The following is a 288,358-nucleotide window of genomic DNA, read 5'->3' on the forward strand; positions in this document are numbered from 1 at the left end:
GGAAGTTACTTCTTTTGGTTGCTTTTGACAATTGTATTAACTGTCTCACTTCTTTTTAACTGCATGGTTAGACAGTATTGTGGTAACCTGCTTTTGGACTTCATGGTGAAGGTAATATAAGAAATCTTTTAGATCGATGGATCTTTTCCCTTTGCTTGCGAGGAATCCTATTTGGAATAAGGGAATTTCCCTTTAAAAAAGGGAAACGTTGACAGCTATGATAGATGTGCATGTGTACAACGGTGTCCCAAAGAGGAGGCAGATGTTCTAAGATGAACTGTATGTAAGTTTCAGAGGCCACACTCGTCTGACTGCAAAAAAAAAAAAAAAAAGTTGCTGCAGATTACATGATCCTGCCAGGGCATTTAACGGAAATGTTGCTAAGACACTGATAGCTTCACATCCCACACAAATGCAGGTTGAGGCATGCTGAACTATCGCCCAACTCAAAAAATGTTAGGAGAGAACAGGGGGCGGGGGGGGCTGCTTCTCTGGTCTGTTATTCTAAGCTTGGCTGAAAGCTCAGAATGTGCAATTTCTTCAAATGGCATTCTTTAATCTGGGGGTGGGAGGTCAAGAAACCCTGTGTGGTTGTTACTAAGACATTTTCAGAGACATTTTAACTGGGTGTTCATTGTCCACTCGCCATGAGGCCATTGCTCGGAGGTTACATTGCAGAAAGAAGATAGGAGGGGAAAGGATCCAGAGCCCTCCACTACCAAGAGCTGTTGAATACACCTACACAGGTCGCACCAGTCCCTCTTGCTAGGGGAAGAGGCAGAGAAGTCAAGCCGGAAGCATGAGAGGAGCATAGGGCAAAGTGAATGTGAGAAGCCCCACTCTAACTCTCGTGCTTGCTCCACCCTAAGAAGCAGCAGCAGCTTAGGTAGACAACCATGGAGGGGCAAGGAAGGACAGGTCCATGTGACAGGAGCTTCCAGTGCCTGTACTAGCTCAGTCCTTAAATCGAAACACCATGCTTGCTGTTCTGCCACCTAGGGGCACCTACCTGAATTAATTGAATCACTCTTGGAAGCAGAACCAGAGGGAGGAAGCCAAACTGCTAGTGGTAGCAGCCTCTTTAAGGAGTAGCAACACCCCATGCTTGGCAAATGGGATAAGCCTCTTCTGGTAGGCAGTTCCAACAGGCCGCAGTATGGGTTGGCACTACACATACACCCCACACCCCACCCCACCCACACACTACATAAGAAAATAAGAATCCGTTCCGGAAGTCCGTTTGACTTCCAAAATGTTCGGAAACCAAAGTGTGGCTTCTGATTGGCTGCGGGAAGTTCCTGCAGCCAATCGGAAGCTGCGGAAGCTGGACGTTCGGCTTCCAAAAGAACGTTCAAAAACCAGAAGACTCACTTCCGGGTTTCGATCATTCGGGAGCCGATTTGTTCGGGAGGCAAGATGTTCAAGACCCAAGGTACGAATGTGGTGTGTTATATCAGGCCAGTGGTCCATCTGCTCCAGCATCCTGTTCTGGCAGCGCCCAATGAGATGCCTGTGGGGAAATGGCAAGCAGGACCCAAGTACAAGAGCACTCTTGCTCCCTGTGGTTTCCATCAACTGCCGCTCGAAAGCATTGCTGCTCCCAATGTATGGAGGCAGAGGTTAGCCATCTTGACTAGTAGCCACTGATACCCTTCTCCTCCGTGAATTTGTCTAATCCTCTTTTAAAGCCATCCAAGCTGGTGGCCATCACTGCCTCCCGGGGGAGGGAATTCCATTGTTTGCCTGTGTACTGCATGAAGAAGCATTTTCTTTAATCTGTCCTAAATCTTCCAATATTCAGCTTCGTTAGATGGCCATGAGTACTAGTGTAATGAGAAAAAACTTTTCTCTATCCACTTTCTCCAGGCTGTGCATAATTTTATAGACTTCTATCATGCCCCCTCTTACTCACCTTTTCTCCAAACTAAAAACAAAAACAAAACCCAAACACTGCAACCTTCCTTCATCGGGGAGTCCCTGCCACTCCCTTGATCGTCTTGGCTGCCCTTTTCTGAATCTTTTGCCATTCAACAATATCCTTTTTGAAGTAAGGAGACCAGAACTGTACACAATATTCCAAATGCAGCCTCGCCATAGATTTGTTCAACGGCACTGTAATAATTAGCAGTTTCATTCTCAATTCTGTTCCAAAGGCTCCCTAGAATCTGCCTTTTTCATGGCTGCCACACATTGGGTCGACACCTTCACTTAATCTACTGAAGGCAGCCGTCGTTCCAGGATGAGCACAGCATTTCATCTGCTCCTTGAATCTCCAAGTATGTCCTGAACAAGAGAATGGAATGGACCATGGTAGAATTTCCGATTCAGGGAGATACAAGTACTGTATTCAAAGGAGGCTATCACTTAACTAATTAGAGAACACTTAACTTCCACCTAGTTGGGTATGGAGGGGAGCAATGAAAAATTAAAACTTGGCCTGTTCCCTGCTGTTTGTTTAAAAATCTTTGTGGACAGCAATCTTGTACCCTCTTAGCTAGGAGTAAGCCATATTGAATGCAGTGGAGCTTTCTGAGTAGAAATGCATTGGATCACATTGCTAATGCAATTTTTGTTGTGCATACAAACATAAGTTTAAACAAACCAAGCAGTTGCTGAGAGATATATGAGGAATATGTTTTAAACATATATTTAAAAACCAAACAACTGACAAGAGATCAACACAGGATGACCATGGACGGCCTTCACATTTCTATTGCATATTAAAAGGAGACAGAGCTGGTGGATATCATTTGCCTTATCTAATTATATTTACATAGCCTGTTAGCCTGTTGTGCTTTATGAGTGATAGATACTCTGGTATGTACCAAAGACAATTGCTGGGAAGCATTAATGAGCAAGTGGGTATTAGCTAGACAGGGCTGGTTTTGCCAGCCATCATCTAGGACTCATTCAGAGCTCTCTGCTAATTACTGAAGTAGCACACCTGTAAAGTCACCAGAGACCCAGATAGATAACCTGGAGGAAAATAACACAAAGGCCATTCTTTTTAAAGAAGCACAATGGAAAATGTTGTTTCAATAGCTCATGTTTAGCTGGAACTGTGAGTTCTCTTGTTAGTGAAAAACAATTTTTTAATGAGAGATTGAGGCAACAGGGGTAATCTTGCAGGCTGACTTTGAATTTCCATGTGTTGATTATTTAAATCATGTGTCTTTTAGTAAACATGAGTAAAAAATAACAGCCAGTTCCCTTGCAGTATTGCTCTGCCATTTCAGAAACTGCATCTTTTATAGTTATATTTACAGACCTTTTCCATAAAAACGTCCAAAGCATGCACACACACATGATCTAAATGTTTCTGCTTCCTCCTTTTTCTTGAGTTTGGTGTTGTTCCCTTGTGGTCCCACAAGTCTCACCCTCCAAATCTGGTGTGTGATATTGGAGGGAAGCTTTTCTTATTCCTGCCAATAGAAGCTTCTCTCCTGGGGCCAATGCCAGGTGTGGCAGGATGAAAGTGCACAGGACACGGTTAAACCAACCATTCTTGTGTGCTGCAGTCCAGATCTAACCCCCTCACTCCATACAGCTGTTGCTGTTAAAGAAAAAAACCAGACAGAGACCTGGTTGTGTGGCTGTAGCACAAAGGGGCAATCTGCTCCTACTACTTTTCTCTCTCTCAGCTATCTGTTCTGGCCTTTATAAATGTGCCGGAGTGAGTGGGACTCAAGCTAAGAGTCAGTACAGTGGTACCTCAGGTTACATACGCTTCAGGTTACATACTCCGCTAATCCAGAAATATTACCTCGGGTTAAGAACTTTGCTTCAGGATGAGAACAGACATCATGCAGCAGCGGCAGCAGGAGGCCCTGTTAGCTAAAGTGGTGCTTCAGGTTAAGAACAGTTCCAGGTTAAGAACGGACCTCCGGAACGAATTAAGTACGTAACCAGAGGTACCACTGTATCTCCTGTTTAGTTTAAAAAAAGGAGGAGTAACCAATACTATCTCCTTGTGCTCAAAAAACCCAGCCCCCTTCAAAAGCCACAGGAGTCTAATAATGAAGCAATTCTTTCCCATCTATTCCCTCATTTGCTTTCATGTGCCGACATCTAGTGGCTGATGGCCTATAAAGTGTCCGTTATCTGAAGCTCTTTCTTATGCTGCAGAACTGATGCCCACGGTGGCGGTGGTGTTGTTTTTACAGATCAATGTCTGTGTGTCCCCCCCCCCCCCCAGTGATTTTGGTATGTTCAGTTTATAGTTCTCTGTGTAGCAAAGTCTAGGAGGATAACCTGGTAAACTGCAAGCCTTCATTTGAACCAAGCTGGGTGTTCTGCAATGCAGAAGAGAAACATGTTCTTTGCCTACAGGGCTTAGAGTTTAAGACTGTGGCTATGTGCCTATCTAGGCTGTTTCAAGTTGCCTCCCTGGCTGTCGGCAGGTTTGTAGCCTGGTCCATACATTAGGGGGAGTTATTGGGTTGTTGCTTTTATTTTGATTATATATTTTGTCGTTTTATATATTGATTTTGTTCTGTGAACTGCCCTGAGACCTCTGGGTATTGGGTGCTATATAAATTCAATAAATAATAATAGTGCTTTTTTCTAGGGGTACGCAGGGGTATGCATACCCCTAAACATTTTGTGAATCTAAGTTTGGCCTCATTGAGGGATCGTATTTCAATATGAGTAGGAAAATGGGAGTACCCCCAAACATTTCTTTTTTAGAAAAAAAAGCACTGATAATAATAATAATCTGAATGCCCTGGGAGCCTGCTCTGTGTGACTGCTGCTCCTCTCACTCACTTTTGTCTAAAATCACACGTCTGGGCAACTGGTACAGATAGTGTTTAATGACTTGTCTGATTTGTAATCAATATTATTTAATGGCTTTGTGTTGCTGAATAACTTTGTCATTGTGGAATGAGTTGATTACATTCAGGTTTCATTCACTCCCCCCCCCTTCCTTTTATTGATTGACCCTCATAGGAACATAGGGAGCTGCTTGTCAGCCCAACAGTCCGTCTTGTGCAATATTGTCTGCACTGAGTAGCAGCGACTCTCCAGGACTGGATTTCAGACGAAGTCCTCACCCAGTACAACCTTGAGATGCCTGGAACTAAACCTGGAACTGTCAGCATGCAAAGCAGATGCTATCCCACTGAGACACTGCACATACTTTTGTAAACCAGTAAAATCTTTAATTAAAAAACAAACAAAAACAAAGGCCCCGCCCATAAATTTATAATCTAAAGGAACTATGGGCGGGGCCTTTGTTTTTGTTTGTTTTTTAATTAAAGATTTTACTGGTTTACAAAAGTATGTGCAGTGTCTCTTTTTTCAAGTAACATTTTTTACAGATCAGTTCCATTTGTTGAGACATTAGGAAGAAAAGGGGGAAAGAGGTGGACAGGGGAAAGGTGAGTGGGGGTGGGGTCGGGTGGCAATGTTTCTATTTTACTTAAAATATGTGGGGTTTTGTGTCAGCGTCACTTGTGCAGGTTCTCTGCTATTCACTTGTGTTTCTTTGGTGGTGAGAGAGGTTGGGGTTGGCCTAGGGTGTGGTTGTTTCTTTGTGATTGGCTGTGGTGAACTTTGTTTTCATGTGAGAGTGGGGTGGGTGGGTGTTTTAAATCAGGTTAGCCATATTTATTTGTATGTTGTTGGTGGATTTTTGTCATTGTCTTGTTGGGCTGTGTATGTGATAAAGGGGAGCCATACCGGGGTGAGGCGTCTTCTTCTATTTGCCCCTGTGTTAGTTTTAGTTTATTGGTTAATTTTTCTAGTAAGGCTGTTTCCCATACTATTTGGTACCATTGGCCCATGCTTACTCCTGACAGGTCTGGGCGGGGCCTTTGTTATGTTTAATTTTCATTCAGCACCTAGCAGTTACAGACACTATACAGTGGTACCTCAGGTTAAGTACTTAATTCGTTCTGGAGGTCTGTACTTAACCTGAAACTGTTCTTAACCTGAAGCACCACTTTAGCCAATGGGGCCTCCTGCTGCTGTCGTGCCGCCGGAGCACAATTTCTGTTCTCATCCTGAAGCAAAGTTCTTAACCTGAGGTAATATTTCTGGGTTAGCGGAGTCTGTAACCTGCAGCGTCTGTAACCTGAAGAGTATGTAACCCGAGGTACCACTGTATATGAATAAATATATTAATGTACATGCTATGGGCTGATTATCTGCTGGTGTATACAGTAGCTTTTCTAGCAGATGCCCAAGGCCTTTGGGGTAAGGCCTTTAATCTCACAGGTAAAAAAAACCCCTGTGGAAGGGTCCTCACAGGGTGCAAGACAGTGCTGCTTCTCCACCCCATTCTCTGTTCATGTACACAGGCAATGCAGTGGGCTATCTGAGGGCATGCCCTCTTCTTCCACTTGGTCAACAACAGCATCAGAGGGTGATTGCCCTCATATCCTGTTTCTGGGCTTCTCTTAGGCATCTGGCTGTTTTTGAAGCGGGACATCCAAAATAGAATAATATACCAGATATTTTATTTGATTCATTTATTTGCTTTGTGATTGTACCCAAAACTGGCTTAATAGTATGGCTGGTCTGTTTTCCTCCGTATCTGTGTGACGTATGTAGGAGCAGCAGTTTATAACAGGATATTCCCAATGTTTTGGATTGCGAAGACCATGGCAATGGCCAAGACAATGTATACTTGGCATACAGGCAATGGGAATGTACATGCTGTTACCTGTACCCCCCCAGATTGGGAGCTGTTGTGATGGTTATTTCAGCAATGCCCCATGCCAATTATATCATGTGCCAACCAGCCTCGGGTCTTAGCTTGGGCAACCTTCTTTAATGGGCTTAGTCCAGAGTCCTTTTGCATAACTAGATAGGACCCATCTCTTACTGTCAGATTACTTCTACTGTCAGCTTAAAAATGAATAATAAGAAGTTTTGACTTGTTGCCATCAGGTGCCTACTTGGCCCTTCAAAGGATCAGAGGCGGAACTCAAGGGACAAGCTTAGTACAGCAAAACAGCTTTATACTTTAAAAATGGGGTTTCTAGATTTCCCTAGCTCAGCAATTTTTGTGAAACAGTAGCGGTGAAGCTGTGGGTTTAATTTATGGAGCCAAGGTGGTCAGAAGGAATAAAGTTCGCTTATTGTTTGCCAATATGCCCTCCATGAAACACTCACAATTTGCGGTTACTGGAGGATACAATATGACAATAGGAAGAAAAGGCAGGATTTGTCCTCTTTGGCACTAATGTTTTATGTTAATGCGTCATTTGTTTCTGCTGTCAAAAACAGAAACTATTTTTCTTTCATAATGTTCCTACTGCCAGGAGGTAGGACAACAAAATACAGGAAATGCATTCTGCAAGAAACTTAACTTCTGAGTGTAGCTAGGAATTGCCTGCAAGGACGCGGGTGGCACTGTGGGTTAAACCACAGGGCTTAGGACTTGCCGATCAGAAGGTCAGCGGTTCGAATCGCCGCAACGGGATGAGCACCCGTTGTTCGGTCCCTGCTCCTGCCAACCTAGCAGTTCAAAAGCACATCAAAGGGCAAGTAGATAAATAGGTACCGCTCCGGCGGGAAGGTAAAGGTGTTTCCGTGCGCTGCTCTGGTTTGCCAGAAGTGGCTTAGTCATGCTGGCCACATAACCCGGAAGCTGTACGCCAGCTCCCTCGGCCAATAAAACAAGATGAGCGCTGCAACCCCAGAGTCGGTCACGACTGGACCTAATAGTCAGGGGTCCCTTTACCTTTACCTCAGCATTTGCTTCCATGTGTTGCTGATGCCTGCAAGTTGGGTGCACGGAGATGTTAGCTAGCAACGTATAGAATCAAAAGCACTTTCATAAGGCAGTCTATCTATGTCGGATGGATATAATGCTAATTAAATGCCAAGGATGGCATAACTGCAAAAGTGTGGCATAACTGAAGGTTATGGGCTTAAGCAAAATGAGGCCTAATGAGTCAGTTGGCTGTTACAAAAGGACAGCTATGATCATCTTTAGTAGATTAACCTTTTCAGCTAATGCTAAGTCACAGTTAATCATGAGCTTCATGTAGGTTTGTCTGAGAGAGGGCCATTTGTACGTGCGAACTCTTGAATGAACTATCGGTCTACTAGGGAGACAGCACATTTTATTTATGCCCCAGAGCCACATCTCTTTTCTGATGTGCCACACAGATGCATGTCACAACAGCTGGGTTTCTGCCAGGGTATAAATATGGACTGTGGGCAACTACATTCTACATTGCCCAGTTTTTCCTTTGGAGACTTCTTCTTGCTACTGGTCTAGAGACACTTTCTGCCTGCTGCTGTCTTTCTATGGTGTCTTCAAGTAGTGATTTCTACCCCTTTGAGAGCTTGTCCATATTCCTCTTAGCTGGGTTGGAGGACACCAGACTGGCAATTACGTTTGTCTTTAAGCAAAAGCCTAAGTAGCAGCGAAGCATCATCCCATGGGACCAATTGGAGCACTCTCCTGAGGGCAAGAGCTTTGCATATGTATGGGCTGAAGGCCAACTTGACACAAGACCAATTTGAGGTAAGAACTTTGATGAGGGAAGTAGATGGGTTAAAGAAGACAGATCTTCTGTTTTTATCATCACCAGAGGAGGTGTTCAAGGAAGATTTAACTAATGCCCTCTGAGACAGGGAGAAAGAAAGGCTTTATTTCCAGGTGCACTGCACAGTGCTTATGTGAGGCAACTGGAGTGCTGTGGAAGTGAGAAGGTAATATAGGTGAATCTCTTCCAGATCTAAGAGCATAGAGCTGCTATTGTACTGAATTAGATGATAACTCTGGAAGTAATGGATATTCCTCCCCCTGCCCAACTTTTGGATGAACACTGAAGAGGCAGAAAGTGGGTTAAGAGTCACAGTTTTATTAACTAGAACAAGTAGGACCTAAAATGAGCAGAAGCACAAGGTCAAAGTGTAGACCCCCTCTCACTTGAGGGAATGGGGAGGGGGCAGAGAGATCTGCTGGACAATACCTAGGCTGTGGATAAAATATCCACTGGCACGTATCTTTCAGCCCTCCCCTGCCATAAAGTGGAGCCAAAGGGTCCCTGTCTGTTCTACCCAACCCCTACTGACCAGCAATTGCTTGCCACCTTGGCCTCCTTTGGGAGGAAGGGTGAGCTGTGTATGAAAGTCATCATCAGTTGCACGGCCAATAGTCAGGGATGATGGGAGTTGTAGTCTACTGACTTCTTGGGGATGAGACATTTCTCACCCCATATATCACTGGACTCTTGTGCTTTCATGGGAGATGGTTGTATATTTTATTTTGTTAGAGGACAGGCAGGCTTTCAAGGTTTCGGAGCTTATTGTCAAGCTGAGTGTGGAAGTTGAAGCTGCTTTGAAGTGTTGTGCCACTAACACAGCATCCTTTCAAATAAACAGGGCCTCCACATATCTTATTGTTAAGCAATGCACACTGGGGTTTTTTTTAAGGTGTCAAGTCCTGCCCCAGATAATGTGCCAGTGATTTAAATGCTCTGCACTGCCTGTCCTATTCCTCCACCAGTTTTCCTGGTCACCCTCATACCTTCTTGCCACAGTGAAGTATCTGTCAGAGACTGGCTGAATGAAGCTGGGGAACCACCTAGAGAAGTCCCAGAGGAAGAAGTCTCAGAACCAGGAGACTGCATTGCAGGGGGTTGGACTAGATGACTCTTGGGTCCCTTACAATTCTAAGATTCTATGATTCTATGGTGGTGGGACGCTGAAGACATGTCAGAGAGGCTGCAGGGGGGATGAATGGAGGCTGAAGATACAACAGGCTTTAGTGTTGCGGTGTGAAAAAGGTTAAGCCCCCTGCCTATTGAATGGTACTAGGAGCACGGATTGAGTAATCAAAGCTAAAAAGTCAAACTCCTTTGCAAAAGAACCCAGACATCTGGACTTTAATAAATTATAAAATTAAAGGTTCTGATTTGTATATACATTTTAATATACAATTCATGGCTATTCATTGCAGCTGACGTTAAGGCATATGCATTGTATGTGAATGGCTGTGCCATACGAACATAGGTATTACTGTGCATTGTAGGTGAGTAAATATAGTAGTAGTAAATGCATTACATAGTAAAAGTAAATCACAAAAAGCCCTTTGAGTACTGGGTGAAGCACCATTCGGAGATATTTCAAGCAAGGCATTCTGAGGGTCTGTTCACATGACATAGGGCACTTATTGGAAAATGCTTGAAAATCTGGCATGTGCTGGCATTCCCTGCACCCGCCACCAGCAGGACCCAGCTTTTGTCTGGCAACAAGGAGCCTTTTCCTTGCATTTCCAAATGCATGTTGAATCTTGCACTTGGATGTGGGTGCATTTGTACAGCTGGTCTCAGATAATGAGCCAGTAGGCACAGGATTCTCAAGGGCCTAACACATGTCGGATGCTCATGTTTAAAGGCCCCAATTTGGTCTCCGTGGGTGCACAGCTTTTGAATGGCTGTGTTAACTGAGGAGAGAAAATTCTGCATTCAAATGAATAACTTAGTTCTGAAAACTCTTGTACATTAAAATGTAGGGCTTTGATATATGGGGATAGACAGAGTAAAATGATAACAGTGTGGTGCTATAGGCAATGCAGCCACAGCCAGATTTCAACGGGGTAAAAAAAATAACATAACAGGGGGCAGCAGTAATTTACATGAAACACACTTACTGAGGCAGTTGAACTTAATGAACTAGAAAAATATCCCTGCCTACTCCTTTGCTCCTTGAACTGCAGGATCCAGCCACTGAAGCCTTTCACAGCCTGAAGAGAAACATTATTACCTGCTCAGGTCTGCAGATCAAGCAGCTATTAAAGAAAAAAAAAACGGCGGGGGGGGGGGGAGAGAGGATTTGGCAATTCCAATTGAATGTTATATCCTTCCAAGTGTTTTCAGGACCAAAACTATCACATTTAAGAATAGGGTCTTTTACTATCTTTTGTTTGTGGATTGCGCAGGGCAGCAGTAGTTAGAAGAGCTGTGTCATTCTACTATGCTGCACCAGAGGCATAGCTATGCTTTAAAATGAACAAGTAGCATTAGGCTACTGTGTTGATGGCTAGGTATATAATGAAAAAGAAGACATTGCATGCTCCACAATAGAGTCAACAAATTATGAAAGGTTCGTCAAACACGAATTAACCCAGTTATTGCAGCACAAGAGAAATCAAGCACTGTGGTAGTCTAGGACTCAGCTAGGTTGGTAAAGAAAAAGTGATTTAGATGCGTTGCATGTGATATAACCCTGTGTCACCAGATGGCGCTGTGGAGTCCCATTTTTGCTAACCTGATTTCTCATACAAAGTTTCCAATGCGTTTAACTAAAACGCTTCTTTGATGTGTCTAGATCCAGCCTGGGTCAGGCATGAGACAGTTGGTTTTCACTTGTGGTTTCCCTTTTTGCATTCCACTTCCATATCTAGTATGTATGCTTAGACATATAGTAAGTAATTAGCCTATTCTGTCAACATGCTGGCAGCCACCTCTGTCTATAAAAAGCAACTAGGAAACAGCTACAAAGAAAGGGGATTTTGTTTGGCACTGCTTTTGTGGGTTTTGCTTTTTGTAGGGTGCCAATACAAAAAGAAATTAAAAGGTGACGGTATTCTGTAGCAGTAAATACTGTCACAAAGAGTGCCTTGGTCAGAGCACAGTTATCTTCTAATACAAAACAAGAGATGTAGGAGGAAGCAGCAAGGAAGGAAAAGATCTGTATATGTTTCATAGAAAATAATAATAAGCCCACATTTTAATTTTTGTAAATATAGAAATTCTTGTCCATTAAGAGTTAAACAATAAGTACTTTTCTCATTATTTAGCTGGCAATGTGCTCCAATGTTACTGGGCAGCACCACTGTAGGACTTGTACTGTATACAGTTACTTTCTTTTTCTTTCTTGTAGGTCTCATATGCCCTGAACAGCAAGACAATAGGCACGAATCTAACAGCCGAAGTTCTTCCCAGCACCGAGTTTCAGTTATAAGGTAAGCTGTGCCTCTTAGACTTCTACCCATAGGACTTTTAAAGACACAGAAGCCCCATCACTGTATCACAGACTCTTGTGGAAGAAATTGGATGGGAAAACTTGAGGTGATAAAATAAATATGGGACAGCAAGATGATTTGCAGTAATGCTCCTTCCCCCATTGTAGCAGGATTATGGGGAAACCATTTTTGAGGGGAGAAATACCAAGGATAGTGGAGCTACTTTAATACATACCTCCCACTGTTGCTTGACTTCCACATTAATAAAGGCTATAGGCACAGTGTTACCTTTTTCAGTCAAGTGTGCCTTGCTGGGCTTCCTCCCTCATTTCTTTGCCTCACCGAAGTCCCCAACATTTAAAAGCTGCTTACAATACATCAAAGGGGGGGGTTTAGTATGATACGAGGTGAAAGACCCACTGGGCATGTGAAGCCCTTATTCACACGTGCTTCTAGATAATGGCCTAAACAGACCAAAAGCCACTTTTCTCCATTTGTTTGGAACAAAATAAATGTATGAAATTGTCCTCATTTCCACGAAGTGATGGCATAATATTGTGCTCCAAAGCATTCTGCTGGGTGGCAGCCTTTCCAGAAAAACTGAGCAATTCTATGTCCCTAATTACTAACACATGCCCTTAATTGCTTCCAATATCATTAGCAAGTTCCAATAAAATTAATTAGCTGTCATGGGATTTATTTTTTCAGACACTTCTCATTATTATGCTACATATACAGTGAACAGAACAGAACATGCAATTGCCCCCTTTTTTTGAGGGGGTGGGGTGGAGAAACTAACTTCTGAATTAAGCAAGATTAAGATTATATCAGGCCTTACACTGGAAAGACCTCTCCCACTAAATAGGCTGTCATTTGGAAAATATTTTCCACCATAGGTGTTCATGAAAGTACACTAATACGAAGGGGGACAAAGAGAAAGTGGAATCAGACTGTTTAGCAAAAAAGCAAACCTATGTCTTTCAGATAAGTTCTACAATTTCAGAGGAAGACCAGCCAGAGCCAGCCCAGGACATTTTGACTCCAAAATGGTGCTAAGGAACACCAGGATCTGCTGCCCCAATGAATCCTGTCACCTGAGGCAAACACCTCACTTTGCCTTATGAATGGGCCGGCCCTGGTACTAGTCTTGAGATGTTTACTGTTTCCAGAATGTTCTGCTATGTCAATAGTAGTGTATGTTGGAACCCTCACTCATAGAACAACCAATAAAGATACCTGTATAGAAGCAGGCTAACATTGCTGTGCTTATGCCGGTAGCTGTTACATGTGGCTAGAATGAGGAGCAATACATTTTAAAAGGGGAACTCATACTGCTTGAATATAAAACCCATCCTATATTGTATGCCATGATTATAATAGCATGCCAAATTTTCTTCCCAGTGAATGTAAAAGAGTGATGAGGCTAATTATAAGATATCCAGATATTGGTCTCATGAGATCTGGTTGAAAATGAATCTACTCATTAATTAACATGGATGGTTTTGAACAACCACCATCTATTTGCCACCTACAAGGTATGCCAACGAAAACTTTGAATTGCTTAGTAAGTTGCCTCTGAAATCTGTGGTTTAACTTGTACTAATGAGCTGCTGTTCAGTTAGATTATGAAGGCAGCAACAGCATTCAGAATCTTGCATTAACTGGTAAGCATTAAGCAGCTCAGATAAACATGGTAGTCAGAGCAGGAAGATATATTTTTTAACACACACATACACACACCACATACAGGCTTTTTAGTCCATGCAGCCATTGAACTACAAGCAATAGCACCCAAAATATTTCCCTGTGCTCAGCTATTTCCCCCAGCAGCTACTAGATGTGTAAAAATAGCAGATATACCTGGGAGTGTGATCTATTCCACTATCAAGTTAAATTGATGGGGGAACTTCGTTTTCAGACCTGGCTCAAGCTTTAAAGACCATACCTAGTCAGGAATTAACATGGATGTTTTTGAATAACCAATCTAAAGTTGCTGTCCTGAGCACACCTACTGAGAAGTAAGTCCCAGTGCCTGGACTTACTGACGAATAAACACCTTTAGGATCTGACTGTACATTGATCATTGATCAAAATGAGCAGTAAACCGACTATGTTGCTGCATGCTTTCTGAAAGTGCTGTGTGGGATGAAACCAGTACTCAAAGGGCTGTCAAACTATACATTGCTAAGCGATTCAGTACTGTGTATACATATATATGCATAATGACATGCGTTTGCTTCTGCTACAGTACAGTTGTCCTAATGAATGGCTGAAAACCCAAGTTGTTCACCATCACAGTTACATAACATTGCACTGTAAAAAAAAAGCCGGAATAAGCAAAAGCTACATTTTCTTCACACACAAAAAGCACCAACTGAAATCAAAGGGCAATCCAGTCATTTAAATGAATCAGAGTATTGGTAAAAGTTGGGGGAAATGATCTACACACTGTTAAAACTCTGTAGTAATTGCATTGCTAGCATTTAAGATGATGAAATGCAGAACCAGAGGTGACTGGGGCAATGCAGCTCGATCTGGTGAGTGAATATATTAATAATTTAAAACATATTTTCCTGAATGCTATTATTTTAGAACATGGTGCTAAAGTTTAGTGTGCTACTCCTCTAGCTGAAGTTGACTGGGGCCAGTATATTGATTAATGTTAAGAATGCACTGGTCCCTAAGTGTGAGAAAAAGCAGATACAGTGATGATGCCTTTTACTGGAGCAACCCCCAACACTAGCATGTAAATTTTCCTTCTACAAGGACAACAGTGTTAAAAGCTACTTTGGTCCGACTTGTGCTGCATGTAGTAGTTATCATTCTCTTGTTGTTTTTGCTTTCTTACTTTGTACATTACGTGGCATCAATTCTGACCTACTTTTGTCTTTCAAGTGGTTAACAGAAAGCTTGATTTATGCTTGATTCCTGAAACAGGATCTGAATTAGGTCCTTTATATCATGGTAGCCCATTTTATGCTGCCGTCTGAGTATGGTAGCACCACCATTTAATTCAATGGAAAGACAGGTAAAAATGGCGCACCAGATTCCAGCACACTGACTTTGACATAGGTTCCACTGAAATAAATTGAACTTATTTCCAAATAAGTATAGGTAGGACTTGATTTTTTTTATATAAAAAAAACAGACATGTGCTTCCCTGAAGCTGAGGTTCTATCAAGAGGCCTCCAAGCACTGCGGAGGGATTTGGATCAAGCTATTAGAATCTCTTCTTAATTCTACAGAGTGCACCCAAGAAACATTCTGTTGGACTCAAGAACACACACTGAGGGCGCAAGAGAGCCCACAAAAGAACCCTGCTGACCTTAGCGAGGCACCACCGCTAAGTAGCAGTGAAACCTATGAGGATATTGCACTAGTATCGGTGGCACCTTGTAACCCTAGCCATTATAATATTTATATTAACTTAAATAATCCTAAATTTCCTTTTTATTGCAGGCTATAGCATTTGGCATTTCTGCCATAGCACCACTATTTGTATCTAAGTCTCTATGATGACATGGGCTTTGCTGCAGTGGTGGTAGCATCTCTCTATAAGAGAGGAAAACAACTTTGTGTTATCTTTCCATTTTAATGCAATTTCCTGAGCATTTCTTGTTTCCTTTTTTCATCCACCAGCTCTTGAATTCTTTGGTTCCTTGTCCGTTCGTAAGGTGGTCTCCTCCGCAAGATGATGTTGTGGTGTGGTACTTCATTTTCCAGTCCGTGAATTTTATACGGAACATCCACTGTGTTGCCTTCTGGCCGATTTTCAGTTGCATTGGAACCGGTGATGCTTATCTTGGGAACAATGGGTGGGCCTGAAGTGGTATGTGGGATGTGAACATCAACAGGTGTTGTAAGTGTTGGAGAGGTAGCCTCTTCGATATCGTTAACTTTGCTATGGTTGGATTCTGTTGAGTCTCCACTTCCTGTTTTGTTACTGTACATTTTACAAGACTTGCAACATAGTTTATTGTAACCAGGAATTGTACAGTACCGAGAGAGAACTTCCATGCGACAAAACATTGACTTGTCTCCTTGGCAACGTTCTTCTGGAAGAGAAAAACAGGAATTATGTGTATACTATAAAACCAGAGTCAGAATCAAGCAAACTTGGACTTAGAGGCTCTTGTATACAATATTACTAAGACCTGATACTGGGCCTTGACGGAAGCATTCTCACATTTCTTGCAGTGATCTAAAATTTCACATCAGAGTTTTACACACTGCGCCTCCAACCTTTATGATATGTGATGACAAATTAGAAGGGGACCCACTTACATTCCTGAATGTTGTGGTTTCAAGATGCTCTTGGCCTCAGACATATTATGGCTGCTTAATGGGATGTAATTGTGTAGCAATGGATCCATATGGTGTCTGGGAGGGACCACTCACCAGATGGATTACCTTAATCACAGGGAGAATTTCCTTACACTTGTATCAGCAGCTGGCATTGAGTGTGGAAATTCATGAGCATCTCTGACACACTGCAGGGGTTGCATGTCGCTGTCACCATGCTGAAGCATTTCCAATAGCTTCTCTCACATGGTATCCATAACATCAGACCCCTGGCCCTGAACAACCCGCTTTAGCTTGCGCCACTGAAAACGGACTCCTGGTTCATTAAGTTGAAGAACTCCAGGGGCAGTCAATCAATCTATATTGCTGGCCACTAGACTCTGATTTTCCTTAGCCAGGGGCTGCAGTGGAAACTTCAGGTAACTTCTTAGAACCTCAAATGGTTTTTTATTGCATCCCTGTTGTTGTTTTGATTACAGCAAGGATTTGTTTTACATTAGTATATTGACATCCAGCTAGCAGATTTGGTAAACTGCACAAAAAGAAGGATTTCTGCTTCATGGCCTCCTAGGATTAAAAGAATTTAACAGCATTGGGATATACAGAATAAGTGGCCAGAATGGGTGGTGAAAAATTGAAGGTCAATGCTAATACATTGTAGAAGTTCTGGAGAACTCCCAAAGCAGGAAAAAAAATACTATACTAAAAAAAAGAAAGAAAGCACTTTACCACGGCAGCAAATGTTCCAGTTGTAATGTACAATGCTCCCTATTCAACACACGCCATTCCATTCCCCTTCCCACCTGGGTTTCTGACCCCCATGCTCAGTTTTCCTGTTAGGAGCTCCCCCCTGAGTTTTTTCCAGTGCTTTTTCAAACCTTGAGGTTCTCCTGAACCTGCAGACACCTCTCTCACGGCTGTAGATGGTGCCATTTTGCTGCTATTCTATTGGTCTAACACCAGTGTTTCCTGCACCTATTATATACAGGAGGCAGGTTCTTCCAAACACCTTTGTACAGACAAGGAACTGACAGCGAGATCAAATCCAGGGTCCCTGGGGCATGCACAATACTGCTCAAGAATATGTTCCTGTCACTCATCCCTTTATGTGTTTACTTCTGGAGGACACCCATGCCGCCTTAACATAAGGTAAGCCTGAGTGAAGCAGATTTTGAACTGTTGGAAGTGACGTCATGATTTACAATCCAGTGAGAAACTTTCCAGTGCAAGCCTCACTGAAATGAACCTTGTTTTGCTCTTGTCCATTTCAATGAAGCCTCCATGGAGTTCACCAGGATGATAGTTCCATTTCTTAATTAGTGGGAGGAGTGCTTCAAGCACCAGAACGTATTTGGCCTGCCCTGGTAATACTAGGGCTCAAATGGTAAAAATCCATTTGTAAAGCTCAATGGCCCTTTTAGAGCAGGAGCAAGTTCTTCCAGTGAGGGCAACAAGGAGCAGAGAAGCAATGAGTGGTGTTTGTGGAGGAGGGCTTAACCCCACCTTCTATTTCCCTGCTTGAAATCCACCCTCCCAGCAGCATCGGTCCCCCATGAGGTTCCAAATGCACATTTTCAAGTGTTCTAAGGGGAAGGGTGCAAGTAACCATGATGTCATCGCAACATCACAAGGCTATTAGAACAGCACTGCAGGCAGGTATAGCAGCAGCATGTGTGTCAGGCTTTCAACCACATTGCAACATAAAGCATCACCTGATCAAATGCAGACGCATTCACTGATTTTAGAAAGGATACACGGTGTCTCTTCACGCATCCTCTACTTAAATAAATTAGGGTATGAGTGTGTTTAGTTGGCAAACATATCAGTCTAGGAAATTTAGAACTGATTAACAAAGAAGACAACCTTAAATTAGCCCCTTTCTACATGAACTACCAGTCCTTTTGTTTTGAGGGCGAGAGAACAATAAAAAGGTGATTATTGTGTTCTATAAAGATAAGGATAACATGTATTCTTTATATATAAACCCATTCTAAGAAATAGGATTAGAATATTACCAAAGTATTTCAAACTTAAATTAAGTTTGTTGGCTGTTCAATGTAAGAACCTCTTAAAGCATCTTTAGAAAAATGCCTTATTTCAACAACAGTGAAACATTCCCCAAAACATGCAGGTCAAATACAGAGCCACATGAAATAATTGACTCTTGTGATACAGTCAATATACTTCCCATTCATAATTACATTTTATATAAAGAAATCTCCAGAAGGATAGCCATGTTAGTCTGTTGCAGCAAAAACAACAGAATCAGAATCTTGAACATATTTTTTGGGGGGCATAAATGTCTGTCAGCTGTAACCCAGTTGCACACTCAAAAGTTTATGCCACAATAAACCTTAGTCTTTAAGGTGCACTCTTGGTTGTTTCTCTTGCATATATGTCAGAGTAAGTTTATTTTGTTTTCCTAAAGCAAAACTGCCAGACCTGCTGAACTTTCATCTTATTTTATTTTGCAGTATGCATGACAGACTGGAAGTATGTCTTCAACTGAGCAGTAAGAAAAAAATAGTCATTTGCACAGTCACTTTGGTACACATTTCAAATGGCCTCATAAAAAAATATTGAAAAGCAAACTGAATTGGCACATCTTTAATAATATGTTAAATACATACAAAACACTAATAAAATATCCCTGATAAACCAAAGTGCATATAGATCTAGTGCACAATGCCCAGATACCTTATTGCACCATTCTCTATAGCCATCCATAGCTTGAAACATCACTCAACAGTTGTCTATTTAAAGGTAACTAACAGTCATGAATAAGTTGATAACAGTTAAACACCAATTATTTTACATAACAGTATTTAGTGCCAGATAACGTGTCTTTGCCTTTTTCGTTGCCATGTAAAATTACGAACAGGTTGCAGGCAATCATCATAGTAACAGCAAAATTTAAATATGTGATCACATGATAATGACAATTTTGAAGTGCTACATTGTTAGAAGATCCACAGGACCACCTTCCTTAGGGATATGATTTGGTGGAGAAGGTAGCAAGCAATTTGCCATGATCCTCAGGTACTGGTATGCGCCTGTTATTTGATATTTATATAAGTGGTTTTATGAACAGTGAGTTATAGATCTTCAGCACAAACACATGCTGAAGCAAGTATCTACCAGTTAAAACAGGGTAAGTTGGGCAATGGCCCTTTCTTTTAGGTGGGTAGTGATCCTTTCCTTTCTCATACACCCGACTGTGCAAACGTCCATCCAGTGTTTTAGCATTCAAGTAAAAACACCGTACATGAATATCAATTCATGGTACCAGTGCACTGTTTGTATATTTAAAGCTGGAACTGGTGGTTAATGCCAATGCAATTAAAGTTTAAGGCATTTTTCTAAATGTAGTTTCTTTCTCCCTAAGCAAAATGAAACAAAGCAATAAAAATTGAGGTAATTCTGTCATTGTTCACACTGTTATGTTTGCCAGTTGACACATCTATAGATCACAAACATACACGCGCACACACACAACTGAACCAGTCAAGTCAAACATGCAAATGGTGAAAAAAGACTGATGGATGCAATGATGTATAAAGAGTTCACTGCTGAACAATTCTTGACATTGCACAGCACGACAATGTCATATTGTCTCAATGATATTGAAATACTACACACCACAACCTGTAGCATAGACCACATGTTTTGCCATACTGGTTTCCTATTTGCATTATATGTGTTAAAAAATAATAATAACACAAGGAACTTTCTGGCAAAATTGTGTGAAGATTCCCTTGCTGGTTTTGGAAAGAAAAAATATAGGTAGAAGAGCTTCAATAAAAGCATAGCACAGTAGCAGCATTTGACAGGAATATCAAGAGAGTTTCATCTACCTGTAGTAATAAACTTTTTTCATGGAAACAAATGAAAATGTTAAAGCCAGGAATTTAAAAAATTGTGACTCATGAGTTAATAAGCAATGAGACTGTAAAGAACCATGATGGAATGAACACTTTCATTTGACTACCCTGCAAAAACACTGAAGCTAACTTGTTGTAAGATAGAGGACCTTTAGACAAAAGGAGAACTTTTAGCACTACAAGGTGTCATTATTGTGATGTGATCACATTCACAATAAGTTCTCAGTTTCACCATCAAACTGAAATCATGAGCCAGTTAAGAGCCTTTTTTCACCATCACCAACCAACAAGCAAACTGATACCAGCTCACTTTTTAGAGGACTTCCAACACACCGAAGAGATCCAACTTCACACATCCAACACCTTCACGATCGCCACTGCAGCAAGTGCTACTCAATCTCCAGAGAAGAAAGACACTGTGCACCAAGGCCCAGCGCAGGGAAAAAAAGATTCAGCCCAAGGTAAGACTTGGCAGATTCAAGGAAATTTTCCATATAGGAAGAAGAATAGAGCAGAAGGCAAAGTCCACATTTGATGTGGCATGCATTTAAGGGCAAAGGCAGAGTTATAAATGGGTCTTTTACTTGAAGATATTTTCTGGATGGGATAATCTGGGTCTGGTCTTGACAGCCATTGTATCCTGTAAGTTTTCTTTGACGTATCAGATGAATTTCCTGAAAGAGAACATAGTAAGGGAAAAAAATATTAGCACATTTGTAAGCTTCTTAATGCACCATTTTGGTTGACTGAACAGAATTAGTAGCTACTATTCTAAGAAAGAAAATAGCTTTTGAAAAACTACAGCAGTACATTATTAGTTTTAAATAATGTCAGTTTGGGCACCTCTACTCAAAGTCATCACATTGGTGAAATGTCTGCAGAAAAGTCAAGACAAAACAGAACCAATTTGTGCATCACACACATGCTTTTTCATGCAGGCTTCCCACCATTTCAAGGATTTGTCACACATACAATTTTGGTTCTCTGATGACTCTACCTCTCTACTGGTGTGGTACACGTTTTCAAACAGGTCCAGGCTGCAACATGTATGCCTAAAAATGTTGCAGCCTGGACCTGTTTGAAAACATGTGTACCACACCAGTAGAAAGGTAGTGTCATCATAGAACCAAAATTGACACCTGACCCCTTTTTATGTCTTTTGCCAAGCTGAACACGCAGAAGTTAAATGTGTGTAAGTTGCGGGCTTACTGTATTCTAAAAATCACTACAAAATTTAATTGTATGACTGGCACAATTGTCACAAAGCACCCACCCCAAATAAATAGAAAAGAGGGATCAGCACTCACTGGGACACAAAGGTAGAATGCATAACCTCCTTGTCTCTGGCTTGTCTTCTTTACAGAAGCCAATAACGTTTTCTCTTGTCCTGCACAGAACTTGTCTGTCTTGTGTACCATTACCACAGGTTACAGAGCACTGGAGAGAAACCAGAAACCAGGAGTCAACTTCACTTTTGCTAATTTATCGGCAGTTGGCATTTGTTACAGGTAACATGATTTATATGAAAATGATTACCGTATTTTTCACTCCATAGGGCGCACCTGACCATAGGGCACACCTAGTTTTCAGAGGGGGAAATCAAGAAAAAAAATTTGATCCCCCCCCCCCCAGCTCTGGGAGCAGCGGACAGGCTGCAGGCAGCCTGTGCGCTTCTCCCAGACCTTCTCCCTGCTTTTGCGGGAGGTGGGGGAATTCCCCCATCTCCCGCAAAAGCCCACAGGAGCCATGCACCCTTTAAGGTGCCCCCAAGAGAAAAGCCCCCAAGAGGGGCATGCTCTTTAAAGGGTGCGCGGCTCCTGTGGGCTTTTCTACCAGGTGGGAGAAGGGACTGATGCGGCCAGTCAGTCCCTTCTCCCTCCTGTGGAAAAGCCCTCAAGAGCCGCACGGAGCTTGTGTGCGACTCTTGGGGGCTTTCCCCGCCTGCCTCCCCCCTGCATTCGCTCCATAGGACGTGCACATATTTTCCCTTGCTTTTTAGGAGGGAAAAAGTGTGTCCTATAGAGCGAAAAATATGGTATTTATTGTTACTTACCACTGTTCATCGTTGTCATCAGTACAACCAAGAACCCTTAACCAAAGTGGACTCTAACTGCTATATATGGTAGTGTTAGATTACAACAAGCCAGCCTTGTATTTCTTTGGGGCAAAGGAGCTCCAGTAACCACAGAGAGCTTCTTTTCTGCTGTGGACCTACTATGTCCATTGAAATAAAGAGGCAAGCTGTGTGCATATTTGTGTTCTATGTGCATAATGAAACCCACGAGGGGCTCTGACTTGGCGTGTTTGCCTGTCTGAAGTGTTTGTAACAATTATGGTAATAATAATAGCAACTGAGTACAGCAAATGCAGAACTCTGCAGTAAGTTAGCATCCTGAATGGCTGGTCCATTCATCCCCTGCTATGTGGGCTACTGCCCTCAGGGTGGCTCATTGTTCCAGGTTGCTTCCCTGACCCCATAACTTGATGTGATCCTCCTCACAGCTTAGCCTTCACATGCTCTCCTCTTCAGATTCTGCATTCATTGAACTGATGACAAACATTTGACTGTTTGTTCCAGCTCCTGGCGTGTGCTTCCACTCATAGAATGGTATTCAATTTTTTTACTCAGAGCAGATCCACTGAAATTGATGGACCCAACTTAATTTCAATGGGCCTACTCTAAGTAAAAATTGGTTGAATACCACCCCTACTCTCAGTGATGGGTTTGTAGTTTCTGCTCTCTTGCACTGACTTCTGGTCCTGGGATCAGTTTTGCATTCTTGTGATTTGATCATATCATGGGCTTTGATGGCAGGTTGCATGGTCCAGTTCTTGCCCACAAAGCCACTCCCAGGATTTTGGGACTATGAAGCCTCACTGCATCCTGACATGGTGCAAAGTAGTACTGGGAATATCCCCAAAGGTTTCTGCCCCTCACCTGTGACCCAGTTACCTAACATTCTGGGTGTCAGCCAAACACAATTTTTATAACTGCACTAGAGGCTGCTGCCTTTAAAACTGGCTAACCCCTCTCCCTCTCTTTACACCTCACCCCAAACCCCTCCCCATGATTTCACAGCTTGCCTGTCCTTCCTCCTCCATCTCACAGCTTGTTCTCAAACCCTTCTGCCATAGCTCACCCAACATCCCCATGCTCCCTGTTGCTGCCGCCACAGGTGGGTGGGTACCCTTCTACCCTGCCACTACCGCTGGTGGGAGGGCAACGAAGGAGAGAAAGTCTTTCCCACCTTGGTCCCCATCCTTACCCTGCCACCACAGCCAAGCCTTTGTGGGCTTCCTTTTGGTGTTGGTACGGCGGCCACTGATGGGGAAAGTCCCTCTTTCCCCCTTCCTCCACCAGTGGCAGAAGCTCTGACAACAACAAAGGAAGTGCAGCAAGGCTTTCTTGCTCCACCTGTCGGCTTACCTGCATTGCCTGCCTTCACCACCATCCTGCTTTCTTCTACCCACCTGGGTCAGCTGGCAGTGGCAAAAGGAAGAACATGGGAGGAGCTGCCTGGGGTGCCCACCTGCCTGCCTGCTTACTCCGCCACACCCACTCACACCCACCTGTTTGTCAGCTTTATGACAGATGAGTGCAAATATAGTACAGGGACAGGCAAACTAGATTCTTTGTTTTAACAGTATGGTTATATTGCTGCACAATTATGGAAGTTAACCAACAAACATGCATCTTGTGCAATCTTGACATTCGATGTCCCCCCCGCCCATGATGTGAAACACTAAGGCTCACAACCAATTCACTAATACGAATTTGACACCACCCTTATTAATATAGGCACTTCCAAATGTAATTTGAACAACAGAACAAAATCCTGCTTACCTGTGACCAGGGTCCTATCCGCCACTGCGCAGGGCAAAGCTCCCGGTTGCAAACTCTCCTGCCCTCTGGGCGATCGCTGTTGCAGTATTTGGCATGGACAGAGCGGTTTGTGTTATCGTGCAGCGGTTGGATGCAGCGGACAGAACGTACCTGATATCCTGTTTTCCCACAACTTTTGCTGCAAGGTTCCCAGTCTCCTGTAACCCATCTGGTTCAATGAAAAAGAAGACCAGGCTGGTGAGTTTATATTGCACATGTTTAAGTCACACAATAATAATTTGATGATTGCTAATTCTTAAAGTCATGGTTTCAGGGCAGCTTCTCCCATCACATCTTGTACATATATTCATGGTGTGCCAATCAGGTAGGATGCACATTGCATTACATCAGCTGCCTATAGGCCCTAATCCCCCACCTACATGTGAGAGTTTTTCACAACTGATGTAGGGCACATGGAGTTGGATTCAGACTTGGTCATGCTTAGAGTGGACCAGTTGAAATCAATGGGACAATTTAGTCATGACCAACATAAGCCACATTGATTTCAGTCAGTCTTCCTCTAAGCATGCCTAAGGAAGGAATTCAAACTCCTGGCAAGGAAACAGAAGGGTCAAATGAAGCTGCTTTCTTGTCTCCTAGAAGTGAACATCTGGGGCAGGATTCAACTAATGAGTTCTGTCAGTGGAAGCACAATACAGCTCCCTCTCTCCCCTAAATTGGCTTGGTTCCAGGGAGATGTGGGGGGTTGGATTGTTCTGTCTGGCAAGTTGAAGGCATGCTATGATGGAATGATTGAAACAGCATGGGCTGCTCAAGCTGAGGAGGAAGAAAAACCTAGTGGGACGTCTCTAAGAATGTTTAATCATGGCATTATAGCTGTGTAATGTTGTTGGTTTTCATTTGAATAATTACCGTATTTTTCGCTCTATAACACGCACCTGACCATAACACGCACGTAGTTTTTAGAGGAGGAAAATCCGTAGGCATGCCACCCGTAGGCATTTCCTCCATAACACGCACAGACATTTCCCCTTACTTTCTAGGAGGAAAAAAGTGAGTGTTATGGTGCAAAAAATACGGTAATTGTTTTCTGTCACTGCATGTATTCTTATCTACCCAAGTTATTAATTTTGTTCCATTCTTGAATTATGACAGTTGAAGGAAACAACAAAAACATTCTACGCTAGGAGTTTCGCTGATCCTCTTCAATACTTAGTAGTTTTTTAAAACTGTTGTTTAGAAACCATTTTGATGGCCCTCCCTCTTCCTAGTTTGACATCTTTAAACTTTAAACTTTAGCCAAAAATTAAAATTAAAATTAAATGTAAGGATAACGTATGGAAACTTCACATGGTCACAAAAATACTGAGCCATTAAACCGATAGATATTATTACATAAGCACAAAAGATACGAGATCTCATTATGCACCCTAACAGTGATCTGAATTATTGTGCTAGATCCCTCCCTATGAAACGTTTGTTTGTTTGTTTGTTTGTTTGTTTTTCCTGTGGCAGCTTCGCTGGATTTACAGGAAAAGAATTTCTTTCTAGGCTCTGTAACAACAGCTATTTGTAATGTTCTAAATAATTCATGTGGAAACCAGCAGGGGGATAAACCACTAAAACAAGTGTTGTTGGTAGATGCTGGCATAGGAGCAGCATAATTCTTAGAGATGAATTTGCTGCTTTGGATATGCTGGCAATTCAGCAATCAACCAAGGAACCGCAGGAAAAAGAACGAGGGCCACAGCAATGCAGTTTGTCCTGCCATTATAAAGCTTTCAGAGCAATCTTATGTGTTTCTCTCAGGAGCACTGCTAAAGTCCTTCTAAATCTTTACTGTACTATGCTAATGAATAGAATATTAACCTCTGTACTTTCTGGATTTTTCAAAATTCAGTAGACACCATGATGCAAAAGGGAGCTTGCAACTCCCAGTAGGGTTAAAAGGAGTTTCATTCATCACTCCTCTGCTGCTGAGAGCCAGCCTTGGTGACACAGAGGATGGCAATTACGTCCTAAAAATGCAAACATTAAAAACCCCAGCATTTCAAACCTCTGGCCCTGAAGCTTTGCCAAGGAAATAGTGGAAAATGTAACAAAGTGCATTAGAGAGTCAGGCTCAGGCTCCATCTAGCCCAGTTTCCTGTACCCGAAAACGTATAAGAGCACATACAGTTCAATAACAGACTGAGGTCTGGGTGAACAGGAGCACCCAATGTAAATGGGGCTCACACCCCTCCTGATCATTTAGGGCCAAACTAGCTAATGGCCACTTCTCTGTCTCCCTGGGAATGCCTAGAAGGTGCCCTCTCAGCCCTTAAATTCAGGCACAATGAACATGTTGTGAGGAGGGGCTGGGATCATGGTGGAGGTGCCACCCCCAACCTACACATGTTCCTTTAAAGACCTTCGAATGAATGTCCATGGTTTGGGACCTCTTTCCTACTAGCTTTTCACCTAGGGCCCTGCCTGCATAGCCCTGTCTAATTATGACTGCTTGTGAGCTCCCACTGGTGTGCAAAGTGACAGAGGGCATTGCACAGATTGTTCCAGAGCTTGCACTGGCTTCCTGCTGTCTTCTAGGCAAAACTGAAGGTCATCTTTTTGAAATGTAAAATGACTTTGATATTATTTACCTTGCGGGAACAGTATTAGGTATGTCGACTCAGAAGTAGGTCCCACCATGTTCCATGGGACTTACTCCCAGCAAGGGTGTGTGGAGCCTTAGAGCCTGGATACTCATGTTCTTTAAGTTCAGCCAGGAACATCTATACCGCCTGAACATTCTGGACCATACCACAAGGACCCACTGACCTTAGTTAGGTCGATTGAGTTCATTGTCCGGATTCAACTAACAAGTGCCGCCACTAGCAGAAGCCAACAAAAGGATCCTGCTAGTGCAAGGGAGCTTTCCCCCACACTCCTCCCCATGCACCCCCCCCCCCAAATTGGCTTGGGCAGGGGTTTGGAGAACCATACACAGAGCAGTGCACCGGCAGAGGAGAGGGGGGAATTGTTCCATCTGGCAAGCTAAAAGGCTTGGGCTGGCAGAATGACTGCTGTAACCAGTGCTTTTTCCCCCTTAAAAAATGTTTAGGAGTACTCTCATTTTCCTACTCATATTCTAATACTGCCCCTCAATGAGGCCAAACTTAGATTCACAAAATGTTTAGGGGTATGCGTCCCCCCAGAAAAAAGCACTGGCTATATCACTTTGTTGAATTCCTCACAATGGATCTACAATGAGTAAAAATTTAACTGAATACACCCATAGAAATATTTATCAATGCTTTTTATCACTACAGAGGAACTCCTGTCCTTTGCGTACTTACCAAAGTCAGAGTCATTTTTAGAAGCACTGTAAAGACTCCCTTGTCTGATTTGGCATTTGAGGGCCAGCCAAAGAGCATATGACAATTTTAATTAATTTTATTTACATTCTGTTGTTACTTGCTACAAGCTATGCATTATGGATGCATTAGAAACTTAAACAGAGAATTAAAGTAAGATTCCAACTCCTTGCAGCCTAGTGGTTTGGGACAGAATTGCCAGAATGCAGGCTGGAGCTATCTTTGCCCATCCATTCCCTTTTTCTGTTAATTTGACTACTCACTTTCAAAATCCAGCAACAATAACAAAAATAAAGCTCTTGATCAGTGTACTCCTTTGTTGTGATGCCCACAAAATAATTATACAGTTTTCTAACGGCTAAAGGATGAACAGGCTCCCTCTCTATTTGTGCGTAAACAGAATAATGGCATGATTAGTTGCGTGAGACATGAATGGGGATGCAAATGTGAAAGCACATTGGAATCTGCTCCCTATTTAAAGCAACAAAGTGCAGAATTACTGCATTCTCAGTTGGGTGTGCCCTTGGATGCGCATCTGAGAGTGTGATGGAATTATGTTCATTGTTCTCTATCCAACAAATGATAATGATCCATAATACTGTTTATACATTCTTAAATTGCATATGGGTATGCATTTCTTTAGGTGGATGGGGCCAAACAGTATCTCATCCATCCTAATCCAAGCCATTAAAAAATAATATCTTTCCCCCCCCAAAAAAAACCAAACCCTGTAATAAGAATAAAGCATGAAATTGGAAAATATCATAATTGCTTAAACAGTTATTTTTGCAAGCCAAGAATACCTACTTTCCACCCACTCCCCAACAAACCCACATCTTTAAAAGCTAGGCTGCGAGTTTTATTGGTCTTTCGATTAGGACTAGTCTTTGACATTTTCTGCAATAACAGCCCATAATGGGTATGCAATCCATAAAACAGAAATTACCCCCTGCTGCCGCTGCCGCCACCCCCCAAATCAAAATCTACTTTGGAATTGGGGAATCATTAATTTTTAGGGAATTTTCCCCCGCAACAAGCTAAATTCTGGGAATTACATTACATCATTGCATAACTCTGTTTGGGCAATATTCTACACACCATGGCTAGAAAGCAGTTCTAACCTAAAGCAGCCACAAAGGAAGGGAGTGGAGAGGTCATTTGAGGCTAGTTCCAGGCACTTCTTGATTATTATGCAACAGTGATGAGTTATTCCAGTAGAAAGAAATGCTTACATTGGCTGGGAACATTCCTGGAGATTACACACTCTGCGAATGGGCTTTGGTTTCTGGATGGACTCACAGTAACTGCGATGAACCATCTTGTGGTCAGTCTTCCTCCGACAACCATATTTTGTAAACTGATGACCTTAGGAAAGAGACTTTCTGTTATCTTCAGCATTCCACACAACTCAGAATGCCCTGAAACCTGCTATGAGACCTATTAAGCTAGGGGTAAAATGTGAGTTTCTCTGTTTTGCAGGGAGGCCTGATTCAGATGCCTATTTACCACCCTCAGAGATCATCCATGGGAATGTGGGGAGCTGCTCGTAGGCCTGCCTTGTGGCTGGAATCCTGTGGACAAACCAATGTTATGAACTCTACAGGCCTGTTTCACTTCCTGCATCAGTTCATACAACAAGAATTTCATGTAACCCCAAGCCTAATGGCAGCTTCTAGAGCTCCCACACACAATCCTGGGGGGAGTGGGGGGGACACACACAAAGTGTCTGAACTGTGCCAGAGATCCCACACTTACAAAGATGTGGGATCTTCCTTTTTTTTTATCTTTATTTATACAAGAAGAAAAAAAACACACAAAAAACCACAAATACCAAATTACATACAAATTACAAAAATAACCATAGACACAGTTTTCTTGGCAAACAATAAAACATCTATTGGTCTTAACACTAAAGACCCAACTTCACGTCTATTCCATATTTCAAATTCATATTACTTATTGCCAATACACATTTTTTCCATAATTAAACTTATTCTCAATAAATCTAATTTCTTCTATCTACCTAGCAACTATTACTGAAGTTCCTCGAATGCTGCAACAGAATTTAAACTACTATATTTATTTTTCAGATATTCTTTGAAAACCTCCCATTTAGAAACAAATTTCTGAGATGTGGGATCTTCCAGTGTACTTGCTACCTTCTACCTGGCATGTGGGGAAATGTTACGGTTGGGTAGAGTCAGGGCTGGCCCATTTTGGCACCTGAGGCGAATCACAAAATGCTGCCCCACCCCTGGCTCACAAGGGGAAAATAGGGGAGTGAAGAACTACATCAGGAACAAGGTAGGGAATAAAGATCAACATTGGGAACAATGAGGAGGAGACCAGCAGTGTCTCCTTTTCACTGAGAGGTCGCTATGTAGGGAGCAGGGGGACCACTGCTGAAGAGCTGGCAGATCCAGTCTCCAAGGAGCACATTACAGCTGCTGCTGGCACCTCAGAAAAAGGCAATGTATTCCTTGGAGGCCGGATCTGACCCCTGTGGATCCTGCTGCCTGAGGCAGCTGCTTCCCCTTACCTAATAGGTGGGGCAGCCCTGGTAAGAGTGGAATGAGAGAGCTTGAGGCAGGTCCTAAATTGCACAGCAGATAGAATTCTGGGAGCCAGGAAATGAATGAACAGGCCCTGATCTAGATGCATACATTTTCCAGAAGCAGGTAGCAGAACCCACTAGCAGTTATCCATGGCTCAGTCTTCTATGGGCTACAATGTACATTCTGTGCTGGAATGCTTATACATTAAAACATGTTGCCAGCACTCATTCATTTATATTCTCTCAGTTACTGAATGGAGCTGTCCTCATGCATTCAACCTGCTATCTGCTTTCTAAATGTGCAATACAGTACAGTGGTACCTCGCAAGACGAATGCCTCGCAAGACGAAAAACGCGCAAGACGAAAGGGTTTTTCGTTTTTTGAGTTGCTCCGCAAGACGATTTTCCCTATGGGCTTGCTTCGCAAGACGAAAACGTCTTGCGAGTTTGTTTCCTTTTTTCTTAAAACCGCTTGAAGAGGTGCAGTTGCGACTGCCCGTGCTTCGCAAGACGAAAAACCACGCAAGACGAAAAGACTCGTGGAACGAATTAATTTCGTCTTGCGAGGCACCACTGTATGAATAATGAGAAGCAATAAATAGCTTGTCTAGAGAGTGTTTCTAGAACTGCATTTTCATGCTATTCATTCATTTACCCACCCATAAATCACAACTGAGGTCGTTCAGGTACATTTACTCTTTGATTTAGTTTACATGTACAAATTTGTCATTAGTGAATTTGAAATCAAATGGGCTGCAATGGGTGGATAATTCATTACAGGTATCACCACAAACATGGGGATTTTCAGTGAAGGCCTTTCATATGTTCTGCTGTTGATAGACATCTGCATGTCTGAGCACATACACAATTACATAGTACAATCCTATGCATGTATACCTGGAAAACAGTCCTATTGAGTTCAGTGGGACTTTCTTCCAGGTAGTGTGCATAGGACGCCCCCCCCCCAAGTAACCCTCAGAAAGCTATGCATATTCATCAGTTAGACCCTTTCTTTACCTCCTCCACAGGGTTTTGAGCACTGTGACCACTTTTTCAAAGCCCACTCAAATGTTACTGAATCTTCCAGAACATTGTTGTTGTCAACATTCAAAGAGTCTTCATGGATCATGTACTTGTACGTCAGTGTAATCTTGACGTTACCATGAGGAATTGCCTGGTCAGACAAATAAGGCATATATTTTCACCAAGGTCATTTGGAATATCATAGAGGCACTTTGAAAACAGATTAAAAGCATGAAAAGTAGGATAGATCCCACCCCCCTTTTAAATTAAGCTTCAGAACACATTTTAGAGATAGAGGGCAACTTTTCTCCCAGTCCATGTGTGGGATTGACCTTCAAGGTCCTGTATTCTTATGATATATACAACTTTTAATGACAACCGGGGCATACACTCATGTGTCCCTTTCTCACAGAATTTGCAAGAAGGGCTTACTACAAGGATGGGCAGGATTAGGACCAAGAGACTGACCACTACTGTTTCCTTGTGGGGAGACACTCAAAACTGTAGAGCCAGGGTGGCCAATGTGTGGTGCCTTCCAGATGTTGGATCACAACTCCAAATACCTTTGGCCTTGCTGCTTTGGCCTGATGGAAGCTGTAGCCCAACAACAACATCCAAAGGGCACCACATTGGCTACCACAGCTGTAGAGAATTTGTTTATTTATTGCGGGTACAATCAAACAATTTAAAAGTAAATGCAATAACAACAACACACCCACCCACCCAAATTAAAGACAGCTTGGGAAAATAAAAGATTGTTTCCAGGCACTAAAAGGACAATGAGCTAGGTACAAGGCGAGCCTCTTGGAGTAGAGAAAGAAGAGGAGGTACTGTCCTTCCACGTCTTAGTATAGTTCCACTTCTCTTCCTCCAGAAAATGCTCAATAAATCCTCCCAGCCAGAGTAGTAGTTTAGCCTGGGCAACAGCCAGACTCTGGCCTCACTCTTATGGCTCTCCAGCCTTTCTTTAGGTATATTTGCCTGGGAAGCTGTGTTGTTCTTCCCCTGCTACCTGCTTTCTCCCTTGCAAGTAAGTCAGCTTGTCTGGTTTTTTTGGACATCTAAATCTGAAACCCCTACACACAGATGTAGCAATATATAAAGTTGTTACCATTAAATATGCCCTTGATTCTTAAAACAGATGTCCTAACAGATGCAATCCATAAAATACTGTACGTATGACTCAGTCTAATCTAGACACTCTCATCTTCAAGTTACTTACCAGAACGGTGATTCCATTACGTAAGGGGCCCATAGTTTGCACCATTTCCCTATCCTCATCGTTCCGATACTCCCATTCTATGCCCATGTTGACAAACACTTTGGAATCTGGCACGTAGTTCTCTTCGTTCAAAATAAATTTCCCTGTTTCTCGGTTCTTGATAGCTAGAAATAACAGGACAAATATAACATCTTCAAGAGACTTCAGTTCACTCTCTCTTTCTCTGTCCTCTGAGACTGGAAGGCTTCAGGAAGAGGTCTGTCTGCGTGCTTTATTTATTAGATGTATTTAGAGAACTTATATACAGTACTGCCTTTCACTTAAAAAAAAGAAGATCCTAATGTGGTTTATATAAAAAATTGAGTAAAAATGTAAAGGACAATTGTCATAAAAGAGAACAAAAACACCTAATAAGACAGCAGACTAGGATCTAAAAACTCCCTAAAAAGGGGGTGGGGTAGGGGGTAGGGGCGCTTTGCCAATAGGACAACAGAGCAGGTGCCAAGCAGGCCTCTTTAGGGAGAGGACTCTGCAACCAAAAATGCCCTCTTTCTGATGACCATCCACCTTATCTTGGATGATGGGTGGATCCAAGGAAGAACACTGTCAGGTGATCTCAGCATCTGTTGGTTGATATGGAGCTAACCTTCCTTTAGGTACCCAGGGACCCAAGTTGCCTGCAAGGCAAACCCTGTCCACCGTTCCATCTGTAGGTGGTGCTATCTTGCCTGACCAGAAGGAAAATGTAGAGATTGTACTCTTGCATGCCACCCCAAACTCCAAGCAGTGCAAGATTCTGGGGTTCTGGGCACTTACCCAGGATATGTGTTTCCTTTGGAAGGTGGTGTCTTTATGATATATGGCTTATTTACACATATATACAACCTGAGCCTACGATGGAGGGGTTCAGAGCATTATCACCCCAAGAGGGTCTTGCTTCTCCCATAGTCACAGCCTTGGATTGCAACAAAAAACAGGCATAGCTCTGTCTCCCAGCTGCCCAACCTAAGGTTACCAGATGTCCCCATTTCCCAGGGACAGTGCCCTGATTTACAACGCAGTCCCCATACAGAATCCATTGAAGTTGAAAAGTGTCCCTGGATTCATTAAAAATTTTTTGGTAACCTTAGCCCAACCTGCAACCTGCCAGCTTCTAACTCGCATAGACCTTCGGGTATAGGGTGGTATAGGCATTAATTAAATAAATAATAAAATCATAATAATCATAACTCTCAAATTTGGACTTTATCTTTCTAACTACAAGGAGTTGACGAGGTGCCCCAGAGCCAGAAATTCAATCCTTGCTGGATCCAGAAATTAGAAGGGTCTCAGGCATACAGCCTAGTTCGCCCTCTCCTCATAAGGATCTGAGTCTCAGCAAAGTTCACCACAAGGAGCTGCTGCTGCTGCTGTTCTGTACGGTGTGCAGAGATGGAGACGCCGCCTCCCCAACATTTGAAGGAAAATATGTTGGCATTGCAGACTCAACAGGGAGTGACTCTGTCATCAGGCAACAGACACTGCTGACTCTCGCACCCTGTCACAGCCCTCTCCCTTGGAAGGAACCCCTCAGTGCAGTCAGCTATTTTATCTAAGAGTTGATAAATCGCTTGGGGCTGAGCCTATGTTATGCCATTCATTTGATTTTGCATTGCAGACCAGGAACTGGAGAACCAGCTGGACCTATCTGATAACAGAGCTGTGAAGAAATACATTCGCAAGGAACAACTGGCGTCTATTGTGCATTATTTTACTTTGTGAATTCTGTTCTAACAGACAAAAACAAATACTTGTCCTGCCTCTTCATCCCCAGTATCTTTTCAGCTACCTGGTCTTTTTTATCTGCTTCAATGGTGTGTCTTACATCAGCTCTGAGACGAAAAACAGAGCAAATCATGCATTATGTTTCCAGATCAAGCAGCTGAATTTCTGTTAGCATTGCCCTGCCTGTTGCATTACAAGTCTCCTGCCCCTGTCCCTGTGGATCCCTGCCCTAGAATCTTGTTTTCTTCATGCCTGAAGTAACAAGATAAGAATGCCAGAGAGTATGTGCAGTGATTGATTTCTTTTCACTATATAATACACACACATGTTGGGGCTTTAGTGTGTTTGGAAACAAACCCACCTGTTCTTTGCTGGTGTGTGGGGGTCTCACTATAATTAGAAAGTGGTTTAGAAAATTCACTCTGCACCTGCTCAGGGGCACCATCTCTTTACTGAGAAATATACCATGTTAGTCATTCTCAAAGTAGATATTATTATTATTATTATTATTATTATTATTATTATTATTATTATTATTTCAGTGGGTCTACTCTGAGTTTGACTAGTAATTTATTACACTCAGAGCTTGTCTACACCAGAGTTCACTGTGTGTTTATGGCTATTGGCATTCCCATTTAATTTGTGTAGTGCACACAATGTTATCCTTGAATAACACCAATCTTGATGTTTCCCTTCTATAAATTCAGGTTTAACCAACACGGGGATAATCAAATGAGTTGAGAGAAACTGGGCTCCAAACCTCTCCACCTGGATGTTTCGCTGCCTTTTGGGGACTAGATCCATCATCCCTCTGCTACACCTCTTTCCACACCCACTGCTTCCTCAATGCTTCCATTTCTTTTCTGGTGGTGCTTGTAACTATTTCAGCTACACACCTGAATGGAGCTTAGTCCTATGTATAATTCATTTGATCCCTCATAAAAAAATTTTTTACAGTGAAATTCTACATGTATCTACTCAGAACTAAGTCCCATAGCGGTAAATCTATATAAGATTGCAACCTGAAAATTTCACGCATAGGAAACAAACAAACAAATGCACAAGTTCAAACTGAGGACTACCCAACACCATCACTGAGAAGGCCTTATACTGGATGAGAAACTGAAACTGAATCAGCAAGACACGCCAACACATGCTATTCTAGGTAAATGTTTCTGTTCCACAGCTCCATGTGCTTTCAGATGCTCAGTTTGTGCCTGGGTGGGCTTCCCTACTGACTTCAAAAGAGGGAGCAGTTTTCCATGTGCACACCATTTAAGGATATATCCCTGTGCTTGAATTTGGATCAATGGCTTAACGTTGCAAGAAGGTAACTTCTGGCCTGAGAGGTGTTTGACAGCTCCCTGTTTTAGCTTCCCCAGGTAGATGGCAAAAACAGGAGGTTAATGACTTCCTGGTTATAAGCTCTACATGGCTAGCAGACTGCAAATGGGTTACATGTGTGCAGGCTGACACTGCGTATGCTGCCTCTGAGTTTTATTAATCTTCAGAAAGAACTTAGCAAATGGAATCAATTACCTAAGGAAATCACTTCAGCTGAATCATCTGGCTGAGATGTTAAGTACAGCAAATCATTCCTCTGTGAAGGTGACTGGATTAGATGAGGCCCCTTTGAACTTGAGGGGTCTACCGTCTCACTCTATCTCTTTTCTGCACTTCAAATGTTGCTGCAGCCTTTGCTACTGAACCTTGCTACAGCCAAATTTCCTGGCCAATCTCTAAAAATAATTAAGTCCTCTTTCATCTTTCTTCCTACTTTGACTGTCAAAATAATAATTCCAAATGTGGCAGTTTCATACACTTGTTGCCTTGCCTTCTCTGTTGCTCTGGGGGGTGGGGGACCAGCCCTCGTGTCTCTTGCGATCCCTTCCTAAAGTGCTGTCAGGGTCGATACCAGGCTTTAAAAGCCGGAGGTTTATATATTGCCCGTGCTTCATCAGAAACAGTTTGCCGAGCATAAGGAATAAGTTTGTACAAGGATTGCTATGAGTCCCATGAGGCTCCCCGGAACATCAGTGCAGGGGAAGCATTTCCTAAAGTAAAACTGGGGGTGGGGTGGGGGAGTGATTCATGGCAGTTACGAAGCTATTGGTTGTGAATCCACTTCTAATTAATAACATTCTGCAAGACATTGTCTATTATTGATCCGCTGAATTGGAAGGAGAGGATTTCAATTACTGTTTAAGCTTCATGATTGATTGAGCATCCTTGCGATGGATGGCTCTGAATCTGAAACTGAATGCACCAGGATGCTATAAAGGCATATGCAAAAGCAGAACCAGTGAGCCCATTGACTAGGAAGCACATTCCCTGTAACAAATAAATATGGAAACTGCATGCAGTGGCGGAGGAAGGGGGTGTGGGGGTGTGGGTCACCCTGGGGGTCATCACTGAGGGGGGTGACAAAATGACTGTATATATGTGTAAATAAACCATATATCCTAAAGACACCACAGTCTCCACTGTCCCTCATTCCAAGGAAACCAAACCCTGGGTAACTGCCTGCAACCTCTGGGATCTCAAACCACTTGGAGATTGGGATGGTATGCAGCAATTTCATTGTCATAATATTAGTTTTCTCACAAGGAGAAATTCTTCTCTTGATTGATTTTATTTTTTAAACAGACAAAAGATATTTTCACATTGTCAGTAAAAGAAAATGTACAGAAAAAGATGGTGAGAGAACAATGCTGATACAGTGGTACCTCGGGTTAAGTACTTAATTTGTTCCAGAGGTCCGTACTTAACCTGAAACTGTTCTTAACCTGAAGTACCACTTTAGCTAATGGGGCCTCCCGCTGCTGCCACCCTGCCGGAGCACGAGTTCTTAACCTGAAGCACTATTTCTGGGTTAGCAGAGTCTGTAAGTAGTAGTAGTAGTAGTAGTAGTAATAGTAGTTGTTTGGATTTGATATCCTGAATTTGTAACCTTGTAATTTGTAATTTGTTTGGATTTGTAACCTGAAGCGTATGTAACCTGAAGCGTATGTAACCCAAGGTACCACTGTTATGTAATACTCACCAAGATTATGAATGGAGGCATCCGATTCTTGTATTAGCAAGTGCCGCGCACCTGCTGGGATTTCAAACATCTTGATGTAACCTGTAGGGACACATTAAACCAGTGCAGGTTGTTGTTATTACAGAGAAAGGAAAAGAGGACAAGATTGAGGAGCCATCCTTCGGGGGGCAAGGTCCCTTAGGCTCCACTCCAGCTGGTACCCCTGTTGTTGACTATGTGTTTTATGAGATTTTATGACATGGATTAGTATTCTAAAGTATCAAAAACCTCTTTGTAGATGATTTCCTCAAAAATGAAATCATATGTATATATATGAAGTAAAACAAATGCATTTAAATTCATTTAAACAAACAAACAATGTTTAAATTGCCCATTAGCTCACTTGAAAGCCAAGCAGGTCAAAGTCTAGAAAGGCTGTTCAAATAGTGAATACAGACATGCACAAATGTGGCCCCATAGAAGGTGTTTAGACCAAGAAGGAAGAACAACCCCACCTCTACTTACCTGGAAGTAAGGCCAACTGAGTAGACATATCTAGGATTTAACTATAAGCCCTCAATCCACTGAGCCTTTCTAAGTTCACAAATGGGTTCACACACACCCACCCACCATAGGCCCTATTGGTGTAGCCCATAGTACTTCCAGGAAAGTACTTCTGCTGTTCTGCACCAGAAGCTGTTCAAATACAAGACTTGATGCAGCACCAGAAAAGAGATGTTAAAAACAAAGTTACTATGTCCTTCTGAAATCTTCCTGCATGCTTCTCTGGGGCAGGAGCACTATACTGAAAATGGACTGACCTTGCTTCTTTGGTGCCCTGGAGAATGTGCCTTTCACCACTTTGCAATGGGTGTTGTCTCCACCACACACGCCACACTTGTCCTCTTGCTTTGACGAGCCAATTACCTTGTCACAGCCAACTTTCTGCAAAGAATGAAAAGCAATTACTCCTGCTTGTAAGAGCCTGCATTTTCCTCCGGGTTTTCTTTTCACCAGACAAAGATATAATAAACAGCACATTTGTCTCTTCCTAAAAGGGCATGTTGATATCCACATGAGTTTTTATAATGACATTTCACCCTGATAAATTGGTTTCTAACTGCTTGCTTAACTGAACTCTGATATTAATTCATTATCAAAGGATTTCAAGTACATGTTGCTATTCAGGATTTGAGCATATTGCAGGCATTTAATCCAATTCACATAAATATTTGGCAATTCATGCTCAGAAAATAACACTGAAGACAACAGTACACATTTCTCCACATGAAGAAATGGTACTCCAGAAATGAATGCGGCCTCTAGTCATACACTATGGCGAAGAGCCCCAGTGCAAAGACCTCCAGGCAACAGACAACAGAATGTTTTGGTGTTTCTTTTCCAATAGCTAAGAGGAGAGAAGAAGCCATTTGGAGGTCTAGTAGATGGACAGAGAAACTAATAAAATCTTGCATATGTGTGACATTCTCATGCACATGTGACTGTGGCTTGCAACCACTGTGTTTTCCTGAAAAGAAATCAAGTTAGTTGTATGCTCAAGAGCCTTCTCAAATTAGATACTGAATTCACTTTGCAAAGGTACTAGGCATGGCTGAACGGTTATCAGCCCAATTCCAAACCCAACTCCATCCCTCTTAGGCAGGTAACTTTTCAGAGACTCTAGTAAAACAATGAACCATGGCATGATTGATTTTTAGTAAACTTCAGTGATTACACTTAAAATGACTACTTATTTGTAGATGCGTCATGGAGAAAAGTGTCCCATTGAAATATTAATATTATACTCATTCTTGCAAATAAGAAACTGGAAAAAGGAATTAATGCCACAACTTACCAGGCACTCCCCTCGTACACAGATACTATGAGGATCCTTATATGAGCACCTTGTTCCATCATGCACCAGTCTTTTCATATACACAACATCATTAGTTTCCTTGGACTCACAGTAGAGATGACACCTTTCTTTGGCTACAAGGGAAAAGAGTCCTGTGATTTATCTCTTCAACTGATGGTTCTTATCTGATCAGACTGCAGAAGGCAATTCAGTTAAAATAATGATCTTTGAATAAAAATGTGCAGATTTCCAAAGATTCCAATCAACCCACTAGCAGTAGAATTTAGATCCATGTAGAAGGGTTCTAAGTTCAGCAGAAGTGGACCACACCAAGGTTACCAGACGTCCCTGTTTCCCGGGGACAGTCCCCGGATTTACAAATCAGTCCCCTGACAAAATCCATCTATTTAGTGGGAAGTTGAGATCCTTTAATGCAGGGATTTACTGACCGTTGGGACCTGGATTTGGGTCAGGAGGTGATTGGAGTTGTGGGGGCCTTTGGATTTGGAGGAATTTTGAAACATGTCCTGAAATATTATATGGACCTTAGTTTTAACTATGGAAAGTTGGCTGACCTGTCAAGAAGGAATAAAAGCATTGCTAGGTTGGAGTCTCCTCGAGATCTGCTTTTCAGCATCAAAGAATATGAAGAAGACCTGCAGAAGGGACTTGGAAAAGAGTTAAGAGCCTCGGACAGAAGATCTCCAGGTTGATGAACTATATGGAATTGACGGAAAGGACTGGGAGAAGAGATGGTGGAAGAAGATTGGAAAAGTTTAAAGTTTATATATATAAATACTGTAAAATTAATGAGTGTTAGAAAAATGTTGGAATGAAATTTTATGGCTTTAGTAGAAATGTTATAAGGAGTTAAGCATAAATAAGTACTTTAGCATTAATGGAAAATAAGGTTAAAAATATGTTAAGATATTTATATGACAAAAAATAGAGAAAGATGGAAAGGAATTGCTTAAACAATTAACAGAAGTGGAATACAAAAAGGGAGGTGGGGTGACTTCCGGGTTAGCGCCAACGGCTAATGGCGGATTCCCTCCGAGCTCCGGAGGGAATCGGCTCCACAGGATCAGGGTCGTACCGCTGCGGCGACGCGGAGACCCTTAAAAATCACAGGCGGAGAAGCCTGTGAACCTGGTGACTCGGCAGGCACCATTTGCGCCACCCCCGACCTGCGAAGGAGCCTTTTTAAAGGCTTCGGAACGGGGGACGGGGTGAGCGGCGCGGTGCTGTGAGTCATCTGCTTCTCCTGTGGAGTGAAGCCGCGCTGCCATGGCCGGAGAGCGCTGACTTCTTCTTGTGATTTGGACTTCAAAATAACAACCTGTGAGTAGTACGGAAATTGGATTTTTAAAGAAAATTTTGCGGTGAATTAGGTACGATCGGGGGAGGTGTAAACAGGAAGTCAGCCTCCTCCTCCTGTAAATAATCTAAAGCAAGGACCTGCTAACTAAGGTCGAGAGAATTTTTTCTTTTATCATTTGGCAAAAGACATTAATTTCACGATTTGGCACTAGAAGAAATCTTACTGGAGGATAAGAGCTAATTTTGGGAGCTGAAGTGCCACCCCCCCGGACCCGGGAGTGATCCGCGAGAGAGCCTGTTGAAGGTATTGGAAGAGTTTGACAGCTGTCAAATTAGCTGTCAGACGGAAAAATAGAACTTTGTTTCTGTTGCTTCTGCTGGCTATACTTGTTATAATTTGACTATATTTTGTTGAAAACAAGGAAGGACTGATACAAACTGTCAGCGCTGCCCAAGGTCCCAGCTCACACAAGACCAACGCTGCTTCTTGCTCAAGTTCAAAAGTCTTTATTGAAGTTCAGTCTCATTTCCAGACGTGCAGCGCGCAACGCTACATCTATCCGTCAGATCATAGAAGTCCCATCTGAATCTCCGCCCCCCTGACACCAGCTTAAGATTCTAGCTTTACTCCACCTCTTCCTCTGTTCCTTCTTTCTCTGGGTCCTTCTGCTAGTCGGAGTCTCTGCCCTCCGAGATTCTTCTGACGCTGATTCTCCCGACTCCTCCTCCCCCCTCTTTCGGGCTTTAGGACCTGGCTCCCAATCCGGGTTTTCTGCTGTCCCGCGCTCCTCCACATTTGAACTTGGCGCGCGCGCGCAGCCTCCCACTTTCCTTCTGACCGTTACACTTGTGTCACTGCTCCCCCTTTCGGGGAGGCTAGCTGGACCTGCCCTTCCCTCCGTCTCCCCACTCCCCGATGGAGGAGACGCTGGTCCTGACTCCCATGCCTCTTCTCCCCCACTGTGCTCTGGTGGGGGAACTGGCCCTACTTCTCCGCTACTCCTTTGGGACTCCCCTCTGGTTCCCTGTTTATGGATCGTCCCCTCTGGGATTCGCCTCGCCCTTACCATAGGCGCCCCCTCCTGGGAATCTTCTGATTCGCTGGAGAAGCTCATGGAATCTCTCGGTCCACTGTCATATTCCCCTACGCTCCCCTCTGATTCCTCTCCTCCGCTCTCTATTTGCTCTCTCCCCTGCTCTTCTGCTCCTGAGCCTCTGACATCCATCCCCCCTCGAAGCCCCCCCTTCCCCCCTCCCCCTCTTCGGGTGCGGGTTCCAGGTGCTCCAGCGCTGGGGGTGTGAGTGCTGGCTTCCGTTCTCTCTCCCTGGTGTGCAACCGTCCAGCGGGATCAGGCCCCCCCACGATGGGTTCGTCGACGTCGACTTCCTCTGCTTCCATTTCTCTGCTGTCGTGCTCAAAACCAAGATCCTCCCCCCACACGTCCATGTCCTCCTCTCCCCCCGGTCCCTCGGGTGAGGCTGTGTGCAAGGGCCCCCTCAGCAGTTCCCTGCTCCACCCCACTTCTGGTTGAGTGTCCCACCAATAGGAGCGGTCCGTGGCAAACCCCGAGAGCGACCCCTCCGGGGAGCTCATCCCCGGCGTCGGCTCCTCATCTGAGGAGAAACCTTGGAACGTGCTGGCTGACAGTGTGGGTGTGAAAAGCCAGTCGTCAAAATACTCCGCCGGCATGGGTCTGTGTGGGAAGATCGAATGGAACTCGTCTTTGAGATAGTGCTCCTCCACGGCGTAGCACGGCACCCACTCGTTGGCGCTGGCCGGAGTACCCTCCCTGGCGAGGAGATATTCAACTCCCTCTTCCCCCCATCTTGAGTCCAAAATCTCTGTGACCTCGTTGAGTGGCGTCGCCCTCTGTGGTCCCTCCCCTGCTGGCGATGGGCTACGTGGAGCTGGTGCGGTCCCTGGCGCCTGAAACCTGTGGGGCGCCTTGTAAGGCGTGAGCACTGACCTGTGAAAGACTGGGTGCATTCTGGAGCCCTCCGGGAGTGTCAACCGGTAGGCCACTGGATTGATTTGTGCCGCGACCTGGTAAGGTCCCAGCTGCTTGTGTCCTAGCTTCCTCTTAGCTAGCGTTCTGGCCGGCACTGCCTGAGCTGCTAACCAGACCCAGTCCCCTACCTGTATGTCTTCCCCAACCCTCCTGTGCCTGTCTGCCTGCATCTTGTAGGCGTGTTTCGCGAGTTCCAAGTGCCTTCGGAGTTGCTCATGGACCTCCTGTAACTCTGCGGCTAAGTGCTCTGCCCCCCGTGGCTCCCCCTCTGCCTCGGTCTCCAACCCCGGGAAGGTTCTGGGGTGGCGCCCATTGTTGGCGAAGAACGGTGTCACCCCTGTAGACCCGTGCTTCGTGTTGTTGTAGGCAAACTCGGCTAGCGGTAGGTAGTCCACCCAGGTCGAGGGCTGTTGATTGGCGTAGCAGCGCAGGTACTGCTGCATGATGGCGTTGACCCTCTCCGCTTGTCCGTTGGTCTGCGGGTGTCGTGCCGACGCTAAGTTGATCTTGACGTTCAGGATGCCCAGCAGCTTCTGCCAAAAGTTCGAGATGAATTGGCGGCCCCGGTCGGACAGGATGGACCGCGGCAGGCCGTGAGCTTTGAACACGTGGTCTATGAACAGCTTGGCGGTCTGTTCCGCTGTGGCCACCTTCGCGCACGGAATGAAATGCGCCATTTTGGTGAAGAGGTCTACGACCACGAGTACTGCTGTTTTGCCGCGCGAACTGGGCAGATCTGTAACAAAGTCCAGGGCCACTTTCTCCCATGGTTCGAGCGGCGTCTGCAGCGGTTCCAGCAGACCCGCCGGCTTCCTGTGTACTGGCTTGGCCCTTTGGCAGGTGTCACACCTGGAAACGTAATCCGCAACTTCTCCCCGCACCTTGGGCCACCAAAAGTCCCTGGTGACTAATTCCGCCGTCTTGTCCTTGCCGAAGTGCCCAGCGCTGGGCGCGTCGTGCAGCTGCTGCAAGACTCTCGCGCGAAGGTCTTCTCCCGGTACGTAGAGAGCCCCTTTGCGGAGGAGTAGTCCGTCGCGTATCTGGAACTCGTCGTCCCTCGCTGTGCCGTTTCGCACCTCCTCCATCTTGGTTTGCGCAAACGAATCCGCCTGTAGCGCACGACGGACTGCGTCCAGGTCCACTGCGGCTGAAGCGCACGCCCACACCTCTGGTGCGAAAATGTGTTTGGCCGCTGCCTGTGCCGCTTCCTCGAGATACTGCGGCTTCCTGGATAGCGCATCCGCCATGACGTTGTTGTCTCCCGGGATGTATTCTATCCGGAAATCGAAATCTGCAAAGAACTCCGCCCAGCGGATGTGTCTCTGGTTCAGGAATTTCGCCGTGCGCCAGTACTCCAGGTTCTTGTGGTCCGTGCGAACCTGCACCGTGTGTCTGGCTCCGACGAGGAAGTGCCGCCACGCCTTGAAAGCTGCATGAATGGCCAGCAACTCCCTGTCCCAGATGGTGTAGTTCTGCTCCGACGTGCTGAGCTTCCTGGAGTAGAATGCGCACGGTCTCCAGTCCCCTTGCGGATCTTGCTGCAACAGGACCGCCCCCACCGCTCTGTCCGAGGCGTCCGTTTCAACCCTCATCGGTTTGCTGGGGTTTACGTGTAGCAGCTGTTCTTCGGACGCGAAGAGACGCTTGAGCCTCCGAAAGGACTGCTCCGCCTGGTCCGTCCAGGTGAACTTCTTCTTCTTGGAGCTGAGGGTGTCCGTGATGGCCGCTGTCTCCTTCGCGAACCCCTTGATGAACTTGCGATAAAAGTTGGCGAAACCGACGAACTTCTGGACCTCCTTCCGGTTGCGCGGGCTCTTCCAGTCCAACACTGAGCGGACCTTGGCGCTGTCCATGGCAAGTCCCTTGTCGGACAGCTTGTAGCCCAGGAAATCCACCTCTGTCGTGTCGAACTGGCACTTCTCCAGTTTGGCGTAAAGTCTGTGCTCCCGTAGTCTCTGCAGGACCTCCTTGACGTCCTCCTCGTGCGCCTCCTGCGAGTCCGAAAAGATCAGGATATCATCTAAAAAGCAGACGCACTTCTTGTAGAGGAGTCCCGCTAGCACGTGGTGCATGAAAGCTTGGAAACAATGGGAGCCATTTTGGAGACCAAACGGCATGACTCTGTATTCATAGGTTCCTAAAGGCGTAAACATGGCTGTCTTCCACTCGTCGCCCTCCCGCATGCGTATAAGGTTGTAGGCCCCTCGTAAATCCAACTTGGTGAAGATCCGTCCCTTCCTCACCGTCGCGAGCAGGTCGTCAATTTTGGGCATGGGGAATGCTGTGGGCTTTGTCCTGGAATTGATGATTCTATAATCCACTATGAGCCTCCGTTCGGGCGTGTCTCTCTTCTTCACGAAAAACACGGGACTGCCCCCCACTGCTTTGGATTCCCGGATGAATCCCCGCTTCAAATTGCGATCTATGAACTCCCTGAGTTCTTGCATTTCGTCTTCAGACATGGAGTACAGTTTCCCAGTTGGCAGCGTCGCCCCTGGCAGGAGGTCAATCTTGCAGTCGTAGGGTCTGTGGGGAGGCAGCTTGTCTGCTTCCTTCTCGCAGAAGACTTCCAAAAAGTCCTTGTACTTGTTGGGCACCGCTTGCACCACGCCTAGGTGTAGCTGCGGTGCATCCTCTTGCCCCTCTCCTTCCTGGCAGGTCTGGATGCAGTGCGCTGCGCAGTAGGAAGAGCAGAAGGTCAATTGCCGCTGGTACCACGCTAATGCCGGGCTGTGCCTATCCAGCCAACTCATGCCCAACACTATGGGCGTGTCCGACAGGTGGGTGACGTTGAAACTGATGACTTCGCGGTGGTTTCCAATTTGCATCACCAGAGGCGGTGTTTGCTGTACCACCTCTCCTCCCAGTATCTTCCTGCCATCTACCGTGACAACATTTAGGGGCATCGTGGCTGGCAGGAGTGCTATGCGATGCTGCTTGACGAAGTCCAACCCTACAAAGTCTGCGTTGCTACCAGAGTCAATGGTAATAGGGACCTCCAGGGTGAGCCCATCGGGCAGCTGGAGCGATGCAGTGAGTTGCACCACTGGTTTGGGTGGGAGGGGGTCTGTGGGCTGCAAAATCTCTGGGGACTGTTTCACTGACTCGCCTGGTTGAGCCCCAGAGCCTCCATCTCCAACCAGGCGTCGCCTTTTCCCTGCTGCTCAATTCCCTGCTGAATTCCTCCTTTAACAGTTGCTGAGGCTGCAGTGTGCTTCTGGAGCCTCTGGGGACACTCTTTCGCCATGTGCTGTGCACTGTCGCAGATGTAACACTTCCTGCTCCCTCTAGGAGCCTTCGCCTTGACTGCTCCTGGTGTCTGGGCTCTGCTTGCTGTCTGAGCCCTTGCACCTCCGATTTCCATTGGCTCCTCTCCACTTATGAGAGGAGGCGTGGACTGAGCGCGCTCTGTCTCTCTGGGTAGGAAGGGAGTCGTTCTAACTGACGTGTTTGCTCTTCGCCCCTCCTCCCTGCTCCACGGGCGTTCTTCCAGGCGCACCCCAATTGCAAGCGCCCTTTGGACTACTTCTGTTGTATTTTGGGGTCTCTCCCCCCTCGCCAGTTCATCTTTAACGGCTCCATTCAGCCCCTCCCAGAACAGATCCCTGACGGCAGCTGAGTCCTTCTGCCAGCCCAGCACATTTACTAACCCAAAAAAGCGGGAATGATACTGGCGCACCGTCGCTCTCCCTTGTCGCAATCCATGCATTTCCCTTCTAGCGACATCCACATCCACCGTTGATTTAAAGCAAGCGTCCATGGCTCCAATAAAAGCGCTTGAATCTTTGAGGGCGGGGTCATTTTCGCGTAGCAAAGTTCGCAGCCACGACTTAGCTTCCCCATGCAGATGAGTGATTATGAAACCCACTTTCTCCTCCTCATCTCTAAAATCTTTCCGAAGCAAATTGAGCGCGAAGACTACTTCTGCTCTGAAGTTAGGGTACTGCTGCAGGTTCCCGTCAAAATGGGTCACAAGGCTTGCCCCCCTTTTCCCGAGGCTAACTCCCTCCGGCTTGGCTCCCAGCTGCCCCTCCTTTCCCCATTTGTCCCACCTGGCTTGCAGATCCTGGCAGAGCGCAGCTGTGTCTTCTTCTTTTTTCCTAGACGCAGCTAATTCTGCGTAGAGCGTTGACACCGCTTCCTGCAATTGCTTGACTTTTTCCTCAGTCGTCATCTTTGCCTATCTCCGTGAGCTCGCAGAGTTTATTTGAGATGGGACTTACTGTCAGCGCTGCCCAAGGTCCCAGCTCACACAAGACCAACGCTGCTTCTTGCTCAAGTTCAAAAGTCTTTATTGAAGTTCAGTCTCATTTCCAGACGTGCAGCGCGCAACGCTACATCTATCCGTCAGATCATAGAAGTCCCATCTGAATCTCCGCCCCCCTGACACCAGCTTAAGATTCTAGCTTTACTCCACCTCTTCCTCTGTTCCTTCTTTCTCTGGGTCCTTCTGCTAGTCGGAGTCTCTGCCCTCCGAGATTCTTCTGACGCTGATTCTCCCGACTCCTCCTCCCCCCTCTTTCGGGCTTTAGGACCTGGCTCCCAATCCGGGTTTTCTGCTGTCCCGCGCTCCTCCACATTTGAACTTGGCGCGCGCGCGCAGCCTCCCACTTTCCTTCTGACCGTTACACTTGTGTCACTGCTCCCCCTTTCGGGGAGGCTAGCTGGACCTGCCCTTCCCTCCGTCTCCCCACTCCCCGATGGAGGAGACGCTGGTCCTGACTCCCATGCCTCTTCTCCCCCACTGTGCTCTGGTGGGGGAACTGGCCCTACTTCTCCGCTACTCCTTTGGGACTCCCCTCTGGTTCCCTGTTTATGGATCGTCCCCTCTGGGATTCGCCTCGCCCTTACCATAGGCGCCCCCTCCTGGGAATCTTCTGATTCGCTGGAGAAGCTCATGGAATCTCTCGGTCCACTGTCATATTCCCCTACGCTCCCCTCTGATTCCTCTCCTCCGCTCTCTATTTGCTCTCTCCCCTGCTCTTCTGCTCCTGAGCCTCTGACACAAACTAATTTGATTTTTGGATTTGAACTGGAAAGAACACTAAGTGACCAAAATCCCTCTAGAGGGGGTTTTGGGACATTACAAGAATGGCTGAAGGAGGGGAAATTCAAGCTGAACTGGACAGAGTCTTTGTTCTCTTGGGAAAGTTACAAGGCCAAATTGATGTTTTGGCTACAAATGTTACAACTCTGGACTTAACAGTAAACAAATTCATTGAATCTGACAAGGAATTGACTCAGGAAGCTCATGCAGCTGAACAAGAAGAGAAACTTGAGAGCTTTGAGAGTGTGAAGAAAGAGATATATGTTGTTCTTGAGAAAAAGGAAGGAGGAGCTGTAATTTTACAGATGATAAAGGAGAGCCAGAGGCCTGGCATGATGGCTGCAAAGGAAAATAAGAACTCGATGGTGAAAATTTGGTTTGAATTGGAGACTGAAGAATGGAGAGATCTTCTTGTGTGGAGATCTGAAGACCTAAGGATTACAAATCTGATTAAGGTGGAAGTTGGAGCTTTCGGGACATTTGGACTTAAAAGGAGTAAGAAACAAGACTTAGGCTCCACTTTTAAGTATGGAGGTCTGGTTGGAAGAAATATGGACTTTATTGGACTAGAGCTTCTCCGAGATTTGGTGTTTAATACTAAGGACTATCCAAAAAGCCGGCAGAGAGGAATTGAGAGAGAATTAAGAGCCTCGGACGTGAGATCCCCAGGCTGAGAGTAGATTGACTGATGGACGATTATTGGGGATTGGAACCGGGAAAGGGGGGGTGGAGTTTGGGAATCCAAAGGGTGCATAATTGTAACTTGTTTTGCTTTTATTTTGTTTTGTTATTTGTATGAGAATTGACGAAATTGTGGAAGGGAATTTAGGTCAACTTTAGAAAAAGGCTTTAAGAATAAGCACAGATGTATAATTATTGATGTTTATAAGTTAAAATTGGTTTTTCTAAAATGAATGAAATATTAAAAGGTTAAAAATTGGGGACAAGAACTTGTTGAACCAACAATTGGAACTGGAATACAAGAGGGGGAGGTGTGGGGAAGTCAGGGAAATATGTCATTGAAAATAAGGCCTTTGAATTTTATGTGTTTTTAAATTTTTTTGTTTCATTTTTTTTGTTTGTTTGTTTTTATTTTTTGAGGTATTATAATGGAAAAATCTTAATAAATATCATTTTAAAAAAACAAAAACAAAAAGGGAGGTGAGAGGAGGTCGATGAAACAAGGGAATGAAAGATAGAGTATTGAAATGACATGATGTATGTTTTTCTAAATTGTTGTTTTGTTTTGTTTAGTTTAATGTGTTAAGGTTGCGTTTTGTATTGTTTATATATTGTATTGTATTGTTATTTTTTCTCTCTTTTGTTTTTTTTTTCTTGTCTTTTTTCTTCTCTTTTTTCTTGTAAGTTTTAAAAGTAATAAATATTATTTTTTAAAAAAAATTTAGTGGGAAGTTGAAAAGTGTCCCCGGATTCATTGAAAAAAATCTGGTAACCTTAGACCACACTCAAGATCATAAATATGTGTATGGCTGTTTATAGAGTACCTGATCAATTTGGCAACCCACTAAAGCAAATTTATATCCACTTTTTTGATGTGCCATTGCAGTAGTGTATGCTTATGCATACTTTATGCACAAAATTCAAAGTAGGTGCCAAGTAATGTATGAACACAGGAGCTGACAACGTACCCACCCTCTCCAAATGAAGCTGAGACTTTTGGCAGAATAACCAATGGGTGGTAATATTTTCTATACACTGGAAATTACAGTCTTCAAATATGGCAGACTGGAACCAAGGCCATTAACAAAGCAATAACACGAAGAAGGAGGAGGAGGAAGAGGAGGAGAAGGAGAAGAAGAAGAAGAAGTAGAAGTAGAAGTAGAAGAAGTGGTGTACTAACCATCACTATGCTCATATGCAAGCCAATGGTGCTTCTTGTTCTGATATTCAAAATAAGGATCCCACTGTTTGCACTGCTCCTCTCTGAAATCTTCATTATCTTTAGGACAATCATTTGTGCTGCAAAGCTGGAACTCATAGCTTGGTCCAAAACATGTACGACCTCCATTAGCTGGGCTAGGAATAAGAACAAAACCAGATTAATAAATAATATCACGTCAGTGACACTTATAAAATTATCTTATTACTAATGAATTCATATTTGGAGCCTGAGAGATCAACTGCAGGAGTAGATTGGCTCCTTCCACTGAAATTAACAGAGACAACTCTACAAAAGCAAGCTACATGTGGAGATCTTGAATCACACCAGTGTTGAAATCAATGGGACCTATATATATCTGGTCCCACAGATTTCAGTAGCAGTAAAAAAAAAATACTTAGGGTGGAATTCAGCATCACACTCTTCCAGGTGTTCCATCTGGACATGCATTGCAAGACTTCCATTTGCACAATGGGGCTCCTATTGTGTAAGCAGAAGTCCTTGCACAGTGCTTCTGCTGCTGGTGCTGGATAGTTAAATGCCACCCTTAATCTCTTCTCTTCTCTTCTCTTCTCTTCTCTTCTCTTCTCTCTCCTTGGTAGTATGACCAGGGAAAGCTTTCACTTAATGGCTTCAGTCCTGCAAGTACCTAATCCTGCATACGCATAACCAGAGTTTCTACTTTTCGTTTTACACCAGCAATGGCGACAAACTGCATTTGTGTCAGGCAGCAGAGGCACCAACTCCCACAGCAGGTTGCCAGGAAGGGACAAGACAAGGAACAGTCCTTACCATCTGCTTTTATTCAATATTCACATAGAGAGCCTTGGGAATGCAGCCTCTCAGAATAATGGTGTTGCCCTGAGTGAATCTCCATCCCCACCGCCTCTCCCACTTCCTCATGAGTCATCATTATGGGTGCTGAAAATTGCCCTCTGCCTTTGAGCTCTTTGGTCTCCCACTTTCAAGACCTACCATGTTCTGGGAGGGTGGGGTCTGGAATGCTTTCTAAAGACACCGAGTCCATCAGCTGTCGCTCCCCTGGTGTTTCTTCTTCTTTTTCTTCTTCTCCTCTCCCATTATTCCCCAGCTTTCCCCCTCATCTGCCTCTAAGCTGAGACCTCCCTCAAACCCGTTGTAATTCTGAACTGTCTTCTTCTTCTCTGGAAGGATCAGGCAGATCTCCAGTCCCAGGTCAGTCCCTGACAATTTGTAATCCTATTCCAGCTATTTTACATGTGGGTACAGACTGCCTCTTTGAGCAACAGCCCAAAAAAGGCAAGCAATGGCTGTGTGCATAGCAGGAGAACCCTGCATGAGGGCCAGGGTGAATTCCTAATCCAGTATACAGTCAATGGTCTGCATTATTTCACCCACCTAAGGATGAAACATAGTCTCAAGCAATTGTTTCTGTGCATTTCTGATAGTAATTTAACAGTGTCTCTCTCACAAATGTTTCCAGTAGCACCTTAGAGACCTACTAAGTTTGTTATTAGTATGAGCTTTTGTGTGCATGCACACTTCTTCCGATACACATACAATACGCGGTTGGAATCCCCGCGACGGGGTGAGCTCCCGTTGCTTGGTCCCTGCTCCTGCCAACCTAGCAGTTCGAAAGCACGTCAAAGTGCAAGTAGATAAATAGGTACCGCTCCAGCGGAAAGGTAAACAGCGTTTCCGTGTGCTGCTCTGGTTCGCCAGAAGCAGCTTAGTCATGCTGGCCACATGACCTGGAAGCTGTACGCCGGCTCCCTCGGCCAATAAAGCGAGATGAGCGCCGCAACCCCCGAGTCGGTCACGACTGGACCTAATGGTCAGGGGTCCCTTTACCTTTACCTTCGTGTGCATGCACACTTCTTCCGATACACATGTGCATGCATACGAAAGCTCATACCAATAACAAACTTAGTTGGTCTCTAAGGTGCTACTGGAAGGATTTTTTAAATTTTGTTTTGACTACGGTAGACCAACACGGCTACCTACCTGTAACTCACAAATGTTTATTAGTCATTGGCAGAGGTGGCAGGCATGGTAGGGCAGTTCTGCACTGCCGTGGTCCCAACAACAGAAATGCTGCCACTCACTGCGCTTGACTCCCCCGTGTAGCTGCACAGTCCACACCTCACCTCTGCCCATTCTGATCAGGGCCACAGGCGTTGTTGAGAGAGCAATGACATGGGAAGCCATCCCCACCCCATGCCACCCGCTCCTGGTCTTCAGCTTGCTTAGGTCCAACTTACTGTGGGTTGTCGCATTGCCGTGTTCTGAATTTCACTCCCGTTCCACAGGTTCGAGAACAGGAACCAAATTTACTCCATGCCCCCCAGTTTCCATCTTGCTTCAAGATATCTGGAGTTAACCAGATACAGTGACCTTTAAAACAATGCTAAAAAGAGAAAAGCATACGTGGATGCATATTTTCACAATGAGTCACATTGCACAGCAAAGTTGTCTTAGTTTTTGGACACAGACTGAAAGCTCCTCAGTCTACATACTATTGCGAACACTGGAATATGATGCAATATCCTCATTCACAGCTTTAGAATAGATGATTCTCTACCTGCCTAGAATAAATGATAGGTTTCTCACACATGCATGTAACTCACTGGGCAAAACAACCACTCAGCTATACATGTAAACAGTTTCAACTGAAATATTGGGACAGATTGGATGATTCTTCTTGCCCAAACTGGCCCGTGGAATGGAGAACACACCTGCTTTCCCCAAATACATGACCTATCTGTCCTTCCTTTGATGTCCTCTCATATCCACAGAGAGATTGCAAGTTTCAATACAGCCTAGGTGCAAGTTTGAGCATACATGCCTGGCCATGTTGCTTCCCCTGTGTGGGGACACAGCAGGAAGGGCAGATATGTCAGAAAGGGGGGCAGGTGAGTTCATCCTACAATCCACACAATGGGCTAGATTGGTGGGATAGTATCAATCTGCCCCATTATATTTGAGATGATGAAAAGCAATACCAGATACTAGATTTCTGATGAATCCCTTACACCAATGTTACGTCAGCTTCTTCTACCCCCACTATCAGGCACAGTACACCCCTGAATGTCAGTGGCACGGGAAACCACAAGTAGAGAAAGTGCTGTAGCCCTCAGGTCCCCCTCACTGAGTTCCAATAGGCACCTGACTGGCCACTGTGAGAACAAGATATTGGCTTCAATGGGCCATTGGCCTGACCAGCAGGGCTCTTGTTATGTTCCAGCTGAAGCAATAATATTACCAAAACTTATTTGGATTTTAATTTAATTCATGCCAATGTTTCAAGAAGTAAAACTTGGGGTTTTTCTTCCAAAGGTGCTTGGCTATGATTTCTTCTGAACAATATAACTGCAGTGGTGAGAAAAAGATTGTTCACAACAACAAGAGAGAAAAGTTTTTTTCAGTTTACAAGAACCTGCAGTGGAACCTTTAGCATTTCTTATTTCATAGCCCTTTGGGCATTCACATGACATTATAGGTAATAATTATTATGACACCTCTGAGCAGTATTTGTTTGATCTAAAGTTTGATCTAAAAATAGTCCTTCAAAATAAAAATGGAGCACAAAAAATCCTTCATTCTAATGTTATCTATAAACAATGTCTACTCCTTGTCTACTATTTCATCCTATGAAGAAGAATACACGGGGGGGGGGGCAGTGCTAACCCAAATCATTCTGATTTCAGCTACTGACAAATGGATCACTAAGGGAGACTTTTAAAAAGGCTCTTACTTTGCAACACCTGTTGGTCAGGACAGAAAGTGGTGGGCAAGCCTGATCATTCTCACATTCTTATACCTTGCCCTAGTTTGCTTCCTGGTCCCACAGACTGGCACCCACTGGATATCAATGTAAGTTATCATAAAAGTTATCCTAGAGTTGGAAGGAACCCTGGGAATCAACTGGACCAAACCCCTGCAATGCAGGAATATGCAGCTGTCCCTTCCGGAAGTTGAACCTGCAACCTTGGTGTTGTTAGCACCACACTCTAACCAACTGAGCTATGCAGCTACCAAGCCTTAAACTTTGCAAAAGCCTAGGAAATGTCTGCCCACTTAATTTGCATGCCGTACAACGCAAAACAAATGAAACAGGGACATTATTTTACGCAGTGTTTAATTTACTTCAAAGTTCTTACTTGAAAGAACTTATCAATAAATATTGCAAGTGGGAGTATGCAACGGCCCAGCAAAAGGCTAGAGAGGATCACAGTTTTAGATGGCTGTGTTTCCAATTACGGTAAGCTAGAAACTCTAAGCTAGAAACCCCACCCCAGAATGGGAAATATTTTCAATGCAATACTGTTGCCTTATGCTGATCTACAATTCCAATTCAAAACTGATAGAGGAGTGGACTTGCAAGAAGGAATACATAAAAAAACATTGTTCTGGTATAAATATATCAATATGCAATGCATGAAATTTATAGAGTAAAAGACTAAGAAGAAATGGATATAAGAGGAGACAGTTAAAAATAATATTGATAACACAGCGAAAAGAAGAAAAGAAATACTGTAAAGGAAGTCACACATAGGTGGAGGGAAGTCAAGATTTTTGTTTTTATGTTTAGTTTCTTTTGTAATTTTAGTTGATACTTCTTTTGGTTAATGTATGTTTAATTGTTTTCTTTTGTAGGAATTAAGGAGTTGTATTTATAATAAGTTCGTTTTGTGTTTTGTTTTGTGTTTGTGAGTATTGCATTTACTAATAATAATGATAATAAAATAATAATAATAATAATAAAGCAAACAAACAAACAATTCCAGTTCATGGGTCTTAATGGTTCCTGTCAGCATGGGGAGCTGGGCATGCGCACGACAGACAGATGGCCAGAGCAACAAGTGCAATCATTCACTTGCTCTTCCTAGTAATGAACTCCACAACAAATGTTATTCAGCTTAACCAGCCTTCAGATCTAGGCATTTGGCAGGCACTGTATGCAAAGCATATGGCTAAACACCCACTGCCAACGAAAACAAAGGAGAAGGGTTTATAAAGTAAAATCTCCCTTAAGCATAAAATGGTGACTAGTGTAACAGAGAAATAGTGGGAATGCTGCCAAATATTAACCCGTAAAGGGAGAGAAAGGCTACAGTTGGTAGAACAGTGACAATGAAAAAGCTGTCTGTGACATGGGGGATCAGTAATTGATAAAAAAAAAGTAAAGGAGGCACAGGGTGTTCAGAATGGCTCTTCAGTGTGCCAGTAAGATATTCCAGGTCAAAATATAATTAAGTGAAAGCTGTATCTCACGTTGGAATCGTTTTTTTAAATACTAATATTTGGTCTCCCAGGAGATGTTCACACAAGATCCATTGCCAATTCACACAACGTTATTTCCAGAAATGAGATAACTTCTTTTGGTCACCCCCACAACTTGAAAGATGAAGAAACATCTTGCGGGAATGTTTCATGCATACTGCTTACTCCCTCGATTTTCTTGTGAACCAGAATGGAGATTGCCAGTGGCAATGAGAGAAATTCCAACAATCAACCAGTTCCAGAAGTACCCAGTCATGGGAGTTGATGAAAGGAGTAACCCAGGATTTGAAATAAGAAGGAGGAGGGAACCATGGGGAGGGCATACGCTGATAGAAACAAATTTGGTTCTTAGTGACTGACCATTATAAGAGACACGGTAAGCAGACACAATGATTCCATTATTATTATTATTTAAACTACTAGTCTCATAGTTCATCCTTTCCTTTTGCAGATCTTTTGCAGTAAGGAACTATTTTAAAAAATGGGAAAATCTTGTGGCACCTTAAAGACTAGCACATTTTATTATGGCGTAAACTTTCATGGACTTGAGTCCAGTTCATCATATGTGTGAATTGTTTTATTGAGTTGCAGGCAGTGAAGAATGCCCTGCCCACTTCAGTCTGTCTTCTTACTTACAACCAATTAGGGGGCGGCTCTGCTTGTCACTGGTTCTGGCTCTACCCGCCATTGGCTTTGGTTCTGCCTACTGTTGGGTCTCTCTGTCTTCTGCTCCTCCAGTTTCATTGGGCACCAGGCACTGCTGGCTGCAGTATTATATGTTGTGACAGGGGCTGTGGCAGCAGGTGTGAGGGAAAGAGTTCTAAGCAGAGGGAAATGAAATGCAAGAAGTACCGGTAGTACAGGTAGAATTCTGGGAGTTGTAGTTTGTTAAGGGTGCTGAGAGTTGTCTATTCCCCTCCCAGAGCTTCAGTTTGTAGAGTGGTTTAACAACCAAGCCCTCTTCACAGGGAACTCTGCGAACTGTAGCTCTGTGAGAGGATTAAGGGTCTCCTAATAACTCTGTGTAGTTAAAGCTATGGTTTTCCCAGTAGGGATGTATGGATGTGAGAGCTGGACCATAAAGAAGGCTGATCGCCGAAGAATTGATGCTTTTGAATTATGGTGCTGGAGGAGACTCTTGAGAGTCCCATGGACTGCAAGAAGAACAAACCTATCCATTCTGAAGGAAATCAGCCCTGAGTGCTCACTGGAAGGACAGATCGTGAAGCTGAGGCTCCAATACTTTGGCCACCTCATGAGAAGAGAAGACTCCCTGGAAAAGACCCTGATGTTGGGAAGGATTGAGGGCACAAGGAGAAGGGAACGACAGAGGATGAGATGGTTGGATGGTGTTCACGAAGCTACCAGCATGAGTTTGACCAAACTGAGGGAGGCAGTGGAAGACAGGAGTGCCTGGTGTGCCCTGGTCCATGGGGTCACGAAGAGTCGGACACGACTAAACAATAACAACAATAACTCTTACTGCCCTTAACAAACTGCAGCTCCCATAATTCTTTTTTGGGGGGGCAGCCATTACTTCATAGTGTTTTAAATGTATGGTGTGAGTATGACCTCTGTACCTCCACAGCATACTTATGCACTGACAGGACTGGATAACCCCATTGCATCTGTTAATCTGCTAAAGAATGGTTGCCAGTGAAGGCTGTAGCAACAGAAAAGGCTGTGGCAGCCAGTGCAAATTAATTCTCTTGAAGAGTCCAAGATTCTCTGTCTCTGTGGTGACTAACACAGCACATATTTATCCATCTGACTCCTGTCTGGGAGAAGCTGAGGTCAGCTTTCTCAGTGGGAAATCATCTGGACTGGACTGATTGACTTTGGAGAACATTTTTTTTCTTGGTTAATTTCCTTTGCAGTATCTTTTTATTTAATTCCCCAGCTATTATGAAAAAAAAATCCCAAAAGGACTTGTGGGAACCCACAAAGAAATGCAATGGGATGGGGTGGGGAAGAATAATTTTATTACTTTGCCTCAGGGCCCTGGTCCTCTCTTCTGCAATGAATCAGTTGTTGGAGGGGAACCTGGATTTAGTTCAGGATACATTTTCTCTGAGCCTAATCCCTTCCCAAAATGGCTGCGTCAAAGGGAAAGAACAAAGGCCAAGTCCCCACTTTGCCTCAAAAACAGTCACCTGGAAGGAGGGAACTGGCTTCACAGATGATGCCCCCAAAGGGTGCTCTGTCCCTGAGATTAATTATTCTCAGAAACCCTGAGCTTATTTCAGAGCAGGAAGGAGGGCTCAGCCTTCTTCCATCTCCAAAGCGACTGGGTGCAGGGAGGAAATGGTAGGAAACTAATGGGCAGGAAGACTCTGGAAATGACCGCGCTATGTTTGAGAGCTCTTCGAAATGGAATCAGCTTCTCCAGAGTCCTCCTGCTCACTGGCTCCTTGAGTTAGATCCAGGGTTAATGTTAGTTGTATTTAGGTCCCATTGTACTACTATGTGGAATCCTAGGATCACAACCAGAACTAGTATGTGGAGGAGCTGCTTCCTATGTCCCTTCAGGCAGGCTATTTCTGGCAACTTTTTTCCTCCTCTTCATACATTCCACTTTATGAATGTGACAAATATGTGTTCGAAAACACACTTACCATACGCTCTGCTACAGCTCCCTATCGAGTACAGACATGGTGGTAAACCCAGGCCTAATGTGTGAAATGGTCCCAAGTCTGAGGCATGTGGCTGTCAATTCAGTGCATTTCTGTGGAGGCTGGTCCATTAAGGAGAAGTGGGCACTGCCACACCAACCACAGTCTACCCACTTGCTTGCCTTCTTACTTACAACCAGTCCAGAAGCTCGCAGTGGCTGTCACCTTCCTCCTCCTCAGTCTCAGTGCTGCCTTTGTAGAACCAAGCAAGAAAGAGGATAAGTACAAAACTAGAATTACTTGGCTCTGCCTGTCCTTGGCTCTGCTGGCCTACTCTTGGCCTCTCTGTCTTCCACCATACCAGTCCCAATGGACTTCAAGGGTGTTCATAAATACAATTCAAACCCCTCCCACACATGTGCTTTTGAGAGCAATCATGTCAGTGGATGTAAACGTTAAGATCTTTAACTGCTGTTAAAGTGGGGACAGTAGCTTGCTGTTTCCTTGCATGGTTGCTTTTATAAGCTTCCAGGGGCAAACTAAGTGACTTCAGCCGATGCAAATGTGTCTTAACATCGTGGTTAGGAAGGACACCGCCAGTGGATTTATAGCTTGATGCAGCTGTCAAAACACATTTGTACATCTCAATAGGATAGAACTTAAAAGAACAGAAACTAAGGTCAGCCCTGTAATTTGTTCTTTTGTGGGAAGAACTGTGAATTAAAATTAAAAGCCCCACTTGGTTCTCCCCTTAGTAAATGTTCAGCACTAACAAGTGTTTGTGTCAAATTTTAAATGAAAATCAATTAAATGTTCCTCCTCTAACACACCATTGATTTTTCCTTAAAAACGCAACACTAACACTTGGGGGGGGGGAGAGACATCACAACATTTAATGGTTCTGTAGTCCCTACCATGTAATCCCTGTAATGTGAAAGGGCAGCATCAGGCAGTGGATAAGCATGAACAGAAGCAACCTGACATGGACCACAAACAATGTTCACTGGATGCACACTCATCTCCTTACATTCTGCTATGTAAACACACCCTGCCTGTCATGCTAATGCAACCACAGAATGCATCATCCATATAACTGCATTTCCAAGTTCATTGTAACTATAGCAGAATGAGTCAGGTACTTGATTCTTCCCCTGATCTTTCCATAAAACTACCCCCTCCACACACACCTTCAGATCTCATTGTCCAGGCTAGGCCAAAGAACCCTCCTTTGTCCTTGGAAAATTATAATATGTAATTATTCAGGGCATTAGATTGCTGACAATTTCCCCACTGAAAAGTTAGGTGGGGATCTTTTTGTTCCATACCAGCATTCGTGGCCTGGAAGAGTTAAGACTAATAAGGGAACACTTCTGCAAGCTAGCTAAACAAAACCAACATCATGACTGCTTCTGGCACTTAATTCCTCAGCTGTTGCAAAGCCAGGATATTTTCCTGACACACCAACCATGTTTAGATTGGCTTGCACTTTAATAATGGGCACTGGGAATAGTGGTATGAAATCATGATAACGGCATCTTACTAAAATAGGATGAAATGGATCTCTCTGAAGCAACATCTTTAATTGGTTATAATTCTGTTCTCTCGTTTCCCTGACTTTATTCCAAGCAAAATATTCTGACACAAAGAGAGTTGAGAGCTATTCACTTCCTTCGTGAACACGCTCTTTTTTTTTTAAGCTAAAGGAAAGTGGAAATGTGTGTGACTTGATTTCCAAAAGGGGGGCGTGGGGGGCAGGAACTTGGTACTAATGAAACTAAGAAAGATAGAACAGTTGGGTCTTGCAGCCATGATGTGCTAAACCTATCTGGTATTAATTAATTTGTTAATTGATTACCCTTGAACCCTACTGAGAGCAGAGCAGCTTGCATATGGTTTCAGGAGTGTTCCATGCAGGCACTGCTCAGTTGTCTTGCTTGGCTTAAGAGTGTAAGGTGAGCCCTGGTTCAGGCAAAGGCTCATCTAGTACAGCATCCTGTTCTGACAACAGCCAACTAGACACCTATGAGAAGCCCGCAAGTGGAGTTGGAGTGCAACAGCACTCGCCCCATTTGAGATTTCCAGTACCTGCTATTCAGAGGCCTCCTGTCTCCAAAAGTGGTGACAGAACATAGCCAATGTGGCTAGTAGCTTCAACAGAAAAACAACAACAACCACCCTCCATTTTTATCATTGCCTGTCGTTTACTTCCTGTTCTTAGTAAGTTTGCATAGGATTGCAAACTAAAATTAAAAGAGAAACAGTGAAAGTCACTAAGGAGTTAAGTCATCTGTTTTCGCTTGCAAAGAGGAACATCAAGTAATATAATGATTTCTGTGCAAATTTAAAATAGTCAAGAAAGGTAAGAATGGAAGCCTTATAACTAATACTGTTGTGAAAAGGAGGATTGGCATAATCAGCTGAATGTGATCCTTTCATTTTAAAAATGTTTGAAGAACCCCTTAGAAGATTATAAATGCTTATTTGCAAGCAATCAACTCAGATCTTGCTACCTAGTTCTCACTGAGGTGGTCTATATCACACCGGGACTATACCATGCCAGCCTGCAGGTCCCTTACATAGAAAACTACAGATCAGGAAGAAGTGTTCTAGCCTACCCTTCTGTCAGACATGCTAGCTTTCGACATACATTATTTTGTATGGGAAAGTATTTAAATTATGTAAGCTCCCACCTGCAATCTGAAATGGCATTGTCTAGAAACAGGCTTATTACCAATTAGATGAGAAATACACTTTTGAAAACATGTTAGTTAAGAAAGCTACCACAAACACACATATGCACTGCCTGACGTGCATTTTTAAGAGGCCTAGGGAAATTGTTGCCTACTTCAATGTTGGCTAAGAACATTTTACTAGCTGAGTTACATAACTTCTTATGCAATGGAAATATTGAACAGACCATTAAAAATAATAGATATTTATAGTGGACATACAAGTCTCACACTTTAACGAAGTGCAAGAGCCTTTTTTATGCCTGCTTCCACTTAAAAATATTTCAGAGAGAGATGGAATCATAGGAAAACAAAGATCTCTTGGTGGTACAAAATGCCATGAAATTCCAATTTCTTCCTGTTACACAAGAGAGAGACAGGCAGTGCAATCTAGTTAACATACGGAACCCATCATCACTTTTAGGAAGCCAGAAAAAAAATCTTGCCAAAATGACACATTAGGCATAACAGCGATGAAATATTGCTACATGATGTTTTATTATATTTGAAAGTCTCTTGTTGTTTTTGGCATCCGTCTGTCTCGGAGGACAACGGAGGAGTGTGCCTTTGGGGGTGAAGTCAAACTATTGGAGAGTTACAGCGCCTGCTGTGGCTGTAGAGACTGATGTGGGAGAGACATGTTTTGTTACAGCTGAGGCAGATGAAAACACCCACTTCTGCTGCTGCAGATGCACCATGACTCTGAAATCATAAACCCACCAGTAAATATGTGAAAATGAAATATTAGTGCTAAAAAATGATACAATTTTTGTACTCCTTAATAAATAACTAAGCAAGTTTTTTGTTAAATAAACAGATGATTAAAAATATAAGTTGTTCAATGGGCAGATATAAAACTGAGCAGAATATGCTGGATTCATTTTCTCCTCTCCTCCTTGGAACACCAGTTTCCAGTTGGATGCAGATGACCATTTGCCAACCTGAAATTTACCACAGTCAGCATGAAGCCACTGAAGAGGTAGTGGGCATTTTATTTCCTACCAGATGCAGATGTGCAAGTACCGGTAAATGGTTGTCCATATCCGCTATGGACCAAGGAGCCTTCAATAAGAAAAGAGGTTTGTGGTCACTAAGATCATCTGATGGGTCATGCTGCAATCTATTGAGATTCATTTTGAAGCAACTGGGGGGGGAAGGGCTTTTCAGCTGGGACACACTCTCTATGCAATCTCCTCCATCACGAACTAAGGCAATGTAGGAAATGTAGTTTTCCCAAGGGTTACTAGCACCAGGTAGCAGCATCTTTCTCCCTGTTGCATGTTCTCGCTGGCTGCCACTGGAGCTAGAGACTAAGTCTTGTAAGTGGTGCAAGTAGAAATGGAATGGAATTTAGAGGTTGTGGGAAGAAGGAACTAGGAATATAGCGGAAGGTTGGGTCACTCAAGGAAGGACATTAAAACTGGCTTGAAAGTGAGACTGAGCACTTGTCTAATCCAGGGGCCAGACCAGCACAGCGCGATGCTGGAAATCATGTCTGTGCATGTCCGCAGTGCCAGAAATTGCTTCTGCACATGCCCAGATGATGACAATCGCGTCTGCGCAGAAGCAATTTTTGGCGTCTGGGCATGCGCCGAAGCGATTTCCAGAGCTGCGGAAGAGAGTTCCCGTGCCGTGCTGCACTGGTTTAGCACAGTTTGCGGGGACATACTGAGAGGGCGGCGCGGTTTGGGGGCGGCTTGTGGGCCAGTTAAGCAGCCTTTGTGGGCCACTTCCGGCCCATGGGCCTTAGGTTGCCTACCCCTGGTCTAATCTTTTGGGAAGTAGCTTGATTTATTTCAAAGGCAATCCAACACAAGGAGAGTTGGGTGGTGTGAGAGTTCACGCATCACTATATTTCCAACCCATGGCTTATCTAGCAGTAGGCAGTACAGTTATCACCTTCCCAATTATCTAACAACTGAAAGATAAGATTCCCCACACAAACTCAACTTTTAGGTAATGTGAATGGGTATGATGAAGATGCTACCCGCCCCCCGCTTCCTCTGTAGCAGCCTAATAACATCATAAAATATGTATACATTCAGGCGTGTTGAGAATAATACAAATGAAAAACAGAGACTCCCTGCAAGGTCAAATCTGCCATCTTGTTACACAAGCAATTCAAATATAGTTTTGTAGGTTTCATTCTGTGATATTTGGCTTAGGCATATACTGTAACCCTTTCTTCAATGCACTTCAGATTTTATTTTATAGGAGCCATAATTCAGTGGTTGTTAACACATATATTTTGTGCTACACTGCAACAGAAGAAGAAATCCCCAGGGAGAGGGAATTTTCATCACTGCATTATTATTTTTGTTCTTATTAGGCTCATTACTTCCATTTATTTGTTTTTGTCAAGAGTTGTAGTAAACTATCAGGCTTTTTATTAGACTAACTGCATAAGTGCTAATTGTTTTAAGGTGCAAAAAGAAGAAGCTTTGGTTTAGAATTCAGAAGCATTGTCTTCTTGTTAATTTGCTCAATAAAGTGGTTGTTTAAATGTATAGATTCATTTTACAGTGAAAACACTAAAGTCATTAATTAATAGGTGTTCAGGTGGAAAGAAAAACAGACAAGGTATACACAAGGAGTTACTCTAAAGTGAACAAAAAGGCTTTGGAGCAGGCACCCCCAGACTCGGCCCTCCAGATGTTTTGGAAATACAATTCCCATCATCCCTGACCACTGGTCCTGTTAGCTAGGGATGGTGGGAGTTGTAGTCCCAAAACATCTGGAGGGCCAAGTTTGGGGATGCCTGCTTTGGAGGGTCAATTCAAACCTAGAAACAGCAGCATGGAAACACGCCCACCATCCCTTGCATGGCACTGATGCACCACAGCTTGGGCCATCTACCTGAGCCAAGGTTCACTGTTGGCTCCAGCATCAGGCCGATTGTGTCCAAACCTATGCAGTCCTCTGTATTATTATACAGTGGTACCTCGGGTTACAGACGCTTCAGGTTACAGATGCTTCAGGTTACAGACTCCGCTAACCCAGAAGTAGTACCTCGGGTTACGAACTTTGCTTCAGGATGAAAACAGAAATCATGTGGTGGCGGCACGGCGGCAGCGAGAGGCCCCATTAGCTAAAGTGGAACCTCAGGTTAAGAACAGTTTCAGGTTAAGAACGGACCTCCAAAACGAATTGAGTTTTTAACCTGAGGTACCACTGTACTAATTTTACAAAATTGTTCTTCCACAACCTATTGTGACACTTCACAAAATTCTGCTATATGCTTCTGGTGCGTGTGTGACCCCCAAATTCCACACACTGCTCATTGTTTATCTTCAGAATTATGCACACAGTTAAAACAAAAAAAAGTAAACTACTTTTGGACGAATCATATACTCTGGGTACCCGCGAGATGGCGGATGGACGGGGATCTGACAGCTCCAGCTGAGCGCTGTCAGATTCGGCTCCACAGAGGGTCGAGGGAAGTGTGAGAGCGACATGCACCCCAAGAAAGCCCCGGGAAGAAATCTGGGGTTTCGAGAAGTCCTGCGACTGGCAACGGCAGTTCGGCAAGCTCCGGTGTCTGCCTCCGTGCTGGAAAGCACAGAGTGGGGGGTGGGGAGCTGAAAAAACCGGTCAGTGAGGCGACATCGCAACCCTCCAAAGCGAAGCTTCTGTGCTAGCCTTCTACAGCAGTTACTTCTCCAAAAAAATCCAAGCCAACAGCAAGGGTGAGGATTATTTAATTTTACTAATTCGGCAAAAATGGGAGTTTAAAAAGTCCGCTCCCATCTATGGGCATTTTATTATGCAAGAAAGGCAGTTCAAATCCCTGCGATGGGGTGAGCTCCCGTTACTCAGTCCCAGCTCCTGCCAACCTAGCAGTTTGAAAGCATGCCAAAAAGTGCAAGTAGATAAATAGGTACTCCGGCAGGAAGGTAAACGGTGTTTCCATGCGCTGCTCTGGTTTCACCAGAAGTGGCTTAGTCATGCTGGTCACATGACCCGGAAGCTGTACACTGGCTCCCTCGGCCAATAAAGCGAGATGAGCGCCGCAACCCCAGAGTCGTTCGCAACTGGGCTTAACTGTCAGGGGTCCTTTACCTTTACTGAGTAACAATGATTTCACACAGCTTTTCTTTAAAAAAAACCCCAAAATACCCAACCTGGATCTTTAAAGTTTTCTTTTAACAATGAACTTGACATAAACATGAACTGAACCTGAGATGTGACTTGAACTTGTATCGGAATTTAAACCTAAGACGGATTATAAAATGCCACCACTCTCTAGTGCTCCCAGTTATTGAAGAACACAATAACATAGGAAGAGCCTGCTGGAAGGACCAAAGGCCCATCTTGTCCAACATTCTGTTCTCACAGTGGCCAACCAGATGCACACGGGAAGCCCATTGGTAGGACCTGGGTGAAACAGCACACTCCTTTCCTAGGATTCCCACCTGTGTTTGATTACGTTTCCCATTGGGACCCCATCTGCACTATACATTTAAAGCAGTATCATACCACTTCAAAGAGCTGCCTTCCTCCAAAGTATCCTGGGAAGTGTCATTCATTTAGGGTGCTTAGAGTTATTAGTCCCCTCCTGCTACAATTCCCAGAGTTCCCTGGGAAGAGGGACTGATGGGTGAACTACAGTGGTACCACAGGTTACATACTCTTCAGGTTACAGACGCTTCAGGTTACAGATGCTTCAGGTTACAGACTCCGCTAACCCAGAAATAGTACCTCGGGTTAAGAACTTTGCTTCAGGATGAGAACAGAAATTGCGCGGCGGCAGTGGGAGGCCCCATTAGCTAAAGTGGTACCTCAGGTTAAAAACGGTTTCAGTTTAAGAATGGACCTCTGGAACGAATTAAGTTCTTAACCCGAGGTACCACTGTATTCTAAGAACTGTAACTCGGTGAGAGGAATAGGGATCTCAGCAAAAACATTACACTTCCCAGTATTCTTCGGAAGAAGACATGGCTGCTTAAAGCGATATGATATTACCTTAAATTTATAGTGCAGTTGGAGACCTATGTTTTTGATTCCAAACATAATTTCTCAGAAGATCAGAAGAGATTATGGTGTTTTGCCATTTCCTTTCCTTCTTCTTATGCCTACTCCTTCACTTCATACAGTAAGGTGCTATCTTACAATATCTTACCTTTCCAGGAGCGCACATGGTTCCATCCAATGGAGGTCCTTTCTTTGTTTTGCAGAAATAAGGGTTATCAGGATGACTACACCATAGCTGTTTGCATGGATCAAAGGTACGGAACTAGAATGAAAGGATGCATGACCATAAGTTAACCTCTTGATTTTTACATACTAAGAATGCTCAGTTAGCAAAGGTTGTGTTGGCAAGTGAAATATATTACAGTAGACTAGCCTTATGAAGGCAGAAATAAAGGTTGCTAGATTCTGGTCAGCCAGAAGGGGACACAGAATAGTGTACACTGCTATGTAGGCTTTCAGAAGCTTTCAGAAGCCACAGTGGATCCAGAAGCGCTCCAGTGCTACATACCAGAATGTACAGAGACGTTTGAGCACTATTTATGTCCCACCATTCCGCCTGCCACCCCAGAAGTCATAAATCTGCCAGTCATCATTAAATCAGCGCTGTCAGCGTTCCATTTAAGTCAGCTCCCTGGTGCCCAACATCCTCCTCCAACAACACTGGATGGATACTGAATTAAATGAGTATTTATACATTTATTCATAAAATGTCTAAACTACCCTTCGTCCACCCAATTCCAGGCTGGTGTACAATAATAATAGCAAGCCTACTTACTATAATAATAAAGCAACACAACATCTTTTAAAGAACAATTGAGAGAGGAAACAAAAAATAATGGCCATTAAGCAGAACAGAGGGCATAAAAACAAACTGGATGAAAAATGACCCTAATATAGGATTTTGCTCAGTACTATACTGAACTATGCAGCACAGAGGATCCTACTATTAAGTACAGGTTTGGACTGTAGATCAGTGTAGGTGAATTTTGCAGTTCAACCACAGTAGACTGCCCACAAAGAAGAGCAGCAAAAGAATGAAGATTATCAGTGTTCAGGCACAAGAAAGAAGAGATATTCCGTTCAGAGCCAGGGGAACATAGCGTTCACAATACACATCACCACAGATGTGGTTTTCATTCCAGAAATCCTTACACATAAAAGAAAGAAAAAACAGACCACACCAGCTGGAAGTTGTTTTGTGTTTTGCTCTAGTCCTCACTGTAGGAGATACACACACTTCAGGGTCAGGGATTGGGGGTGGGCAGTAAATTTTTACCAGGTGTCCTAAAGACTACACCACCGAGGAGTTGATCTGGTTTTAACTAGGTCCAAACGTTCTGTTCGTTATGTGTACATGGCAAAAGGAATGCATTGGTCAATGGTCATACAACCAACACAGGAAAGCAATCTGTTTTGTGCCATGCAAATTTGCAAATGTAAATCAACACAGTTCCTCAAAATCACCTTATGTGTGCAATAAGGCAGAAACAACGGGCAAGAAAGTGATGACAGCAAGAAGGGTCTTGTTTGAAGCTCTGCCTCTTCATCATCACGGTTTCACATTCTATACCCCAAGGCTAAGCAACTCAGACTGTTTCTGTATCATCAGTTGAGTATCCCCAAACCTCTATCTAGGGGATGAAAACGACTTAGGGAGAGGCTCATTTCTTTTACAGCAGATTCATTTTTCACATTTAAAAAGTGTTACCTGCTTTAAGCCTGCAGGGACAGGACTGGTTGGAGAGCTAAATGAATGTCTAAATAGTCAGTGCATCTAACAATGAGCTGGATCCCTCCTTATGTGGGTACGATACGATACGATATCTTTATTGTCATTGTCCCTTGCGGAACAATGAAATTGAAAAACTACATAAAACTACATAAAAACTACATAAAACTACCACAAAACTACATAAAAACTACATAAAACTACATAAAAACTACATAAAACATTCAAAAACCCCTAAAAACTCTAAAACCCCATTTTTAAATACACTACACTACAGAGACCCCTTATGCTGCGTTTAGAACCAGAATTGCATTAGCGTAGAAACCGTTTTTCAGGCGGCTAGTCCTGGCCTTTATAACCCTATACCTTCTTCCAGAAGGCAGAAGCTGAAAGAGATAATTTCCGGGGTATGTACTATCATGTGCTATCTCTGCTGCTTTCTTATGGCACCTGGCAGCATAGATTTGATCTAAGGTGGGAAGAGTGCACCCAATAATTCTCTCTGCAGTCTTTACAACCCTGGATAGCATTGTTTTTTCCCTGGTGGTGCAGCTCCCAAACCACACGCACAGACCATAAGTTAGTACGCTCTCCACAGTGCAATGGTAGAATGCCATCAACAGGTCCTTTGAGAGATTGTTTTTCCGGAGGATTCTCAGAAAATATAACCTCTGCTGTGCTCTCTTCACCAGGTCTTTGCTGTTCTCTCCCCAGATTAGGTTGTCTCTCAACTCCATTCCCAGAAATTGAAACACTGAGACCTGTTCCACGCACTTCCCCTCAATACAGTGCCTACACATGGAGGGAACCCTATAAGGCTGTCCCCCACCCCCTTGGTGAGCATGCAGGTTATGCAATAAAGGAAGTCAAACAATGGGAGGTGAATGCATGCAACATCCATATCCTCCATCCAGCCCCACCCCAACCCCACTAAGTCAACTAAATAGCTACGCTAAATACTTTACTGTATATACTAGTTGACCCATCCAGATCTGGCAGCACATTGTATGTTACATAAAGCTAAGTCACAGTGCTCTTTGGAAAGTGATCAAGAGCCACTTGGATACACTGATGACAGAGTAAATGCCAACATTGATGACTGAGCACCACCAAGTGGAGGGGCTTCTTTCTTGTGAGCCATCCACACGCATGGGTGCACCGGCTATAATATTTTTGATGGAGCCTGGATTTCGAGATGAACTAGGACTGCTGTTTGGGCTGGGAAACTGTCCACAGAAATATTATTCGGCTGCAAAAAAAAAAAAAAAAGGTCTAGAGGAAGCAGAGCGCATGTCATGTACCATGTGCATCCCCTCCTGATGCTAGTATCAGGAAAGAAGGTAAAAACGAGACTCACACAGGAGCAACTGGCCCTTTTCTTATCATTTCAACAGGACATCCACAATGGGGGGTGGGGACAAAAGATGGAGGTATATTTTGGGTTGGAATCCCAAGCCGAAAGCAGATGCTATAGTGCTAAGTTAAGCCATCCTGGCAAACTGTTTTTTGAACTTGGAAATGCTGAACGGGTCATGGCAGGGACTGACATCTGTACCCCATAAGAAGAATCCCTGTGCATGCATGTAAGGCTGTATTTTCATAAATGAGAACAGAAGCCGCTGTAGGGTTTGGAACTCCATTTGGGGGCACTGAAGTGGTGAAATGTGATACTCCCTCTTTACCATATTCATTCGGTTTTCAAAACTTCCTAATAAAATTAGGGCATCATAATTTCTGGATTTTCAATTTCCAAAAGCAGGGTGTTTACACGGCTTTCTGCAACACCTCAGAGGTTACGATTGCGCTTTCTTTTCTGTCAGTCAGACGCATGACCCTTCTTCCGAGGCTCTAGTTTAACGGCTCTTTAAAGCCATTTCAGGGACAGCTGCAAAAAGGCCCTGGACAAGGTACAGCAAAAGTCGGTTAAGTACTCACAGCTGTGCACATCATGTAGCCCAGGCCAAAATCAAAGCGGCACTGCTCGTTCATGGAGTAGTGGATTCCTGGCAGCTGAGGCAGGGAAGGCCAGTCGTGATCAAATGGATCATCACGCAAACAATCGTAGGAGCTGAAACAGGCAAAAATTACAGGCACAGATGGGAATGTGAAACTTTTACAGTGTTTGAGGTTTCGGTTCAAATTTATTCCAAGCAAAATAAAGGGCAGGTTTTCTCAGAAATGAGTCCACAAAGCACAGTTAATACCTTAGGTTCCACTGAACATGGCATTCACTATGCTAGATTTGCCTCTGAGACTGGTCAATGTTCTGTCCATTGTTATGCCCCTAAGTTGAAGGGTAGGTTTATATTCTAATTTATAGCCCTGAGAAACCATCTGAAAAGAATTTTTTTTTGTTAAGTTCCTATAAGTGGGGATGAGACCATTTCTTTCTGTATAAAAATTTTTATTCTTCATGTTTTTATTGTTTGTTATTGGAGTCATCTGTTTAATAAATAAACAAACCAGTTAACTGATGCTGTTCCCCCTTTCTTTTAAATTCTATTACAATTATTGCTACTTCATTATGTTGTTTAACATTTTATATTTGGCTTTGTATTTGTTGTCTTATGCTGGTTAGGAATTTTTTTAAAAAATCTTTTCTGCTAAGCCTGTAATAAATAATGTGTTTGAAAACAAAGTAGGGATAAGGACAAAAGCTTTAATTACATTTCCATTTGTGAAATTTGTGCCAGCACTGTGTCTTTTAAGGAAAAGTTTAGGAGGAAAGGGCAGTGCGATCATCCAAGAATATTGACTGCCAAGCCTCACAAATAAATGATTCTGTGCCTGAGCCAGGAGTACATACATATAAGAACCCAGGGCTCTTTTTGGCCTTTTGCTTTCTTAAACACACTAAGGTCTGTTTCACTGTTACATTTTCACTTTCTACCTGAAACTATATAGGTTTCCTTTCCAGGCTGAGGGGGGCAACAGGATTTGCCAGAAGCCTTGCTAAGCCAGCAGAATGCCATATATGCAGCCGCCATGACAGGTATGCCAACAGGGTGGCTGAAATGGAGTCGATCTGTGGGTGAGATGGGGTGGTGTTGGAGAACAGCACACATATGCACCATATCCCATAACCCTTCATTCCACCATCCTACTGGTACTTTACACTAGCTTTAGACCTAACACAAATGATTTCCTTTCCACTGACTTAAACAGGAGGAAACCATTTTTAAAAACAGTTGACCCTATGTTGATTGTTCCACTCACATCACCATGACAGAACAAAGGATATGGGGTAGATCAGCATATGTTCACAGCACAGCAGCACAGGAGGGAATAGGGCATGTGGCAGGACGCTATGGAACTCTGGTGAAGGGAAACAGGGCAAGAGGACACTTTTGTACGCCACAGCCTGGCCTCACAGCACACATGGGAACTTCAACACACCGCTAAGACTCCTCTGCCTAGAACCTCACCTTGGTACTCCAGACACACCAAATAGCTGAAAGTGTTCCTAGAATGGAATTGGTGTCATAAAGGACACTACTCCTCTTACCCTGCTGTCTGTTGATCACTGTCCAAGGTCCTGCTGGGGCAATTAGTTGTCAAAGCCAAACGTGAGTGTCTTCCCTTTCCCAGATCTGTTCAGTAAAGACTTTGGTATTGCCACAAGTGTTGTTTCTTGAGGATCCCTTTCCCACTCCCTAGTATGATCTGGCTTTAGCTGCCTGTAGGATGGATTTCTGGAGTGGGGTGGGGGCAGTTCCCCCTACTATAAGGTATTTTTGTATGCTATTTTCTCAGATACATGCATCTTTATGTACACTTTACCCTTGTATATGCATTTTTGTACACATTACTTGGTTGGAGAATTACATTGCAAATTCAGAAATATGCAAATTTTGAAGGATGGCTGGGTTTTTAGTTGTTATACTGTTTTGGAATATTAATCATGTTCCTATTATTATTATATTTATTTTAAAAATGCCCTCCACAGTGTCACAAACAAAACTAGGAAATAAATTCGTGTTAATGGCACATCCACTGCAAAGTTTTGTTTTGCTCTTCAGTTCTGCTGGCTTCTAGAAGGAATGAAAATAAGGGAAGGAATATTATAGGATGTAGCTTATAGAGATTGAAAAGGAAGACTGAAGGAGAAAAATGTATTACAAGGTGACTTACAAAGCACAAAGTCAATAAAAATTCCTCAAAACAAGCAGATAACAATTCTAACCTTGACAAGGAGAATAAGCACATTTTAAAAAAATCAAGCAATATAAGATAGTAGAAAAATTATAGTGTATTTTCTAAAAGCAAGTTTCCATAAATGACATTGCATATTTTCCAAATGGCCAATAAGAGACACATACTGACATGCATCAATCTTCTTCTATATAGGAGAAGGCCCTATTGAGTCTTTGAGGGTGGAATTACATATTGCATTAGCAAATGTGTTTCCAAACTTGTCCTGGGAATGTCCAAAGTCATCCCTCCTTCCTCACCACTGCCCCACACTTCCAGTTGATTTATTTCAAATACTAGTGAATAGAGAAAACAATAGATTAAAATAGTCTGGGAGGTCAGATGCAAGGAAGGAGTGCAGAGGAAGGATCTGCCTCCACTTCACTGATTTCTCCTGTACATGCTCACCTCTATAACTACCTTAATGTTAGAGGGCAAACATTTATAGTTTCACCATAAGCAAGAGCATGGCCCTTTATGCACATCTTCATAAGAATGGAGGGAAGAGGGAGAGACACTCTCTAAGACTTGCAATCCCAGGTCATGAAGGGCTTCATAGCTCAAACTGCATCCTGACAAGGAACAGATGAATTGTTGGTGGCCAGGTCTCAGGTGAGTTTCTCCCTTCTTGACAGAGCAAGTATGTGGTTTGCAGGTACTCTTAGATCAAGCATTGCTCCTGAAATCTCTAGGAGTAACTGTAGCCAGAAGTGACTCTTCCTAGCTGTCTGCACCACCTCCTTGAGATAGTAACCTCCAATTTCAATTACTGTAATATAGGCCTGCTCTCAAAGGTGGTCCAGAATTTTCTGCAGCCCACTTGTTAACAGGGGTTGGGCTATAGGGAGCATGTGTTGGTGATTCTTCACTTTGTTGTTAAGCCTGATTCAATGTATTGGTTATGACCTTTAAACTTCTAAATGTCCTAGGCTCAGCAAACCAATGGGAGCATCTCCTTCCATATGAACCTGTCAAACTGTTTAGATTTGCCAATGAAACTTTGCTCCAAAATTCATTCTACATTGAATAATATCTACATTCTATGCCACCAGTTGATGCTTCAGAACTATCTTCAAGAGCAGTGTATTACAATAGGCAATCATCAAAGTTACAAATGCATGGTGGGTAATTATCTTTCACAATATCCTCTCCATACCTTTGTTTCATCTTCAAAAGTCAGCACCATACATTCGTACTACTGGTGATGATCAAAGGATCATTTTGTTTCTGTTCTTTTTTATTAAAAATAAGAAGAAGCTGGGGCATGTTCGCTTTATGTAATGAAATGTAGCTTTAAAAAAAGATACTGGCATTGTACAAAACTCACATTGATTCCTGTTTATTTTAATCTGTTCTTGCCAGAAGCCACTCCTTAAAATATTGCTGAAAGAGAACTGAGAAAAAGCTGGTGCTGAACTCTGAGAAAATACTTTTTTTTTTAATTGTTGCCCCATGTACAAAAATTTACAGCACATGCCTATCCAGGTCTACTCAGATGTGCATTCCATTGAGTCCAATGCAGCTTACTCTCAAGTCAAGTGGGGTTAAGACTGCAGCATTTATTTATTTTATAGCTCTTACACCCCTTCCCCAACCAAAGATAGCTCCCATATTCCTAGCAAGATTGCTTTCTTTTTTAAAAACCCAATGGTTTGAATGGTGGTCTATAAACACTGCACTTAGAATTTCACTCACAACCTCACAGGTTCCCACTTCATCAGTGTACTCACTGGAGGTATCGGGTCAACTCCTGCTGACTGCATCGAGACCAGTGGAAGCGGTGGAAGGCAGCCTGCACAAGAGGGGCCATTATGCTTCCCATCCGGACTTCATCCCCGCACCTGTTTCCTTGGCCATCATGTTCCATGCCTAAACTAGAGGAAAAGGTAGCACAACAAAGCCTGTTAAAGAAGTCTTACTCCTTATCATTTTAATAGAATGGTGGAGTTGGAAAGAACCTTGGAACCAGGATCTGCAATAAAGGATACGACTACCAGCATCTCTGGCAAGCCTGTAAATGGAGACAAAGCTCAGGAGCAGCAGCAGGAAGCAAGGAGCAGCTGCCACGAATCTGGCCTCCAGGCACTTCTGTGTACTGGGATGGTGAGCAAGGTAGCAGCATCACCTGGCCAGCTTCCTGGCTGCCTTCCTCTCGCCATGCTCCAGATTTTCCATGTCTATCTTAAAACATGGCACGCATAACAAGACACAATATTCCAGATGCAACCTCACTAGTACAGAATACAGTGGAAGTATTTAAATTTTATTTTATTACATTTACATCCTGTCCTTCTTCTATCATAGCACGGGTCCCACATTGTCACACATCCAGAGACTGACCAGACCCAGACCTGCTCATCATATTCCTGCAGACTATACTGTAGCATGCATATACCTGGGGCCCACACCCTTCTGATAATGCAGCCTATGATTAAATTAGTTTTTGAGCAGCCCCACTGTTATGCTGGCTCATGTCCAACTTCTGAAGTCTGTCCTTAATTACTCTTCCCATCATGTTTCATTTAATTTTTTCGTATATTCTACTCTTTCTTTGAGAAGCTAAGAGCAGCTTACATGGCCTGTCAATGACCTCCCACCCAGGCACTAATCAGGTCCACACCCACACAGCTTGAGGAGTGCTACAGCGCTCTTGACCGGCCACTAGGCCCATTTGTCAACGAACAAAATTTGGATCAAGTTGGAGACTTCTTAAAGAGGATTTATCATTCCACCACAACACTGCAGACATACACTGTGAAGCAATATCTCATTCCCCTGTCAGAGAAATGACCTTTCATTTCCCTCCCTGTTCTTTTTAGAAGAAGATTCAGGAATAAATGAAAAGAAATGCATCAAAGATATAGAGAGCCAAATCATGTGCAGATTCTTAAGAGGCCAGGAAAGTCCTCAGTAATAACTAAGAGAAGAAACAGAAAAGTGTCCACAGGCTATCCTAGTCTAATAGAAAGTGTTGAGGGAAAATGCATCTCTGAGAGTCCTTATTCTATTGAGATGCTGAAGGCATTTCATTCAGGATTAAAAACGAGGATTTACTACTACCTTCCCGCCTAATGGCATCAGCTTTTATCCATCGGGCACTGTTCTCACACAAGATCCCTTGGAATAATTAACATGTTTGTTGTGCAGGAGAAGTGCTTTGGTAAGCTGCGATCACATGCCCATTCCAAGGTAAGGAAATAAATCTAAAGAACCTGTCATCCACCAAACTGAACTGAGTCTACATATTGTAGGTCCAGCCTTCCAGTGTCTGCCAATTGTGGGCAAATAAGAATAATGAGAAAGTTTAAGAGGCCACTGGCAGGATGCCATTTATGCACGGTGGGAGGTATTTGGTTTGATCCAGTTGCGCAAGCCAATCTCTAGTGGATGAATGGTGCATGAATGGAGCCATATACCACACATAAGTGCTACTTACACATGTCCAGTTTCATGGGCTACAACAAAGGCTGAAGAGAAGCCATCTTCATGGTTAAGTGTGCAACTTCGGACTGGATGACACATGCCAGTAACTGGAGCATAGCCTATTAGGGAGAATGTGAAGTATGAAAAGATGCATGTAAAAGAACTATTTAAATATGCCAATCAGTAGTAAGCATTCCAGCAGGTGTCTTATTTAAATAAGTGGGAAATAGAGGAAAACACTGGGGGGCGAGGGGGCAGGAGCAGATGCTCTTAGGCAAAAGGAGCCCGCAATTAACAGCAATTGACCGGAACCTCCTGGGGATCGACCAGTCGATCCAGATCAACCTGCTGGACATCCCTGATCTATAAGATACCATGTTGGCTACCCTTGGTCTGAATGGCCCCATTAAATCCTAGTGTAGGTTTGGGAAAGAGGAAAAAGCAACGATGAGCTACAATTTTAAAATCATGTTGCTGGGTTTTTTTTAAGGCTCCCTAGAGAAATAACTAGGCACTCTAAGCCCAGTACTTTTGGAAATTCTTGAGTGTGAAATGGGTTCTTCAGTCAGAGTTATATTTGAAGAACTATTCATGCTTTCCAACTGAGAAATCTTGGCTGTTTCCAAAAGCACTTGCACTGTATTTTGGCTAGTCTGCTAACTTGTAAGACTTCTTTGGTTTGGTTAAGATTTAAAAGAAAATATCCCTCAGATGCCTTTGAAGCTGAAAAACAAATATGGATTAAAGAAGTCAGAAACAAACAACAGCAGAGAAATAGCAATGGGCTAAATTTCCCCTTTAAGGCCAAATATCAGATGGTGCTAAGAGATACAAGGGTGAGAGAAGCATGATCTAGGAGCCATACCTTTTGTGTGATGGGCTGCCCTTCAGCATGGAACTTACCTTGCATACCGGAGGGGCCAAAATCCTGTCTAGTGAGAAATATTGCGTGGTCATGATATTCTGCATGCCCAGTATCAGGTTTCTGTTGTAAGTAGGCCCAGCGACACACATTCTCTAAACTTTGAGAAGGGTTACCGATCTCAATCAAACTTGTGGACTAGATCAAGAAAGAAAGAAAGAAAGAAAGAGAGTTACAATTTGTTTTTTAGCCAGCCTGTCTTAGCCCAGAGCCTCTGGAATATATATGTTCACTTCAGCACGGAATTACCAATCCATTATGATAATGGTACAACCACAAACAAAGGCCTTAGTCTTAAGCCCACTTATTTATGGATAAAAGTAATTTGTTCCCTTTTACAGTGGTGGTTACTTATCTCACAAGAAGACAGAATTAGAGTTGATCTTACACAAAGGAGACATAAATCTTCCATTTTAGATGCGTTTTGACAAAGGCATCTCATGTCTATGAAGTCAAGTGGGACTTAACATACCAGAGGATGGGAAAAAACCACGACTAAGTGCAGTGCTTTTTTTAAAGCTCTGAGTTGCCAAACATTTTAAAGAAGGGACCACATCAAATGAATATTGTATTTTGGCTGCTTTACTAGACACACTAATATGGGACAAAGAACAGCTTCTTATGCAATGTTTTGTACCCAATGCTGGAAAATTAAAATACATAAATGCTGAATCAGCTGTGAAAGCCACAGGCATCTTTTATTTGTTGCTTGTATCACAAGTGTTAAATACGGCATTTATTTAACACTTCAAAAAACAATGAAGTGGGAATATATACAATTTTATACTCGGGGGTCTATACTTTACGTAAGAAGCTGCCCTAAGGCAAGGTGTGCAGGAGACTTGCAGGCTAGATTTGTGATGCCCATCCTCTAACTGCACCTATCAAAATGAAAAAGGAGTAATTCTGCATAAATTCTGTCCCCCTGCCCCAATTTAATATAAGCATAATGGAGTATCCAAATTAGTCTCCATCATAACCTAATCTGTTTTATAATTCAACAGTTACATGTAAAATTCCAGGTAATGTAGAAATTATGGTAGGTATTCCTTTGTGTGAAACAGCCTTATTTGGCCATGATAAACTACTCAAAGAAAAGAACCACCATAGAATTACTCCTTATTGATATTGGTAGGAGTGACAGTAGTCTCCCCACAAGGAGCTGTGCTCCAAATTTCAAAGACTGATGTTTGTGTAAGTAATTTGATCTGAAAACCAAACCGATTGGTCAAGCTGTCTTGTATTCAACTGATGGCTCATCCAGATTTCCTGTTGCCCTGCACTTTCCAGGCACAGATCCGGGATTTAAAACTCTGTTTCCAAGCATAGTTTTTTGTGTGTATATGTGGGTTTGGTTTTTTTGCCCTAGTGCTTTTCCTGAGAAAACCTGTGTTTTACCGCTGAATCAGAGCAAATGGCAATTGGGTCTAAACCTCTAACATTCAATGACAGACCCATCTATTCACAAAAATTTCACTGTACCACTAATGTGACCCAGTTTTGACAGTGCAAGCAACTCTCATTCAGCTGAAGACTGAGGAATAATCACATTGTAAATAAATGCTGAGTATACCAACTCACAGGGGCATAAAACTGTGTGACTACTTGGCACATTAATTTTCAAACATACCAATATAATATGATAAGCTATGGAATAATTAAAGAAAGTTGATGATATATAAATGGGAGGTTGTGTATGAAACTGAATCTGATTTATATATATATATATATATATATATATATATATATATACACACTTCTTGCAAGCTGCCCTGTGAATGAAGTGGAAGGGGAAAGGTATATATTTTGTTAAGAAACAAAGGATACATTTCCACCCCAAATACTCTTGTACAGAGGGGAGAGAAAACTTGCAGTTGGGAGAATTAATATAAGACCTGGCACTGGACACTGGCATTTCCAACCTTTTGCAATGTTCTACTGGCTGTTTCTTACAACATTTAAACCTTCCCAAAATCTGGAAGTGCATCACATGATGCAACTGTCTGGATCCCTTATCCCTTACACCAGAGGAGAGGGGCGTCTGGTCCTTCAGGTGCCAAACCCGCAGCAGCCCTAGCCAATGTGACCAATGGTCAGGGAATTGTAGTCCTTCAACATCTAGCAGGCACAGGTTCCCCAGTGAAATTAAAATCTGGAGCCATTTGCAATGTTGTCGGAGATGCCAAAAAACAATAATATTGCAATAGTAGAAAATGGTACAGATCTGAGGAACCTCCTTTGTTCAGAAGATGATAACCCTGACTGTGCACCAGAAACAACTACAGTATCCCATCACCAGATACCCTGGCTGGCATCTATCTCTTATTTATTTCCCCAGCATGACAACTATGATTAGCACATGAATCCTAGTATCTGCTTCCATGGGGGAGTTTAACACCCACCCACCCATATATATGTGGTTGCTGCTTCAAGATGGTTTCCAGTGCTAAGCATAAACTGCAGGACAACAAGCAACTGTTTTTGTTTGTTTGTTACTTTTGCCCTGCAAGATATATTTCAAAATTTCTTCTGGCTTTGAAGAATGTCTCCATCACTACATCTGAAAAAAATCTCAGCCAGCTGTCTCTAGTTGAAAACAGCTTGGTTGATCTGTGTTGTCTCACGCAGCTATACCACATGTAACGAATTGTTATTCAGGAAGCTTCCCAACGCCCTTACAAATGAGCTTGCGCAGATACAAATGAACTGCCAGTTTTGGTGGTGAGCAGAACCATACTTTTGGGGGTTGGGCAGGGAATACAGATTGAATTCTATCCTGTGGCATTCAATGATGTTTAAGATGTTCTTACAGCATTTTGGATTACAGTATACAGCGGATGCTAGGGTTGATCCGATTTGGCGCTTCTGCGCATGCGTGACCGCCAAAACCCGGAAGTAACCCATTCCGGTACTTCTGGGTTTCAGCAGTCCGTAACCTGAAAAAACGTAACCCGAGGTATGACTGTATACTATCTGGAACCTTTTAATTCTGGCAAAAAGAAGAGAAAAGGAACAGGTTCTGTTGTTGACAAAAAAATGAAGACGGCCTTAGCATTTATTTAGGCTGCAATCCTGTTGACATCCACCTTCCACCTAGCAGTAAGTTTGACTGACCTCAGTCAGGTTTCTGAGTATACATGCTTAAGACTTTCTTGTGAAAACAGAAATTGCTGGTATCCGTTTGTCTGGAGTTATCTGCTTGAATCCCACTAGGTCCAATGGAATTGCTAAAGGTTTTTTTTAACAGGCATCTGGTTGATCACTATGAGAACAGGATGCTGGACTCGTAGGCCACTGGCCTGATCCAGCAGGCTCTTCTTATGCTCCCTAGTGCGTGTGCTTAGGATTGCAGTCATTGTCCGTTCCAGGAAATACTACACTGCAATACACTTGCAGAAATACCAGGTTGTTTACAGACATGTTTCTTGAGTATTCGTCCTGTTTTGTTTGCACAAAGTTTGCAAGGATACTATACTACATCGGTGGTTTATTGAGTATTCACTCTGATTAGTTTAGATAGCATTATACAATGTTGCATTCAAGCAACTGTAATCCCACACGTTTCCCCATCGCTTTCCCGATAATTGAATGAATAAATTGGGCTCGTTGAGCAACAGCAATGAATCCTACCCAGGATGTTGGGCTGTGACCTGGGAGACCACGGTTCAAATCCCCGCTCAGCCATCAAGCTCACTGGGTGGCATTGGGCCAGTCACTGTCTCTCAGCCTCGCCTACCTCGCTAGGTTGTGAGGATAAAATGGGTTGGGGAGAACCATGTGACCAACCTTGAAGACCTTGAAGGAAAAAGCGGTATATCAATGTAATAAATAGAAACATAGCGACAGTCTGGATGTGGTCCAGCTAGGAAGGTCTTCCCCATTTCCTGCATTGTAGGGGGTTGGACTAGATGACCCTTTGGGGTCCCTTCCAACTCTAACACCAGGGATAACTGCATACGTACATTGCATATGTTAATGTGGCACTAATGCTAACCTTGGGGGAGCACACTGGATCTTCTCCTATATGCACAAGGAGTTCTAGAAAAGAACATCAGAGGATTCTGTCAGATGAGGCTAATGGCCCACGAAGTCCAGCATCCTGTTCTCACAGCAAGCAAACAGTTGCCTATGGGGAGGTCAATAATCTATGAAGAGTGCACCTCATCTGCTCCCAGCTATTTGTCAGAAAACATCTAAACGTGGGTTTAAACATCCTCGAAACATCAATTGTTCAACGGTTCTTATGCAGTCAAGGGAACACATTGCTTTGCTGAGTGTGACCCAAAACATTAGATTAGATGATATTTGGGTATGAACAACAGAGTCTGGGATTGCTCTAGTGCCCTGTACTGATATTTTCCTTCCTCTAAAGCATCTGGAACCAATTACTGTCAGGAGAAGGATTCCAGATACAATGGAAAACACTGGTCTGAGTCACCAGCACCATGCTGAGGTTTCTGAAGAAATACTGGTTCAAAAATGTAATAATCTATAAAATCTTGATGGGTTACTACATCCCATCATACTGGGGAAATAAATGTGAGCACGAGCATTTCCCTCCTGATCCGCGGGATTCTTAGATCAATAGAAACTCATGTTACGGCAAGTATATTGTAATCGTAAAAGGGATGGAGTCTTGCTCTGTGGCAAGACTCTGTCCCCTTGGCAATGCAGGCAACTGGCTTATACCAGATCACACCAGCCCAGGGCTAGTTGATTGACAAGGTCTGAAGCAGGAGCCTTCCTTTCTATGGCCTGATCCTTTCAGCTGAAGGTGTCAGGTTTTGAATTTGGGACCTTCTTCATGAAAAGCATTGCTGTTCTGCTCACTGATGTCTCTGCCCCAAAACCATGGATTTAAAATAAAGCATTTTAGTATTCAGATATATTTTCTCAGAAGAAAGAACTGAAGCAGCATATCTTACTAGGTTCTACTGCTACAGGCACTACAGCTAGTTATGGCGAAGGAACATCTTCATCTGTGTAGGCCTGACACAAAAGTGACCTTAAAAAGCTCTGTTGAGAGAGTCTCGGCTTTACCGCAGGTCCGAAGAGTGGTGAATAAGGAAGGAACTTCTAACTCCCTGCAGAGTGCAGAAGCAGGCTTGTCTTTCTAACTCACTGAAATCATTTTGGACCACGGTGAAGGCCATCCTGTTTAAAAGAGCCTTTTCTCTTGCTGGGTGTGGTTGCCTGGCACTTAGATGTTAAGGCATGCTTTCATTATTCTCTGCTATTTATTGTTTTTAATGTTTTTTAAAGCAAAATTCTTATTGCTTGGGGGAGCACTGCTGAGAAGCATGGTAAAAAAATTTAAATTTAAACAAATTAAAAATTAAAAATTAAAACAAATATTCAATTTTTAAAGTGAAGGTGTCCGTCCGTCCCCAACCTTTGAATTGAACTGGGCATTAGAAGAATGGGATATGATGGGTAGGATCCTGTTTAGTGCTGCTGTTGAGTTCCAACTAGCCAGCTATACTCCATTGCAGCATACTCCATTCCATTTCCCCTCACCCAGTTTTCTGTCCCCTCCAGTACGTTAGCATTCTGTGCCCACTAAGCATGCTTAGTCCACATTGAGCTGTATATGAAGTCCCCTCCACCCTCCTTTAGGATCCCCCGTCCCATATATTCTGGAATTTCCATGGGTCTGCTGGCATCCCTTTTTGCCTACATAAAAATTCCCACTCAAATAATAAGTTCACTCTTAAGGATATATGGTTATTCAATGCTGGCGGCTGTGGCCAGCTAGTTCCAGAAAGCAATTGGAAGTCCTTTAGATGCCTTTGTTTTATCTTGAAAGGGAGACTTTCAAAACGTATCCATTAGGTGGTGCTCCAGCTGTAACTTCTGACAATTCTATGCCATCCTTGAGAATACATGGAAACTTCCCGGGGATAAAATACTCATCTTGTTAGATTTTAAAAAGAGCATTGATAATACTGTTGATAGTCAAATTGAAGAGCAACATAGCACCCAAGTTTGAGACAATAAAAAAATGTGTTCATTTGCCATCAGAAATGACTAAGGGCACTAGTTCTTTTCAAAACATTTTCCTCCAAATTGTTTACTTGGCTTATTTGATTATTTCCCTCTGTCATATGAACTAGGCAAGTTATTATGAAAAGAAAAGAACAAGAAAAGAAAAACAAAGCATCTGGAACCCATGGTAACGGATCTCACAACAATAACAAACACAATCAGAAAAGTGTCATTTTGGGTTTAAAGGATTGTGAGCTTTATTTCATGGCAGTGGCTTATTCGATTTCCCCTCTAATACTGTAATATAAGTATAACGCTCAAGCAGAAACGTTATATCAATAATAAAATATTAGACAATGCAGCGACTGAAAAGCAATGTAATTTGGGGTGGGAGCAAGGGGAAGAAAACATGGCATGCTGTCAATCTCATAAAAAAGGAAAATAATTTACCATTTACAACTGGGGTGAAGGGAAGTGAGTGTGTAATATGTAGCTGTAAGGACTACATTACACTTCTACTCTAAAATATGTACTGAATTCCAGTTGTTTCTGAGGGCATCTGCATCATGCTTTGAAATCTGGCTCTAGAGAGAGGACTTCTCTCCCTCTTTCCACTAATGGGAATAATGGCCGGCCCCAGCATTCTTTCCTCACAGATACAAAATTCCAGCTTTCACTTCTAATTGTAAATGGATTAAGAGAGTGGCTGGAAGATGGCTAGGAAGAAAGATGCGGAAAATGATTCCACTGGAGATTTGGGGAAGATGTCAAGTGGTATGAATGACAGGGAACTGGCAAGCACCTGTGGAGAACTTGCTGAGGAAAAAGAGATGATCTGAAGAACGCAAAGGGAAGGGATACAACTTAAGGATGTCATGCTGAGCAATGAACCCAACAGCCCCTCACTGACTGGAGCCGAACTTTATTCGCACTTGGGATGTCAGATTATTTCATCAGAAATGGAAATGCGAGCAGAAATCGCCACAATTTGCTTGCTCACCCAAGAACAGAAACAAAAATTGCACAAATGAAGACAACTAGCGTTCCAATTCAGTACCACAGATTGTTATCTTAGTCTGTGAAAGTTACATAAAAAATTATGTCATTCTCTGCCTTGTTTTTGACATTTCCCTTCCATTAAAATGCATTGAATTACGCAGTCGATAACAAAGTGAATGATGAAGGTTTTAGTGGAATCCAAACCATAGCAGAACTGAAGCGGAGCTGATTGCGACAAACACAGGATGGGACAGAAATGTCTGCCTCTTGACATTCCTCATTCTCACCCACACTTGTCCCTAATGCACCCATAATCTCTTACATGAAAAAACCCTGAAGATTTAGGGGTGGGGGGTTAACGTTGGATCACAGCAAAATGCTGCACTCCAGCTTGGCCGGCTTGGCTATTTTGTTCCTATCCAAAATCCATCATAACACATTTTGCTGGAAGCAGTGAACTTGTGGGGCGGGGGAGACAACTAATCAAAGTTGCATTAAAAATAATTTCATGAAATCTTACAGCTGCCTTCCTTGGAACTGCATCACAGTCTAAAGGAGAAAATCGTCTCTCAACATTTGGTTGGTCTCTGTTTCGGGTAACATACATCTTGCAATGAACAATATGGATTATCAAAGGTGTTTTAAAAAAAATCAAAAAATCACAAGAATAAACAGATATGGAAACCAAGCTCTTGCCATGATCTCCAACCCTGAAGGCATCACTAAAGCTGCCATTCTAAGCTGAAACAAATCTGGCTAAGCTAGAGAAAGGGTGGCCAATTCTAGAACCCTGGAAGGTCATCTTGACATTGTCCCAATGACCACCAGTGCATTTTGCCACACAATCCAAATCCTCCACATTTCATTGTGGTATTGTATAAAATTTATACAAATTATACTATAAACCCTTCAAGACTGGGCAAAAAAGGGACCACTGAAACTTCAGGATGTTTTCAAACTAATGCATTATGTAAATGCTGTGGACCAATAAGGAAGATCATATTTATATAGCATTTGGAAGAATGGAACATTGTTGCAACAATGCATTATCACCACCTTTGGCTTAAAAACAATATTTTTAAATATTCTATATTGTATCATGCCATCTGTAATCTTCAGCTATGTACTAGCTGGTGTTGGATAACAGAACCATTCAATCAGGATTGCCTCAATTTCAGTTTAAATTCACTACATACTTTCAAAAAACCATAATAGAGATCTTTGAACAACTATACCTGTTTGGTCAATTTTCTAAAATAATGAAATTTCAAGTAACTACATTTTTCTGAGCTATGAGTTTGAATTTACTTACGCATTTGTTTTACTGTGCCAGGTAATATTAGAAACAAATACTGAAGAAAATGGTTTGTTAAGAAATCTCCAAGCCATTGAGAAACTAGTTGCTATGCAACATACAGTACTGTTCAAGTTATCCTCAACATCACAAGGTGCATTGTATGAAATAAAACAATCTTCTTAATAAAAAACTCAAAAAAGGGTTTTGTTTAAAACTTAAATCTCACTATGGAAAAAAGTAGCATATCCTTTTATACATTCTTGACAGCTGCTGATCAAAGATGTGTTTATTGTGATTGCTTATTTAGTATTTTTATTTTTATTGATAATCTGTAATAATTCATTGGTAACATAATGTTGTTTTACTCATATTTTGTTTTCCTTTCCCTGAACTGAATGAGATTCAGATCAACCTTTGTGTGATCCAAGCTGGTCAAGATTAGGGATGCTATAATACTGTAGCATGTTCAGTTTGAGAAACAGGTTGCATCCTATGCCAGTCCTAGTGAGTAGACCTGATGATGTTAACAGACTCGGCTAATTTAGGGTCATTAATGTCAATGGGTTACTCTGGGTAGACCTTAGTTGAGTACAGTTCTATAGTTTTGCTTGCATATGCAAAAGCAGAAGTAAAGGGGTGCTCATCCTTAGGGTGAATTTATTCCCTTCTCCCACTGCTAGCTGTATCGTACTTAGCCCATGAATCTTGCCCAGTTCACAGTGCGTTTCTACAAAAGTACAGGTAGTCTCCACTAGGTGGTGGGATTATGTGATAATAAGCATTCTCTTGGTGAATTCGATTAAACAATGTGGCTGAGAGACCTCAGCAGCTCCATGAGATCTGAACCAGTGCTCAGCTTCCTTTGGAGGAGAGAACTCTGGAAATGTATGCTGAGTTGCTAAAATATCTGCTTATGTACAAATGTAGACAATAAGTAAGGAGTGTAGGAATGCAGCAGCAGAATGCAGAGACTGTGATATTAATCTCAGTCCAGGTCCCAGCAGAAACCTGCAGCTGCTTTTCTCAAGTCTCTGTTTTCAGCATCAGTCACAACCATATTGTTCCAGGCCTCCTTACATATCTGACTCTGTGAGCGACTGACTTCCTTCCAATCCCTCCTTGAAACTCACCTTTTATATGAAGCCACTGGCACAACCCCCCCTATAGTTTTGATATATATTTTTAAGAAATGAAGGGGGAAAGTCAACAAAATCTTCTTCCACAATAAAGACTAAATATTGCCTCGTGCCCCCCCCCAAAGTGCTACTAGAACTTTAATAAAAAAATTAATTGCCCAACAAGTTTCAGTGGAAATCTCTCTGAGGGGCATACGAATGCAATTTGCTGAGTCCCCCTGGTAAGGTAGCATCCCTCCGAAATGAGTGCTGCACTCTTTTCTCTCTCATTCTTTGCAGTGCCTCAAGATTCCTTCTTGTGTTTGATTAAATATGATTACTTTGCTACTAAACTCATTCACAAAAACAAGCAGTATAGGCCACAAGAGAATTGCAAGACATGGTTTAAAAAGATAAAATACTGTAGGACATTTGAACTGATCATTTAAATTATACTTACTTTCTCATGGCTCAGCATGATCATTCTCACCAGGACAACATTAATTTGGGCACCTAAGGACTCATCGTGATAGATTTCATTAACCTGCAAGAGGACATAAGGGCATTAATAATGATTCCATGATAATAATAGGACTGAAATAGCCTAAAACAGCATCCTTCAACCTTGGGTCTCCAGATGTTGTTGGATTACAACTCGCACCATCCCTCACCATTGGCTAAACATGATATTGTGGTTGACAAACTTAAGAAACACTGCATGCCGGGGGGGGGGAGGTTTTTAAGAGACGCATTTTTCTTTCTTTCAAGAAAGAATCCTTTTAGGCTTTAAAAAAAATATGATTTCAGATATGCAACTTTGGAAGGCCTGCTGACTAAGGGATCAAATTATCCTGGGCGGGGGTGGGGTATAAGATTGCAAACGGAGAGCCCAAGTGGTAGAATTTCAAGCTCTCGCTTTGGCCAGAGCAATTGAAGTGTACCAAGCTGCAGAAATGACACCAAAGGAAGTCGATTTGTTGGAAGGAAGGCATTCTGCTGTGCCTGGTAAACAGGATTATGCCTTCTATTAGCCATAGCAGAACACTAAGAGATATCCTTCCCAAGCTAAAGTCTGCGCATACACGACAACAACAGATGGGCCTATGGAAACAAACGTCAAAAAATGAAACACTTTATTAGAGTCTGCAAACCCAATCAGAGTAGTAAGAATAATGTGCAGAGAAGGTTGCAGGAAGAAGGCGACCCGCATTCGTGCATTGCAGCAATCCACATCAGCAAAGGACTAGAATCTTTTGTTGCAGACAAAAATGGCAGCTCAGTGAATTTTGAACTGGGCACTGGATCACAAACAAATGTGCATTCCTGAAAGTGTGTGCTGGGCTGGAGAGACCAGGGTTTGAATAACAGCCATGAAACTTACTGGGCGACCGTGGGCAGCTGCCCCCTCCCAGGTTAACCTTCCACACATGATTTAAATGAGATAACTATTTGGGGTTCTTGGAGGAAGGGCAGGATCCACAAGCAAGTAAAGGGCAGAATACTTAGATATAAGCTGATTTAAGGCTGGTGCATACTGCCCTGCTCATGGTATTTGGGGATAAGGGTGGAGCATAGTGTTATCTGGTGGGCCTCCTTCTCTACCAGTGTGTGCTGAAGAGCCTACCTGGTAGCTATGACAGCACACTGAGCAGCTATGAAAGGCTGGGGCATTGTGGGAAATTTAAATTGTGATCAGACCCAGCAGCTTAGAGTGACAGGCTAGGGAAAAAAATGAAGGGGGCCAAGATGGGACCAGCCAAAGTGGAAGAGTCATGGCATGTGCCCATTGGTTACACACGCAAGGGCCAACCAGATAGGATGGCACCATAGCTCAGTGGTAGAACAAACGACCAGATGGCAACTGCTGTGAAGGAGCTGATGCCAGCCAGAGTACAGAACACTAGGCTAGATGGACAGAGTGACTGACTCTAAGAGAGCTTATTATGTTCCACTTTCATTGGCAGCTTGAGGAAAGGCAGAGGGTAGAAACTGGATAGCAATTGTACTCTGTACAACAGAAACAGTCTGGCATTGCATATACAAATCTGCTCATAAAGTATCAAGAGGCTGGATTACCTTAAATTTCTATGACTGTATAGTAAATGTTCCAAATTTATAGCCAATGTTCCAAAATCTAAGTTATCTGCTTCTGAACAAAGTTTTTAGAAATTCCACAAAACAGATGTCCTGGCAAAGCAAGCTTTTTAACATCGGAGGGATCTTTGTCTCCTCTTTGACAGTAATGTTGGCTTTAGAAAGGTCACAAACTTTCTGCTGGCTTCATGACTGGTTTATATTTTGTTGAGTTCCTCCCTCGAGCTTTTGGCCTTCTCAACTTTTGCCTACAAGCTACAGTATAAAAATGTTCTGAAAACCTGCACTAAGTGCATAAACAGTTTTCACCAGCCTTACATTAACACTGCAGTCTCACGATCACGTCATGTGTTTACAGCACAATGACCCAATAATCTGTGCAGTAACTTCTTACATTGTGAATATAAATTGGGGACAAACCGGGGAGGAGACCCAAAATTCATCAGTTATCTAAATTCTGTCTTCTACTGCCTTGTTATTCCTCCACACTAGTGGTTCGAATGTCAGACTAGGGCTGAGGAGACCCGGGTTCAAATCCCCTCTTGCTCAAGAAGCTCATTGGGTGACCCTGGCCAGTTGCTATCTCTCAGCCTAACCTGTGAAGATAAAGAGAGAAGAATCCATTTTATACTGTCTTGACCTCCTTGGAGAAAAGGCGGAATACAAATTAACAAGTAAAAATAAATTTTATGGGTTTCACGCAGCCAAAGGAGTATGCTGGGGGGGTTGTGGAATGGGATAATTGGGATGAGGGAAAGCACTATAAACATTTTAGGGTCTAATGTTGCACAGCTGAGGTGTGGGGGGGTGTGAGACAGTGGCAGAGGCTGGCACTACTGCTGACATATAGAGACCGAAATTGGGTAAGAACATTAGCCAACTTTAACTTTTTTGATGAAGAGCTTTTAAGCCTGCTGCAGGTTGTTTTCTCCACATAACTGCAGAGCTTCTAAAAAGGGGAGGGGTGCTCATTTTCCAGCTAGGAAACTGGCGCATATACCTGTGTCCGGACAATTGCCCATAAGAGCTATTTAAAACAGCCCACCTCCAATGCACAGCCCAAGATAACAAGCATGGGTGACACGTGCAGATGCAGGCAATGCTAAACATTACAAATAGCATCTCATCATCTGGGGAATTGAAGTAGTGCATTGCGGTAGCTATGAAGGCACCATCATGGGATGCATGTTCGAAAAAGATGAATAAGCAAATAAGAGGGAGAGCGCTTAGGGAGGTGAAGCCGAACTGCATGACTCCGGACACTTTTGCAAAGGCTGCAGCTTTGGTTACTTACAGGGGTGACAGGGCAGAATTGGAAGGCCCTTCAATAGCTGCTACTCCAGCAGCTGTGGCACAAGTCTCTGCTCCTGTCACACGAGTTGAAGCAGGGGAAAGGATCAGGCTTTTAGCCCACAGCAGTGAAGGCTGCAGAGGGGGCACCATCCAGATGTTGTTGAACTCCAGCTTCCAGCAGCCATGGCAATGGAAGACACAGTGTTGGAGTTCATCAGGGCAGGGCACCATGTTGGCTCCTTCCACCTTAGAATCTGCTGGACTAATTGCAGCATGAGCCTCTGCCTGATGGTGTGGTCCTGTGGAAGGTCCTGTTCACACTGGAGACTGCTTGGGTGGTAGAGGGCAGGGCAGGTGTAGCTCCTTCCCCTACCAGGCTATTGCCTACTGAATGCATGAACTGGGCTTCTTCTCTAAGGTGCTTTAGGATTTTAAAAGAGACAGGAGAACACCACCCCCTAAGCCTACGCTATCAGAATTCAAGCCACTTTCACAACTGGGACCACAGTACAGTGGAAGATCATTGGCTCTGCATACAGAAGGTCTTATGTTCAATTCCAGACATCTCCAGGGAGGACAGGAAATGTCCCTTGCCTGAAACCCTGGAGAGATGCTGCCAGTCAGTGTAGAAAATACTGAGCTACATGGACCAGCGGTCTGACTCAGTATAAGGCAGCTTGCCATCTTGCAACCATGATTCTGCTTACAAAAAAACAAAAACCATTCAAGTGTAGCACTCATAAGATTCTTTTCCACAGCTGAGCTTAGATTTACTTTATGAGTTTTCTTGAAATTGTCAGTTAGGCAGGGAAAAGTGACATTTCTGCCCTTTGTACCACCTGGGACCTACTGTTCTCTTTCAACCTGCTGCATTTAAATCATCCAGAGAAAGCATCGCTCTCACACCTAGTAGCTCACACTGACATATCAAAGGCAAAACCTGAACTGGAAAATTGCCAGCAAGGAACTCTGTTTCATGATATATTTATTAGCTTCTCATCTCCATATCCAAATCCAGAGGGTCCTCAAGTTGTTGATGGCCTTCATGGCATGACCCTTCATGGTATGCAGGTGTGACTCTGCTCTCTGCGAGATGTGAGAGGACCTTGACATCACACTGAGCACTTGGAGCACGTTCATGGGCTACGCAAAGTCAGAGATGCTACCCCACTCTCTAGCCCCAAGCTCAGGAGAAGGGGACCTCACCAAAGCTGTTGAGGGGTGAGGAAAGAGATCCTCATCATGGCAAGTGTGAAAAGTGAATTTGTGGACCTCTGTGACATCCAGTTCCTAACATTTCCCCCCAGCCTTCTAATATGCTCAAGAAACAAGAACTCAGGCACAGGCAGTTGATCAGTGTCAAGGAACAGGGACTGTTCCACCCAATTTTGTTCCCAAGTACACTCTTTTCTGCTTTCCCAACTCCTGACTAAGGGACACTATTACAGTGAGACAAAATGGCGCTCTTCACCATGGCACTGGGCGGCCCAGTCCTCGCTGACAGAGATTTTGCCAAGGGTGGGAGGGGAGCAGAGCTTCCAGAGGTGCACTACAGTGCCTGAGGTGCCATGAAGTCTAATGAGCATGTGCCCTCCTTGTCATATAACAATGAATGTTTGGATCATTTCAAAGGTAAGCAAGCTGAAGTTTCAAGTTGGGATCCAAACGATCCCTTTGAATACTCATGAAACACAGCGTTCATCCAGCCATAGCTGATGCACAGCACTGGCAGCATGGAAGTGAGTAGCCACTTTGAACTCAAGAAGAAAGATGGCAAGAGTGGTCAGAGGCAGGCCATTCAGAATCCTGGACAGATCCGAGGGAGGAGACTTGTTCTGACAATTGGTTAGGTACTGGTTTCCGGTTCCTATCTGCCTTAATGGAGGCAGCCGCCACAACATTGTGTGGATCGAAGGCAGAGAAAAACAAGAATGACAGAGGGTAAATCATTCTTGGAAAAACCTCACAGGGAAGGGAAGAACGGGCTTCACTCGCAGTCCGTCTTGGTACCTGGCTCTCGCTCCGGCATAGAACGCAGGGGGCAGGGAGGCGCTGAGCGTAAAAGCACTTTGCCTGGTAAAAACCCTCCTACACTGCCATTAAGAAGCAGAGGTTCTCCTGTTAATTGGATTTTTAATTGGCTTTAAAGTCAGGCATGCTTCGAGAGAAGATGTCATCAGAACTGTGGAATTACCCACCTGCACTGATTTGAGGTTTGGAACTGAGATAAAGATTATATTCAGTGGGGGCGGTGGATGGCGGAGAGGGGAACCTCCATTTTCCTGTTTACTTTGAGTTTCTTTATTAATGATTTGGTAACTCTCTCCAGACGAAAATTTTAAAGATACAAATGAGGTTGGATTGCAGTATGGAATAAAACTTGTGATTAAAAGAACATTTTGGTTTAAAGAAATGGGGGGAGAGCTCTAATGCTTGAATGGATTATCTTGGAAAATTAGAGCAGATACCATCTCTAGCCCCCTTAAAAACATCATAGAAGAGATACAACATAAGTGGACTTTGGCCAAAATGCAGTCGTAAAGATGAAAAGAATTTGGAGCCGTGGATGAGGGAGGCATGGAGACTTTGATGGTGATTCATTAAAATGAAAGTACTCCAAGATCCCCTGTGGCGGAAGGTGGATCCCTCTTTCTCGGGCTATGGACATTTCTAGATGTTGACTGAGTAGTGAGAAAGAGTGGAGTGTGTTGTTGTCCGGAAACACCAATCACGATGAGAGCACAGTAGGAGGGAGCTAATGAGGTATTCGGAGAATTCTTCAGGATCGTAGCCCCACCCCAGCTATGCTGAGAGACAATGGCAATCGGAGGAATTTCAAGAACTGGACAGCAGACAACGGCCAAGGTCTTTATAATTGGACATTTTCAGACTGACACACACAGAGAAAAGGAAAATAATTAGAGCACCTTGTTTGAAATCTTATGGAAAGTTAGATATGGTTTTAACACAAATAGTAATCACTAAAAATGCAGCTGTTATCTTAATGATTAATATACCAATTGAAATATAATTAGATGTTAATAAAATATATGAACCCAGCAATAGAAGAACTGGAGAAAAAACAGTGATCAAGGGGCGCAGGAAACCACTTTGATTAAATTGCGTAAATTTGGAAATAACTGGAATTATTTTGGTATTAATTGAAATATATATAATTAGCAAAACTGTAGTAATATTGAATAATTACTGGAAAAATAATAATAAAATATTATAAAAAAGACAATTAGTACCTAAAGAATTGTGTTTTTTATAATAAATATACTGTAACTCAGCCAGCCTACTCCATTTAGGTCTCACCTCCTACTAGGAAATGGAAATCCTTAAAAGGGCAGCCCTATCTGGTCCCGTCACCTCTCTGATATCTCCACTTGGGCTGAACAGGGTTGAGAGCCCACGAGGCACTTTGGGGCAATGATATTGGCCTGTTGATGAGGTCAAGCTTGGGAGCCATTGTCACTGGGGCAGGTGGGTCTCAGACCCTCTCTACCATATCTCAATATATACAGTTTCTTAACATTTCCTCTACATTTTCCTCAATGGATTATGCTGGAAAGCTCAGTGACAAGCGGAATAAATATATTTCAGAGCTACAAATCCTATAATTTCCTTACAATCACTATATCTCTTAAAATAGATTTAAGTGACATGAAAAATAAAAAAGGTTCCATTTCAAAATCTGTTTTTGTGTGTTTGCCACATAACTGCTAGGTTGCTCTGCTTTCCTTTGACTTGAAAATGTAGAAAACCATCTGTTTCATCTGCACACTTTATTTTAAGCCACAGACAAAAATAAATCCCTCCCTACATAATTGACTGATATTGACTTTTTAACCTTGAATTATTGGGATATGTTTGCATTATGTCCACCAGGTCACATGTATGAATATGCTGACCTTTACTGCCTTACCAGCTCTCTCCATTTCTAAGCAATGAATTCAGGTATTTCCAAGGACATTATCAAAGATGCCTCCCTAAATTTCATCCCAGCATTTTGAAGTCAAGACTAAAGGCGGCGAAAGCTCTTGTTGTCTGGGAATGTCCTGCAGCTGCACTCTTCCCAAAGAGTGTATTTCAGCTGGTACAGGGCTGGTGCTCAGCAGCCATTTCAGAGTTTTTGCATCACTATGAGCTTATATGAACTGTTTGATGAATTTGGGGTTGCATTTTTTTTTCTTTATATGCTCCTGTGTTTTTGACATCATTATAGCAATTGTAACATTTCTTAATTTTTAAAGCTGCTGTTATTGTGAGTTGCTTTGAGCTCAGCATTTGTCATTGGAAAAATAGAATACAAACATCAAATCAAATCAACTGCAGTCAAATACAAAGGCAAATTATAAAGGTGCAAAATATGTTGCCTCTGTCTGTCATTCTGACTCCAGGATTTGTCAGTCAACGGATTAGATAGATCAGTACCCACCGTACCTTGATAGCAAATTGAGGAGGAATGTTTCTCATGTACGGAGTGAGAAACTGGCTTAAGGCTGTCTTATTGCAGTCAGAACAATAGGGAATTGACCACAGCAACTGGAGCTTTGACAGATTAATCCAGGCAAAGCAATACACAGTGGTGTATTTTCTACACAGTGGGGTAGGGGGGGGGAATTAAATTCAGAGCGTGAACAGGCAATACTCAGTTCTTTATTTGAGAATGAAAGATAGTGGTTCTATTGTTAACTGATGGGAAAAAAAACAATTTTACGAAATAAATGATGGAGCAGGTGGCAACCCATAAAGAGTTACAGATGCGCCTCTCCATAACCTCATTGCTCCTATTTCCCTCCTGTGGTTTCTCTCTTTGCCTTCTGATCTTGTTTTATGTTCCATCCCTGCTGTGTAGACACGCAGAGTCATTCTCTCATATACATAGTCCCATTCAGTCTCAATAGAGTCAATGTTGTAGCCACATCAGCTAAATAGGTTTCCGTCAACTACCTGCTTCGTTTTAATAATAATAATGTAGCATGAATGAGATTGCTTGTGGAATGGAATCAGAGAATTGTAGAGTTGGAAGAGACCTCGAGGGTCATCTAGTCCAGCACCCCCCCTCACAATGCAGGAATATGCAGCTGGCCCATATGGGGATCAAACCCATGATCTTGGCATAATCAGCACCACACTCTAGCTAACTGAGCCACCGTCAATGGCAAACAAGTTCTAATTTGGTTGGGGTAGACTGTGTGGGATCAAATTCTGATACAAACTGGCCTGAACCAATTTTCCTGGCCTAAGGTACAGGTGTCCTTCCGATCTCACACTTCTCTATGCAAGCAAAGCAGCTTGTTCCATTGAAGTAAATGGTGACATGAGAGCTCTGTGAGCAAAGAAGAATGTCAAGGGGCAATCGGCTTAAAATGCCTGCACTCTTACAAGATAATTTCCACAGCTAATTACCAAGCTATATCCTAAGAAGTGCAAACACACTAGCAACCTATCTGTATGCATGTTTGCTCAGAAGTAACTGAGTCCCGTGAAAATTTCTCCTATGTAAGCGCATAATAGGGTTGCAGCCTGAATAAATTACAGTACAGACACATACAAAATGTAGCAGTCAAATGTCAAATACCATTTCCATTCCTAACAACTACTATTTGGCAACACTGTTAAACTAGTCAAAATTATTTGGTACAAATTTTTGCATGAGAGAAATTCTCGTAAAAATAGTGAATAGCTAGACCTACACTGCTACACTGAACACTTAAGGCAGGGGTGGGAAATCAGGGGCCCTCAGCCTGTTTCATCTGGCCCCAGTTTCTCATACACCACAGAGTTTGGTTGCCAGATAGAGGGGGGGGGGAGTGAGAGGAAGGTGATGTGGCTGCACATCCTGTCCACTTTTTCCTCTGGCTCCACCCACCATCCACTGCAGTCCTTGATTGAATTTTTCCAGTGAATCCACGTCCCTTCCTAGGAATAAGGGCTCCTTAGCTTGAAGTATTTATTTTGATAAGAGACAGCAACAGCTACATGCAAGACCTGTTCTTAAACATTAGTAAATTACTCACTATGTTCATCAGCGTCAGAAGATACTTCTGAACGTGTTCTTTCCCATGGAATTGTACAACAGAGTCATCAACACCTAGAAGCACTTCAATGTTGTAATCGTCATCCGTTGCATGCCTTGGGTATCTCCTCCTCCTCCTGGAGGTGCTAATTTCATCTTGCAAGAGGTTCACCATGCTGTCTAGATTGCTTAGATCAGCCGCTGGAAGAAACGAAAAGCTGTTAATTTTAAAAAGTGCCACATTTTATTTCTCAATTATTATTTTTAATCATAAAGACGAGAAATTCCTATTATAGTTCCTCTCTTACAGTACGATTGCATCTTGAATGGGGGTTACTTTCTTGAGGTGGCACCCTTGGAACTGTCCCCGTGTGAGCATCCTCACTTTCCAAGCAAGGCAGAGAGTTTTTAAGGTCTCCATCTTGCCCGCAATTAATTTGCAGAATTTCAGTCACGTACGGTTGAAATCACGCAAGTTAATTGCATGCAAGGTGCAATCACACCGTGTAAGTTTGGGACAATTTTGTTAAAGTTCCATTGGATAAACGTGGATTTATGCAGCTAAGGTAAGAAGAGAATTTGATGTAAGATCTCAAATCTGGTAAACAGAGGCATCCAAAACGTTTATGGATTAGAAGTATGGTGTGGGGTCAAATTTGCAGGCTACAGATATTTAAAGAAATAAATAAAAAGCCAGAATAGATGAAGGATGCCTGACACCCTTTCATGAAAGGGGCAACTTTAATGGATACTGCCCTGTGTATGTACACATAGACCCAGACCCAGACAGACTATTGTATCAGTGAGACTTGAGGAATACTAAGAATTGGAAATATATATGAGCCATTATACTAACAAATGCAGTGCCATCTCTGTGTTGTTCTAAAATCAGCTTATCGACAGATGTGAGGAATACAGGGAGGGAGGAGATGAATGGCATGACTAAGAAAATGCAATCGGCATTATAGGGATTTTGTGGGATAATTCACATAACTACAATATCAATATGAAAATAAGCAAAGGTGATCACACATTTTTGCTTATACTTTCCTCTACCTCTTGATATTCTAGTGATGTGAATATTGATGTTCTGGAGATATGAATGATTAGAAACAGGTGGTGCCCGCACAGCCGTAAAAGTTATCCCAGCCAAATCAAGAATTGGAAGGAAAGAAGCACTAAAGAGTAAGACTCTAAATATGTAAGTCGAATAATTCTTTTGATCATGTAAGCATGAAATATAAACATTCAAATAACCAAGATAATAACTGATAAGATGAGGGCTTCAATTCCAAAGTTCGTTAAAATGAGATTTTATATTTTGTCTAACAGAAGCAAATGATTTTATGCAGATACCTTGCTAAATGATTGTTACAAATGCTTATAAACTTGATTTGTATTCATTCTATTATGCGATTTTAAAATCATTTTATCTTTTTTTTGCAAAAGCCATAAAAAGATGAACTCTACAATTAGTAACATGAAAACTATTAATAAATTAATCTATGCAATTTTTTAATCCTTTGACTGCAAGATAAAATATATGAAGGAAGTTCTGATTACTGGTCCTGAGGATTCCTTTGCTGCTATGTAGTGGCCAATATCTAAAATCTACATTAGATATACCCAACAGCTTGCCCACACTGTCTTCAGCAGTAAAACTCTATTTTAAATAACCTTCCCCTGAAAACATGTGAAAGGATGAGTGTTTTTTGAGAATAGAGGGACTTGTGGAAAGAGGCATTGGGCAGAGGGCAAAACTCATGTCCCACAGAAGTTTTGCTCGTCCATTTGTTGAGGAATGACTTAAGACTAATGACATCGGGGTTTGTTTATTTATTTTGTAGATAAAATGAACACACAGCACATCCTAAAAGAACAAAGTTTTCTAAAGGATTGTGACGCCCGATCTGTAGGTGCATGATTCTTAAAACTCAGCTGCAGGCTCCAAGGTCAGAGATGAACCCACTTGGGATGGGTTTGGGTGGGCGGAAAGGGGCAGGGGAAAGGTTCTCAATTCCTGTTTGGTTCTCTGCTTAAAATGGCTTCCCTGCTGCTTGGTGGGAAGCCATGGTCAAAACCCATCATTTGCATTCCCCCTTTAATACAGCCCAACTGCAGATTTCATTCCCCGCCCCGCCCAGCTACACAGCAATAACCACTAGCCTGCTAGTCATTGTCTGCACATGTCTAATTCCACTCTCTTCCCTGCTAATTATAATTTTGCTCCGTCATTCCTCCTCACCTTTTCCTTATTTTGTATCTAAATGTCCTCTACTTGTCTTTTATCTTGCTAGCTGCATTTCCCTCTAAGCCAAGTAAGCCTCTTCATAATTCATAAATCCTCTTTTCACAGTACAGGTTGCACTTGGAACCTTATGCTGCATATCATGCATAAGGAAATTGGACAAATCCCGGAAGCCGAACTGAGCTGCAAGTGAGGTGCTGTGAGGTGAAAGCCTACTGGGCTAAACATTATACATACATACATACATACATACATACATACAGTAAGCCGACAACTTACGCACATTTAACTTGTGAACATTCAGCTTTATGCACGTCTCCCTAAAATAAAATAAAACTAAAAAGTGGGTGGGCATTCTATGTGGGGGTTACTTTCTGGGGATCTCACCTGAAGTCAAAATTGTATAGTCAAAACACATTGGGTGCAATGGTGGGTGGGACTGCCAAAGCCTTTTTTCCTGAATACCCAATTTTGACTTTAGGCGAGATCCCCAGAAAGTAACCCCCATGTAAATTGTGGACTTACTGTAATCATGTCGGGACAAAATGCTACCATATTCAGGCCTGATTCAGAAAATAAGGTTAAAAGAATGACTGAAAAGATGTGTTTGGGTGGTAATGACGCACATAATACTGCTTTTCCTGCACAACATTCCAGTTTCTATGGATGTGAATTACCTCTACCTGGGACCTTGGAGAGATGTTGCCAGTCAGATAACGTCTAAAAAATATTGGGATGGATGGACAGTGGCCTAAGACTGCAATCCTGGCTGTGGGACTTGGCAGAGCAATGCAGCCAGCACTACCAGGGTGATGGTGCTACAGGGAAAACATCTGTTTGTTGCATTAGCTCCCAGGCTGTCATAGCAAAGAGTTGCTGTCATGGGATGGCAGCAGGGACAGCTCAGGATCCTGTGATGGCTCAACCTGCCCACCCTCAAATTTCAGAGGTTTTTGCAGGCAGTCACCAGCAGGGATGCCATGGGTGGAAGTTTCCACCTGCTTTTTGTGCATGTGTACTGGGGTGCTCACCCAGCAGTGGGCAGTTCTGCTCCACGCAAAACCCCTCCAGCACAGCAGATCGCTCTGCATCCTGGTATAAAGCAGCAGCCTGTGTTAAATAATAATAATAATAATAATTTATACCCCACCCATCTGGCTGGGTCCCCCCAGCCACTCTGGGTGGCTTCCAACAAAACACTAAAATACAATAACCTATTAAACATTAAAAGCTTCCCTAAACAAGGCTGCCTTTAGATGTCTTCTAAAAGTTTGGTAGTTATTTTTCTCTTTGACAACCGGTGGGAGGGCGTTCCACAGGGCGGGCGCCACTACCGAGAAGGCCCTCTGCCTGGTTCCCTGTAACTTGGCTTCTCGCAGCGAGGGAACCGCCAGAAGGCCCTCGGAGCTGGACCTCAGTGTCCGGGCTGAACGATGGGAGTGGAGACGCTCCTTCAGATATACTGGACTGAGGCCATTTAGGGCTTTAAAGGTCAGCACCAACACTTTGAATTGTGCTCGGAAACATACTGGGAGCCAATGTAGGTCCACAACTGATCCACAATTCCAAAATGAATTGTGTCTGTAGGTTTAACCCACAAACAACACCTGGTTCCTTTTATCTCCCTTTTATTAACTGTATTTTAAAAAAAAAATCACAACATGAAAAAACAAAATTTCATCAGGCCAGCAACCTACGATAATGGTGTTTCACATTGTGGTTTAGTGAATGTTATAGTTCTTTAATGAGAAAAGGTCGATAATACTGGAGAAATGTCCCTGAGATGTAGTTTGGCTGCTAACATTGTTGCCATGAGAGAACTTTGGCCATGTTCTATGGTGCATACTCATTGGCCGCTGGCAAGAGCAGCAGGACCAGAATGCAGAGTTTCCCTGCAGTAGCAGGGGAAGATCTGTAGAGGATGTAAGAATGCTTCCCGCCATTACTCTGGAATCTTTTGAGCTCAAGAATGAACTTGCATTAAAGAAAAATAGTGTACACCAGCAGCAAAGTGCATGAATGGCACCAAGGATCACACGAGCATGTGGTGGCTGCAAAAAGGATAAGTGGGAATGCAGTTTTCTGAAGTCCCACCCTTATTTAAAGTCAAAACGGGTTTCATTATAATCGAAACATAACAATTAAAAAAGGAATGCATATGGAATTTGCTTTATACTCTCATCCTTCCATAAAATTAATACTTAATTTTACCTGGAATCACAGTAGTATTTGAAATAATTAGCTACTTTGCGCAGTGGAGAATTACTCATCATGGAAGTAGAAACATATAATTAAGTGAAAATTGCATAAAAGTGGGATTTCCCACATCCTCCATCAGATTCTACACAAACTATGAATTTATTGCCATTCTCATCTTATTATCCAAAAGGGTTTTTTTTTTTGCGAATCCAGTTTTTGTATCGTTTTCATAAGGTGAACATGTTCAGGACTATTTTCATTAACCTCTGCCAATGAGACACTTGAATGCTCAGTCCATTCTCCAAAAAACATTATTAAATTACAGGGAATTAGCACATTTAATGATGGTGATAGGTGACCCTTTGGCATTCTGAGTGACATCCCTAACAATCTCATTTGCAATTTAAGGAGAATGAAATGCCAAGGCTCAGAACAAGACTTGAATTACAACAGGCTAATGTGATACATTAAGCCTTTTATCTGTGAAGCATTCATTTTTCAGAAAAAAGGGAAACTACAATTCATTACTTGTAAAACAAGTAAGCAATTTTAAAAATCCTTCAATAAAAAAAATAACAGGAAAAAATCTACTTTATGGGGGGAAATGCTACAAGAAAGCTTATTAAACATAGCTTTTTGGGGGACAACAACTGCTTTTGAATACAAATTGTTTATACTATTAGATTTATTTATGTATTTAGGTTAACTTGTACTTGAGACATGGAAGTTACTCAACCACTATTTATGTTTCATTTGTATTTCAAAAGATTAATAATACCTTGAAGAGGAAAGGTTTGGTGAAGTGTTAGAAGATGAAACTGTTCACCAATATTATGCCTATAGATACAAAATTTCATTTAAAAGTAATTTGAAATGTATGATAGAACCATGACTAATTATTAACATTACTCATTCTTTAAATTTCATTCATACATTATGCTATAACTGTTGACACCCACAGGGCTAAACAGAAAGCCCCCACTTTTTGCTGCCCCATTTGTGGGGACCAAAATGTGTGGGGCTTCAGTGATTTCTCAGAGGAAATTTCAGAAGTGAGGAATGAACTTAACTCTGGCCACACTGAGCCGCTCTCAGTAGCCACCATTTTGTTCCTCTCTGTTGCCCCTGTGAGCAACGAAATGGCCTCCCGTAGTGTCATTCACAGGGGCACTATGGGCAAAATGGTGGCTGTCACCTAGTAGCTGCCAAGAGCTGCGCGATGTGGTCAAGATCAGCTCTGCTGCCAACACCAGCTCCGCAAAGGCAGCTGGAGAAATACAAGAGGGGCAAGTGAATTTTGCCTCTCCTTTCATTCCTCCTGCACTCCAAAACAGGCTGGGAAAAAATTGAACTTATTACTGATGCTTAGCTCACCACAAGTATGTTTGTAGCACTAGATCTCAAAGTGCAGGGGGTAAATACGTATCTCCAAAAAATTGAAAATATGTGGGGACACATGTCAGGGAGCCACACTTCGTTTGCGGTTCCCAGGTATACTTTATCCACCATGTGCACCTCACTTTATTGTCCCTAGTTAGCTAAAAAATCAACTAAGGGGAATGGTTGCATTTAAACAAAATTGTTATTAAAATGTCATATTTTGCAAAGAGTTAAGATGGAGAGTAATTTCAAGCCCAAATGTTGCCAAAACCTTTTATGCAAAAAAACCCCAAAACCTAAAGACGTCCAAAGCAAACCAGGGATATTTGGAGCTTTTGAAGCCAGATGGATATAAATATGGCTTTGTTCTCTTGTGCTGTGTGGGTGTGACACTGATCCGGACCTCAGGGCAACAGCTGAGAAGTGAGGCTTTCATAATGCAGCACATATTATGCGAATGTGTCATAGAAACAAGAAAGGGGTAAATAATGTCTTGATACGTGAACCATGTGGAATAAGCATTGAAGAGCAGAAAGAAAAGGAGGGGTGGACGAGAAACGAGAAGGTGGCAGATGAACAAAACACCATCTGAATAAGTAAAGGTTCAGACCAGGCTTGGAAAAACAGTATTAAGAAAGTAAAAAAATAAGAAAAGTCCTGCCAGATCAGGCCAAAGATCCACCTGGTCTGCCATTCTGTTTCCACAGTGGCCAACAAGGTGCCTATGGGGAGCCCCAAAAAAGGACCTGAGTGCAACAGCACTCTCCCCAAATGTGATTCTCAGCAACTGCTATTCAGATACATATCACACTACCTCTGGTGTTGGAGGCACCACACAGTCACCATGGACAGCAGTCAGTGATAAGTCTAATCCCCTTTACAGCTGTCCAATTTGATGGCCAACATTGCATCTTGTGTGCGGGAATTACAGTTTGCCTATGCAATGGGTGAAGGGGTACCTTTTGTCTACCCTAAGTCTTCCAACACTCAGCTTGACTGGAGGGTTCTAGTATTTTGGAAGAAGAAGAAAAGCTATCCACCTTCCCCATACAGTGCATGATCTTATGCACCTCTACCATGCCCCCCTGCTCATGTTTTTTTGAAGCTAAAAAGCACCAAATCCAAACAGGATTTGCTTGGGTTCAGTTCTTTTTCCTGTGGTTATCATTTTGCCAAATCACTCTCTCACACACACAAATGTGCACCTCAATTCCCCCCTTTTTATAGTGCCATCATAAACTTCCAATTAGGTCACATCATATTTTTTTCTGCCGTCCTTCAAAAAATTAGCTATGTAATCACTGGATTGAAAGTTTAGTTTTCACTGGTCATCTTACATATCCCCTTCATTTCACCAGCTACTGTATGCATAAAATCACTACCTCTCTTATTACACCTCCCAAACATCAACACATTGCTTAAATTTATGCAGTTTAAGCACTTCAAAATACCACTAACCCAAAATCTTACAAATGTTTTCCTTACAATTAACACTAATGCTGCTTTTTAACAAAATAACATGTTTAGGAAATCTAGATTGCTGTATCATTGAGCTGGTAATTCGATACTGAAAATGCTAAAAAGACCACTCAGCTTGGAATGCTACAGCTTGAACTTGCAGGCATGGCCAAACCTGGCCCTCCAGCTGTTTTGGGACTACAATTCCCATCATCCCTGACCACTGGTCCTGTTAGCTAGGGATGATGGGAGTTGTAGTCCCAAAACAGCTGGAGGGCCAAGTTTGGCCATGCCCCTGAAGGGTAAAATGGGAGCATCAAGGAAGAAGCCCACAACATGCCAGCAAGTCAGTAAGTGACAGCACCCACTAGGGATGGGGGGAGAATTTGATTCAGTTTGCCTTTAAAGGTGAATGTAGCTATTTTACACAACCTTGGCACCTCCAGATCAGGGTGGGGTAAATTCCTGCCTTCAACTCTGCCTGTCAGCGTAGACAACACTAAGATAGATGGCTCAATGGTCTGACTCAATATAAGGTAGCTTCTTATCTTCTTATAGAAGCAAGCACAGCCAGGCACTCTCTTCTCAGCCATATGCGGAGCTGGCTGACCACATGCAGCTTAACAAGTCCAGTTATGAATTCACTATTTTGGGTCCTGTGCTTTGGCCTCTTTCCCTGGCCTTGGGCAGAGCCTGAGGATGAAGAGAAAACAACTAGCTAAGATTATAGACCCTTTTCTTCTGGCTCTGTATCTCAAGACTCAGAGATGCATATATTTCTAGGGTCACAGGCAGGAAGGCCACCACCAGTTAATTATAGGAGAATTTCAATTGCTCAGAAACATTTAATCAATTAATTACACCAATTAATTCAAAGCACAGATCTACTGTACCCAAATATTGGGTGTGAGCCACTTTCCAAAGCTGAATCAATGTTGGAGCACTTTGGTTTTGAGCAAGCCGTGCAAACACAGCATGTGCTATACTTTATTATTATTATTATTATTATTATTGATACATTCTGCAATAAAAAGAGAGACAGAATAGTTAAAATCAATAAAGCCTTTCTGGTTAATATGTGTCAGAAACCCTCACAGGTCCCACAGAATGTATTATGATCACCCTGCAAGACAGTGCATAGGACTTCTGCAGCATGGGAGGCTGATGGAGTTTTTATTGAACCTGTCAATCATTTTACTTTCTTCCTTCTTTGAATGCTTTATTACAAAAACACTACTTATCATCTAATTCAACAATCCCACAGAGGGAGCCATACTAGACTGTAGCAGCAAAAAATGGAAAGGATCTTGTGTCACCTTTAAACTAAGATTTGCAGTCCAGTCCTATACATGTTGGAAGTAACTGGCATTATGTTCAACTCAACTTAATCCCAAGTAAGTGTGCAAAGAATTGCACTGTCATTGTGGTTTGAACCACAAGCAAGCTTTCAAGAGAATGCACAGAGACTGGGAGCATAGGCATAATGTATGATTCCATCTCTCCTATATGTATGTTTATTGAACACCTGAATAGCCCCTATGCTTTCTATGGAAAGCTAAAACACCTAAAAGGTAAGAATAATGACCATTTGTAATAGCGGTGATTACTGCCTTGGATCCAAAGGAGTCTTGTATGATTGGAATGGTCTTTCTGTTTGTGCAAAACATGTGTCAAATTCTTACAATTGTCCAGTTTTCCTGCAGCCCCACCCACACTATTCTAGAGGGTCTCAAGAGGGGCTTTGCAGGAGCACATGGAGGCTGTATGGGAGAGGAACCAGGAAAGTATCATTCTGCTCACTCTTCTCAGGATCCAACCTACAATCCTAGATATGCTAAGGTACTTCAACACACATAACTGGAGATAAATCCATGACCTTAATTAAGACCTAAATGAATAGAATCAAATGTGCTGATATATAAAAGGGAAACACAAAAAAAGAATATAAATAGACCAAAATATGCCAACTTTCAGATACAAATGTGACAGTATTTCAGTCTCCCAGGACACCCTGCTACTGAGCTGAAAGTCACATTTAACTGTGTTTTTTTTAATAATAACCTTCAGCAGAATACACCAGCATGAGATTTCTAGAACTAGCAGACCTACCGGTAATTCATTTTAGAACAGTGATTTGCCTCTCATTATATGTCTGAAATTGGCAAAGCTTACCTAGGAAAATTGTGTTATCACTAAATATTGTGTGTGTGTGTGTGTGTGTGTGTGTGTGTGTATGAAGGTAAAGGGACCCCTGACCATTAGGTCTAGTCGTGACCGACTCTGGGGTTGCAGCGCTCATCTCGCTTTATTGGCCAAGGGAGCCGGCGTACAGCTTCCGGGTCATGTGGCCAGCATGACTAAGCCGCTTCTGGTGAACCAGAGCAGGGCACGGAAACACCGTTTACCTTCCCACCGGAGCAGTACCTATTTATCTACTTGCACTTTGACTGCTAGGTTGGCAGGAGCAGGGACCGAGCAACAGGAGCTCACCCCGTCACGGCGATTCGAATCGCCGACCTTCTGATCGGCAAGTCCTAGGCTCTGTGGGTTAACCCACAGTGCCACCTGCGTCCCTTTTATATATATACATATACACGCATATAATATCATATTGTATTGCATTGTGGTATTTAGTTGCATTACACATGTGCACACAATCTGCCAACCATGCTGTAATGGTTTTTAGTCCTCAAAAGCTTATGCTATAATAAATCTGTTACCTTTTTAGGTGTCACAAGGCTATATTTCTACTACCACATTAATCTTTAAACAGGGCCAGGGGAGCCCATAGTGTAGAGATTCTCCCTGCACTGGTCGGGGTAGGGGGTGGAATGGTTTACATAGCAGCTCATCCTGTGGCCAGCAGAGAATTACCTTCTTAGCATTTTGGGCGGGGCCCTACTGCACAAGCAGAGATTCCTGTGCCAAGCTTGCAAAAGGAAGGCTCACCCAGTGATGCTGTTGCTGGAATAGAAAGAAAGCACAGCATACACAAATCTGTCATCCTAGCCATTCTCAGGGAAAGCACAATAACATGGGTACTCAGACTAAGGCCCGGGGACGGGATCTGTCCCAATCGCCTTCTAAATCTGGCCAGCGGACGGTCCAGGAATCAGCATGTTTTTACATGAGTAGTGTTATGTACTGAAGTTCTCACCCTGGGCCAGCAGGGGGATACTGTAGGTAGTTTTCACTCAGGTCCACGTCAGTTATTTTAGGCGGGAAACCTGGGTTGTTGTTGCTACAATGTTGATAGCTGGCTGCCTATAAAAGCAGGCCGGCTGAGCTGTTTGCTGTTCAGTTTCTGTAGCAGCTTACAAAATAAAGAGCTGCTTTGGAGAAATCGCTGTGTCGTCTGCCATGTCTACCCACTATTCAACAAGTAGAATGTGTCCTTTTATTTAAAATGCATCTCTGGGTTATTTGTGAGTCCTGCCTCAGGAAACTACAACTAATCAAGAATGTGGCAGCTAGACTGGTGACTGGGACCGGTCACCGAGACCACATAACACTGGTCTTGAAAGAACTACATTGGCTCCCAGTACATTTCCAAGCACAATTCAAAGTGTTGGTGCTGACCTTTAAAGCCCTAAACGGCCTCGGTCCAGTATATCTGAAGGAGCGTCTCCACCCCCATCGTTCTACCTGGACACTGAGGTCCAGTGCCGAGAGCCTTCTGGCGGTTCCCTCACTGCGAGAAGCCAAGTGTCAGGGGCTCAGGAGCAGAAGCACAGGGGAGAGAGGAAATGGAGAGCGAAGGGGAGGAATCCGAGGGCAGCGTAGGGGAGTATGACAGTGACCCGAGAGATTCCATGAGCCTTCTCCAGCGAATCAGAAGATTCCCAGAAGGGGGCGCCCATGGTGAGGGCAAGGGGGGTCCCAGGGGGGACGCACCAGAAGCAAGGGGCCAGCGGGGACTCCCAAAGCAGCAGCGGGGGATCAGGACCAGCTTCCCCACCAGAGCGTAGTGGGGGGGAAGAGTCACATGTGTCAGGACCAGCGTCTCCTCCAGCGGGGAGAGAAGATGAGTCAGGGCTGACCACGCCTCCATCGGAAAGTGGGGAAAAGGAGGGGAGGTCAGTTCCAGCTAGCCTCCCCGAAGGGGGGAGCAGTGACAGCAGTGTAACGGTCAGAAGGAAGGTGGCAGGCTGGGCGCGCGCACCAAGTTCAAATGTACAGGCGTGCGGGACAGCAGGAAACCCGGATTGGGAACCAGGTCCTAAAGCCCGCCGGAGGGAGGGGGAAGATTCAGGGGACTCAGCGTCAGAAGAGTCTAGGAAGGGCGAGACCCCGACGGACAGGCGGACCCAGAGGAGGAAAGAACAAAGGAAGAGGTGGAGCAAGGCTAGAATCTTAAATTGGTGTCAGGGGGGAGGAGATTCAGATGGAGCTTCGGCGGTCTAGAGTTTGAGACGTAGGGCTGCGCGCTGCGGCTGTGGAAGTGAAACTGAACTTCAATAAAGACTTTTATACTTAACAAAGAAGCGGCGTTGGTCCTTTGTGAGCTGGGACCTAGGGCAGCTCTGACACCAAGTTACAGGGAACCAGGCAGAGGGCCTTCCCGGTAGTGGCACCCGCCCTGTGGAACGCCCTCCCACCAGATGTCAAAGAGAACAACAACTACCAGACTTTTAGAAGACATCTGAAGGCAGCCCTTTTTAGGGAAGCTTTTAATGTTTGATGTATTCCGGTATTTTATATTTTGTTGGAAGCCGCCCAGAGTGGCTGGGGAAGCCCAGCCAGATGGGCGAGTATAAATAAATTATTATTATTATTATTATTATTATTATTATTATTAGGCAGGTTAGGCTGAGATTTGTTGACTGGCCCAAAGTCACGTAGTGAGCTTCATGTCCAAGTGGAGACTTGAACCCTGGTCTGACACTCCAGCCACAACTACACAGAAGCTCTCATCAGTCTCCATCTCTCCCATAGCACAGGGGATGTGTCTGTTGGAGAATGGGAATGGAAAGCAAATATATGCTCACATCACACAGCCTGTTGGAGTCTGAGATGTTGACCTTTCAAGCTCTTTATTAGGCAGCGGCCCTTAAAGTATTATGCAAGAGAAAGGCTTGAGAGAGGGCAAGTGCTGCTCTCAAGAAAAAGATCTGAGGCCACTGAGTTCCAGGAATAATGTTTTCAATTCAAATAAGTTCTATCCCTGCCTTTTAATCTTGCTTTCCCACTCAAGTTCTGTGCTGGCTCCCTCAGCATTAAGACTTCCTTCCTACAACACTACAGTTTATACTAACAATGGCAGTCAATGCAAGTAACAACTTTGCTTCAGGCTCCAAAGGCCTAATCTCTCCAAGACTGTGTGGCCTGGTGCCGGTGGTGCTGAACCAGAAAGAAAACAAGCTAAAATCCTGTCAACCGTTTGAACATGAGCAGGAATGAGGGAACATCTGGATTTCGGTCACTGTAAATTATAAGAAGGGAAAGAAAACATGACTTTGAAACGTCTCAAGTGCCAGGGAACAAACTGGTCTGCAGTTTGAAATCCCAAACCATCACAGAATAGTGGAGTGTTGCCTGCGTTTGCCAAACAGAAAGAGCCAAAAGTCCATAGCCTGCCAGGAAAGCCAACAAGGCTGTCAGGGTTTTTTATTTTTATTAATATTATTAGATTCTTCGTGCAAGATGTTACAATGTGTTTTTAAGAATGGTAGATATTCTTAGGCCTTATAAGAAGCGAATTCCAAACACACCCACAAACCAAGGCTTCAGTGCCTATAGCAAACCCAGCATTTGTCCAAGGTGAGACAGAATAAGGCACCGTCCCAGCTAAAGCTAGGCAAGACAAATCTCATTTTCCTTGAATATTTCTGCCTTGCTGAAAAGTGACATTACATGTTTGGGGCAATTATCTACAAAAGCTGTCCTGCCATTTTCCAAATTACTGCCCATTATGCAATATGCAGAACTGTCAAAACTGGTCCGCATGTTCACATCCTAGCATAAGTGTGCCTTGTTCCTCATTCAAAATGCAGACAAGCTTGCTATTTACTGAACATGATGCTGGGCTCTTGCTTATCATTCTTTCTGCCTCAGTCTGCATATACACCACACATTTAAAGCACACCACTTTCCCCAAGGAATCCTGGGAAATGTAGTTTGTTAAGTGTGCTGAGAACTGCCATTCTGTGAGCGGAAAAACGACAGTTCCTAGGATTCTCTGGGGGAAGTCATGTGCTTTAAAGGCATGGTGTGGATGTGACCTAAGGTCAGTGTCTCTGGTCTTGGGAGTAAAAAAGAAGATAAAGAGAGCTATTTCTTATGCAGTTGTAAGTCTATAGAGTCGACCTGAGCAAGAAGAAGAAGAAATAAGGTAATAATTTCTATATGTTAATGTCCTTTGACCACCCAGAGGCTTCTGTGAATGAAGGGGGAGGGCAGGAGGGCGGGAGTTGCCTGTGTCCACCCCCACAATCTTCTCCAGAAGGTATGGGGAATCACAAGACACCTTTTTCTTGTCTGGCTCCTGAAATCGTGACTGTGGAAAAACCACGTTAGGCATATGAATTATCCCACAACATAGCCCTGCAGCTATGAATATGAATTTTTCATTATATTAATTGTCCCACTTTCAACATGGAACAAGACACTTTGGATATCTTATGCAACATCTTAATTAAATGTGAAATATTCAGCCTTAATATATATCCCCTCCTAACCTTTCTTAATACTGCGGGGAGCTTCTGCCAACAAACAGGTTCATTTTAGCTAATGTTCAACTTTCTTTTTCAATTCACTTCCCTGACTTTTTTATTTTGACATTTTCAACTCGTATATTAATTCCTGCCTGTGCAGAATACTGAGCCATTGTAATTACTTGCACTTAAGCCATTTATTGAAACTTTCTTTTGGTTTTGTTAGGTGGGGGAGGAGGGAACCACATATCAAACAAGAATATATTTCACATTGATCAGCCAGCCTTTAAACAAACACCTTGCCAGTAGGAACAGAAACCAGATTTGTTCCTAATGCTGGATTTCAATCACAAAGACAAACTACCATGTCCAAGAGAGTCTAATATCATTGTTCTAGGCAGCAGAGCTGTGCTGCTGCAGTTGACATAGCAGCCTATGCAGGCGGTGGGGGACAGGACATGGCTGGCTTGCTCTGGTGTGCTAACTGGGAATGACCTATCCTCCACTCTCCTTTAGTATTGGAAATGACTGGTGCATGTGAGCCTCTATAACACCAATAGGATGCCACACAAGGCAATGGGGAAATATCAACAAGAGGGTATGAACTGAATCCCAGTGTGTCAATTGGGTTTGTTTGAATATGAAGTGAAACCCAGAGTATGAATTGGTGATGCTTAGATATATATTGAACCCCAGACCACTGCCCCTATTGGGAATTAATGTAACATCCAGAGCTTGTGCAATTTAACTCACATTTGTATCATGAGTTGTACTAAACGGTGGCTTTAGCTTCAGAGCACCTGATTCTCACTGGTAACCTCTTCCCCCACTAAAAGCCTCTCATTTCTCCTCTGAAAGCTGTTGCTGAGAGCTGGATGACCTTCTGAAGCAGAATCAGAAGAGAACTGGGGGCTGAAGTAGTGAAATTTGGGTGCCCTGAGTGTGAGCAGAAGCACTTTCCTCTAAGGCAAAGCCACCATTGGATATAACTTCATGTCAAACGAATAAAATCTCTCTACAAATCCAAATATGGAGTACAACAAGCAGAAAGAAGGTGAAGACATGACAGCTGTTTACATATGTTGAATAAAGACAATCCAGATAGAGAAAATGAACCTCAGAGTTTCTGACTAATTTGACTCAAAGGAAAATCCCCCACCACTCTAAGATAACAGTTACAGCAGAGCTATCCAGCATGGTGCCCATGGACTATGGCTCCCATCAGCATGACCAATGGCCAGAGTGATGGGACTTGTAGTTCATCTGGAAGACATCACAACGGCTATTACTGAGTTGGAGACCAAATACAGTCTGTTGAACTTCAACAAAATGAATTTATTTTGGGCCTCTAATAAGAGGTTCTAGGGGTCTTATGAACTGCTGCAGTTTTATTATGTTATTGTTCATGACGTGGGTTTTTTCATTTTAGAAATCTGGAATTTTATTGTTGTAAGTTGTATATTTTTAATGGTGCTTTATGCATTGTTTATGTAATGTGTGTAACCCATTATACAATCTATTTTTTATGAAGCATGGTTAACAAGTTCCTTCCATAAATGACAACATTAATTTCTACTGTCACATCACTGTAATATCTCTAATATATTATTAGTTCATACTACTTGTGGAACACAGAGCCCAGCACAAACACAGTAGGTTGAATCTACATTAGTGAGTCTATTGTATACCACTCCAACTTGCAGAGCTAAACATTTATGAATGTTTGCAGTACCAAATTTCTTTCCTTGCAGAATAATTTCATGCTTTGCAATGTTTCTTGGAATTCTCTAGTATTCTGAATAGTTCAAGATGCAGTTTCATTATGGATATCACAAATATAAGAGGTCTGGCTCTTTTTGGCTTATATTAGCAACATCTATCAGTTTAAGTGAAAGACAATGCATTAGTTTCTCTTGAATGGAGTGGTTGAATATATTGTATAGATTCAAATATTGTATGCATGGAATCAAACTCTGCTGAATGCTTCTGGTTTGAACCACTTCAATGTTTCCAGAGAATCTCCTAAGTTTATGAAGACTGTATAAAGGTAAAGGGACCCCTGATATTTAAGTCCCGTCGCGAATGACTCTGGGGTTGCGGTGCTCATCTTGCTTTACAGGCCGAGGGAGCCTGTGTTTGTCTGCTTCCGCAGACAGTTTTTCCAGGTCATGTGGCCAGCATGACTAAGCCGCTTCTGGCAAAGCCAGAGCAGCGCACGGAAACGCCGTTTACCTTCCCGCCGGAGCGGTACCTTTTTATCTACTTGCACTGCGTGGTTTCGAACTGCTAGGTTGGCAGGAGCTGGGACCGAACAATGGGAGCTCACCCCATTGCGGGGCCTCGAACCGCTGACCTTTCAATCGGCAAGCACAAGCGGCACAGTGGTTTAAACCACAGTCACCCACATCCCATACAGACTGTATATCTAAGTATAATTACTGGCTGTTTTTCATTAACGCCTTGCTTTACATTGCAGCAACGGCAGAATCCTGGAAGTGGTCATAAGGACACTTGAGTTGAAAGAAAAGAGATTTTCAAACAATACACGCAAGAAGCACAGATGTTTCACCATTATTGTTCTAGCTTCCATTCCCCTACTTCAAGGTCCCTGGCTCTGCCATTTGCCATGGAGACCAGCAGCAAACTACGTAATCAGACTTACACATGTGAGCTGTTGTCATCTTGACAATCATACTGAAACAAAAATATGATCCAATGCTGCAAAAGAACACAAAACACAAACTGAAAAAGTCAATTTCAAAGTGATAAAATGACAGCCCCTTAGATATTTCAGCATGAGACTATATTTGGTACAATGCCTCGTGTTTTGCTTTTCTCTGAAAGTTGAAACACATGTGTGCATAAATTTAATAACCACATTTTTTTTTGCTTACTGGGTGTGGGTGTGTTAAAAAATGACTCCTTCAAACCTAAGGCCAGCTAAACTAGATATTCTAGTTAAACAAGAATATCACACAATAAACTGCCCACAAAACATTAGGGACAGTTTATTACTGAAAAACAAACTTGAGACTGCTCTAGGGAGGGTCAAGGGGAAGAACCCAACAGGATCAGGGGATGGGATGGTGGGGCCTAGTGTTCAATGTTCTGTCTGTCCAATGTATACAGTTATTTGCATCTGCTTACAGGTCCCCAGCCACAAAGCAATGCATCCATCAATAATCTCAGGCTAACACAGGTCAATCTAACGTAATTCAGACTCCAGCTGTATCATAAGCACAATACAGGAAATAAAATGTATGCAGAGCATGTAACACAAGCAGGTGTAGACAGGTGTAGACTTCATGTTAAGTTGAATCTACAGCAAGCATATGATCCAGCTGAGTTAGTGCTGCTGTGGGTTGCTAATTATCACCCACCCACCCCATGGAAGTTGGTGCTTTATGTTTTGATTTCATACTTTAAAATATTGTTGGCTGTCAATAATTTTTTATGTTTTAAAACTTGATTCTAAGTCATACAGAGACGGCCTCCGAGTTAAGTGACGAACAAATGAATTAATGAATATTTAAATACTTGATTGCTCACATCCCTAGCAACATCTCAGTAGCTGATGCCCCCCAAGTACATGCCTCCAAATTGTCGTATTCCATCTGATGGTCATGCTCAGTCGTTTGTTTCCAAGATTTCTGAATGTAACACATGAATGCCTCAGAAATGCCTTCTCTTCGGAACTGTGTCATCTGAAATGTAAGCAAACTGATGTTGCCTTATTTAAGTTGGACCTGATTGTTTCTAAATGGCTGCCTCTAGTGCAGGAGACCCTTCAGTCAGACAGCTGGTCAGTCTAGCTCAGTATTGTCTACAATGAATGGCAGTGGCTCTCCAATGTTTCAATATCCAACCCACCCTTTTCTCCCTGGGCCTGTCCCAACTCCAGGAGTCACTCTAGCTTCCCACTTCCTCTGCAAGACTTGCTCCAGAGGCCTGGGTGGGAAAGCAGAAGTTACTCAGAAGATAGGGGAAAACCACGGATGTGATCATCTCAGAAGTAGGCTGAGAATTCCTGCAGGCCAAATGACCGCTTGTGAAATCTTACGTGATAATTAGGCAGAACTAGTCTTTCTGTCTCTCACTGAAATAATGAACTTCAAATTTTGATACTATGGCAACAAGAGGGTTTTCATTAAACCCATTTCAGCTTCACACATTGCAAATAGAAAAGTGATCCTAGACAACTCGAGCACCAAACAATGCTTCTTTCTACTGCTTCCCGCACATTCAGAATCGGTTTTGAACACATGTTCAGAAACTATCCATTTTAAGTTTCAGTAATCATCTCTGGTAAACAGCAGAAATGAGATTTGTCTCTGAAGGAGGGCTGGTTCTGGATTCTGGGTTGCTAGGCTAAGATAGTCATCCCAAGGTGCACTTAACTTAATGGGACACAAAGCCCATCCATCTCAACATTTTGCTGAAGCTAAGCAGGTTTGCATCTGATCAGTGCCTGGATGGATAACCACCTGGGAACCACATAATATGCCACCTTGGGGTCCATGAGAGATAAAAAAATATGAAAAGAAATTAAATAGACTGATAGATATATGCACAGATATTCAAACCTCTAAACTCTGAATGTCCCTTTCCTCAGAGAGGATGCTGGCAACATAAAAGAGAGAGCAAAAAGGCTTTCCATTCCTCATGTGCAATCAGCACAATGGCTGTCCTGTATCACTGAATTCTGTATTCCAAACAAATACTCAGCTATTCCATCATTACATATGAATGTTACTTCCACGCTAGAACCCTTTAGCGCTGTGAGGCATTCCTTTTCTGCAATTACCAGGAAATGAAATTTAAACTGAGGTTCTATGCAGTACCATAACAAAGTGTTAAAGCTTTCTGACCCTAGTTCAGGCATAGGCAAACTTGGCAATCCAAATGTTTAGCCTACAACTCCCATGATCCCTAGCTAACAGGACCAGTGGTCAGGGATGATGGGAATTGTAGTCCCAAAAAATCTGGAGGGCCGAGTTTGCCTATGCCTGCCGTAGTTCAATGGCTTTGAACTTCCTTCCATCAGGATAAGTGTACAGTGAGGGCTGGGTGGCAAACACAGTATGAGCAATAACAGACCCATCTGCATTATTCCAAATGCCATTTCAACATTTCTGAGTAGGCTGAGTGCTATGCCAATTACACAATGTTGCATCAGCACAGCAGGGATGGTATATATCAACAAAGTACCGGTAAGTGGATAATATTGCAGCAAATATTTAAGATTGGGGAATTACCATAATTGCAGTCATTACAGTTGTAGAGAGCTAAATGAAAATCCTAAAAAACTTAGGACTGAAAATGAAAGGGGGGGAGTATTACTGATGGACCTAATCTTAGTACTGGACATGTAAGTTGCTCAAATGTCAGATGCATTAAAACTATGTGAAACTGACCCTGTTTTGGTTTTTTTTGAAAACTGTTGGCACACATGGCTCCCCCCCCCCCTTCAGCTCATGTACAAGATAAACTTGTAGGATTGTTGCTCTTGGAGACTGCTAAAGAAGGACATGTGTTAAACATTGTGATCATTGGCTGTGCAAGTTAGTGTTGAAGCAGCTTCAAAATGAATGTGTTGTTCAGTCAAGACAGCTCTAGAAAATCTAGATATTCACCACATCTTAGCCAAATGTTTAGTGTGACTCCAAGCTGCAAAATTTGGGTGGGATATCTCTATCTCTATCTCTCTATATCTCTATCTTTTATATCTAGATCTGTTCTGGGTTTTCTCTGGGCCACAGTTGTGAAAAATAGAATCCTCTTTGGAATATTCTTCCGTCCTTACTGTTGGGTCAAATAAAGCACAAAGCTTTGGGGGGGAGAGAAAAGAGGTAAAATATGGTTCTACGTAGGTTCAGATGAACCACCAGAATAAATTTGCTCTGAAACAAAACTGATTATTTTCTTGTGACTTAAGGTCAAAACTACATGCAACTCAGAAGATCAGTGACTGGATCACTTGACATCATTTCTCTGTTCTTAAAAGCAGCAGTTCCAGGAGAGATTTGGATCAGGACTACAAGGCAGGAAGACTGGACATTTAAGCACTCCCTCCCTTGCCAATTCTCCAATGCAAATCCTGTCACTAAAGCATCTCTTTGCCATGTATTAGAAAGCACACAGGAGCAATATAAGTGCCTGGATGTTTTCTCCTGCACTGGGAAAGAGCAGAAACTCTGCATTAGAATTAGAAAGCAGTGGTCAGGAGAGGGCCCTAGCTCAGTAGGTCATAAGTACATCAACTATAAATGACAAGCCAACCTAGTGAGAAAGTACATGTCTCCCCCCCCCCAATAAATAAATAGTATGCTTTTGAAACCTGGCAGAGGCTGGACAAACTTGAATCTGAACCTGGGCAGGGTTCGTGTTTCAGAAGTTACAGGCTTAACCTTGAACCCGAAGGGCAACAAGCAGAAGGTATTATTCTGTTGACCAAAGGTAGAAAGCCAGGAATGTATATCAGGTATGGCCTATTCAGAAGCTTCATACCGCCTGCTAATGCAGAGGTTGATGTTGGTTTCTGAGGCTTAAGCACATACAATCATTAGAAGCCTTCTAGGTTGGATCATCATGTGAGAATGAGCTACTCCCAATTGAGGTTTTGAAGAACTTGAATAAGTTTGGTTGGGGGGGTTAATGGATACATACGAGTTTCCTAATGCAACAGTAGATTGCAACATGGTGTCTGCTGACCATGCTGCTTTCTATGTTCAAGAAATGAGAATTTGAAGCCCTCTAGGACTAAATTGTGGAATTGACCAGCCATCCAGTGCCATAAATTCCTGAAAGCAATACCAGTTTGTATCCAACTCAAGTTGTTCTATTAACATAAGAACTTCTGCCTGCAAAATTCCCATTCCTATCTCTTGTGTCCCCCAAATCTACTCTAGAAAGCTGTGGGAAACTTCAGAACAGATTTGGGGTGGGTGGGTTTGCACAGGAAGAGGAAGTCCCGTTGGAAAGGTCTAAACCCTTATGCTAACAAGACAGCTTCAGTAGATACAACCGCCCAAACTCCATGACTGTAGGAGAGCTTTCAATATAATAATAATAATAATAATAATAATAATAATAATAATAATAATAATAATAACAACAACAACAATAACAACAACAACAATAATAATAATTTATTTATACCCCGCCCATCTGGCCAGGCCTCCCCAGCCACTCTGGGCGGCTTCCAAAAAAATATTAAAATACTGTAATACCTCAAACATCAAAAGCTTCCCTAAACAGGGCTGCATTCAGATGTCTTCTAAAAGTCTGATAGTTGTTGTTCTCTTTGACATCTGGTGGGAGGGTGTTCCACAGGGAGGGCGCCACTACCGAGAAGGCCCTCTGCCTGGTTCCCTGTAACTTGGCTTCTTGCAGTGAGGGAACCGCCAGAAGGCCCTCGGCATTGGACCTCAGTGTCCAGGTAGAACGATGGGGGTGGAGACGCTCCTTCAGATATACTGGACCGAGGCTGTTTAGGGCTTTAAAGGTCAGCACCAACACTTTGAATTGTGCTTGGAAATGTACTGGGAGCCAATGTAGGTCTTTCAAGACCAGTGTTATATGGTCTCGGCGGCCGCTCCCAGTCACCAGTCTAGCTGCCGCATTTCAAGGCCTTTCAGTCTCTATTCGAAGTATCATGGCTTGCTTTTGGGTCTTCCCACATTTCCATTCCTTGCAGAGTGGAAAGACTCAAGAGCAGGGCCAGATTAAACTTCGCTAAGCCTGCAATTTCCTAGCTAAGCAACAAAGCTTACTGGGTGACTTCAGGCCACTCACTCTCTCTTATCTTCCTCATAGGCTTGTTATTAGGAGGCAGGAGTAGGCGGGAAATCTATGTTTATTTCAACTTCCTTCCCCAGTGCAGTTATCAAATGTCTACGTCAGAAATACCCAAATCATCCCCCCACAGATTTTACAGGAGGGAGGGGGACAGAAGCAGCAATTTGCTGTATCCATACCCTTTCTCAGATACAGAGAGAAAAGACGATGAATGTGGATTTTTTCAGATGAATCTAAGTGTCTTTGACTCCAACGCTAGAGTGTTTCCGAAATGTTGAAACTGCATTGTGGCTGTATGTGTCACGAATCGTTACTAACTGTAATGGATAATGCTCCTTCTAAGAAGGATCAAATATCTTCTGATCTGCCATGGTGCAAGCGCATGAACACTGAAAGGGAATTTGTCAGATCTTTGAATTTGTGAAGTTTGCTACAACCAAAGCCAGGGGGAAAAGGGGGGGGGGAGATGTTTGAAGAAATGAGTGTAGCGCATGAATTACGATTTGAACACATTTTTAAATTTTAGATAACTTCATGATGTTGATACTATTTAAATCTGTTCCCTCCTATTAGCCTCAGGCCTCTCATACTCTTATCCCAGGCCTGCACAACTACAAAATTCCACCTTCCATCCTTCCTTTGGCTTCAGCTCTAGCACTGTGACACATTTTGTGTAGTTCATCAGCAGTGGCCCCCACTGAACAAAAGCTGGAAGCTCTTAATTAATGGCTCCAAGAAACCAAAGGGATGCTCAGAACCTCAGGATTTCAATAATTATTATTGACTGCAAGTCACTGGCAGCAGCCTATCAGACCCCCCCCCCAAGTGTTCCAGGGACATCCCTAATTTACAGAAGCCGTCCCAGTTTCTGATTTGATCCTGGAATGTCCCGTTTTCCCTTTGGATGTCCCTATTTTCATTGGAGAAATGTTGAAGGGTATGGCCTATGCATTTCTGCCCCTGCTCCACATCCCTCACTGACACTTCATATCTATTCCTCAACATCTATAAAATCTTTTTGTAATATGTTTTTAAAGCAAGGCAAAATTCCCAACTTTGGGTTGACCTTTTAACACAGTTCCAGCACATATCTAGGCCTCATTCCATGTTACCTTGGCTGACCTTAGCTGTAGCTGCATATTCTTTCACTTCCTCTCACAGGCACCAAAATAAAAGTTTTTAGTTTTGTTCCGATTTCTGCTTCTTATCTATTGGCCTGTCAAAAGTCACCCAGTTTTAGCAGGAGGCTGCAGATTGCACTGTAATACAATGAGAGTGGTTGGCTGTTGTTGTTTTTAACCTACTGCTTTTACTTGAACAATTTATTTGAACAATTCTGAAAATAATGATGAAAATTATTCCTAGTTTGGGGAAAAGGGGGGTTATTAATTATTTGTAATCCAGTTGTTAATTGAGCCTCTGATTTGCATGATTTAAGTTGGGTAGAGACATCACCCCACCCTCCACTACACAAAATCATTGAAATTAAAGATAATGGATTTAGGCAATCAAAGTGCTCCTTGGAATACAGTGCCTGCAAACTGAATGAAAAACCTATGTTCTAAGTCAACATAGGTACACAATTAATTAAAATCACCCTCTTCCATTTTTCCATTATAAGGTTTGTAATGATGCAGTAAAGAATTCCAAGATTTTGTCCTTGAAGATGGAACAGGTAGTTGCAGTCAAAGAGGGTAAAGGAAGCCAATACTTTCTCCTAGCAGTTCAATTCTCCTTTATATTACATTACAGCTTTACATTTACCGTGCTGTCTCTTGGAAATAACCTTTTTATGTATCAGCAGGGGACATCAACATACGGGACTACCATCAGCAGCTTAGGTTGTCTTCCCCAGAAATTGTAATTACTTTCTTGGTCTCACTAATGAACCAAAATCTGTAACCTATATTCAAGCTATCAAAGCACAGAACATGTTAATATTCATAGACAGTATATCCCCACCTCCCCGCTATACATAGCACAGTCTTAGTAATTAAACACCAAGCAAAAAGGGTGCATTTCTAAACATTTTTTTTCATTTCTTAATCAGGTGTGAATTTGATAAAATTCCTAAAATATTAACAGATGCAAAGGAAAGAGGTGGGTTTGCCTTGCCAGACTTTAAGCTTTATTATGAATCAGCAGCTTTCTGCTGGCTTAAGGACTGGCTACTTCATGAAAACACAGACATTTTGGATTTGGAAGGTTTTAACAATGTATTTGGATGGCATGCATACTTGTGGTATGATAAGATTAAAGCACATAAAGCATTTAAAAACCATATTGTTAGGAAAGCATTGTTTAATGTTTGGATAAGATACAAGGATATATTGGAAAATAAAACCCCAAGGTGGCTGTCACCGATGGAAGCGAAAGCTCAGAAAAAGCTCAATATGGAGGCTAAATGGCCGAAATATTGGGAAATTTTAGAACAAGATGGAGATAGACTTAAATTGCAGAGTTTTGAGAAATTAAAGAATAAAGTGCGAGATTGGCTCCATTACTATCAGATAATGGAGGCATACAATTTGGATAAGAAAATTGGCTTCCAGGTGGAAAAATCAAAATTAGAAACAGAATTGTTAGAACCTGTCAGGGAACTGCCATCTGAGACGCAGGAGGTGAAAGGGCTCACGGAGGGTGAGAGAGACCATTCAGCTGAGGAGGGGACCAGCAGGGGGAGAAGTGGAGTTCCAAGGGAAAGTGAGTCGGAGGGAGGGCTCAGAGACACTTCGAGCGAAAATAGTGGGGAGGTTTCAGGACCTCCTGTAGGGACACCCACTCCTCGCCGGAAACTGTCACGCCGAGAGTCCAGAAGACGCGTTTCCGTTAAGGAGCTTTTATGCTGGAAGAAGTTCCGTAAACGCCCACTGTCCGATTCAACGAGCGACTGATGGAGCCATGCTTAAGGAGCTCCGTCAGAGACAGAGGTTTGTGGACTTAGCCAAACTCTGAGGGACTAGGATTTTACGCACAAGCAGCTCACCATCCCATCACAGAACCTAAAACAAAGAATTTGTCAAGAATGTATAACTTGCTGTTGAAATGGAATACTCAGGATGAAACGGTTAAATCTGCTATGATAAAATGGGCACAAGATGTTGGACATAATATCATGTTTGCAGACTGGGAAAAGTTGTGGAACACCGGTATGAAATTCACGGCATGTAATGCCCTAAGAGAGAATATTATGAAAATGATTTACAGGTGGTACATGACCCCAGTCAAGCTTGCAAAAATCTATCACTTGCCCGATAATAAATGTTGGAAATGTAAGGAAAATGAAGGCACATTTTTTCACCTTTGGTGGACGTGCCCAAGGATTAAGGCTTTCTGGGAGATGATATATAATGAATTGAAAAAGGTATTTAAATATACCCTACTGAAGAAACCAGAGGCCTTTCTCCTGGGCATAGTTGACCAATCGGTGTTAAAGAAGGATAGAACTTTTTTTATGTACGCCACAACAGCAGCAAGAATACTTATTGCAAAATATTGGAAGACACAAGATTTACCCACTTTGGAAGAATGGCAGATGAAGGTGATGGACTATATGGAATTGGCGGAAATGACTGGCAGGATTCGAGACCAGAGAGAAGAGTCAGTGGAGGAAGATTGGAAGAAATTTAAAGATTATTTACAGAGATATTGTAAAATTAAGGAATTTTAGAATAATGTTGGATTGGAACTAAGTGGTTTCTAGCTGTGATGGGCTAAAATAATATGAAAAAATGGGTTTATATAAGTAAAAATCTAAGAGCGTAATAATTTAAGAATGAGATCTGGGTAGCAAAAAGAGGGAAAGAAATTGTTGAATTAATAACTTGAACTTGGAATACAAAAAAAGGGTGGTACGAGGAGGTCTTAGAAACAAGTAAATGAAAAATAAGGAGATGGGAAGATTGATTGTTTTTAACAATTTTTGTTGGATATTTTTTCTTTTTTGTTGTTTTTTCTTTTTGTTTTTTGTAATGTAAAATCCTTAATAAAAATTATTATAAAAATAAAAATATGAATTTGATAAAATTCCAAATTCATTCATTCCAAATTTTATAGCAAACTGTCAATTCAATGGCACCACAGTCCAACACAGATTCAAGAGGCTTGACTGCTGATATCAAATGAGCTTCATCACAAATGAATTTACAAAGGTTTGTGGCATAGCATTATGGTGTGAAGCACAGGCTCCTTTAGCCTTGAAGGCAGCCCTGTTCAAGGAAGTTTTTATTATTTTTTATATTTTGCTGGAAGCTGCCCAAAGTGGTTGGGCAAACCCAGACTGATGGGCAGGGTATAAACAGTATTATTATTATTATTATTATTATTATTATTATTATTATTATCATCATCATCATCCAGAATTTTAATGAATTAATGAGATGGAGGAAGAAGGAAGGGAGGTGATTTTCACCAAGGAAAAGAGGCCTTCTGTTTGGGGAAGGGATGCTCTGCATCCAGTATTCTGATTTCTATTTGAAGTTAAACTTGATGAAGCTAACAAACCAAGTGTCATGCAGGTGCTTAATTTCACTGAAAAATCAAAGATGAAATAAATCAAGTCAACCATTATCTACTAGTTCGTTCATATCTTTATGCTACAAAGGCTACTTTAAGGCTATTTTTTGCATTCCTATGTTTGTAAGACAAGGAAGGGGAAAGCCCATATTGGCCACTGTGGTGAAATGGTTAGACTTTTGGACTATATCCAGGAAGAACAGGGTTCGAACACCACTCAGCCATGAAGCTCACTGGGTGACCGTGGGCCGGTCACAGTCTCCCAGCCTAGCCTACCTCACAGGGTTGTGGCAAGGATAAAATGGGGAGGGGAGAAGCACGTACACCCCTTTGAGCTCCTTGGAGAAAAAGGTGGCATATAAATGTAATAATAATAGTTAAACAAACAAATTTAATCAAAATTCACATATTCATCTTTTCCTTATATAAAAAGCAGGGTTGCTGCTACGTGTTTTAAAGAGTTATACAGTGGTACCTCTGGTTACGTACTTAATTCGTTCCAGAGGTCCGTTCTTAACCTGAAACTGTTCTTAACCTGAAGCACCACTTTAGCTAATGGGGCCTCCTGCTGCCACTGTGCCGCCGCTGCATGATTTCTGTTCTCATCCTGAAGCAAAGTTCTTAACCTGAAGCACTATTTCTGGGTTAGCGGAGTCTGTAACCTGAAGCGTATGTACATGACTCTTTTTCATCTTGTGATTCTGACATTGTTCCTGCCACTGATGACCCTTCCCAAGGAGGTCACTCCCATGATTCCATTAACTTTACCAGAGTGATATGTACTGGATCTAATTTGCTCTAATTTACTCACAAACTCTCTTCCTCATCGATGGTTGCTGAACATGCATTATCTTCCATCGGCAGAGGGAACAAGTGGGATTCTATATGTGATAAACTATGAAGAGCAGGCTTATACAACACACTACTCAAGTCCCGTCACCCGTTTTCCACTGGGATGGAATGGGGAGAGAAGGGATTGACATGGAAACTTCCAAACCAATATACATCCAAATATGTTTCTGACTGCGGCTCATTTTGATTGGAAACTTTAAATAAGAGTTTATTTCAAATTGGTGGAGTTCAGTTTCCTGGAACTGCATCACAATGATGACCACCTCAGGATTACTGAGCGGATACAGCAATCAAGCAATCTTGCCATCCCAGTGGAAAAATAGAGAGACATCTCTTTCCCTCTGCCAACCGGCAGCTGCTGAATTATTAACCATTACATAACCACAGGAAAGGAAGGCTTATTAAACACAGGCCAAACTCCTGTTTGCCCACAAAGTGCCATTAAAAAACTACTTGGTATCTTTGCTGAATCTAGTTATGCAAAGCCAAGTCATTAGTTCAAGGTGAAGGGCGCTGAAGAGACTTTTCAGTGCAACAGGGAGATGCATTTAAATGTCTCCTCCAGCATGCCGTTCATACATATTTATTTTCATATAATATGACTGTTTTCCATATGTTTCTTAGTAAAACAGCAAAATGCGAAATAATGCTTGAGACTTTTTATTATTTTGGTACAACGACACAGAGGTCAATTTTAAGCTCTCGGATTTTGCAACCCAGCCAGTTCAGTCTTTACGCAGGAAATCTTAGGCCCATCTGCACTATGCATTTAAAGCAGTATTATACCTCTGTGAACATTCGTGGCTTCCCCAAAGAATTCTGGAAATTGTAGTTTGCAAAGGGTGCTACGAGTTTTTAAGAGAGCCCCTATTTCCCCCTCATAGGGCCACAATTCTCAGAGTGGTTTAACAATTAATCCCTCTTCCCAAGGAATTCTGGGAATTGTAGCTCTGCGAGGGGGAACAGGAGTCTTCTAATGACTCTCAACATTGTTAACAAACTACATTTCCCAGGATTCTTTGGAGAAAGCCATGACAGTTTAAAGTGGTATAGTACTGCTTTAAAAGTATGGAACAGACAGGGCCTTAGAGCAGTTCTGGAGATTATATTAAAGGTTGAAAGAGGGCTGAAATTGTTTTCAGTTTCTGTTCTTTAGTCATACTGGACTAGCATCTGTCATATTAGGTGTCTGAGATCCCTTTTTAAATGTTAGAGAAGAAAAATAAGCAGTATTTCCATTTTTAATCAGATAGGAATTATTGCAGATTTAAAATATATTAAAACAAAGAGCTCATCTGTTGCTTTCCAAGCAAACAGACCAACTTCCTTTATTTCTCACAGGTTTTCTGCTATTTGTTTGTTTATTTAAGTATTGAAACATGATTGTATGAAGTGTAGAAATTGTATGAAGGAAATTAGATTCTTGTAACACAGATATCCGTAAGTCTAGGAATTTATAGCAGAAATCATATTTTATATGATGTCCAGATAGTACATTACAATTTCTAAAAATAGCATTTCCATGGTGCATTGGCTCCTCTCATTAACTTTATAAACATAGAGGAAATTTCCAACGTAGCTAGTTCTTAGTTCTTACAGGGGAGGGGAGGGAGTGTAGAGGAGATTGAAGGAAACAAACATTAAGAAATGCTTTCCATCCAATGTTTATTTGCTTTAATTGGATGTTCTGCTATTTTGCAATTGTTTTTATTCACAGTCTTCATGGACAGTTAACTGTGAGTAAATATAGCCTATCTATCTCAAACAAGAACTCAGCTGAAGTTTTATTCAGTTCAGATTGTAACTCTATCTCCACTAACTCAAGAATAAGTCCCATTGAACTCCATGGGACTTCTTTCTTTCCAGCACAAAACATCAGTTGTGCAGTGCATTACATTATTAGAAGCATAACTTACCTTACAAGTTGATGCTTTGTTACAAAAAAACCTGCCAAGCACTAAGATAAAGTGTGGTGCATTGCAAATAAATAAATACTTGTCAAAAGCCAGTTGGCACTGTTCTCCCATGAATAGCTGAACTGGTTTACAGTAATGTTCCACAACACGGCCAACCATCAAAAGCAAGTTCCCCTCCATTCATAGCCAAGGATTCATCTAGCTCAACACTTCTCAAACTATCTGATGTGGTGGACCAACAATTCCCCACCCCACTGCACTGTGCCAGGGACCAGTACCATATTTGCTCCTGAAGCATCCCAGCCAACCAGGGCTGTGGTGGGGTTGCCATAAATTGTCAGCTTGTGGCTCAGGGAGTAGCAGGGCTCTCTGTACCACCACTTTGGGTAGCACTGAACTAACTGATGATTAGATTACAATTCTTGCACCTAAAGCTTTAGACCATTTAAATTGGGATTTTTAAAAACTGAAAGCTAAAAGTTCAGTCTTTGCGCCATTGGCTAGAGCGGGAGCTGCCCAATTTCTCCCCTGCTTTTTGCCCCTGGTCATTGAGCCACTAGCATTGGCTCTTACGCAAAATAACTGCATTCAGGGCATCACTATTAATCATAAACACCACTTGAGAATGTTCACCAACGATACGGCGCTAACGACTTCCCACCCAGACACAACAGTTTGGGCTATCATGGAAGAACTTTATCTCCATAGTTGGATCTTAAGGTGTGCAGTAAATTACAGCAAATCAGAACGTCTCTGTATACATACTGCATTTGATTTAATTAAACTATTCAGATACAATTCAGGCTTAAAATCTGTACTTTCTCCCCCCCTCCCCCCGCCATTTCCCCCCTACTTTATTATTTTGATCCCAAAAAATCTAAATCATAAAACCTCAATTTTGGAATTCAAATAACAAAGTTGGAAAAAATCTGGCTGGGTTGGGTAGAGGCACACAAATTGATGCCACTTTCCAAACCACCCCTTCTTTTTCAAGCTATCTCTCTTAATATTCAAGGGTTTACTCTTAAAATGTAGCAAAAGTTATTACTGAATTTTATCCACCAGGGGAAGCATCCAAAGCTTAGAAATCCAGTCTTGTTTGCTCTGACCAGACAAGGGAGTTTGGCCATTCCTCATCTTCAGCAATACCATGATTCCTCACATCTTAAAAATGTATTAATGATTCAGGGACAGCCACAGATTTTCTGGCTGTCTATGGAATCTGCAGTGGAATGGGGGAAGTTAAAAGCTCTGCCCTTTAAACTGCTATTGGGCTTTTCCTTACAAATAATCATCTATCCATTTTTACTTCACAATCTCCAGATTTGGGAAAAAATGGTTTAAGCTTCCTCTCTACCTCCTATTTCCCCCATGACTCCCATTATTCAATATCCTTCATTTCGAATCCAGATAGTGAATTTATGCACTATTAAAGACTTTTACAGCAGATCAGTACCTTTAACGGGAGTAGCAATTTGTACTAAATTGACTGATGCCTTGTGTAATTGGATACCACGTTCTTCATCTAATAACCCAGCCTGAAGTGAAGTAGCAAGCCAATCGGCCCCTAACTTCATTTGACTCATTGATTTACAACCAAGGAATATTAGATAAAGGCCTCATTTCTAAGATCTATACAATTCGAATTCTGAAACCTTCAGTACTAGGCTGAAAAAATGTTGGGAGGAAGATCTTAGGACACCTATGGCTGATGAAGAGTAGCAGGCAGCATGGGATGGCTTGCCTCTTAAGTCAGTCTTGGCCTGGGTTAAGGAAAACACCATGGAACTTGCCCATCATTGATATATGTATCCACAACCACTTAGTAGATTTTTAAAAATAGGGAACATCAAATGCTGGGAGAGAGCAGATCTTTTTATCACATGCAGTGGGTATGCCCCAGGATTGTGGCATTCTGGGGGAAAGTGTTTAAGGATATTGAACAAATCACTAGATGGCATATTTATGCTGGCCACCAGCTTGTTCTCCTCTTGATCTTTGATTCTGAAACTGAAACACGTGTTTTTCAAAGGTCCTCATTGAAGAAGAAGAAGAAGAAGAAGAGGAGGAGGAGGAGGAGTTTGGATTTGATATCCCGCCTTTCACTCCCTTTAAGGAGTCTCAAAGCAGCTAACATTCTCCTTACCCTTCCTCCCCCACAACAAACACTCTGTGAGGTGAGTGGGGCTGAGAGACTTCAAAGAAGTGTGACTGGCCCAAGGTCACCCAGCAGCTGCATGTGGAGGAGCGGAGACGCGAACCAGGTTCCCCAGATTAAGAGACTACCGCTCTTAACCACTACACCACACTGCACCTGATGATGAAATGGAATGCTCAAATCTGGAATTTGGCCCTAATGGAAAACCTGAGCTCCATGCGAGAAAAAAGGAACACCCAACTGACAACTTCAACTTTTACTGTATATGCTACAGCAAAGAAGAATGGCTTTCATCCACCAGGATTCATTGACAAATGTGGAAAAGCACTTTGGGATAAATCATGTAAAATTTGTAATATTGATCAGCAACACAGGGTGAGGGATTGTTTTTCCTTCTTTCTGGTCAGCTTCTCAGATTTTGTATCTATAAAAGCAAGAAAAACATTTTTATAAGAAAACAAAATTCCTGTACCTGGTAGAATGGCTAAAGCATTCCTCTAGCATTCTTTTGGGTTGGAATCAGACCCAGCAGTCCGACCCTACAACTGAGACTTTAATATTTTAATTTGTTAAGATGCACCTTAACCGCAGCAAAGAAACAAACATATATATATTACTCATAGAAGGATGGGAATTTTGACAGTGCAATATTTTAGTCATTGAAACAGGTAAGAACACAGCTTAAATTCCCCTCACTTATCAGGATCAATCATGAAAATTGCTTCACAAATGCCAATATTAGGCAGTTCAAAGTTTTTCCTCAGATTAGATGGCTTATCATCAAGCACACACAGCCAATGAAACCACTGTGTATTACAACTGGCCTAGCTGATTCTTATTTAAGGCAACAGGAGATCGATCATATCGTGAAAGAAAACCAAGATTTAGTCCAGCTTCTTTCCGAACTGTTCTTATGAATAATTATAGCTATGTTAAGTGGGCATTTTGGCCTGTTTTCCATCTTGGAAAGAAAGGAAGACAGCTTAATTATCATTGGATCAGAAATCCCACGGATGGAGGCAATACAATACAAATCATGCTTTCAATTAACTTTATGTACAGCTAAGACATCAAAGAGTTCAGCCAAAATATGTTGGGCAAAGTTAGGGCTGGCAGGCCTTTCAAGTAATGGCTTCAATGCTGCACTCTGTGTGAATAGAGGGGAGGCTCTCTGATGCCTCCAGTTTACCTTGTCCTCCACAGCTCGAGATCGGTGACTTCACAGGTTTTTAATTGTAGACCAACCCCCTCCAAGTAGATTATCCAACAGCCTGCCTTTTCGGAGCTCTGTTCATGCTCTACTTTAGAGCTGCCTGGGGAAGGAGCCATATATGCTAACATGAGGTCATCTGGGAGATTAAAGCTGAGGTTAAGTTGAGTGGAGGGGCCTCAATTTAAATTGCAGCTGTGGAGTTTTAAGACATGTGGCACAGCAGCAATGTACTAGGTAGAGAAGCAACCTAGTGAGAACGAAGGGAGATGATTCTCAAACCCTAGGAGAAGTCTTGCCACAACCAGCCGGCCACTTGCACAAGAAGCAGGATTGTAGTCAGTGTAAACTGAGCTGGAGAAAGGTGTGCAAGTAATGGGGGCTTTTCAGCACTGGATCAGGCTGATAGCACTCAGCTGTGGACACACTTGCTCTCTTTTCCCCATGAAAAAGGTGAGGGGAGACTCAGGAAGTAAGTGACCAGGGCAAAGGAAATTTCAGAGGCTAAGGGATGATGAGCAAAGGGGTCAAGAGGGTTGCAAGAACGTTAGTAGATCATGACAGGTCTTTTGTACATTTTATGAATTGTACAGAGGAATTCGGACATGGGGACTTCCATACCCACCAAGTGTCCTGGAAAAAAATGGGACACCCTGTTTCTTTACGTGAGATCGTGGCAGTCTTTTTGAGTGAAGCGATCTCACACTTCCTCACCCTGAAAAAAACCACTTTTGGGGGGACAAGAGTGCGGTGTGGGTCACATGACTTGCCCAGAAATTTATCTGAAAAAGTTGGAATGGTATGGACTTCTATGACTTGGTAACCCTGAGGGGGTCAATAATTTCATGTACTGATCTGAATGAAACCACAGTGGCTAAAGGCTACAGACGTCTAGTACAGAGTAATCCACCTTCAAACCTGTATGCATAGGCTCTTGCACTTCCAGGTGACCAGTCCATAAAGTTTGTGGTCACCACCACACATTGTAACACAGGTTACATGTCAATGTTTTTAATAGAATGGCACTAAATTGTGTGTCTTTTACTACTCGTATTGCACATCTCTATATATGCTTTAAAGGAAAAACAAAGAGAAACCATTTATTAATATAAATAACAACAATGCCACCAAATAATAAGTAAAAAAATAAACACCACAACCTATATTTGGGGGTGGGGGGAAGCATGTCTGGACACTCTAGACAATTGTTATAGTACCCTTCTTACCCGAGGTGAATTTAGGGGAGCACAGCCAGTTCAGTCGCACTGGGCATGGAGCCTTGGGGATGCTACAGGGGGCACCACAAGTATGGTGTAGAATCGAAGGTGAGAGGCACGGGTGCCAAATTTTGGCACTGTACAGGGGCCACTGAAATTTTGAGACCCCAAGGTCTGCCACTGCTTCTTACCATCAACTATGAGAGAGACGTCGGGGCTGAGGAAGAAGAAAAGAAAATGGGAGAAAGTAACAACGGCAAGCCAACAGAGGATTTCCCAGGATAAAAATATGCTCAGATCTCTGCAAAAGCAGCTCTTTCTGAATGCAGAAATGACATCTCCCTCCCTCCCTATCTTCTCCTCATAGCATATCCTATAAGAACGGGTCCTGTGTTCCCAGCATATGTATTAATATTGGACCAAAGCATCCATTTGCAGCCTAGCATCTCAGTTCTCTCAGGTCAAAGCCCTTGCTAGTTTCCAGATGAGTTCATAAGTCAGAATATATCTTACTGAAGGAAAACAGACGGTGCTAGTGTTGTTTTGGACTGAGGAAACTTCTTCATCTTGCTCTCCTGCACCTCCCCACCCCCTAGAAACATTGTTCCTCCATGTGCTGAAAGGAGGAGAAATGTGCATGGATATTAGTAAGTGCCGTTCACTCCTAGATTTTTCACTATGTCATACTGTTGAGTTGAATTTTCTGTTAATTTATGTTCCCATCCGTTCCTGCTGACATTCATGATTTAACTGGTTAGAATTTTGCTGAACTGCTGAGCCATCCATTTAAAGCAACAGACTGGATACATTAGCCTGGCATCATTTACTATGTCGTAGTTAGCATATAGCATAGCACCATGATTTATATTTGGCTTTTCAGGAGAAGAACATTTGCTCCATTCCCCCCCCCCTCCCAAAGAAGAAGAAGAAAGAAGAAGAGAAAAAGGCAGATTTATGCTGCCATATAAACCTGGGGTAATTCCTTTGAAGCAAATGGCACTTTACTGCATTTCTGAATTGTCAATATTTCAGTTTTACCAGAAATTTCCTCATAAAGGCCATTAATTAGGATTGATTGGTGCAAGTCGTGGGGTTTTCTGCCTTTAAACAATGCTATATGTCAGTTCTCTTGTTATATATTGTTTATCTGTTTTAAATATAGAAAAGGTGGCCACTAACCAGACAAAACTTTATGGAAAGAAATCCAAAACTTACAAGCACACAAATTTTCTAAAAAGCATCTGGATAACACCCACAGTCTTGACAGAATTACTCACATTTAAAAGTTGCTTTGCCCTGATTTTACAAGTATAACACACACAGTGATTTAACTAGGATGTTTTAATCAGCAATACATAGGTGAGAATATAATTAACTGAATAAAAACCATTCTAGCAAAGAATATTTAGAAAACACCAAAAGCACATCACTGAGTGGATATCGTTCAGGGGCAAAGATTTATTCAGTTGAAAACTGAGTTGCCAAATGGTCTATCTTTATTTATTTAATAAATAAATTGAAGTTGCAGAAGTTGCTTGATTACTCCAGATTTCTTAATTTCCCTAATAAATGGCAAACAAAAGTGATACAATTTAAACTTTAAAGTACATGTAACTTTGACAAAAACGGACATTTACAATGACTACAAAAGTAATGGGTGACAAACTACTCTCACACAGACTGGCTGCAGTCACAACAAAAAGGTAAAATTTCTAGATATCTTAAATAACTGTGCTATAGAACAGTTGGTCATGGATATGACCAGAGGGGTGGTGACCCTGGACTTGACCTTGAATGGTGCCTACAACCTGCTGTGATGTGTAAGTGACCAGATACTATGCTGCTATTAAACATACACGTAAATGGCCAAGTGCTGAGAAAATCCAGTATGGTCACTTTTGACTTCAAAAGTTGAAACTTCCCCAGAATTTGTAAAAAGGAAGTTGAAAGCTATGTCAAGAGGGCAAGTCTTGTCTCATGAATCTATTAGAGTTCTCTGAGAATGTCAAAATGCATATAGATGGAAGTGATCCAGCTGACACAATTTTTGACAAGGTACCTCACCAAAGACTCCTGAATAGCTTTAGCAGTCATGGAATAAGAGGAGAAGTCTCCCGACAGATAAAAAAGAACAATTGAATACCCCAATTGAAATAGAAGAGATTAAAGAAGCAATAAAAGATTTAAAAAGGGGGAAGGCTCCAGGGCCAGACGGATTCACCGCGTGCTACTACAAAGAAATGAAATCTATTTTGATGACGCCATTGAAGGAAGTGATGAACAACATTTTAAGAGAAGGAGAAATTCCGGAAACATGGAAAGAGGCATATATTACATTTATTCCAAAACAGGACTCAGATTTAACCCAAGTCAAAAATTACAGGCCGATCTCACTGCTAAATACAGATTATAAAATATTTGCAGGAATTCTTGCAAAGAGGATGAAAAATATATTATTAGAAATTATTCATAAGGACCAGGCAGGTTTTCTTCCAGGCAGGCAGATGAAAGACAATATAAGAAATATAATTAATATGATGGAATATCTGTCTGCCAGGAATGATAAACAAGCCATAATGATGTTCGTGGATGCGGAGAAGGCTTTCGACAATATAGCATGGGATTTTATGTTGAGAAATTTGGAATATATGGAAGTCGGCAAAGAGTTTTTTAATGGAATAAGGGCAATTTATACAGAACAAAAAGCCAAATTGATTATAAATAATGTAGTTACAGAAGAAATAAAGATACAGAAAGGAACAAGACAGGGATGCCCACTTTCACCACTATTATTTATAACGGTGTTAGAAGTCCTTCTGAACTCGATTAGACAAAGTAAGAAAATAAAAGGAGTGACAATCGGCCAAAATGAATATAAGATTAAAGCGTTTGCAGACGACTTGGTAATAATGATTGAAGAGCCAATAACTACAGTAAAAGAAGTATTGGAGGAAATTGAACAGTTTGGAGGAGCGGCAGGTTTTAAACTAAATAAGAAGAAAACGAAAATGATTGTGAAGAACATGGATCAAAGTGCAATAGAAATAATGCAACAACAAACACAGATAGAGGTGGTTAAAAAGGTTAAATATCTAGGAATATGGGTAACTCCCAAAAATATAGATTTATACAAGAATAATTACGAGCCAGTGTGGAATGAAATAAGAAAGGACCTGGAGGTGTGGGGAAGAATGAAATTGTCATTTTGGGGAAGGATTTCTACAATCAAGATGAATGTGCTACCAAAAATGCTATTTTTATTTCAGACTATCCCCATAATTAAGGGGAACAGAATTTTCAAAGAGTGGCAAAGAGCGATTTCAAGATATATTTGGCAGGGCAAAAAGCCAAGAATTCAATTTAAGTTGTTAACAGATATAAGAGAAAGGGGAGGCTTTGCCCTGCCGGACCTGAAATTGTATTATGAGGCATCATGCCTCTGCTGGTTGAAAGATTGGATTAAATTAGAAAACAAGGAATTGCTTGACTTAGAGGGGTTTGATAATAGATTTGGATGGCATGCATATTTATGGTATGAGAAAAAGAAAGTCCATAAAGGTTTTGAGAACCACATCTTCCAAGGTCCTTTAATTGAAATATGGGATAGGTATAAAAACCTATTAGAACCTAGAATCCCGCACTGGTTATCTCCTTTAGAAGTCATGAGTGTAAAGAAAATTAATATGAGAAGTGGATAACATATAGTCAACTGCTATTTAAAGAAGGAGGAAAATGGAAAATGAAACCATATGAGCAGGTTAAAGAATATGTATATGACTGGTTGCATTATTTCCAAATTAACGAAATGTTTAGAAAAGACAGTAAGGAACATGGCTATGCGGACAAGGATTCTAAATTTCAGATGGAAATTATAGATAATGATGGAAAAACTTTATCCAAAATGTATAAGTTGTTGTTAGAATGGAATTTAAAGGATGAAGAAGTTAAGTCGGTAATGATTCACTGGGCCAGAGATGTGGGTCATAACATACAATTTGAGGACTGGGAAAAACTATGGAAGGAGGGCTTAAAATTTACTGCATGTATGACGTTAAAAGAAAATGTTATGAAAATGTTTTATAGATGGTATATGACACCCGTAAAATTAGCAAAAATGTATAAGACATGTAATAAGTGTTGGAAGTGTAAAGATAAAGAAGGTACTTTTTATCATATGTGGTGGGAATGTAAGAAAGTGAAAGACTTCTGGGAAAAGATATATAATGAATTGAAGAAGATTTTAAAATATACATTTATAAAGAAACCAGAAGTCTTTCTGTTAGGAATATTAGGAAACGAGATAAAAAGAAAGGATTGTAAATTTGTTCAATATGCAATAATAGCAGCAAGAGTGTTACTGGCCCAGAAATGGAAACAACAGGAAATACCAACTGTGGAAGAATGGAGAATGAAGCTATTAGACTATGCGGAGCTGGATAAATTGACAGGAAAGATCAGATACTTAAGAGACCAAAAGTTCATCGAGGACTGGGGGAAATTTGTGAAATATCTGGAATATATAAGTGAGGGACAGATAACGCTAATGGGATTTAAAGAAGCACTGTGAAAAATTAAGAAATATTGTCTAAAGGGAATAGAAAGAAAGATATAAATAATGTCAATATAAAACTAAGAAATGCGTAATTTAAATAATAACTATGGATGATTTACGGAAAAGCTGAAGGAAGTCCTGAAAAGGAATCAGTTGTGAAAAATTTGATGTGAAACTAATATGTTTTTTGTTTTTTGATGTAAATTAATAAAAATTCATTAAAAAAAAAGGAATAAGAGGAGAAGTCCTCTTGTGGATCGGGAATTGGTAAAATACCAGGAAGCAGAGAGTAGGAATAAAATAATTCCATTGGAGTGAGACAGATATGGAAATGCAATATGCTGAAAGATCAACAACTTTTTGGCCCTCCTCTCCTTGAAACTCTTCAATTCCATCTGATTTTTATTTTTTTATTTTGGGGGGGGTGCGCGCGAAGTTCTAAAACCAAGTTTGGGGTTTTGAATTGGTTATTTAGCAGCATATGTAAGAATCTGTTTTGGTTTCTTTAAACAACGTGAAAGATGAGGCCAAACCACTATATTCAAATCCAGCTGTAAACTTCAAGGTTTTGAGGGCTTTGGGTTGGAGGCCATGAAGCATGAAAGAAACAATGGAAAATTGGTTGAAATCCTAGAAGAAACACTAGAGAAAACTTTGGTTAAATAAGTATTTGTAATTGGCATTAGAACCTGCAGAATATCCCATTCACTTTAATCTGGCAGTAGTTTAAAACATGGTTTGTGGCTACATGGAACTCGAGGATTGAAAGGAATTTCAGGCTGCAAAGTGGTCTCTCTGTTCTGCTCCAATTAAGTTTCAGGAAATGAGGAGGTCAATCCTGTAGTCCCATTGCACCATGCTGCCACTATCCCAAGGCTATACCACCATTCAGCAACATTGAAAGCCATCCCACAGAATCTCTGGCGATTCTGCTGCCACCCACAAATCACAATGTTGCTTGTCGACAACATCCCTGCATTATACAAGAATGGAAGACGCTAGTCAACATGCAGAGATGCCACAGTGATGTTGCTGTACCCGACCACCACGCCACAATAAAATCACACCCAGGAATGGACAGCTGCTCCTCCTGCAGCAGAGTTCCCCATGGCTTGGCAGCCAGGAGGCTCGTGTGTAGAAGCTAGAGGCTTCCCCAGAGAATGGTTTGCATCCTGCTGGGATGCCAATGATAGCACACAGAAAATGCTAAGAAAATAGTACAAAATCTCTGTACTGGTGGCTGGGTAGAGGGAAGGTGGCTTTTCTGAGGGGTGGGGGAGGTAGAAAGATGGATAAGAAAGGAAGAGCAACAAGCTCACAGGAGGCAGCTTAGTGAGCTGTGCAGTGGGAAAGATTAATGCAATGAGAAATAAGGAGAAATAAGGAGAGGAGGGCAACCAAAATGGTCAAAGGCCTGGAAACGATGCCTTATGAGGAACGGCTAAGGGAGCTGGGCATGTTTAGCCTGGAGAAGAGGAGGTTAAGGGGTGATATGATAGCCATGTTCAAATATATAAAAGGATGTCACATAGAGGAGGGAGAAAGGTTGTTTTCTGCTGCTCCAGAGAAGCGGACACGGAGCAATGGATCCAAACTACAAGAAAGAAGATTCCACCTAAACATTAGGAAGAACTTCCTGACAGTAAGAGCTGTTCGACAGTGGAATTTGCTGCCAAGGAGTGTGGTGGAGTCTCCTTCTTTGGAGGTCTTTAAGCAGAGGCTTGACAACCATATGTCAGGAGTGCTCTGATGGTGTTTCCTGCTTGGCAGGGGGTTGGACTTGATGGCCCTTGTGGTCTCTTCCAACTCTATGATTCTATGAGATGCAAATATGGCTTTTAAAAGGCAAAGAGGCTCCTTCCCAATAATTTCAGGTGTGGAAAGGGAAAGGCTGCTAGACTAGAACCTGCCAACCCTACCCTTCAGAGCAACCGAACCACACAGCTACAAAAGCCGATAGCAGATGACTTTGTAGTTTCCCAGAAGCCAAGCTCTGCCCCTGCCCTCCCTGCCCTGCAAGAACCCAGTACTATAGAGCCATCAATAGACTTAGCATTCAAGCATTTCTAGTGACAATAGACCCCCAAGGGGAAAGGCTGGGGAAAGACATCACAAGCCCCTGATAACATGTCATAATAGTCAGCCACATTGATTGATAAATGGTCCAACTGCTTCACACAGGTAACTAACTATCTGACCTCCTCATTGCCCAGGACACCATACTTTTATATAAACAACATTAATAGTCATGTAAACAATAAACATATTAGTTTACACAGAACTGAATATGGATATAAGTACTTAGTAGTTGGGAAGCGGGTGGCACTGTGGGTTAAACCACAGAGCCTAGGACTTGCCGATCAGAAGGTCGGCAGTTCGAATCCCCACGTCAGGGTGAGCTCCTGTTGCTCAGTCCCTGCTCCTGCCAACCTAGCAGTTTGAAAGCACATCAAAGTACAAGTAGATAAATAGGTACCGCTCCGGTGGGAAGGTAAACGGCATTTCCGTGCGCTGCTCTGGTTCGCCAGACATGGCTCAGTCATGCTGGCCACATGACCCGGAAGCTGTACACCAGCTCCCTCGGCCAATAAAGTGAGATGAGTGCCGCAACCCCAGAGTCAGTCACGACTGGACCTAATGGTCAGGGGTCCCTTTACCTTTACTTAGTAGTTGCTTCACAATATTCCTAATAATATGTTTGGATTTTCTTGCATCTTATCACACCAATCCATCATGAATACATTCAATTTCTCAACAAACTGGTCATAATACTGTATTCCCTCTCTCATAGGCTGACATTATTGGTTAAGTTTATCAGATTTACTGTATCCCATACCTGGTTTTTCCAATCTTCAGGTACCGGAGATAGGGTTATCTTTTTTCAATCAGATCAGATAGTCAAGTGAGCAGCCTTTAACAAGTTTAACACCATTTCTCTACCATCCACTAAGACGAGGTCTTTGATATTACCAAAAACAATAATGAATGGGTCTATTTATTCTATTTCTCTTATCATGTTCTCCCAACATTTCCTTATTTTAGGACAAGTATATTGCATGACATCTCCACCATACATTACAGGACATTTAAATCTTGACTTGCAACATTCATCCCATTCCATGATACCTCCACCTCAACAATCATTTATTTCCCGGCAGACCTTGCTGTCTATTGCTCCCTTTTCTCCACGATGCCTGATAACTGGGATTATTGTCACACCCTGTCACTCTTGCCAGTGTTTCAGTGACAAGCCCATGGACAAAATGCACAGAATTGCACTGTTGGGCTGCAGGTCTCATGCCAATAATATAAGAACAGTTTGGAAGTCAAAGCAAGCAGGGTGTGGTTTTTCATCCTTTATATATATATAAGGAAGTTCATTTAAAGATTGAGAAGACCTTTACCCCCAGAGCGAAGAGAAAGCTTTCCTAAATAGATTAAATGTGTATAATCAAATAAGAACAGCAGAAAGGCCTCCTGTGCATAAGATGTTTATATGAAACAGATGTTTGAGATAATGCAGAAGGTGAAAACCTTGTCAAGGCTTCCATGAGAATGGAGAGGATTTAGAGCCTGAACAACAAAAATTCAAATAAAGCAAATATCACTGGCATAGCTAAGGAATATAGGATTAGGGCTCCAGATGGAACATTTTTTTCAAAAATAAAATAAAGTCCATCATATGCTCATCTATAAACCATTGACAGCAATGGCTCAATGCCATTTGAACACAGTAGACTTATGCTCAAGGCACCGTGGTTACGAGAACAAGAATTCTGCATTTATAAACTGTTTTTAAAATCAGACTGGTTTAAATTACAGGAAACACACAGTTCAAATTAACATAATCTAGGCTGCAATCCTGTATCTACTTATTTGGATGTAAGTCATTATTGTACTCAGCGGTACTGACTTCTGAGTAGGCATGTACAGGACTGTGCTGTTACAACATAATCTTGTGTATATTTTCTCAGAGGTAAGTGGCATTGTACTCAGTGGGGCTACTTCCCAGGAACATGGGCACAGAATTGCAGCCTTTATTCAGAATTTCAAATTGGTCAGGAACTGGGGCAACAGGGGCAGAGGAAACGGATTCAAGGGATGTCTTGGGACAAAACAGATGTGGACTGTGGCTTTAGGGTTATTGTGATGAGACATCTGTTTGGAAGATGTTCATCAATATTTCCTTCTTTTTCTTCATCATCATTAACAAAATATGTGTTTAATAATAATGAAAGCTGAGATTCTCGTGATTCTGAAAAAAGACAGACTCTGTGAGCTAAATGTCCAGATGCTACAATTTGTCATTTGATTTCTCAAGCGTGAAGTGTGTGTTGAACGTGCTTTGGTGGGTCGCGCCAACTTCTGTATTTATGGCATTGTTGTTCCTTCATATGACTCAGTGGAAAAGGTTGGCAACTGCTGGTCTATATAAATGCAACCAGGCACCACCTTTCTGAGAAAATAGCTGGTAATAATATTATTGCCGTGGTTAAGTTCCTCCTCCTGGATTGAGATATATATACTAAAATCACATACTGTCCTTTTACCCCAGCTTTCCCCCTTGAAAATCAGACTCACAATGTTACTTCAAGTAGCTTTTTGTACCCTGTCAACGTGTACCATTCCTTGACACGAGTTAAGCAATGCACCGATCAGATTGCAACAGGCCAGAGCTCTTGACTGCTGCCATTTGATATTTTCTCATGGGCTTATTTCCTTAGAGCCCCAGAGACAGTGATAATACTGTACTGCATTGTTGCTCACAAGCATAAGGGATGGTTTCAGCTACCTAGGCCAGAATCCTGCACACACTGCTCAGTTAGTCTTGCTTCTAAGCAAACATGTAAAGGATTGCTCTGTGCCAGTATGGAATCCCTCAGCATATCAACTTGAAGAGTTGAAGAATCCTTTATCTACAACCAAAGTGGTTGTTATCTCTGGAGTACTACCATCATTGCCATATAGGTTGGAAAAATTTAAAAAGAGGTATTGTGGTGTAATATCAAAATGCATGGTTAAGATAATACTGCTGAATTAATCTTAGGACTCAACTACATTGGTAAAGATGTTGTTGTTTAGTCGTGTCCGACTCTTCGTGATTCCATGGACCAGAACACACCAGGCACTCCTGTCTTCCACTGCCTCCCGCAGTTTGGTCAAACTCATGTTGGTAGTTTCAAGAACACTGTCCAACCATCCCGTCCTCTGTCGTCTCCTTCTCCTTGTGCCCTCCATCTTTCCCAACATCAGGGTCTTTTCCAGGGAGTCTTCTCTTCTCATGAGGTGGCCAAAGTATTGGAGCCTCAGCTTCAGGATCTGTCTTTCCAGTGAGCACTCAGGGCTGATTTCCTTAAGAATGGATGGGTTAGATCTTCTTGCAGTCCATAGGACTCTCAAGAGTCTCCTCCAGCACCATAATTCAAAAGCATCAATTCTTCGGCAATTCTTCAGCCTTCTTTATGGTCCAGCTCTCACTTCCATACATCACTACTGGGGAAACCATAGCTTTAACTATACAGACCTTTGTCAGCAAGGTGATGTCTCTGCTTGCTGAGAAAGGTCCGTATAGTTAAAGCTATGGTTTTCTCAGTAGTGATGTACGGAATAAAACACTTTATATGTGTTTTAAAACACTGTGACACCAGATGGCGCTCTAGAGTCCTGTTTTCGCCAACGGGATTTCCCTGTATGAAGTTTACAATGCATTTAACTGAATTGCTTCTTTGATGTGTCCAAGTTCAGCCTTAGTTTGTTAGTTCAATCCTATATGCGTCCTATACACTGCAGTCTATGGGCCTTACTCGCAGGTAGGTGACTATAGGATTGAAAACTTTAGGTCAAACTACACCTGATTTTATTTATTTTACAGATATATAAACCATTTTATAGCCAAAAGCTACTGAAGCAGCATACAATAAGATAAAAGGAAATAAAATACAAAAGATACAAATTCCAAAAACAATGAAACATTTTCTACAATTATACAATTAATATTCCATACAATGCTTGGATCAGGGAGAGTCTTTTAAACAAAAATACATCTGAGCTTCTTACCTTCTTACCATTGAAACTTAAAGATCTGTGGCTAAATTTTAATTATCCACTAGCCAAAGATGACATTTGACATTCAAAGGGTTCAGATAATCAGATATTTGTCATACAGACTTGCAGACTTAAGATACAACGGAGATTTACAAAGAAAATAATCATTACAAGTTATCCAATCAAGGTTCAGACAATGCTGAAACCAGTAGAAAACAAGTTCTAAAACCTCTTTCAAGCCTAACTTATCTGTGTTTTGATTAAACAGCATTAATTTTAAGTGCCAGTGTTGTTCAAACACAATTACTTTTCTACACTGTTAAAAACTGAAGGTTTGCTTGTTCGTTTGTTTTTTTTAAGAAGACATGTTTCATGATAAACAAATAGATTTTTACCTTGTCTTGATAACCATATTCCGATAATTTAATGGCTTCATGTCAGCCTCTGAAATGTCACACAGTGTTGTCATGGAAATGTCAATACAATCTGGCTCCCTGAACATGACACTCAAGAAAAACACCTGGAGATCACAAATATAACTAATCTAAATGCAATAGCTTCACAACATCCATTCATGAATGCTACAGAATAAGGAAGGGGTGTGGGTGGGTGTCTAAATACTGGGTGTTTTTTCCATAGTATCTGATATTAAATTTTATTTTTAAGATTAGTTTGCATGTACAGGATAGCTCATTGCTTTATGTCTCTGAACAGTCAAAGAGAGCTTGAACCAAACGCAATAAAGTCCTTCAACTAGTCTAGAGGCTTAAAGCAATACATAGCAATTATATGAAAGGAAAATAGCCTGTGGACCTTCTACGCAATGAGGATGGGTTAAGAGAGACAGAGAAGCTAGTATCAAACTTATTGTTTCCACTGAACTGGTAAGTATTGAGAATGATTTCTGGAAAGAGCTGTTGGGAGCTTCACACAGAAGCTATTCCTTAGCATTTTCTGACATTCAACGTCAGCAGGTGCTTCCTAACAATTATAAAATGCTTCCACATAAACAGGGGAGCAAGCTATCTTAAGAAGCAAATGGATGCAAACAAAAAAAGAAAACAATAGTTGACAAGACAATCATAAGAATATAAGAAGAGGCCAGCTGAATCAGACCAGGGGTCCATCTCAGGGGCCCATTTCAACAATGACTAGCCAGATGTCTCTAGGAAGTCCACAGGCATGACATGAAAACAGTGGGGCTCCCTACTGTTGCATTTACTGCTGTACAGTTTCTGAACAAGAGTTTCCAATTTCCAAATCACTGCCAAATCATGTGGCTAAGTATGTCACCTGCCCCTTCCCTCTGAACTTGGAGTGCAGAAGACCAGTGCCAGAAACTTTATTGTCAGCTAACTTTTGTTTATGTACTTAAGGTTATATTGTGGGGTGGTTTTATTTGTAATATTGAATTTATACTGTGTTTGCCAGAATTTTGATTCCCCCCCTTCATATGACATGTTCTGTATTTTGTATCTAACGCTCTGTTTTTCAGTGTTTTGAATGTTTGCTGTAAACCACTTTGGGCTCAGCTCAATGTGTTTACTTATATGCTGCTTTTCCACAATCAATCAATCAATCAATCAATCAAAACAGACCTGGCAATGATGGGTCATTAGCAACCTCACCAGCGAAAAAAACAAAATATAAAAGTAGCAAGCTATTATGTGTGAGGGCATGAGAGAGAAGGGAGAATCCCTTTCTCCCCCTAACCATGGTTTCAATTGACACATACCCTGTGGGTCAGCATTTACTTTTAGATAGCTTCCTTTCTGGGGCTAATAGCTGATGTGTGGTGTTGGAGAGTGGGGACTGACAAGGACTTCCCCTACCTATTAATTTTCATTCAGCTAACATGGTTGCCAATGACATGCTTAGTGTCACAGCTAATGTGGCCCCAACTGCATTGTGCCTTGGTTGTCTGACCAGAAAATGCTGACACTGCTTCCTTTCTGTCTCTTTTTCAACTGCTAAGAATTGCAAAATGTGTTTGAGTTGTAGATATTCAACAATAAGCACAACCAGTTCTGCTGTGAGATTAAGCATTGAATTAAATTTTGATTTGCTTATTTGTTTTTCTCATTAGAGGAATCTCATGCTTATTTCGCTGACACACCTGCTTCAGAAACCACTGGAGTAAAGGGTAAAAAAAAAAGGTAAAGGACCCCTGACAGTCAAGTCCAGTTGCAGACGACTCTGGGGTTGCGGCGCTCATCTCGCTTTACTGGCCGAGGGAGCCAGCGTTTGTCCGCAGACAGCTTTCCGGGTCATGTGGCCAGCATGACTAAGCCGCTTCTGGCGAACCAGAGCAGCGGATGGAAACGCCATTTACCTTCTCGCCGGAGCGGTACCTATTTATCTACTTGCACTTTTTGGCATGCTTTCAAACTGCTAAGTTGGCAGGAGCTGGGACCGAGCAACAGGAGCTCACCCTGTTGTGGGGATTCGAACCGCTGACCTTCTGATCGGCAAGCGCAAGAGGCTCAGTGGTTTTAGACGACAGCGCAAACAAATGTTTGATCTTCTTGCAGTCCATGGGACTCTCAAGAGCCTCCTCCAGCACCATAATTCAAAAGCATCAATTCTTCGGCGATCAGCCTTCTTTATGGTCCAGCTCTCACTTCCATACATCACTACTGGGAAAGCCATTTTATTAGTGAAGTGTTTATAAGCAACAAAACAATTATTTGTGGTTATTTGCTCTCCCCCAAAGCCAATGGAAGCAGCTGAACTGGTCATAAATCCTCAGTCCTCAGCCTGAGATCACACTGACCCTGCAACCATCCCCACCTCCTTCGCTAGCCAAGCAGAGACACCAACAGCACATCAAAAAGGTTTTTTTCTAGGCGGGTCTCCAGGCAGCATATCTTCTGCAAACAAACGCACAGCTGAGAATACTCAAAACCAGCTGGAATATCTTATTAATTTTTGCATCACTTAAGACCTTGCACGTGGCTCTTCTTCTTGCAAGCAACGGCAGAAAATAAAACTAGAGCATTTAAGGATTCGCTTAAGGATTTAACGACTCACTCGTCACTATTGGTTTTGTCTTATACCTCATTATTTATTGGGCTACAATGCTAATGGTTGTGTGTATGCATTAAAACCCACAAAACTCTCTAGGAATGTAACATGTGAAATAGCACATGCTGAGGGAAAATTGTGATTATGGTTGAAACAGCCATCCATTTTTTTGCTTCCTGAATAAACTCTGAGAAATATTTCAACTAGAAAATGCTATTAATTTGATTTTTTAAAGGACTTTTTTATATAAAGCTGGATGGAAATTTGTCTAGACTCTCCAGCACAAATTATTGCAAATACTGCATTGGATTCTATTCCAGATATGCCACGGAGTTGCCAAACCAAGTCAAATAATTTATATATTATAAATACTTCATGGTGTTACAAAGTTCAATGCATGATATAAGTGATACGATATTGCCACATACTTATGGTTTTCCTAGTGAATAAAGTATATACGAACTGTCATATAGCATAAAGGCCAAAATACTAAACACACACAGTAGGGTTTAAATCCCACTGAAATCAACAGGAGTTCCTTCTGAGTAAATATTTATTTATATAATGTATAAACCACTCATATTGTGGTGGTGTACACACACAAAAAAAATAAAAACAAAATAAATATTGCAAAGTGCAAACACTAAAAATATACAAAATCCTTCTGTAAAACCAAAAGAAGCAGCAATGCTACTCTGAAAAAAATACTGATGGAATAAAATAGTCTTAAGAAGTCACCTGAAAAAACAAAGTGTTGGTACCATGCAATTACCCTGTGGCACCTAAAAGTACACTTGCCAGACACTAACCCAGTGCCACTCTCTGAAACTAGCCTCAGAGTTAGGAGTGGAACCACTGCAACACTGTGAAGGATACTGTGGTCAGCCCAATAGGGGTTAACTCTCCCTGTCTGTTTCTCAATAAAAGTGATCCATTGGGTTCCATCAAATTCAGTCCCAAAGCCAGACCTGAACCAGAATGGTATGGCTCAAGATAGTCAGTATCAATGCCTGTAGCTGGGTCACCGATACCCTCTCAAACACTTTCCCCAAAGAGGAGGTATTAGTGATTGGGCAGTAATTGTCAAATACCACAGGGTGAGCTTTTTTAAAAGGAATGCTACCCTTTTTAAGGCAACCAGGGCCAGTATAGAGACACAATCACTGTGCCCTGTACCCACACTTCCCTCATCAGACTAACATTTGTTTGTTTGTTTGTATACCACCCTATATTTGTAGATTTCAGGGTGGTTCACAACATAATATTGCAATATAAAAAACACAAAATACATAATAAAAATAAGAAGAACTTTAATCAGCCATGAGGGGCAGGAGTCCCCAAAGCATGAGGTCAGTTGTTTATTTGCAAGCAACTTGTCCACAATATCTGGTCACATCAACCAAAACTGATCCCACATCAAATCAGGTTGGGCATCGGGCACATCTCTAGATTTGCTATAATAACAGTGTCAAGGTCAATGCAGAGGCAAAAAACCCCCTTTGCCTTCAAACCGCCTAGCCAAAATGTCATAGTAGATATTCAGATAGCTGAAGTTCACATCTACCAAAGCTTGTAAAAGATAATGGACCCCCCCTAAAGAGTTTTGCAACAAACCAAAGCTTAGATCTTAATTAAGGTCTAATACCAAGAAACTTTACAAATCAACCAAAAATTGTGAGTAAAAATGCAGACTTTGTTGCATAATCAGCTTGTGAAAACATACATTTTATAATGGACTCTAGCTTTCCATCCATGCTCTATGATCACCTCTCTTGTGTTTCTTTCCCTTTGTTTACAAGCACCCTTTAAAGGAGATAGCTATCCACTCAAAGTACATAATGCATAGCAGGTGAAAATGTCATGCCAGGTATGTGTATTCACCAAATATGTGAATGCCTCATTATTAAGATATGACTGAATGCTCACCATCTATTGCCCAGACAGAATTCCATTTTTTCTGGAAAGCATTTATTCATAGGTTTTGGGGACAAAGTTAAGTTTGCTCAGGTATTAAATTATTATTTCTTAAATGGGGAAGAAAGAGCTCTTCAAACTGAGTTTTAACAGCACGCATGAAAGGATAAAAAACAAATAAGCAAGCAGTGAAAGGCTCAATCCATCTTGCCACATTATCTGAACTATGAGAATAGAACCCCTGTGATGTATCCAAAGTCTGGTGACAAAACCGCTTCAAAGCTTCTATTTATTTTTTAGGAAAAGAAGCTTCATCAGCCACCTTGGTGGTTAGCAATAGTGACAGCCGTTGGCCTAACAATCCCTTGAGACTCATTTCCTCAGAAGAGCATAACCCTGCTTCTTATTCAGGGGAGCTGAATCACAGCAAAATTTGCAATCCATCTCATCCCTGAGAAAGCTCTGTGAATCTGCAAACTGAAATTCAGAGGAGGCAGGAGGAGAAGGAAGAAGAGTGAAGGCAGGAGAAAGACAGATGTATTTATCATACACATACAATACAGGAAGGATACAAAAAAATATTGTCCCTGCTGCCTTACTGAGTGCACAATAAGAGAACTCTCATTAATCACCAGGGGTACACACTGAAAGAGAAATATTGACTGGATTTGAGGAAATGTCGGTTTTCTAATGGAACAATTCCTTTTTAAAGGTAACTGGCAGAGTTTCTTTAAATTAGAATGGCCAGCAGCCAGCCCTCTGGCCAATTTATAAGTCATTTCAGGAATTCCAGAGAAATATACATTTTAAGAAAAACATATGCATTGGTTTCTTAAAAGTAATGTACATACTTTAGAAAAATCAATAGCATTTGTCAGCCTGAGAGACTTTGATGAAAGAGTTATTCGCCTCAAACATCTCTGAGATCTACAGAAAGTTGTCTCAATTTTTATAACTTTGCAGCAACTTGTTTTCCTACCACATGAAAGCATGGTGGCATATATTTAAACACCAGATTTGGAGATGATTGCTTAGTGTTGCTGTATATCAAGCTGTAATGAAATCCATTAATATTGTGGTCACACACATATCAACCGAAAGACAGTGTTGCACCACAAAACAGCGTTGTCCAAAGTTATATGAGGACTAATCCAATTTGAGTGACAGGCCCTCTCCTTCAATCACTTCACTTATTCTTTGGGGGAGTGGCCATAGCTGAATGGTAAAGCACATGCTTTGCATGCAGAATGTCTCAGGTTAACCCCCTAGTGTTTCTAGTTTAAAAGGGACCAGCTAGCTGGAGCTATGAAAACCCTCTGACTGACACCTCAGAAACCCACTGCCAAACAGACCCAACAATACTGAGCTAGAGGAACTGACAATCTAACTTGCTGTAAGCAGTTGCAAACAGTGTGGTGGAATAGAGCCACCCTCCTGAAACCAGGATCACTGCAGCTTACCTGGACCGTGGTGTGGTTTGGTGGGGCAAGGTGGTGTTGCATGGTGCTCCTGCCCTTGCACCCACACAGGCCTGATCTTGCAGCTGCCCTGCCCCACACCAGCACCATCCAGCGATGCCAATAGCTACTGGCTGCAAGGCCATTTTGTATGTTTGTGTCTGCCATGAAAGCCAGCCTTGTACTGGGAGAAATAACTGTTGAAATCATGTTCTTGAGAAGCAACTCTCCCAAGTTCCAAATGCTAACTGAGGGAACTCAATTGTTCAGTGAGCTATGGAATTGGAGCTCTCAATGAATATGATGGTATCCAAAGCATGGTGGGTTTATCTTGATTCTTATACCAAATCAGAAGCAGGTTAGGATGAGAATGGGCAGAACCACCTGGCAAATAGCATTCAGCTTACGTAAAGCATTTCGCTTTCCACTGAAATTCAGCACAGGTTTCCTCCAAGCAGAAACTTTTAAATTCACCTCGACATTTGATTTCTAAGAAGAAGAAAACCTTTACCTACAGTATTGAGAAACATGGTGGCAACCCTGATTAAGGTGTCATCACCCAATTCAAATTAAATTTATTTATTTAGACCATTTCTATCCCACCCTGAACCCAAAGACCTTAGGGCAGAAGACAACATTTCAATGAAATACAATATTCAAACCAGACAAGTCTCACGAACAGTCTCAAAGTGTTGCTGTGGCTTTCAGGGCCACGGGCACTTTAATTAACAACTTCATTTTTGCTTTTCTTAAGTGACTAGTTAGTGGCTTCCTGTCCCTTCATCACCAGCTGTGACTACTTAATTTTTCTTCCTTAGTCAGTTCACGTTCCCTGCAGTCAGAGTGTGTGTTGCGCACATGCACTTAAATTACAGTGGTACCTCGGGTTACATACGCTTCAGGTTACAGATGCTTCAGGTTACAGACTCCGCTAACCCAGAAATAGTGCTTCAGGTTAAGAACTTTGCTTCAGGATCAGAACAGAAATCATGCTCCGGCGGTGCGGCAGCAGCAGCAGGAGGCCCCATTAGCTATAGTGGGCCTTCAGGTTAAGAACAGTTTCAGGTTAAGTACGGACCTCCGGAACGAATTAAGTACTTAACCCGAGGTACCACTGTAATGGTTTCTTTTTTGTAGCTAGAGCAAGGGCTCACTAATTATTTTTAATTTTATTAGCACAATTTTGCAGTTATAATCAAAAAAATAAAATAATCAATTGTTCTGGCTGTAAAGTGCCAAAAATAATTAAAGCTGTTCATGTCCCCATCAGCAACATATCACTGCAAATCCTCGTTACAAATAATTTTCCACTTTATGCTTGCATATATTGTCACACTGGATACTAATGTATCAATGTTGTGGAAGCACCATTAATAATGGTGCTTGTTGGAACAGGATACTCTAATTTCCCTGGTCCATTAATAAAGTAGTGTTGTGTGAGAAATGCTGGAAATTTTATATCCTTTAGCCTCTTACAATCATTAAACCAAATACAGATTGCCCTGCCAAGATGCATTTCCTTTTCTCCTGAAACTCATAAAACATTTTGATTAAAGCTGAAATTATCTCCAGCCTGACACAATCTTGCGCCATCCTATTAGCATATGTTTTCTCCAAGCACATTCCATTTCTTTAAAAGGATAAATCTCTTTTAAAAATTGATGGGAAAGGTTCTCTTGATGTGCCTAGTGTTTTGAGGGAGTCCAAATTCTGTGAAACAGATGGAACAGTTTTGTGGTCCGTGGAATGTAGGAGCCTGGTAGAATATGGGTCAGATAATAACGCTCATAGAGATTGCTGCAAATAAGAGTAGCCTACGCCACACTAATATTAGGCTACTATTCTTGAGAGACATTTTCCCAAGTAAGGTGGCTGATGCCTGATGTCCTAACCTGAAGGTTGCTGGTCAACTGGCTTTTCTTCAGCAACACTGTCCTAGTTGAAATAAAATTAATGGGACATATCTTAAAAGCACAGTGATTAATACAACTGCACTATTAAGAATGGGATGCAAAAGACAGCGCACACACAAAATGAACAATATGGTTGTCATGGAAAAGGCATAGTTTTGCTCTTTATCACAGTAAAGAGCAAGATTCCTTAACATACCGTATCTTTGGAATTCATCACTACCAACAAAGTTCTGGTTCCCATGTGCCATGAGTTTAACTATTCATTTACCTGATAATTTCAAGGCACAAACACAGTTCAACTAATTTAGCAGGTACAACCACATCAGAATATATAGACCTCAAAATTCAGGAAATTTGGTGACTTTCATTTCACTGCTGGAGTCTGAGCTGGTGGTGAATGACATGGCAGATAGCTCAATGAAAATGTCAACCCTGTGTGATACACAGCCCCTTGAATTTGGTCAACAGTAGGTTTCTAAATGGGCGTTAATTTCAAGTATCTTCAAAATAGGGTAAGCTGCGCCCTCTGTTGTGTATTTCACTCCTTTTCAGATCCATGGCTGCCAAGGGGTATTAATCTTGAGTGAGCATACGGCAGCCATATCTGAATGAAATTTGTTGATTTGGGTAACTACTATTTGCTAAGGAATATTTATTTTAACATCTAAGATTTTTTTAAAAAGTAGTGCCATAAGGTGTGAACCATATTCAAGCTCTTTTGTTTCAAGGGAAAATATGTGCCAATTAAATATTTTTCCAACGCTGAAGTAATCTGTGTAAACACATTATTAACGCGGCAATCTACATCAGAGGAATTTCAGCAACTTAAGATATGCGCCGGTTACATGGGCAGCCCAAGCATATGGCCCCGCAGAGTGCTGTGCTCTTTGCACAGATTCAAGTTAGTCAGTGTACTGCTCTTACCAGCAGTTACTCGGCACCACAATAGCAGTGCTTCAGTTTATTGATTCACCAGGGGCTGGGGGCTGAAGTAGCATGTGAGAGAAGATGCACAGACCCCTTCCTTCTAACATGCAGATAAACCCCCATGAAATGTTTATATCCCCCCCATGCAACAGATTGATTTGTTGAAACCCCTCTTTCTGCAGTGGCTCCTCGTCTTGCTTGGGGGAAATAAATCACACAAATATAAGTTTTGTGCAACTTGATGCTTGTGTGTCTGCGAGATAAAGGTGAGGGGGCTCCTGCCACTCCTTCACTGCACTACAAGATTTTGCCGCTGGCTGAATATATTAACTGGGTCCAGGGGGAAGAAAACGGCAAGTGCCAATAAGGGCAACTGCTCCCAAAGCACCCAAAACAAATCACAGAATCACACTTCTGAAAACTCTCCTAGCAACTGCAAATGAAAAAGCACCCAATTTCTATTTAGCAGCACTGGAATTGCATGGCTGGCAATGCTTAACCCAGTACCCCATTGCCCCACTCATCCCCCCACTTACAGATTGTGGCCAGTAAACCTACTGTGATCAGGAGGAGGAGGAAGAACTCTAACAGTTCAGATGGGAAGCACAAGGTCAAACAAACAGTGCAATTCTCCCATCTCAGCTCTAACACCTTCCACAGCCTATGATTCCTGAATAATGCACAACTGTACAATGTCATCAACTCTACTGGCACTGCTTGGTGATAGGCTTCCCACTGTCCTGGTGCCGTGTGCCCTTTCATCTTTGTTCCCCATAATCGCTTCACCTTCTTTCCCTATATGGCTAATTGGGAAGCAACAGTTGCTCATTGGGACTATGCACTCAGAACCATGGTGGCTTTTTCATTTAGTGATTCTTCTCCTGTGCAACAGGTGATTCTGATCCTAGAATAACAGAATGGGTGCTGGCCCAACACGTTCCACAAAACTCGCTTTCCCTGGTAGAACATAGGAAGCTGCTTCATACCAGGTCAGTTTATTCATGGCTGGGATTGCTCAGTTGATAGAGCACGAGACTCTTAATCTAAGGGCCATGGGTTTGAGCCCCACAATGGGCAAAAGATTTCTTCATTGAAAGGGGCTGGACTAGATGACCAATTCAACTCCAACTAAATTCCAAATCAACAATTCTAGATTCTATTAGCTCAATATTATCTAGTCTCACTGGTGGCAGCAAAAGGAAGTCTTTGCTCCTGCTCACTGATCCTTTCAAGTGCAGATACTAGGGATTGAACATGGGACCTTATGCATGAAAAACACGTGCTCTACCAATGAGCTATAGCACCTTTTCAAGATACTACACTACTCTGGCCTCTCATTGTCTGCTGCTCGACACCTTGCCAGTCTGACCCTGAACATCCACCAGCAGCAAGATGACATGCAAGGGAGAAAGTCTTTAATCAGATAGATAGATAGACTGATAGATAGAAATATAGAGGTAAAGGAGAAGGACCCCTGGACGGTTAAGTCCAGTCAAAGGTGACTATGGGGTTGCAGTACTCATCTCGCTTTCAAGCCAAGGGAGCCGACGTTTGTCCACAGTTTTCCAAATCATGCGGCCAGCATGACTAAACCGCTACTGGCGCATGGAAGACCGTGACGAGTGCCAGAGCATACAGAAACGCCATTTACCTTCCCACCGCAGTGGTACCTATTTATCTACTTGCACTGGCATACTTTCAAACTGCTGGGTTGGCAGAAGCTGGGACCGAGCAACGGGAGCTCACCCTGTCACGGGGATTCGAACCGCTGACCTAGAGGCTCAGTTGTTTAGACCACAGTGCCACCCGTGTCCACACACACACACACACACAAATACTCACACACACACACCACTTGACAGTGCAATGTATGAACAGCATCTACTGAATAAGGTTGTGCTGGAGGTGATACAAAACACTCAATCAGTGGTGATTCTTGCCCATATATAAGCATCACAGCATCGCTGACTGCTACATGAGCATGGGCTAACAGCCACAGACCTCAACACCCCTACCCTGCAGAATGCCATGCCAGTTTATATAAAGTGGATCTGCATTTTTCCTTCCAACTGTAAAGGTCTCCACTCCTCAACCATTTCATGACTGGCCTATGCTGCCTATTTCCAACATCGAAAGAATCAAAAGTCTGTTCAGGAAGATGCTGGTTGCTACCATGCTAATTTAACTTTGACTCATATTCCCCCAAGCCCCAGTTCCTGCAAATCTTCCAAACAGTAAAAGCTGAAACATAGAATGGAGACAGAAGGAATTTCTCCCATCAAAGACACAAGCAGATTAACAATTATACTGGCCATTGGACGCATGCTTTTAGCTGAGCTTTAAACATCACTTGTCATTAACATCTCAGCCTTACCTCTATGCTGGATACCTGGTTGCTCACTAGGAAACACTTTCTTGGCCGCTGCCCTGCGATACACCACGTGGGTCCTCCCTTCCTCCTCCTCCTGCTTCCCCTTCTGCAGAGGTTCAATGAAGAACTCGTCCTTGTCTGTGCGAATCATGCCAGCCTGAAGTGACAGGGTAAAGATTGAACATTTCAGATTACTGCCCATGCAGCAGCGGACATTTTGAATAAGACTTCACAATATGCTTAAGCACACTTTAGCACTCCCCAGAGAGCAGTTAGGATGCAGAGAGTAAGCAAGGTGAATTCTTTATTAGATACAACATCAGTGTCTCAGCTCGACAAGGAAGGACAACGGTGACACATCTGACTGAAGGGATTTCTCCTGGAATTTAATTAACAAGGGCTGGGATCCAAATATATGGGAGGAGAGGGAGTCGTGATCAAAACACCCCTCCAATGGAAGAATGCTACCAGGTGGAGATGCTGGTAGATGCTATACCACTAAGTTACAGCCTTGACACCTTTCAAAATACTTTTTTATTTAAAAAAACCAACACCTGAAAATTCAAACAAATATAAGAACAGGGTAGAGTGACTTTCTGGGGATGTTCCTGGTAAACATTTCAGGGAGGGTCCCAGGCATCTTTTTGTTGCAGGCATGTTCGCGAGCAAAAATTTGACACAGCTAATTGAGTTCTGCTCTGATGATATATAAGCACCAAGGTAACTGAATTGTAAAGCCCCGTCATGCAACTTCCCAATGTAATTTAGATAGATTCCACATTCAACACAAGAAGAAAGACATCAGGGCAAAACCAGCCAAAATGATTAACAAGCACTGAACTGAGGAGGCAGAGTTTGATTTCATTTATTTATTTTTAACTATTAGGGCAAGGAAATGTCAAACTGAAATGCAATTCTGCTTCAGATTTCTGTACCTGATGGTAACCAAGTTTGCAAAACAGTGCGTGAATGCTTAGCAAATATGGCCTGAAAAGGACTTCCATGTTCAGACAAAAGAAAACCCCAATTGTTTCACATTTAAATCTCAGCAGTGAGACAAAGCAATTCAGGATGGGTTCTGTATCACAATGCCTTCCCACCCCACCCCAAATACTTCTGCTGGAGACCTTTTATGATATTTCCCTCCTAATGTCAACAAGCAGTTGATACAAACTGAAAACATGATCCATCCATAGTTGTAGCCTTTTAATTTTAATGGGACCATTAAGGTCACTGCAGCAATTATGGCTGAGGAGGAGAAAGAGGAGGGGGCCTGTCCAGATGAGGGCAACCTACCTGGCAAAAGATTTAGTGTCTACTGGCACTGCCGAGATGGGGCAGAAAGACTGGCAAGTGAGTAAGATGCCAACACCCATTTCAGCTGCTACTTGATTTTACCTACTGAGAACAGGATTTCTATGGGAGGCCATACAAGGGAACAGTGCCAGGGTAGGGGGACGGCTATACTAAGGATATGGGTGGTATGGAAATGCAATGCTAACTGCAAAAGCTCACGCAAAGAGCTTGCCCTGAGATTTGATGGCAAGGCAGCCTGCAAGAGATTTGCCAGCAAAAAGTATTTCTACTGGCTTCCTTCCCAAACTGATTAGACTCCCCGTCCCTTCTTTTCCAAATATCTGTGCCAAGATTGTCAAGGACTCGGCAGCTTCCTGCAGCAAAGGGATGCTTGAATTGACTGACATCGGCAAAGATTATGTGAAAGAACTAGACTCTATGGGAAGCTCCATGGACTTAACCCCACCAGCAGTCACGCATTGCTAAATCCCACTGGCTTAACTGAGACTTTTGCATGAGTAATTGGACAGCATTGTCTAATGGGTGCCTATTATGCCCCTTCCCCGTTATTCAGGCCTGTATGCCCCCCCCTCAATATACCCACTGTTGAGCCATACATGTCTACTGGCATCTCCAGGCTCATCAGCTCCAAGTCAGGTGGGTTGCAACATGAGCATGAGCTCAGTCAGTCATCTTCCACCTTCTCCATTTTATTTACATGCTAGGAATCTATACGTATCATTTCCTGGAGTAGTTTTGTGTATTGGTTTAAAAGCAGAGCATAATGCTGTTATGGGCTTTAAAAATAGCAAAGTAAGTAGAAAGAAATAATGAAACAACTTTCGCCCTCTAGATATACAAACAAAAGCAGATCTACAAACAAAAGCAGGAAGGTCTAGCACCCTACAACTGAACAGGATTTTTTTTAAAAAAAAACCAGCTTTGACCAAAAAAGACCATAATTTGTTACCCAGGGGTATGTGACACTCGCTTGGAAAATAAAATGCAGTTTGTTCTGGTTGAATGCAACTGGATACTGGAGGAGAGAGGGAAGCATATGCTAAACTGAAGAGGCTATGCATTCATACACAAAGGTGAGATAACTGTGGAATAATCCCAAGGTGTGCTGTATTAAAAATAAAATAAAATACACCACATATTTTCTCTTTGATTAGTTCACTTCAAGACCAAGGAGTTTTTATCACACTGCATGGGTTAATTAGCTACCCAAAGCCTGGATATCTGTGCTATCAATGACTGTTTCTTACAAATGGTTTTCTGCCCACCTACAGTTGTGAATACAGCCATCTCAGCGATCTTCACCAATCTGCTGTATCTGAAGAAGTGTGCATGCACACGAAAGCTCATACCATGAACTAACTTAGTTGGTCTTTAAGGTGCTACTGGAAGGAAAAAATTTTTTTGTTTCAATCTGCTGTGGTCCAAGTTGTGCCTATTAAACAAATATTTATGGTCTAATTCTCACTGTAAGTTTCTCAATTCATTGACATTGCACCTTACAATTTTCTCCTTGAAATATCTGCCACATATGTTTTGTGGCTTGAGACCAAATAAGCATGTGCCACCATACATGTATTAGTCTTTAAAGAAGCCACAAGACTCTTAGATCGTTTTTTCTTGGTAATCATCCATAAGACTGGTGCTGGTGCCTTGTTTTTGTTGCCACTTCTGTCTACTGCCTTGTATCTCTCCCAAATGTGCCTTACGGAAGCCCACCACTTTTACTCTTAGGACATGCATAATCGTATGTATAAACCAGGGATTGTCAACCTGGTCCCTACCACCCACTAGTGGGCGTTTCAGGATTCTAGGTGGGCGGTTGGGGGTTCTACAACACAAGCTGAATCCTTCCATCGAACACCCCTGGTATAAACCATTAAATAAACCTCAACAACGAAGGCCAATGGGGCCACTGGATCTTAAGGAAGTATGGGGCAGCAACAGTGAGCAGTAACAACAGACAGCTCAGACTGAAACACGTACTTGGTGCAATCTCTGCTCCACAATTCAATAAACACAGCATTTCCACAAATCCTTTTTTCGTTCTCCCACAAATCTTTCATCTTTCATCAGAATCAGAGCACAAAAATCAACCTTCAAGCATGGCTGGCTGTTTTTTAAATTTTAATCTTGAACTGAAGGAACTTGAGTCTGAACCCCAGCTTTTTCTCACATGCTTGAGAGGAGTGTTGTCAATGACATCACATCAGCAATTTGCAGAGGGACTCAAGATAGCGCTTGAATGACACAGATAGAAAAACACTGGGTTTTCTCTTGATTTCTGTTTATTGGCCTTATATGCCCTAGTCCTCCGCCAGCTTCCACTCACCTTTCTCAATTAGCATGGTAACTTAATTTAAATATATAGTTTGCTGAACTATGGGGCACTGGTTTGTGCGTGTGTGATTTTTTAGGGCTATCTGTCAGAGTCCTGCATGGCTTTATTTTCCCATTTCTGCACCCAGGTCCACTGCAAGAAATTCTAGATTTTTTGGAAGATGACGAGGGAATTAAAATTATATGTGTGCACCACTCACATCCTATGCTTCTCACCATTTATCAACCAGGGCCAATGAACAGCACCATGACCCACCTCCAAGCTGAATTAATGTTTTTTGATGTAGGAAAACACACCTTGTGGTGCAGCCAGGTTTTATATTACAACAAGTGGCATAACAGGTGTGACAAGCGCATTGGCGCAGCAGAGAAGGTGTTGGCTATTGCGGGAATGCCGCCTTGCCTCTGATGAATTCTTTCCTTCCCTGCTTCCATACTTGTCCCAGGGTTGTTTGTACCAAGAATAATGTCTGAAAAGCACCTAGATTAAATATCACTGCTGCTCATTATAAAGTTATAGCAATTTCCTTACAATGACTAGATGACTAAAACAGAGAAGCCACATTCTGCTTTCAGCACTAGCAAGGTAATGCTCAACAAAGATTCAACAAAATCACTGGAGTGCTTCTGGAATAGCTCCATAAGACTGAAATCGGTATTAGGCCTTGGAAACATTAAAATTCCAGCTGCTGAAATAAAGGAATAAGACAGCTCAGAAATATCTGCAAATACTACTGCTCCTTGTGTTTTCTTCTGGCTGTATCAAGACCTGTACTGTATTTCGTGTTAATGGGTTTTTATTGGCAAATAGTATTTCTCTTTGCACTCAAATATTTCATGTATCGTATTTGGTTCAGATTAAATTTTTTTAATTATTATTTCATACATTTGAGTGTCATGTAGGCTCATACCCATCAATGTCTCTGTCTAATTGGGGTGCTGTGTTCATTAGTCACAGCCTGACAGCAAAACAGGTTTTTTTAAGGCCATAAGTATTAAGTCATTCACTTCAATAATCTGTGCTGAACCTCTGAAGTTATCAATCGAGAGTAACTGTATAGTGTCATATAATCCTGGTTTACAGGATACTGATCAAAGTAAATGGAGCATGGAGCAGAGGTTTCTAAACTGGGATACACATCAGTTAATACAATTACAAACCATACAGCATCTAGCACAGAGCATTACAATTACTACAACAGATAGAAGAATAATTAAGTGGTCCCCCAAGGCCCTCAGCAATTTTCAAGTGCTCCATGGGGGGGGGGGAGGTTGGGAACCACTGATGTAACATAGTGGAAGAAACTATATGTGAACAGCTCTCTTCCCCCCAACGTGGTTTTGGTTTTGGGTTGCAGTATTGATCACCAGTGCAATGTATGTCAAAGGGAAGTATAAAAGCTACCCCCAAGATTTTAGATTCGCCAGTGACCTTTACAAGCCAAATAGTCCAAGGCTATGTACACATTCCCATTTACTCTGCATGCAGTGCACCCCAGCGCTGGTTTGGGAAAGCAGTGTACACAAGACACGTGTCACAATCCATTAGCTATCCCATCATCTCTTATTAAATATTGTGTTTTGATGCATTTTCCTCCAAACCAGCTTCGATCCACATTGAACTTTAGCACACCTAAGCTGCATTTAAAGCTGGTAATGTGTACATGGCCTAAATCTGCAAACCTCCTTCTCTAAACTAAATTGACCTACTGATATTAGCCCAAGGGAAGCATTTCTTCCCATTTTCAACTAAGGCAAATCCCCTTTCCTGACTTTAACATATTCCCCCTTTTCCTGGGTTATTTCCGCTGCTGTAATCAACCACATTAAAAAACCACAGTGAACAGGGTATGTGTGTATGTGTGGATGTGGGTGTGTGATAGCTCAGCCCCTTCGGATTCTACCAATTCCTCATGAATTCACTAGGCTTTCTTTAAAAGTTTAATTTGCTGGTGTGTTTGGAATTGACAGCAATCTCCAGTTTTGCAGCTTGAGGTCCTACCACTAATTAAATGTCTCCTCTGGCTGAACAGCCAGCAAGTGCCTTAATTGTCTCCTCATTCACATTCACATCACAGCTTCATGTTCTAGACCCGTAATGAAGGAAGCCTGCAAAGCTTCTACAGCTGCTTCTCAAACGCTCTGGAGTTCAGACCCATCCTGTAGCCCCGGTTTTAATTAGCGTTCATTTCCTGCCCATTAGGATGAACATATGTACCATCCATTCTCACTACATAAGCAGACCTCTTCTTTTTTAACACATGCAGCGAGGCAAAGAATGACATGTGCCTTCACTTGCATTTGATGTTAGGGTGGATGAGAAAACCTAACAGATGTATGGTATAGAAAAATTATACAAAATACTACTGTAAACTCCTACAAATGCTGACCTATAAAGCTAGTCTTTGATTTCTATTAGCATGGCCGCAGTCAACCAGGAACTACCTGTGGATATGGAGAGGAGAACTCAGAGTAGACAAAGCTGGGGACACTGACAGTGAGCAAAAGACCTCTTAAGGCCTTAGGAGGAATTCTGTTGAAATGAATTGGGCATGCATTCCACAACTCAATTTGAGGATCAGGCCTCCAGGTTCTTACACGTTAAGAAGCTATGACTCCAGGCCCTACAAACTCCATGGTCTGTGCCTGGGAATTAAATCTAGGGAGCAATACATAACATGTATTGGTCCTTGAGCAACTGATGTGATGTCAGCATCCTGGCAGAACCCACAGAACCCTGGGTCCCCATTTAATGCATAAGCTACTTGGTCAGCATGCAGCCCGATACTGTGAGTGTGTCATAGTCTTGCAGTGCTAGCAGCATGGTGTGGATGTATATGGGGTAAAGGGTCAACCCCTTTATGCATGGGCTTCACAGACAATTACTCAGGGTGAATAGCTCACCAAGTGTTTACCTGAGGAACAATGACAACAAATGCATATAAACTGAAGTCGGGGCAGGGGGCGGGGAATGCAGTTGGAACTAGTAATCTCTTAAAACTCATGACCTCTACCCTCTTCAATCTGACAACATTCCAACACACGCATCCTCCCAAACTGTTGTTCCATGCTCTCCCTCCAACTTCCCCCTCCCACTCAGGGCCTGAACATTCCCTACTCCAAGCAATCCCCTCCCTCCAACCACAAAGCCCAAACAAGGATCATTTTATGCACATGTTTATCTCCCATGTGTCAATGGGATTTATTCCCAAGGCTAAGGCTGAAACTGGACCATAAAGAAGGCTGATTGCCGAAGAATTGATGCTTTTGAATTATGGTGCTGGAGGAGACTCTTGAGAGTCCCATGGACTGCAAGAAGATCTAACCCATCCATTCTTAAGGAAATCAGCCCTGAGTGCTCACTGGAAGGACAGATCGTGAAGCTGAGGCTCCAATACTTTGGCCACCTCATGAGAAGAGAAGACTCCCCGGAAAAGACCCTGATGTTGGGAAAGATGGAGGGCACAAGGAGAAGGGGACGACAGAGGATGAGATGGTTGGATAGTGTTCTCGAAGCTACCAGCATGAGTTTGACCAAACTGCGGGAGGCAGGGGAAGACAGGAGTGCCTGGCGTGCTCTGGTCCATGGGGTCACGAAGAGTCGGACACGACTAAACGACTAAACAAACAAGGATGAAACCTGTACAGTGGTACCTTGGTTTAAGAACAGCTTAGTTTATGAACAACTTGGATTAAGAACGCTGCAAACCCGGAAGTAGGTGTTTTGGTTTGTGAACTTTGCCTTGGAAGCAGAACATGTTCCGCTTCCTGTTGAGTGTAAATTGAGTCCCCTGCTGCTATGGAAAAGCGCGCCTTGGTTTAAGAACACTTTGGATTAAGAACGGACTTCCAGAACAGATTAAGTTCGTAAACCAAGGTACCACTGTACAAGATTTCCCCTCCACCCTGACAATATTGGCTTAAAAATAATGAGCATGATAGCATCTTTCTTTCTCTATACGGATTTCTAGAGCCAAAGAAATACCGAATAAACTGTGCAGAATGGAAAACCCATTTCCCCTCCCCTTCTTTAAAGTAACAGAAGCACTGAGAAAGGATTGTAAAGCTTTGGAACCTTCTGCCACATTCCTGCTGGGTGTTAGCAGTACCCTGAAGCTATAATATTTATATAGCCTCAAGTTGGGAGGGGGGAGGTGGAGAGGAAGTTTTAAACTCAAGCCATGCGTTTCTTGTATTTCATTTAAAATTCTATAAGCAGGCTATTTTCAAGCTTCTTCTTTTTTTAATGCATGTTTACACTTGTACAAAGTCCCATTAGGACTGGGAAAGAAAATGTTAAAAATATTATAAAAATATTTCCCAGGGTAACATTGCATTGATCTATTAGTCTGCTTTCTACATTAAGCACAGGGCAACCCTGAGCAAATGAAGTGAGGTGATTTATGTTAGGCTACGTCTTCGCTGCTTATGAAAATTTTACTTTTAGCGGCAATACAGTTTTGACAGGATAGCCCGGTAGCTTGCAATCCAAGCCTCAGAGTGCTCTGCCAGCACAAGCCTGGCGGACCATTGGGCTGTTAGTCGTCTGACAATAATTCATGCTTGGTAAATAATAATGACAGCAGGACTAAACTTTGAAAGCACACGTGGGCCATAAGACTCCATAGTTAATAGATGTGGGGGTGTGCTTACCATCAAGCCAAAAATTCTCAACTCTGAATTGAGGAAACCCAAACCCTGAAGAAATAATGAGTTATGAAAACTAAGTATGCTATCTAGTCCCATGGCTCTCAAGCACACACGCGCACACACACCATAGTACACCAGTGGGTCTTCACAGGGCAAAGTGAGGTATGCATGCATAGACTGAGGTCTGCCAACACAGCAAGGTGGTATTTTTCCTCTCCTCCCCCCTCCCCCGCATGCCCCCTAAACTTGTTCCAAGGTTTCCCCCAACCCTCCAGAGCAAATTTAGAGCACCTGATGAGTGTGTTCAGGGGCAGAAGAGGGGGAAAGTCCTCTTGTGTCAGTGGACCTTGTCCAGGGCATGTGGCAATTCAGCCAAATCCTTCCCCAAAATAATAAAATACATAGGATACAATAAAACAGCAAAAGTTTCAATAAAAGCAGTTCAAATTCCTACATATTGTTTATCCATCAAAAATCATTTATCCATCCCTTTCCTCGCCAGCAGTTTGCCTCACAAGGTACTCCAATGGATGGCTGGAAAATCATATGGGAGATACACACAGGCTTCCTGACCATCTGTGTAAGTTATTTTGTACAATTTTCTTTGTGTTAAAGATTCAAGCTTTTGATCAATACGGGCTGGGTATATGTTGTTGGTGTAACAGCAGCCAAGAGGAGAAATAGAAAGAGGTGCTATATACCAAGCCTCCATGCCCTGATCACTGGAAGGGCTCCCAATTTCCCCCCGATATTTTCCAAAGGCAACCCAATACATTTCCAAACTCTCCTCAGCAACTAAAAAGGCAGCAGTAGAGGGTTGAGAAAGCAGAGATTGATGAGTCAATGGTTATACGTGCTTCAATGTATGCGCTTGCGAGCACAGAATGACAACTGGCAGGCTGAAAGAGAACCAACATCCAACATTTGCAATATGAGCAAACCAGGCAAGGAATTTTGTGGTATCTTGAAGACTAGCAGATTTACTACGCTGCAATGAACCTGTTTGTCTTTAAGCCAAAGGACACTTTGCAAAGTGTCTCTCCTGCCTGACCTGATACCCTCGCAAAGGCCTACTAGAAGCAGACACTTGGCTTTTCATGCGCTCTTCTGCATCTACCAGTTTGAAAAGGAGTCTTGCTATTTCACTCTAAAAACAAAACATTGTATAATTTAACATTATTTCAGTAACTGCATGTATACCGCAGTACACTGCCATCTTCACCACATCTTGGAGGCTCCTAGTGCCATGCAACCAAGGGTAGGCAAGCAGCACAAATGGACACAAGATGGCCCGGGGCCACTGGGCTCCCGCCGCACAGCACACGATGGTCCTGTGGCTCACTGTGACTGTTTCTTTGTACCCTGCTTGTGCCTTGAAACTGACAGCACCATTAAAAAAAATGCAAAAATGTTGAAATATAGCCTAATGATATGAAGAGTACAAATTCCATCATCAATCTGGTATGTTCCAATTCGATACTCAAAACCAATGAAACAGCAGTGGCCAGAGGGAACCAGAGGATGGTGGTGACTCAGTATGAGCTGTCTGATGGGGACAAGAGGGGTGGCCAGGCAACAGTGCTGAGCAGAGCTCTAGGCCCACGTGCCTGACCTCACCAACACCACCAGTTTTGGATGGAAGTAAGTCAGGGATGAGGTCTGCATGATTATGAAGGCAGGACTGGTGGTGCAGGCACCACTGCCTTGGGACGGCAACTTATCTGCCAATTAATTAGTAAGCAGCTGGAAGTTGTGGAGAGGTTTTTCCAACTATCACACCAGTGGGGAAGGGCGTCGAGGGCAGCTTACCAACAGCAGATGGGGCTGTTGCCACCTACTTTCCAGCAAGAAAGCTGCTTGTCCAACAGTAAAAGTAAAATCTACTATATAAAAACTTCATATGACTTCGAAAAATAATAATAGTATCATTGGTAAACACTGTTGCAGAGTTACATAGACGTTACCGTGGTGTTTCCTCAGAGGGCTGCAGCCAAATAATTCTGACCAACCTCCGCATCACCTCATGGACCACAGCAGAGGTATATGCTAGCTAACTTGCCATGTTTCTTTACTGTACAAGGACTTTTATCAGACACATTGGATTGGTGTGAATTCCTATCGTCAAGTATAAAAAGTGTTGCGTCCCAGAGCCTGTATTACGTTAGATATGAATTAGCCCTGGCAGATTCCTTTTACCACAAATGGAGGTTAATCAGTCTAAGCAGCTGTTCTGGGTTCTCGTGTGCAGTGTTGGCACAGCACACTAATTAATTCATGGCCGTCGTTTCCTCTCAGGGCAGCTTCACCCAGCTTGTTACAGAGGTCACTGGCTACAGAATCGGGATTGCAAAGAGTTAAACAGCAGGTTTTACATTTCACAGAAAATGGAAGGTGTGAAACAAGAAGCTTTCGGCAAAAAGAAAAATGAAAGGAAGAAAAAAGTGCAGCCTGGCAGCCCACAAGCACATGCAGGTACTGAATGTTAAAGGGGGAAAGAATTATTAAAGAACTGGTGAGAGTGAAAAACGATAAATGTGATAGATCAAGGACCCACAGCTTGATTACTATTGTTGCAAGCTGGGCATAATAATTGCAATTCTGCAAAACAGTATTCTCAATCTTAATCGGAGAATTCTGGAGAGGCAGTGCAAAAAAAAAAAAAATCAAGTTCATAAATTTGTTCTTATTAAGATCCTAGGGAGTTGAATTTATCCAATTTCAATGTAAGTCATTACTGCAAAAAAAGGGGGTGGGGGAGAAGAGTGCTCAAGCACAGAAAAAAATCTGCCCTTAGCAGTAAAAAAAAAAGGGCATGCCAATAGCTTTGTGAAGCACACAGGATTTACAAATAAACGCTGGTTTAAAAATTTACCACAGAGTTTCCATAATACTTAGTGTTCAGACATTTTGAAGGATATCAAACAGGTAAAGCCCAAACTGAATTATGGATACTGGGGGAGACTGATGTGAATTAATTTAAGCAGCGACAGTAAGGGAAACAGATTCAATTCTATGGATCCATGGAGCTCAAAGTCGTGTACATAGTTCTCCCTTTTCTCATTTTATGCTCACAACAACCCTGTGAGGTAGGTTATTCTGAGAGATGGTGACTGGCCCAAAGTCACCCAATGAGCTGACCGGGGATGTGAATTTCAGTCTCCCAGGTCCTAGCCCAGTACACTAACCAGTGATGGCATGTACAGGCAGAATGACAGCTGTGGCTTCAGTGGAGCAAACATAATACAATCCCCCCTCACTGACACACTGTAGTTTAAGCCATCCTATGGCTCAGATAACATTACTGCAATGTAATGTAATGGATGCAACCCTGCTCCCTTCCTTTGAGCTTCAGAATTGGGTTATGCACATAAAATGATTTGTGCATACAGCATGTACACCTTGTATTAAACAGCCTGTTTAATACCCTTTTTGAGTCTTCAAGAGGAAGGCCATGTTTGCTGACTCTGCTGTTGTGTGTTCTTCCCCCTGGGCTGTCCCCACATTGGAAGTGGGGGGAGTCTGATGGGGGAGGACCTGCCTTATTTAGAACCCTGAGCAATCAAGGAGAAGAACCTACATGATAGATGAAACTCTCTACTTCAACCCTATGCATGGATGACGAGGAGCTGAAATGTAGTATAAACAATGACAGTTGGGAAACAGTAGCCTGCAAGTGCTTCAATTGGAGAACAGCCTTTGCCAAAGGTGTCATGGATTTTGAAGACACTCAAACTCAGGACAAAATGGAGAAATGTGCTAAGAGGAAGGCACATTTGGCAAACCCTCACCATGATCGACTCCCACCGGGAAACCTATGTCCCCACTGTGGAAGGACACGTGGATCCAGAATTGGCCTACACAGTCACTTATGGACTCACTGTTAAGACCATGTTCATGGAAGGTGTGGCAATATCGCCCCTTTAGGACTGGTTTATGGGAGTGGGTTAGATTAGAACCTCCAAAATAATGAGCTTACATACAGCTGTCCCCCATTAAGGCCAGTGTCACAAGGCAATTGGGTGGAAGTTCCCATAAAACCTGTATTGGTGGGAGCTTTCGGCAGCTAGCCAAGCCGAGGTCAGCATCTATTTGGGCATCTTGTTCCATTGCTCAGCCTACTGAGATTTAAGTGTAAGCATTTATGTTAATTAGCTGGATAAGTTAGTGTTTGTTGTTTTCTTACCTTCTGAGATATTTTAAACTCTGTAATTATTTGGAGTTTTTCTCTCTTGTAGAGTTTTGTTTTAGTAAAGTCGGTGTATGGTTTTATAAAATTTGGTCTGGTCCAAGTTCCTGAACCCTTTAATTTTGACCACACTTTTCGCAGCAAGGGTCATCCACCACAGATGACGATCTTACTTGGCTACGAGTGAGCGTCAAAGGAGAAAGAAGGAAGGAAGAAGTGGCAATGGGGTGGGGACAATGAATGCAGCTCTGTCTTCCCTTCCCATGTTGGGTAACACGTAACGGTGGACCAAACAGGGTTTAATTGGTGGTGGTGCCTCCACTCTAGTAATCTATACTGGATGGGGTGTTTTCCTCACTGGAATTCTTCAAGAATAGAGGCTGGGGGTGTTGAGGGTGCAGTAGCCTCTGGATTTCCTGCATCTAATCTAGCAGGACTAGATTGTCTACAAGGTCTACAGCTGCCCAGAGTGGCTGGGGAAACCCAGCCAGACGGGTAGGAGATAGATAGATAGATAACCCCCTCCAACTATAAGATTGTAGGAGACTCTGAAAAAGAAGGAAAGGTTAGAAACAATCACATAAAGAAGCTTTATGAGGACCATGTGCAATCTTTCAATGGTTATATTAGCGTTATCTAAGTACTGCTCCCTCCAAGGTCAGCGCAAGCCTCCTCACTGGATTCACTTAAGAGACACGACAGCTGCATTACACAAAAAGCAAATCCAGCACCCAAAGAACACCCCCCGGATTTCCAGGTTCTGTCCCTGTGGATCTGCACTGCCTGCTCTCGTCCAGAGAAGCTTCATCCCAGATGCTCTAACGTTGCAGCTAATGATGCAAAATATTCTTTAAAAAAAAAAAACAAGAACAAAAACCCCAGCCCTTTCATTTCAGCACACAGGCTTCCCATTTTCACATTGTTCCTTCAACATACCATGTGTGCTATGGCAACAGTAATGAGAAGAGTTCTGACACTTCAGGCAGAACTGGTGAAACAAAAGCACACTGAAGGAAGGTCCAGCAACATCTAGAGACCGGTGGGCAAGAATATGATAGGCAAGGAGAGTGACAAACAAGGGAAACAGACTGCAATGCTTCCGAGAGGAGAGAGGTGAAAAGTGAATGTTAATAACAGAAATAGATCACAGAGAGGAAAGATACCAGTAGCTGTCCTAAATTGTAGTGGCCGAGAGGCTGCAGGGCCTAGGCCATGTCCAGAACAGCATTCTTTCCACATTTAATTCATTTCTTCCTTGCTGTGCCATTGCTTACCTACAGCTTTCCCATTCACATGTGCGTACTTCTTCTAGAATTGCAAGATTTTACCTTTCAAATATGCTTTATGCATCATTGGAGCCGATACGTTATATGCAGAAGCCGTGCAAGTGTTGAGTTGTCTCTCAAGAGGACTGGCACAAATGTTGAGAGCAGAAGCTGGGCATGGGCTTCCCAGACAGGGATTAGTAGCAATAATTGCTTCCAAGGACAAATGTCTGGGGCCAGCCGGGTTCTACACGAAGCGCAGATGTAGGGCATCAGGGAAAAGCCAGAGCCAATAGCTCAAGAATCCATTGTGAACAGTACCAATGCAAGAGTTTCTCCCAATGCAATAGCAGCTTGAAAGGGGGGCCTTTTTTTGGGACGTGATAAAGGGAGAAATGACTAAATTGTTCTTCCCCATCTCCTGAAGTCCCAGTGTTGCCCAGGCTGTTGCTATTAACATTTTTTTTAAAGCATGCATATTAATTGATTTATGCAAATAGCAGCAGTTCTAATATTGTCCCAAGAGGGAAGACAGGAGAAGACAAGTACAGGAAGTGGAGATAGGAAGCAGTCACACAGCTTAGGGCAAGGAGTTTGTGGGCGCTGGGGAACCAGCAAAGTAACTTTTTGCTCAAGCAATACACTATAAGCTGCTGAGTATTTATATCTAGCAGGGATCATTTGCAGCAAATCACCTGCCTTAGAGGTGGATACATGTGAAGGGTCAGTGTCACTGCATCAGACAGCCCTGGACTGGACCAAGTGTGCAGGAAAGGTAGAATAGGAGACCCGGCCACTTGCCAAAGCAAAGCTCTCCCTTCCAAACCTTGTCACCCTGACATCCAGTAAATTAGATGCAAAATGCAGACAAGCGCTCCCACTTGCATAACAGATCATGAAGCACTGTCATTCTGAAATTAACCAAGTACTCTGGTTAATTGGAAGGCAAAATTCATCATCTGTCTCAGAGAAGCTGAATTGGTCCAAAGCTGCAATGGTATAAAATTCATTGTAAAAACAATAGTCAACCAATGAAGGACCAAGTTTTGGACAAAGTGAGGTCAGTGTGCAGAGACCTGCTCTCTCCTTCATGCTAATATCAATGCCCAAATGGGGCTTATCTTCCATCCTGATCTTCCTCTCTAGCAGGGATGGGAGGCCTGCTGCCTTTCACCAGATATAGATAGACTCCAACTCCCACTTGCCTGTGTCAGCATGGCCAGTGGTATGGGGTGATGGGAACTGTAGCCCAACAAAAGGCATCACATCTGTGCTATGCAGTGTCTTTTTGGCATGGTGTTTTCAAACAATATAGTGTTGTGGATTAAATGTGACCCCACCCTTGGAAAGTAATCTCTTTGGAGTCTTCCAACTGTTTGGGCACTTGTCAAAGAGCAAGATTTATGGCTCAAGCAAGCCTTAGTGCAAAATGTGCATGTTAAAACATTAGGGAAGGGGGGAAAACAACAAGCAATAATATGAACCCTGATTCCCCAAGTCTGGTTCTGGTATACTTATTCCACTCCCGTGCACTACATTAACCTTTTGACTGAGGAAACAGCCACTTCATGACAGAAATAAAGTTGCAGAACCCTGGTGGTTAAGTGTAAGCAGAAATCTTGTGCTTTTTTTCTAATATGTCTAATGTCATCTTTTCCATCGCAGGAGCAGTTCCATCACTAATTCTGAATCTGCCATAAAGACGCCAGTTTGTGAAGGGTTTTGAAACAGAGCTGTAAACATTTGATCCAGATTGACTATGAGCATGCTTGTTCCAGGTGTGCTTATCCAAAAGCCGCCTCGTGGACTTCAGTATTTTCAACAATGTGGTTTGGAGCACTTAGGGAAAGTATGCATTTCCAGAGGCCATGCAGACATCTGCCCAGCAGCTTGCAGAACCAAATCCTGACGTCAGTACAAGAAAAAAGGACAAGAAAGAAAACGGTCCAAAGGAAATATTATGACACAGATGCAAAATAGCTGGTCCTCCAGCAAGTATGATGGCATTAAATGTTCAAATGCAAAGGTTTTTAATGCTGGTTCGCTTCGCATGATCTGAACCAAACATGTGTGGAACATGCTTGGGATGACAAACCTTCTCAGAAAAGCAAAAGCAAGAAAAAGTTGTTTCTTGAAAGTATCCTGAATGGTATTGGTTTCCCTCACTTCCACCAAGCACAGAAAAGTTCCAGGAGCAGCAGTGATGAAGATTTGGCCTCCTATTGGGGAAGCTGGCATTATGGACCCAAGGCTCAGTGGAGCTGTGGGCAGCGAGCCCAAGGTGAGATTGCAGTAGACACAAGACAAGCATTTGGGATTTAATTAGGCCACAACTTCATTGATTACATGTGTTAACATGCTTTGGTGCAGACACTGGGTGTGCATCCTGAATCAACCATCAGCCCCGATTTGGGAGTCTGGAAAGAAGCACCCCCACCCTGGTTCCCTTTAAAGGGATACCCCGATTCCCTGGACAAGCAGGATTCCAACCACACTGTCCAACCAGACTAAGGCTCCAACCCAATCCTTTATCCACCATCAAGCTGTGGTGAGTGATATGAGGCGGGCAAAACCCCCAGATGTGCCCAATTAGTCTGGAGGCAAATTCCTCCCTGGCCCCAAATATGGCGATCAAAGACTTCCATGGAGACAAGTATCTTCACAAAAAAGCTTACACAGAAAATAAACAACCAACAACAAATAAAACAAAAACAGTATTCAAAACTTTAAATCCTCAAAATAGCCAGCACATAAACAACCATCAGTCCAGCACTTGATATTATTGTGGTTTTTATTTTGTTACTTCCACAATACAATGGTACCTCGGTTTTCGAACGTCTCAGAAGTCGAATGTTTCGGTTTTCGAATGCCGAAAACCAGGAAGTAACTGCTTTGGTTTTTGAATGCTTTTCATAAGTTGAATGTGCCACGTGGCTTCTGTATTGAGTTTTCCGTAAGTAAATGCTTCCGTAAGTAAATACTTTGGTTTTCGAACATTTCAGAAGTCGAATGGTCTTCCAGAATTGATTATGTTCGAAAAGTGAGGCACCACTGTACTTGTTATATCTTTGTCTGGGATCATTTGGTGTAGGGTGGGCTATAAAAACAAAGAATGCATGGATGAAATCAGAGCAAAATAGAAAGACAACTCAGCCATGCCACAGTCCAATTAAAATCACCCTATAAAGGCAGCAGTGATGAGTCTTCAGAGCCCACTTAAAAACTTGTAGGGATGGAGCATGTCTAATCTCATGTGAGATGGAATTCCACAAGTGTGGGTTCACTGCTGAGAAGGCCGGTTGAATTGAACAAACATGGCTAAGTTAGGCCCATTAATTTCAGTGGATCTACTCTGAGTAAAACTCAGTTAAATACCACCCTGTGGGTGGAGAGAAGTTGGCAGAAGTGAGTGTATATAAAGCTTAGCTGGGAGGAGAAGCCTGAACAAGTGTTTGGAAACACTGAAATCAGCCAGTCTTGCAAACACACAAATGCTCCATATATATAAATATACACAGAGACACACAAAGAAAATAGTCTATATTTAGTTAATAGCAAACATATGAAAATGAACTTTTCCAAATTTGTCATGCACTCTTCAGCCCTCTCTCTTCCCTTGGACAAAGAACAGGCAGCTCCACCCTGGATTATATTAGATCCTTCCCACAGAATAACAAAGAGGGCGCAAAGAGCAACCTCTGAAGTTCCTCCTCTCCTTCTTCTCCTGGGAATTGGAGCAAGTATAGTCCAGCTCACCCATATGGCTGGGTATATGCTGTACTTGTATGCCAATCCTTTTCTCCTTTTCTGGAGTCAAGTTCAAAAGAGCCATCTGTGGTTCTCCAAAGAAGCAGTACAGCCCGGGGAAAGAGACACAGGAAACCCCAGGCACAGCAGGGGGCATAGCAGGGGACTCCTTCACAAAGTTTTGTATTTTACATTTTAACACTCTGGCTTACTATGATCGTTATTTGGGACCTGCTTTGTATCAGTCAGCATTGCTCTTTCTCATTTATTTTTATTTTCTCATATTCCCTTGAGCTGTACATTTATCGTTTCCATTGTAAGCGACCTGTACAATGGGTTGGTATGATTCAATATTTCTTTATATGGCTGCAGACAAAACTTGCTTTCGTTGTGCTAAGTGTTTGGGAGACAGCTTCTCTTTAGCAGGCAAAGCCAACTTTAAAAATGTCCTAATGGCACATGTGTTCCAGTTCAGCCTGCAACTGAGCACAGGTCCTTGGATTGGGTTTTGAGAAACTCAAGCACAACATTAAATCCTCATGTACAGGGAATTGTTTTTCCTAGCACCTGCACCTTTGCCTCTGCAGATAAAAATTAGGATGTTTGCAAAAAGTTGCAGGGTGGGCATTTTCTCTTCAGTGCTCCTCTTCTAAAATGAGAAAGAGCAATGTTGGCTGATAACAAGCAGATCCCAAATAGCATGAATAGTAAGCCTCCCTAAACATTATTTCTATTTCTGCAAACCCTGGAGTTCCCAAAGGATTGCTGGTACCACTGGTGCCATTTTGGCTGCCAAAGCACTGGCACTTGAAAAAACAAGTTCACTATTATTATTAATGAGTGAGACCTGCAACAAAATGTTGCCGCACAGAATGTTCATGTTCCAGGATATTCTTTACCATTCTTCCTTCCCCCTGGTTTTCCATTCCCCACCCCAGCAGTCAATCAGCATTGCATGCCCATTAAGCAATCTCATTTATCACTGAATGATTTTTGGGGTTTTCTCTCCTTAAGAAGTATTTTGCAAACCTTAGTGCTTCTGCAAGTCTTCTGATATCTCCCTCTTATATATGGGTAGTGCTGTTTTGGCTACATAAGGATAGACACCCAGAGAATGAGTCTGTACAGATGATGAGAAGAAGAAAAAAAGATTCCCCCTGCACCTTTCAATGAAATTAACGTCCAAGTATAGAAATGCTGTATCCTGTCTGGCTTCCTGCAGTGCCAAAGAATGAAATAATAATCTCCTGTGTGCATAATATACTCGCCATCACTCTGGCAGCACTGAAACCAGCTTCAGTGCCCACATTTCAGCAGACATCAACATAAGAGCACGGAGGGAAATCAGCGAAGCAAAAAAGAATCGGAGTTGGGAAATGAGGATTAGAGAAGGCTGAGACCCAATTACTTTGCCGCAAAAGCCTCAGGCCAAGGAGTTGTAATTTTTGTGTGTGGTCATATTTCGTCTCCTTAAATAGCAGCTTCTCTCATCCCCATACAGTACGGTCTCATGCATGTGTCTACTCAAAAGTAAGTCTCACTGAGTTCAGTGTAGCTTACTGCTAGATTAAAGGGCATACAACATCAGCTTCAGTCACGCAGCTGGAATTACAACACACATTAGAAACCTGATCTACCTTGGAGAGCCAGAAACTATGATGGGTCCACAACTTCCAAAATTTTATCAATTCAGGCCTTTCTCGCATTGAATTTTTATGCCAGATTGATCTTGAATTCCAGGGTTACATGCATCCAACTGGCTTTCTTTGGTCACAGCTGACATTCCTGCAAGTGATGGCTGAGTCTATCCGCGCCAACCAGTTCCACTCCTGTCATCAGTCCGTCTGACTAGCCCTTCCCAATGGCATTTGCGTGTGCACTGTGAACATCTGGAGGGAAAGAGCCTTCATTTTGGCAGCTGTATACTCAAAGGCTTCCAAGTAGATTTGGAACCTTGCACGATACCAGCACAACACTGCGTCCAGTACACCTTCCCCAGTCCTTCCTATCGTGTTTGCATCCAGAGATAATCATATTCCACTGGTTTTCCTCATTCCACCAGATTTCTGTAATGCCCATCAAATCTATGTTCTCCTTTAAAATAAAGCACTCCAACTCACCCACCATCTTGGCTTGGAGGAACCCAGTATTAGCATATCTATACATGGATGGACTTATCCACACTTCCTCTTGTCCCACTGCTTCCCCCTGGGGAAAGCCGCTCTTTAGCACTCAGTCGGAGCAAATGGCAATTCAGGTTTTCCACAGATTGCTGTTTGTTCCAATTCAGGGCTAAAGAGTGGATTTTCCCTGGGAAAGGAGGAGGGCAAGGAGAAAACCGCTCGGACCAGTGCTTTCTAGGCATGGGACAAGTGGGAGACAAGCACTAGGTGTGACATCCACTGCCTTCTCACCAGACAAGCAAGTCACCATGACATTTATACACCCATCACAAAAGCATCTCTCTGCTTAACTTCTATATTCCTGGCTAGTTTCTCCAAACTGTCTAGTTTGTTTATTTCTTAAGAATGGTACTTGCCCTTTTTGCAGAGACTCATGGTGGAAAACAGCAATTAAGAAGAGTTTCAAACGATGGAACATTTCACAACCGAACCATGTGCTAATCATACCACACTTACCACAATGCTCTAAATGTCCCTCCCTGCCAAAAAGGATTGTCATGAATCCCTTAGGGCAGTAGTTTTCAACCAGTGTGCCGTGGAACCCTGGGATGCCTTGAATGATGGTCAGGGGTGCTACGGACAACACCGGCCTCTGTCCCTCTTTCCTTCCCTCCATCCTCTGATGCCCTCTCATGTCTCTGAGGGAACACTCCACAAGGGAGGATGTTCAAGAAAGGGTGAGAGGGTGCCAGCTCTGTAGGCAGGAGATAGCATAAGTGCGCAGAAATAATGTAGCTGGTCAAGGAAGCTATGGACTCAAAAAGGTTGAAAACCTCTGCCTTAGGGAAGCAGAAAGCTCCACTGTTTGTATACAAGGATCACCCATAAAATTTGTACCATAATGCTCTTATATTGGCCCATTGCAAGGCTATTTATGCAACATTTAAAAGAGCCTTGCATTCTCCATAAACTGCATATCACCTGGGGCAAATATAACATTTCTGCTTCCCAAATAAACTAACCTTATCCTTAGCAAAAAGAATTGATGCAAGGTGTTTTTAAATGTTCCTTTTCAGGAAAGCCAAGTCATACAATGTGCCACGATCCTTCACTGTGAACCTGCCACAAATCCATGTTGAAATGGAGCATGACACACAGCATGAGGGACACATTTTAAGCTGGGAAAGTGAGGACCACCTATGGATGCCTTTTTCTACCCTGCAAAGCTCACACATGGTTCCAAAGTAGCCCAGGCACCTGGTGCAACTGACAGATGTGCACAATGGATGTTTCCAATTTTAGTAGTGACTCATGGGAGGGAAACCATAGAAAAACACACTTGCAATAAAACCTCATCTTGCACTGCAGCCAGTGTAAACTAGACCTCTAGTGGCTCACTATTTGGCACATAAATGCATGTTATATAGTGCTTAAATCATCATGTGAAAATTATAATGTGTCATTAAAAACCCTAAATAATCATAATATACTCAGCTTCACTTAGCCCTACCTAGAGAGGTAGCATATTGCCATGGAAAACAACATACCTGGTAGCTGGACACACATCCAGCTGACATCATCACTTTTCATCTTGCTTTTTTCATGGGAAAGGGGAGTATGCCATACGTACTGGGCTGCCATATTTGAATTTCATTTAGTGTATTTATTAAAATGTCTGTGGTTTACAACAACTATACATAAAACCATACAATACAAGTCACATAAAAATATTGAAATCAGCTAACTGTTATGGAAATATATATTCTTAACCAGTGACATTTTCCTAGAAAAAGAGGTACCAAAACTCACCATGAACACCTTCTTTGTTCTCTTTGAATGGCAATGGCGCCCACCTAAGAGGTGCCGGAACTGAGTTCCTATGAGTTCCCCCGGGGGGAAAAGCCCTGTTCTTAACTGCCTACATAAGAGCAATGGAATAGAAAGTATTTCAGCAGGCATTTCAAAGCTGAAAGAGAAGGTGCCTGCTGAATCTTTGTTGGCAGGGCTTTCCACAGGACTGGGCCAATGACATGAAAGACTGTTTCTCACTGTTGTTGAATGAGCTTTGCCAACTTGGACAATGACTAACAATGCTCCTACAGATGGTCTCTGGGATATAAGGGTTCAGGTGGTCCCTGAGGTACCCTGGACCTAAGTTGCTCAGGGCTTTGTGAATTAATGAGCAACTAATCCACGACTGTGGGTTTAAAAGAACAACAACAAAAGAGGAATATCAAGAGAGAAATGCCACATTATTAATGAAATCAGGGCCCTTATCATGAAGTGACTCTAGCTTTGGCAGCAACAAAGTTAGTAAAACATGACACTGATTTGTTGGCGTGGAATCCTGTTAAGACCGATCCACAGCCTGTAAATCAAGACATGCTTCTAGATAAAGGCGTCACAAAAGTATGTGCTTTGAAAGGCATGTTCCCTAAAGCAACAGATGCTTACTGAGATCAGATCTCTATTGCAACAAAAAATAAATAAATGGGTTGTTTAGTTACCTAGGCTGAAGAACTTACATTTGATTTCCACTTGTCTTACTTGGAGTTGCGGAAGGTTTGGCTCTCCAGGTGTTGTTGATCTGCAACTCCCATCATCCCTGACCATTGGCCATACTGGCTGGGACAGGTAGGAGTGAAGAACACTAGAGAGCCTGATCTCACTGATCTCATGAGTCCAAGATCAGAGACCTTTTGAAAGGCTGCTAATCATTAATAATATAATAACTTTCATTAAAACATGATTACCTGCTTGATATGACATAGCCCTGAGCAGCTGACCATAACAAAACGGGATATCTTGAGTATGCAGGTAAATTATTGGTCTCATAGAATTTCAGCATCTGCTTCTATGATTGACCAATACACTACACATAATTTGTTTCTAGCATCCAGGTTCAAGTTTGGGGTGGTATTAGCCTCACCCATGATGAAGCATATGCCTTTCTAAACAAACAAACAAGCAAACAGGGCACAGGATGTTTAGTTTTATCTTTTGCATACCGCAGTGGAAAAATGGAGGGAGTAGCATGGAGAGAAATGGAAATTTAGATTGTAAAGCCTTTGGAAAGCAACATGTACTCCGGAAAGTGCCCTGGATATCTATGTGAATGAATACTAAAGAATCAAGTAAAAAAATGAATGAAGAACGTAAAAGAACGGAGCAATATAAGAAGGCCAATTTTTAAATTCAATTTATATAGTGTTACTTGAACCGGCAGAAATGCAAGATAAAAATGGAAATGCTTTTATCCATTTTATTTTAAAGATGGGTAGATGACAGGTCATTCATTACAGGGAAGCTACTGAACTTGTCTTGATCAATCCACTGGGCAGCAGGCCGGGAGGCTCCCCTACCCTTCTTTCCCTAGGGGCAGCTGAATCGATGAACTGGTGTGTGTGTGAAGCTGTGGAAACTGTGGACCTCAACAGAGAAGCATCAGTCTCCTATATGGTGAACATTCTTGTCACCAGGCAATGAGGTCAGAAGAAGGCAAGGAGCACTCTGGTTACTGTCTTTGAGTCTCAGTGTTCTGTGCTTTCCTTCATGGGTCAAAATAATGCTTCCACCTTCCAAAGTATGTTGCTTAAAAGAACATACAGTGGGTCTGTATGCCAGTCTAACTATCAAATTTCAACACATCTTTCATCACAGAAGTGATCGAAGCAAGTTTCTAGAACAGATCAAATGCATCAATAAATAAAAACCCGACGTCTTTGTACTTAAAATGCAATTTCATCAAAACCACATTTATCATCTGGAAAGTGTAAACTTTAAAGAAATGTATACGTTTAGATCTATTGGCAGGAAAAACATACGTCTAAAATGAAAAAGAAGCATAAAAATTTAAAACAAAATCATTCTAGCTCACCAAGATTGTTCTAAAACTTTAAAAAAACATTAAAATATGAATAGTGATTGAAAATACTGACATTTTTCATGTTGGCACTTCCAGATGCAGACATTTCCGAAGTCTTGGGTTTATGAAATATTTTGACATTTCAGCTTTTCATTTCCATTCAAAGTGGAGAAAAATGACTTCCAAATGTCAAATTCTTACAGAACAAAATCTCCAGTTTCACAGAACCCCCCCCAACGCTCTGTCTCTCTCCCTCTGGATCAAGTTCAAAACTAATTAAGAAATGGCTGCACTGAGAATACCATCCTTATCACATCAGAACCAGATCTTCCACTATTACAGATCTTGGCCTTACTAGCAGATCATGATCAGACACAATTTTTGCACAAGACGTACGGTCAGAAGAAATACACGCTTGTTGCCCTTTTTATTGTTTATGCGTTATATTTTATGAGTCATTCTATAAACCATATTTTTATGTCCCCTTATTAAAACAGCATATTCTCTAATTGAAACAGCAGCTTAACAAAATCATAAAATCAATAAACACTAAACGCTAGTAACTGAGGCAGCACAATGCAGCTCTGAACATGTCTGCTAATGTAAAAGCTTGAGAGCAACCTCATTAGGCTAAAACACACACGTAGCTGACAGCGACTAAAATTATTCCAGCCCGGTGGCCCTAGCTGCATCATTCACTTAAATAAGTACAGTGGTACCTCGGGTTACATACGCTTCAGGTTACATACGCTTCAGGTTACAGACTCCGCTAACCCAGAAATAGTGCTTCAGGATGAGAACAGAAATCACGTGGCAGCGGTGCGACGGGAGCAGGAGACCCCATTAGCTAAAGTGGTGCTTCAGGTTAAGAACAGTTTCAGGTTAAGTATGGACCTCCGGAACGAATTAAGTTCTTAACCCGAGGTACCACTGTATATTATTTTATAGAGTCATTGCTTCCCCCAAAGAACCATGGAAACTGCAGGTTATTAATGACATTGAGAACTGTTAGGAGACACACATCCTCCATTTCTCTCACAGAGCAACAATTCCCAGAGTTTCCTCGGAAGGGGTACTGACTGTTAAACCACTCTGAGAATGTGGTTCTGTGAGGGGAACCGGGGGTCTTCAACAATTCTCAGCACCCTTTGGAAAAAGTTGTGGCTGTTTATAAAGTCATACATATAGTGCAGATGGGCCCTACCTTAAGTAAAATCAATTAACACCCTAACAAGGGCTGGGCACACAAGAACGCTTTAGGAAAAGATATTAATGGAGGCTCCAGGAGGCCTTCCCAGGCGAGAGTGTTCCATAACCAAGCGGCCACAAGGCTCCCTCCCTTGAAGCTACCCTCTGGACCTCAAGAGTTTATTAAACAACTTCAGGGTGCATTAAAGTTCTGCTTTAATACTGGTTGGCATCCATTTGTCTCAACAGACCATGGAGTGCACCTCTGGGGGTGAAGTCGAGTAACGGCATTAGCAGCACCAAAGTGACCTCCCAAGGCGCAAATCTGAGCAGCGTGTACAGAGGTCCCGTGCTTCCCAGATGGCAATGTACAGTGCAATCCTAATCCTCCTGAGTCAGTAGGCATAGGACTGGAGCCTCAGTGAGGGTCCTTTAATATACCACTGTGTCTTTTTGATACAGAATGAAGAAAAGCTTAGGCCAAATTGCCAGTGACTGCCTAATTAATATAAATGCCTCAGTGCACTGACAGGTATGCATTCAGTTACCACAGGAGTGAGGAGACTCAGGCTTGGAGGCCAAACACCACCCTCCAAGCCTCTTTCTCTGGCCCTCAATACTCTCCCCCCTCTCTCCCCGGGCTACACCCCCAACACCTCCCAGGGCCAGCCCATCCATGAGGTGGGCTGAAGCAGGCACCAGAACTGAAAGAGACAGCGCCTTGCGGACACCCCACCTGTCCCACTGCCTCAACTATTGGTAGAGAAGCAGTGGTGACAGCAGCAGAACCTTCCGGTGAGTTCTAGGCAGAACTTGCTGTTGCCACTTCGCAGGCGCTGCCACACAACCCAGGTAAGGGAGGCTTCAGGGGGGCAGCACAACAGCAGGACGACATCTTCCCATTTCACCTCAGGTGGCAAAATGGGATACACCAGCTCTTAGCCCCACTTGAGTGTCTTTGTGTGTTTGGAATGTGTCCTTGAACACAGATTGCCTGAATGAAGGACAGAGTGGAATGACAACGCAAAAAAATGGCCTTTGATTAGCTGGGGTTGATTAGCTTGTTTTGCTTTCAGGTTGCTTCCTGTTTGTTCCACAGAATATATATTTCTTGGAAAGACATTATTTGGCAGGGGGGGAATGTTTTCAAGCGCTATTTGGATTCTCATTTGTTGCCCGGTGCCTAAACTGCACAAGGTTCTCCAAATTGGAGCTAACATCATTCAGACACAAGAGCATACTCATGAAAGGAGACAAAAAACAGACAAAGTGTTATGGGATGTTTTGCAAGATTGATGTCGTGTATGAGCTTGCAGGGCAGATAGCAACCTTAAAACATCACAGGGAGAAGCCTACAAGCAAAGCATGTTACAACAAGAGGATGAAAATGAAAGGTAGGGTTTTTTATATACCCGGTATATATTCAGAAAGATGTATGGTGGAACTTGTGTGATCTAAAGCATTCCTGCGAACATATATAATATGACTATAGCAAAAACTTTTTAAAAAATGACTTGGAGAGTACAAGCACCTTACAGAATGCATGAATCCCTCTGCCTAAAAAAATAAAAGGAGTGCTTCTCAGAGCTGGAGGCGTAAAGGTGAAGCAAAAATGTTGCATTCCCACATTTAAGAAGCGTTGAAAGCAGTTTGAAGGGAGAATGCCTGGTACCTCCAAAAAAGCTAAGCGAAACCAGGCATTTATTCAGAGCTTTTGTGCATTGCACAGTTCCATTTTTGGTCTTGTTTTTGGTATGCTGACCATAATAGATTGATTGTGATTATTCAAAAAGCTAATCCTGATTATAATAGACAGAGATCAGTGTTGTTGGTGTAGCTATTGGCAGTGGCTTCTCCCTGTTCCAGGTCCATTCTGGATGGTCCTCAGCTTGCCTCTGCCCATAAAAGCTCTAGCTTGAGAATATCTCTCAGAGTTCCTATGCAATAGAAGTGCATTTAGATATGCTATAGGGAGTGGGTGCTTTGAAGCTCTTACAGACACATGGGATGTGGGAACAAATACTCAGCGGAGATGTGTTACTCTTCCCCTGCCTTTTATTAGGAAAATGTGTTAGGGCTTGGCAGCTTTAAATACAGCTGTACCGTAATAAATTGTCTTGACAAGACAACACAGTTATTTGGCAGGGTCTGTTTTTATAACAGATAGATCGGCTTTCTTCTTTAATAGATATGCACATGTTTAGATTCACTAGCAGCAAAACAACTCTGATATTTGGAATCTGATATCTGGCCACTGTGAAAACTCTCTCTCTCTCTATCTATCTATCTATCTATCTATCTATCTGATAGTCTACTTTATATTATGATAATCTAAACTAGTTTTTGAAAGAATCAAACATTGGATATCAGATTCTTCTTGTGTGCTCTGTAGACTGACTTTCCAAATGAAAGCAAACGCCACACTGCAACCAGCACATGGTCTTCATGACAGCAGCCTGCTTGCTTTCCTCTGGGAATCTGAATGCATGTTATTCCACCTTCTTTTATATGCCCTACAGGTCACGTTTCAAGAATAAACTGGCATAGGAGACTTGCCCCTTTGCATGCTAACGGTACTTTCTGCTGCTCCCAGACATCTTGAAGGCACAAATAAAAAGTCTGCTGACATTTGAAAGCCAGTCTTAGTTAGATACACCTTGGGAGTGCTATCCATGAATGCTGCAAGTAACTGAACCGGTCTGCTCAAAAAGGGTACTCAGGATTACTCATGATTAGGTTTCAGGTCAAGCAGTTCCTTTTCACATTCCACCACAACAAACCCTCCCTACCCTACACAATATAGACTCATGACAGGAGGGAGGAGTGGGAGATCCAGCTCCCACCAAGGAGTCCCAATGTCCGCAATGGAACATGATGGAGGCTCTCTGGGCATGCAGAATGGGTCAACTCCCATGGGGGAGAGCACAGAATTTAAAGGTAGCCTATTCCCTTAAATTACCACCACCACCCAATTCTCTCTTGCTATCTCTTATGATCAGAATGGTCTCCCTAAATGTGTACATGGTGCCGCCTTTCTCCACCTTCCTTCAAATCCCTCAAAACTCACCTTCTTAATGCTTCCTCTGGCCTATCTTTGGATGATATTGGCCTGCGGTGCTTCACTATTCCTAATTCCCCAGTGTAACTAAACTGCAACGTTTGTCCACATGTGTCCCTCATCCCCCCCCCCCCCCGTTCTTTTCCCCACTGTCTATTTTAGATTCCTTGGTAGGAGGGGTTTGTCTGTGTTGGCTACGCAACTCAGTAAGGTGCCATGTAGAATGATCATGATCATGAGCACTACCAACAACACACGTGGTTTGGCAGTTCAAGCAGGACTCACTCGGTAGCTAAGGCTGAGGATTGTTTGGGACCCTTCTCATGACTAGCATCTGAGAGATGCTGGTGGTGACTGGAAAGCAGAAGCAGTCTTCATCAAGACTCTCTCCAGTTGCAGTGAGGGGATTCTAGCCCATCTTCCATTTGCACATGTGGAAAACAGTGTTCTTGCCTTCCTATCCTTGGGGTTTGTTTATTCTAAGAGAAAGTGAACTTCAAAACATTTAGTGAGATTCAACAGTCAGATACAGTATGCTTCTGAATACCACTTGTGAGAAATTACATAGGGGGAGAGTGCCCTTGTGCTCAGGTCCTGCTTGTAGGCTTCCAATGGGCATCTGGTTAGCCACTGTGAGAACAGGATGCTGGACCAGAGAGGCCACTGATCCACTCCAGCAGAGCTTTTCTTATGCTCTCATGTTCTGTTGAAGTCAATGGGGTTTATTTATTTTTTTAGTTCAGGTCACCATAAATCATTTTACCAGCTTCCCCCCCCCCCCCCCCCCAGAGGCGTGCTCATACATAAATGGAGACCACCGTATAGAGCGAGACAATGCCAAGGATGCATTTCTAATGCCAAAAATCCACAGAACATTCCTAACAGTGTTATCACACACTGTACTCAACAGCAGGGACCACAACTAATGAGGTTTCTCTTGATGCAGTCATAAGGAACTGCCAAAATGAATAGCATTTAAAAGATTTAAAGTGAATATTTTGGTTGGACCACTGAGCTGATCAGACAACTTTAAACAATTTGTCATTCACCTAAAAGTAAACTGGATTCCAGAGACAACTGTAGTTGAAGAGCAAATGTATACCTAAGCTGATGTCTGAGACACACCTACTGGATCTGTTTGATGCCAACTGATGAGCCATTCATATTTTAATAGCTGCTAGTTTAGGGAAATTTTCTTTTTTCCACTAGACAAGTTTCTCTTCCAGATATACCTTATCAAGCACAGCTCTGGAACTCATTAGCTGACAAGTCCTAGAGTCCAAGATCCAAGAGCCACGCTGTTCAAAAATCTTTTCAGTGCATTGCAAATCCTGGCTTACAAGAATGTCTCAATTGCAAACTTTTTTTATTTAAAAATCCTGTTTTTAATAGCCAATTTCCCTTGGGTTGTCCAATGAAATGCACTTTTAAACTCATCTCACATTACACTTCCACAGTATTGCTGCTTACGTGTCTGTCCTTCCATGTTGAGGCACATAAATCACCCCCTGCCCTCTTGTATTCCCGTTACTCATAGGCTTTTACACCTTATTAAGACTCTAATCATGCTTTATTTATCCCCCCCCCCATACATTTACTTATTCTTACTCAAGGAGTTGTACATGGTTCTCCATCTTCCCACATTATCCCCACAAAAATCTTGTGTGGTACATTAAGCTAAGAGAAAATGACTGGATTAAGGTCACTCAGGGACCTTCATGGATGAGTGGGATTTGAACCCGGGTCTCACCGGTCCTTGTCCAAAACTCTAAACCACTGCACCACAGTGTTTCTCAAATTGCCTTATTCTTATCACACTTCCCAGGTAGCAACGCATACATGCGCGCGCGCGCGCGCACACACACACACACACACACACACACAGCACTTTAGAAAGGACTTCTTTTCTGCACTGCTACACTTAAGTTCCTTTCTCCTTAGTGTTAGTATATGGTGTAGAGTAGAAGAGATCTATCTGATCTCTTGTTCTATTAGCCATTCTTTTAATTTTTTTTATTTCTTATCGCTTTTGTGTTGTTCACTGTCATTATATTTCTTTTTTAAGGCTAGCAGTATAGAGGCACTGCAAATTAATGAATACCAAGCTAATAAGGAAAAGCTGCAGGTGAGCAGGTATTGGAATTACAGGTATCCTTGGCCCTCCACATCGCTGTATTCTTATCAGTCGCTTTATTCGATACGATAACAAAAAGACCACCCGATCCAATTTCAACTGAAGTATGAGGACAGGCGTTCATTAACTTCAAAAGGAACTGAATTAAATCCCAGTAAGCATATGAGTAAAGTACTTCATTTTGAAGTCGTTGGAGGGAGAGTTCAAACATGTCGAATTTCCAGTGACAGCACCTTTGTGGAGAAAGGCAGCCAAGCAGACATACCATAATAAGCTAAATTAAGATCCTCCAAAATTCCTGTGTGAACTTCCTTTATCACAGCTGCAGAACAGCCTCCAACTGAAATAAATCTCAAACCTGTTTTAAACAAAAACTCAAGCCTTTATCGAAAGGCCCCATAGTCTTGCACTTTTGATATACATAAAATGTAACGCCATCATACATTAATAAAAGCAATTCAGAAGAATGTGGTCACATGCTATTGCCATGCACTACATTCTGTTTCTTCTAAATTCAAAGATTAAAGGATGCAAAGTTACCAGAAGAATAACTTCACAGGCAGAAAGAATCTATATGCAGGAGTACAGGGAGGAAAAGCAGGGATTAATGTCGACTGAGGATGGACATATATTTATATTTTGATTCTCTCAAAAGTTTCCCAATCTTAAATTCAGTTCTCCACATTTCTGCAGCAATATGCATTTTTTTAAAAAAATAAAATTATTTAGCCCTTTGATGTGAATTTTTCCTAATAAACACCTTTTTGAATGCAGTTTTGACTACAGTGCACATATTAACATATGTATTTTTGAGACAGAAATCAAATGCTCCTCTCTGTTGTTTCATCTACCTAATAGATGGCTAATAACTGTTCACAGAACTAGCCATATAGTTCTCTTTCGACAAGTATACCAGTTACCGCTGCAGAGAAATGGAACAAGTATAAATGAAATGTGCATAAAAATGAAAAAAGACTGTACCATATAGCAACGCCACTAATGAGAAACCTCACATAAAATATGCCTCATCTTATGAGCTATGAGTGAATAATTACATAGGTACAGTCCCCGTGACTTGAATGGGATTAAATCAGTGTAAAACCAATTTGTGACTTGTCTATTTAATAGTTTCCCAGCATGACCTAATAAGCAGCCTTATTTAATTCATGCAGAGAAAATAGTAGGTAATTACAGAAACCAAGTCCTTGATCGCTAAATGCAAGTTTTTGGCTTGCCAAGTCCAACTTTTATCCAAGCACCAGACCACACAGGTGAATTTGACATAATCTTCATAAAATTAAGATAAACAAAATGTACACTTGGGAAGAAAGAGAGGTGGAAATTCCTAAGTATTATTTACATCAAATGCCAAGACATTCTCACGCATATCATGATTTCTGAAAAGGCCTGCCAATTCACACGCACTAGGTATAATAATCTACTTAAAGTTTAATTATCACCGGACCGAGAACTTTCTCTAGAGATAAGAATGATGTTTCATAGCCAATTATCACTGCTTTATAATAACTGCATTAATATGAGCAATGCTGCAGATGTAAAGGCAGCATTCTTTCCACTGCCCATAGCTAGCCCTCGCTCAAAATGGAGAAGGAAATTGGTGGAGGTGACTCTAGAGAGCAGACTTGTGCTTTAGTAATGAACTAGAATCATATCTCTTCACGTTAGCTATGGAAAAGAGTATACTGAAGTCCAAGAAGTCTAGAATAAATTCCATATCCCAATTTTGAGGGGAGCTTTAAGTCCCTTTAAGCAACATAAAGGTACCCTGACGGTTAAGTCCAGTTGCGAACAACTCTGGGGTTGCAGCGCTCATCTTGCTTTACTGGCTGAGGGAGCCAACATTTGTCCGCAGTTTTTCTGGGTCGTGTGGCCAGCATGACTAAGCTGCTTCTGGTGAAACCAGAGCAGCGGACAGAAACGCTGTTTACCTTCCTGCCGGAGCAGTACCTATTTATCTTCTTACACATTGACGTGCTTTCGAACTGCTAGGTTGGCAGGAGCTGGGACTGAGCAACGGGAGCTCACCCCGTTGCGGGGATTCGAACCGCAGACCTTCTGATCGGCAAGCCCAAGAGGCTCAGTGGTTTAGACCACAGCACCACATGCGTCCCTTAAGCAACATACCGAACCCAAATTCTAATGCTCCACTAATGGAGAACCTGGCTCCAGGAGCATCCTAGGTCCCATTCTGCCACATCCAACACAGGAAACTTCATTGGCATAGCTGCCCTGGCGAGTTGTCCTCTGTACCATCTGTTTTCTAGGTAGCCACAGGTGGAGTGGGATCCCCAACAGCATTCTCCATGGGCCTTTAAAGGACCAGGATGCCATGGCTAAATAAAAGTGAGCTTCTGGACATTAACTGTGCAATCTCATGCATGTCTACTAAGAAATATGCCTCACAGAGTTCAACAGGCCTTACTCCCAGGAAAATGCGGATATAATTACTGCCTAAGCCGTGTAAGCATCTTTAAAATAATTACAGACATTTAAAGGTAAGCCCATAATATCATGTCAAATAATTGCTCTAAAACAGCCACAGGAAAACACCATTTCATACTTGCAAAAGTCTTGATAACAGGAAAGGCAAAAGGAAAGATGTAATTTTGTGACGATACTACAGCAGGTTGTTTAAGTGTGAAATAAAATATTTTATCAAAGCTTGGATCATTTTCACCAGTTTTTCACAGAGACATGTTCATAGCCACCATAAATATCAAAAGTGCTATTAATCAAGAACTGTAGCCTGCGATAAGACAGTTGCAGATCCCTGTAGAAGTGTGTTCTGTATTACAGTCAGATGCAGGTGTCCTTTCAAAGAATGGGGGTAGAGAAAACAGGATATGTCTCTGATGGTCTGCATGGAACCTACAACATACCATGCATAGAGGGCTTTCTCAGTAATCAAGAACCCTCATTTCCCAACATTTCTAGTCACACACAGAGAGCCCTACACATGTTCATCTGCGTGCTCTCATCAAGCTATGCAGAGGCTGGTAGTTGGGGAACTGTGATGGCCTGGTTCACTTGTCACATCACATCATAGTTAAACATAAACTATGGTTTAAAGTGATCTGGAATATTCTCACTTCGCTCCTACCCTGATGTCACCGCACAACCAGGAAACAAGCCAGGACTTGGCTTTGTCATGTTGTTTGTCTGCTTGCTTGCTTCATAAAAACTTCAAAGCAGTTTACAAAAAGATAACACCATAAAATCAGGACAAAGTGACATTAAAACATATAATAAGTTAAAACACTAAAACATATTTAAATTCCCATCAGTTTTTTTCTAAGCATCTGGGTAGGCTGGACTAAACAAGGAAGTCTTTAGCAAGCGGTGAAGGCACCTGTTTGATATCAGTAAGCAGGGAGTTCCAAAGAATAAGTGATGCCACACCAAACAATTGGGTTCTTACAAATGACGTTTGAACCCATGGTCATGACGTCTTTGCAACTTTATTATTGGCTTACAGCTTGTTGTAATATATATATATATACATATATTGGTGGGTAAGTGGCAGGAACCCTGAACACCAGCACTCCACACTACAACATTCTGTTGCACATCCCACTCATTGAAGACACAACCTGGTGCAATCCAGATGTTTTTGACTACAGCACTCTTCAGCCCAGCAAGAATGGCCAAGTTTCAGGGATAATGAGAGTTGTAGAAGTGCAAATTGTCATCAGTTGTGAGTTTTCTTTGCATACAAATTTTGAGCTGGTTATTGATATAGAAATCATCCTGGGTGCTGGGTCATGTCAATATAGACAAAAGTTTGGTAGAAAATGGAACACAAATGTTCAACAGAATTGTACACAGCAGAGGAAGGGTAAGTTAGTGTTCATAAAGTGACAGGATGGAATCCTTCCATCCTTTCAGTCCCTCCACATGCAAGTGGAATGTTTGTCTAGAAACAAGATGCAGGTTTTGCTATAGCAGCTTAAATTAAATCTAAGCTTTTAACTGTAAGGAGTAAATTGCCAGTATGGGGATTTAGGAATAAATCTCAGCATACCACACTACAGATTTATTCTTAAGCATTGGGAAAAGTAAAAAGAAAAGGAGCATTATAATGGAACATTATTTGGGTCTTCAAGATAATTCAGAGCATGCATCTAAATATATAGAATATTCAAATTACAGGTGCTAAACAGTAATGTTTATAGTCCATAAACTATTAATCTATTCATTTTCTACCTGCCTAAATGGCATATTCCACACACAGAATGGAGCTTTCAACTGGCTTGGAAGAACCCCCAAGTTATGTGGAAATTCAAAAAATATTTAGAGTCTCCCTCAGCACCCTAGTCCTACCAAAGTCAAAGGCTGCAGAATAAGGTGAGGGCCATTTAACAGCTAGCCAGCTGAGGAAGGAGGGCTTACACATATAAGCCTTCAGATGGAACTAGGCTCTTATGAAGGATCCTGGGAGCTCTCCAAAGTCCTGTAGGTGCTTTGGGTGCCTTGGCCTCCTGACACAACACTGTACACCTGAGATCTCATTGAACAGGACATGGGCTGGGAAAGGGGTCACTGGATCTAGTCAAACACCTTCCTTCCTTCTTACACTTAAATGCACACTCACGCCTACCTCTTAGCTGCACTTGTGTGAGGTTCCTGGCACAGTTTAAACACCCACACCTCTGCTGCACTTGCATGTCCAGCACTTCAAAATGCAGCAGTACAAAATATGAACCTAATCCAAACAGACACATGGGGAAGTACACACAAAGCTCATCAATTCATTAATCATATGAAGAGGAATCCAAGTGATCAAAGGCCAGTAGATCTGAACTGTTAGCTCCACACACAACCCGCCCCAGATTCTGGAGCTTCCTTGCCTGATTCCCCAATATCCATCCATTAGGCACTGATATCAGCAGCTTACAAGCATGTTGGGGGTTCCAGAACATGTAAAGGCCTATGTGTGTAAGTCTCCTCATTGCAGATGTCCACCCATAACATGTAGAAAGTAGAGGTGAAACAAAGAAGCCATGTGACCTTACAGGTGAGGCCAGAGGCACAAACTCGGTGGCCTTTGATTGGGTGGAACTCCCATCTTGTGATGGATGCATAAAAGTTCTTATCCAATTGACTTAAAACCAGGTATATAATAAGTATAGTTTTTTGAACAGAATGTTGCTGTTGACACCAAAAAGGCTAAAGCAGCAGTACCATTAACTGAACCAAATGTTACTGTGAAGAATATGCAATTGTTTCAACTATTTCTGTGAAGCCACAAAGCTTGTACCAACTGATGCCAACTCATAAATAGCAACATCTCACCTACTCCAACTAAGCCATTTTTGATTTACTGTATTTTTCCATGTATAAGACTAGGGTTTTCCCCTTTAAAATAATGTCAAAAATTAGGGGGGCCCCATTTTCTTAAATCTGAGTCCCCCAAAATAGGGGGCGTCTTATACATGGGGGCATCTTATAGACAGAAAAATACGGTACATACTTGTTGCTGCATTAGTTCTGGAGAATAAAACACCATTTATGATTCAACCAGTGGAAAGCTGACTATTCGTTTTATATTATAGTATTTGTAGTGTAACCTTGATTAGACCAATTTCTGCCAGGATGTTTTCCCTGTTAGACGATTGTCAAGTTAATTACAAAGCCTTGTTAGATAGAAAAGGATAAATGGACTGAAGAGAGGTCATGAGCGAAACAGACTGCAACTCCCTGCTAGTCAAAAGTATCTTGTGTGTTTACTAAACTGAAAGGTCTATAATTAGTTAGTTGAGTTGAGCTGATTTATATGTCACTTCACACAAGCAAAAGGAGTTCCAACGCGATTTACAAAGCAAGTATGCTCCACAGAAAGTGCTCTTACTCCTCGTTAAAGTAAATGACTCATGAATTAGCATCGCAGCAGATTTAAGAACTCCCCAAAGATAAAGTTATACGGTAGGGAAACAATGAGAGTGAAGGTCATATACATCGATCCCTTCCAAAATCAAAAGGTAAGGCAAGCCACATTTCCAGTCAGAAGTGTTATTAATTTTATTTGTGGGAATAAGGCGGGAAAAGACAAGAACCCATGAAAAATCAAGCCAATGTTAGAATTTAGCCTTAGGATTTGGCGCAGATTTCTCTGGCCTGGCTTCATTTTCCAAAGTTTATGCAGTCAGGTAAATCATCTGTTTAAATTCCCCCTCAGAGCGACAAGCCATCAGTAAGTTCACCAACAGCCACCAGTTTTCATTTTCCTTGTGGTTAATTGAGAATATACATTAAAGAAGGTAAAGGTTGTTGTTTTTAAAAAAAGGTTCTGAGTAATCATTTTCATAATATGTGAATATATGTAAGTATGCAATTTTCAGCTGTTTTCCAAAGTGTCTGGTAATGAGCAAACAAACTTTTTCTTAAAAGCAAAGCTAGTCCCATCTCTTCTCTCGCCCCCCCTTCCCCTCGCTTTCTCGCTTAAATTACCTAATTATTCCCTAGCCCAAGAGGCAGCCTCTAATTAAGAAATACATCAATTGGCTTGAAAGGACACTATCAAGCAATTGTCATTGCCTATTCATTTTTGCTCGGCTGTTTCAGTTTCACTTGAAATTTGCATATTCACATCCATTTCCAGAGACATTCATTTATTTCTAATGCCAATGGATTCCACAGTGGCTACATAGCTATTTTTCACCTAAAACTTATCCCCCTTTTTTGGTGTTCCAGATCCTTTTCACATAGTCTTCCAGGTACAGTAAATGCTTGTGGGAGGAGCAGGATTGAAAAATGCAGTCCCTGATCATGTGGACTTAACCTGCACCTAACTTGTAGGTTCTGAACCTGCAAATGAGCAGCACACACAGGTCAGAGGTGGAGACAGTGGGTGCAATGGTTCTCCAACCCACATGTCCATTGCATATGCTAGGGAACCCACATGAGAAAGGCCATGCAAACCAATACAATGATCTTATAGTTTCCAACTTTGGGAGATGAACATTTGCACATTTGTGGGGTCTACCAGTTGGCAAGTCCCACAACAGAATATCTTGACCCTTGGCTTCAAAACCAAAAGAGTTGGTTCCTCTGCCATTAGGAAACATGTGGCTTTTTATATTAGATACCACCCATTTGTCCCTCTTGGTATATGATTCAAATCTAGACTTCAGAATGTCAAGCTCAAACACATGCTAGAGAATTATGAACAGAACAAGGACACTTGCACTCATTTGCCTTTGCCTGGACCTCTGCAATACTCCCAAATTTCCTCCGCTGGTTCCACCTTGTTGGTACAAGTGACCTGGCTGTGCTGGGTTAACCCAGTAGTTCTCCCCATCCGCTGTTTGTCAGTGGCATGGAAAAATGCTAAGCCTTCATGTGCTGCCTCAGCTTGGTATTTGAAGCTGGATATAAACTGATAGATCTTTTAAAAGAAGAAAATGGAAAGGCAATGCAGAAGCAAAATATAAAGGAGTAGGAGAAGCAACTACGGCAGCCAACACACAAGAAAAATATCCCTGTTGCTGGCACAGGGTCTGCAACCAAGAGTCCCGCTAATCTTTACATCTTGATAGGCTTCAAAGGGGACTACGGTGGTATCAGGTTTTTCTTCAGGGTCAGAACCACAGTTCTGGGCGAGGACTCAGAATTAGGGACATATTACTAAGGTACAACATATGGTTTGATCAGTGGTGTAGAGCAAAGGCAGGTGCCAAGTACTAAGCCAGAAAATTGGGGCTGGATAGAAGGTCCAAGGCAACAAGGCAGTGGGGAGAAGTATCTGATGACGGATTGAACCAGGCATTTGAGTACTGAGGAATCAAGAAAGATTTAGCAGGGAACAAGTAGAGTTGGTTCGTATCAAGTCCTCACAACAGGTTTATCAGACTGGAGAGCTGATGAGTTCTAGGAAGACAATGAACCCTTTAGGGTTTTCTTGATAGTGGCGAGCTAAAATATTCCCTGTTCCTTTCTCTACACAGCAGCACAATCAGCCTGTTGTCAAAACTTGACCTCTCTCTTTCTCTAAAAATGTTATTTCATCTCTATATTTAAACAGATTAAAGGTCCCACAATGAGTGGTTTGTAACTGTTACTACGAATAACAAAATGTACAAAACCAATAATGAAGAAAGCTCTTCTACCAGTAGCATAATGCTGTGTTTTGTGAAGATGCACGGCCTAGCTGTCAATAAGTGTTCCATCTTAATTTTTTATGCACTGATGCTGCAATTCTCAAGGCAAATTGTCATTTTACTGTGTCAGATTCTGAGTTGCAGCCTGCCTTGTATCTGCTGTGAACAAGTTGTCTCAGTATTTTTCTACAAACACAGATCACCATTGACTTCACATTGAACTTGGTGGAGGAATAATCGCTCAGAGAACCAATTCACCATGAATTCAACCACAGACACGCACAGACAGCAACACAGATTCTGACACCGCAAATAACCATACATATCAGCCCTTGTGAGCGTCCACTAAGGGCTACCTCCTTTTTTTTTATCCTTACAGGTTCATGATCCTGTATCTGGATGTGTTTCACAACAGTGGTTGCACCTGTGATAGCTGTTAGTCACCCAAACATTTGCGAAGAAGAGGACAAAGGAATGCACAGCCGTTTCTGCTTTATATGGCATATATCCTTTCATAAAACTGTGATAATATACACATGATAATGAATATAGAAATCAGCCCTAAGAAAGCCAGGAGAATCAGACCAAATTCCTGAAATGAGCTTTGGTTGCCAGTTACTTTGAAAATAAAACGCTGGCACAGCTGCACCATCAAGCACAGTGATGGCCAAACTTGGTCCTCCAGCAGTTTTGGGACTACAACTCCAATCATCCCTAGCTAACAGGACCAGTGGTCAGGGATGATGGGAATTGTAGTCCCAAAACAGCTGGAGGGCCAAGTTTGGCCATCACTACTCTAGGCAATGGGAAGGTCAGATTCTGAGCCTAAGGCTACAATCCTAAACATACTTACTAGGGAGCAAGCTCCTTGAGCTCAATGGGGCTTATTTATAAATAAGCAAGCTTAAGTTTGCAACGCTGTAAGTGTTCTTTCTCACTTGGCTACTTCCACCTTGTTTCAAGCTGTTACTGAGCAGCCCCCTGGAATGATTAATAAATAAAGGATACTTTGTCCATTTCATCAGGATCAAAGCGGGTGGAGATGTCCTCCCACATACAGCCAATCCAGGTTTGCCCCCCTTTCTCCCTCTTGTCTTTTCATAGACACATGGCCGTATGTCACAAAAGAAATATCTGCATTTTATTCAAGCTCTTTTGCCAACAGGATATTCCAAAAGGCATGCGCTCATTTTCCTGAGGGGTCCCCTGGGGGGGAACAGACAGCATGAAATATCATGACCAAAATACATAAAGAGCAGTTCTTATCATCAAGGTAGAACAGGGAGGCAAAGGAAGAAGGTGATGCAAAAAAGTTTTGTCTGGCTATGGAGATTTAAGCAGTGGCTGGGATGTAATAAATTCAATAGGCTGAACGGTTTCAGTTCACAGATGTTTGGGGGATAACTGAGAAGTTAATTCCACTGAATGAAGCCAGCATAAATAAATGCATGTTGCCAATTCCCTCCCCCCCTTTTTTCATTCTTGACTATATAGAGGCTAACTATCAAAGAAACTAAGCACAATGGCACAGGAGGTTTGCGTTAGGAGAGGAGATACGATAGCTATTTCCACCTGGGAATACAGAGAAACCAGAAAACAACCAGAGAAATCTAGAACACCACCATGCCAAGCTTCCTGTGAGGAATTAACTAAGCACCCCCTCCCATCCTTTCAAATTGGTTTTTTGATCCCTTGTTCTACCTTGACTTCATAAAAACATTACCACCCAGGCAGATTTAAATTGGCCCAGCTGAGGTTTTAAAACTCAGTCCTCCATATCATGAAATAAGGAAGTAGCAATTTAAATGTTTTGACACATGCAAAAGAAAAATTGTGGTTGTGTGTGTGTGTTTCCTCTGCTAGAAAAGCAGAGTTTTCTATCAAATAATAAGACAAACTCAAGCTATGTTAAATATATAGGAAGTTGGAAGATGGCAGGGAAAATTTGGACAGTTACATATAGGAGGGAATTGAAGGTTGAGCAGCCACTGGGAGAAATCTGATCTGTGTTTAAAAAATAAGCTAAAATAGCCAACACAGAAGGAGGGGCCAAGCATGAGAGTAAAGGACATGACCATGGTATGGGGCCATGAGGAATTATCTCTTTGCCTCTGCTGTAGTCCTAATCCAGGCATCCCCAAACTTGGCCCTCCAGCTGTTTTGGGACTACAACTCCCATCATCCCTGACCACTGGTCCTGTTAGCTAGGGATGGTGGGAGTTGTAGTCCCAAAACAGCTGGAGGGCCGAGTTTGGGGATGCCTGTCCTAATCCATATCACCCTGTAACACATGCTATTCCTTCCATTGGAAATAGCAGGTCTGGTAATGGGGCTTGTGCCTAAGATTGGGAACATACTTGAGGCAAAGGATAAAGCCCTCTTCCCCACCATTTTTTCTTTTTTTATGCCACAGTCCTGATCAGGCTTGGGTGTCACTGCAATGGCAGCATTAAAGGTCAAATCACATGGATAACATCACATCTAGTTTGGCCTTCAGAGAAGATTCATTTTCTCCTTCATTGAAAGTCCACTTAGTTGACGGTTATCTGAGCATGGTGAACTGTTAATAAGATCAGGATGTTTACCACAATGAGACTACAAGAGAGTCACTCCACAGTGGGACCCGTTATGTCTAATATGGGGTCAAGATAGTGTGCTTTGGGCTGGCCATGCCTTTTTCTCAACAAAAATGGCAGCTGCAACAATCCAGATATAGAGCATGACCACTGAATACGGGAGGACAGCTTAACTGTTCCCCAACACTGCTGAAACACGTCCTCCTCAAAGCTGCTATTTCAGAGTCAAATGGCCACTTGGGAAGGGGAATTTGTGGGGAAACACATGGACAGGCACTCTTTGGGATGTGTTTTTAAACATATTAACATCATGCGTGGTTTGATCCCAATACCAACTTTGCCTAAGTGTCTGAAAAAGCCATTGTATGTGTGCTTTAGGGGCAGAACCACCTGGCATCAAAACAAGAGTAGACATATAAGAGGTTCCCAATCTAAACTGAAGAGGACTGTCCTCTGTAAAGCAGGGCATCCTATAACATCTTCTCACCCCTGAGATGCATGATCTCATCATCATGCCCTTTGACCAAGTTGCATATATTATTTATCAATCAGAATTTATATACTGCTTAATCATCCACAGCCTCTAAGCAGATTCCATCTTTTAAAGAAAAATAAAATGCCGTATGAAGCAGTGTATCAAAAGTAAAGAGAAAACCAGTAAGGTTGTAAGGAAAGGCATCACGAAGCAACACATGCACAACAGTTTCTAACACAAGCAGACTGTATAAGGTCTTTTGAAAGCTAATATCAAAATAACGAGTCACTGTGGACTACCAAATTGCCAAAAGACCAGACACTATTGGAACTGTGTTGTCCTTTCCAAAAAAAGTAAGGGCAGGGGGAGAGGGAACAATCAGAACTTTGGAAAATTTCAGACAATCACTTTGATCAACCACGCCTAAGAGGCACCATCTGAAGTAATCTGAGCCATCCCCCATGAGAGACCTTAGTGGAGAATGATTTAATTTTTTAAAAGGTACAAAATAAACAGTTCAGCTACAGTTCTCTTGCATCAACTGACAGTAAGTGCTTCTCTTAGGCCAAGGGTGGTGATGAGCCACTAGTTAAATCTGACTTCTTACATAAAAACTGCAGAGTTTAAATACTTGTTTATAAAAAAAATTAACAGCATCCTTTAGGCTACAATCCTATACATACTTCATAACAAGCCCCATGGAATGGGGCTTACTTCTGAATGGATATACATGGAAGTAATGCAATGTTTCATTCTTCTGACAAGCCATGCATTCTACAATCATTATTTCAGAACCAAAAATATATTTCAAGCAGAGCCAGGCAAATCTTTGTGGGATGATTTTACTTTTCCCCCCTCTCCAATATATGCATATACTCCTTGGGAAAATCAGAATGGCATGCAGAACCCACGGCAGAAGCCTATGCAAAAACTCCAAGGTCTGAGTTTGTGTGCAAAAGGATTAAACCAAATCCATTTGTTCAAAATCAAATTATGTTGTCTACAAATATAGATGCCTTACTGGAGAACAACACACATTTGCTTTATTATTTTCATGAGTTCAAATCCATATTTTATGGATTCTCCGCCCCCACACAGACATTTTGTTTTAATTTCTTCTATCAATTGAAAATAAGCTTTAATAACTGACCAAAAAAACCTCACCATAATTGCTTTTAAAAGAAAAAGGTCAAAAACTTTGTAATCACACTGCATTCTCTTTTAAAACTCATTCCTTCATTTATCTTTATTATTACAAAAGAAACTATGGATATTGGAAGACCCAGGAGAAGTTCAGCAAATTATTGACTGCTGTCCATTGTAAGGCTTAATGTTGACAAGACTGTGCATTTCACATTCCAGTCGAAAAGGTCAGAAACACCAGCTGGAATGAAAGATTGTTAGATTTCAGCATGCCAAGTAAAGGAAGGCTGTTATTTCAAGCTGTTTATCAGCCAGGCAATTAGAAATAATCCAGAGCAGGATAAACTGGGATCTAGCATGTCTATAAATTTATTAAGTGCAAAATAATTACAGGGTCCCTAATCTTTTACTGCATATTTATCTATTACTACATAAATGGATGCTAGTTCTTTTCATCAAATCAGCTGTCAGGTGCTCTGTATCTTCCTCTGCTGCACACCTGAAGTCCAGGCATCATAGCAATTTGAGGAGCGGTGAAGATAACGGAGCTCAGGCAAAGCCACAAGGCCCCTCACAATTTCAGGTCAGACACTCCTTCTCCCATAGAAGTCAATTGTACAGGGATAAAACAGCAACAATGGAGGTAATGAGAAAACCTGCCTCTGCCCTTTACATTGGGGCAACATTGCCTCAGTTGATTTAATGCTGATGGGCGGTTTGCTAATACTAAGTATGATGTGCCAGAGATGGGGAGAAATGTGAAAATGGTTGCTTTCTTTTTAAAAAAAACAACCCAACAACAAAAGATGGAGTCACCTCTAAAGACAAGTTAACTAGTGAAGCATTGTTTCCTAAACACGGATATGTTTCATAGCAAGGTAAATTAGTCACCAGTAGCCTTCTGTCTCTACTTCTCTAGAGACGTCACCTTGCCAACAAAGGTCCGTATAGTTAAAGCCATGGTTTTCCCAGTAGTGATGTATGGAAGTGAGAGCTGGACCATAAAGAAGGCTGATCGCCGAAGAATTGATGCTTTTGAATTATGGTGCTGGAGAAGACTCTTGAGAGTCCCATGGACTGCAAGAAGATCAAACGCATCCATTCTTAATGAAATCAGCCCTGAGTGCTCACTGGAAGGACAGATCGTGAAGCTGAGGCTCCAGTACTTTGGCCACCTCATGAGAAGAGAAGACTCCCTGGAGAAGACACTGATGCTGGGAAAGATGGAGGGCACAAGGAGAAGGGGGCGACAGAGGATGAGATGGTTGGATAGTGTTTTCGAGGTTACCAGCATGAGTTTGACCAAACTGCGGGAGGTAGTGGAGGACAGAGGTGCCTGGCGTGCTCTGGTCCATGGGGTCACGAAGAGTCGGACACGACTAAACGACTAAACAACAACAAAAGCCTTCTGTCTCATATTACACTATCTTCAGTTGATGAAGTTGTAAAGTAAAAGTGCCACAATGGACTGGTGGATGGGGGTTCTTGAAGTGGGAACCCCAAAAGCACAAGCAACAGCCCTTGATGTCTCAAGTAAATTGGGTGGAATCTATCTGCTGAGATGCAGCAGGAGTTACTTATATAGCAAGCAAAACTGGGGACACGAACAGCACTTACCTTCCCCCCGCCCATGATGGAACTCAGCCTACTCAGTGGTGGCACCCCAGCTGTGACATGCTCCCCAGGGAGACTCCCTTGATATCCACCCTGATGTCATTCTGGTGGCAGGCAAAGCATATTTCCCCAAGTTTCGTGATTCTCTGTACCTTGTCACTTGTTTTAATTCCGCTGGCTGCTTTTATCCTGCTCCGTTATATTGTGATGCTTTAATGTTGGAGTTTTAATGTTGTTTTCTTGTAATTTTAACTTTCTGTAAGCCAGTCTGGGATTCTATTAAATGGCTGGGGTTTACAGTGGTACCTTGGGTTAAGAACTTAATTTGTTCTGGAGGTCCATTCTTAACCTGAGACTGTTCTTAACCTGAGGTACCACTTTAGCTAATGGGGCCTCCCGCTGCGCCGCCACCACGCGATTTCTGTTCTCATCCTGAGGTAAAGTTCTTAACCTGAGATACTATTTCTGGGTTAGCGGAGTCTGTAACCTGAAGTGTCTGTAACCTGAGGTACCACTGTAAATGACATAAAAATTATACTTGGTGCTTGACTTTTAACTATAGGGTGCAAGACTTCAGATCTCCACTGGGGGAGTATTCTGAGATCTGGCCTGTAGGCAGCAGACTTCCCTTATCCAGAAGAAGAAGAAGAAGAAGAAGAAGAAGAAGAAGAAGAGGAGTTTGGATTTGATATCCCGCCTTTCACTCCCTTTAAGGAGTCTCAAAGCGGCTAACATTCTCCTTTCCCTTCCTCCCCCACAACAAACACTCTGTGAGGTGAGTGGGGCTGAGAGACTTCAAAGAAGTGTGACTGGCCCAAGGTCACCCAGCAGCTGCATGTGGAGGAGCGGAGACGCGAACCCGGTTCCCCAGATTACGAGACTACCGCTCTTAACCACTACACCACACTGGCTCTCTCAGAACAAGCCTGAGGCACATGCACACTCAGCTTTTCCTATTTCTGAAGCCAAATCCTCACTTTCATATCTTGCGTGGCTGTCACAGCAAAGGGACTGCTACCCATCATTTGCATTTCAGCGTTACTTTTAAATGTGGCCCTGTAAAATTCAGTCTTCCATTATCCCAATAAGCAACAGGACTTGGGAAATTTATGTTTACACTGTATGATGTGCATATCCTATCAGTAAATGTCCATCTTACCTTGGTACAGTAAGCTGGTTTCTACACATGCTCACACATCCAGGAAAGCAAGAGTCCTCATCAGAGGTCAAGGGCACAATCCAGCCACGCAAAAGCACTCAAGGAAGGTGCTAAACAAGGTGTGGTTTGGGGAGAGAGGCTGTGTTTGAGGGAGAGAGTGTGGCCTGGAGAAAGACCCAAGGGCCAGACAGAAAGGCCCAGAGGGATGCATTGGGCTTGAGGTTCCCTACTCCTGGTCTATGCTGGGATAAACACTTTTAAACTGGACTTCTAATAGGAAGATGGACTAGCTTGTATTGTAAAGGTATTCCATTTTAGAATTTCCTAACCCTAAACTTCTTATTTACAGTTGATAAACTGTTGCACAATTCAATGCAGATTATATAACCAGTCAACAATCTACTACCACTGACTTTTTTCTGCCCAGAAACATACACAGAATCCATAGGAATTTTGCTTCCATTTATGCAAATGTCAAGTCATTTCTAGCAAGAAGTAGGGCAACTGATCTTATGCCCCCTAATACTTGGGGCAAAAAATTCTGAGTTCCTTGTATGGCACTGAACCATAAATTCAAGACATATTAGCATACTCTGGCCTGCTTAAATAGAGGCTGACTCACAAGACTTTGGAAGCTAGTATCAAGATGACATTGTTAGGCTCCTTCACCGTGTCTCTCTCTGGGACAGTCTTTTAACCCACTCATTAAGGAGATTAGCTACCAAAAAGGGAAATGTAAAAGAGAACCAACAGCTAATTAACATGGTGGGTTGGCATCCCACCCCTCCACTTCTTTCCACTGAAATAGTTAATGAGTAAAATGTACTGTTTTCTTTTGTGCTGTTTCTTTAGGAACAGATGTGGCATTTTTTTATGGCATTTGACTGATCTTAACTTTTTTTACTTTTTTTGCCTTTCAAATATAAGATTAAACTGCATGTAGCCACTTGCTTGTGCAGTGAGGCTGGAAACTTTGGTACACTTTCCCTTTAGGTAACACATCAGTGCCCATCCCTCCCCTTTCGCAGTTATCTGCATTTCAGTTTGTCCCTGGTCCTCAATGTTCCAGGGATACACATGGCAATTTTATTCTTTGGAAAGAAAGAGAAAAGGTTTAAGGTGAAAAGTTTTAGCTCTGGGAAAAGAAAACACTCATGGTGCCTTTGAGTCAGAATAAGGCAGCTCCCTATGTAAAGGAAGAACAGCTGCAATTAAGGAAATCCCAAGATGTTTATTCCGACTAATTGCAGGAAGGGTAGTAACAGTTTAATAAGATACCAACTTTTAAATGAAGAAGGCAGGAAGCGGTGTGCTACTTACTGAGTGCTCTTAGGATGAGTTACAGACAGTAGCAGTTATCTATTCAACAAACGGCTAGTGCAGTCATCTCCCCAGAAGATTCCTGCCATACATTCAACGGTACTAGAAGAGTACATAAATGGGCCAAATCCTAAAATTTAAGTAAGTACAGGCAGCCCACCCCTTGTTTACGCATGTTCAATATGTGTGCGACTGCGCATACGCGCCTCGTGCCAAACCCAGAAGTGACCCGAAAACATCACAAAAATGTCACAACGTTACACTTGTGTCTCAAGCACTAAGGACGGTAACCTTTGCAAGAAAAGGAGAGGAAGAGACCTCCTACCACTAAGCAGCAGCATCTGCAGCAGCAACTTCCAGGCAATGGAGGTTAGGGCTCAAGAGGAATTGAGCTTGGAGGTCCATGTGCAACATAGATTACATGTAAATGCAGAACTCTCAGAAAGAACATTTTTCTTTCTGGAGCATGAGTCCTCCATTTCTCCTCATAACTGCTGGTCCCCCATACAAATATAGCCTGGGGTAATTCACTCCTCACTAGTTTACATGATGCACCACATGAGGCACCACTACCTACTAAATGCCCTGCACACTCTCTGACCTGGGAAAAGGAATACTGTACAGTCCATATTTGACCCCCAACAAAAGGGAAGGGAAATGATACACAGCATGAAGTATAACTTTATTATACTTCAGTGCCACATTCATAGAATAAGAGCCCTTGGTTCTATTTGCTTCCAGAATATCGCCGACAAATAACGAAGAATCAAGGACTGAAAGTGAGGGTTGGACTGGGGTTGAATTAGAAAACAGTTGTGATTCTTTTGTTAACAGGGGCAATGATTAAGCATTGGCACAGACTGTAGATTCTCCATCAACTGCAGTCTTTCAATTTTGCACTGGATGCCCTTCCAAAGGTTATTCTTAGACAAACACCATTTAATTAATTTTATGTAACAGCTAAATAGAGAAAGGCACTTAACTTAGGACACATACATCTAAGTGATCTCAAAAGTTCCATCTGACTAATTAAACATCACAGGTAAGAAGGCTGGGGCAGAGGGCTCTTTAGGACTGCTCTGTTTTGTGATGAGAATCCTTACTTGGAATAAACTCCATTCCAAGAAAACCCAAGAATGATTTTTTTCAAGAAGGTTCACTCCCCTTTTCTGTATTCCACATGGTTCTTTGACCATATATGTATGTAATAAACCCCCACATGTCTTTAAAAATGTTAACACTTTTGAAGTAATATTTTTCTTTTTATATATATACAGCATGTCTTCACATTTGGACTCTTTTCTGGCCTCTCGACCATAGCTGATTACTTTTATGAATGTAAAGGCAGCCTCCTAGCATGGAACAGAAATGGCTTTCTCCCTATCTGCCACAGGGGCAAGTTATGTACAAGCTTATTCCGAGGACCTCTCCTTGTTCCTTTTATGAGCTAATGCTCCGTGTTTTTTAACTAAATAGTCATATATGGCTGCAAACAGCTTTACAGAAACAAATTGTTTTAATTATGGCAGCCATTGTAAAACCATATTAAAAAAGCGTCAGCTAAAAGGGCGGGGAGAACCTCCGTGCTCCAGAGAGGCTGCAACATTAGCTGGATGGCAACCCCAAAGATCAAACACAGGAAAGCTACACATATATTGATCCCGCAAACTCACCCAAACCCTCTTTCAGTAAAGGCAGAGAATAAACTCATATCCTGATCCATCTTGTGTAGGAAACAGAGCATTAGGGCCAAACCAGGAAAGGTACCGGACATCTGTGATCAAAAAAAATTCTTCGAAGTTGAGCTACAGCAGCTATAAGGTAAACAGTGTCTTATTGGGACCATGGTGCAGGGGAAGGTTTAATTTCAAAAACGCTTTCACACAGTGCCATTTTTCAGGCCAAAGGCCCCTGCAAACCCAAAACCCTTTCCTAAAGTTGATATTTGGAATGTTAGGGGACATGTACACGTACCAAAGTTGTATGCAACTTTGAGAGGGGGCACTTTTCATAAGGAAAACAATGCTGGGGAAGAGAATTAAACCCTCTTCCATGCCAGCAGTACCATCCAATCTCCCATGTATCCTGAGGCTGCTAACAGAGGGGTAGACTTTGTTGATATGATCTTTGTTAATATGGTGCCCTGAGCAAGGCCAAAATGTGGTGCCCCAAAATAAAGCTTCTCCATTATGGATCTTCTCCATTTTGTACCCCCACAGCTCAGTGTCTTGTGCAGGGGAACAACCTGCACTGACCTAAATCCGGCACTGGCTAACATTTAAAGCAATAGTGGGGAACCTCTGACTCATTGGGTCATTTTCCTCAAATCACCCGCAACTGCCTCACACCCAGTATCGTATGTGGCATCTGATATGGGTCAAATAAAGACATAGCAGCAAAGGAATCATCAGGAGTTTAACTCCAGATTGTTCCTTGACAGCCTTGTTGGTCTGCAGAGGTGAAAAAAAATGTCCATTTTCAGACTAGGAGCAAGCCCCTTTGAAGCTGTCACCCAACCTGGTGATGTCAGGTGACTGACACTTGTCGAAAATGGCTCACAGAAGGTGGGGCAGTTCTTCATCTGGCTTTTGGGCTGTAAAGTGTTCCTTCCCCTGATTTAAAGAGATTGGAGATCACATCACAGAGATCTCCAACACCTAGTCTAGTCTGGACCTTGCCCCATATTGTAGTCAGAGCCCAGGGACACAATCAGAGATAAGTGCCTTTTATCCTTTCCAGCATAATGTGATAAACAGATGCCTATTTGTGAAGAAAAACAGATGCTGACATAAAGGGTGTTGTCCAACATTAGTCATACAATTAATATTAGTTCACGGATTTCAGTGGGTCTACTCTGAGTATCACCCAAACTATGTTTATTTTCTGTAATTTCTCTGCTACCAGGGAATCTGATGTCTCATCCTGCACTTGGAATTCACATTGAATAAGTACATTAGTCTAGTGTTACTTAATCAAAGTGGATACAAGAGACAGAGAGAGAGTGAGGAAGGAAGGAAGGAAGGAAGGAAGGAAGGAAGGAAGGAAGGAAGGAAGGAAGGAAGCTGCAGGTAGAACTGAAAGAGTGGAATCCAAATCTCTACAAAGCATCAATGAGTTAAAATTAAGGCTGCCCAACTAGAAAAAATGTTTATTTAACTGTTTTGCTTTTTTAACTAGTTAAACAATAAGCATAAATGTCACTTAAACTAACATATGAGTAATTAATGAGAGAGAGAGATGTTAACAACTACAATTACAAAACAATGCATCAAATAATGTATGAGTACCTAATGAAATCAACACTTCATACTGCATAAAACAAGTCGAAGAATGAATGTTAAAGCTAAACAAAAGATGTACATCACACTGAGCACTTAAAACCCTGAGTGCCATTTCATAGAAAACTCTTTTAACATTTCACCTCCTTACTTCGAGACAAGAGCTGCCCCCCCCCCTCTCTCTCTCTCTCTCTCTCTCTCTCTCGACAACAAATCATTTCACCCACACTAGAGCAGATCACAGTAAGACAATGTGAAGGCATTGTTGCAGTGTGCTTGCAGTGAAACTGACTAGAACCTAATGGGTTTATACCGTAGAAGTAACCTTGATCTTCCCTCCCTATTCACATTCACCATTCTTTAACAATCCCAGAAACCAGTTTGCCCTTACTACCTACTGTCCTTCCTTAAACTTCGAGCAAACGTGCTAGCCTAATTCTTTAGCAGCTTATAGAGTTCAGCTTAACATGCAAGAAACATTTTTTCCTATAACAATCTCTCTTTGGCAAAGCCTCAGAATACTTTACTGCCACGTCTTAGTTGAAAATGGGAGGATGCCAAGAATGAGATAAGCGCAGACAGCCTTGACTGGGAAACACAAGTAAAACGCCTTCTGCAGAAGGAATTACAGCCTTTAGCAGACACCACTTATTTATTTAAATTTGTCAGCTTTTTTATTCCACAGCCTTAAAAACCAAAATGTTTTTACCCCCCCCCCTTATTTTAGTTTCCTCTGCATTGTTCACAATAGTCACCTAAGCATTAACAGTGCCTAAAGATTGTGTGCAGACATTTGATCTCCAACTGGAATAAACAAGGTATAATTCACTTTCTGACCACTGACTATTCCTTCCATTGGCTGCTAACACGCAAATTCTGACTACTACATATCATATCAGCACAAGAGGGAGGGGGGTCTACAATCCACCACCTGTTATTATTCTCTTTCTCTCTCTTTCTCAACAACTGTTTATCTGAAAAGGCTGCATGACTCTATTGGCAATTGATGTTATTACATGTACCCTTCTGATGAAGACGAGATCAAGAACAGCACGTTTACAAAGGCATCAACTTGCATTTAAGGTTGTGTGAAATCAATACTCCTGGGCTTGGGCATAGCCAAGGGGGTGCAGGGGGGCAGCTGCCCCCCTAAATCAAGTAAAGCAATAAAAATACTTAACTGAGGTTCTGACCCCCCAACATGAATCCTGGTTGCGCCCATGCTCCTGGGATCCTCAAAATCTTAGTCAATTTGAAAACCCAGGGGGTAATTAGGTGGAAACGGGAGCTAGGTTTTTCTCCCCGTCTTGGAGGCCTCATCTGCGCAGCCCTGAAGAAGTTCTGCCCCCCATCTTCTGGGCATTGTCCAAATGTGACATGACGGAGCAGCTTTCTACAGAAATTACCTGACCCATTCCCAGATGAAGCAGGGGGTGGGGTCCCACTTTTTATGTTAAAAAGTGGGGCACTACTTCTGCTCTGGCGCAGAAAGTGATTTGGAGAAAATTGCTAAAACTATCACAAACAGCAAAGGAAGGGAGAGGCAGGTCACAACCCCCCTCTCCTGTGTGCTCATTTGCATGTAGACCCTCACTCAGAGGCACACGTTAAATGTGAACAGTACAAATATACAGTGGTACCTCAGGTTACATACGCTTCAGGTTACATACGCTTCAGGTTACACACTCCGCTAACCCAGAAATAGTGCTTCAGGTTAAGAACTTTGCTTCAGGATAAGAACAGAAATCGGGCTCCGGTGGCGTGGCAGCAGCAGGAGACCCCATTAGCTAAAGTGGTGCTTCAGGTTAAGAACAGTTTCAGGTTAAGTACGGACCTCCGGAATGAATTACCGTATTTTTCGCTCTATAACACGCACCCGACCATAACACGCACATAGTTTTTAGAGGAGGAAAATCCGTAGGCATGCCACCCGTAGGTATTCCCTCCATAACACGCACAGACATTTCCCCTTACTTTCTAGGAGGAAAAAAGTGAGTGTTATGGTGCAAAAAATACGGTAAGTACTTAATGCGAGGTACCACTGTATGGGTAAAATATTATCTGAGTCTCTCCCCCCACCACACACACATAAACCAGACCTCACTCATGCAGCCCAGAGAAGTCCTTCTCACAGGAACATACCAAGTGAGACCAGTGGTCACTACTGTCCAGACCAGTATAGCTCAGTATTGTCTGCACTGATTGGCAGCAGTAGCTCTCCAGGATTTCATAAAGGGGTGAAATATACTCAGAGTCGCAAAGTGATTTCATGCTCTTTATTCAGCTCATAGTGGTGAGGAGGAATGAATGAAAGTCCCCTCAAAGTATCTGCTTTATATACATTATTTACACAATGAGCTGCACATGATTGGCTACTTCTGGAATTCTACTGTAAGCCAATCAGGTTGTGGATTCACTTCTATCTGGAGCATGATTGGGTAGTTCCTGCCAACCAATCATACTGCTGCATTGTTCTAGGACCAATCAGACTGCTGCCTTTTGGATCCTATTGTTCTAGGACCAATCAGACTGCTGCAGTTTGGATCCTATTCAACTCGGTACATAACAAGGGGTTTCTCTCAGCTCAACCTGAAGATGCCAGGGATTGAACCTATAGCCTTCTGCATACAAAGCAGATGCTCAGTCACTGAGCTAAGGCCTTTCCCCATATCAGTCCTTAAAAAAAAAACCAATATAAGCAGGCTGCTTCTGCAGATGGCAGCTAAAGGTTTACTTGCTATTTGTGGTAAGGACATGGCCACCTATTTTAAATATACATTTTACATATGTATAAAGTTTTATTCCTATTAAAGTGTAATTGTTTTTTAAATTATTGTTTTTCCTATGTTTTAGCAATTATTGCTTTTATCTGTAAGCTGTCCTAAGTCCTTTCAGGGGAAAAGGTGGGGTATAAATAAATATATATTATTAATATTATTTCTTAAATGCTACAGGAGAAAAGGAGCATGGCAAAGTTTGAGGCAGGACCAGATGGTTCTTGCTTGTTTTGTTTCTAAATATCTCATTTATTATGACGGCAATCCAATTTCTCTTAGTCAATATGGTTTTAATAGATAATCAGAAAACTGTCAACTTGGAATCCTAGGGCTTAAAATCCCCTATAAGGGTCAAGCAAATAGATATTCTTCATATGTTCCTTCCCCACCCCCACAATGGTCAAGGAACATAATGAAGGAGTAAATCCCCAGCTATGTATGGAGAGGCAGACTCTATATGATGTTGCTGTATGATTTTGAGGAATTAGGAGAGGAGTAGTTCCAAGTTCTTGAAAGAAGTTTTCAGACACGTTGAATAACTCCCATTCTTATAAGTACATCTCATATAATTAATTCTAAGAGATTAATTTTTTTAAAAAAATGTTTTCCTCCAAATGATGGGGTCAGTTTGTTATAAAGTTTTTCTCAGAAATCAGACAGATTAAGCAAATTTTGGAGTATTATTCATTATTATTCTATCATACCCATCCTTCATCATAAAGTCCCAGGGTGGGTTGCAACAATATAACAGTACAGTATCAAAATCAGTTAAAACAATTTGCAATTATCAGATCTACAGCTATATGTGCAGTAACTGAGACCAATCTATACATTGTTGGCATCCATTTGTCTTAAGAGACAATGGAGTGCACCTCTGCAGGTGAAGTCAAACCGCTGCATCAGAAGCACCGTGTGCCAGTGTGGTGTAGTGGTTAGGAGTGGTAGAGTTGTAATCTGGGAAACCTTGTTCACATCTCCCCTCTTCCACATGCAGCTGCTGGGTGACCTTGGACTAGTCACACTTCTCTGAAGTCTCTCAGCCCCACTCACCTCACAGAGTGTTTGTTGTGGGGGAGGAAGGGAAAGGAGAATGTTAGCCACTTTGAGACTCCTTCGGGTAGTGATAAAGCGGGATATCAAATCCAAACTCCTACTCCTCCTCTTCCTCCTCCTCTTCTTCTTCTTCTTCTTCTTCTTCTTCTTCTTCACCAAAGTGACCTCCCCAGGGTGCAAGCCTGGGCAATGAGTATGGAGGTCCTGGGCTTCCAAGACAAAAAGACACACACACACCCAAGCCTCGCTGATGTCATCCAAAGGAAAACAGAGCAACCAGCTTGGATGCAAGAGTCTCTAGGAGGAACTGCACAAGATGCCATCCAACTGTCCTTAGAGGCTCTACTCTGGATTTGTGCAGGGTTTACTTCTTAGCTCTTTTCTTCTCCCAGAGGTATCCCTCATGGCAGCGGCAGTTTACAAGCCCCATCTGCTCCTCACTTCCCTCTATAGCACTTGCGAAAATGCCTTCTTGACTGTGGGACCCACTGTTGGTCTAGTCTGCTCAATCTGCCGGAGCCTGTCTTCGCATGCAGGAAAGTCCCTAACTCACCAAGGGTTTGAGACCCCATCAGCTACTCTCACGTGGTTTAGCTGGCAGCTTCCAGGAGCCACGGGTGACAGCTGAGTGCAGGGTGGGGACCAAAGGTGTACAAACTGCCCCAGAAGGAGCATGACGTGTCCCCCACCAGAAGTATGATCCCTTGCCTAATGTCCCATACATTATGTAGTAGTAAAACCCACTGATTTGAATGGGACTTACTCCCAAGTGAGTAAAGAACTGCACCCTGATTTATATTTGGGAGTGGGGGGACAATATTAGACACTGTGAGCCTCCACATGAATCACTACAAAATGGTTCCTGGAACAGGCAGCTGAATTATCAGAGGGGCTGTGAGATCATGAGTGGCAGGGTGCCTTCACGTAACAACTCTGGTTTCCTGTTTTTAAAAGCAAAGCGGTACTACATTATACAGTTTAAGGACAGGAAAAATCTCAACAGGACAGCAAGCTGGAGTGAAATTTATAGACAGTATTACAAATTGCAACTATTTGCAATTTATTTTCATTCTTGTAGTGGGGGAGACTCACACACAGATTCCATCTGTCTGTAGCGATACTTTAAGTGGTTTCCTCTGTTAACTATCTTCAGTCACACAAATCATGGCATGACAAGCATTTTATACGCTATGAGTCCATTGTGGAAATTCACCACTATAATTGTGGTTTATGTGCCACAACAGATTCTGCCCATCTAAAGCAGTTTTCTTCCTCATTGTCATATCAAGGATGAATTCAAATGCACACGGACAGTCCCAAAGAGGGAAGCTTTATAAACTGTACAGTGCCATACAACTCACATGTTCTTCTATTTGGTATAAACACCGCTCCTTCTCAAGGAAACAGTTCACAGAAAGATTCAGGCAAACAACAGCAGATTAAAACAATATATTTGGAGATACACTACCCCTAGGCGTGAATTTTAATCTCTTAGTAGCCTGGAAATGTCCTATTTTGTTCAGTGTTCCAGCCAATATTCCATTGCATTGTCCATCTGTCCGTCCCCTGCCAGTGCCACAAGAGTCAGCATCCTGTGGGCACTGGGCACAGGATGGTCCTCAATGGACCAGGTATTTTGGGTATGGGCTTTAGGGGCTTTTTTCTATCTATAGATTTTCTATACTTCTGCAAACCTTGGGTCAGGAAACCTGATGATACTTCCCCCTGTTGTCTGTGGGTGATTCCATTTTAACTACATAAGGTTAGCCACTCAGGGGAACAAATTCACTATTAGTATGTATAGGGTAGTATTAAACCAAGTTTGGCTCATTAGATCTACTGCAATTAGTGGACCTAGCTTAGGCACTATACATTTAAAGCAGTATCATGCCACTTTAAACAGCCATGACTTCACCCAAAGAATCCTGGGACCTGTAGTCAGTTGAGGGTGAGTTCCAAAACCACTATCCCTTCTTTCTCCCAAAAAACACTAGACTGACTTGGTTAGTCATAATCATGTGAATCATGGACAATCTTTTGCTTTTGCCTTTTGCACAGCATTCAGTTTGTTTGGGATTTAACCTGGAGAGTTGGAAGAACCCCCAGAACAGCATGCAGGGGAAGAGGGAAGAATTCTGTGCTAGCAAAAGTCCCTATATGTTTTTCATTTGTATCTTTGGGGGTGGTATTTGGGGTTCTTTTGGAGGGCAGCTAGTGTACTTGACTCACATATTACAACTACTCTATCAAAAAAAAAAAGACTAAAACCTTTTTTGATCATTTTAGCTTCCAAACCGCCACCATAAATCTCAACTATTATATCTTCTGCTCAGTGTCTGGCAGGGGCTGAGGGGTAGGAAGAAGCAGGCTTCAGGCTGTTCTCTGGCATGCTAACAACACATCATCTCGTCCTCCTGTTTCTGTATTTCGGCAATCAAACATATGTCTCCAAGCTTTAAAGTTTCAAAAGTCATCTGCTTAATATCGACACATTTGGAACATGAAGACGAGTTGTTTCTATGGAAATATGCACATGTTATCTACACTGCACAAACATGCTCAGCAATCTTTTTTCAAAGAAATAACTGAACATACATCAAGAAATTATCTCTTTCTTTTCTACAGCAGTTCACAGTCTACACTGTACATTGATATGTTTTAGAAACCAATCAAGGAAAAAGTACTCTTTGCTATACAAAGTAATTTTCTGCAATCATTAAAAACAGGAAATAAGTCATTTATAAATGGAATAGGGTTTAGGAATCCATGTAGTATGATGATACCTACATGGTGGATAGATGACCAGATTATTGTTGAACCTTCAATAATAATAATAAAAAGAAGGGACTGGTCCACTTGATGTTGATACTGTGATTTTATGATTCTCTCACGCAGCCAGAAAATGAACTATGGTCTGGCCTGCCATGTTGTGTGAACATGGGCTCATGGTTTGCTTCTCTCCAAACAAACCATCAGCATAAACCAAGGTTTGTTCTTGGCGTGTAAGCTCATGGTTTGTTTGGGGAAGACAAACTACAATTTCCATTAAGCAACCTGAACTTGCAGGTATTTGGATATTGGATATTGAATAGTGGTGTGTGTTCTGCCTTTGTAGGCACCCTTTAATTCTTGTCTCATATTTATTCACATGATTGCATTGATTAGCAGTGTTATCATCATTAGGTTTGTAGATGTGCTTCCAAAATCATCTAGTGAATTTCAGTGGGGTTTTTTAAAAGCATGCTTAGGTTGCAAGTTGTATATTAAAAGAAAAGACAGTAGTTTATGGAAGGTCCAGGTGGAGAGGCTATAAGGCAGCACATACTTTAGTATTGTAGCACATTTCTGGAATTCAGGGTGCTGCTAGTTGCCAAGGACAGCAGAAATATTTTCTCAAAACTGTCAACACCATGAGTAAAAGGAAGAAAAACAATTCAAGCTTATCTGGTTTTGGAAAGTGATTTAATTAGTGTCTGTGTGTTGTGCAAAAGAACTTCATGGGATAATTGTCAACTAGATGTGTTGAATCTTAGTGTTTGTTACTCTGCATTTCACATTTATCATTTATGGAATTAAGAAATCTTTTGCAGTAAACTAGAGCTTGAAATTTCTGACCTTGCTTTCTATGAGCTGAATATTTTATGTAAGTATATGAGCTGAACATTTTATGTAAGTAAAGGGGCAGGATGAAAGAAAGGTACTGCAAAGTTGCAAATTGTAGACTCTAACCCACCATTTGACCCTGAGTGAAACATGGCACCCACCAGTTTTAAGGACGCTCAGGTGAGGCAGAAGCATCTGGGGAAGAAAGAACAGGCCTGTAGCCAGAAAGCTTATGGTGAGGAAACATACCCACACACTGAGGGTCAGATAGAGGACATAATAAGCCATATTGAAACGGTACAAACTTCAATATAAATCCAATGTAGTTAAGTTATTCAGTTTATTAAATTGAATTGAATTGGATTTTGTGTGCCAAGCACCCAGGAGCTCATCTAGGCCTTAGATTCTGACAGGCCCACGTACTTGATACTGAAGTCAAAACAAAGAGGTCCTGAATCCTGCCTGCACAGTTCTCTTTCTGTCTTTAAGGAAATGGGTGAAAAAGAGACTTATTCCACCCCAAACAAAAGCTGAAATTGTGGGGCCAGTAACCCAGAGCTCATATGACCTTGCCTCACCCCACCCCTGCCCCAACAGTGGGACAGTGCTGTTGCTGTGGGGAGGACATAGCTCATGAACCATCGTGGGCTCTCTGCAGTCAAAAGCAGCCACCATGGAAATCCAGAATGTGGCAGCTAGACTGGTGACTGGGAGTGGCTGCCGAGACCATATATCACCGGTCCTGAAATACCTACATTGACTCCCAGCACGTTTCAGAGCACAATTCAAAGTGTTGGTTCTGACCTTTAAAGCCCTAAATGGCTTCGGCCCAGTGTACCTGAAGGAGCATCTCCACCCCCATTGTTCAGCCCAGACACTGAGGTCCAGCTCCAAGGGCCTTCTGGCAGTTCCCTCCCTGCGAGAAGTGAGGTTACAGGGAACAAGGCCTTCTCAGTAGCGGTGCCCACCCTGTGGAACGCCCTCTCATCAGATGTCAAGGAAATAAAAAACTATCTGACTTTTAGAAGACATCTGAAGGCACCCCTGTTTAGGGAAATTTTTATCATGTTTTGATGTTTTATCATGTTTTTAATATGTTGGGAACCGCCCAGAGTGGCTAGGGTAACCCAGTCAAATGGGCGGGGTATAAATAATAAATTATTATTATTGCTTTTTGAAGATGGGACAACATTTGTCCATCTCCAGTCCACAGTAGGTGTGGGAGAAGAACAAAGCACATGCAGTGTGCACCAGCATGCTGCTTGTTAACATTAAACCACAGCTGCAATTACTAATGACCCCAAATATTTCACATTCCTCATGTTCAATTAGACATGTTTACATTCTTCTCAATCTCTCTCATCCTTCTTCCAAGTCAATTCATCTCCTACCAACCCATGAACATGCCATGTTTCGACTGCACGAATGCACAGCTTTCTGCTTCACAGAACCACAGCCCATTCTTTTCCAGTTAAAGAAATATTTCCAACTACTAAAGAGAGAGCTCTTGCTTAGCAGCTAAGTTCTTGCTTGATCTTATCAAGGAAACTGAACTCATAATGCAGTAGATAGGATAGGAATGCCATTTTTTTTTTACAGGTAAACCATGTTCTTAACCTAACCACCATTGTCAAGGTGTTAATCAGTCTCACGTCCTATGAACTGGCACAGCTGCCAGGGTGGTGAAGATGGATAGGCAATAACTGGCATGGTTATAAACATCTGGATAAAAAGTTTTAGAATCCGGGTGGGGGGCAGAGTTCCATCACACAAAAACAAATGGTGAGTCTATGGCACTATGATCTCCATAAGAATATGTCATACTTTGCTACACACCAGCACACACACCCCTTGCAGAAGTGCAAACAGACTTAATGGGTTTGTACATATACTATAAGGTTAAGAATGAGACATCGGCTACCAATATGATATAAGAAGAGACAAATTGTCGCTATATATATATATATATATATATATGACTCAAAGGAATGTGCAGGGAGTTGAATCTCCTCCAGCAAATATGCATTTTCAGCTTATTGTGCCAAGCAAAAGCTAATCGCTCTATGTACCAAGCAAGCCCATGAACGGATATGGAGTTTGTTTTTAAGTTTAGTTAATTTGGGGTTTATATAAATGGATGTGGTCTGGCCCCTTGCCTAGAAGGGGCAGCACTAAAGTGAAGCAGACAGCTATATGACAAGATGTTCAATAAGGTGCTTGAGCACTGAACTCAATCATCTCCCTTCACTACCAAGACAGAACTGCAAGGTCACCTTCCACTAATTAGAAGTAGCCACAAGTAATACTGTGCCGTTCAGCTGAGCAGCATCTAAATGCAATTCTAAACCACTACATCCCAAGCTCAATAACATTGAACCATTCTTCATAATGATGCCAGCTGCAGTTTGTAGTACAATTTTTCCCCCAGAGGGGTGTAAGAAAGGATCAGGCCCACAGTCTGGGGTGTGTTGTTCAATCCAGCCTTGCAGATGGATGCACAGGGGTATTGTAGCTTGAAGCACCTTTCACTAGTGTTGGTTGGTGTGCCAGCTTCATTGCTTCCTGGAAAACTGCCACTTACTTATGCCCTGACACTGCAAACAGGGGACTGCCTATGAAGACTGTTGAAGTTTTTCCACAGGTCCAGAGGCTAACTGAGCCTTATCCACACTATACATTTAAAGCACTGTGATACCACTTGAGCTATCATGGCGTCTTCTAACGAATCCTGGGAACTGTCATTTGTAAAGATGCTGAGAGTTGTTAGGAGACCGCTGTTCCCCTTACAGAACTACAGTTCCCAGAATTCCCCAGGAGAGGGATTGTTAAAACACTCTGGGATTATCTCGCTAATGCTTCATTGGCTACCAGCTTGTTTCTAGGCACAATTCAAAACACTGGGGTTGACTTGTGGTCTAGAACCAAAGTGTCTAAAAGATTGTACTAAGCGTGCCAAGCAACATATACAGATAGTCAGTGAAGGCCCTGCTCCAGGTGCCCCTATCTTCTGAGGTGACATGGGTTGTGGTTCCACTATTGATCTACCATAATCTAACCTGGTAGAGTGTGCCACAAGAGTTAACAGAGTAGAAATATATGCAGAGCCAATCATTGTAGCATATTACCTCATTCACAGACTACGCGTCAACTCACAAAATATATAACATGCATCTAAGCTGGAGGGGGGATGACTCATTTTACAGATGGAGTACACTACAGAACTAAGATGAGTTGCAAGAAATGAGTCAAAACATACAGAGCAGCTGATCAGTCAAGAGTTGGAAATCAAGAAGCTACAAACCATAAGTCAACTTCACATATATGCATTTGGTGAAGGAATTATGCATGTACAAACACAGAGGCAGGCTTTCTGAATCTGCCCAAACTTTATATTTCATTGCCTGAATATTTCATTGGGGGCCTCACTTACTAACTGCCCCACCCCACCCCCTGCTCTTAGAGAAACACTAGCGCTCAGCTTCAATATTCCTGTAACAGCAAGGCAGCCAAGAGCAATTTAAAATGCAAACAAGTGATTTATTAGAGTAATAATGAGGAGGATCCATACAAACCAGGAGGGCAAAAGTTAATGCTTTTTAAACTGTCTGAAATGATCCCTCATCTGATATTGTCAGCTTTGCATAGTACTGGCCTCCCCTACCAGCTTTGGCCTCCAAGCCTTGATGACTTTGCAGAAAAGAACAATGCCACAATCCTACTCAGGGTTAAAGTTTCAAGCTTCCTTCAATTCCATAGCTGTCAACTTTCGGATCTGAAAATAAGGGATCAGCAGCCTCACCTGTCCCAGGGTCAGTCTACGGGATATCTAACAATCCGGGATAGGAGCGGGAAACGGCACTGGAATAAAGGAATTTCCCGCAAAAAAAAGGGACGGTTGACAGCTTTGCTTCAGTTCAGGCTTTACAGCTCTAACTGGAGAGTCCAAAGAGCAGCACACTTCCAGGAGCCAAAGTCTTCTACAGTCTAGGCTCTTCAACCTCCATTTGCTTCTCTCTAACTCTCCTATCCCAAAGGCACAGCTCCTGTGAAATGGGAAACATCTCAGCAATTCAGGCTGAAGAGAAAGAACTGACTCACACTTCTGCTATATTCCGCTTCCATTCTTTAGAAATAATAGCTACAATAGAAAATGCTCACACAAAGTGATTTTTTAAAGAAAAGTTTTTCCCCCTCCAACAACAACAAAAGTATGGTTTTCAAAAGAATCTCAGAGAAGAAGAAATCCAGAGGCAGAGAACAGAAGAAGCTTGTTCTGCCCAGTCATCGCCAAGAAGGGCAGACCTTTCCAAACTGAGCGTTCTCTGCTTCCTGAGTTTCCACCCTCTGTTTAGGCAAACTAGGAGAGCAGGAATTGCCTCAGCCAAAGCGCTTTTAGACCAGCTGCTGCTGTGTTAAGACTACTACTATTATTAGTAATAATGATATATGAATTGGACTGTGTATCTTTCGAGTAAAATAAAAATCTAAACTGAAATCTAAACAGCGTTTCCGTGTGCTGCACTGGTGCTGGCTCGCCAGAGCAGCTTCATCACGCTGGCCACGTGACCCGGAAGTGTCTCCGGACAGCGCTGGCCCCCGGCCTCTTAAGTGAGATGGGCGCACAACCCAAGAGTCGGACACGACTGGCCCGTACGGGCAGGGGTACCCTTACCTTTACCTTTAAAGTGAAATTTTATTTCTTAAATGTTTTTTGTTGTTTATTGAAATAAAAGGTTAAATACAGAGATCGAACACAATACGAACTAAATAGGCTGGGGCCCTCAGGTCCCCTTGGTGTCTGCTTCTGGGCTAGAACAAAACCCTCCACCCCGTTTTCACTCATCCAAATTCCAGAACGGTGCACCCCATAGGGGTCTACAACTCCCATCATCCCTAACCACTGGCTGTGCTTGCTGGGGCTGATGGGAGTTGTAGTGCAAAAAAAAAGATTTGGAGGGTCTCAGGTTGACTATCACTGGTCTATAGCCTTTATTCCCCACTCCTTTGCCGTCAGAATTTGCATGGTTTTAGAGAAATAAATAGTGAAGCCCATTCCATTAATTCCCAATGTCCATAAATTCAATCCCATTCCTCTCTAGTTGGCATGGTTAGCATGCATGGGCAAACCACTGTAAAGTGTGCCATGCCCATGCCCATGCCCATGCCTAATCCCTTTCCCTAAATAGCCTCCTTGACCATCCCAATAGAGAGCTGCATTTACTAACTGACCATATTAAACGTGCAAGAGAATCAAGAGTTGACACTTTCCCTGTACTGTAAACATACCCCGTTGCAGTTGGGAGACTGACTTTGACGAGAATCAAACAAAAAGGGGGGGGGATACAGAAAAAATACAAAAGACTATTATGCATTCCCCCCCACACACACACTATATAGAAAACTAGCATGTTCAGCCTAGTCATTTCAATGTACTGTTTTTGTACAAAGGAAGGTTAGTGTGTTTGTTTTCTATAGGAAGGATTCAAGTGTGCAGCCTCCCCACCCTTCCCCACAACCGGACATGCTTTACCACTTGGTTTCATAGAATCCTAGAATTGTAGAGTTGGAAGGAAGCCTGAGGATCATCTAGCTCAACCCCCTGCAATGCAGCTGTCCCATACAGGGATCAAACCCAGGCATTATCAGTTAGCTTTAACCAGCTGAGCTATCCCGGCTGTACATCACATTTCAAGAGGGTGCATCTTCTATACCTGACAACTTTTTAATTTTTAAAAAAATCAATGAAAGCCTCAAATACAAAAATTAACTCTGTGGTTATATTGCAAGGTTTTTTTGCTGAAACTATCCCTGACCCTCAGTATTTATATTGACCCTGGTCCTCTGCATTACTTCCCAAAGCATTTTGTTTTACCAGACCTCACCTACTACAAGGCATAAACAAGATATAAATTTCAGGGTCAGGCAAAACCCAAAACATTTCCAAATATAAGAAGAAGTGCAGATTCTGTTTCATGCAATAAGTGTTTTGGTCATTTTTCCTGCCAACACATAGAATCAGGGTTGCTTATCACGGAAAACTTTGATTTTGCCAGAAGCCCATTTCTCTCAGTAAATTAATCTATCAAAATATTTCCAAACAGACTAAGCACACATGATTTTTAAAAAAAGTTTTTCAGGGTAAAGTATGGTCTTAACTACATTGCACATTCAGAGTTAAAGTATTAAAACAGCCTTACAGACTGTGTTCTGGCCCCATGAAGTCTGTGCAAAAACAGACCATGCATTTTAAAAATCACCGAAAATACCAATGGAGGTGCAAAACATGTAATTTAGGAATATGCAGTTTGCAGCTGGAGCTGCACTGTTTCCCATTTGAGGCAAGGGAAGCAAGGGATTCTGAGAATTCCATCTCTCTCCTCGATCCACCAAATATGGTGCCTGGTACTACTGTTTCTTTACTCTGCACTGATACAGACTGCCTATGGGCATGCATGCATCTCCTGTGAACCATTTGCCCCTGAGATTGGTTCAACAGCATCCACATACACCAGATTCTCGGGACTGCTTCCTCCTTTATATAATAATTTGCTTTCGGCACATTGAGAATATGATAGTGTTTGAAAGGGAAAGGCATTTCTATAAACACATGGGGAAAATGCTGGGAGCCATGATATGCATGGAGACATCTGCTTAATATGGTGTAAAAGTAGCCATCAATGAGTGTGAATTGGAGGAGCTGGCATGTTACGCAATGTTAAAGGCAATTCAAAAGAAGAGTTCAAAAATGGCAAAGAAGGACAGCTTCATAAATTATTTTTCCCTGCTTGCATAGTAAAGATACCAGTCTTGCAGAGCTGGCCCTGGCTGACCATTAGGACATAAACTTGATGCAAGTGCTCATGCCTACAGAAACAATCAAACCCAATGCATCCCCCAAATTCACAGTTACCATTTTGAACCGGCTTAGTCTATATCCATTGCTACAGTCTGCAAATGAGAAAATATTGCCCATTCTGTGCTTCTGAAATAAAATACTACTTGAATGGACTACATGGAATTGGCGGAAATGACTGGCAGAATCCGAGACCAGGGAGAAGAGTCGGTGGAAGAAGATTGGAAGAAATTTAAAGACTATTTACAGAAATATTGCAAAATTAATGAATGTTAGAATGATGTCAGAATGAAGTTAAGTGGTTTAAGCAGCAATGTTATAAAGGTGTATGAAAAACGGATTATTAACAGGTGAGAACTCAAAGTTATATTATATTAAGTTAAAGGATTAAGATAAAAATAAAGAGGGAAAGAAATTGCTGAATTAACCAACTGAATTGGAATACAAAAAAGGGAGGTGAGAGGAGGTCAGGGAAGCAAGGTTATGAATATATGATATGGAAAGATTGATGTGTTTTCTTTTTAAATGTTTTTTTATCTTTTTTCTGTATTTTGTATTTTCTTTTTTTTAATTTCTGTTTTTGTCTTTCTTTTATTCTTTTTATTTATGTATTTTTTTTCCTTTGAAAACTTAATAAATATCATTAAAAAAAATACTACTTGAATGTATGCTTTTCAAACGATATTGCGAAGTCCAACAAATTAATCACTGTGTTGCTCTAGAATATTTTGCGAAGTATCTAAATCCACATTTTGCCCCATCCTAATTAAGCTGTATGCACCATTTAAAAGATGTTTTAGACTTCTCACTTTACATAAGCAGCCACATTTCCATAAAGCTTTAATCATGTGTGTGAGAGAGTGAGTTGCATAGGAAAATATGGAAGGAATTCAACGAAGCGCCATGTTGAACATTCTGTCCCCGCAAGCATTTCAATTTGCCAGATGGAACAATCCCCATTTCCTCCCCTGACTGCCCCTTCTCAGCTCATTGGGGGTGCTAGAGGGAGGGGAAAGGGGAAAGGGGAAAGCCCTGTTGCATAAATGGAAGTCCTTGCTCAGAGCTTCCAACGAGAAAGAACATTTTGGGAGTATCAAGGCTTCAGGCTGTCAAACATTCAGATTATTCTTAAATAAATGGACATTCATAAGTTAAGCACCCACATTATGTAGCAGCCAGAATCTCAGACTATGACCTGTGTTCAAATCTCCAGGCTGCCTTGAAGACTGCTGCGTGACCTTGAGCCAGGTATCATCTGTAGTTAAAGATCAAAGGGTAGCAGGAATAACCATGTATGCTGCCTTGAGCTTGTTGGATGAACAGATGGGTAAAAATGTAATGCCTAGTCTTTTCAAATTATAATACCAAGTATCTACAACAAAAATAATGGTCTTTTTCACAAGTAAGAGTGAAGGGTTTAGGGGGGGGGGGGACTGAGATAAATTTACCAGAGATTTCAGCCACATTTTAATAGGTCTGGAAGGAAAGAAGGAAATTATAGGACAAACCAGACATGGCATTAATTGTGTGAATGCACTTAACCTGCATACTTTTGTTAGGAAAATAGTAGCCATGGGGAAGCTTGTCCAGCCTTGAGATTGTGGACTGAGAGGGCTCAGATGTTTCTCTCTTTCATTCTGTCCCCATCACAGTCCTGACAAAAACCACATCTGAAGCTGCTATTTGCATTTCTATGGAAAGCTTCCATGGAAGCCAATGGTAACAGCCCTTAAAATGCAAATAGCAGCTGAGGATTAAATCTGTAAATTAAAATTTAAACCTCCTGCCACACGTGTGTGGGAGAAATATGATAGTAAACAGGCTGTGGAGCACTTCATCGCAGAGTGAAAACATTTGTGAACTTCTGCAGTTTCCTGGAAGATAGAAATTAGGAAATTATACCTTTTATCCCTGTATATTTTGGGTCTGCTGACCTTTCCCCATTTGTCTCTGTTGCTAAGAATAAACCACACGTATTTGTAAGAATAAAAAGGTTTACTTACATTAAATGAAGGCAGCTAATACTTCTAAGTAACACTGATGTAAAAATGCTGCTTAGAAGAAGAGTTTGGATTTGATATCCACTTTATCACTATCCTAAGGAGTCTCAAAGCGGCTAACATTCTCCTTTCTCTTCCTCCCCCACAACAAACACTCTGTGAGGTGAGTGAGGCTGAGAGACTTCAGAGAAGTGTGACCAGCACAAGGTCACCCACCAGCTGCTTGTGGAGGAGCGGAGACGCGAACCCAGTTCACCAGATTACGAGTCTACCACTCTTAACCACTACACCACACTGGCTCTCCTTAGTTACAAAATACAAAATTAGTTTCCAAAATGGAAACTCAGGCAGAGCCCAGGCAGGTACATCTGCTCACATCGCTGGCTTGAAGAGAAAGAGAGAGCACTTACGCAGGAAAGTAGTACATAGGATTATCTCCCTCGTTAGAAATACCCGCCAAAGTATTACGGAAGTAACCTCATACAGTCCCTTCTATATTGAATCAGGGACTCTATGTGTGTCAGCTCCTCAGGTGCCTGTCTGGCGATCATGCATTTGTGATTTTGACTGGAAATCCCACAGAAACAACTTAGGAAAGCACAGGAGAGGAGAAAGATGCATGACACTTATGGGGGAAATTATGAAAAGCAGGGGACATGGCAAACGAAGGTGAGGCATAGCTATTTAAAATCAGAGAAGGGATGCTGAGGCTGGCACTCACTTGCCCATTTTTCATGACCCTATTTATTATACATGCCCATTTGGTGAGCATCTTGCTGGTCATTAATAAGAATGACACCGCAGCTCAAAATATACATTTCCTCAGAATATACATTTATTGAAACTGCTGCATTAAACAACCATCTTTAAAAAGCCCTTTGAGATTGAACACACTTAACAGTACCCAACAGTCACACAGCTAAACATTGTGCAGAAAAGTGATTCAGATTTCTGGTTCCAATTATAGCTTTCTGTCTGGCTGCCCAGATGTGTTTGGATTTTTTTTAACCTCATTCTGGCCCACAGTCTCTGCTCATCCAAGCAGAGGGAAATCCCACAGAAGGTAACACTTGCACACACACACCTATTTATACCAGCAGAATAGCTGGTGCTCTCTCCTGTTTTGCCTTTTTTCAGAATTATTTAAATATATAAGGATAAAATCCAGCATGCAGACCAGCATCCTATTGCCAGATATTCCTCTGACAAGAGATGCACTGCAGTCAAACTATTAACAGGTGGAGGTGTGTGTGTGTGTGTGTGTGCAGGCATAAACATCCCTTAAAATCTAGGTGCTTAAGCTGTACTTAGTAGCTGCCTGTTACAGTGGGAACAAGTGGAAGAAGCTCAGAACACACAATGTGGTTTTTTTTTTTTGTACGTTACTATATTTGCTGTTGTTTTCTGATGTTATTGTTATGGCTTTGCTATGCTATGAAATCATTACTGTGTTAATATGGATTTGTTTTTGTAGTGTTTGTTTGAAATGCATCCCTGCTTCTTTGTTGTAAGCTGCTTTGAGCATGATCTTCTTCTGGAAAAGCAGCATACAAATGAAATGAAATTATTTCCTGGTCATTTGGTTTAATTCATTGGAAAGCACCATCAACTATCATTATCAGGTGCTCAGAAAAGTAAATTTGCTCATATTCTCTCATCAACAATAAATTGGTGCAATAGCTGAAACCCACTGTCTCCCCCACCCCCCACCGGCCTTTAATCGCTCAAAATAACCCTCAAACTGGGTTGAGCTAGATTAACTAAACATTTGCCGGGTCATTATTGTAATACATGGATCCAGTAAGCAAGGAACAAGATAACAGCTGGGCAATTTATATTGCTCTCAAAAACATCTAGGGTGGTTCACTATCAACATCTTGCCCTAAGTTTGTTTTTCAGGGAGTTGGTATCAGGAGCCCCTGATTTGCACTAATGAGGTGCCAGCTTCACAATGTATGAAAGTAATAATAAAGTAATAGTACTTAACATTTATATGGCAGTGTGGAGCGCTCTCAGCTCTTCGCATAAGCAGCTCATTATCTCACAAGGTAACATGTTTATAATCAACAGGGTTAGCAGGTCTCTCTGTGTGTGGCAAATGTTAAGCTGCTTTGGGAGCTGTGCTAAGAAGTGGCGGAGTCAACACTACAAAGGAAAAAAAGGATAATTAAGCAGGGAAATCTGAGGGAATCTTATCAGCCATGGGGATTTTATGGGCACAGTCTTTATCATCTGCATAAAGTTTCAAGTTTCTATTTTATCAGGCTGAACGATCAGGATACAAGTCTTATGTAATAATGTTCTCCCATGAAACCTTTTTAGCTAACTAGAAGCAAAAAAAGAGCATTTATTTGTCATAATAGATCATCCTTGTTTTTAAATCATAGGAGAGCATTAAATATAAAAAACAGGAAAAGATTTGTGCAAGCACAGGCTCTGTGCTTTAATCTGAATGTCTTTGAAATGTTACTTTTCTCTTTACAATCATCTACTTTCTCTCTTTTTATCTTACCATCAACCCTGCAAAGCTGGTTAAGCTGAGATTTGGCGGATGGTATCTGACTAAGCCAGAGGTGGAGAATCACAGCTAAATGTGGCCCTAGATGCCTTTGATGTGGCCCTTGAGACTCTTCCCAAGCCACACCAGTCTCCCACCTTGTTTCATACCCTCACCAACTGCTTTTCCTAGCTGGAATGTGCCACTGAACACTCTTAATGACTCTCCCTTTCCTTCATGGAGTGTGTTAGTCTGTGTCTAAACTAGTGTACCGCACAAAAGCAGAATTTCATTCATTTCACTTCCTACTTTTGCCTCTGCCCAGCGCAACCATATGGCCCCTCAAACATGGCCCAGAAGGGAATGAGGTCCATTCTATGACTCAGAGTAAATCAATGGACGCAAGTTATGTCCAAGTCCATTGATTTCAGTGACCTACTCAGAATATAACTTAGCAGGTAGTATAGATCAGAGGCACCGGCTTGGGCCCCAGACTGTAGGTGCCCAGCAGTGTGCACAATGTGACATCATCACATCACACACACACTGCGGCTGCACTCCTGCACGACTTAAGTGCTTCTGCAGCAGCAGTGGAACAGGACAGCGGAGTGTGGGTGCATGTCTGCAGCCGCAGTGGGTCCCAACAGAGGTCCCACAGCAGATACCCTGGCACTGGAGTAAGGCTGGAGGTAAGACAGAGGGCAGCAGCAGCAGTGGGTGCAGGCTGGGCACCCATAGTGAAAAATTTGTGGGTGTCCAGGGACCCCTGGAGTTGATGCCAGTGGTGAAAATAATGGGGCTACTCGGTGAACTACATGAGTCTATTTGAATAACTGTCTGTCTTCCCGTCCACAAGATCTGCTCTGCTATGCTACATGGTCTGGCTCACAGGCCTGGTTTTGCACCTGGGTAGCCTGGAGACAGCTGTGCAATGTGAGAACAAGAAAGACTCAGTATCATTATACAGGAGGGAGAAAGATAAAAAGAACTGGAGGGGAGGCAATGTCACATATTCTTTGTAAGAAGATGCATTGGGCAGAAGCTGCCAAATCTTTGACATGTATCTTTTTAAGAAACAAGCACTGTTGTGAATAATCCATGCCCTCCTAGTGAGAAGAGTAAAGGGATTTTTGAATACATCCATGTTAGACTAAATTCTCTTGAACTGTCAGCTTTTGACTGAAGCAGCTCTTAAAAGGCCATTGTTTTTATTTCTAAGGCAGGAGATCCATTTAATGCAAACGAAGATTTAACCTTTCATTTCCAGGAGGGGCATTCTTTAATCATCAAAATAGGACAACGCAGTGCCTGGTGGGGGCAGTCAGGTAAGATATACTGGAAAGGAAAGTAGCAGGTCTCTGCATCAAAGTAATGACACAGCCTCCAGGTATTTCTGGCTCTAACTGAGGCCCCATCTGCACTATATATTTAAAGCAGTATCATACCACTTTAAACAATCATAGTTTCCCCCCAAGAATCCTGGTCAACTGCAGGTTTTCTTTTGCCTGGTATTATCAAGTGCAGGTGGCTGTAGCTATTAGGTTCTCATGAACATGACCAGGAGAGCTTTAAACTAAATCCTGAGGGGGTGGGAGACAACATTACAGGTGACAGGGGATCGCCTGATACAGTCATACCTCAGATTACATACGCTTCAGGTTACATACACTTCAGGTTACAGACTCTGCTAACCCAGAAATAGTACCTCAGGTTAAGAACTTTGCTTCAGGATGAGAACAGAAATCGTGCTCCAGCGGCGTGGCAGCAGCAGGAGGCCCCATTAGTGAAAGTAGTGCTTCAGGTTTAGACCAGTTTCAGGTTAAGAATGGACCTCTGGAACGAATTAAGTACTTAACCCGAGGTACACTGTACTAGGGCTAATAACTTCATTGATGCACCAGAAACTCGGGTGGTGCTAAATAAACTTATTTTTTTTTAAAAAAAACAACCCTTGCACAGTAAAGTGCGGCACTGGTGAGATTCCTGCCCACCCGCCCTCTTCAGGCACTCAATAAATCTATGAAATTTGTATTGTCGGCCTGTGTCCTGAGAGCCCTTTTGAGTTCCTAGCAATGCCCCTGGCACATGGTGTGAAAGCCAGAGGGCTGTCACTGACACCCCTCAGTTACCTTCCTGCAGTCCTGCAAAGAAGAATCCTGTTATTTCTCTGAGGCACTGAACAGACGGCAGCTGCTCACAGAGAAAAAAATAAGCAGGGAACTCAAAGGTGGAATACAACTAAGGAAATGATAGCATTGCAGAAAAAATCACTACCTCACAAAGGGTAAAAAGCATGTGCATACAGTAAAAACAGCAATCTGTTTGGAACGGTAGCAGTTTGAGGACTGATGCCAACATTTCACAAACTAGATGTTTTACTTGCCTGCTGAGGTAATTATGATTTTGTCTAAATGAGTTACTATAGTGAGCGCTTAGAGGGAATGAAAGTACAGAGAGGATATGAGCATATACTTGGTGTAATATGCAGAAAAGTTACAAGAGGCCATAAGGCATTCTGGTAGCTTCAACAACTTTGGACAGAAAATTACCTCCTGCATGGCTTAGGAGCTAAACAGGTTTGTGATCACCATGGCAATAGGGCACAATGGAAAAGTCATTGAAGAAGCAAATACCTCCATTTTATCCAGAGGCTTTACTGTGTGACACTAAGATATGAGCTACGATTGCCTTAGAACATTCCGTCCAGATGGTGTCCACCTGTTTGATGCAGGAAATTATTCCATCCCATTCTCAGATGAAAAGCTAGTGGGAATATGATGCATTCAGAGCACACAACAAGAAAAGTTACGACTTGACAGCAATAACAGGATATTTTCCTCCAAAGGATAATGTATGCCAGCAAAAGTCTGAACTTCTGTTGAATAGCTGCTCTGTTTTGTCAGCTTGCGCTTATGTAATCAAGATGCTGGGAAGGTAGCAGGTTCAGTATACCTGGTGGATCAAAATGTGGAGGCCAGCTAGCCTGAAGACTTGATTCTGGAAACAGGCCAGCTTCGTTTTTAAGCAGGTGCCTCTACAGTCGTGTTGGGATATGGACTGTATCTGAAGGGTCTATAACAAAACAGACTGGTTTCCCAACTGATATTTGCCTAGTGCAGTAGCCCCACTGAGTGTGGCTGTCATTTGTCTTCTGTCTTGTGTGTTTTGTAGAAGAGCAAAGCAGGTTTTCTACAAGAAAGTTCCTGAATGTTGGTCTTAATTTTTTTTTTAAGGAAGCTATTTACCATCAGGTGTCAAGGAGATAAACAACTATGCAACTTTTAGAAGACACCTGAAGGCAACCCTGTATAGGGAAGTGCTAAATGTTTGATATCTCACTGTGTTTTTATATTTTGTTGGAAGCCGCCCAGAGTGACTGAGGCAACCCTGTCAGATGGTGGGGTACAAATAATAAAATTAATAACAATAACAACCATCACAATAATACCAGCTCACCAAGCAGCATCTGGTGAGATGGAACGGAGCTGTCCTCCCAAAACCTGCATCATTGCAGCTTCCCTGGACACAGATGGGGCAGGCCAGGGTGTCAAGGTTGTGGCTGTACGGATGTACCTGCAGAACCAATCCAGCACTCATGCCAGTGCATCCATGCTGCCCTGCCTAGTCCTGCCCTACCCAGGTAAGCTGCAAGATTGCTGGTGTTGGGAGAGCAATTGCCTCTGCTGAGTGCTGGCCTGGGACCGGAACCTGTGGTGGTCTGTGTCAGAACTCTACTTCTAGAGGAGCCTCTGGTGGCACAGTGAGTTAATGCGTCTGGATGTTAACCTGAAGGTTGGTGGTTCAAGCCTACCCAGGGATGGCTCTGGGCAGGATGGCACTTAGGGTCCCTTCTGACTCTACAATTCTATGAACTCACAGGCAAAGAAAGAATGTTGCATGATAATAGCCACCATTCATAATCTGCAGACATACCAGACTCCAAAACATACCCCTGACTGCTTGTTTTATATAAAATAGAGCTGGCATCCTTCAAACCTAAGCTTCCCTTTTTTTGTGCCGCCACCAGCTGGCCCACCCACTGCAGCAAAGAGGAGCAAAGCCTATCACCCTCAAGCATCACAAAGAGATCTAACCAGAATGCTACATTATGATGAAATCTGAACTTTGGTTGTGTTCTCCATTAGTATTTGACTAGTATGTCAGCTGCTTGAAACATTTTAAAAAATAAGAATGGAAAGAAAAGGTGCATAGTGCCATCAAGAAACAAACAAATAATAGCACACACATATACATTAAGAGGCATAAAGGCAGACAATTAAGAGTTATATTCCAGGATTTTCTCTGCAGCCGTAAGAACAAGGTGACAAAGTGTGCATCATCATCACCACCACCACAAAAAAAGACACAGATTGCATATGTTGACTTATACATATAGATGTAAAATCAGAAATAATAGATGTAAATTCAGAAATAATGGCCATAATTTAAATAGAAGCTGGTGCTTCTGCTGCTAAATTGAGAAGAGGCCACGGGTCTTTGGGTGGAGCCCTTCTTGCCCATAGAAGTCAGTTGCCCCAAGGCAGAAGAAAGTGGCACATTGCCTCAGAAGCCCTGTGGTCTCTATTTCTGGTGCCATGTAATAAGTTTGGGTTCAACATCTTGACACAAGACTTGGCTTAGTGACTTCATTAATTAGCAAGCTCTATTTTGTGGTTCACCTCAAGGACCAAAATGCCTTGGGCCAGCTCTGCCGCCCCCTCACACCAGGGATCATCTCTAAACTCCTAAATTCATGGGAAAGGGACTGCCTCTACTACAATCACTACACCAGTGGTATGTCTGTTCAATCCTTCTGTGGCTGGGCTGCCCTTCTTTATCATAGCATGGACTTAGACCAGTGGTGTCCAAACTTTTCAAAGAGGGCGAGATTTAATGAAGTGAAGGGCCGTGAGGGCCAACCAAAGGGCCAACCACAGTTGTTGACCTTTTTTTAGGGTTGAAGTTGTTGAGCACTTCTTATGACTGAAGTTGTCGGAGTTTTTTTTAGGATTTACCCCAGAAAAAGGGCCACAGGGGCCTGATTAAACCAACCGGCTGGCCAGATTAGGCCCCTGAAATGGATTTTGGACATGCCTGTCTTAGACCATGCTGCTCTTCAAGTACAGGACTTTTTCGAGCAAAGGACTGTCCTTTGTAAAGTAGAACACGTGCCCACCCTCCAGGAAGATCTAAGTTGTTTTGTTTGTCTATTTTTCGTCCTTCTCAGTATTCTAGGAGCCACTGGTGATCACATAACTGAGGCTGTGACCCCATTTAAAATGACAAACAGCCGTTTAGAAAGCAATGAAATGCAGTTTTTTGCAAACCGTGTCTACATGTTTCCCATTGTCTAGTTTAATTTGCTACAACACCAAAGAGGTGGTGCCCTTTTTCATACTAACACAACAGAACTAAAAAGAAAACCTGCCTCCTCTTCTTCATCTTTTTTACCATGAATAAATGCCATGAAAGATGTAATGCGGTACAAGGCAAACTTCAGCTTAATGCAAATGTGAGCTGCCGGGTTGTAATAATACGGCCTTGAAGTGTGTGCGCTGACTATGAAGATGCTGAAAATTCACCGATGCAGACAAAACGAATGGAATCATTTGTAGTGCACATCTATTAAACCACGATGAGAACATGACTAGCCTAGGATAATATCCTATTATCCTCCTGACCACAATTTTGCCGTACGCAATGCAAGATAGCAAGGCCGAAAAGCAAAATTAAACAAACAAGATAGCAGAAGATGCTTGACATTTCTGAGGAAGACAGTGCAGACAGAAACTGTTGCCTGGTCTTCATCAAGAGCTTTCATACACTTTAGAAAGGGTGCATAATGTATCTTTATTTTCACAGTCTCTATTTAAAATGCATATATATATATATATATATATATATATATATATACACACACACACACACACACACACATACCCAATGCTTTTCTTGCAACCAAAGACTCACGTTAGCCATGTATGCTGTTACTTATATGTACATCCAAACCCAGTTCTAGTGACATAGAATTATTCATGACTAGTTGCACCATAATGTAGACAGGGACTGTGCACTTTTATTCACCCAAATACACCTCAAATTGAAAGAAATGTAGTACAAATAAACAAGATGTTTGATTTATATTAATGTTTTGTGATCCAATAAAAATGTTATCTAAATTGGACATGCTCCCCTCACTCACCCACCCACCCACAATTAATGGCAAAACCTATGAAATATGCAATATTAGATTTGAGGTCACTACTTATAAGGTGGGAGAAGTCAAAAGCAAGAGTCACATTGCTTGAACTGCCAAGGAAAAATATTCCTAAGAATTCTCTGCATTGCTGTTTATCTTACAATGCTGACTGCATTTGCAGCGCTTGAAGCTTGTGTCCAACAGCAGGCACTCCCATGGCCTTTCTCAGGCATAGGCAAACTCGGCCCTCGAGATGTTTTGGGACTACAACTCCCATCATCCCTGACCACTGGTCCTGTTAGCTAGAGATGATGGGAGTTGTAGTCCCAAAACATCTGGAGGGCCAAGTCTGCCTATGCCTGGCCTTTCTGATGTGTTGCAAACTCTCAAGTAACAATCCTCACTTCCTTCGTATGGCCAGTTGCACATTCAAATGGCTCCTCTTCCACTGCCAGCATCATGCAGGCAGGAATCTGGGTGCATGTTTACAGGAGAAAGAAAAGGTTGTGGAGGGTGCAGAATCAAGTGGTCACCCAGCTATTCTGGAACACAACATCCTAAGTGGTAGTTCCACTAACACAAGGACTTCTAGCTGTACAACAGATCTTTCCCTCCCACTCCTCTCCACATATGCCCCCATGTTGCCCCCAAACCTACTCCAGAGGGTTGGGGAAAACATCAAAACAGATTTGTTGGATATTTTCCAATCAAGTTCAGAAAGGTCTCATCAAAGCAGCCCAACGATATCCATTTGTGAAAACATCACGTCTCCAGTGGCAAAGAGAAAAAGGAATTATTCAAGAGTGAAAGGAAGAAACACGGGGTTTCCTACCATTCATTCCAAGCTTCTGGCAATGGAAAGTTTAAAGTCTTTGGTAGACTTAATGTTTTGCATGCAGTAGGTTCTATGTTCGATCCTAGCCATCTGTCATTTTCTTTAATTTAAAAAAACAACCAGTAAGCAGCTGGTAACCAGTGAAAGATCCTCTTTATTGCCTCAGTGTCCAAAGAGTTGCTGCTGAAGAAGACTGAGCTAACCAAACAAGCCTGACCTGGTATAAGGCAGATTCTTCCAAGGTCTCTATGGATAACTGCAAACATAGCTCCCCTGATGACCTTGGCTAATAGCCCCTGCTATTCCCACCTACCTACCTACCTATGCTGTTCAGAAATTCATCTAGTCTTCGCTTCCTTCCCTTCCCTTTTGACCTTTCCGTTGTGGTGTCTCTCTTCGCCCTGGGAAGATGCATGCAAGCGCAGCGCACATGCAAAGGGCTTTGTTAGGTCACTGGGCACACAGGCCTCAAGCAGTCGCAGTCAGAGCACAAGCTCCTTCCTCGATATTAATGACTGGCTGGAAGGCACTGATGGTCATTAACTCACCAAGATGTGCCTTGTACTGCGGTCACTACTATTAAGGAAGCTTAAATAGCACTACTGCTGTACCAGGCATTCCTAGGCAAATTAGCATCTGGGAAAGCAGCCAGGGAATTGGCTTTCCTCAAATATCTTTTAGGGATTATTTTAGAGTGTGTTTTTTCCTATTTTTATAAAAAGGAGCTCGCTTGGTCTCACTTGCCACCTTTGTACAGAAATACTGTCTGCCACAGCTAGGAAGCTGCCTGGAAGTCAGACTATTGGTTTATATAGCTCAGTATCAGGGGTGCAAACTTGAATAAAACATTGGGGGGGGGTAAGCCCCACCTCCATAATTGATCACATGACATGGTGCAAGCACACCATTTGAGTGGCAAAGCCCATAAACTTTGGGGGGACCTGGCTCCCTTATTGGACCCCCTTGCTCCTAGGTGTTGGCTCCTATGTTCTGTACTGTCTACGATCATGAGCTGGCAACACACTCTGAGGAAGTGGAGGAGGATCCCGGCGAGGGGCCTAGCCACAACTGGTACATACCAGGACAAGCTGAATATAGGGAAGGGGAGGTTGGGGACTTAGGAGATACTCACGGGGCACTGGACAACATCAAGGGAGCTGCAGGCAGTTCACAGGAGCTAGGAGAAAGAGACACATCACCAGAACCAGAGGTGCCCCCGTCTCCAAGGACACAGCAGGCTCTGAGGCACTGGAAACAGCAAGAGGTGCACTCCTTCAGGAGACTGAGGCAGGCAAGGGAACACAGAAGCAGGTGGAGATCAAGGGACTCTTTAGGTGTGGGAGAAGGTTGTGGTCACTCAGCTAGATTAGGCTCAGGGCAGGTGAGGATCACATGCTTCGTCAAGGGGAGAGGTACAGCTGCTCAGCTGAAGCAAACTCAGGCGCATCAATCAAGTTTAGGAAGGATGAAAGGGAAGCAAGGCCTTTTTTTTCTGTTGATGGACCACAGCTTGGCTGCTTTGGGAACTGTGACTTCAGAACTAACCCCAGGCGTTCCATTGCTCATTGTATTAGACCAGGACTGCTATTTTGCCATTTGGATTGTCTGACTACTCTCTAGTATTACCTGCGGGACTGTGTGCATTCTCAGGACTTATCTCTGGGTATGCCTGGGTTCAGGATATCTGCATCCTGAGTAGCCGTGGATTTCTAGGGGTTCAGACAGGGAGTCTCTCCCAGTGGTACCTGGAAATGCTGGGAGATGAACCTGGGACCTTCTGCATGCAAGGCAAATGCTCTACCACTGAGCTACAGCCCTTAGGCCAGTCTTTGCTTCTCAGCCAATATGTATGTGCTCATGAAAGGCAGCCCTAAACATCTAAGAACACATACCAGGGAGTCTCCTGACTGGCTGCTAGTATCCATATGTCTAGGCCCATATGTCACATTTTCACCTGCTACGTGTTTGCTGCAGGGAGATTAAGTTAGACTGCAAAGACAGCTGCCAGGTAAGTTGTGAGGCAGATACGATGGTGGCATTGTGACATTAAGAGTATCAGGTTCAAATTAGATGTTACACCGAATGTATTTCAAACACACATTCAACAGACCCCACAAGAGGACAGCTTTGGAAAGCAACTTACAGTACTCTTAATTCAGCCAGTTGGAATGTGCTTTGTTTGTTTTGAAATTATCTGTCAATGTCTTATCAGTCTTCTATTCCATAAATGAGTGAGACGGCATCTTTTAACCCTCTAGCTTGGGAAGAATTTCCTCCCCTCCCCAGCCCTCCTATCATGCTGTGAGTTTGCAGGCTAGTATTGAACAAAAGATTCTTGCATTGCCGGGAGTTGGGCTAGATGACCCTTGTAGTCCCTCAAAACTTTACAATCCTATGATTCTAACCAGTGATTTTTCTGGGGGGGGGGACAGGGGTACGCATACCCCTAAACATTTTGTGAATCTAAGTTTGGCCTCATTCAGGGGCAGTATTTCAATATGAGTAGGAAAATGCGAGTGCCTCTAAACATTTTTTTTTTTAAAGCACTGATTCTAACCATCACAATCATTTTTTTTTAAATCTAGTTTTGATCTCAGTCACAGCAAGAATGATTTCCCACAAATAATAACTGGAGGGTACAAGCCTGGCTCCAGATTTTGGGATGGGGCTAGGGGCTGGGCAGGTTGCCCTTGATGGATGCCCCACCCCTGCCCCCAGCACCTGTTCCAGCACCCAATGGCACTTGGGCCATCCAGCAGTGACTCTGCTGCAGCTGCAAGCCTCCCCTACCCTCTTGTGCTCGTAAGTGAGTGAGATGACTAGGCAGCAGAGCTGCTATTAGGCAAGAACAAGCCCACTTACATGAAGTGAAGGCTCACAGCTGCAGGGTACCCAAAGGGCAGAGAGCACTAGGACTGTCCAGACAAAGTGTCGCCCCTGATGGGACCTGCTAGGGCACGTGAGCCCTAAAAAATGCCCCTGTATGCTAGGCACTGACACCAGGCACAAATACAGATGACCTTACACTTTCCCATTCTCATCTCAACAAAACCTAACTGTCTGAGACCAGTAACAGAAACACATTTCCAGCAAACACATTTTTCAGTCAAGTCATGGCTCCCAAATTACCCATTTACCTTGTGAACCTCCCTGAGGCCTGCAGCTATAGGGCGGTATACAACTTTATTAAATAATAATAATTTCCAATGTTTAGATTGGTCAGATATCAGCATCTGATCAGGGCAGTTTGGGCATTTAAGCCGTTTCCTCCGATTATAAACATCTCACAGTGAGAGGCTAGAACATAATTGTAAAACTAAAGTTTGTTAGAATGTCCTACTGCACTAACTTCTTCTCTCCTGCATTAATAACAACCACCCAACACAAATACAGCAAGAGACTCAGATGTGCTTCTAAGAGTCTACTGTAATAATTACACAGCATTTGAGCTCAATAGGACTTACTTCTGAGTAAGCATATTACAGATTTTGCTGACAGAACCAGATACCAAGCCCAAGGTATGACATTTAAAAACCTAAGACCAATTCAAAAAAGCAGGACGATGCAGAACTAAGAGCAGAAGCCTTCAGAACAACCAACATGCAAATCCTCACTGCTGAAATAAAATGACCATGACCAAACTCACTAATTAAAAAGTCTGAAATTCATATACAGATTTTTGCCTAGCTTTACATTACATTGCAAGAAGTTGAATTGATTTCAATGGAATCACTTTTAAGCAAATGGCTTTCAGAGCTACAACCTTAATCAACTTTACTTTTGTCTCTCAGTACTGCCATAGGTAAGGTCCAAATCCAACACACATTTTAAAGATGGCCAATTCGGTTGGGAATTGTCAAACTATCTCTGAATTATTCCAATTCACATTTAGCATTCTCCCTCAGCCAACAAAGCGAGATGAGCGCCGCAACCCCAGAGTCATCCGCAACTGGACCTAACGATCAGGGGTCTCTTTACCTTTAGGGATCGAATTATGTATCCATTCATTTATTTGCTACTAGTTTCTCACTGGTGGAAGCAGGTAAGATGGTAATGTTGTGGTTTTGAATTAATTCACAAGGGCTGCCATTTCTCATGCAATCATAGAGCCTGAAGGGACCTCCCACAGCCATGTATTCCAAATGCCTACCGAGGCAGGAAATAGTCTTATGTGATCATCCAGCTGCTGCTTTAAAATGTATGGCATGGAGAGGGGTTATCATGGAGAATCCTGATGTGGGACAAGAGGAAGAGCTTTGTGATTTTTTTCATCCCATTATTATACAACAGGCCAGTTTCAAAACTGCATTAGAAATGGGACAAGGTGACCTTTGGCAAATACTCCCTAGTTGCAAAGACAAAGCCTAAGAATATTGCTACAAAGCAAGAGATAGGTAAATCCAGGTGTCTGACACTGCAAATCTATTATGGTATTTCAATTCATCCTTGCGTGAATCTAAAATCCCATAGAGCTTAAAACTTCCTCAGGGAAATTGGGAAATTGCCACAAGGGAGGACAGCAGAGAAGAATTTGCTAGCTCCACACACCCCTCTGTCCACATTTTCATCACCCTCCATGAGCTGGAAGGGGACTCTCAACAGCAAGGAACCTCTTGTATCCATGGAGGCTCCTCACCCATTCTGGTACCCTGGAAAGTCAGGTTCTAAAATGCATAAGGAGCCTCTGCAACACAAGAGGCTCCCCAGCACAGTCAGCCACCTTCCAACTCATGGAAGGCGATGGAAACCAGGGTGGCAGAGGAGCTAACATGCTTGTCCCTGCTCCTCCGTCTCACACAGCAACGTCTCTCTTCCCATAACACCTGAAGATGGCTACAGCTGCCACAGAAGCTTTAAGGGAAGCACGTACATAAAGTATTAGCAGGAAGGAAGTCTCCTGAATAGTTAAGTCCGCAATGTGCAATGGCTGGGAATGGAGATCTCTGGGAAATTCCAGGCAGGCTTTGCAGTGGCAGATTTTATTAGCCACACCCTCTCACTTCCCTCCTTGTGGATTTGGCGGGATCTTACAGTGACTGCAAACAGCTTTGGAGAGGAGCATGCAAGTAACCAGGTGGCTATTTTCACAACCTGTGAGTCCTATCTGAGGAACAAGTTCAGCAAGTAGGCAGCCAACTAGCTTTTAACTGACATTACTAAGAAGAAACTAAACATATTTCCAAATAATTGTGGTTTAGGCTCTGGCGTTCTTTCACCATTAGAGGAACACCATGGGAAGTGATTTTCCACGGTTTCATCCCCCTGCACTCTTGTAACGTTTAAAGCAGTAATATGGTGTCCTGAGCGAGAACAAAATGATCCCTCCACCCCCAAAAAATATTTCTTATTTTCACAATAATTCCTTTTGGCACTTGATTACACGTACCTGTATAAAGATAAGTGGTTATTATTATTATTATTATTATTATTATTATTATTATTATTAGCACCTCCTTGACTCAGCACCCAGTACAGGAGAACAGCCTGGCCCAAGCCTAGGCACACAGCATCTGTGGCAGCCAAGTTACTTTGGTACCTGAGGCGCATAAAGGACCCATTTTCAGGTGTCTTGTGGGGCTGTATGCTGCCTGTAAACCATGGATTAGACACCCTTAGTCAAAATCTATCCTAGATCTTCTGCTTGGAGTTATAGGATTGGAATTGCCCAAAAAAGATGTTAGATTGTTTTTGTATGCCACTACAGTGGCAAGACTTTTACTGGCTAAAAATTGGAAATCACAAGAAATACCAACAGTAGAAGAATGGCAGGTGAAGATGTTAGACTTTTTGGAGCTAGCCGACCTGACTGGAAGAATCCGCGATCAGAAAGAAGAGGAGTACCAAGAAGAGTGGAAGAAATTTAAAGATTATTTAGCTAAATATTGTAACATACGATAAGTAGAAATTATTTGAAAGTACCAAATGGGCCTAGGACTAGAGTAAGAATTAATTGTAAAATACTATGGATTTGGATAATTATGAAAAGAGAAGAACATTGTAAACTAAAGGTGTTAATTTGATTAGAAAGAGGATATTGGAAAGCTGTTAAAAAGTGTTTCAATGAAATTCAGTAAGGAGGGATTCGAGGAAGTCAGTTAATAATGAAATTTAAATTTGGCTTTAAAGTATTAAGTATTTATATGTTTTTTTGTTGTTTTCTTTTTTAGTACTGTAATGTTGTTTTTTTCTCTTTATTTGTGTGTCCTATTTGTTATAAATTTGGAAAATTAATAAAAAAAAATTGGGGGGGGGGAATCTATCCTAGATCAAGGATAGCCCAGACTGAATGTGGCTGCAACAATTTCAACCCTTTAATATATATTTTTAAAGGAGACATAAAAACTATGCTATCATTTCATGCATAAGGAAAGAGAAAGCTGTTTTCAAGTTGCATACAATCAGTGGGATTCAACTAAGTTTTGCATGAAACGAGGCACACTTGTGCAATGGAACTTCCTCCTCCCGTGCCCCCTAAATCTGCTCTGGAGAATTGGGGAACAGGTTATGGTGTACACAGGGGGAGAAGAGGACAGAAAAGTCTTGTTGCATGAGAGACTTTGTTCTGCACACAAATACCTCACTTAGCGCTATTTTGAATTCCACTCAATCATCCGTACCATATATCTATATTACATATTACTCAGTATTACATCTCTTTTTTATTTTATGAATTACATACCGGTATATGTAATTTTTAAATGTGCATACCTGTACATCAGGAGTGCTCAACCTGTGACCCCAAATGTTGTTGAACTACAACTCCCATCAGTTCCAGCTAATGGGATGAGGGAAGGCACAGGTGAGCCACCCAGGCATGTACAGAATGCTGTGTCTGGCTGCATGTGCTCCATAACTGTGGATCTTTACAAGTTGGTGGCATCAGCTTTGCTATGGAATCTATGTCTGAGGAGCCAGAAAAACACTTGCCATATCCAGACCATCATCTGAATAACAAAAAGTGGCTCAAGTGCATTCTAGGATATAGAAAGAAAAGCATACCTTTCTCTTTTGCCGCCGCCACCGCCCCCCGGCTTTTGCGCTGAAAACACCACTGATTAGGCGTTCGTATACTACTGGTTCATAATTCCATCATGAAGGAGGTTAAATGGTTAGGAGGATAAACTTGCCCAATAGACCTTGTCTTACTGGAGAGCCCAAGTCGATTAGGGTGACCTCCACCCAGCAATGCCAAGAGTTTTCTGCCATGGGATGCAGAAATGGTGCAGGAGTTGAAATGGTATCAAACGTTTTATCTGCTAAATGCCTTGTGGCCCAAGCTGCTAATAAGAGTACAGGAACACACACCCATCCACAACACCCACAAAAGTTAACAACCACATCTCCACCCCATGCCCCTTTCTTTTTAATCAGATTCTGAACAAAACTCAGGCAGCACAGGAAGGTCATGATCTAGGCTTAAATCCATTTATCATATAAATAGTACCAGCTGTACATTAGGAAGCCTCTTTTCTCTCTCAAACAACATAAACAAGATGATACTGGATGTAATTAGAAGTTCATTCCCCAAAGTTAAACTAAGCAAACTTTGCTCTGCGTAACAATTGAGTTTTTAAAAATATAGCTTAAGACACACAGTTTGGCCTTGCCACATTGGCTAAGGAATGGAAAACTGGAATTTACTTCTGACTGTATATGTAAAAATAAACAGCTCCTCAAATACATAGAATCACCATATAAGGTACATAAGCATAGGAAGTCCATAAAACCAGTTCCTTCTGGATTTCCCATGACTGAGTAGACAGATAGGAGAACTGTCGTGAGGAAGACACCTTCCAAAAGAATAAAGACCTGACCCCAACCTCTGAACAAATTTCATTTCCAAATACAAAAAAACCCAATCAATTTATCACAGAGCCTGTCTTTCAGCCTTATTATCTTGTCTTTTAAACACACACACTTCCATGGCCGCTGCTAAATTGAAAATGGCAGAGAATATTGCAAATATGGAAAATGTGCAGATGACGGCATCAGGTCACTGTTTTAGATGTGCTGAGAAGCTTCAGGAGGGCTATCTAGAGTTTCCTGTTGATAATTAGTGATTTGTCACAGCAGTTACGTGTCAGTTCAGAGTGAACTGGCTCCTCCGCTACCTATAAAAGTGAGCTTTCTGCTTCATCACACCCTAGTTCATGTCAGGGAACATTTCCTTTATTTGATTTCACAATTAATATAACAACTCAGGTGTGATTTATTTTTGTATTTTTTGGAAGGCAGAAGATCCACACCTTCCACATAAGAAAGAAAGAAAGTCATTCATCCTCTTAGCTACATAAACAACAAAGCATCTTACCAGCCCATCACAATTGCTTATCGCCACAGAAGCATTAGGCAAGTCGGTGATATCCCCAACATAGAAGCAATTCCCATGGAGAGGTTCAACGTAAGTGAGGTTGGAATCCTCCTGCCATTCAACAGTTGCCCCAGGAGCCACCAGCCTAGAGTTTGGTCTCAGTCTAAAGTGAAATTCTCTTCCAAAAACAGTGACATTGTAAAAAATTGGCTCGCTTGCAGCTTTGTGCAGAGAAGCCCCTGTGTCCCTTCGAAAGCGCCTCTTTGCTGCTCCCGATACGACATTGGAGAGGAACCTGCCCTCCGAGTCTGTGCTAGTTGGGATGACAAGACTGTATTCTTCTAGATCTCCCAGAAGGTAATCTAGGGAGAGAGAAAGAGAGAGCATGTGTAAATAATGAGTAATAATTAATGTCACGCTGAGTTTCCCCTCCTTGAGATCACTGCGCTGCATCGCACCATTGCCTGAAGCGGGCATCCCTTCCCTTTCTTAATGTGTCAGGCACCATCAATGTTCATTCAACTACGGGGTTAACACGGAGCAGAGGGAATTTCAGAGAACAGGGCGAGGCAGGCACCCGGCATCATCTCTCCAGCTGTTTTAGCAACACAGCCCATCTTGCAGACATCCACATTCAGAGATGGTCAGGCATCAAGGATGCTCCCACCCTTCACTTGGGGAAGACACGTCTCCCAAAAAGAGATCAGCACAGTCCCTCTCGAGCAATTCCGTTTTTCAGCTAGGGCTGCCAAGAGAGAGAGATGCCCTGAGTGAGGCTTTCCAAAGGCAGAAAGTTTACTGTCACATCAACTTTAAAACTTTGACATGCTTAATTTCCTCCCCAATCCCGATGTGGCTGACAAGTGAACGAAGCTTAAAAGCTTGTGGTTAGCAGTCACAATGGAAAGGGTTATTAGTCACAATGGAAAGGGTAAATAAATAATTATTATTTATTTATTTAAAAAAAAAATCCATGTCAACCGCTTGACCCAATTCCCCCTCTCCCACTTTAATTCAAACAACAGCAGGGAAGAAAACTTAAGGCTCTGCCAGGTGTTTTATTCCGCACATGGAATTCCAAGAATTGACACGCTCAGCTCGGATCTTGCCACATGCGCCCGACTGTAAACAGAGTTCATTCGAGGTTCCCACTTCAGCGGGAAACTCTCCCCGTCCCGCGCCCCTCTCTCAAGAGATCTAGCGCGATCCAACAAGCGATTTCTTCCCCCACCCCACCCTGCTCTCTCTCGTTTGCCCCCCGATCCCACCCCGCGCCCCACGGGACAGCACGCCAAAAGTAGCCAGCCCCACGTGGCGGCGCGAAGAACCCCCTCCGAGCCCTTCGGTCCGCGTGGCGCAGAGAAGTCTGGCTGGCGGAAAGGGGGGGAAAGTGCTTCGCCGGCGAAGTTGAGCAAGAGCGAGAGAGCACCCCAGCCGGGGAGACCGGGGCCAGGAGGTGGCGGCGGCGGCTCCCTCCGGGGCTGGGCCCCCGCAGCACTTACCTCCCTGCCCGGGACTCTGCGGGGCCCCCGGGGCCAGAAGGAGCGCCCACGAGCAGCAGCAGCAGTAGGCGGCGGCGGCGAGGAGCGCAGCGATCCCGCCCGGAGGACCCATCGCAGGCGTCGCGCAGCCTGGGGAGGCTGCCGAAAGTGCCCTGCAGGGGGCTCCGGCCACATTGGAGGGCAGCCGGCGCCGCCCTCTTGCCCGCGGCGGGGAACCCTCAGCCCCGCCGGCGCTCGCCCTGGCGCATCCGCCCTCCTCCTGCTCCTCTCCAGCGCTCGCTGAGCGGCCGCTCTCCCCGCCGAAGGCAGCAGAGACACCAGCAGGCGGCTGGCTGGGAAGCGCGCGGCGTGCGGGAGGGAAGTCCGCCTGATTGACAGAGGCGCTGCTGCCGCCGCCGCCTTCGCCGCTGCCGCTTCTGCTGCACAGCCCAGCCTCGCCTGGCCTGGCTCCGGGGAGGCGGTGGTGGCGACGTCGGCGTCGGGCGCAGCAGCTCTGCCCTTTGCTTGGAGCCTCGTGGCTCCCGGCGCCCGCTGGGACCAAAGTCTGCAGCCGCTTCCCGTTACGGGACACTTTTCTCCGCCACGGCTTAGAGGCGGTTCCTGCGGGATCCTGACCATTCCCCGCCCAAGCCAACAAAACCCTGGCTCTGCTGCTCGGAGGAGAGAACGCACAGGAGGGATTGCACCAAAAAAAAGGGAGAGAGAAACACACCTAGGAATCTATGAAGTTGTTCGGGAGCGGCTGCTGTTGAAAGGAAGCTCATGATCTAGCATCCCCCCCCCCCGCTTTCCTGGGATCTATAGTCTGTTTGGAACGGGTGTGCCTGATTTCCCCCAAACTCAGAGATGTGTTTGCTCTCATGACCACCCCCACAGAATAAAACTTTGGCAATCTTGTGGTGTTGGGGCTTCTTCCTCCCCACCCCACCCACTGCCCCCAAGAACCCCTCTTATGTTCTGTGGATCGTGGTGATAACCTCAAGTTATTAGATTCCCCTGGGCTTTGCATCTGACTGCACGTTGCACCAAACATTCTGGGACCCCTAAGATCTTGGTTTTGGAGATCCCAGCCTACAGCAGGGAAAACCCTACCACCTCCTGAAGGTTTATCAGCTCACCCCCTATATTTCATAACTTAATAGTGTTTCCTTGTTCTGCATGGAGAATCCGCCTGCCCTATCCTAGTTTCACACACAACCAAACTTTCTACAGTGATCTTTCCTACACTTTACTTAGAGGAGCAGGTCCTGCAGAATTCAGTGGGGCAGTTCTCGGTAAACACATCATAGGACTGGAAGAATAAAGAGCTGGAGGCAAACGGGGAGAGAGGGAGCGGGCACAGATCTTATAAGGTGGGTTCAACTTAATTCACTCTTCCTCATTTCACAGTCTTCTACCGATCAAATTTGCATTTAAAAACAAATGGAATCACACCCAGATCATTGCTGTGGCACTGAATTAATTACTTTAGTCTGCAGCAGGGATCCTGCAGAATCTCAATACTGTTCATTTGTAGCCTAAAATTTTTCTTCCCGTTGAAATGCCTGCATTAACTATAGTGGTACATGCTTAATTCTCTTCCCCATTGCTATACATTCTTTGAGTGTGATCCAACCAAAGTAAAATACTTTTGAGCCCCACTGGTTTTAAATAACATGCTTAAATTATTGTCACTGAAGCCCAGGGGACTTCAAACAGCCTAGCATCCTAAGCACATTAACTTGGAAGGAAGTCTCTTGAGTTTTATGGGACTTCTTCCTGGAATAATTTCATTTAGGTTACTTAACTTATGTGGGTTCATAGCCCTTCATTTAGCAACAACCAGTTGCCTTTGGTGTAGTATAAGGTTACCGGATTTTTTTCAATGAATCCGGGGACACTTTTCAACTTCAATGGATTTTGTATAGGGACTGATTTGTAAATCTGGGGACTGTCCCCGGGAAACGGGGACATTTGGTAACCTTAGTAGTGATTCTTTCTAAACTTGGGTTTTATAAGACACCTGGAATGGGTTTTCCCCAGAAGAGGCAGTAGTTTCTTCTCTTGCCCTCTTCTCTGCCTGCTCCAGTTTTAGTCCCCTCCCCCACACTTTTGGTTTAGACTCCAAGTAAAATTGTGTCCATGCATCATTGTTCTGAGCTCTCTCTTAACACACATCTACATAAAGTTTGGCAGAATATTGTCAGAGAAACAGGATTTTTATTCCTTAAAAATACCTTGAAAACTCAACCATTTGATAGAAATCGCCCAAGTCCAACTTAATAATACTTAAGATATTAACAGTGCTTTAATGTATTCACAGGGCTGCATGTGCATTATCTAGTTATAATGTTAGGAATCTGATATGAAAAATTGTAGTAGAAGTTGCTCCCAGTACCAGTCACCACATGGAAGCAGCTTAAGGTCCAAATAATTGACTGTTGCAGAAGCTAAGGTTCAGTAAAGCATTTCCAGACGTAGATATATACAGCTCTTAGGCTTTTGTAGATACAGATACATACAAGTAGAAAGTATCTCTGTTGTTCCAAATAAACTCCAGCAATTCAAGATGTAACACTGGACAAATTACACCAAGAGACTAACTAAATTCACAGACTAACCAACTGAGCTGACATACATTAATCATAGATATAGTCAGTGCATTGGGTCATTACCAACAGACCTTACACCTGCGATTACCTCATCCATTGGGTGTAGGAAATTAACCCTTATGTTTAGTTACTCCAACATAGCCAGCCATTTGCCTACATCAGCAGCCCCAGCTGGAGCTTCCAAACCAAGTCCAAGGGCAGTCCCACATACAGCACATTGCAGTAATCCAGGATGGGATCAAAGGTTGAACCTTCCCTCCCTGTACATTGTGGTCCTGATTCACAACAGACCACCAGCACCACCCCAAGTTTACTATTATAAGAGTAGCCAAGAAGTTAGTTAGTTTGACTTTCAGAGGTTGGATAAAGTCTCAGAAACCTGTGCTCTTTGGCACCACAAAATCAGCTCTAAGGCTGCTAATTCAAAGTGTTCAGAAATGATGTATCAAATCACCCAAAAGCACTGTACTTTTTTATTTTTACAATGGGTGCTTTGTATTCATGTTTCTTTCTAAGCCTTCTGAGTACCCTGCAAAGCCACAAAGGCTAGATGCTTGAAACATAATAATTATAAGATTCTGTCAATCATACTCCCAGCCTCTTAGAAACCCCTGAAATTCTGAATCTCACCAATTAAACGACAGATGCTGCCAGCTCTGCTCTGGTGCTCTGTCCATGCAAGATAACTATGTTACTCTCAATTTAGCTGGTAAATTTCTGCTTCTGCCCTTCTGCCCTGTCACTTGCAATCCCTCAATCACTTTTCCTCTAGTCAATATCCCTAATTTGTGAAGAGTTTCTCTTGTAGTGGTCTGTCTCCTATCTGAACCGGATACATTCCCGAGTTACAGGATGAGCTACATCCTTGTAACTTTTCATCTTCTGTAGCATTTGGCTCACTTGCCTGGACCCAGTTTAATGGCCCATAGCAAATGCTTGATCTTAATTGTCCCTCTATGTTTCATCTCCCATCATCGTTCATAAAATATCGTTGTTACCTTATCTTTCATCAGCCATCTGTATTTAATGATGGGTATAATTGTTTTTTGATGACTGGTACAACTCCCTACACCACTCAGTTCCTCATGTGCTGCTGATTTACTGCCTTGGTATTAATATTCCAGCCCTGTGATGTATCTCAGGATGTTTTAGAAATATCTGCTTCCCTTGTATAAATATTTGGATTAATTTAGCTAATTATCAGTGGAGCATTTGATTATCCTCCTAGGAAATGTTGCTATTTGCTGCTGCCTTCTTGATTATATCTTTATTTAGTCAATGAGACAGATAACAAGACAAAGGGTTTTTTTTGGGGGGGGGTTACAAAAAAAAATATTCAGTGAAGATTTTACATAGAAAGAATTCCTTGGTCCATCTCAGGAACAGTGCCTTATATTAAGTCAAACCATTGGTCCATCTAGTTCAGTACTGTCTACACTGACTGACAACAGCTCGCCAGGGTTTCAGACAAGGTGATGCCAGGCCTGGTCCTGCTAGCAACCCTAATTTTGGATGAGAAAAGGGAACGGCAGTAGAGCTAGAATTCTAAGACTTCTGCTTTACATAGCAATATGGCAGCCCTATTTAGGGAAGCTTTTAATGTTTGATGTATTAGAGGATTTCAATATTTTTTTGGAAGCCGCCCAGAGTGGCTGGCGAAGCCCAGCCAGATGGGCGGGGTACAAATAATAAATTATTATTATTATTATTATTATTATTATTATTATTATTATTATTGCAATACCCCAATTCACAAAACAACAGACAAAGGTGCACTGCCAGCTGGAGGGCACAGGCTCCGCTGTAGTCACTTCCTAGGCAACCAGGTCCAATGACACACTACTGAAAGGATGCTAGCCACTGGGTACGGGATCTAGCTTAGTGGTAGAGCATCTGCTTTGCATGCGGAAGGTCCCAGGTTCAATCCCCAGCATTTCCATGTAGGTCTGGGAATGTTCCTTGCCTGGAAACCTGGTGGGTCCATCACCAGTCAGTGTAGACAATGCTGAGCTGGATGGACCAATGGTCTGACATGGAACAAGGCATCTTCCTATGTCCCTATGATGACTTGCTGAAGGGCCAGCCAACCACTCACTGCAAGCTGCTTTGTGTGTGGGAACCAATGCTGCCAATGCTAGTCTTTCTCAATCCTGGTATTTTGATCATAGTACAACAGCTACGAGGTACACCAGACTCAGCAGCATCAAGCTGTGGTTCCAGCCTCCCAGCCCAGCTCTGCAGACTCAACTTCCAGTTGCACAGTGGTTACACTGCCTGACTCCTGTTGTTCCTAGGACTCTGGCAGGACCATGAACAGTTCCTGCTTCTCCTGCTACAGTGGCTGCCTTCTTCCCATCAGTGGGGCCCACACATTGCTGTGTCCTATGGATGAAGGGCCAGAATCTCTTTGGTGGGGGTTTTTAAGTCTTGGCTATTCTCCCATACTTTAATGCTTGAATCTTGTGTCTTGTCCTTGCCCCCACCCCACTTGCTTTCATGCTTGTGTGTGTGTTATACAGAATAAATGTGCTGACTAGTTATAGTTCAGCTCTAGGAAAATGTCTGATAAAGCAAAAAGAAAGAAAGAAAAGCGGGGAATCTTCTCATTGAATAGGTTTGCCTTGGGTTCCATGGCAGGAGAAAGACAATAATACTGTATAAATAAAATAACTGACCTCACCAACCCAACCATTTCTTAAATAATAAGCAGTCTCCTAAAAGTGACATCTGCATTAGCTTTCCTCTTATTTCTTTTAAAGTTTTAGGCCATTTCCTCATTGCTTGCATTTTCTGCTTGGAGACTCAGGTACAATTGTGTGGTTTTGGTTTGGCTTTGTTGGGAAGACTGGAGCTGGGGTGGGGGAGCTTGACAAAAAAGGAGCTTGACAAAATGTGGCTTTTGGCACCTTCAGAAAGCAGCCATTTATATGACAGCAGCAGGGGACGACTCCAAAATAAGTCCTTAAAAATTAGGCTATGGTGCCCAAGAGCACATAACAAAGGCTGAGTGGGTTTTTTGTTTTGTCATGAAGGGGAACATTATTTCTGTGGTCCTTTGGGCCGCTTCATAGTGCAATGCTTTTAGTAGCACCAGAACAATGGCCACACATTCACACATGGACATTCTCACACCTAGCTGTCCAGCACAGCTGTTGAATCAAAGTACTAGAAAACAGCCTCTTCTCTAGTCAGACCTGGAATTTGTCCTTACTGTGCTGCTGGCTTTCTGCCTTTCTGTTGTCTTGTAGGCTATCAGTGAGGTCAGAATGTTATATTTATGGAAGAGTGGCCACTTCCTGACCCCAAAATGGCTCCATAATTGTTAGTAGGAGCATGGCAGGAGAGTAGGGTCATCATGTTATTTGTTTAAATAAGTTATTATTTAATAGGCATTTGAATTCTTGCTTTCTTTAAATGAGAATCATCATTTTATTTGCTTCCTCTATTTTTATCCTGCCCTTCCTTCAAGAAGTTCAGGGTGGACTACATGGTTGCCCCTCCCAGTTTATCCTCACAACAAGCCTGCGAGGTAGATTGCATCTACACCACCCATTTAAGACACATTATTTTAAAGCACATATAAGGCATGTGACTTCTACCAAAGAATCTTGGGAACTGTAATTTACTCCACATGGAGCTTAACTCCAAGTGCTCTTAACAAACTACAGTTCCAATGATTCTTTCGCAGAAGCCAGGTGATTTAAATGTATGATGCAGAACTGATGGTTGAGGGAGAGTGTGACTGTCCCAAGGTTACCCAGTGAGCTTCATGGGTTCCTCCTGGCCCTGTACTCTTCATAAGTCACTGCAGCATCCCAAAAGAGAAACATCCTTCCTGCTCAGCTTCTCCATGCTGTGCTGCTATGAAATGCACAGGAGGAGCACATACGCAGCCAAAACTAGACCCAATAACGGGGAGTGGATGGATTCGGACCTAAGAGGTTGCCTTATTTTGGGTCAGACCATTAGTCCATCTAGCACAGAAATACCTGTTTTGACAGGCAACTGCTCTCCAGGTGTCTGACGGCTAACCTAGTTCTTAAAAACCACAAATATTTCCAGTCCTATGATTGTAATATTTTGTGTTTATTCTCTAGTGTATTATTGTGCTATGCTATCTTTGTAATCTCCTCATCTGAATTGTAATCTGTAATCGGTAGACGAGCAGGATATAGATAACAAATAACAATGAGCTATCTAATCATGGAGATGCCCGGGCTTGAACTTGGTACCTTCTGTATGGAAAGCATGCATTCTGCCACTGAGCCACGAATGACCTCTCCTCACATTAAAAGGGCAGGAAAGATTAATGGAGGAGATAGAAAAATGGTGGTGTCTCAAACTGCTGGATTGTGCAACCATAGTGCCCCTATGTTACTGAAGTCACTGTGACTTTGGATTTTCGTGGGAACAGGTGAACGCTCAGCAAATATTGTTCATAGCCACTAAAATCTGACCATCATTTTACATCTTCAGATAATGGTTGCTGTAGAGTTTCTAGTTTTATTGTGTGTGTTTTTACATTTTAAGCTCTTGTTGCTGTATCAATTGCCACAAAACAATGTGCAAGCCTTCAAGCTCTCCAGAACGCTCCACCAGGCGAAGGCAGTAAACAAAGTGGTGAGGAGGGGGAAGAAATCCACCTTGGCAAATAGCTACTGATAGATTTATCCTCCACAAATTTAGCTACTATTTAAAGCCCCTTTAAAGCTATCTAAGCCAGTGGCTTGCACCCCATTTTCTAGTAGTTGAATTCCATTAGTGAATTATGTGCTCTGTGAAGAAGTTACTTCCTTTCATCTGTTCCGAATCTGCAATATCAGAATAACCCTGTCTTAGAATAACAGAATGGTAGAGTTGGAAGGCACTTTGAAGATCATCAATCTGACCCCCCTGCAATGCAGGAATCTCAGCTAGGTCATACATGACAGATGGTCATCCAACCTCTGCTTAAAAATCTCTAAGGAGAGTCCACAACCTCTCATGGGAGTTTGTTCCACTATTCAACAACTCTTACTGCCAGAAAGTTCTTTCTGATGTTCAGTTGTAATCTCTTTTATTGTAACTAGAATCCATTGGTTCGGGTCCTAACTTCCAGAGCAGGAGAAAACAAGCTTGCTCCATCTTCCATGGAGATATTTGAAGATGGCTATCAGATCTCCTCTCAGTCTCCTCTTTAGCAGGCTAACATACCCAACTCCCTCAACCATTCCTTATAAATCTTAGTTTCTAGACCCTTGATCTTGGTTGCCCTTCACTGTACGTGTTCCAACGTGTCAATATCCTTTTTAAATTGTGGTGCCCAGAACTGGACACAGTACTCCAGATGTGGTCTGACCAAAGCAGAATAGAGTGCAATTGCTATACAGTATATTTGTCTTTTTCTGGAGAAGGGCATGATAAAAGGTGATGCATAGATTGATGGCTGTGGTCAATGGATAGGGCAGTCAGATTGGGCACTCTGTTAGGCACAAGTTGATGAAGATGGAAAATTAAGGAAACAAATTTGGGGTGCATAACAAAGAAGCAATTTGCACCTGGAAACTCAACATCCTGGTGCAAGCACATTCTTGTTGAAGAATGCAAATTCATGCAGAAGGTAGTTTGGTGCCCGCAGGGAGGGAAGGGAAATTGCTGGATGTTTCTAATTACCTTTACTCATTTCCACAATGCAATAAAACCACTTGCATGCAGATATTTAACTTCTAGCAATTCAGATGTTGACTCTAAGTATAACCTTAATAAGCAGGGACAAAGTTCATTTTGTGACCAGGGAGACAGCAGCCTCCTCCTTTGGCTGTTTAGCCCTGGATGCTAATTTGTGTGCCATGAGGCCTGAGGATCCTTAACTTTACACCATGATAAACAGGAAGAAGAGTTACTGCTGGACTCAGTACACTTGAATTTCTGCCAGTCTGAAAGACATCTTAGGGAATCAGCTTCAAGGTCACAATTAGACTGGATGGACAGAATAATTGCAGTGCCCACATTTGCAAAAAAAACAAAAACAAAACACTGTTGCCCTGTTACTGGCTCCAAGACAAACTTAGGAGCACCAACCCCCATTTCCAGCATGCAGCTGGGGGTCCATTTTGGAACCACTGAGCCAAACCATAGCCCACCAGCCCTTCAGTAAATTTCCTATTTCCACTGCCTGCCTGAAACTGCAAATACAGGCAAGTGCAGTACTTTAGCTGCCAGGCTGTATTCAGCATGATGAGATGAAAGTTGTGCTGGGAACTGTAGGCAGCCTCTACAGGACTGCAAAGGTGATAGTGAAGGGTTCTTGCTTCTGTTCCTCTCTGCTTCTCGTTGTCCTTGCTTCTACATCAAGTCCTTGCCAATCACAAGAGCATTTCAACAGCAATAGCAGTAAGCATCGGGGGTGGAAACATGGGGCAGCAGGGAGACAATGAACTTTCTGTTTGCTTTTTTTGGGTGCTATGCATAAATTTTTGGTACGATGGTAGTTTATTGTGTTTTCATTTAGTGGAATGTTTTCATGCACCTTTCTCGTACAAATGGGGACTTAAGGCAGCCAACAAGAAGTCGCTGGGACAAAATTAAAACAAAGGAAAAGCATCAAGAAACACAAACAACAACAACAACATGGCACAAATGTTCAAATAAACAAACTGACAATTCCAGCTGCCTATCTGCCAATCCCAAACAGGTTTTTTCTTTCTTTCTAAAACTTGATAAAACAAAACTTCAGGTACTCAAAACTCTGGGAGAAAGGATGGCCTTTGCCTAGTGCCTTTGAGCCTACAAGAAAATGAAGAAGGTGTCGGGAGGGTCTCTTGCAGGAGTTTCCACAAATGGGGCGGAACCATAGAAAAGGACCTCTTTCACACTCTCTTTGCCTAAGGCACCCAGAGAAGTATCTCTAATGATGCTCTCAGCAGTCAGGCACATCCACAGAGAAACAGGCATGCCTTCAGGTACCCCTGTGTCACAACATTTAGTGCTGTAGGGGTTCAGGTTCAAAATGGCTCACTAAACTAATGAAGTGGTACTGATCATCTTTTCGTTTCCACACTGGAGCATCATGCCATTTTTGAACTAATGTGAAAAGGTGAATTCCTCTCCTCATAAGAGTGGCAGTGGTAACTCTGGAATGTCCAACTGTCAGAGGAAAAACAAAATGTCCCGTGCACTTTCCTCCATCAAACAGATACTCATTCTTTGAGAACAAAAGTCGCTTTTTGAAGTTATAATCCATCTCTGTTCAGGAGAGCAGTTTGTGCATTTCATCTTCCAAATCAGAAAAATCATTACACAGCAACCCCTGAAAGACCTTTTTTTTAGCTTCCAGCTCTGGTTAGAAAAGATGTTTTGATTGTGTGGACAGAGAAGTCAGTCATCAAAATTAGATAAGCTTTTTTTTAAAAAAACCAACAACCACAAATAAACAAATGAAACTCCTAAGTCTTTATTTCTTGTTTTCGTTCTATATGGAAATGATTTGTTTGGGCAGATATATATATATATATATATATATATATATATATATATATATATTCTAAAGTGGTTGAATTAATTTAATGGGGAGTTTCCAGATGGGCTGCATCCAGTCCTGTTTTCCGCCATGGTCTCAAGCTGTCTGGAAATCCTGCTATTGAAAGGTCTGTTGCAGGAAGAGATAATGCAGCCACTACCTTGTGCCTTCCACAGGTCCCTTTCCTGAGATAGGGATGGAGGAGAAACACAGTTGAGACCAGCACCACATAAAGAGTACATAGCTGAACAGAGATTTGCATCCAGGTCTGTCTGATTTAGGGGCCAAACTAGATGAGATGACATTCACACAATTAGCACTTGTGTGAATGGCTTTTCCAAAGCAAATTGAAGACATGGGGGGGTCCCCCCAAAAAAACTGGTATGCTGGAAAGTGCAGGGGACTTTACCATGGCTCCGATCTAGATCATCCACCCTTACCTACCCGCTGTTTGCAGTCAAAAAAGCTCCAATTCATGCAACGTCCACCACTTTATGCAGTATGCTACTACACTGACTCCTTTTCCTAACTTTCATCTTGTATTATCAGGTTGTAAAGAAAAAGTGATACATTTGGTGACAGATCTAGGATAATAGGCTTGTTTACATCTGCTAATTCTGTAAGCATGCCCAAATATAAAATTGTGCATTTCACCTAATGCCAAGATGGGGACAAAATGACTAGGCAGAAAACAACAGGCAATCTATATTCAAGCTGAGACCGCTTCACAACCCAATTCCTGCATGCATTTACTTATTTCATAAGGCTGGGGGGGACGGGACTTTCATGGGATGGGGGTTTCACTGTGTGCCATTATCTCTGGCCATGTTTTATCACTGATTCATGTTTTCAGATATACTGCTGTTGCGTAGTCAGGCCTTATCATCATTTCAAGAATCAAGAGAGAGAGGAACAGAGGGAGGAGATTTATAGAGCAAGAGAGTGTATGTCAAGACAGATAAACAAATGGCAGGCTCTAAGAAATCCTTTCAAACCCGGGAGAAGATGAAAATGGAAACTGAGCTGTTCAAGACCTGTTTAATGCATTTTTATGTGACTCTGCTCCCACAGATCTGGACTGAAAGAAGGCCAACTTAAATAGCAGCGCCACACTGAACATGATTAGGGAAAGGGGAATTACGGGGACAAGAAAACCTCAGTTAATGGAGAAGAATGAATATTATTTCATTGATTCATCTTGGTTTCCCCACACCTTGTATACATATGTCACTTACATTTTGGGTCCTTCATTGACTAGTGATGACTTTCAAAATTACAGCAAGCTGCACTGGTGCCATAGGATAAGGTAGGGCAGTGGTGTCTATAATGAACATATAAAATAAGATCCTTTTTCAACACTGCAGTATGATAGGTCACATCATGCTCTGCATGTGTGGCTGTGCTGCACTTTTTCCCCCGGTGTAATGCACTACATCAGGCAAGAGCTTTCTTTCCTCCATTTCACATGCTGCAAATAACATTGTTAACGGTCAGAGCCCCTTCACTCTGTCATTATCCCATGACTTATTCACACTTACCTTTCCTCCGTATTTTCTAGGCATGGCCTGCACTTTAAAACTCCATGTCTGGAGCCTTCCCACCCTTTACTGCTGAATTGGAGCAAACAGCAATCCATAGACAATCCAAATTCCATTTGTTGCACTTCAGCTTTAAAGAGCAGGTTTTCACAGGGAAAGCTCCAGGGAGGGAAAAAGGAGTGTTCAGACACAGAACTTTAAAGCATGGACCTGTGCCTGGAAAGAGCACAGCAAAAGGTAGGTGTGGATAAGCCCTTAAGTTGGGTGAACTCCTTAGGCAAGCAATTATCCGTCAGTCCCACCTATCCATCTATGGTATGGGGCTAATGATATTGATGTATTTTATTGTATTGTTACAGGGATAATACATGTGAAGCACTCTGAACAATTACAAAGCCCAATATATGCTAAATATTATTACAAAAAATCTTAAACCAGTCAAGCTCCATACAACATCTGTGCAAGGAGAAATTGCACAGGGCTCAACAGAATTCTGTCCCCACCATTGCCACCATTGTGAGAGGAACTTCTGGCACAAGGCAATGTAGAAACAAGTGGGAAATCTTCCTCATCCCCCTCTGTCTTTGCACCAGCCCTAGCAAACAACTAACGCTCCAGGGAATGGGAAGAAGGCTTCTATTGGGCCTTTCTCATTGTTGGTGCAATTGGGAGAGCTACTGGGAATGCTATTGAAGCAATGCTTTGCGAGACAAAATGGTGGTTTGATTGCCCTTCAACATGCATGACTCTGAAATACATTAGATGTCTCTGAATTTATTGTTAGTGCTCTATTTGAAATGACCGAACGTGGGTGGGTGACAACTTTTTACTGAGTCTGGAGAGTTTCTCCAACTAAGGTAGAACCACCTTGTTGCTGATGCCCAGCAGTGTTTGGATTTTAGCAAAGCTGCATTCAACACTATTACAGGATGCTCTATTGCACTCTTCTGTAACTTGGTGTCTTCCAAATGTTTTAGACCACAACTCTCATCTTCCCTGACCATTACCTATGCTGGCTGAGAGTGATGGGAGGTGTAGTCCAACACGTGTGGAGAGCACCAGGTAGGAGAAGGTTGATGCAGTCGGATGATATAAAATCATGACCACTAGCTTGCATACATTGTGTCACCATAAGACTTTGTAAAGGCAGTACCAGATGATCACATAACCGTCAGAGAACATGCCTCTCCAATGTATAAGTATTGGGGAGAAATGCATTGTGCAATCTCAAAAGGGAAGTTTTAATAACAGAATGTGAAACTGGTGGAAATCCTGAGGTGTTAGATTTGAAGAGAGGCTGTGAGGAACAAATAATAATAATAATTTCCGTCTGAGAAATTCTATTGTTACATAGAATAAGAAATGGAGACACAAGTGGTGCTTTCATGTTACCAACAGATATTCATTTACAATGTTGAACCCAGTTTTCTGCAGTGCTGCTGCTGTGGGTTCCACGTGGCCAGCCTCTTCAACGGCCTCCTTTAATTAGCTGGCACCAGGCCTTGGTTCCAAGATAGGAAAGTAACATTTAAACCAGCCAATCACAATAGAGCTTGAAGTGTTTTAAGCCTTCAGAGCCAGATTCACTTCAGTATAATAAACAAAGACAATTTTAAAGGATATATGCAGCATCTGTTTAAAACCCTACATCAAGGGATTTTTTAAAATAAAAAAACCCCAAACTAAATCCAATGATCTATTTTATTTTGAATATGAAGTATTCATCTTCAAAGAAGCTTAGCCACCCTTCATTGTGCAACTTGATCCTGCATCTGTCAGTTTTTGTTCTGCTATCTGTTGTAAGCACTTTCCTGAGAGATGCCTTTCTCTGAAAAGGATGGAAGAAAATGAAAGCTTTATTTTCAAGTCAGGATACGGGGGCAGACATTTCCAACTGAGACACAAATGGTGGGTGCCAGAAAATTGTAAAAGAATTCAGGAAGCTGGTGAGGCTTGTAGACCTTGGCAATGGGATGGGAACCTCGATGTAAAAGAAGGTGTTGAAAGAGTCTGGGCCAATTTCCATAACCCCAAATTGGCTATTGTTACACAACTAACTAATGTGCTTTATAGGTGGTCATGCAGCTGCTAACCCAGTTAGTTGAAATGTCTTGGAGTATTAGGGAGCTTTTAGGCTTCTCAAGTGCCAAGCTGACACAGGTAACAAGTCGTCTGGCAAGGCATCTACAACTGGCGTTCATAGGTGACCTGATGTGTTAAGCTCTGGACCCTAGCACTACAGTTAAGTGTGGAATAATAAAATTTATTGTCTAGGAAGAAAATATGCATAAAACAGCTGAATTTGTGGGCTACAACATTTTCTTCATTGTAAAGAAAATCATAGCCATATTTCCTCGGCAAGGTATCCTTGCTCTTGTAGTTCTGCAAATACTTTTCTTTAATAGAAAAGCAGTGAGCACTGGACAGTTTTAAAACATTCCACAGGAAAACCATTAAGCAGTGGTATTGAAAGTATGTTTTATTAGCAATGCTAACAATCTTTACGACAATAATGGAGAAAGCCAATGTTTCCATATGTTGAAGGGAGGAAGTGTAGGTAAATAGACAGATACTTCTAAAACAATGAGAGTGCGGGTTCTGGTCTAACATTCTAAGCATGCATTCCAGCCTCACTCCTGAAAGTTGCTTAATGAGATTTCAAAGAGATCTGCTGTATGGGAATTCTTGTTTCTTTGCTGCTTAACAGTTAGTTTAGGCCAAGCCCACACACCAAGCTTATGGAGTTAAGGGGCTAAAAAAAGGTATTAATCACAGCTTATTTGCCATGCCTTACCCTCTGTACAGATTTTGTCCAGATGCTGTGGGGGAAATGAACTCACCAAGCAAGTGGCATGAGCAGGTTAGTCCAACACTCCAGTAATGTGAGAATTCCACTTTCCCCTGGGAGCATTAAAGCATTCTGGATGGCATCCAGAGGTTAATGGGAGCAACTCCACTTAGCCTGATCCCATGCATATCTATAAAGCATTTCAACCAATTCCTAACTAGTAGCAACAGTTCATTGTTAGAAGCAAGAAATCTTTGCAATACCCTTTCTGTGAACTTGTGTGACTTGTTAATGGGTTGCACACCTCTGTCAATTTACCAAATCAAACAGGTTCATAAAGTTGGCACCTTGACAGTACAATCCCATGCACTACCACCACTGAATTCAATTGCATCTAGGATTTCAGCCTCAATGCAGTTAAGTTTTTTAAAAAGTCTTTCCTGGTTTTTGGAAAGGGGGGGGGGGGGAGTGATAGGTTAGAAATCTGAAAGTACATGAAGCCTGCATATTTCCTTAAAAGAAAGCCCAGTTGTGTTCAATGACATTTATGTGCACTTACATAGAGTAAGCCCCACTGAAAGTGCTAGGATTCACTTGAGAGCTAAACTACATGCAATGCCATTCACATTTTCTTTTGCCCTTGTGTGGTTGGTTGATTTTTTAAACAAAGAGCTAGCACAAGTGAGGAGGAAGCTGGATTGGAACTGTGCTAGTCCATTTGCCCTTGCTGTGGTCCTGGTCAGAATCAGGCCCCTCATGTTAACTGTGGGAAGAATGGGAAGAAAATCATGTGAACAATGCCACATCTTTCTTTGGCCTTGAGATGCACTTTAAATAGGAAATAGAAAAGGAGCCTTCCAAAAATCTATTGTGGTTGACCACCTGCAGGGATGTACAGAGACCTCCCTGAAAAGGAAGCAAAGGGCTATAGATATGGGAATCATACACTGGAATTGTGGATGGAAGGTGCCTGTGGCCCTCTTGTCACGCTGGTTGGGATTAGAGCCAGAAGTCATCTGGAGGTCCATAGGTTCACTATCTCTGATTGATGGAGTAAGACTCATCTAGACAAACAGACCCGCCCACCACCACCACTCATACCTTATTAGCCATGATGGGCAAGAACTGAGCATGTAGGGCAACTTCCCTGTCCATATTCTTAGGCTGCAGAGAACGGAACTCATCTAAACAATTGCAAGAAGCTGAAGGAGCAACTGAACAGCACCCAGTGTGCTATCCAGGCTACAGTAAATGTGATCAATTTTATATACAAAATGCTTCACAAATAGAACCCGCCCACTGTCACCCATCTTGAGTTTAAACATGGAAAAGATCTGCTGGGTGGAAGCAAGTAGACAGAATAATGGTCCTCTTTGCCGCCTGCACTGTTTCAGAATAGGCCTTAAAGTGGACTAAATCCCATGTTTTGTTGCACACATCCTGTGTCTTCCTCCATTTGCAGCCTAGATGTTTCCCCTTGCTGCTTCATTACCATAGAATGAATCTCTTTTCTCTACATCAAATAGGTGCCAGTTGATGTTTGCAGCTGATATACCTAGCTGGTAAGCGGGACGTTGAAGATGAGTCACTCCTGTGCTCCTTCAAACACTTTTGTGTGCACTAGACAATCTTTTTCATCATTTCACAAAAGATAAAATGAAAAGTTAGAGCGTGCGCGCACACACACACACACACCATGTCCTCATGGCAGTACAAGATTAGCTTCCATTCTGTTCACCTACAGAACAGATGTTCAGTTTCCTAGTCACTTAAGCTCTTGTTGCAAGGCTGCATAATTTACATCCCGCCACATGCATTAGAAATGATAACGATGGGCAACGGAACGATTAACAGATTAAAATGGTTTACAGCACATATGCAAAGTGATTATAATTTTCTGCTTCTATCTGCTCATACTCCACCCCAAATGCCCGCAACTGAAGCATCACTGAGCGGATGAAAGTGGTGCCGGATTGCTAGTTGTGCCGTGGGTGTGCCATCAACAACATCAAAGACCCCATCCACTGTGGACATCTCCAGTGCAAGACTTATCAAAATGAAAGGGAACTGCAAGGTTTCCATTTATTTCCACTGGTATTGTGTGAGGAGGAGTGTTTCCAGTGAGGCTGCACCACGAATGGTGGTCACATTGATACATTGAGCAACTGGATATGTTAGATGCTTGGGATCCACAAGAACATGCCCCACACCAAACAAAACTGTTTGGAATGAAGTAGGAAACCAAGGAGCCTCTTAGTGCAAAAGAAACAGAGACTGACAAGCAAAAAGAAAATGAATAAATCGCTAAAACTGAAAAATATTGCACAAGAACTTATTCATATTTGTAAACTTAATATACATATTACATGATAATACATAATATAAAAACACTGATAATTTTCTGACAAAATTCCTAAATTTAAGTATAAAGATAATAAATATGATTGGATTCAGACATAGCTACAAGAGAACAGTAGCTGTAAAGGTAAAGTAAAGGTAAAGGTACCCCTGACCATTAGGTCCAGTCATGACCGACTCTGGGGTTGCGGCGCTCATCTCGCTTTATTGGCCGAGGGAGCCGGCGTACAGCTTCCGGGTCATGTGGCCAGCATGACTAAGCCGCTTCTGGAGAACCAGAGCAGCGCACGGAAACGCCGTTTACCTTCCCGCCAGGGCGGTACCTATTTATCTACTTGCACTTTGACATGCTTTTGAACTGCTAGGTGAGCAGGAGCAGGGACCGAGCAACGGGAGCTCACCCCTTTGCGGGGATTTGAACCGCTGACCTTCTGATAAGCAAGTCCTAGGCTTTGTGGTTTAACCCACAGCGCCACCCGCGTCCCTAGCTGTAAAGGTATTACAGCTTAACTAAATACCCAGTCCAGATGGCTTTACATATGAGTTTTAGAAAGCACTGAAATGAAATACAGTACATAAAGATAACTGGTTAGCTCGAAATAAACCTAGTGCTAAACACACCTGATGAGGTAACATCTTAATTAACTCATCTTACCTGCTCTCTCTTTAACTATTATTTCTTTAATAATTTAAATATCACTTTTCATGTAAACAACCTTCCAAAGTGGTTTATAAATACAGCTGCTGACATTCCCCCCCCCCCCAGTTTCAGCTGGTAAGGCAGAGGATATGCTGAATTGGTGCCTGCCCACTACTATATTTCACTTGTCAGTTCAATTATTTCATCATGCCTTATCAGGAGTGGTAAAATATTGGGTTGGAACCAAAAGAAGTTATGTCACACTTTAGCCATGTTGAAATCATATCTAACTTAAACCTATATGTGTCTGTTCAGATGTCCCACTGCGTTTAGTGGGGCTTATTCCAAGGAAAGGGTTATAGGACTATGGCTAAAAGTATAGCTCAAAGAACACGTGGTAGAACACAAGTATGGTAGAACACATACTGTACTTTGCATACAAAGTTCAAGGCTTGGCTTCTCTAGTTAAAGGACTTGAGTAGCAGGTCTGGGAAAGATCCCGGCCTGAAATCCTGTTGACAATCAGAGTAGACATGACTGGGTCCCACATGTGCAGTCATGGGAAATGCTACATATGCCTTCTCCCTTTTGAGCATTTGTAACTGTAATGGTTCTAGGGGTTGCTCGTGCGTAAGCTGCCACCACTCCTGGCTAGGTTACCTGGTTGAACCCTTTCTGTCTGGACAGCCTCTCTCTTCGTGGCTGTCTCAGTCGCTGGCAGAATCCGTCAGTGGGCGTTTCTTGAACTTCTTCCAGCAAAGAAGTTCTTTGACGCCAAGTCTCCTCCTACTCTCCCTGCGTGGAAGTCTTCTGCGCAGGGAGGGTGTGGGCAGCGGAGGACCCGTGCTCTCCCTGCTGGTCTCCGGCGAGGAGTCCTGGAGCCTCCTCTTTGATTCCCCCATCTGCCCCCCTTCCGCACTGGTGTTACGCTGATTTCCTTCCCCAGCACATGGGCTGCCTCTCTCCCTACTGGGACCCTCTCCGGCATCCCCCCGGAGCCTTGCCTCTGCCTCTGGCTCCGATGGCAGTTCCCTGACAGTAACCAGAAGCAACAGGTATCTTTTTCTTTTATGAAGGCAGAGTTTTGCTACTGTGGAAAGGGAAGCCAAATCTGAAAAAGCAGAGATGTTCAGTAATTTACACCTCTGTTTTTGATAACAAGATAAGGAGAAACAGATTCTGTCTAAAGCTGCCAAATCACAACCCAGAAATCACATCCAGATTCACAGCTACAAAAGAGGATACATCCATGGCTTCTTCTGCCTTCCTCATCCACCTGTGACCTCAACACACACACCTGATAAAATGAGGTCCCGGGCATAGCTGTCAAGTGTCCATTATTTGAAGGGACAGTCCCTTATTCCAGTGCCATGTCCCGCTGCTGTCCCTTATTGATGGATGTCCCTTAAATGTGCCTTAAATGATGTCCCTTAAATTTCAAAGGAAGCAGCTCCTCTCCCTCCCTCCCTGCTGGCCAGGGAGGTGGGAGGCTCCAACTGTGTTGATTGGCTGTGTTGCTCACCCAATAAGAAGTCTAAGAACGATTGGGGGGGTGGAGCTTGCATGCCTTGTATGTGGCTAGTTAATGCAAGTTGAGGGGGTTTTTGAATGCTGGACGCCATTTTGTTGCACGTGCTGCTGCAAACTTTGCAGTGCAAAGCCAGGCCAGGGAGCCATCTTAAGTTGAGGTTGCATAGGCCTTGTGGTGCATGTGATTCAGATTCTATTCAGTTGAACCTCTGGTTACAAAGTTGGTTGCACAATGTTCTCGAAGCTACCAGCATGAGTTTGACCAGACTGCAGGAGGACAGTAAGACTGGAGTGCTTGGAACAGGTGAGGCTGAAGGTCCCTTATTTTGGCTGCTGGTCCCTTGTTTTCAAGGCTGCTGGTCCCTTATTTTCAAATCTGTAAGTTGACAGCTATGGTCCCGGGTTATTCCATCAGGTGTGCAGTGGGACCAGGGAAGGAGTGGAGCAAAGAGACAATTCACGAGCTGGATGCAGTCTCTAGCTCGCAACCTTGCAACCCTAAATATCATTCCTTAAAAAAACCAAGTAAGCCTAAATTTGATATGTGCCCATTCTGCAATTAAATTACAATAAATACTTAGACCCCTCATATGAAGAGATACAGCAAGAACACTAGGAATTCATTGTGTCTTTCTTTAGTGCACTCTGAGGCATGTTCTAGCTTGATATTGCTAGTTAGACAAAATGCCTGTCTGACCATATGTACAGAGAGCTCAGTCTGTAAAGAATGCTCTCCAGGGCTATTTGACAAGATGATGTTTTAATCAGTATGGGATTTTCAGTACAGGCCATGCAGTGAATAGTTATTTTTCCAAATGTCATGGACGAACTGAGAAGCAAATCCTTTTAAAAATTAGCAAAAGCTCTCACAAACTGAAAAAGAATGTGATCATTTGGTGAGTAGAAAAATATGTTGCAGAATATTTCATGTTCAGTTTATATGTCAATAAAAATGTATTTTAGCTGATTAATCTCTTGAAATCAAGATGGTTAATATGTTAATTGGTTAGAACAATTATAGCACCTGAACAGCGAAGATATTAGTGGTTCTACCAAAATGACACTCTTGTCTAACTTCAGAAAAATAATAGACGATTGGGAAAGACATTGTCTGTCACAAGAAGCCATTACTTAATGTACAGCAGCCCTATCAGTACATTCAAATCTCATCTCAGCTTTGAACTTATTTAGGTGGCCTTTAAAAAGTCACTCTGACGCCCCACAACTTTATCTAAATCCTGACCTCTATAGCCTTCTGAAAAACAGTAGCTAAGAGGACCATTCCTAAAGGAAAGGGATCTGGTCCCCCTCTGCCACCCCCCACCCCGAATTGGGGTTTAGTATAAAATGAGCCTCCCCCCTTTCCAACAGTTGCAAGAAACAGCAGGAAGAGAGATTGTCAGCTAATAGAAAAATGAGTCCTTTGTGTGGTCCAAGACAAAATGTCAGCATTCTCAAAGCAACAATCCTAAGTATAAACTGTTATACACAGTATAAAAACTTGCAGCAGGGTGGTAAATTTGAGGTTGCTTGTTCAACAAGAAGGTCCTTACCACTGCTCTTTTTGATATTCCTGTCTACTCCTCCACTCCTGAATCTTTCTGACTCGTGTGATTTTGTTTCTTGTGTTCTCCCTCTAACAAGTCTGTGAGATTTCCAGGGTTCCCTCTTCTCTGATTCTGTCATGCCTTCTGCCCTCCTGATCCATCGTTAAAAAATTTCTCTCAAAGCTGTCATGCCCTTTCTAGCCTTGACAGTGCCTGACCTTCCTACAGCATGCAATCCAAGTTGAAAGTCTATGAGGGACAAGCAGAGGTGTCACGAGATGAAAGACAGAGGACCAGCTAAGATCAATATGGAATAGGAAGAGTGAATTACAAGGTATAGGGAGAGATTTTCATGTCCTGCAATAGAGAAGACTCAGGGAGAAAGCTCAGGAAACGAGTGCAGGAGAACCTCTGATAGGAGATGCTGACACTCTCTTAACACTTCCTGAACGCCTACAGGCTCCAACTCCAGACAAAGTTCAGGCTGGTGATGTCATAACGAATGGCTCTGCAAATCAATTTTCTGACGGTGACAGTCTCCAAAATTATTTTGAAACAAACATTGAAGAAGATAATTTTTAACCCTCTTCTCCACCACAATAAATTAAGCAATAAGGTCACACCATGTAGAAAAATATTAAAACCGTGGCTACTGGCCAGGCCTATTTTCCCTGAATACAGCCAAACTGTGTAAAAGTTGTTCTTGGGGTGCTTCCACGCATATGTTTATTGTGGGGTGGGTTCTACTAATCCATTTAAATCAGGATTGGGGAGTCTGTGGCCCTCCAAATGTTGTTGGACCCCAGCGCCCATCCATCCCAGCCAGCATGACCAATGCCCATGGATGAAGGGAGTTGGAGTACAACAAGATCTTGAGGTCCACAGGTTCTCCATTCCCGATGTACATTTTTCACAGTGTTCGCATGATGTCATTGGCATTAAAATGTCAGCCTAATTCCTCAACCCTGCAACCCCCCACTTAATCCAGATTTATCGTTTCTGAGGGAAACCAGAAAAGGTAAGAAAAACCTATTGCTCATGAGTTCTGAAGCATTTACAATGTTAGAGTTCCCCTATATGGAAGTACCCTTGAAGAAAACTCCAAAGTTCACCAAGATCAAAACATAGCTACATGTGCAAAAGGTAAGTTACCTTCTGCATCAGATGCCTTCTAAAAACAGAATCAACAAATGACGGGCCTGTTCAGCTTTGAGCTTGAACACACCTGCTGCAGCCATCTCATTCATTCCTTAAAATGAAGGACATAAGAAGAAATGCCAGATCAATAGATAAAGTCACGTGCATGCGTCTAATCCCACTCAGAACAAGTAGCTCTTATTTGGTTTTTATGCAGAGCCAGAGCACCTTTTTGTGACTCCTAGTAATTCTGGAAAGATCTGGGGCGAGAGCAGGAATTCAGTTAAGAACTCTTCTATCAGTAATAATATTCATACAGAGTTTAGGAACAATTAAGTGGTTCACCTCCCAATTCCTTTAGGTGAGGACGTGCAAGCCATGGGGAACAAGAGATTAGATGTTAAATATACTTCCCAAGCAACACCAAAAATGCCTGTTAAACACTCCAAAGTCTGTTTTGGCCTGTTCTCGTATACATGGTCCTCACGGCCACCGTGCCTTGTCATGCCTTATTCCATAAGCAGGGATTAATACAATTCTGAAATAGCTGACAACTTAAGTCCAAGTCTGTGTGTCCCAAGGTGCTAAGGAACTGCACAGACCCTTTCTAGAAAACAGTCTGTACAGGGTCACACAAGGCTACCACTGTACATTTTCCTTCTAATCGCCTATGCATTGCTTAAGCATGGGGGATTTGAAGAATTCCTCAAAGGCTCAGAATATTCATGTGTATTTCACTCCTTGCAATTTTTGTAACAGCTTTATATATAAATTACCTGATTAAGTACAAAGCTGAAATCACCTACGGTAATTAATTTATGTTACACCTGCTGGTAAAGAAAAAGAGCAAATACTGCCAAAAACCTGGAAAATAAAGACATCCTTGACGTGTAGAGCAGGAGAGACCTCTACCATGGAGAGACCTGGTCTGAACAAAGACATTGGATTCTTATCTCATTATACATGACAAAGCCATTTTTCACCTTCTCACCCCTTGCTTTTTCCTGTAAGACCTATTGCAGTCGTTAAGAGTCGTCAACAGGCTCATCACAGCTATCTGCCAATCACCCATTCCCACCACCCTTCTGAGTAACACCCCTCCTCACCTTCTCACTATATAGAGGGATCTGGCAACTTCTGTTTCAAGTGTATCTGAAGAAGTGTGCATGCACACGAAAGCTCATACCAAGAACTAACTTAGTTGGTCTTTAAGGTGCTACTGGAAGGAAAAAATTTTTTTGTGTAGAGCAGGAGCAATCCGCTGCTACAGAACTGAGATGCACCTTAAATTGCAGCTTTCCACATGGGATCTGACTGCTTTTCAATTTTAAAAAAATTCTCCATCATCCCACTGCCCCTTTGACGTTCTGCTGCTCAGCAAACAACCTGGCCATGACTTTTCCTGTGGCAGCTGTGGCAGCCAGTCTATTCAGTGGTGGCTTTTTCAATAACTATAGTAATATATTTGAGGGGGCTCCTCCCTCCCGGTTGATGGACATTGCCATTCAAATGGTGTGAACATGCTGCATCCTGTGATTGATTATGCAGGGCAGGGCTTACCTGACCCCACCCCCACCCCAATTTTATTCAAGTTGACTTCCCTGGTGAGCAGACTGTGATGGTTTTGTATCCAAGTCATTTTCCAGACCATCCCTGACATTTCCTCTCTTTTTTTGGCCCTTCCATCATCAGGGGTTTTGCGGATCTGTTGGTGGCAAGGAGGAGGAGCCAACACTGGACCAGCCCCTTTTTCCAATATCAAAGCTCTTCCTCTGATGCCAGAGTGGTAGATGCAATCTCCCCTATAGCCCTTGAGGCAGCCTTTGGTGGATCATAGAATTGCACCCTTAAAGCACGAACAGTTCTAATATCTAAGTTTCCTTCATGCCCAAACCACATTGTGACTCTCCATCTCCATTTTGTCATACTGCAGCCCCACTCCAGCATCCACATAAACTAAGCTTTATTCCTGTAAAGACTCCAGACATCTCAATTTCTTGTAATACAATACTGAATCGCAGAAATGTTTAAGGCACTGGAGTGCAATTCAAGGCATCTGGTTTTCATTCCCAGTTTCACCTTCCTATGCCTTGCACAGCCTTGAAAAGGCTTCTAGCAATGAGTCTGAAAAATGGGGTTGGCCAACAGTTTCCTTTCTCCCGTTTCCTTTCGCAAAGGACGTCTCCTATGTCAACTAACAATTAAGAAAAAAAGATGATTTCTCTCAAAAATGCAAGCTTCCAGAGGATAAAATGTAAACACCCTTGAATTTACTGTCTGGGTCATGACACACTGGCACACTGTGCCGAAAGCCGCACAATTTTTTAAGTTTAATGACTTGGTACAACATGTCTCTGCAAGTATCGAGCCACTGCCATTTCTGCAGTGATTGTTACTCATGTTTAACCCATTTTTATTTTTCCTGACCATTTAGGACTTCCCTGCAGTTTCACCGTTTAGGTTGCATATATATGAAGGAGGATTCCCCATCGGGCTCAGGGGAACATTTCTGAGTAAACTTACATAAATTTTGGTTTGTCAAACTCCTTAAAGAAGCATGGGTTCTGGATGCAACATAAAGTCTGGACAGTATTTGATCCTGTAGCACAGAGATGGGAAACCTCAGGTTAGGGGCAAAATACAGCTGTTCCCGCTGTTCCATCTGCCCCTCAGGACCGGTCACAGGCCACACCCCTCAACACCCCTGCTTTGTATTGTCACTTAGCATTCTTGCTTGGTTTGAATGTGTTCTTGAACTCTGAAAATGTTTCTTGCATGCCTAGACCAAGGACAGAGAAAGTGGTGTGTGTGTGTGTGTGTGTGTGTGTGTAGAAACTAGCCTGTTGTACAAGGTAAAACATTCAAATTTGTGCTCTGACCGCTTTTGCCTCTGGCTTTGCCCACCACTGGCATGTGGTCCCCAGAAGAGTGCCCACAAGGGAATATGGCCATTGGGTTGAACAAGGTTTCTGACCCCTGCGGCAGGAGTTTCATGACTGGTTTGCCAGAATTTCCCTAAGGCAGCTTTACATAATACCAGGAAGAGTGTTTCTATGGTCATGAAAGACGGACTTTTACAACTCGCCTACAGGGAGATGTGTGCCTTGTCCCCACACGTTCTTTCTTCAACATTTCCCCTGCCCCCAAACACAAAGAAAATGAAATGCAACTGATATCTTCTTTTGATCTCTCCTGGTTAACATGTGAAGCCTCTGAGTGCTAAATATAAATTCCTGCAAAAATCAGGTATGGTTGCCAGAAAGTGCTTCCCATATGGTTTGTGGTGATGAATAGTCTTACAGTACTACTAAAACCTGGAGAGCAGGAGTGTGAAACTAAGGAAGAGTTTGGGGGAAATGGCTACTGTTCCTTAGGAGTTGTACATCTACATGGTAGGCAGCTCCTAAGAAACAAGCAAGCACACAAAATGCACCTCACTCAGTTTCACACTTGTGGTTAGCAAAAACAAGGCGGGCACCAGTTTGGGAGTTAAAATTTGGCCACATCTGTTTGGATGAAATAGAATAGAACAGAATTGCAGAGTTGGAATAGAATTGCTGAGTTGGAAAGAACTACAAGGCCCATCTAGTCCAACCTCCTGCAATGCAGGAATCCTTTGCCCAGTGCTTTTTTTCTGGGGGGGACGCAGGGGGACGCATAACCCTAAACATTTTGTGAATCTAAGTTTGGCCTCATTGAGGAGCAGTATTTCAGTATGGGTAGGAAAACAAGAGTACCCCGAAACATTTTTTGGGGGGGGGGAAAGCACTGCTTTTGCCCAATGTGGGGCTCAAACCCATGACCCAGAGATTAAGAGTTGCATGCTTTACTGACTGATAAACTAACAAATGATCAACTGGGATAAGTAATATTGAGGTGTGTTAAGACCCTCCCCCAACTCTCAGGTTGATTTCATCCAAGCAACTGGCCTGATTCTCCATGCCACCAATGTTCTTTAGGTTCTATGCTCAATCAAGTTGGCTATGGTGCAGTCATTTGCCCAGCCATACTGTTGGGCTAAGAAGAGGTCCCTTCTCCAGCTAGTTCCCTGGCTTCTCCTGCCTATTACATGGCTGCTCATTCCAGGAATCTCTTCTGTCATGGAGAAGTTCCACTATCCCTGTGCTAAGAGCATTTAGACAGGTACATACTGTAGAGTCCCATGGACTGCAAGAAGATCAAACCTATCCATTCTGAAGGAAATCAGCCCTGAGTGCTCACTGAAAGGACAGATCCTGAAGCTGAGACTCCAATACTTTGGCCACCTCATGAGAAGAGAAGACTCCCTGGAAAAGACCCTGATGTTGGGAAATATGGAGGGCACAAGGAGAAGGGGACGACAGAGGACGAGATGGTTGGACAGTGTTCTCAAAGCTACTAACATGAGTTTGACCAAACTGCGGGAGGCAGTGGAAGACAGGAGTGCCTGGCGTGCTCTGGTCCATGGGGTCACGAAGAGTCGGACACGACTAAATGACTAAACAACAACAGCAGCAATTAGCCAATTCTGGGCCTTTGTTCTTCCTCACATTATTGTCACTCCAGCTAAGTTGTGACGCTTGCTCCAATGACAATCAAGATGCTCCTCTCACCTAAAGAAAAAATATCCCAAGGATGGCAAAAAGCATGCCAATTTTCCAGAACCCTAATGGAGTTGGCCATAAGGTGACAGCTCCATATAACTATATGGGTTGCACCTTCCAACATGCCTGACACTGGCTCAGGCACCAGAAAAGAGGTGTTATTGCTTTGCCTCTAAGGGCTGAGTTCTCTCATGGCATATTTCAGCACCTTAAATTTTTTGCAGTGACACTGCTTATTTTTTAAACACAAACAAAGAATATTTTAATAGCAGTTTTTATAGTAGTTGTTTCTGTGGGTGGAGAATTTGGGCCTGCAGCTGGTCCCATAAAAAGACAGCAGGCCTTACTTCAAGAGCAATGTATCTGTGCCATGAAAATAACACATGCAACAGACTAAGGAAATGATAACCAATGCTGTTGTAGCTCCAGGCTCATCCTCTCATTAACAAACACTGTTCCGATTAAAGAAACCTGAAAAGGAAGCTGAGCTTTAACCAAACCAAGGGTTAATACCAATAGCAAGTTGGGAGACAGAAAGCATACCCTCCAACGTTCCTCAGATGAAAATAGGGACGTTTCTCACTCCTCACCAAATGACCCTCCTCAAACCCCTATTTTTTGTGTCCCTCTCTCACAGAGCATTTCCTCCACCACTATACCAATGGGACACAGCACACACACCCTCCACAGTCCTGGGGAAAAACCTTGATCCCAATTTGAATTGATTTGATTCTTTGGTGTATTTACAAAAATAAAATGATACACCAATAAATAAATTTTGGAAAGGGGCAAGATTTGACACGGATGCACAAAGAATAAAAAAGGCTCATTGAGCTCTACTCCATTCCTACTTTCTTCCCACCCAGGGCAGCCCTGCCCCCTGCCTACACCTGAAGAGCTTGGTGGTAACACCCTCTCCTCCTTGTCCGGTCTCCAGCAGCTGCTACAAACTGCCCAAGAGGGAAGGCCTGTGGCCATGGAGAAGCGGTGCAGAGGCAACAGGAAGCTCCCTCACAGCTGCCACTGCTGCTCAGGATAAGTGCCAGCTCATTCTCCTCCCCAAGCTCAGTGGCAGTGGTACTGGCAGGGAAAACAGGGACATTCTGGGATCAAATCAAAAGCCAGGGTGGCTTTCGTAATTCCAGGACTGTCCTTGGAAATGAGAGACACTTGGGCATATCCAGTGCAGACTACAGTATAGTGAACTGACCAGCTAATGGTAACTGATAAGCCAGAAGGATGGGAGTAACAGGTTTGTGCTTCTACGACAAAGCTTCGAAAATCAAGAGTAGTCAAGAACTAAGGGGGGAAACATTGAGGGTAGATTTCTCGTTTTAAATACATTGCAATTTGCACTGAATGGATGCATTTGAGTCCAGTCACACACCCGCATTTGTCAAGCCTTCTCTTGATCAAAATGAGGGGTACAGCCTTATCCTATGCATGTACATTGAGCTCGGTGGAGCTTACTCAGTCTATCCCCAAGGAAGTGAGCATAGGACTTCAGTCTGAAGCAGGTATGGCTACAACCCCCTAATACTTACAAACCTTGTTAAAACTAAGCAGCCTTTCTTATGAGCTGCTTCCACCTGCGACGCTCCTTCCCTCCTCCCGATCTGTATCCCAGCAACGGCATGCAAGCTCAATCCCCAGGTCAACAAACGGCATCGAAGCCGGCAAGAAATTGCTGTGGATGCTGCAACCCAAAGCCTAAGAAATGGAACAGAAGGGCAGGTGACTACAAGGTTAAGCATTGGCCTGGGTTCTGAAAAAACACTCAACCATTTTAACAATATAAATGGGCTGGCCTCATCAATGCACCTGCTAACTTTTGTACTCGGTGATAAACATATAATGTGCTGCTTGTAATAAATTCGAACAATTTGAATGGAGTGACTGCCTTGAAGACCAAAGCTGTCCTCGCTTTTCAGAAACACATGGTTCACCAGTCAAAGTGCTTTGAAAAATGCAAAACACAAAGGTAGGATTCTCTGGCGGATCAAGGCTGAAGGGCTCGGCGTTTTGTAGGATCAACACCTTTCTAGGAACCTCTATGATAGTGAAGGCGAGATTCAATGATAAAAAGTTGTCATTTACTTATCCGGGGGTGGTGGTTATGCATTAGACAGAAAAACACACCACAGCCCTTTACTTCAAGGTAACATAAGCTATTGGAAGTGAAGTATTTTTCTGTACTGAAAAATGTTGTCAATCAAGGCTTTATTGCCCATCACTCTCCCAATCGTTCCATGTTGGCCTTCACATCTGCTCTTCTTTTCTCATTTTCTACTGTCATCCCCTCCCTGGAGTGTTCCTTCAAAGATCAGCTTTGAGGGGGGCGACTTCAAGCACACATTAAATTTTTAAAATCTCAAGAGCACACTTTCCAATGCACATTTACTTGGACATCAGTCCTGCTGTCTCCAGTGGGCCCTGCTCCCAGCTACGCATGAATGGGACTGTAGCCTGGAAAATGTGACATGTGACCTGAGGTCAGCTTGGAGACTGAGTTCCAAGATGGGAAATGGCTGGCTGAGCAAGTCCCTCACAGGTTACATATCCAGAATTCTGGAATAAAACGGAAATGTCTGCTTTACCTATCATTTGGTAGTAGGGCAGTGATGGCAGCCCACCCACCTCTCTGTTTGTCCTGAGCCCCCAGGCTGGTTCCTTTTTTGAAGGACAATGTTGTAAGTGTCATATGACCTGCTCAGCACCAAATAACTATCCTGCTGTCCTCAAGCATGGTGGAGGACAGTAGCCTATTGCTAGAATTGAAGAGTTTTAACCAACAGAGGGAAATCCAAGCCAACCTAAAAGTCCATTGTCGGTTCTGCCATTGAAATGTTTGCAGCTGAGAACCCAAACAACCACTACAGGGGAAATGCTGTGAGCAGAAAAGGCACAGAGAACGTGAAGAGCATCTGCCTAACCAGTTAGAAAAGAGCCAAACATATGCATATATGCACAGAAGTCATTCCCACTTGATCCACTGAGACTTAGTCCCATGAAAGTGGGTATGGACTGTAGCCTTAGGACACAATTCTGCTAAACTTAATGTAATCCCTGTTGATTTCAGAGGCAAATTATTTAAGCATCTGCTTTCTTCTCCCATCTAAGTCAATGGAAACTGCAAGTTTTTAAACTTTGGCTGGGCTGGGCCCTTACTGACGCAAACCAGCATCCAGAAGAGATGATTTATTTTCCCCCTGAAAAAAGATGTATTTTGCATCATTTAAATTTTGCTCAGCACTCTTAAAATGAACATGACATGTCTGGCTCCATTATTTTATTGGAGTCATAGATGAAAAATTGCCTCTAATTCTTACATAAAGTGAATAGAATCTAGCAATTTGCTTAATCTGGCTTGGATTCAAGTACCCCACTGTGCAAATGGAAAACATTTATATTCATGTAAAGGGAAGTCACATATTTCTCTAATTTTGCACCTCCAAAAACTGCCTTTGTAGGGTCAGGGGATGCTCTTTCCACAGCTTCTGCCAGCCACAATTCCTTGTGAGACCCAGTAAAGTAAGCACAATCAGTTGTGAAAATTTCTGATAAATTTCCTGCTCCATCCCTATAACAAAGCAGCAAAAAACCAGTCATCATTGTTGCATAGGAAGGATACATTGGGGGAACAGGGTGGGGGGCTTCCCTAGTTGTACATTTAATTATTGCCCAACAGACTCGTCAAAGTTCTAAGTTTAATTTTGTGATGAGCTGGCTAAAAAGTCAATTATATATTAAATTTCTGAAAGTAATTCTCTAAGAAGCAATGTGAATTTTCTGTTGCAAGGCTTGTTAATCCCGTTTCTTCTCAAGGTAGAGAACAAGTAATCTTACAGGAGACCTAGGAGGATTTAGGAAAGAGAAGGCATATGTTCACAGCTCATCCTTAAGCTGCCTGTGTATACAATGGATGTTGGTGTTCTTTAAAAAAAATTCTTCATAACAGTTCATTATTAAAATTAAGAAAGCTGATTCCATGTTTTAGGTAAAACATTGCTTCTCTGGACAGTCGGAAGATATTTTGTCCCAGTTCAAAGCAAAGGATTTTCAAACTGATGTTACTTTTAAATTGGCACAGCATTTTTAATTGTTTGACTTTGTTGTGCTTCCTCCTAACTGGCACATATATATGGCAGTATTCAACAAGGTCCACTTGTGCAAGAGGCCTTTCCACCTTCTGCCCCCCCCCCAATGCGTCCTCTGTACCCTCTAAATGTGCTGTGTGGATTGGGGGGAACTTAGAACAAGTTTAGGGGGTGTATGGGGGAAGAAGGTGGGAAAATATCATTATGTGAGAAGGTTATATCTAATGAAGTTGTCTTGTTAACACAGGCGCTTCCTCCTATGCAATGGGACTTCCTCCCCCTCTCCTCTCTCTGTGTTATCCCCACCCCCCGTGTGTGTGGTATGTGGGTGGGTATGGGTGGGTGTGAACTTTCTCGGATACAGCCCACGTTTCATAATATTCTTTGTCATCAGTGCAATATTTTGCCATTTTTTTCTATCTTAAAGAAACAGATTGAGGCCAGTTAAGTAATACATAAGCATATTTTAATTCTATTTTTGGCCTAAAACATTGCTTTGCTTGTATACAGTGTTGCTTTTCCCATGCTGCAGAACACTCTTATATCAGAGATGTGTCAGGCACCCTTCACTTTCAACATTCAGGAACCTCTTGAAGACCTTTTCATGCTGAAAGTCTTTGAAGCTGCTTAATTTTTAATTTTTTTAATTTTTAATTTAATTTTTAATTTTTTAATTTTAATTGATTAGCTGCCCACTTTAATGACTATTTGTATTTTTAATGGTGTCTTATGTTTTAAAATTAGACACTGCCCTGATACTTTATGACTTAGAGGTACACAGATACTGTTATAAATAAATAAATAAGAGCATAGCTCAAAATGTGCACACACAATGGGATTTTTGAAAAGGCAATACATCTTCTTTCTCCTGCATCCATAGATGGTTTCCTCTCCTGCCACCCCAACTTATTTTGTACCTGCATATGAAGCCATCAAAATAAATCAGCATCTGCAAAACTAACAGGAAGACCAACCCCAAACTGCGTGAGAAGCTTGAGAAAACAGGTTAGACTTACTGAGATCAATGCTTTGAATCTTGTTATAGCCTATATAAGTCCTTTTAATTCCAGATTTAGATAATCATTTTGCATGTGTCGTTTTAAGTTTAACCGTAACCATAGATGTTTCCAGTAAGTGCACAGTAAATGAGGGAGAACTGTTTATCATAGACATAATAATGAACAAAAAATCCCTAATTTTTCCTCTCATTACATCCAAAAAAGAGCACAGAGGACAAAACAAGTCTCTCCCTGTAAAATTCCTAATTCAATAAATCGTCCCTAATGAAATCAAAACTGGCATACGTGATTGAACTGGCACAGACCAGATCCAAGGCAAATATACATAAATCAAAGACTGAAGTTAGTTTTTAAGGAGACTGAAGATTGTTTGAGCTGGTATCCCTTTCTACAGAGCCAAATTGGACCAGGAGGTAATGTGAGCTACTAAATAAATCCAGTTGGTTCCTCAAGCGAGCTTCTTATTGCACTTACAATTGTGAAAAGCTTTTCTACTACAGACTCTGGGCCATTTCAAGTTATCACCTGTACCACATGTCCACTCCTCCGTTCCTAATTTACACATGAGAACAGGAAAGTGGAAGCATCCACATTGTGAGCTCAAGTTTTGTCATGGCTCATTCTTGACAATCTAAACCATGGGTTTAGGACACGAGTAGTTAAGCTTGTTTTGGCCCAAGAGCTGCCTTCCCCCTCCAGGGGTGATTGATATTAGTGGGTGTGGCCACCCCACTCTCTCTCTCCCACACACACAGGACATGTATCAGTTATTGCCCCCTCTCTTCTCATCAAATTAAAGATCTGATCAGGGAAGCAACAGTTAACACCCCATCAGGGTCCTCAGTGTTGTGCTTAATTTTTTGCTGCCAAAATCAGGGGGCGGGGGAAGGAGAAGGAAATTTTGATTGCAGGCCAGATTAGGTCCCAAACTGAAGATTATCTGAACTGTGCTTTCGGAGACTTTTGAATTTTGGTAGCTTCTTGTAAGAAGTCTATGTAAGTACTGGTTCGGGGTGCTGATTGTCTGAAGAACTGAGTGCTGTACTGTTATCTGTATTGAGAAACTGCAATATAGCAGTCATTTTTGCAGTCATATTGACCAAATTACAATTTGGCTCCTGGTGATACTTCTGCAGAAACAGGTTCAGAGACCCATAAGCCATCTATCTGTTTGTCTTAAGGGGAGCCCATGTGTAGCAGGCTCCCTCTAGACTCATGCCACAGGGAGCACCAAAGCATGGAAATTGGAGCTTGCCGCTTTCTTTCTTCTTAGGGTGGCCAACTCCATGAGGCTCTGCTGGGCTCCCAGTGCGGAATCAGGATAGCCTTTTCTGGTTGGGCTCTTGCACCAATGTTACCCAGGTTTTAACAACACAACAAATGGAAAAGAAAAACAAAAAGCAAATCCCCTCACCCTCTGTGAGAAAGCTCAGGCAAGGGATATATGAGTCACAAGAAGAAGCCTCCTTGGCTTTAAGTGTTGAATTACTGAAGAAATGAATTAAATCCTTTAACTGAAAGGAGGGGAAGAAAAGGAGTGATATCTATCTATCTATCTATCTATCTATCATCTATCTATCTATCTATCTATCTATCTATCTATCTATCATCTCCCAACATGGCTTCGGTCCAGAATACCTTAGAGATCATACCATCCTGTCTATTTCTGGGATCAGAAAGAGATGCCTTCCCTTCATCTTATCTAGGATGGATGCACATTGAGTGGGACAAGGGACAGGGTCTTCTAAGTGGCTGCACCCACTTGCCTGGTGAAGTGCAGTTTGCTCCCTCCTTTGCTCTTTTCAGCCTAGGGCTATTTTCTGCCATTGGAGCCCATGAAGAACCATTCCTTTTCCAACCTACCCACAACTCTCTGAGGCATCAAGATTTCCCTGTCTCCCATTTGTTTTCTTCTACCACTAGCTGGGCCTTAGAACCAATTGAGGACAAAAGTTTGTAACCAAGCTGGACAAGGAAGTGGTCTGAGTGACTCAATGAGTTCTCAAAATCATCCTGAAATCCAATGGCTTATCCTGATAAGATAATAGGCTACAAATATAAAGGAGAGAAAACATCTGTACATTCTTTCCCCTGAAAGAAGGGCAATGTGTTTTGATTTACTGGGATCTAGATTTAAGTCCCACATTAGGATATGGCTTCTAACTGCCAGGATCAGCATAACTGTGGGACAGACTGTCTAGAGATGTAGAAATCTCATTCCTTGGGGGTTTTCAAAGCAATATTAGACAAATATCTGGCTAGAACGTCTTAGGTATTGGGTTGCTTGCCCCAGACAGGGTGTTTGACTCAGTGGCTGCATCGGTCCCTTATAAGCCTGTAATTCATAATAATGATGTCTCCCAGTTGTTGTTTCTCAGCAGTGGACTGACCATTGCACATTCAAACATGCGCTTAGACTGGGCAAAGTGCCAGGCATCAAGTCTTAGAGATGCAAATTGTGCTTGTCCAAGCTAGAATGCTGAGAGAATTGTATCAGAGGCAATGCAATCTCACTGTACCAAATGCAAAAAAAATAGTTCACAACATTTTCTTGACCAAATATGTGTTAAGGACCCTGCACTACCTCTTCCCAGCATATGCATGCATTGTTTAAGACATCTGAACCCAATTGCCCAGTCAGTGCCTATACCAGAGATGAGCTGCATATTGGGCCATATGTTGCTGGGGTACAGCTCCCATAATCTCTAACAAGAGTTGAAGTCCAATAACACCTGAAGGTCTGCAGGTTTCCCATCCTTGACCTATGCTGGATGTGTACACACTAGACCTGGGAACTGTAAACTACAGTGCCCAGAATTCTTTGAGGAGGGAAATGTGCTTTAAAGGTACAGTGTGTATACAGCCACAGTCCATCAGAAGTCCTTTAAAGTTGAGCAGAATAGTAGCTTTACATGCTCAACCAAACATCATCAGTTCAATCACTTTATTATCCTTCAGTGATTTATTTAAACCAGTGATAACTAACTTTTTTCAGCTGGCTTCGGATGAATGGGATTTCATATTATTAATGAGCTGCAGATTTCACAATTCAAAGGGAAAAAGAAATGTTAAGATCAATTTGCATAATCAAAAGAAGAAGAATGCGAAGCTGGAAACAGCTTTGTAAGGCGATAGGGAAGCCTCAGGAATCCATTCCCTGGCAGATCAGTATGTCTGTATTTGCAAAAGGAGTAACCACATCAACTTGGAGAAAGTCAGAACTGTGTCAGAAATCAAGTGCAGCTAAAGCAGGGTAATTTCTAATTTGATTTCTGGCTGCAAAATTGAATGTATCTGCATGCCTTACTCCTTTGGGCAATTGCTATCATCTTCAACCACACTTCAGTCTCTCTGATGTCATTACAGAGAAAATGAACATAGGAAGGGAGGTCGGGCCATAGATCCTGCTAGTTTGACTAGCAGCAACTCTTTGGTGTCTCAAGCTGCAATCTTTCCAGTATTTTCCCCATGGCAGGTCTAAGAGGTGAGACGCTTTTCCATTGGTGAAAATGCATTCAGACTCTGTGGGATCATGGTGAAAAATGACAAGTGCTTCACAGCCGTGACCATTTTGCCATATTTAACTAAACATTTCGTTAACAGTAGCTATATTTGCATCCTTCTTGTTTTTGTTGTAATTTTGTTTGGAAGTAGCCAGGGATGAATTCCTACTTTGTTTATTCTAGGAAATGTAGCATGAAGATAGGGCTAAAATTGTCCTTATTTTTCAGCTAGAAAATGACAGTACAACATCTGACAAGTTGATCTTTCATTTGAAATAATTGGGAGGAGGGGTTTAAGGATTCGTTTGGCATTTCCCACTTCTGCTTCTTGAGATGCTTTAAAGTTAACTAGAGATGCCAGAAACTATATGCGTGCAAAGCATGTATTGTACCACTGAACCATGCTTTCTCCCTGAACCTATGAAGCTGTTTCTGTCCCAGGAAACTAACAAGCATTAGAGGCTAGCCCATAAGATAAATGGGGCTCTGCTCCACTCTGCCCTTCACCTGCTTTCTTACTTAACACCAGGGGATGGCTCTGCTTGGCTCTGGCTCTGGCTCCATTTGCTGTTGATCTCCTAGACTTCCACATTACCAGTCCCAATGGGCACCAGCCACGACTGCTTATAAGATTTTATTATTCATCTTCTTAATTTGGCACTGGATTTCAGTGGGTGTGTGAACTTTGCAGCACTCCTACCCAAACAAACCCATATTTGGGGGAAATATTCCTAAACTAGAATACTACTACCACTACTACTTCTTGTTGTTGTACTAAGACGGGCTGCCAGGTGTCAAATTTAACAGTGTAAAAAATACTGACCCTACCAGTTTTTCCATGTGCAGGAAACTGCCTGGGAGAAGGCCGTTAAAAGAGGACAAAGGGGGACGTGAAGTGCTATTAAGAAAGCTATGAAGAAGGTATAGGTTACTTGAGACAGCAAGGGAGTGGAGCCCCCCCTTCCACTGATAGTTAGCAGAGACAAAGCTGTTGAGTTTAGGATTGCAGTTTGCCTGATGTGAGCTGGGAGGGAAAGGTGTCAGTCTGTAAGCAGCAAGCTGGGACAGAGGGCCATGGCTGATTTCTGCTGGCATCCAAGCTGTGGCTATGGGAGTGTAATGCTGTGAGTCCCTCTATCATAGGCTCAGGTTGTATAAATGTGTAAATAAACCATAGGTCATAAAGACACCACAGTCTCCGCTGTGCCTCATTTCCAAAAGGAAACACCATCCCTGGGTAAGTGCCTGGCACTCCCTGGAATATCACACTGCTGTGGGAGTAGCATGTAAAATTATTACCTGTTCTTTGCCAGCAGGTTCCAGGACAGGTTATAACAATTACAAAAAATCAGAATTAAAAATAGTTAAAACAGAAAGATGAGAAAAACATTGGCCTGAGACTCCAGAGTGCCACTGTCAGTCAGCATAGACAATACTGGACAGATGAACATTGTAGGACAATTTCCTAGAGTTGTTTGATAGATGGTCTTGGCCACATCCAGGTAAAACAATATCAGGTAGCAGGACTGGGGAAAGCCGTTCTGCCTGAAACCCCAGAAAGCCATTGCTGCCAGAGGAGGCAATACTGAACTAGAAAAGAATCAAACTATTTATCTGCACATGTAGACAAAAGTTATCCAGTAAGTACGATGGCAATTATATGCCTCATCTGCCATAGAAATATTACTGTAATAATAAGCATTGGCTACGAAAGTGATGATGAATGCTTTTTCTGACTATGACCTGTTCTTTTTCTGAGATTGTGGTAAATAGTCATCAAACTATTGTCTATTTGGCATCAGCCCAAAAATGGTACATTCAGAAATGCTGGTTACGGTACATACTCAGCCCATGTGTTTCAGAACAGAAACTTGATAGATGCTGGTGCTACATTTGCAATTTTTGAGGGATTAACACCATGAGTATCCCCTGTAAATATGCATAGGTACCAACCAGAGCAGGAGAAGTCAGTCTTATTATACAGCCAGGAATCTCTCACAATATCCTGTTGAGGAATTTGCCCACAGTGGGCTTTAAATAGTGACAGGCATACAGGAAAAGAGTATATGAGTGGTGTGGGGATACCACCTAGCTATTTCTGGCATATAAATTGCCCGTGGGCTGAGCTGTAAAAATTTAAGTACCACTCAGTGCTCTCTAGCAGCCATTCATTCCTTTACCGCACACCAGAGCATAGCAAAGTAAGTACCTCTTTGATTCATTCTGTAGTGCAGCAGCCTAGTCTAATGTCTACAGATACATAATAGAGTCAAGAAAATTAAAAGTGACATCTCCTTTCCACTCAGGAACTACCCCTTAGTGTTAAGATGCTTTCAGGCAACCAAAATTGACCTTGAATCAGTTTCAGCAGAATTGAATTAAGACATAAATATGGGAGAGCACACACACACACAAACACAAATGTTTTTCTGCAGTGCAGCACTGCAAAGTTTAATTCCATTTTAATGAGAAAGTACTGAAGACACATGGATTCTTTGTAATATTTGTCTTATTCACAAATATACAGAAAAACCTTATTGGAAACAATAAGGTGTTTAAGGACTCCTCAAAACAGGCAGTCAAACCATGGATCCTTCATCTGACTCTGAGGTGGGCACTGTTGCAGCCTCCCACATCTGCACTCCAGCTTTAGCTAATGCCAGCTCTCTTCCCCTTGCTCCAAATTCAAACAGAGAAACTGCCTGCAACCTGCTCCTCTGCTGCCCCCACCCCTAGTTCAAGGGTGTTGAAGGCTTGGAGGTAGGTTCCAGGTTACCAGGAAAGCCTATTCAAGTGCATTCTTTTGACAAGTCCCTGGCTATTCACTGAGAACACATTAGCTGAACAAATGAAGGCCACCAAGTGTCTGTATTAGTATACTGTAAACACGTGGCAAAATATTAATTGGGGGCCAATGCATATGATCACTTTGCTCATAAAAGGCTATTTTTTTGTCTTGGGGTTCCTTGAAAGCTTAGTGCGGTTCCTCTGTGAAAAGATCATTGCAAAACTATCTGCCTGGTGCTGATGGCAGAAGATTATTGGATGAGTTTTAGGCATGCGTGCAGTTCAAACAGGGCAATTTTAAGTCCCAGTGGTGGCCAAGGTGAACAAAATCATGCATTAGAATGGGACAGCAGGGTTGTGCTTCAGGCCACATGCCTGAGGTTGTGGGGTCCCCCTGACCACCCCCCCCCAGAGGAATGGACATTGCAAGGGAAAGCCTAGACCCATAGACCTCTATACCCATAGACTTCTCCCATTTTGTGGAACCTCAGTCATTCGGAGTTCCAGAGCTCTACCTGCACACGGCTTCTCCCCTTGGAGACTTTCACACACGGCATCATGAAAAGGGGTTGTTTTTGGAGGGGTTTTTTATCTGGTTGTCGATATAAAAGTTTCTTCTTTTCAGTAACAAGACAACATGAAATTGAGCTTAGACAAACAGGGGGGGAAATGCAGCATGTCCCTTAGCAAGTTGTATACGAGTTGCAGATTTAAGTTTATTTAAAGATATTCACTATTTATGAAGTCCCAGCATAGAAGGTCTGTCCCTTTTGTTTATTTTGCCACGTTTTCCCCCTTTGGAATTGCTAATAGGCCACCACATATAGCTAATTAGAGGGAAATATGTTGGACCACTTACCATATGCAACCTGCTGTTAAATAAGTAATATATCAGTGCAATTTGCATGCATTTTCCTCATTTGCGTCCCTCTCCATATCTTGCCTGACAGTAATACGGAGTGGGAAACAAATCTGTCCAAAAAATGCCACTCTTATCTAGAAGCCTTTCAACTGAATCTGGTGTGTGTGTGTTCGCCATAGTCGCATAATAATGAGGAAAACACTTGCTCAGTACCACTTACATCCGTTCTCACATAATATGCACCACAAAGCCTTTGTATGGAGCCCTGGTGTGGCCTCACAGATGCAATCAACAGTATATAACACATGCTTTAGACACAGGAGGTCCTTGGCATTTCTGGTTAAAATGCAATTGGAGACCCAAAGTGGCTTCTGCCAATTGGAATAAACCAAGTGTGAGAAAGCTATACCTCCCATCATCCCTAGCCATTGGCCATGCTTGCTGAGGCTGATAGGAGTTGCAGTTCAGTAACATCTGGAGGGCCAAATGGTCCCCACACCTGGAATAGACAATAGTGATCTAGATGACCTGGTATAAAGCTGATTCCTGTGTTCCTGGTGCAAATTAAGCTCTCCTTACCATTCTTTTTTGTTGCATTTACAACATGTAAATGTTGAGGGAGAACAGAATACATTGTGGGCGGGGGGGGGGATGTAACCAGTCATGAACACCACCACTGTTAATGTGGAAAGGTTGTGTCCAACACGGTTGTAAAGTTTAGAGATTCCAAAAGACACTGACACTCTCAGATTATCAGAAAGATTGCAATTCAGGCCTTCTCATTTCTGGAGCCCATAATTAATCCACTTGTGCATTCTAACTGGATAAAAAGGGAAAATGGAATGCAGCTTGTTTCCTGGTGGCATAACCGGCATGCAGTTGTTAACGCCTACTGCTGTGGCTATATTCCCCAAAAAGAAGTCACTGTAGGCATTGCCCACCCTTCTAGGTAATCTCCAAATAAGTCTAAGGATTTATTATGCATGCTCCTTAAGTCCCTCCCCCCACCCATATGCTCCACTTCTGAACAGAAATTTCAGAACTTCAGAAATCAGGAGCACACTAGAGCTGGATAATTATACATATATTCTAAGTGGGTTACATTTTTACCTGTGGAAAGATCAGCACAACTGCTCAGCTTCTGCCAAGCCTCTCTGCAAATCTGGACCTCCAAAAGAAAGTGCTGAGAAAGAGTTATAAATATTTAAAATCCCCCATCCATTGCTAAGCTTGCACGCCAACATACATCTATCTTTCTTCAAGACGTGCCTGTCAATCCTATCCCTTCATGTAAATGTCACTGGAATATTCAATAAATCCATGGAGCACAGATTATCCATGGGCCTCTCCTGAATCACAATCAACACAAGACTCTGAATCAGAGCAAGTATTTCCCAATAGCCCATTCATGAATCTGACCCTATTTGTCCTTCTGTCATTAAACAGCCAGTGAAGTAAAATACTAGTAAACACTCATAAATGATAGAATAATGTCCTAACCAGAAACATAAGGTGACCAATTGGTTTTAATTTTACAAGAGGGCTACGTACTAGGGGGTGATACATATGAAATGATCAGAATATCATTGAGTCCTCTGTAAATTAATCGAGTGAGTTAATTCACAGCGAACATGCACTTGTTTGCTCATCTTCCCCACACCAATTTAGATGACTACTTCTCAGCCAGTAGCTTGTGGCCCTTGTAGGCAGGAGAAGCCACACCTGCCTCCTCTCCAGATTCAGCAGCAGATCTAAATGTAAGGTGTGGAAGGTGTCTGTGGTGCAAGCAATCTGTCAGCCTTAATGCAGCCCCATCACAATTCAACAAGCCATGGATCTAGGCTGGATGGTGAGGAGAACCAGCTTTGTCCAACAGTTTCAAAATCTACTGCAGAGGGAGTCCCGTCTAAATCCCTCACTTAGGACAAATAATTTAAATGCCAGATATAGGCTCTACACAAAGAAACGCACAACAGGGATTAGATTAGAAAAGGATGAACTTTTTGTTTAAGTTTCCCTAGATATTTGGATTTCACTGACCTGATCCAGAAGCAGAAACTCTAGCTGTAATTTCTACATGCTTTAGATAGATTTGATGAGGCATATTGAGAGAATGTATGTCAACTATCACTAAAATCATCTATACAGTTTTTGTGATGTTGCATAAATTGTTTACAACTTGTGTTTCTGATCCATATATACTTCCTGAATTATTCATCCATGAACTTCTATCTGGAAGGGCTCTGATGATCATTCACTATGAACTATATATATAGGCTTGCAACACAAAAGAATTACAGGATTACAACTCTAGCAGTGATAGGTAGATTGAAAGACAAACTCATTATGATGATGAAATCTCCTATTCTTTTGCTCAGTATAATGTATTGCTTGTTCATGGCTGATTGATATATAAGTCAGATTAACCTTTAATTCTGAAGTAGCAGGTTTTAAGGGTCAGTGCAGAATTTCACTGTATCCGGCATACTTCTTGGGCATTTTGACTCTTTATCAGCGGTGTCCTATATTTGAACTCATTTTTTCCTTATACATACTATTGTTTTATTAAAAAACACACCCATAAGCCCTTGCCAACACACTTATGGATGATGGGAGTTGTAGTCCTACATATCCCTCATCTTTAACTAAAATGAAAACTAAACAATTCCTATTTTAACCAAATAAATATAGTGGACCCAGGGCCTATTTCACAACTGTATATGGAACAAGTATTCAAAGGAAGAAGAGATTTTATTTAAAAATTAACTCCAAAAGCCTGAAAAGTGCTAGTCAGGAAGTTGAACATGGCCTGGTTCATGTGATCGTTTAAGACTGTTGCAGCCACACGTTCCCTCGCGTTTCCACAGATTAGAGCTGAACTTTCCATGTTGGTAACACACTTTTTAGACATGCATCATTTCACAACACAGTAGTTCAGTTTACGTAAACGGAACTAAATGTAAACTGAACTAAACGTAAACCTAGTTTCAGTATACGTAAATCAGTGCCAGATTTACGTATAAGCTAAACAAGCTATAGCTTGGGGCCTCCAAGAAAATGTAAAGGGGAAAAAACTGGATGTACATTTTCAAAATATAATATAAAAAACAAATAAAATAAAACCTACATACAGCAACAGTGGCAAGTGGCTTTAGATACCTATTGGGTCCATACATTACCATATAGCATATATTCAACACAAAAAACAGCAACAATTTGTTGTTGACAAAGGACAGCTGGACATATAAAGGGCCCCATTACCTTCAGTAGCTTAGGGCCCCATCAAATCTAAATCCGGCCCTGGTTCAGTTTTACTAGCAAACTGGAGTTTAAACTAACCCCTTTCCAGCCCTGGAAGGAGCACGGGGAGCATTTGTGCAACACACCTACACACTGTAGCTGACACACTAATGGGTCATGACACACAGTTTGGAAAGCTCTGGGTTAGAGAACCATGCGCGGGGGGGGAGTAGGTTGCAGGGTGTGCACCACATGCCGAACAGAGCTGGGCTGAGCCAAACATTATCCTTATCATGTATTCGAATTCCTTTCTTGTAATTTGAAGCCATGGGTTTGGAACACATTGGTTTGGGCCACCACAGCAGTAGCAGCAGCAGCAGCAGCAGCGGGGGCGGGGGGGGTACCCTGCCTGGCTGCATTGGGGAACAGGGACTTGCTGGCAGCAGCCCCCGAAATCTAATGCCAGCTCCAACCTTTGCATCATGTGAACAAATAACATCTTAATGGTATATTTCATTTCAAGCAAGTGAATTGCAAGCTATTTTTGTGTTTAGACCCAAAAAAGCAGGAAAAACATTAGGTCAATATCAGGCGGAAATGGCAACAATGAAAGAGAAGAAGCATGATGAGCGTAAAAGGGGAGGGAATACAGGCAAGCAAAACGCTAAGAAGGGGTATAATATAGCAGCTGCATAACATTCCTTCTGTGGACAGCATAATTCCATCTGCTGCAACTTTTCATATTAGAGTTCAGCCCGGACTAGTTTATTGAATGCTATGGCACAGTGACATTTGTGCTTAGCAACATGTTGTATATTAAATGAAAAGTATTATTAATCCATTAATTGGGCAGCTGGTGTGGGGAGATAGTCTGACAGACACAGAAGCAGCCAACCTGAAGGATTTGTTTCTAACCTGGAGCCACAGGAAGGGATATGAGATACAAATATGCAATAAACAAACAACTCTAGAAGGCAGAATTAAATCAATTTGCAGTTCAGACACACCCAACTATTCACCATGTTATTATTGCCTTAGATTACTATTCCTCTAGTGCCATTTTTAAAGTTGATTTATTTTTTAAGACCTTAAATCAATAGAAGTGCTGTATTCATATTACGATGAACTAGGCTGCCTGGACTTTGGTGTCTATAGCTACTCAAGTAAATCTTGTTAGATGCACATACAGTAAATGGATAAAAGGTCTCAATTCCACATATGAACAGAGAAATTGCAATACTGCTGTATCCTATGGAGTTTGGAAAAGCTTCTGCTCAGCAGCTAAAAATTCAGCTACAACAATAGGAACTTAGACACTGAACCCCCAGTTTCAATTAATTTCACATTCCCCTATGGAAAGGCAGGTATATTAATATCTTCACATAGCTCACTTTAGACTTATTTGCCCACTTAACTCTGTGACTGATTGAATGAGTGTGTGACAGCTGTCTCCTTGAACCATTATAAGGGTGGAATGTGTTAGTATTTCATTCTCATCGCAGGATCATGTGATCCTTATTTACATTGCATGAGCTAATAAAAAACCCAACTGAGTAAAATGTTTTTTTCTCATAAATTGGATATGACTAAGTCCAACACAGGTTCCTTTTCCCCTCCAAGGTGTACATGCTAGAGGGACCAGATTTCGATCTCTCTCTTCACCATATATATGTCATGCTAAGAACATGTGATATATGAAATGGTCCCAAGTAGTTTTCCTCTGCAGCATTTTACAACTACAGTACAATATACAGCTATAGATTTATCACCTAACAATGCTCTTTTTTACCTCTTGGGTCTTGCTATGAAATTGTGAGTTCCTAATTAGATCTATTCAAACATGAATGTGCATCCTATATGTTAACAGTGCAGGAATTATTTTTTGTTGTTTTTGCATTCCTTGGTTTTAATTGGCTCTGCTGGGAATATATTGGCTTAACATGTTTCATCTGTATGAATAAATTCACCTTTAGAAACGGATTTCCCTTGCCAGTCATTTGCAATCTGTTACCTTTGTGCTGCAAACTGCATAGTGCTCCATAGTATATTCCAGAAGACATTAAACCTAGTAACTATTTTCATCAGGCAGGTACTATGACTACCTGGAAAGTTAGAATATGAGTTGAGAAATCAAGAAACTAAGAGGACTACATCACAGCCCATTAAAGAAATCAGGATACACATTTCAGAAATCAGGATTCTTGAAGAACTATATTGCTGCCCTGGGGAAAAAACAAACCAGAATCCCACCCAACCAGGTATGTGACTAGCTCTCTTTGTTCTTAACTTTCTGTTCATGGTTTGTTGGAACAAACATATCGCAATTGTTGGAGTAAAACAAATCACATAAGGCTGAGTCGAGGATTGCGGTATGTTTCCTACATGTGGTACTGGGGAGGAGACAAGCAGCCCAGATAGGCACATTCGTGGTAGACCAGTACCTATGGTTTACTGCAGGGATGGCAAACCTCTTTCTGTCCACATTTCATCATGGACAGCCTTCTGGGAGCCACATATCTGTGTTGCATGGGGCCAGATGCAAAAGTGGGCAGGGCAATGACTCTTACCTTTACAAAGTTTGTTACATTCCAGCTATACAAAAGTCAGAGGTTTCTGTACACCCACCCACCCCCACCCCAAATCTCTTCATCTTCCTTCCAGGTACTCAAGGAGGGTGTGGCCTGTGGGAGAGGATGTGGTCTGAGGAGAGTTCCAACGGCCAAATTAAGACCACATTGGGTTTCTGGACCTCATGTTCCAAACCCCTGGTTCACTCTGATGTGTCAGTGAGAAGACATCTGAATGACATGAAAATCTATTTCCCTTCCTCTCTTTACAAGCTGGCTTCTTTCTAGTGTTGATCATGTTTCCACAAATATTTATGCAGATAAGCAGATTCTGTAGCCCTGTAGGTAAGGGATGTTTTAAAAAGAAGATGTAGATGTATTTGCATAATATTCATGAGATTTTCATGTAGCAATCAAATCTGAGGAATAAACATTAATGAATTAAATCCTGGTTCTGGAAAAATGAATGGGTTGGTGTTTTTCTTTTCTTTTCTTTTCTTTCTGCTGTATGATCCATTGCATCTGTTCTTGGTTTTAGCGAGAAAGGCATGTAAAGAAAACCAGGAGTTTGGGAGGATGCACCCTTTGTTTATGTTTTTTTGTAGTGCAGCAAATGCTTGCCAAACAACTGCCCTATTGCTCATACAGGGAGGAATTCCAAATGTCAGCTGAAAACATTTAAAAGTCAAATGTTTTGAATAATTTTTAAAGCCGTTAGATAAGACAAATATGTACGCATCAGTTCATGTTAATAAGACATAGATCTTATGTCCAAGGCCTAGTTATTGGAGCAAATGGAACCTTCCCATAAACAAGTGGGCCCATAAATGGAAGTCTAATAAATACAACTTAGAACTTTCCAAACATCCAGGACAAAGCTAGACAATATAGAAGGGATGGGGAGCCTGTGGCCACCAGATGTTGTTGGACTCCAGCTCCCATCAGCCCCAGTCAGCATGGCCAGTGATCAGGGATGATGGGATTTGTAGTTCAGTAACATCTGGAGGAAGGGACGCGGGTGGCGCTGTGGGTTAAACCACAGAGCCTAGGACTTGCCGATCAGAAGGTTGGCAGTTTGAATCCCCACGACAGGGTGAGCTCCCGTTGCTCGGTCCCTGCTCCTGCCAACCTAGCAGTTCGAAAGCACATCAAAGTGCAAGTAGATAAATAGGTACCGCTCCGGTGGGAAGGTAAACGGCGTTTCTATGTGCTGCTCTGGTTCGCCAGAAGCGGCTTAGTCATGCTGGCCACATGACCTGGAAGCTGTCTGTGGACAAACGCCGGCTCCTCGGCCTATAGAGCGAGATGAGCGCCGCAACCCCAGAGTCGGTCACAATTGGACCTAATGGTCAGGGGTCCCTTTACCTTAACATCTGGAGGGTCGTATGTTCCCCATCCCTATTATACAGCAATTAGCTGTCATATTCAGGATCAATGACTATCTTGATTCTGGATATGAAATGCCAAATAAAGGAGCATAAACTGCTAGGAAATACCTGAGAGCAACCAGAAGGCTGGAGGTTGCCGGCTGTTCTGATCCCTTCCCTCTTTCCACTCAACTGACCACTGCTTCACTTATCAACAGGGCAGTGACCTTGAAGAAGTACACAATCTAGCCCTACACATTTGATTGACATGCAAGTTCTTTCCTAGTAGGAATAAAAAATCAACTAAAATTTCTTTTAGGATACGAGTGAATCTGTTTCATAGAATTCTAGCTTTTAATGCTAATGAGATGTTTATTTGCTTTCTGTATACTAAGCTGTACTATATAAACCCTTCCCTTCAACCTCTTTTTATTGTGCACAATTGGTTTGTCTGGGTTTTGGCTGATCAGGTTCACCCTTATGAGTTTCTGAATACATCATGTTCTAAAATGGGAGACAGATAAACATCTGAGTATAGTAGGCAGGGTCAAATACACTCTACGGGAACGTCACATTGGGGTGTGTAGCACACCAAACTCATAATGCTGCTCTTTGCAAATTCATGGTCTCATTTGGAAGATATTCTATGGAGCTTTCTGTTCTGTGCACTTTCTACCTAGTCATATTGTTGCCTTTGCATGAAAATGAAAATATCAGTGTAATACTGTTACTGTTGTTTAGTCATTTAGTCGTGTCCGACTCTTCGTGACCCCATGGACCAGAGCATGCCAGGCACTCCTGTAATCCACTGCCTCCCGCAGTTCGGTCAAAATCATGCTGGTAGCTTCGAGAACACTGTCCAACCATCTCGTCCTCTGTCGTCCCCTTCTCCTTGTGCCCTCTATCTTTCCCAACATCAGGGTCTTTTCCAGGGAGCCTTCTCTTCTCATGAGGTGGCCAAAGTATTGGAGCCTCAGCTTCAGGATCTGTCCTTCCAGTGAGCATTCAGGGCTGATTTCCTTCAGAATGGATAGGTTTGATCTTCTTGCAGTGCATGGGACTCTCAAGAGTCTCTTCCAGCACCATAATTCAAAAGCATCAATTCTTCGGCGATCAGCCTTCTATATGGTCCAGCTCTCACTTCCATACATCACTGCTGGGAAAACCATAGCTTTAACTATACGGACCTTTGTCGGCAAGGTGAAGTCTCTGCTTTTTAAGATGCTGTCTAGGTTTGTCATTGCTCTTCTCTCAAGAAGCAGGCATCTTTGTTGTCCATGAACTCTTCCTGGCTGCTGAGAGGTTTCACGTAGGGAAGGAGTGTCATGGATTCTACACCCCTCCACTATGCATAGGCACTCAATGCAATGAGCCCATGGATGCAGATCCCCAAACCATGTGAGTCTTCCCCTTCCAAAAAAAAGGGGGAGAGTGGGGGCAGGTTAAAGACTGTGAATGGGGCATCTCCTTACACAGGCCTCCATATGAACTATAGGTGTGTGGCGGGGAGGAGCACCCTTGCCTATATTATGCTGTGTGAAGCTGTTGGAATCAATGTCAGGAACCAATTTATGTTTTTTTCCTAATCCCCTTTTCTAGCACTTAGCAAGAATGACAATATCAGCTGACTGAGTGTCATCAGTCTCGGGGCCTGAGATGTCACAGAGTGTTTCCTCCTGCTGCTGCTTTCCACCCACCTCCTCATTTTTCTCCCAACAGAAATGGAGGGAGACTACAGCAATATTATTTGTTAAAGGTAGATAAAGGACCTTCAGCAGAGACACCTGACACACAAATTCACAGATGTGATGTGAATATAAACCTGGTGCAACATTTAAAGATAAGATAGAGTTCCCATAATTGCTAGCAGAAGTTCAGATCCATGTTTGACAAGTCAGTTATTGGCCTTTGCTTTCCCAAGACGTGTAACAGTTTGAACTGGAGATGCCTATGGTCAAGTGGCCCATTTCTTCATATTCCACTTCTTTTGTTGTGGGGCTGCCTGTCAAAGGCAGCCCTGTCAAAGCAGCACAGCATACTGGAAGAGCAAGGTCACATAGGGTAGCTTAGTCCATAGATACCTCAGGAGTTTCCATACTTTTAAACTATCTTTCAGCCTCCATAGGGGGCTTAACTGACAGCTCTTCTCTTCTCCACTTTTCCTTATATGGAATATTGCTGAGTATTTAATAAAGCACCGTAAATCCTTCTTCCTGTCCAGCTGCTTTGCCTGATTAAATATTGCTCTCCTCATAACCAAGTCACAGGGTGTAATCCTGAAAGAGCATTAGTTCTCTGGCTTTACCCCACAGCAGCTCCTCTTTGAGCTGCCAGAAGAAATTATCTAATGGCCAAAGCTAAAACTCACTTTTATGGCTCTATAATTCTTAAGAGTGTGAGGAAGATCTTCATAAGGAGATACAGGCAATTGCTAGAGAAGGTGTATAACAGTGCAATCCTAACCAGAAGGAAGTTTTATTGAATTCAGTGGGTCTTTCTCCTGGGTAAGTGAGGTTAGGATTTCGGCTTTAACTATAAAACAATGTAATGGACTTCAATTATATCATTCAACTAATTAACTGAAATTAGTAGTCCATTATTTTTGTAAAAATACGACCCAGTTCAATGCTTTTCTTAGAAAATTATTTACCCCACAAGAAATACAAGACAAACTAGAAGACACCCAAATGACCTGGTTAACACAACACCAACTACATGCCCTCTTAAACAACCCAACAGTAAAATCAGCAGCAACTAGGCCCCTGACAACCTTCGAAAACCTCCTCCTAACAACAAAGGGAAACGGTAAAGGGACGGTATCCGCAATATACAAAATACTACTCCAAAACCCCGCAAATCCCCTAGACGCAATCAAAAAACAATGGGAGAATGACATAGGCTATGAGATTAACCCCACTCAATGGACCAGAATGTGGTCTAAACCCCCCTTTAAATCCATATCAATGAAAAGAAAAGAACTCACACTGAAACTCACCTACAGGTGGTACCTAACACCAAGGAAACTAGCGCTAATACACCCAGGAACCTCACCAAAATGCTGGAGAGGGTGCACCTCCACAGGCACATACCTCCACATGTGGTGGGAGTGTCCCAAAATTCAACTATTCTGGACAACAGCCATACAAAAAATATGTAAAATAACTAAGCAAGTAATAGACATCACCCCAGAATTGGCCCTACTAAACATCTTCCAAGACAACAATGCCCATTTACACCACAAAGAACTCATAACCCACCTGCTCTCAGCAGCCAGAAACACCATAACCAGACATTGGAGAGACCTGTCAGGAGTAAGCATGGACCAAGGGTACCAAATAGTATGGGAAACAGCCCTACTAGAAAAATTAACTAATAAACTGAAACTGACACGGGGACAAACAGAAGAAGACGCCTTCACCCCAGTATGGCTCCCCTTTATCACATACACAACCCAACAGGACAATGACAATAATCCACCAACAGCATACAAATCAATATGGCTAACCTGATCCAAAACACACACACCTCACTCACACACAAAAACAAAGATCACCACAGCCAATCACAAGCAAACAATCACACCCTAGGCCAACCCCAACCTCTCTCACCACCAAAGGAACACAAGTGAACAACACAAGCAACGCTGACGCCAAACTCTACATACATTAAACATAATAGAAACACCGCCACCCGACCCCACCCCCATCCATCTTCCCTCTCTCCACCCCCTTTCTTTTTTCTTTCTTTTTTCTTCTCCCCCTAATGCCTCAACAAATGAAACGGATTTGTAAAAATGTTACATGGAAGAAGAAGAAAAAATACGAGGCACTACACTTCTGTAAAACAAGAAAATCCTTAATAAAAAATATTTTTAAAAAAAGAAAAGAAAATTATTTACCCTTCATATGGGATTCCAACTTCTATCAGTTGTGGTTTATACATGTGCTCCTATGAACAACGGTATGTTGGGGAAATATTGGGGTTCAATACCCAGTACCCTTTGGGTTCAGCCTGGATGGCCAATGAGATCCAGACTCCAAATGTCAGTCGAACAGGACGTTTATTTAAGCCTGTGCAGCACAACCTGAACCAGCAGGTAGTTGAAGGGTGGCAACCCAAATTTAACAAAGGCACAAACATTTATTCACTTACAAGCAGAGGGGCAGTTATGTCTATATACGTATGGCAGCACTTGCTTCGACTAGCTTCTACTGGTTTAATTACAAGGCATAGCAACTTTCTCATCTTTCCCTCCTTCTTTTGTCTTCAATACTTATAGCAACAGCTCCTCTGAACATGTTGTTCTGTACTTCTCTCATGGTTCTCTTGCAAACAGAACCTTCACATTCCAATCTTCACTTGCTCAACCCTTCGCACACACATTTTGACTTTTAATTGTGTTATTTCTATAATTTCTGTGACAGACCCATTTAAAGCCACAGATAAATAAAGCATTCCAGCAAATGAGTCATGACCAAAGAAAAGTCCCATTGCTTTCAGGGGACCTGGTCTGTGTACACACCAACACAAACACAAACACACATGAAATAGAATCCTGGGAACTGAAGTTTTTCAGGGGTGCTGGGAATTGTAGCTCTGTGAGGGGTAACCTACATTTCCTGGGATGCTTTGTGGGGATATGCTTGAAATATGTGGTGCACACAGTTGTAGTAATGGCTAGCTTCAACACAGGGATAACCAACATGATTCCCTCAAGATTGTTGTTGGACTCAAATTTGGCTATACTGGGTGGGGCTGATGGGAGCGGGACTCCAGAGCAGCTGGAAAACACCACCTGGGCTGTCCCTGCTTTGGCGGCACTGCAGTAATGGCCTTCTAGTGCTATCTGTCCAAACTGTAGTTTAATTCAATTAAGAGGAAGACCAAGGAAGTATTCCACTGCAAATAATAATTGCTATTTGTTACTTTATATTATCCCCCAACATGCAAAAAGCACTTATTCTTTCCAAAATGATGGAGTGTCTATTTGTGAACATAATGTGTAGCATTCATTGTTTCTTTCCAAACACTGATCTTGTAGATTCAGAAATATCAAGTATTCTTAGAGATTAGACTCATCGTCTGTCAGGAAAGTTGCCAATTCTCTTATTCGTGTATATTCAGGAAATTAGACATATTTCCTTGAAAATCCACCAGATGGGTTAAGCATGTGCTTGTTTACTAGAGTGGGTCAAACATTTGCCCAGTTGCAACTGCAGACCATTAAGCAACTTCATGATAATTTATTCCTACCATTTCTTTGGGGATTGTGTCATGTATATGTGTCAGCAGCTGTGAGGTCTGTCAAGCTCCATTCTCAGCTATGTGCTCCAGTTCTCAAACTGTTAATTAACTGGTCCAGAAGTGTTTCTGTGAGATTTTACATTGAGCTTGAAGTGACAATTTATGCGAATGAAAACACAAACTTGCCAGTCTTAGGCTGGCATTTACTGATATATAAACAGGAAAAGAAGTGCTTGCTGCCTGGTTGTTAGTGGCTTTTCATTCTGTCCGTAAGAAGGTCCCACCTCCAAATGGAAACAACAAAAGGAATGTACACAAATCTATAGTGAGGTTAACATACCTCACTATACCTCAGCATGAATATCCACTTTGATAAAGATATATTCTTTTTAGGATCTTTTCTAAAAGAGTAATTTTCAGAATTTCACTGTCAGAACCAGAGAAGGGGCAAAATGGATTTAGAGGAGGGTTCAAGCCTTATTTCACATGTCAGATTATTGAAAGAGAATCATTCATTCCCTCTAGAATCATAGAATCATAGAGTTGGAAGAGACCACAAGGGCCATCGAGTCCAACCCCCTGCCAAGCAGGAAACACCATCAGAGCACTCCTGACATATGGTTGTCAAGCCTCTGCTTAAAGACCACCAAAGCAGGAGACTCCACCACACTCCTTGGCAGCAAATTCCACTGTCAAACAGCTCTTACTGTCAGGAAGTTCCTCCTAATGTTTAGGTGGAATCTTCTTTCTTGTAGTTTGGAACCATTGCTCCGTGTCCGCTTCTCTGGAGCAGCAGAAAACAACCTTTCTCCCTCCTCTATGTGACATCCTTTTATATATTTGAACATGGCTATCATATCACCCCTTAACCTCCTCTTCTCCAGGCTAAACATGCCCAGCTCCCTTAGCCGTTCCTCATAAGGCATCGTTTCCAGGCCTTTGACCATTTTGGTTGCCCTCCTCTGGACACGTTCCAGTTTGTCAGTGTCCTTCTTGAACTGTGGTGCCCAGAACTGGACACAGTACTCCAGGTAAGGTCTGACCAGAGCAGAATACAGTGGCACTATTACTTCCCTTGATCTAGATGCTATACTCCTATTGAGGCAGCCCAGAATTGCATTGGCTTTTTTAGCTGCCGCGTCACACTGTTGGCTCATGTCAAGTTTGTGGTCAACCAAGACTCCTAGATCCTTTTCACATGTACTGCTCTCAAGCCAGGTGTCACCCATCTTGTATTTGTGCCTCTCATTTTTTTGCCCGAGTGCAATACTTTACATTTCTCCCTGTTAAAATTCATCTTGTTTGTTTTGGCCTAGTTCTCTAATCTGTCAAGGTCGTTTTGAAGTGTGATCCTGTCCTCTGGGGTGTTAGCCACCCCTCCCAGTTTGGTGTCATCTGCAAATTTGATCAGGATGCCCTTGAGTCCATCATCCAAGTTGTTGATAAAGATGTTGAATAAGACCGGGCCCAAGACAGAACCCTGTGGCACCCCACTAGTCACTCTTCTCCAGGATGAAGAGGAACCATTGGTGAGCACCCTTTGGGTTCGGTCAGTCAGCCAGTTACAAATCCTCTAGTTCCACTGTTCAACCTTTTGGTGCCATTGCTTAGGAAGTCAAAACGGCACCCCCCACAGGAAATATCAGGGGTTCAGGGGAACCCCAAGGTTCACAGAAGTATTAAAAAAAGTTAGGGAGAAAACTAAGGGAAGGAATACTCAGTACAGCCTAGTGAGCACTGAGCATGTTCATTGACATGAGATGTTGTCTTATTGTTGGGAGAGAGGGAACCCAAAAAACCAAACTGGAGAGGAATAGAGTATCTAGAACATTTTGTTACTGGTCCCAGTTATAACGGTATTTTTTTCAGATGAACATTCTCATTCTAACCATATTTCTCTGAAGGGTTTGATGGAGTTAACATTAATCAAGAATGCATTGTTATTTGCAGGGTTGCATTCATATTTTTATTTATAATATATAATTTCTATGAGAAAAGTGCCTGTCCTTCTGGCAACCACAGACACCAGACAACAAGGAGGTGAGGCACTTGTGTGTCAGGCCCTGCCCCCACCCCCATTGCCAACCTCCTTTGACATTGCCTATGCAGAGGAATAAAGCTATAATTGAAGACAAGATGAAAGAAGGCCCTGAGCACGGAACAGAGGCTGACAAGGCACTCAAAGGAGTGGATGGTCAATCCATCCCTTAGCATCTTGCACAGCACATTACAACTGCTAAACAACAGGCAGAAAAATCATTAAGTTGTCTGCCAAACCTTCAGCAATTTTCAAGAGGTCGGGGGGGGGCAGTTTGGGAACCACTGCCTTAGATAATTCCAGTGTGCTCTTTAAAGTGATGCTTACTTCCTACTGATTTACATGAAAACATCTGGACTCAACATCCTTCCATAATTCTTTCTTGTCTATGCTACAGTTTTTGTTTTCTTGTTATCTATAAGTAATTAAATGTTGTCTCCCTCAAGACAAAAAAACAACAACACTTTTAATATGCGACCACTGCAGCAAGAATACTATGGAAGCAAGAAGAAATGGCAACAAAAGAAGAGTGGCAAATAAAATTGATGGACTACGTCGAGCTGGCAAGACTTACAGGGAAAATTTGAAACCAGTGGGACCAGACTTTCCTAAAGGACTGGAAGAAATTTGTGTAGTATTTGAAGACAACTGTAACTACTTAACATCACTTGTAGGATTGAAAGATTTTGTAACGAGGACTATTCAATTTATTGTGAGAAGCATTAAGATTAGCTGATGTAAGACTGGATTTAAAACAATAAGCATAG

The 288,358-nt window shown here is 42.5% G+C and overlaps 1 protein-coding gene across 1 annotated transcript; it reads right to left on the reverse strand.

The window, feature by feature from the left end:
- Positions 1-15,064: 15,064 nt before the first annotated feature.
- Positions 15,065-235,224, reverse strand: ADAMTS2 (ADAM metallopeptidase with thrombospondin type 1 motif 2). The gene is made up of 22 exons (XM_053376966.1): positions 234,658-235,224; positions 233,156-233,517; positions 149,479-149,632; positions 93,671-93,870; positions 84,718-84,801; positions 74,843-74,999; positions 73,953-74,058; positions 72,247-72,390; positions 68,261-68,393; positions 64,745-64,858; positions 51,263-51,408; positions 48,984-49,159; positions 38,747-38,880; positions 37,713-37,836; positions 36,913-36,993; positions 32,106-32,269; positions 30,878-31,034; positions 28,539-28,671; positions 23,954-24,161; positions 21,417-21,546; positions 20,694-20,783; positions 15,065-15,981 (listed from the first exon to the last, which is right to left on the reverse strand). The coding sequence occupies exons 1-22, from the start codon at positions 234,767-234,769 to the stop codon at positions 15,518-15,520; spliced, it is 3,573 nt and encodes a 1,190-aa protein (XP_053232941.1). The 5' UTR covers positions 234,770-235,224; the 3' UTR covers positions 15,065-15,517.
- Positions 235,225-288,358: the final 53,134 nt, after the last annotated feature.

This window comes from Podarcis raffonei, chromosome 2 (assembly GCF_027172205.1).
Source record: "Podarcis raffonei isolate rPodRaf1 chromosome 2, rPodRaf1.pri, whole genome shotgun sequence".
In the NCBI taxonomy this organism is placed as follows: Eukaryota; Metazoa; Chordata; class Lepidosauria; order Squamata; family Lacertidae; genus Podarcis; species Podarcis raffonei.

Coding starts and splice junctions, on each gene's coding strand:
- ADAMTS2 (XM_053376966.1), bottom strand. CDS start 234,769: ATGGGTCCTCCGGGCGGGATCGCTGCGCTCCTCGCCGCCGCCGCCTAC. Junction 84,802..93,670: donor TTCTGACGCTGATGAACATA/GTGAGTAATTTA, acceptor GTCCTCTTGCAG/GTTAATGAAATCTATCACGA. Junction 49,160..51,262: donor CGGCAATGCGACAACCCACA/GTAAGTTGGACC, acceptor TCTTATTCCTAG/CCCAGCTAATGGAGGTCGTA.